At 43.7% G+C, this 204629-nt stretch overlaps 2 protein-coding genes and 1 long non-coding RNA gene across 12 annotated transcripts; 1 reads left to right on the forward strand and 2 right to left on the reverse strand.

Moving 5' to 3' along the window:
- Nucleotides 1-14158: 14158 nt before the first annotated feature.
- Nucleotides 14159-18536, reverse strand: LOC149870431 (uncharacterized). The gene is made up of 3 exons (XR_016440447.1): nt 18398-18536; nt 17771-17830; nt 14159-15158 (listed from the first exon to the last, which is right to left on the reverse strand). It is a non-coding gene; the product is annotated as an uncharacterized LOC149870431 (long non-coding RNA).
- Nucleotides 18537-19827: 1291 nt separating this feature from the next.
- On the forward strand, nt 19828-35499 carry HPF1 (histone PARylation factor 1). Of its 3 annotated transcripts, none has more exons than XM_090036204.1 (8): nt 19828-19849; nt 20243-20402; nt 22428-22617; nt 22979-23077; nt 25749-25899; nt 30649-30736; nt 31378-31550; nt 35233-35499. In XM_090036204.1, exons 2-8 carry the CDS (start codon nt 20261-20263, stop codon nt 35362-35364), a joined length of 975 nt encoding a protein of 324 aa, XP_089892330.1. In that variant the 5' UTR covers nt 19828-19849; nt 20243-20260; the 3' UTR covers nt 35365-35499. The 3 variants fall into 3 exon arrangements, with proteins under 3 accessions (XP_089892330.1, XP_089892328.1, XP_089892329.1); XM_090036202.1 differs by lacking the exon at nt 19828-19849 and adding an exon at nt 20027-20152 and having other exon boundaries at nt 20239-20402; XM_090036203.1 differs by lacking the exon at nt 19828-19849 and adding an exon at nt 20027-20146 and having other exon boundaries at nt 20239-20402.
- Nucleotides 35500-40756: 5257 nt separating this feature from the next.
- Nucleotides 40757-184811, reverse strand: CLCN3 (Cl-/H+ antiporter 3). Of its 8 annotated transcripts, XM_090036205.1 has the most exons (18): nt 184667-184811; nt 178797-178836; nt 174498-174608; nt 168064-169554; nt 148515-148612; nt 125885-126060; nt 70831-70988; nt 68356-68455; nt 65074-65261; nt 64010-64132; nt 61123-61329; nt 59707-59787; nt 57198-57743; nt 54674-54860; nt 52271-52669; nt 49136-49352; nt 45930-46005; nt 40757-44240 (listed from the first exon to the last, which is right to left on the reverse strand). In XM_090036205.1, exons 6-18 carry the CDS (start codon nt 126042-126044, stop codon nt 44082-44084), a joined length of 2601 nt encoding a protein of 866 aa, XP_089892331.1. In that variant the 5' UTR covers nt 126045-126060; nt 148515-148612; nt 168064-169554; nt 174498-174608; nt 178797-178836; nt 184667-184811; the 3' UTR covers nt 40757-44081. The 8 variants fall into 8 exon arrangements, with proteins under 8 accessions (XP_089892331.1, XP_089892333.1, XP_089892334.1 ...); XM_090036207.1 differs by lacking the exon at nt 148515-148612; XM_090036208.1 differs by lacking the exons at nt 148515-148612; nt 168064-169554.
- Between the last annotated feature and the right edge of the window lie 19818 nt (nt 184812-204629).

Below are 204629 nucleotides of genomic sequence, written 5' to 3' on the forward strand. Positions count from 1 at the left end.
GCCTCTCAAGCTTTTTAGGTTCAAGGCACCCCATTTCAAAAACTAATTTATTACTGTGCTTGAAGAAGGGCTTGGAAGTAGGAGCAGCCAGCAGAGAAGAGCCTTGTACTGCAGTGAGTTGGGGGAAGAGAAGCTGTCAGGGAAGAGCCTGCACTTACCTCCTCAAGTTTATCTGCTTATCTCCTCTGAGGAGGGGAGGGTACCCTTCAAAGAGTGCCATGGAACCCTGGTTACGAATCAGTGTTCTAAGCAGTCAAACACTAGCTCTGGAGCAATGTTGTTGTTCAGAAAATTCACCAACTGCATCAGTTTCTTATAAATTCCTGGAAACGTCTGCCTCCCTGCTTGAGGCCATTCACACAACTTATGCATGTAATTTTGTCTTACTCCAAATAACATCATCTATTAAATAGCATTATTATTCTATTTATCTGACATCAAGCTCATACTTTTGTAGAAAATTGAAAGCTAGAATTAACAGATTTAACGAAGTGATATTGTTTAGCAATGATGAGCAATAAGGCAGTTTATCATAGGACCCAGTGACTGATTTGCTTTCTTTCATGCATCTGATTGAGAAAAGTTTGCATCTAACAATTGGTGAACATCCTATTAATTGAAGGGCAAAGGGGTAGAGAATTGTATAGATAAATTTACCTTCAGTCACTATCATAATGCTGAATTGTGTGCCATACATTTTTCATGGCCTAAAAGGAGTGAAGACTGTTGACAATCCAATCACACTCTCCTGAAGAAAGGAGGAACAGCTGACTTAACAGTAATACCCTACACAGGCTGCTGCATAGATTATTTCCCCACCTTGCATAAGCCTAAACGTTCTTTCCCCTTATTGTCACCTATCAGGTTAGTAGTAACTACCGCACCAAGGAGCCAACAATGGTAGATTGCCATTCATTTAGTTTCTACAGTCTAATATTTACTAATGCTGACCATAATTCCTTGACCGCTATGTGCAGCACAAGGATTCTAAGATAGTCTCCTATCCAAGAGCTGGCTAGACCCAGGCCTGCTGAGCTCCCAGGATTCAGACAGGTTCAGGTGTTTACTGCTTGTTTGTTTGCCTCTCCCAGCACTGCCCTCTATCCTCTGCACCCTCTCTCTTCCCCTCCCTTGCCTGTCATATTCTAATTTCTCTCTCCTTATACTCTGCTTTCTACACATCTTTTCACAGCATCTGATGAAGTGAGCTTCAGCAGAGAAAAGCTTGTGCTACACACACACACACAAATGCATATAGATATAGATATACACACACACACACACATATATAGATATATATAGATAGATAGATCTATGTATTTATATCTATGGGGGGTGAGTAGCTACTTTGATTGGTCTATAACAGGGGTGGGCAAAATGCGGCCCGAGGACCAGATGCAGCCTGCCAGGCCATTCTATCCAGCCCGCAGGGTCCCTAAAAAATTTGGAAAATTAATATTAATCTGCCCTGGGCTGCCTGTCATGCGGCCCTCAAAGCTTCCTGAAACTCAGTAAGCGGCCCTCTGCCCAAAATAATTGCCTACCCCTGGTCTATAAGGAAGAAATCTCCTCTGCCTCAGACTAACACAGCTAACTATGTCTCTCTACTAAAAGATTATACCAAGGAGACTTGTAAGCTAAGCTGGTTTTGGATGTGACCAACCAATATAATTGTGCAGGCCCTCCTAGTTTAAGTTAGCACAAGCCATCCAATGTGTGACTAAGAGAAAGGAGGGGCTAATGCTTTGACCTTTGCCAGGGTCTCCACATGTGTAATGCTACCTTTGCTTGTGAGGTTCAGAATCTGAAACTTCAACAACTTTGCATAACCAAAATAACAAGGATCACATAAGGCATAAAAACCACCATTTCATAACACAGGAGGATGCAAAAGAGAAGAGAACTTGGACCGAGGTGTATGACACAGAACAAGGCTTTTTGTAACCTCAAGGCTTTGGCTGCTCTTTAAAGCTGTAGAACAGAGCTGCAATTTTTTGTCACTGAATGATCTACTGTATTACACTGCCAATTGCCTTTGATAGACAAGGAAAAATAGCATTTATATTTCATTATCATATCCCACTAGAATAACTTGTTTTTAATCAACCGATTCTGAACTCCTTCACAGACAAAAAACCCAAGTCCTCCTAAGCTAAACCTAAATGGCTGCCTGATTGCACAGTCTCCAGGCTTTATGACTCTAACTGGATACTAATTATCCAATTGAGGTTTCCATGACAACTTTTTTGCTCAGGATGGACCCCAATTAGAGCTGCTCATTTAAAGTCATAAGACATATTACAGTTCACTTCTAAACTATTTTTGTATAATTTTCCTTACAGCTTTTTTCTTCATCTATCTACTCAGACTGTTGACTGTCTTGAGTAAGGTTACAATTTTATTTGCCTCATGTGGTAACCTAGAATAAGTTAAGACTCTCATAAAGCCTACTTTCCCATACACTTGTGAAGCAACTCACAAAATATTCAAAAGAGATACAAGTAAGTGGAGATAAAAATAAGTGGAATGAGCAGAAGTAGCACAGAATTAATTATAGTAGTCTATAAGAAGATCCAGATGATAATACAATGCACTAATTTATCTACTAAGTGCACACACTATTTGTCCAGCTATGCTACATCTCACTGGAGTCAACGTGGACACATACAGCAAAAAACAAAACCTCTTTCAGAGAATAATTTCTAAGAAAAATCAGAAGGCAGCAAAAAATTTAAAACTACCCATTGTAACTTAGAATAATCAGGGGCTTCCATTGAAGAAACCAGTTCATCCTAATATTATAAAAGCCGTAGTCTGTCTGTCCATAACGCTTTATTCGCATTCTGACTGGCTGATGGAAACAATCAATCAGAGTGCAAATGAGTATTCGGACAGGAGGTGGTGGCACGGTGGAGTGCAGCCATGATGGTGGGGATACAGGGGACGGAGCAAGGGGAGTGAGGCCCGCCCAGCTGGCCTGGCCCCCCCGCCCTGCTCCCTGGAGGTGGTGGCAACAGAGCAGACAGAAGCGGGGGAGAGGCCTCACCCCCACCCTTGCTCCTTGCAGGTGGCAGCGGCAGCATGGAGGGGGAGTGGAGTCAGGATGCTGCAGGGAGGCAAAGCCAGCAGCACTGGTCTCGCCCTCCCTCTGCTCCTTGCAGGCAGCAAATACATAAGAGGGTGCTGAGGCCAGCACTCCTGGCCTCATCTCGCCTCTCTCCCATGCTGCTCTCTCCTGACATGGGGGAAGCAGCAGGCCCGGGCTGATGTGGGGAGGTGGGGGCATGGGAGGAGCAAGCCTGGCCCCAAAATGAAGGGTATGGGGGGGGAGTGCTGGGCCCTGCAACAGCAGCAGGAAGGATGGGGGAACCAGGCCAGGCCAAGCCCCATGGCAAAGGCAGGACAGGGGAAGCAGCCCCAAACCCAAACTGCCGGGGTGGAAAGGGGTCAGGCCTGAAGTGACAGTGGGGGTGGGGGAACAGGGTCAGGCCTGAATTGGCAGGGGCGGAGCCAGATTAGGGGAGCAGGGGCGCAGGGTCGGACGCTGGGCTCTGTCCCCACCAGCTCCCCGGGTGGGGATGGGGGGGAGTGGCATTGGCCTCAAAGTGGTGGAGGGAGCAAGCCTGGCCCCAGGCCTCTGTCTCCACCCTGCCCCTGGCAAATGACGGAGCGGATGGGCCAGCGGTGCTGGCCCTGCCCCGCCCCACAGCAAGGCCAATGCCTCTGACCTCAGCCCCCCGATACTGCAGGTGGCCGTGATGGAGCAGACAGGGGGGCAGGCCCAGCAGATGGAGGAGGGCCAGCTCAGCCCTGACCCTGGGCCCAAATTTTGAGGGGGGGGAGAGGGGGAATGGGCCCAGCCCCGAAGGTGGGGGGGAGCAGGGCCAGACGCAGGCCACTGTCCCTGGCCACCCCCACCTCCCCCCCCGTCATTTTTGACAGGCAATTGGCTAGTTCCATAATAATTGCTTAACTGATGTGCAGTAAAAACCTCACCTTTTCTGTTGCCTCAGAAGGTAAGAAAAGAACCTAAGGGGTTAATGCTCAAACTGATCCACACAGACTTAGCTGCTTAATTCCTATTAACATTAATAGGAGTCATGTGGTTAAATCCCTATGTTCCATGCTGAGGGGAAAAAAACTCTACTCTTTAACCACTTCACCTCTCAGTTATTTTCTCACAAATGTAAGCCTTTGCATTCACGTGGGATTGGTAGGGCTTGTGTCTTGGCAACAAAAGAGCCATTGGAAGTGCAGAATCCTATAATGCCCCTTGATTTTAGGACAGTGTAAAAGTGATGTTCTAGTCTTGATGTTACATAAATGATGCGAGGGGCAAGAATTTCTTAGGGTAATATATTTTATTGCACCAATCTGGCTTCCTGGTGCTTACATTCCTGTGATCAGAGACTTAACAAAGAATGTTTTGCATTTGGAAGCTTAGCTAACTGAATCCCAATTACATAGTTGATCCAGTAAAAGATATCACTGCAAAAAACCTTGCCCCCTGATTTCAGCACTACTTCCCATTAAAATGAATGTACATTCTCCTGTGGATTGAGGACAATATGTGCTCACTATTATGAACCATAGCTGTATGAATATCTGCATCAGTTGTTCGCAAATGTTTTAAGGCGTCCCTAGTTAGGTTCAAGGCACCCCTTAGAAAATGCCAAATTTAGTATTTACTTATTTATTTTATTATGGAAAAATAATACAGCAATTTTTCCATTTCAGAATACTCAGAAAGACCACAACAGTGTCAGATTTTTTTTCAGCACTGTTGATTCTTATTTTAAATTACTGGGTTTATCTTGTGAATCATATTTACACACCTCAGAGTGTTAATATTGTGGGGCATCCTATAGCACCCCTAAAAGGAGTTCAAGGCATCCCACATTGCTGCAGCACCCTGCTTGAGAATCACTAGTCTATAAACTAACATGCTAAGTAATAGATAAACTAAGAACATGTTAAGGTATTTGTGCTTACTATATCCCCACAAGTTTTATGTCATTTTAAAACTTATAACATGTAGATTTGCACACAATTCAAAAAACATGAACAATTTTGAAACAAATATGGGTAATGAATAAAAAGTGGCCACCTGAAAACATTACTCATACAGTACAGGTATGTATGCCACCTATGAATGCTTAAACAAACTCATAGACAGTGCTAGGCGCCAGTCCTCTATAAGACTTCATAGCTGCATCCAGACAAGCGCAGACGTGTGGTGTGTCGCACCACAGACCATCTGTGGCACCACACACTGCACATACAGGCATTCTCAATGCTGCTACCTTCAAGCATGGGAGGGTGCGGGGGTTGACCCCTGGAGATCATAGGGTAAAAAAAAAAAACAACACACTGAAAATTGCAAGGCTGTGCATGTGGCAACTGCACATGCCACCCAAAACAGGAGCCCACCCAAAACAGGAGCCTGGCCGGCCAGAGTCATACTCCAGCTGCCAGCCAGGCTCCCAGGTGCAGAAGTGCTGTGGCTGCAGCTCCCCAAGGCCCCCAAAACCCCAGGTAAGGCTGCTGGGGAAAGCACAGTTGCTGACCCCAACCTCCCCTACCCCTGCTGCAAGCCACAGGGTGCATGGTGCAGGTGTATCCCAAGGAAAAAGTAGCAGCAGAACAAGGTGTGCCACTGCTACTTGTCCAAGGGAAAACAAACGTCAATGCTTGTGTGAACATGGCCTATGTGAAGCAGATCTCTGCCTGATTTTCACTTGACACACTAATGTCACATACTTTCAGTCCCTCGTTTTCCCTCATTCTCTATGGCCCAGACTCAAGGAGCTAGAATGCAGTTCTGCTCCTAAGAGAAGGGCTTCACCTCCTGTTGCAGGGACCAAGTGCAACCCAAAGTGCCAAACAGCACAGTCTCTTCAGTAAAAGCAAAGGACACCCAGTAAAAAGTTCTCTTCCACCTCCAAAGGGGTTAAACAATCCCTCTCTCCTTAATCCAGCCTGCACAGACCTGGGCACCCTGAAAAATACTCAGCTATTCTCTTTCCAACTCCCTAAAGCTCCTCCACTTTTCTCAGTCCCTAAACTCTTTAAGCCAGGAGCTGACAGCCTGCTCCCCCACACACCCAACCTCCTCTCTCTCTCTGTCATTTTTATCTCCTCTTGACACTTCTTAGCTTGATTTCTCAACTTGACAAAGAATGTCTTTCATTCAAAAGATTATCTAACTTTATGCCAACTACATAATTTATCCAATAAAAGATAACACCATAAGAAAGTCTTGCCTCTTACATAAGTCAACAAAACCGTTCAAGACCCTGTTGATGATAAAGGTCCATCACGTCTCATTCTGAACGTACAGTATTTATCCCAGCTTGTAAAGAACAATCTTTTCAACTATTCAGTTGGTCTAACAAAAGATATCACATTTACCCCAAAAAAACCTCGTCTACCTATGTCTTTATATCAACACAGCTACAACCAACACCCCAGTACTTAACCCTACATTCTCTGTGTGTACAATAATGAAGCAAATTGGGCAAACAAAATTATAACTACGTGAACACAGTTAATGCCAAAATACTGCAATAAAAACCATAGTCCATCACACTTGGCTTTTACTGATAATCATTGTAACAGTTATAGTACTCTGACAGGAAATTGCCTCCTGCATATCTTAAAAGCTAGAGCTGTGACCCATAATGTAACTGGAAGAGGGGCATGAGAGAAGCACCACATAGTGCTGACTATGAGGGGGTATGGGGGATGGGGGGGAGTGAGTGGGGTGAGTACAATGACACCTCTATCCTGAGTCTTTGCCACAATCGGGTCAGCCCTGCAGCCAGTAGTATATCTGGGAGGAAATGAATAGAGTGAGGGGTGGATCCCTGGAAGCTAGCACCATGGAGCAGCTGCAGCTCAAGCTAACATTGCTACAGCAACAGTAAGAACTGCCTTAAGTGCATTAAGAGTCAGGGGTGTATTTGGTAGCCATGTTGATCTGAAACAAAAAGAAATGCAAAACTCTAGGGCTAGGAACAGACATTCAAAAAGCCTGAGCCTGAATTGATTCAGTCTTTGCAGGTTAGTCTAACCTGTCTGGGCTAAGTCAATTTTGTAACCAGACAGACATCCCAGAAATGCAGGCACATCCCTGCAGTGGCTCAAGCTAGAAGCTGGGGGGTGCTAAAGCAGCCCTCCCTTCCTTCCACTGCACTGAGCTGAGGAGGGGTGTGGCCAGGATGCTCTGGTTAGCCTAGCAGGGAATTGATAACAGTGTATATCACCCCATTAAGAAAACAACAGAGGAACATTACCAGATACCTGTTGATTCAGCACAGACAGTAGCCAGCATGTGGTCTGCTAGCTAATACACTGACACCTATTCACAAGGCAAAGGGGAATTCCTGCTTAGCAGGGAGTGGTGAAGGGGAGGAGGGAGCAGCCTGCAAGTCTCTGGAGCTGCAGCCAGGGAGCAGAGGGGAGCAGCCAATCTTGCTGAGGAGCAGAGAGCCCTGCCCAGCCCAGAAAGCATGCCGGGATGCTGGGGGAGTCTGATTTATCTTAAACCAGCAAGGGGTCTGGGAGAGACATTGCATAAATTGGTTTGAGCCAAATCAATTAAATCTGATACCACATTCAACCACGTTTATCTCAAACCAGTTTCAGCAATTTTCAAACAAGCTTATGTGCACTGAACATCTGTTCTGTTACAGCTTTAAACCAGTTTCTGATCACTTAAACTGGTTTATGTGGATTGTCTGTCCCTAGCCCAGAACTCTTAGTTCAGTGATGATACCTTTTATTAGACCAACTAAGAAATCACAACAGGGACACACAAGATTGCTCCCCCTCCCCTTTCTATCACTCTCCCTTAGTCTCCAGTGGTCAGCATACCGTCCCCCATCCTGCCCTGTCCCAGGCACTGAAGGAGTGTGCTATGCCTCTGGCTGTGTCTGATAGGCATAATGTGACTACTGGGGGGTGGAGGAGAACACATTGCCTACTAGCCTCTTCTGTTATTTCTGAGTCTATAGTGTTGTTATAAAGTCTTTTTTACAGTAAGTCTCATGCCATTGATTAAGTTAATTTTTGGCTTCAGATTTTTGTGACACAATCACACGTCTTCCAACCTTAAGTGTGAGCCTGCGAAGAGGTAAACTGCTTAGTGACAAAATGTTGAGAAATTTGGTTGGAAATTGGATAGCCCTATTACCATTTTTGTTATCTACATTATCTATGTTAATGTATACTCTGTTTTATCCAATAATTATGGCAGTTATTGTCTTGTTTATAACACTGCAGTGTTGGGGGGGGGCAAAGAATCACAGAATTTGAATGACAGAAAATGGCACCCTCTGAAAAGTCACTGCTGTAGGCACACAGTTAAGTTATTTGGCTTCACCAGAGTTTAGCTTCCTGACTCAGGTGCAGGCAGGCACCTCCAGTTGGATTCTCTAGTGATAAAATTATAATTTAGAGATTCATAGATTCATAGATGCTAGGGTCGGAAGGGACCTCAATAGATCAAGTCCGACCCCCTGCATAGACAGGAAAGTGCTGGGTTCAGATGACTAGCCAGATGCCCATCCAACCTCCTCTTGAAGACCCCCAGGGTAGGGAAGAACACCACCTCCCTTGGGAGCCCATTCCAGACCTTGGCCACTCTAACTGTGAAGAAGTTCCTCCTAATGTCCAGTCTAAATCTGCTCTCTGCTAGTTTATGGCCATTATTTCTTCTGACCTCCAAGGACGACTTGGTGAGCAGAGCCTCACCAATTCCCGTCTGTGCCCCCATGATGAATTTATAGGCAGCCACAAAGTCGCCTCTCAACCTTCTCTTGCAGAAGCTGAAGAGGTCCAGGTGCCTTAGTCTCTCCTCATAGGGCTTGGCCTGCAAGCCCTTAATCATACGAGTGGCCCTACTCTGAACCCTCTCCAGATTATCCATATCCCTCTTGAAGTGTGGTGCCCAAAACTGTATGCAGTATTCCAACTGCAGTCTGACCAGCGCCCGATAGAGGGGAAGTATCACCTCCTTCGTTCTGTTTGTCATGCATCTGCTGGTGCATGATAAAGTGCAGTTAGCTTTTCTGATGACTTTGTCACACTGACAACTCATGTTCATCTTGGAGTCCATTAGGAGTCCAAGATCCTTTTCTGCATCCGTGCTACTGAGCAGGTCAATTCCTAGGCAGTAGGTGTGCTGGACATTTTTCCTCCCTATGTGCAGCACTTTGCATTTCTCCTTGTTAAATTGCATTCTATTGTTTTCTGTCCATTTGTCCAACCTGCCCGGGTCTGCTTGTAGTTGTTCCCTGCCCTCCTGTGTGTCCACTTCTCCCCACAGTTTTGTATCATCTGCAAACTTGGACAGAGTACGCTTCACTCCCTCATCCAAGTCACTGATGAAGACATTGAAGAGTATCGGTCCAAGGACCGAGCCCTGTGGGACCCCACTACCCACTCCCTTCCAGGTCGATACCAATACTGACCCATCCACTACCACTCTCTGGGTATGACCCTCTAGCCAATTTGCGACCCACCAAACTGTGTAATCATCCAAGTCACAGCTTGTTCACCAGTATGGGGTGGGATACCGTATCGAAGGCCTTCCTGAAGCCTAAGTAAATGATATCAACCCCTACTCCTGTGTCAAGGTGTTTTGTAACCTGGTCATAAAAAGAGACTAGATTAGTCAGGCATGATCTACCCACTACGAACCCATGCTGATTTCCCCTCAGCATAATTTTTCCTGCTGAGCTCTCACATTATTGAGCCTTAATAATCTTTTCAAAGACTTTGCCAAGGATGGACATGAGACTGACTGGCCTATAGTTGCCTGGATCCTCCTTCCTCCCTTTCTTGAAAATAGAGACCACACTGGCCCTTTTCCAGTCCTCTGGGACCTGTCCCGTGCGCCATGAGTGCTTAAATATTCTTGCCAGTGGCTGTGCAATGATATCGGCCAGTGCCTTCAGTACCCTTGGATGGAGCTCATCCGGGCCTGCCAACTTAAACACATCCAGTCCTTCCAAGTGACTCTGCAACATCTCAGGGTCAACACTGCCCAGCTGTGGCCTCTCTACCATGTGAGACTTGTCTTGCCCCTCATTTAGGAAGACTGAGGCAAAGAACTCATCAAGGAGTTCAGCCTTGTCCTTCCTGTCTGTCACCAATTGCTTCTGCCCATTCAGTAGTGGTCCTATTCCACCCTGGGCCTTCCTTTTACTCCCTATATATCTGAAAAACAATTTTTTGTTAACCTTAACTTGGGCTGCTCCCTAATGTAAAAGATATAGAAATTGGGAGGTATCTTCTTATCATAATGTTAGTTTGAGACAAAGAGATTGCAGAGAGTTGTCCAATGCTCTAAAATAAAAGGTGTTTGTTTAGCTCTTCTTCATGCATGAATGTCTTTAATAAACGCAAAGATTATTACAGAATCCAGTGCCTAGACAACTCTCTTCCTCCTAAGTAAATACCTAAAATACTTAGGTTTAGTACTTAGGGAACATTGTGCTACTGTTCACTAAATTATAAAACTTTGTTTAGTCCTGATTTCACTTAAGCCAAGGACTAAGTTTCCACAAAGGGAATTATTTGTTATCTATTGCAAGTTTGCAAGATAAAAGAAAGGATTTGGGCCAAATTTTGATTTCTGTGAGTGCTATTTAGTTTGACAAAATAGTAAACATTTTAAGCCTGGACACACACAGAATTTTCCTATGCATTTTAAGTATGCAGTGAGTGTTTACATATTATTTTCAATGTGATTCACGTGCAGTGTATTGCTGGTACTTTGAGTGTCACTAATACCACATAGTTCACACAAGCGTCTGGCTGGTCCTTAAAGGTTTCTATTGAATTTCAGGTTGTCACTACCTTGTGGAAGGCATTCTGTACCTTGCAGAATCAGGCCTTGCAGACAAAATGTGTTCCCCTGTCCAGTTTGAGAATCCTGTTTCAGGGTTTTGGGGATTTTGCCATGAGCTAGGGCTCTGAGCAGGATTATTGGCTATGCTGGAAACTGAGGCACCTCTGGAGTTAAGCACCTGTTATGCTGTGGTATATAGGTTATCAGTATGATGAACTAAAACACTTTAAGAGGTGGACGAACATCTAAGTGCCTCTGAGGATCTGAGATTCAGTGCTTGTGCATCCCAAATGGAAAATGAGAATATTTTAGAAATATATGAGATTACTCTCTTGAGGCCTATTGCCTGTTTGTGTAGTGGGATGTGTGTATAAAAGCATTCAGCATGTACAGTTCAATAGCTGGATTCCTATGACTTCTGTCTTACCCATGTTTGCTGTTCTTCAATGACTCTCATTTCATTTTCCCTAATTAATTCCTCATAGCTAGTTACAGCCATATTAGATAGAAGTAGTCAGAATTATAGAATCATGTGCTATTTCTCTTAGGCCGGTATTGCCTCTCTTTAGTCAAGAAGTTCGGACTAGTCAGCTGTCAAACTGTGATAGATTTCCCATGTCTATTATTCCTACACTAAGTCTCTAGTTTAGGAAGGTACAAGCCTGGACTTCTGGCCATAATTGAAGAAATATCTGCAGAAGCAGTTAGGTTTCCTCCGTTTCCTCTGCAGACAGTGTGAAAGAGTAGAAAGTGAAAAGGAAAGAGGAATTTAAGTGAAGGATAGGAAATGTGAGGAAAACCTGTAACAAGGTACGCAGTTAATCTGGATACTGGGAAACCCTTGGCCTACATCATCTCACGTAAATCCAAAACTATGTTTTCCTGACATAGCTGCTGGAGTGTGGGATCAGATCTAAAAGAGTTAAATAACCAGGGAGTGGATGCACCTGGAATTTCTTATCCTAATAGCCTCAGCTGACTCCCATAAACCAAACTAAAAAGGGAATATTTGGGAAAGTAGGATAATATGGCTAGGTTAGATGTGGTTTGACAAGTGGCAAGAAGAGGTTTTGCTGAGTTTTCCCAGCTTGGGATTGGGAAGGCTTTTCAGTTTTAACTGACTTCCACAACAGAATGGTAAGGATTTTAAGTTGGTGCTGAAAAGATGTTCCCTTTGGAATTTTTACCCTTACAGGAGAATTAATCTTTTTTGAGCCCTGTCTTGGAAAGGGGATCTTTGTGGAATAGAAGAGAATTGGGATGCGGGGTGAAAGCTGCCTGTGGCAAGAGTCATTGTATATTTTTCTTTTCTCTGCTAAGAAAGTGGTACTGTGAAAGAGATTGTGTCTGGGTTATGCCAAGTGGCTGTGCTAACTGCATATCAATTAGTTTGCCCATTTGCAGCACACTTGAATGCCATTTGCTTGTGGCTACATTTTTTCCAATTCAGGAGGTAGTTTATGTGGTGTGTGTGTATAAAGGTGCTGCTGTCTGGTATATGTTTGTAGTGTGGATAAGTTTCTATTTCGGGTGTTACCATTTTTAAAATCAGTATTGAAGGTTACAAACAAGTACTATGTTTCTAACAGTTTCATGTTTACATTGCTTTACTTGGAAGACTGACTTACTAAGGTCATTTGAGGCAAGTTTGTCTTTTAGGTAATTCAAGTAATTCAGCATGTCTTTCACCCCAGTTTCAAAGGGTAAGACTCTCTAATGCATTAGCCTAATTTTGCTCTCATTGAAATCCATGTCAAAACTTCTCCTCATTTATGTGAGAGTAGGGCTAGGCCAATTGTGAGTGATAATTCTTCTACTTGAAACAACTTGTAGTAGACACTTCAAAGCTGGTATGATGGAAATGCTTCACGCATGAACAGAGGGGCAAAGTGAAGATTACATTTTAGTGCTGTTGATAAAAGCTATTTAAATCCAGCCTGGCACTTCTGTTGTGTTGTTTTCAATTCACTTCATAGTCACTGGGGCATCTAACAAACCTAGAAAGGATTTTTTTTATGGAGGCTGCTAAATGTAATTGGAGTGCTTGCACTAAACCATACACTAAATCTGTTGGGATTTAGTGGGTCTTTCAAACAATGAGTACTGTGGTAATTATTAGTGTGAGTGGTTTACCTGAAAATATAAACTACTGCCTTGTGGGATATTTAAATATACAAGTGGATTATGTACTTCCAGGAGCTGACTTACAGCCAAAGAAACCCTAGAGCACTAGTTGGATTAGGGAATTGGTGTTGCAGTATAAGAACAATTCCCATTCCGTTTAGTTACCCAAGTAGACCACAGACCTATTCAATTTTCTTCCTCTAACTCACTGATTTTTGGTCTAGCTGAGGTGGGGAATGATTGAAAAGTATTGCCCACCAACAGATATGAAATGAGTCAGTATTCCTTTTTTTCAGTTGGATTCCTAGCTGACAAATGCTTCACTTTTTAACTGGCAGTGTCAACAAAGTCTGATGTATTGGTGAGCATCAAATGATGTATCACTGTACTCTAGTGCTAGTCCTTCCCCAAAAAAAGCTGTGACGCCTGTAAAATAACAATAGGGGAACTTGGACGGTTGTGCCTATTGTACCTGTCCTATGTATGGTGGTGATAATCTGGTACAAACTGTAGTAGTTATTGAGGTGAATGTGCTATTAAAGAAATCTGGGAAATGCAATATATGACAGGCTGAATATAGAACAGCCTATTAGTGGTAACAATGTTAAAATAGGAAGCAGAATTCCATAATCCAGACACTGATTATCTTAACTGTTCAAGTCAGTTCCCTGAACCGCACTCATGTCTGAGACCTGTCTGTGTTGTGTGCACATACATCATGTGGCTTGACCAATCCCACTTTTCAAAACCCCAAGGTGAGGGGATGTTTAACACTTCTGCTGGGAAGCAATTCAACCATCCAAGATGTTACTGTTGGGGTCACCTTTTTTTCTTTTACTGTTTGGACTGAATTGTTCCTTTCATCCATTTCTGCTAGTTGTATCCACTTGTGTTACTCTGTATGGTTCCGCTCACTTCTCTGTGGTTGTAAAAATCCTTTTGGTTCTGCAGTGACAGAAAGGTTTAGACTAAGGAGGAAGAAAGTACAGCATACACATATAAGCAAGGAACTGTGCTTGGCAGTTTTAGCACAAGATTAATAATATCCTACTGGAAATAAAACTGAGTGAGACCTATATGCAACTCTGGAAGTTTTTTTTATTTTTAATCTGATATAGCTATACCCTAGCTTCCATCTGAAACAGATGGGTGCACAAGAAGAAAAAGCATGTTTTCCCAGAGGTAGAATCTTACACATACACATCCTTCATGTTAAATCTACTCGTGCAGTCTTTACCTACTTCATATTCAAGCAAACATTCTGTTTACATTAGACCTATGCACGGTGTTGTGATAAGAATTGCAGGTATTTGTAACTCTTTCTCTCCCAGCAACCTCCCCACAAAGTAGTAGTGTAGTAAAGGGTGGATGACCAGAAGGGAAGGGCGAGAACAACTGCTAAACATGGCCACCCCCAGCTGCCATTGCCACCCAGAGCGCAGAACCTGGTAGTTAGGCCTTTGCTCAAAACCTACAGGAGTAAAAGGTCATCTAAATGAAGAGCAAAGAAAATATGGGGAGTAGACTCTTTGGAGACACTCGTGTGCTATAATCAAAACTGTATATTTTTGTGTTTAGAACAGATCACAGGGAAAGTTTTGGCTTGGGAGTGAATTTGTAACTAAATGTGTCCTTTTATCAACTTTAAAATAGTAACCCTAATCTTAAAAATAAATAAATAAAAAATGGGACTCTAAACCACATTCCAATTTCAGTGGTTTTGCTCTAGCATCTGGATCTAAATGACGGAGTAGATCCTTCTGGATAAGAATTTAAGGTCCTGTAATAAATATATGAGCACATTTGAGCGGTAAGTAAATTGCTCTCAAATGATATACTCGGTGTATAGTAATTACAGGACTTGCTAAATGTATAGTAATCAGTGTACATAAATGTGGGGATTTTTTTTTTTTTATCTCCACATGTACAGTAAAGGCCACTCTTTTCTCAAACCTCCCTTATGTCTTTCAGTGCATCTCTTTTAAATATTAAGCCAATCTGAAATGTGTCAGCTTGAGAGACTCCTGAGGCTTTTGAAAGGGCAGATGTCCCGCAGCATTCTTAGTTCTTTTCTTCCAGAATGTCATGATGACATGATTTCTCCTCCCACTGCATTTTTTTTCTTTCATTCAGCCAGATTTTACAGTGCAGAAGCAGCTGGGCAGAGTTCCAAAATGACCTGTCAAGGCAAGAAGCAATGATGTGGTGACTCAGCAGAAGCACTGTACATCTTCGCAGTTCCACTGCAGCACTGTTCACTTGGAGTCTTCTGAGGATAAATTTAGCCTCTGAAAGTGAACATCTGCATGTCCCTAGTTCCTTACCTTGGTATTTGACCCTTAGGGAGTTGAAATAAGAGATCTCCTCTAACCCTGAAAATGTGAAATGGCTCTGTAAAGATTTAAGATCTTTTCAGGAAATAACTTTAGTAGTGCAGGTTCTGGTGGCCTGTGGATCCTTCAAAGCAGATCTGTGCTAAAAAGAGACTCTGCTACATGTATTTATTTCATGTTTGTGTGAAAATATGTAAAGACAAAATCCTAGTTCTAACAGTACAATGGCACTTGACCAGAAAATTCCATTAGACTAAACAAGTATTTTAATCTGAATAGATTTTAATATCAAACTGTTATTATTAACATTTTAAAATGATTAAATGGCTTATTTGGATTAAAGGCAATAGGAATTTCTGTATGCCTACTAGGGAAATGTATTGAATGATCTAAGAAGACACCAATCTTCCCCGTTAAATTTTTTCTAACTTGCCAAAATTCATTCTTACATGAATTTAAATGGCACCCTCTTGTGGTCAAAAAAAAGGTAGGGGAGGGGAACCAAGATACCTCATTCTTTTGAATAGATATGCACATAAATAGCATCTAATATTATACTGGGACATGCAACTTCTAGGGATACCTGGAGCTCTGTTTGGCAATCATGGAGGGCCAGATCCTCTAGACCAGTGGTCTCCAAAGTGGGGTGCACACAAGATGATCCATTGGGGTGTGGGAAGAAAATATTAGAACTTCTATTTAGATGTATATTTATATAAATATACATATATTGGGGGTGCGTGATTGAAAATTTTTTACTAATAGGGGTGCGTGATTAAAAAAGTTTGGAGACCACTGCTCTAGACTAATGTGCTATTTAGTGGTTGTGTTGCTTAACACATGGAATGAGGTGGCTTGAAGCCGATGTAGCGCTGTTCCCTCTAGTCCACTGTGACTGGAGAAAGGAAGACAGAGAAATTATTATCAGCCCCAGTGAATTTGTGCAAGAGGAAATGCAGCCCAGGTTGTAGTACCTCTTACTGAGAGTCCACTCCACACTGGAGAATACCCTTTTAAATGTGGATCCTGAAGAACATCCAGCACTACAGGATTTTCTAGAAATGTAACTTTGTTTAGGCTCTGTCAGAGAGTCCCACGGCTTGATGCTACTTCCAAGTTTAAGGAAAAGTTCAGAGGAAATGTTGTGAATTAAAATCATACCCTCCTCTAGGTTTCAATTAGGAAATAAAAGTGTATGAAAATTGATCATTTGGGTTTCAAATCCCTGTTCCTGCCACCACCTACCAAATTCAGTACTGTATTATATGAGGGTTTGATTCACCTTCCTCACTTGAAAGTCCTGTCTGAAAGACTCTGAATGGAAGGTTTAATTGTAACATAGTACTAGATACTAGTTGACATCCAAAGTTATTAAACCACAATTCTTGAAACATAACCTTTGCAATCACTAAGGGTGTGTGTTCTTCTCCCCTTCTTGGCATATATTTCAAATCTGCCAGGGTGCTGCAGTGAAATCATATTGTTGCTGAGTATGTAAAGAATATGCTTAGTCAAATTAGCTTTCAGATGCTTTAGTACTCTTCTATTAGTCCTGTTTCAATACCTTTAGAAATGAGAATAAGAACTCTTTTCACTGGAATCTATTATACTGATAACTTTTAAAACTTTCAGTATATCTGTGCATAGCAAGACTGAGTACATAGGAACTTCAAACTTTGCTATAAGAATATTTTACAAATTATGGATTCTAAACCAGGATAAATAATGGGGCTCTTCCTTCCTTAATTTTACTCTACATAATCAGACTATTAAATTCACAATTTCTTGCTAGCTTGTAAATTTACTTTTGGTAATACTTTAGAAATGTTTAGTGACTTAGTCTTCCTTGTCACAAAACCTAACAGTTAATCCATTGTAATGTGGAAAACTAATTTGTCTGCCATCAATAGGCTCAGGGGCATAATCTAAACTTAAAACATTGTTACTCCTCTTCTGACTGTTATCAATAATAAATTCCATGCCCTTCGCAAACTGGGGTGGCAGAGATGAGAACACTTCAGCTGGATGTAAATACACAGATGGCACTAACATTTGTTCCGGACTCATGCTGACCAAAAAAAATCTCAGTTGGAGGTGGAGTGAAGGATCATTCAATCTATTTTAAATTATTTGGATGTTACTCAGGATGTAGTAACTGAGCACCTCACACTCCTTAATGTATATACACTCAATTTACCCCTATGAGGTAGTGCTAGTTCCCAAACGAAGGAGTGAGGCACAGAAAGTATCGGTCAAATCAAAGGAGGAGTTAAGCATCTAAAGCACCTAAATCAAATATTGAGGATCCTGCATACCCTACCCCCTCCCCCCAAAATAGGTACCTGTGCTCTTAAGCATCTCTCTTTCTGATCTTGAATTCTCAAGACATCTAAACTTCTCTTTGGTGCATGTCAAGAGTTGCGTTTTTAGACTAGGAACATCCTGAACCCTAGCTTACCTTGAGCCTAAGCCTGACTGGGTGGTATCCAGAAACTGACTGTTCTTCTGTTGATCCCGCCTGTAGAAATCAAATCTGGTTAGCATTCTCAGAACAGTATAAAGTACAGCTACAGGACTAGGTTCCTCTCAAAATGCAATTTCTGGTTACTTTTAAAATATGACCAGAGGTGTGCTTAGTGACTATGACACTGGCCCAGGATATGGGAGATGCAGACTGAATTCCATTCTCAGCCTGAGGATTAAAACCTACATCTTCCAGACAGTGCCGTAACAACAAAGCTTCAAATCCTTTCCTCCTGCCTGAAACTGCCATCATAAAGAAAGTGATTCAAGATGGCTTGGGTCAAAAGGACCCAAGAGTGAGAGAGGCTTTCTAGGCCAACGTTTAGCAACCTTTTCAGACCCTGTGCCAGAAAGACCCAGCTCGGATCAGAAGCTAAGAGCTTTCCGCTATTGCTGCTTCTCCCTGATATATTTCATGAATCCATGGAGCTGTATTCCATGAATTACATATTTTTATAAAATAAATACTTGGGAGAGAAATGGATGCTGAAATCCTCACTGTTGGACATAAGTAAGACCTAACATAGGGGATGGAATATCCCGCATCTGCCTTAATACTTACCATTGTTAGGCACAGGAAATGCCATGCCCATACTGGATCAGATCTGCTGTCTCTCTGGTCCATCTTTTTAAGTTCCTAACTCTCTTTAACAGCAGCCACAAGGAGCAGATCTATTGAATCATGTTTCTGTATTGGACACAAAGCTACATTTAAAAAAAAAAAATTAGTAGGTACCAGTCAAGGAATGAGAAATTAGCATCTCAGAAATAAGTAGTTCTTAGATGTAAAACTTCCTGGAGCATTTGGATGTTGGGGTATTATTTGGGGGTTATTACTTTATCTTGTAAGCTGAGCTAAGTCGTCTTTTCTTTTTTTGTGGGGGGGGGGGGGATAAAGGGGGCGGGGGAAAGTCAGCACGTACTTCATTCTATTTTATTTTATTGCTTGAGAGTTGTAGTTCATGAGGATATTGTTAACTTGGCCTACAGAGCAAGGTTGGAGTAGAATGAAGTCATATACGAGCCATGGAGCTGGAAACTGAACTGAGGAGAAAACAACATGGGATAGCTGCTCCTTTATTAGTGCTACCCATTTTGTGCACTCAATGAGGTAAAGTGGGGTGGGGGGAGTATGAGCCCATGCAAGCAAGTACCGTATCATACTTGACAAGCACAAAATTGTAAGCTTGTAGGGGGTGGGGATGACAAGTGACTCCATTCTCCTCCTTTCCTGTATCTAACCAGTGCCTAGCATACTGTGATAAGCTCGAGGGCTAGAACAAGGTCCACGGGGCAAACATGGTTCTGCAGTTTCCTACCTTGGTGCACTTGTATTTGTGCATGTATTTATTTGGGGGGGGGGGTGCACTAGCCTGGTGTGCTTGTATTAGCAAGGGTGGGGGTGTCCTATCTTGGTGCACTTGTGTGTGGTTGGGGGAGGGCGGGGCGTTTATGCGTCCCAGCTTGGTGTACTTCTATTGGCAAGGGCTGTGTGTGTCCCAGCTTGGCGGGCTTATGTGCGTGTTTGGAGAGGGTGGGATGTGTATGTGCCCTAACCCGGTGTGCTTGTTTTGGCAAGGGTGTCCTAGGATGGGGGGTGGGGGGGATGTCCGCGTGTGTGTGTCCCACAGTGCGAGACGCCTGGTAGAAGCCGCCGCCATTTCCCGTGGGGCGGCAGCGCTGGAGCAGCCTGCGCCGCTGCCTGCTGCCGAGCTCCGGGCGACAGAAAACCTGCTCTGCGCCTCGTCCGTCGTCAAAAAAGCCCACAAGCGGGCGAGGGGCGAGCACGGGCTACCCGAAGCCTGTGAGCCCCGACTCCGGAAACGAACACCCACCTCCCCCTCCCCACAATGACGTCACGAGCGCGCGCCTCCTGCTGCCTCGTGCCCAACAGGTGACGTGCGAGCGGTGTAGCCACCAACGCCCCAGCCCGGCTTCTGCAACATCCCCACCCCCACACGGTCCTACGCCGTTGCTCGGGGAAGGGGCAGAGCTCTGGCAGCGCGGGACGTGGGTGCGTCACTCGGAGGCGACCCGGCCGAAGGGGGGAAAGGGAGGGGAAGCTGCGCCCCGCGAGGGAGGGGGCGGGGCTCGACGCGGGTTGACGTCAGCGACGCGCCGACCAGTCTCCAGGCAGCGGCGTTGGGGGCGGGGCGAGGTCCGGCAGCCGAGGGGGCGGGCTGTCCGCTCTGTTTTGACGCTTCCGGGTCGCGACCCGGAAGTGGCCGGGGAGGCGGGACGCGCCCGGCACAAACATGACAGGCGGCGGGAAGCGGAGACCTCGCACTGGGGAGCGGGAGCCGGAGCCGGAGCCGGAGCAGTGCGGGGAGGGGTCTGGTGGGGGCGGGGGGCGCTGAGCCTGTGTGAGCGCGCTGGGCTCACGCGGGCGCTGCTTCTCCCCCTGCAGTGCGAGAAGTCGCGGGGCATGAAGAAGAGCCGCTGCGGCCGAGCCGACGGCTCTGGCCCCCTGCGCACGGAGGTGGAAGGCTGCTACCGGCTGCGGATGCCCGAGGACTTCTTCCACTTCTGGGACTTCTGCCAGGAGCTGAATCCCGACGCGCCCGCGGGTACGTCCTGGCTTCTTTCTGCCCCGGCGCCACGTCTGGGGCCGAGGTGTCGTCTGCCAAGGCAAATACGGAGCTTTCTACAAAGAGGCTTTCCCATTGCTTCTCTCTTTGAACGGGATAATGATGGACACAAGAACGGCCCTGCGCAGGTTCAGACCTTCCCTCAGCCTTGCCAGTCTCCTGGCCAGAGAGTGGAGGCTGAAAGGGAGACTGAACTGGTTATGACTGTGGGGTTTTTCCCTCCACTGTTCCTTTCTCACTTGCAGCCTCCAGCATTTAGGGTTCAGGAAGCACTAATTCAGAGGCCATTGGCAATGTGTAGGGGTGCACACTGGTGCATGTGCACCTGCTGAGAGAAGCGCCACTGACACTGTTGGTGGTGCCTGTGGGTGGTTGCCAATTGCCACTGGCTGTCACTCACGCTGGTGGTGGTGGTGTGTCTGGGTGGTCACTGACCACTAGTCGGTCCTCACAAACCAATTCCTCCTCCCCCGCTCCCCCCCCAGACACTGCTATGGCCACATGCAGGAGCTCACCACCACCTGTGGGTGGTCACTGCCCCTAACTCCCTGCTCAGTAATGGCTAATAGATCTGGACTGTGTGTTCTGTGCTGTGGGAAGTTCCTGTTATAACCTTAGACTACGTCCCTAACTCTCACACTCAACAGCTGCTGATGCCCCTTTTCTCTAAGGTTTTGTCCAGTCCCCTTTTGACTCTGGCTAAACTGGCAGCTTCCGCAACTTTTGGTGGCAACAAGTCGAACACTTCAGTGACACCCTGTGTGGGAGAAAAAAAACTTCCTATTGTTAGTTTTAAACTACCTACCTAATAATTTCACCGTGTTACCCCTGGTTCTTGAAACTGAACACATCGAGCTTAAAGTAGAACAGGGAAAACACCTATCCTAGAAGTCTCTTAAGGTATGTTTCAGTACATTTTATTCTTTTTTTCTTAAATCCTTTTAATTGCTAAGGGTTTGGCTAGTTGCCTTCAGGCTGGGGAATGGATTTGGGGTGCTGATCCAGGGAATCCAGACCCTAAAAGTAACCTTTTTAGAAACAATGAGGTATTGTTCATGTCAAACAGGAACTGTTTTCAGACTTCTATAGGAGAGCATAGGGCAGTTAGCTTGTATGGGGAGGAATCTCTTCTAATCTGCATATTGTAAAATTAAATATGTTGTGGTTTTTCAAGCCATGCAACTGTTACTTTGGAAAAGCAGTAATTGCTAGATATGGATCGGTGGTTCTCAGACTTTTGTGGAATGCAAGTCACCTTTAATAGTCTCAAGGCTCCTTGGGAAATGTCAGCTCTTAGGGCATTTATACATGTGCTCTTGGAGGTGGGGGTAGGGCTTTAATTAAAGTGGTTCCAAGAGCTGCTCTGATTTAAAGCACCCAGAGTGTCGCATGTATCAGCATCCCCATGCTGAAAAATGGTGGTAGGGACTGTCATTTTTCAGCATGAGGATGCTGATACACTTGCCTCTGGAGCCTGATCCACACTCCAGCAGACTCAGTTAATTACACCACGTTGGAGCAGCCTCAGTGCAGTTGTCTAGGCACTTAGTTTTCACTCGGAGCAACTCTTCCATTGCAAAGCACTCAGACCACAGCAGGTCAGAATGTTTTGAACGCTGTGGATTACTTGAAATTTCTGGGTCTATCTTGTGAATCAGATTTGCCCATTTAACCATGCTAACATTGCACAGCATACTTAAAAGGATCTTGAGGTGCCCCAGGGCACCACAGCTCCCTGGTTGAGAATTGCTGATATGAATGAAAACTGTCTGCTTTCACACAACACTTGAGCCATAAAATTTAAGCAGAAAAGCATATGAATACAAAAACGCTTTACGTGGGCAAGAGTCTTTCACCTTTCAATTCTTGTGCATGGCACAAGAGGAGACTTGGGCCTGACTGCAGAGGGACTAGGTTTGTAAGAGCTTGAGTTTTGTTTATGTCCTTTAGACCTTCCTAAATCCCCCAAAAACCCTGACACTCTTCATGGTTTGCTTTTTGCAGAAGCACTTGTATCAAGTGTTGGACTTAAGCTGGTGGGGCCTTATGATATACTCGCTGGAAAACACAAAAAAGCAAAAAAATCAACAGAGTTGAACTTCAACCTTCACTGGAGGTTTTTTTATGACCCGCCTGAATTCCAGACTATAATTGTCGGAGATAGCAAAACACAATATCACATGGGATATTTCAGGTATTTTGTATTACTTAATCTCCTTTTATAACTGCAGAAGTGCGTGATTATTTTCCTCTACTTGCATAGAAGGGTGGAGAGAGAGTGGAAATGAGGCACCACTAGAATGACAGAACTTCTAATTTTGTTTCTCTGAACACTGAAAAATTTCAGTTGGTGTCTTTAGCAGAACTGAGAAGGCTGTAGGTGAAGCCTTACTTTAGATATTAAAATTAGGCCCTAATAGTACAGCATGTCCAGTTTTGAGAGAAGCCTAGAACTTGTAGCTCTGATACTCCATTTAAAGTGGAATTAGAATGTATGAAAAGATGCTAAAAGAATGGAAAATACCAGCCTTAAATATTTGCGTATTGTTTTATAGGGATATGCCGGATGACCTTCCAGTATGGGTTGGTGTAAATGAAGCTAAGAAAAGCTGTGTGATTTCTCAAGTTGGAGACAACTTATTTGCTGCAGTCAAGTAAGGTTTAATGCTTTCTTTCCAGCATGGAGGAAAACTAATTGCATATGCTTAAGAACTAGAAGCTGGGGATACTACAGATAGTTGCATTTAACTTCGTGACAACTATCCTTGTTTCCCAGCTTTTTCTTTTCTCTTTTTTCAAACTTTTTATTTCTCAACCCCATCTTCCAAAAAGCCAGCATCCTAATATGATTTTGGAGGCTGGAGGGTTACAGCTGCTAGTGACTTAAAGAATTCTCTGAAGTCCCTACAGAGTAACTTTCAAAATGATTTCTCTTATTGTTCCTTTCATAAGCTTAATAGGCAAAAGGATATTTTGGCTGGCTGGTCTCACCTTTGCAGTTATATTGAATTAACCAAGGCTGTAACCTCAACATCCATTTATAATGTTTTTTTATTTTATTTCTGAAGGAAATAAAGCACACTCGGTGTACAAAGGATATTCATAGTGTAAAAATCAACTGTATATGTTTATTTGTCATAGTGATTGGAGTCTGCATATTTTAGCTAGCTTATGAAGGGAGATGAAGCAGTGGTGAAGGGAACTTGGAACACTTTACTAAACCAGAAGTATCTAACTAGGTGATTCTCAACCTTAGACTCAAATAACTTTTCTTTAACTTTTCTGAATTGGGAGGCACCTCAGTTCACAAACACTATTCTAGCAGAAGTTATTTCTGTACCCTAGGTATGAGGATGGGGCAGGAGTATTAGTGGAGTTGTTCTGAGAAACAGGAGAAGGAAGAACATGGGAGGCCAGACAAGAGTCTTATCTGTCACAGCATGGGTTTATGCAGGGGCTGCAAGCTCACTGTGGTGACCTGGGGTTGAGTTCCCTTCATCAGCCTCACTCACCCTTTCCTCTCATAGGTGCTGACAAATTGTGGCTGTAAAAATCTTAGGTTAGACACAGTGATGGACCATGGATCTCTTGTGCCCAGGGACCAATGTCTGCACCCCGTGCTCCTTCTCATAGTAATACTTAGTCACATCATGTGGTAAGAACTCTGAAGGGCCTGGCTGGCACCTGGGGGCCATGGGCCCCTTCTGCCCCCCCCCCCCCCCCCCCCCCCCCCCCCCACTGGCTGGTCTGCCACCGGTTAGATGTGGCTGGGATAGAGGCAAAGTGCTGTCTCGTACCAGGGGATGGAGTGGGAGGAGCCAGACCAGAGGGGAATCCAGTCTCTGATCCCTCTGCCTGGCCCCTGAAGTCACTCCGGGTTTTTCCCCCCTCCCTGGCTTCCATTCCAGTACTCTTCCAGTCAACACCTTGGTCTCGTGCCCTGATTACACGCCTAGAATCAGGGAAAATCGTTCCCTATCCCCATTTTCAAGAAGGGAAAGGGGAAGGGCTTCAGTAGAGGGGTTCCTGGTAGACCGGGAAGGGCTACAGTTCCTACTGCGGCTGCATCCTGGTCTGGAAACAAAGATATGCCAGACAGTTCCACCTGGCTATGGCAGTGATGGCTCTGTAGGCCCCAGCTGAGAACCACTGATCTAGCTTAACCTTTCATTTTTGTCTACATAAGTGAATCTTGCATTCCATAATATAATAAACAATAAAATACCATTTCTCAGTTGGGACAGAATGGTCTGCCATGTATCTTGGAGTAGTAAATGTGCAAACCATAAGATTTCATATGCTCTACTGTCAACGAATAAACAAGCTAGAATTGTGGCTATCTTTCAGATGAGTCATGGGGAAAATTGTTGTCTTGTCAATTTGCATCCTTCTCTACAGAATAACAAGAATTTTACTATGCTATAGAACTCTTTTCTTCAGAATCTCAGACATGTAACTGTTTTAACTCTTAGTTTTTCTCTTAGTGACAAGTTTGATTTTTCTCTTTGTATGTTCGTTCAAACTTGTTATCTTTTAAATCCTTCTCCTCTTTCAATTAAAACACATTTTAATGCTTAGTACAGCTCTTTTAGGGAAACACTAATTCCATTTCAATTTCTACTTCTTAAAGAACCTGGCTGCATGAACGTAAGAAGTATTATATGCAACAGCAGTACTTATTAGATAAGTAGGTTTGTAGATAACAAATTATGCAGATCCCAGTCTTTTAAATTCTTCTTTTTTATGGGATTAAACATATTGAGGCAACACATACCATGGCATAGAAGTGTTTTTTTTTTTTTTGTTTTTTTGTTTTTTGTTTTTTTTAACTTGTAGCTCTTAGAAATTGCATCCATTAATGACTTGTGTTGAAAACTGATGTGTTCCATTCAACCAAATCTGATTTAGCTCTTTGTTTGCAAGCATAATGATAGGAGTTGTTTTGGAATTACTCATGATCTTTTCCTAGAAATGCTCAGTCGCATCTGATGCAAAGTATAAGGATCAAATGCATATATTTGTATTTGTAGCAGGATTTGGGTGAGGTGTAATAAAGGCATGAATCCAGAGGCTTAAAAAATAAAAAGAAATTGAACAGTTGCCTCAAGTGATGACCATCTTCCACCACTTCTGCACAAGAACAAAGTTGAACAAGAAACCTCATTTCTGGTACTTAAGTGGATCATTGCACCTAAACTTCTAAAGTGGGGCTTTTATATGCTGCATACATATATGTAACCTTTTTTTATTATAAGACCAAATAGGAGGCTACTTTTTTAACTTTAATAAAGGATATATTGTGCAATGGATTTTCCTTTGTTACAGATTATATTTGTCAAAAAAGCTAAAGGAAGTGATAGAGAAAAAGAAAAATTCTGTTTTGAAAGACATTGATGAAAAACTAACAAGAACAGCAAAAGAACTGGGTTATTCACTGGAGCAGAAAACCATGAAGATGAAACAGAGAGATAAGGAAGTATGGCTCTTTTTTTCTGATCTGCTAGGTATAAAAACTACTCCTTCTAAACTGGATTTATTTTTTCACTAACTTCCTTTTTCTTCCCTTCTTCTATAAGTATCTTGCAATAGCACTCTCCAGAGCTAATTCTGTTCTGAACATTGCTTAAGGATCAACACTGTCTAAAATCAGGGTGTGCAGTTGTTTCAACTTCAGGGCTGCTTAACAAATTTTGGTGCACTGTTGAGGGCTGCAAGGGTAGCCCTGCCCCTCGGCAACCAGGGGACCCAGCACCTGTCATCTTGGGAACAGAAGTCCCACCCCTAACCCTGACCTTTGCTACCAGAAGTTCCTCCCCTTGCCATGGAAGTACTCCTTTTGGGAAGGGTGTTTGCTGTCTTGGAACTGGAAAAAAGCAACTTTTATAAGCTAAAAATCAACCATCTACAATAACATATTTTAATTTTATTGCAAAAAAGTATTTGTGTCCTGACTTTGTGTGCAGTTGTTATGTATATAGAGGTGACTGCATAATAGCTCAGAATGAAGTCTACTCTTATATAGTGTGTGTAGTGGGGAGGGCGTTGATGTGTGCATGTTTGGTGTGTGGGTGGGTATGGGGTGTGGAGGAAGGTGTGGGTGAGTGTGAACTATATGGAGGGTTGTGGGGTATGTGGAGGGGGAGGGTGGCTGGGGGTGCATGTGTGTGGGGGGGCCCCTACAAACAAACCCCTGTATTACACATAGCCCCTGCTGCCAGCTGCAGCAGCAAGCAGAATCCCCTGGCAGTATGTAATCCCAGAGAGCTTCAGACTGCACATGGCTGGATCACTGGCTCATCGCATGGGGTTCACATGCCTGAGCCTCGTGCTGCCAGGAGGAGCCCTGCGCAATGAAGATGGGAGTGGAGTCATGGGGCTCAGCTGGGACAGCAGGGAGAGAGGTGGAACTGGCCCAGTTCCATAGTGCAGAGCTCCCTGTGATTTCCTCATAACCTGCGCATAGCAGTGAGTGGGACCAGGCCTCTGGCTCCATCACAAAAGGCTCCCCGCAGAGGCACGCAGCTCGGGCAGAGAACCCGGGAACTTCATATGAGCCCCATGTGATGGAGCCAGGTGGAACCCATGCCCCTGCCAGCCCAGGCTCTGCACTCCTGCCACCCTGCCCTGAGTCTCTGCTGGCCATGGGGTGCTGGTGCAGGACCCACACTCCTGCCCAGCTGCCACCACTTCCCCCGCCTGCCTGCTGTCGCTTCCCTACCTATGAGGCCGGGGTCAGGTTGCACTCCCACCCTCACTTGTGGGATGGCCATGTACTCAGCCCCATGCAAGCATAGCAGGGGCAGCCCGGGGCAAGGTTGAATACAGTGAATTAGTAGGCACCCATCTGCAGACCAGGTGAAATCACCTCATGAGCCAGGTCCGGCTCCCAGGCCATATTTTGCCTGCCCCTGGACTAGAGTGTTAATAATTGTTGGCCTAACTTGTTTCCTTCTAGGGAGAAGTTCATTTGCTCTAATTTTCATAGTCAGGGAGTAAATTTGACAGAACTTGTGCATTACATTGTGGCTTTCAGCCCGTTATAGCCAGTCCACCATACACTTTGGTAAATATTCTGCTAGCACATGGGTGGCCAAACTACAGTACGCCTGGTGTAAGTCACAAGGTGTCTGCATGTGGCATAACGGATCGGGGAAGGGACAGGCAGCATAGCAGCAGAAGGAGGCAGAGGAAGGGGATCAGTGTAGCACTTAGTGTGAGGCTAATTTGCAGTATGCCTACTGCAAGCGGTCCATGCTGCACTAGCACAATGCTTTATTTGTTCATTTATTTTTCAGCTATCCTTGTATTGATGGTTGTTGGTCACTTTCCTAGTCTGTTCTTGCTTAACCTGCCCATGTAGATTAGGAACATCCTCTTTGGTCTGTCAGCCAAATAAGCTAGGGACAGAAGTTGCACACAAATCGGTTTAAGTGATCAGAAACTGGTTTAAACCTGTAACAGGACAGAAGTTCCATACACATAAACCAGTTTCAAAACTGGTTTAAGATGAACCTGGTTGAATGTAGTATCTTACTTAATTGATTTAGGTCAAACTGGTTTATGATTTAACTTGAACTAGGAAGAGTTCTGGGACAGAAGTTTCAGAGTCCCCCAGCATTTTGTGCCATGCTGTGCTGTCTGCTTTAGAGATCAGAGCTGGCCCCACCCCTCTGCTTCCCTAGCTAGAGCAGTGAGGGCTGGCTACTAGCCGGTGCACTGTCCCCTGCCCCCAGCAAACCCCTGCTGGGGCCAGGGTCGGGGGTTAAACTTCCCTTCCCCTGAGTACTGATCTGCCCTGCCCTGCTGGCTGTGACCAAGGACTACAGATCCCAGTGGCACCTAGAAGCAGGAAGATTAAATGATGTACAATTCTGGAGAGTCATGCTGCTGTGACTCTGGACTGCAGATCCCAGAGACTTTGGGGTCAGCATGAAGAGAAAGTGAACACATAACCCATGCTGGTTATGTGCCAGAGTTATGTTCCAGCGACGACCCCCCCCCCCCCCCAGCTTCTGGCTTAAACCACAGGAGGCATGTGGCTGCATTTCCTGAATCAAAAGTGAATGTCTGGTTTTTTTGCTTATTGGTTCAGTCTTCGCAGCTTAAATTAACCTGCAAAGACTGAGTCAATTCAGCCACGGGTTTTTTGAGGGTATGTACTTAGTCATAGTGTCACAGGGGAGTCGCCACAATTCTTCTGACGTCTTTCATTAGTTAAAAAGTAGCTGATGCTGACATCACTCATATATATGTTCTGTATGATACAGTGGGATATGACCCACCCCAGTAAGCTAATTAGTCAGTACAGCTCCCAAAGAGCAAAGTAGGCAACTGTCACTGATGTGGAATAATGCTAAGTTCTTTTTGTGAAAGTACCTGCTACTTAACAATCACTAGCATCTCCCGGACACAGTTCAAGAGGATTATATTTCAATTGTACAGTTAAAGCATTTATTTCAGGCTGCTCAAAGGAAATTAAGGGTTGAATTATTGAAATACAATGCAGTGATCTTTTAGTGTGTGTATAAATTCAATATCTCAAAGATGAGGAGCTACCAGCATGACTAGAAAACATTTGTTTGTATGTAGAAGCATCTGTCTGGCATCCTAGGAAAATATTATCTAAATTTGGAGCAGTATTCCAGCTACTCCAGAAAAGCTGGGTAATGTTCAACTGCTGCTAACTGTATTAATATAAAGCTCTTATCTTGCATATTGTATCCACTACCACTACAAGAATCTAGTAAAGGTAAAATAATAGTAAACACTGAGACATTGTAACCATATGGTTCATATCCTATTTAATTTGCAGCAGGTTGCTAAATTAAGAGCCAGTTGCTTTGCTGAATGCTGTCACTTCTTATTTCCAAGGGTACTGCTTCTCTGATCTTCCATAGCACAGCTGTGGTTCTGCATGGCAGACAGGAGAAATAGCACCTTTAGACATAAGAGCTGCATTTAACAGCCAAAGCATCCTCTGTCATCCTATGTAGCTGTATTTTGTGGCTGTGTGTGGCCTTAGTTCACAAACCTTCAGCTTCACAGGGGTTAGGAACCTACGCCTGTGAAATATCTAGGTTGTGCTGTATCATGAATTGCACTTTTTTTTCAGAAGTCTCTCTGGGTACTTAAAGGCAGTCTGATCTAGCCTCACTTAAATTTACAGGTCAGTGACTAGTGGATGCAACCAGCTGACGGTGTATCGGGTGTTAAGTGGGGAGGGGGTATTTTTGTGTATTAAGCACCTTTTTATTTTTGAGAAAGTAAACAGTCTTTCCAATAAAGGAGATCATATCTGGATACAGGTAGAGGAGATTAAATGTAAAGGAAAAGAAAAGAAATTCCCCAAGGATAATTTCAACAATAGAACATTTTTAAAGTATATTTTGAAATTAAACATTTCAAGTGGCTATCCCACGCAGGTGGTTTGGGTCCAAAAATGTAGCATAGATAAAACTTTGAATGGAACAAATAAAACTTACGTTTGGGTCAGTTCAAAGACAGGGTAGTGCTAATGTGAGGATATTACAAATAAATCCTCAGCTTGTTCTTTATTTTGTTCTTAGCACTGAAGACAAAGGCAGTGAATTATGATCCACTGGTCTAAGTCATCACATGTACAATGACAATGCCTGTGCAGACTGATGTAAAGCAACTTCTTGCCAACTTGTGCCTTCTGCTGCAAAATGGCCAAATTGGACATGAGCTGTATCTAGAGAAAACATACAAGAAGTGTTTAATATTACCTAATTTACTGTAGGTAAAAAAGCAAGTATAGTTCTATATACACAGAAATGCTGGACCTGGTGATTTTTTGTTACTACCTTTTAACATCCAAAAGAGCCAATAGCAATGTGTTGTTTGCATAGCCGGTCAGAAAGAACAAATTGGAGTTTTCTGTCTCTAAATTATCAGTGGTCTTGCATTGCAATGTAAGTATCCCTCAACAGCATGCATTTTGAAAAGTTTCATCACTCTAATATTTCCAGTTACTTGTGATGTTTGAAATTGCCAGCTAACCTCTGTGCACCTTTATTTCTGGCCGTAAAGGTGCTTGGGGCAAAAGGTCATTCAGAAGATAATAAATGAATAATGGAACACTGTCAGCATTTTGCTGTCAGGTGTAAGCTGGTAGTATTTTTGTGTATTTGCTCTTTGCTGTTTTGTGAAGGTGATGCATCTTTCTTTCCCACCACTGCCCCAACCCCTTTTCTTTTCCCCCCAGGTAGTGACCAAGACGTTTCATGGAGCAGGTCTTGTTGTTCCTGTAGACAAAAATGATGTTGGGTACAGAGAGCTCCCTGAAACAAATGGTAATTTATCTTAAATTTTTTTAAGTAAAAATATCCTCGTTGAGATTTAACTTAAACATATTCTTTTGCTTTAGGAGCTTCTGCTGAGTTGCAAAATATAGACTGCATTCACACTGCTTCAATAATAGCATGAGAAATGTATAGTCTTCTACTGTTAGAATACATTTTGCATATGTATATTTGATTTGTGAACTTTTTTTTTAATAGACAATGAAAGAGTCCAGTGAAACAGTAAATTCAGTTAAATCCAGTTACCTGGCTTTCATCTGTATTGGCACTGAGATGTGTTCCATTTTTGTCTGATTATACAAACTCCATTGTAAGAATTCAGTTATGTCATTTAACATGGCAAAATGTATTAAAGAGTCCTGAGGCAGGAGCCACTTTGAATGTGTCCAGTTCTTGGGAGTAATTGAAGGAGCAGCAGCTGCAGACTCTGGAGCATGGGTTTTCAGCCACTTCTACCCATGCTATCAGAACCATCAGTTTTTCTTCCTATGACTCTGTATCCAAGAATTCCTTGCATCTTCAAACTCTTTTATGCTGCTTTGAGTGAAAGGGATCTGTGTATGTCCTGTGACCTGTTGTCTACTTGGTATACAAATGTAAATTAAATACCAGTTTTAAATGTTTTGTTGCAGCTAATCTTAAAAGAATTTGTAAGGCAATTGTGGATGCTCCTAGCGATGAGGAGAGACTGAAAGCCTTTGCTCCCATTCAGGAAATGATTACTTTTGTTCAGTTTGCAAATGACGAATGTGACTATGGAATGGGATATGAACTGGGAATGGACCTCTTTTGCTTTGGATCACATGTAAGTACTAGAATGGTTCTAGTTCACGGAATATATTCTGTGGGGTTTGTAGTTAAAGGAGGACTGGACCTGGTTTTGCTTTCCTGTCCAAAAGTCACTACTAGGGATTGTGCTAGAGAACAGAGACCTTGGGTGCATGGGAATTATGATGAATTGTTCGTTGTGTGTGTTCATATTTATATATGTACATATATCACTTTCCCCAAGTCCTCGGTGTTTAAAATTAGCTACTTGGATAGCAAGATTGCTCTTCTACTTAAGTTTCATGGTACTTGTGACCCAGCAATCCAGAGGCAATAAAATAAACTTAAAGGCAAATTAGGTGTCTGAAGATGCACATAGGTACCTAATGAGATTTACAAATTCTCTTGCCAAGTACTGCTCTGCAGCTTCAGCTATTTGAATGCTTCTATAAATCCAGTCCTGTAATAACATTAAAATATTTTAAGTTAATTAATTAGTAAGAATGGTATGTACTTGGGGCTATAATCTCTTTCAAAACATGTCTAGTTACTTCATTCTGCACAATCTGCTACCTTCTGTGGATGGTGAGTACTTATGGCCTGCCTGTGGTAAGTCTAAGGAATTACAAAAGAAAAGATCCCTTCCTGGTTCAAGTTAACTCACAATGCCCCAGCATCCCAGGGTGCTTTGCAGAGAGCAGGGTTGGCCCTGCCCCTCTGCTCCCTAGCCAAAGCACTATCACTGCTCCTGCTGGCTGAGAAGTGGGTGGGAAACCTGGCTCCAGACCACAGCCAGGTCTGCTAGCCAGGGGTGGAGCAGCCCCTGCCAGGCTTTTCCCCCACTTGCCACTGGAACAAAGGAAGTGGGGTGGCCAGACCCTGAGGCCAGGCAGGCAGAATGAGGCAGAGAGGGAGAGGGTGCTTTAAGCCCCTCCCCTGGGTCAGGACACCAGCTGGGGTCTGCCTGGCAGGGGTGAAGGAGGGAGAGGAGTTTAAACCACTCTTCCTCCCCTTTGCCTCGACATGTGGGCCTCGGGCCAGCGTCACACCCCCTCCACTTGAGCTGGAGGGGAGGGCTTGGCAACAGCTGCTGCCCCCTTGCCAAACAGATCCCTGCTGGGGTCCCATGCAGGCGATTTTTTTTTTTTTTTGGGATGGGGTTTAAATCCCCATCCCCTCTAGCATGCTGGCCTGGACTAGGGTCTGACACGTCTCCCTCCGCCCCCCCCAACTCCTGGGAAAAGCCCAGCAGGGGCTGCTTCCCTTTCCCACCCCACTCCCAGGAGGTGACCTGCAGGGACCCCAGCCAGGGTAGGGTGGGGGGCTTAGATCACCACCCTCCTCAATCACTTAATAGGCCTCCCAGCACATGCAGGGAGTGGGGAAAAGCCTGGAGGACTTCTTTTCTTCCAGCTTCCTTCCAGCCACTGCTGAAAGGAAGGGAAGGCTTGCTTTAGCATCCCCAGCTTCTTGTCTGAGCCACTGCAGGCATGTGGCAGCATTTCTGGAATGTCTGTTCACTTGCTTTTTGGTTTAGACTTGCAAAGATTGAATTGATTCAGCCTTGGGCTTTTTGACTGACTGTCTTAGACTCAAGGTAACCCTCAGAAAATATCAGGTTCTAGCTTTCACTACAGAAAAATAAAAGATTCTTCTGTAGCAAAGAACTCAAAGACTGTAATGAGTCAGAATGTATTTGACACTGGATTCCTATTTGAGATTTCTGGCTTTATCTTGGGGAATCATGTTTTAGGTATTTGCTTTTACAGAATTAGACCTGCAAGGTATGTACTGTGGCACCCTGGCTTTGAAATACTGTTATGGGCTAACTTGTTCAGAGGCACTGGTTTTCATAGGCTGCAGCCTGATTCATCAGATGCTATATGGATAGACTTGCACAGAACAGGGGTACTAGACACATGACACAAAGAGCAGTAGGGTGCCTGTCCCCCTCAAATCAACCAAGCTAGCAATAAAAACCCCAAACAGCCTAACACTCAGTATACTTTAAGCATTTATTCATGCTTTAAGCAATTTTAATGCTTTTCATGAAGTGATTCACAGTGGGTATTATCTTCTTGAATTATAACACTTTGCAAATGCTTACAGTACCATGAGAAGTCCATAGTCTGCCATTTTGAGAAAACCTGATGCTGTGAAATATTACATTTGTTGGAGGTGGGCATTTAAAAATGGAGTGAAAGAGGACTTCAATTTTTCAGTGAAAGATGGGTGGGAGAAAGGACACTTTGCCCATTTCAGACTTAAAAAACCTAGACAAGAAGTCTGTGTAGTCGCATGGTCGGTCGACGTCCATTTCTTGTCTCCATGCACAAACATTAATTCACTTATTCTATACCTGGTTCTTCAAATAGTGTGCCCCTACCTGCCAGAAGCTGGAATTACTACATCAAGATACAGAACAACACTACCAGCTTCCACTTTCCATTCAGGGCTAAGTAACCCATTGTTTAATTTCTGTAAAGCAGCAGTAATGGAAGGGTTTAACCATGCAGCCGGGTACCTTTTTATAACTGGTGTGGATTTACATAACGTATCAAAGTGGTAAAAGAAAGAACATGTTTGCTGTTACTGCAGTCCTTACTGGAGAATTTTATTTTCCCTCAAATCTATGCAGCACGATGTGATGACAGCAATCTATCTAATACAAAATATGCAGCTACATGTTTTAGTTGCATGGTGTACACTTACCCATTTTACTGATTTGAGGTAAACAAATTGTAATTGCTTTGGGTTTTTTGATTTCTCAGTGTTGTCATTTTGAATGCAAATTCTCCATGGAGTTTCGGGAAGACTAAACTTTTTGGAACTTTCTAGGATAGTTCTTTATAGATTTAAATACTGTTCTTGGCATAAAAGATCACATCTACCCAAAGAACTTATTAAACCAGCTGAGTAGTTGAAACAAAGTTCTTTGCAAGTTTCCAGGCACAAGCATCCTTCTTCGTTCCTTGGAGATCTCAGAATGACAGCAGTGTCTCCCTATGCCTGATGAAGGGTGCTTGTGCCTAGAAGCTTGCAAAGAACTTTTGTTCCAATTTACTCAGTTGTGATTATCTTTTATGAGACCATCTACCCAAAGAACCTTGCTTGCCTATGTCCCTTAGACCAACATGGCTACAACCAAAACCTTACTTGACATAATACATTCTCTTTAATATTAAAAGTTGTCCCCTCATTTCAGCATAGAACAATGCTTGATTTTTAGCATTCAAGGATTTTGTAACTGACTGTCTAAAATATGTTTTTAAAAACCTTTAATACAGTTTGACTTAATCTTCTCCCCCACCCCCTAGTCTCTTACAATAAATGATCTGCTTCCTCATGTGTTCAGAGCCTCAATTAGAGCTGACAGTAGTTTATGGAGGCATTCGAGACATACCATTATTTTGATGTGTATCATTGCTAAAGGGAGATGATTACTATCATGCATGACAAAGCGGCATTGAGCTCATGTTGAACACCGTACTTGCATTGGGGTGAGAGTTGAAATAATGAATCCAAAGGAACATGGAAAACATTGCTTGGTTCTTGGGACTTCTGTAATAGTCTCCAGCTAGAGAAAAGGTTGGCCCTGCCTATAGTTTTGCCAGATTTAATGGACTTGAAAAGTATACTTAATGGACTGTGCTCATACTTCACAAGAAGCAGCTGTCCCTTTGCTCTGTCCAACTCTGCTGTTTCCTGTCACTTTGCAGTATTTCCACAAGGTGGTTGGACAGCTGCTGCCTCTTGCCTACACTCTGCTGAAGAGGAATTTATTTGCCGAAATCATTGAATCGCATTTGGCAAACAGAAGTGCAGAGACTCCAGACCAACTTGCAGCATGAGCCAGAGAAGAGGTGGCAACCCATTTCAAGCATTAATGGAGTCAAACTTGTTTTCTTGCAGAGCCGGTGGGAGCTGTGCTGGTGATGTGATGTTGTTTCCTATGTGTGATGATAAATAAACTGTTTTTTTCTAAATGAGTGAGTGAGTGCTGTGCCCTGGAAGACCTGCACAGTCAGGGAAGGGAGAAGATAGCATCTCCACTTTGGGCACTTGCCACATGACTGGACTAGGAGGTATCACTTGACTGTGTGCCTCAGCAGCTCCTACTTTTATTTCCTCCTGAAGTTAGGATCATTTGCAGCTCTGTAGCAAGGACAGGACCCCACTGAAGGAGGAGTTGTGAGTGTGGCAGCATCTAGTGCACATCTGTCCTGTTGTATGTGCAGCGCTGACCCTGCCATGAGAGCCCAGCTGCCTCACCCGAGTCTATGGCGTCTGCTGCTCCCTGCTATGTGGGGCTGCAGGGGCCTGGCCCATGACTTGCTCTGCAGCTGCTGCCCTCTAGAGCAGGAGAAAAGTCGCTCCTCTCTCTGAGCTGCTTCTGGGCTTTTGCTGTTCCAGCCCAGGTGAGGGTTCAGCATCAGAGGGCAGAGCCATGGCCCTTCACTGTCCTTTGTGGGTGCAGAGAGGCTTGGGCAGGGGTCTATGTGTTTGCTGCTCTTTTCATACGTTAGCCTGTACCTCTTCAGGCCGGCATCTGCCCTGGAGCACAGAGGAAGAAGAGTGACTACTTCTCAGCTATGATCTAGCATCTAGCATACAAGTGCCACTCCATTTTCTCCCACCTTCCTTTCCAGCACTATCAGTGGCAGTAGGCAAGTGCTGTGGGTTCCTGTGTGGCCTTGGGTGCCTATTGCAGGTGCTTTGCTGAGGAAATGTGGCCTTAGCTTTTTACCTGCAAGGTGATCTGTGGGCAGTGCTGCAGAAGAGAAGCCCCTTGCATCTAAGGCAGCAATCAGACTTGAGTAGATGCCACATACCACTGCCTCTTCCCCAGTCCAACATACTGTTCCCAGGTGCCTACCACATATGCTGGATGCTCTGTTTTGAGAGCTGTGATTGATATGCAATCCTGCTACTCAGTGCTGGGGCTTGTTAGGGTCCAGCAGTGGGAGTTTGGCACCAGCAGTACACACTGAAGACAAAAGGGGGTGAGATGTGCCTCTTCTTCCAGGCCCTTGATTTTACCTCTGAAACTCAGTTGGCACATGGAGGGGCAAAGGGAGTCCTTCCTCCTCTGCTCCCCAGCATCAGTATTGCAGGGCAGCATCTCTGTCCAAATCACTTGGCTGTATGGTAGTGGCAATGATGCTCTGTGGTTTGTGACCTGAAATACTCTTAAAATATGAAAAAGGAGCTGCTAAATACTGTAGGTCTAAACAGAGGCAGCAAAGTATAAGGTCACCTATGAACAGGGTGACTGCAGAAATCAAAGCATGACTTCATGGCATGAAGTTCAGAAGGGGTGCTTTCAAACATCTGGCTAAAATCAGTGCTAATAGCAACATGCATCAGCTATGTTGCAAGCTTCAGATAAGCACTTCTGCTTGCTCTCAAGTTGGCTATATATGATTTTCCCCTAATTTTCAGCACAAGAAAACTTTTCTTTAAAGAATGGCTTCCTATGGCACTAAGATGGGATATGAAAAGTAATGTGAAAAATCCTGATTTGATTATTTTTGCTTTCTTCTTTAGCACCTTAATTTTTCAAAGCATCTCTTCATTCATGCTCAGCCTAAGTGCCACCCCCTTTCCACCTGCATTACCAAGCATTGCCAAGCAGTGTAATGAATCCACTTTACTGTGTATATCTCCAGGTCACTTTAATTGGTATTATTTTACCTTAAACTATTGCAAATGCCTCAGTGGATTTCTCTTCAGTTTGAAGACACACAAGGGAAACAATATTATTGTCTTATACTGACTTCCCATTTTACTTATTAGAAAGACAACACCACATCTGCTTCCAGTAACCTTCAGGGCATGACAGAAGTATTACTCGTTTGAAAAAAAAATCAAATGACTATAAAGAAATAACTTATCAGCATCACAAGATATTGTAGAACAGGGGCAGCCCACCAGGCCATTTGATCCGGCTTGCACAGCCCCTAAAAAATTTAGAAAATTTATTATCTGCCTGTGCGTGCCTGTCAAAGATGACAACATGCCAGTGGCAGCAGGACCCAGGAGGCGGGTCAGGACTTGTAGCACCAAGTCTCGCCTAGCCCTGCCCCACCCTCCAACCCCCAGCTGGAAGCTTCTGCCTAGCAGAGGCTTCTGGCCTGGCAACCCTGGGGCTGTTTCCTCACCATCCCTCCATCCAAGAAAGCAAACTCAGATGAGAATGGGTGGAGGGAGGGAGGCAGGGATCACTGGCACAGCAGGAGCCAGGCCTGCCTGGCTGGCATCATGAGGTTCCCAGCTGCATGGGCAGAACCACAGGAGCCAGACTGCCCCCATAGTTCTTGGCTGGCTCCTGCAGCATCCTGCAGTCCCAGTCATGTAGCCAGGAACTGTGCGCTTCCTGAACGACGGTGGGGGTGGGGGTGCAGTGGCAGCGAAGGAAGGGAAGTGGGGAGTGGGGAGGAGTGGCAGCAGGCAGGTGGGAGCACAGTGCCCCAGAGCCAGGGCCAGCGGCAGCAGGAGCCAGCTTGAACCACAGGGGTGAGGCTGGCTCCTACTGCATTCTGCCCTGGCCTTGCAGCCAGGAACCATGCACTGCTGGAGCAGCAGGCCGGAAGGAAGGGAAGTGGCAGGAGCAGGGCAGTGGTGGCGGCAAGTGACAGTACATGGATGGGCAGGAGTGCAGAGCCCATGCCAATGCTCTGGGGCCAGGGCTGGCAGGGGCCAAGGGCAGGGTGGCAGGAGCACAGATCCCAAGCTGGCAAGGGCTGTATGGAGCTGACCCAGCTCCATCCCCCTCCCTGCTGGCAGCCCAGCCATGTGCAGTCCTGGGGCTTCCTGGGACCACACACCTCCGAGGCTCTCTGCCTGCTGTGGGCCATGAGCGCCCCAAGGCCTCGCCACCTGCTGTTACTGCTGGTGGCAGAGGCTGTGCGCAGTGAGGGAGGGGCACATGCAGTGGGGGGCATGTTTGTGGGGGGTCCCACATCCCACCATACACACGTACCCACAGACCCCTCACACTGTCATACTCATGCACTGACACTCCCCCATGCACACCCCACACCCACACTCCCTCACACACCCCAGCCACCCTTCCCCCCACAAACCCCATACCCACCCACACCCCACATATCCTCCCACAAACCTTACACTACCCACCCACATCCCCCACAAATCCACACATGTACCCACAACCTCCCCCACACTCCACACACATACCCACAGTCCCCCATAAGCCCTGTACGAACCCACCTGTACCCCCACACCCCTCCATAACCCCCCCCCCCACAATATACAAAAGAAAGACTTTATTTTAAGCTATTATGCAATCACCTCTATGCACACTAAGCACACACACATAAATCAGGAAAAAAATATTTTTCAAAATCAAATTAATGCACGTTGCTTGATTTTTTTAATACAATTTTTTTTCTAGTTTCAAGATGACAAGCCCCTTTGCCAAAAGGAGTACTTCTGGGGCCCACGGTCATTAGGGGGCAGGACTTTTGGTTCCAAGATGGCAACCAGGGGGCAGGGCACTTGTCAAGGAGCAGAACTACCTTTGTGGCTCTTGACAGCTCACAAAAACTTAAGCGTCCCTCCAGTCGAAATAATTGCCTGCCCCTGTTGTAGAAAATACAAGGCATTTCATAACTTTTTGCCAACATGGAGTCATACATTATTTTTCTTTCCACAATTTGTTTTTTGAAAGAAAAGAGTTTATGCACTTGATACATGTCTACTGTTATGTAGCTAATGTATCTGAAGCTGCTTTTTCCTGCTGTAATATGAAGTTTTGCAGTACTGTATCTTGCTATTATGCTTTAACAAACATCAAACAGAACTCTCTTGAGGCTCTCTGGGAGTATTCAATCATAAAAGAGGATGCCCATAGTAAGTTTGTGCTCCTGCTACCTATGTTGAGTCAGCACAGCTGTAGAGGAGCAATTAGGTTTCTGTTGCAATTCATGCATCACTTAAATTCAGTAATTAGAATATTACTTATTGTAAAAATTCAGTTAACATTTTAGATAGGAAGGTGACCTGTAACTACTACTCTTGTAAAGTGAACTAATGTAACACAAATCAGAGAGATGATGCATCATAATATTCTTGGAGACTCTTGTTACACCGTAAATACACTTCAAACACTTGTATGTATGTCTAGCATACCTAGGCTTCTGAGTGGGCTCAGAATTGTTCATTTTGTGCAGAAAGATTAACCTTCCTGCAAGTGTAGGCAAAAACCTGCCACCTTTATTTAAGCTGCAATTCTGCAAAGACTTACCTGCTTAACTGCATGTCTTGCAAGTAGTTTCAACAAAGTAATTGAATAGAACTATTCCCAGCGCCTAAAGATCTTTGCAGGACAGGAGCCTTTCCTATGGATTTTCCAGCTTCCATTAGGAAAAACTTTCAGGGCTGCATTTAAGGGAAATAAGAAACACCTGCCAGTAAACCATTCAACTGACAAACTAGTGAGAAAAAGTAATCCTTCACTTAGTACTAGATGCCTTCATTTGCTCCTCACTGGACATGTCTACACATGCTTTTATGTGCACCTAAACTGGCTAATGCGTATTAACGTGATTTAGGTGCGCATCTACACATGCACACACTAAGGAACATTAGTCCTAAGTCAATGGACACACACCACTGTGCATTAGCTCACCTACGTTTGCTAATGTGACTTAGCTATTGGCATATACACTTGATACCTGCTTTATGCAGGTATCAAATTTAGGCTTGAATCATTTTTAAAGTGCATTAAGGGCACGTGCATGTAGACACGCATCCTTAATGTACCTTAAATTGGGCTAATGTGCAATTAATGTGCATATGTAGACACTTCCACTGTGTATTTTTTAATGAATATTGTTTGAGAGTAAAAGTAGTGGGGCTGCACCATGCTTTAACTATAGAACTGTGGCTTTAAGATAGTATGTTAATATTCAGGAAGCAAACTGTTTTATTATTGCACCTAAATCACTCTTTTAAAAAATGGACATTTGGAAATTCATATATTAGCACTGAACTCTTTGCCCCCTAAATTGAGTCATTGCAAAACTGCACAACAAGCTGATGTCTTCTTATTCATTGCAATTTTACAAGTTCATGGGTCCTTTTCATATGTAAATTGCTTGCTGCTAGTTTTCTTTTGGGGAAAACAGTCCACTTCCACACATGTGGTATGTCAAATTCAGAGGGGAAAACACCTGCAATGTTGTTTGATAGAATGTGACAATTAAAAGTCAAACAAAAATGATCATACAGAAATTTTTAATATGTTTATGATTAAACCATCACAGTAATCAGAATATTTACTGTAATGATACTCAGCTCTATCACACTATTATAAATAAAAACATTAAGATCAATATTAAATACAGCTGTAGGCAACATCACAGATTAACAAATTATGCATTCTTCATGAACCAGGAACTGAACTGTTTTGTTTTTTTTCTCTCTCAAAAAAAAAAAAAGTGCTGACACCCCCCACTCTCTGCATAACCACATTTGTTCAAATTAATAACCTGAATAAGGCTCTGGAAGTTCTTCATTAGAAAATGAATCTTTTTGTTGAATAGCACAGGCACACTTACTTCAATATCAATGACCGGGTGAGACATGTCTTGTATGTCATTAAGGAAAGCTTAGCTGGTAAGAACAGTGAACAGAAACCCATGGAATCAGCGAAACACAAATGCGGTACTTGAATCTATATTTTAAAACAATAAGACACAGTAAGGGCATGAATTGTATTTCACTTCATGCAGAACAGTCAGCGCAGTGTCCTATGATAAAGACAGCAACAGGAATCCGGGAGCTTGAACTACTTAAAAACAATATAAGGGAGAATGCTATGCTCTTCTGCTTTATAGAAGAGCAACATGTTTTAGGCGGTGATGATAATTAGCTAAGAAGCTTTTAACTGTCTCTGTTACATTGGTTTTAACTCTAGGGACTCTCAGAAATTTATGAAGTGATTCCAGACTGACAGAGTTGTAGTGGAGCAAAATTTGGTCCACTAAGCTTTGGCTCCAAATTTTAAAAAATACATTAGTTTTTTGCAAAACCACAAGTTTAACCACAGGTCAGTTCCCTGCTATCATTCCAAACCAACTGAAATCAGAGTGCAGTAGGTGCTGCAGGGAAGTGCCATGCATTCTGCTGAACTAAGATGCAAGAGATGAAAAACAGCAGGGTTTAAACATTAATTGAACTGTAATGAGCACTTTGGCCATAATTCAGAAAATCTTGTAGCCATGTTTGTTATCTTTAAGCATGCCAATAGCTCTGTCTACTTCCACTGGAGTATTAGTATATTTAAAGATAAGCATATGCTAAGTATTTTCCTGAATAAGGGCTTTTGAGATGAGTGCTTTAGAAACACCTAAGAGTCTTAGGTATTTTTACCTGTTTTATTTTTGCAGTCTCATGGGTATACTGATATTAGGAAGCAACTGTATCAAAGTCCAGGCTACACACATAGCATGTCTACCCATGCATTTACACCATCTTAAATTTACTGTGCAGTAAGTTACTGAGCATTAAGTGGGAATAGGTCAGCATCTACACATACAGGCTTTAAAGCACATTAATGCTGTGTGGACTGACCTGGAACTAGTTAGCCCCAAGTCAGTCCACACACACAGGGTTACTGCGCAGTAAGGTCTCTACATGTGCATTACTGTGCAGTAATTAATCGGGCATAAATTTGATACCTGCATAATGCAGGTATCAAATTTACACTCAAGTTGGTCTAAGTTGCCATATTTACTGCACAGTACGGGTGTGCACATATAGACATGCACCTGTACTGTGCACTAGTTTTGGTTACTGTGCAGTAAATGTGCACATGTAGCTGCACCCACTGAGATGAATATTCCAAGACATTATTTCCTACCAGAACTTTTAATTGTTCCAACAACAGTCTTACATTTTGGGGCACAATACCTTAGGGTGTCACCTTTTCTTTATCTCAATAAGTGAACATGTTCAGCTAGTGGTTAAAGTAGATTTTCCAAAAAGAAAAAAAGCCAGGAGGATATGAAATTTGTCAGTCATCCTGCTATCAACGGTGCATTGCTGCAGCCGAGCTCCTACCCGACAGTTCAAGTAATAGGTTTCCCCCACTTCCCCACCCCAAAGTCTATGTTTCATCAGAAATTACAGCCAGAGCACTGCTAGATTCCTGAAAAAAAAGTCCAAACAATAACCATTATTTTTGTCTTATTTTTAAAACCCTACAGTGTTTAAAAAAAGGATTTATCATTTTACTGTTTCAGTTCTCTGATCATAAATAAATGGAAACATCAAGTTTATGGCAGTGAGTCAAGCTTGAAAATATTATTATGTGCATGATGGATCAGAGTTAATTTCTTTTTCTTAAACCCCTTTTATCCAGCTGTAAACTTTTGCCCAACCCTCCATAATTTGTGGAGGATTTTGAATTATTCTACAAAATCACATTAAAAAGGTAGAGTTAGTTATGTGAGATATTAACTGATTTGTATTTAATAGATTTTAATCCATAAAAATATAAATAAAGAATGGTAAAATTTCAAGAAAAAAATATACATTTAGTGCAAGTTATGATTTACATTTTTTACTTCCAGTCAGTAGTAAAACATGTTTTTGTGGGAAAGGAAAAAATAAGATGACTGATTTTTAATTTTATGGAAAAAATCTCCAGTGTTTCAGCATGCAATTATTATCAGATACACTTATACAGAATTGTTTCTGCTCTTAACTATCAGAGTAGCAGTATTTTCTTTATACTGCACAACATTGGTATATATCATAGTGTTTTCAATAATACAAAAATTGCATAAGACCAGGTCACATTATTGATATATTCTGCAGCAAAAACATTATTTTTCCTTTGAAACTCAAGTTTTCTCTGTGTTTAATTTTTCTCAAATCACAGCACACTGGCTGCAACATTTCACACATGCTTCTTATAAAGTATTACCTACTCAATCTGCTTTATGCAGGGGATCTGTACTGCCCCAATGATTTCATGATGTACAAACTACATGTTTAATGGCACAAGAAAATCTCCCTTCTTGTGATCAAACCTCAGTAAATCACAGCACATCTCAATATGAGAAACTACTGCTTCAAAAGGGCACACCAGTTTTAAAGAGGCTTCGTTAATGGCTCAGGAGAGAGAGAAATAAAAGCTCTTCTGGAATGTAGAAAGGTGACATGTAATAATTATACATTAATGAGTTAACACAACAGTTTTCAATGGTAAAATGGGCAAGACTTTGCAGTCTCCAAAAGATGGCTCAATTCAAAATGATCCCTCCAGAAACAGGGACTAATAATGCATCTCTTCAATGCTGAAGTAACAGGTTAAGGTTTGGAGAATTCCACTTTCAGATACAGCTTTCCCACTGCACTATCATGGCAGATCGCACATCAGGGAACGCATCCAGTGCAGGACAGCAGAAGTTCTCTTTCCCCATGCTTCGGTGGAGAACGCCACTAACTCTCCACACTTCCCCAGACCAATCCTGAATTCCAACAGCATTATTACGCAAACACTCAACTCTCATTTCTGATTTTAGTAGAATCTCTCAGACTAAAGTGTTGTGCTATTCAACAAATGAACCTCCTCTTCAGTTTCCTCTCTCTCCTCAGCTATGGGTTTCAGTTGAACATTATTGAGGCGGGGTCTTGGTTTGCCGTCTGGGCCATATGACGGAGGATATCTTTTTTTGTTACAATGCCAAGGAGGCGCCTGTGAAGCAAGAATAGAAGAGAGCTATTAAACTACAAGGAAAAAGAGAAGAACAGAACACATCTGTAGCCAAGTCCTTTTTGTTGACAGGAATGGAGGAAAGTAAGTATCCTGATTTTCTTATTTAAACAGAAACATTTGATTAATAAAAATAGAGTAACCATCCATTTGTTAAAAAACAGCAGTGCTGGGACACCAGATCAGATGGTCACTAAACTGCACTCCATTTTTACTTATATACAAGTAATACTAGCAGAGACCATGCCCATTTGTATTTAATTTTTGTTTGTTTCTACAAAATGAAATTTTGATTAACATATGCCAACAAAAAAGTAATAAAGGACAAAGAAAAAAAAGGTGTGAAAAGGAAGTGATATTGATCCCGTTTCGTAAAGAAAATACGTTTGAGTCCAGCCATCAAGTGACAAATTCGTTGATGGCTCCAAATCATAATACCAAATCAAAATCCCTCTTTTTTAAATAGAAAGGATCTTTCTAGTCTACTATATTGTCTTGGGTTGGGTGGCTATGTTCATAAGAGCACAAACAGCTGAGAACAGATCTTAATCAGTAGTTACTAGTGTCTTGAAAGTCAGAACTTTGGAAATTAACTACTAGTTTTACAAGAATACATACATTTTCAATTTTGAATACTGTGCTCTTATGAAATGATCTTAATAGCTTTAAAACAACTGTGAAATATTAGAGTGAAGCTGTCTTAAAGGATAATATCACAGGAGAAGCAGAAAGCAGAAGGAATGAGCTGCTGCCCTTGTTATTCTTGTTAGTACATTTTGTTCTGTTTTATTAAAGGAGGCATGAAATACTTGTGAAATATTAGCATAAAAATGTGAATGCAATAATATGTTTTGTACAGAAGCAACTAAGCTTGGAGGGCAGGTTTAGTACAGATGCAGAGCAACCAATGTCCAAATTAGGACAATTTCTAAGTTACAACTAAGGTTAGATCACAACATCTTAGTTTACCACTATCTAGCTTACAAAGTCAGTAGTAGAAATATTATAAGCCATTTAGTGGCTCAGGATGTAAGTAGCAGCATATAAAGGGACACACCGATGGCTACATGTACAAGTGACAGAATTGCAGCACATAAAATTCAGAACAAAAAATAAAAGGACTGCTCTTTAGGAGCATGCAGATACATGGGATACAACAGGGGAAGGTCTATGCTGCCATAAATTCAAATCACATCTGGTTTGATTGTCAGAAGATAAAAGGAAGATTTTTGGCTTCATTGGCAGCTATTTAAAGCTACCAACATCAGAACAAGGAATATACTGATTGATACAAAAACTTCTAAATTTGTTATCAAGAAGAGAAAGACATATTCCTAGCTGGCCGTTTCTCCTCTAACAAAATAATCACAAGTGGATTTGCCCTCCTTTGGAAAACATCTTAGCTTTTTATCATTTCCTTTTAACGTTGTGATTAACAGTGAAGCTGATAAAAAGCTAGTATAGCAGTATAACTGTTTTTACAGCTTTATTTCTACAAATGAGTGATACAGTTTTGTATTACAGCCTCTTTAATACAATGATTGCATTTATTGCATAGAAAGATTTTGTTGTTCAGCTGATGTCGTGATAAAAGAACACTGAACAGTTCACAAGTTTCATGCTTCCTGACTTCTAGCGTGTCTAATTATGAGATCTGATATGTCTAATCACCAAGGGTTCGACGTGCTGCTTTAGTTGCTCGAGATGCTCTAATATGTTCTTCTTTGTGATGATCCCCAAGACAATCCTGAAACAGATCATGTTATGCTAATAACTGTGTGAAATCAAATAAAAAAAAAGTTCCAATCATAACGAAAAAGGTTTAGAATAGAACAAAATGAAAAAACATGGGTTGCAATAATGCTAATAATGAAATAGTTAAATTAAAAATGAATTGAGTCAGCACCCTTTCAGACAGAGTGACAGTTTGCTTTTTACATGCCACAAAACTGTTTTCATCTCAGAGAAATCTATTCAGAGCTTGAGTATGGATTATGGAGTAAGTTTACCACCATCTTATTCACCCTCCTGAATATCAGTCTGTGCTTATTTAAGTATTGAAAAGTAAAGCAAGGAAACTGAAATTTAATTCATTTTCCTTCTTGAAGTACACAGCTCTAATCTCATGTAAATCTTGAGTACTTTTAAAATTTGAACCTGCTACAGTACATGCTCTGGGCCAAAATTTCAGAAAGTCAGAGCAGTTAGAAGTTTGAAGGTACACTTTGTATCAAAATCATTTGGGGCCCTAGACAGTGGATCTGATTCTCCACTCCCCGTGGAATATATCAGGAGCAACTCCACTGAATTACAACTCTGGTATAAATTAGCGAAAACTGAGGCTCGCTCTCTTTCTACATCTGAAGTTAATGCAAGCTTCCTCTTCTAAGTTTGTAAAGCACTGTTGGTACACAAAGTAGTTTTAATGAAGCTTAACATTGGCCTTTCAGCACATATTTAATTTTCTGTTACTAGTGTTCTTTTTGCCAAAATTTGGCTTACCATAGCACTTCCTGCCTATATGTAAAATTGCAACTCATTATTACCTGACGTATCATCACTTAAAGCTGGACATATGTGATAATGGAGAGTAAGTTTATGACATATCACAAGATTACAGCTAAAGCTGGAGAACAAAAACCAGTTAGTTACAAAACAGCAGATTAATGAAATAACTCTTGTTTTCTTTCTACTTTACTATGAAAGAAATTCCCTTCAAATCACCATAGGGTTTGATTTTATTTTTGAACAGTTAAGCTTTCTTTGTAGTTGAACAGTTACATCTTAATACTCCTGCATTTGAGCACTGAAGCAGAGGCTAAGGATACTATTTTATTGTAGCAGTTAGCTTGACATAAATATTCTTCTCTAACAGCTTAGTATTGCAGATTTTGTTCCCCATTTTGGTTTCAGGAATATAACTGCATCTGTACGCTGACTCTTACTTGACAGACCATAGACCATAAGTCTCTTGCCCTGAGAAAGCATTTTAGGATATTTCTTAAACTTCAGAAAGCCTCCACCATCTGTTTAGTACATGGCTGCGTTCAAGGACAATTTTAAGGCACAATTAACAAGGCATTTGTTTTACAGATTTTACCATATGAGTATATATATCAACCTGGAAATCAGTTTGCTTTAACTGAATAGCTTCCACTTTATTGCAGTAGGCTTTTCACATAAACAGTTTCAAACATTTCAGTTCTCTAGTTTTAACTTCCATAGTCATTCACCCTAAACAGCATGAATTACTAAGGAAAGCTAATATATACTAGAGGGACAGTATGTTAGACTGCTACAATTAATTATACTTTACATATATCACACAGAAGGTATATGAAGTAGTGTTTAGTAAGGGAACAAGTGTTCATGAAGTTGCCTTAATAAACTAGTTATTATTCCTTTACCAGTGCCAAAGATGGTCTTAATTTATTTAGCTAGAAAAATATACCAGGATGCCAAATCCCCAGATTATCATTTATGTAGATTATCAATCCTAAAACAACATTTTAAAAGGATGCCTTGACATTTTTTTTAAAGGGGGTTCTGGCTTCAACTTTCAGAAGTAGCCGATAGCTGTGCAGCTTCTGGTACACCCAGACAATAGATCCAAGGTTTTGAAACCCCATAACTACAGTCTGGAAATGGAGATCAGTGGGCAAATTTTCTCCTGCTAGCATGGAAGCCCTTTTCTCCCACAGGCATTTGCAGAACAAAAGTCTATGCCAAAGCACTGGACACACAAGCGGTGCATAAAGAAAAACAGAGAACCTGGTCTTTCTGTCTTGTTCCACAGACTGTTTTTGCTTGACAAACCGTTTCTTGTAGATGCCGGAGAGCCATGCATACAAGATTGTGAGCACAAAGTGAGGGACCATTAAAAAAAAGCTATGAATGAGTGGGACCGACTGCTCATTTTCTTGGGATATTGGGATAAAGTGTAACAAAAAAGAGAGCATAGACCTGAGTTGGCTGAAAAGCATGGCCTTGGCTTACAACGCTGAAAGAATTTGTTCAAATCTTGCAGAAGCCCTTGCTCTCAGAAATGAAAAATATAGCATGATTGGCATAGATGATCATTAACAGCCCCTTTTTGGTCTTAAAAAACAGTTAAAAAATACCCTGGGATGTCAACCTATGATCCTTTTGTATTTTCTGTAAAACAAAGGACGGTGGATTTGGACTGGTAGCACTGATGGAGGAGAACATAAGCATGGGAAAATGGGTGAGTAACAAATTATTACTTATTGGTGCACAAGAGAAACAGGGGGCTGTAGCTCAGGCCAAACTTTAATTACAGTAAGCTAGGTATTCCTGCACCCTGCATCAGAATGAAACCAGTGAGAATAAAAGCAGCAGGCTAGTACCATGCTTCATCTATTAAAGTTTACAATAGAAACTGCTGTATAAAGATAAACATCACAGGCTGTTTCACCTTTTAAGTATGATTTTCCACTCTGCAATCCATTTTTTAACTGGATGCAAATTGATAATATCAGAATTAGGGCAGAGACAGAGGGAGAGAGAAGTTAGCTGAGCTATCCCCTTGCATAGGCAGGTGATACGAGTGGCCAGTGTTAATTTATCAAACTACGTCATTCTGATAGAATATACTGTTTCAGAGTTGTTCCTGCTGGAGCAGAACATACAGCCAATTACCTGGCTGGCTTTTCCAACTTCAGTTAGCAAGTAAGATTCACCAGCTAAGTTCTAACTCAGCAGCCAGCTGTCCCTTGCTAAGGTCAGGCTATAACAAAGTCATTAACTTTGCTACACTATACACTAAACACACAGGGATCAAGTTTAAGGTGTCAGCTTATATTAGTCACCAGCAGTACACCTGACAAAATGAAAAGCATTTCTGCCCCTGTACTCACCCATTGTGTGTTACAAGGCACTGCCTCAGACCCAGCTTGCGGAAAATATCCACCACTATCTCCATTGGTGTGTGGTCTGTCACGGTGAAAGGGCTCATATCAAGAATGCTTCGAAGCTTCAAAGGCCGAGGACTCTCTGCTGGAAGTGATGGGGTATGTTGGGCAAAACAGACCCTGGAACTGCCAACAATACCTTCTTGCTTCTTTCTAGCACTTTCTTTAATACAAGGAAAATAAAAAAAGTTAATACAGAAGGAAGAATGCACATTCTTGGTGAATATAGTTATGTGAAACCTGCAAATTTAGGTGAAACCTATGAATTCTACTCAAGTCATCAGATTTCAACACGTTTTATCCTATGGACTCTACTCCGATTGGTGTTTTTCATTTCTCTCTCCAACAAGATGCACTATGCAGAGACTAGCAGATGTGACATCTACCATACAACTCCGGCTGTACCCTGTTGTTAGTGGGACCTAATAAAGGTTTCAGATATATGTTCCAGCATGCAGTGGAATGCATCTTTTTTTTCTACCAATTATGGAATTTGCATGCTACTTAATAATGTTGTAAGCAGTGGACAGCTGCTATCTGAGTGCAGTGCACAGGCAGGCTTCTTAAAGAGTGGGAGGACTGCCTCAGGACTGTGCTCTATATGCAACTGTCTTACGGCTGCCACATCCTGCTGCTACTGAAGCCAAAGCATATTATTTTGAGCATGTCGGGGGGAATGAATGAGGTAATCATGTGACAAATGTAAAAGGTTAACTACAGTATGTCAAGAAAGTGCTCGATGCCTTTCAGCACAAATAGCCTCTGTCACATGAGCACTGAGACTGAAGTGAGTAGATTATATCAAATGGGAAAAGCAACCTCCTTTTCTGAAATTCCTTGATACAGCTTGCAGAAACCATTAAAATGCATGTGGTACATAAGTCCAGTCTGGTGCACACACTACATGTGGCATGCAGGACCGGACAGATGTGCACTCTGCATTTGGTGCCTGCCTCATAATGGACCCGCATTCCAGATCTGGCACACAGGGCCAGTCAGTAAGATCAAATGCAGCACACAGACTGTCCCTGCGTCACTTGTCTGACTCACGGGGCCTGATGAGTTTGAAATCTCTGATTTAGAACAAGGAAAAAGCACATCTAACATGGAGGAAGAATATATCAGGCTACTGTGCTGAATAAATGTTTATAAAGAGTCCAGTCTTATGCAATAACCAGCCTGCAATTGTGCCATTGCTGTCATGTAATTGTTAGTTATACCAGACTCTTAATCAGCAGCTGCTCAGAAAGTTGGGGTTTTTTGCACTTGTATTTGTTTAAATCCTGTGTTTGAATCGGATTTTTCTTTCCCGGTCAGCCTTCAATCATTTCTGGACATAAGCAGCCTCGCCACACCCCAGAGTAAATTTTCTCAATATACAGTCCCAAGTCGAGACTAGTAATTTCACTTTGCAACTGAAAAGTGTAAGACGAGATTTACCTGAAAGAGACCATTATCAACATACAGCTCTTTGCTTACAATCTAATATTATGTGAAAATGTGAATGAAATTCACAATAGTTTGAGATTTATATTTTGAAACTTATTTGACTCCCGCCTGCATGTCGTACATAATACAAGACTAGGCAGGACGTTTTATCTTAATGACAGTCTTCTTTCTGACAATTTTTTTTTTGCTTCAGTCTGACCCGAACATTCAAAAATGTGCACTTGAAATCAGTGTATTTAAGACAGGGGCAAGCAATTATTTTGGGCAGAGGACCACTTACCCAGTTTTGACAGGCTGTCAAGGGCTGCATGGGTAGGCCCACCCCTTAACAGGTGCCCGGCCCCCTGGTCACTGTCTTGGGACCATTGCCCCAGGGCCAGCACCGGTGGGGCCCAAAGCAGGGCGCAGGTCAGCAGGGGTCTGTGGAGCTGGGCTGGGCTGCACCAGCAGGGAGCAGGGAGCTGGCCCGGCTCCATAGAGTCCCTGCCAGCTAGGACCCTGTGCTCCTGCCACCCTGCTCTGGGCCCCATCGGCACTGGCTCTGGGACACCAGTGTGGGTCCCGTGCTCCCACTGGCTCCCTGTCTGCTCACACCCAGTGCCCTCCAGCCCCGCGGTACAGGTGGGGGGCAGCGCACAGCCCTAACCCCCTGCTCGCCAGCAGGGAAGAAGCTGGTGCTGAGCGTGGGGAAAAGCAGCCCCTCGCCTGCCCCATGGCCAGTGCCCCACACTGCAGCTGCTCACAGCCTGCCTGGGGCTGCCTGTGCCTGCTCCAGACAGCCCCACATAGGCTGCAAGTGCCTGCAGTGCAGGGCGCTGGGCATGGGGTGGGGAGGGGCTGCTTTTCTCTGTGCAGGGAAGGAGCCCCTCCCCCACCCCACACCCGGTGCCCCAACCCTGATTTCAGAGAATGCCACCATGTTGATTATACTGGGGCATTCTGATGTGAAACTTATTAGAAAAAGCAATTATTAAACTATAGTGCTGCTTCATCTTCGAATGATAAGAAAACCATTCTTTTAACACCTCTTTAGCAGCAAATCAATTTAAGCTTTCTAATTTATGAATTAAAATATGTCAATCAGCCCAAAAGGTTATAATTATGAGTGAAATACAACATTAAGTTTGAAGTCCAATTCAGGGTGCCCACAGAGAGGTGATTCAGCTCTTAGAGGACCCCACAGGTTGGAAATTACAACTTAAAGGAGTAGCATCTCAACTGAGGAAGGATTAGCACAAAGCCACAAGAAATACAGGAACAGCAACTGAAAGAACTAGGCTTCCTTCCATGGCGCCATATTACATAATTCGCTCTGTTACCAGAATTTCCTAACTTCCTCCCCTGCAGCCAGTACTGCTATTCTGCCTTCAACAGTAGCCAAACTATATGGTTAAATGGTCTAGTCCTCTGTGGCAATTCTTACAAAAGAGACAAGAAAATATAAGTTGTCTGTCTCAGCCATGGCTCCAAAATGGAGTTCTAAAATTCTTAGTCCCAGCAATAAGAAAGGAGCCAGAAGCCCATGTTAGCTATATTTTGAAAAATATGAAACAGTTTAACACAAAAGGAAAGCATACACAGTAAATTCTGCTTTAAAGAACATATGATTATATAGTACTGGAAAATAATTACCTATTGCAATAGTTAAATCTCTCCTTAGAGCAAATCCCACTAGTCTCTGAGATTCTTTTGACATTATAACAGGGAAACCATTATAACTAGTTTCATTGATCAAGTTTTCTATATCGTCCACCGTCATATTATCCTGTGTCAGAACTGCCAAAGGTGGATCACTTCTTCGAGGTCTCATAACATCAGCAGCCAGTGTTGTGTGAGTGAATTCTTCCTTAGCATCCAGGAAAGGATATCCATTCAGCCGGATATGTGCTTCATAGATGCCTTCCCTACCAAAGGCATCACCCACCCACTTACTGGTCATTACTGCAGCCATGAGGGGCACAATATATTCCAGGCCCCCTGTTAACTCAAATACAATGACTACTAGGGAGACAGTCATCCTAGTTACACCACCTGCAAAACAAAAAAAAAACAACCTATAAATATGCTAGTAAAAATTACATAGTATCCCAGCTGAGGAATTTCCTGATCTTCTATTAACTGCCAGGTACCAAACTGTTAATGACTTTGCTGATGAAAGTCCTCAGCTAATGAATACCCTCTAAGAGCAACTGGTAGAGGACCAAAAGAAAATAATAAAACTCTAGAAATTATGGGATATTTGTTTTATTTGTTTATTCAAGGTATTTGCTGCCCTTCCCAACAAAGGCTCAGGGCAGCTTACAACAGGAGAACAGAGTATCTTATAAAACAGGAGTACTAGAAGGGAAGAACCCTAAAGAAATGAAGAGACAGACTGTGTCTTAAGAAAGAAGAGGCATGCATGATTTTATCATATAAATTAACTAAAAATCCAAAGATTCTGAATTAACCTTTACAACAGTAAATTTCTTTTTTCAATGTTATTTAACTAAAATATTAACTACCAAGGTATTCAAGGAAACCCCCCCCAAGATCAGTGTGTGGTAAAAATAGAAAAAAACTGTTTATAAAGAGAAATGTGAGAAGCAGTTTGAGAGCTGCGCTTCTCGAAGGGATTAAGAACTGAATTCTTTAGCTTTTCTCTTTTATACACTCAAAAGAGAACCCTGAACTGACAAAATGCCCAATGACCTCCTCTTGGAGCAACTGGAAAGATGTAGATTATATTTGTCTCTCCTAATTTAACATTCAATAGCTCTCTTCCACTGTTGTAAATCATGTGTGTCCTCCTGGAGGACTTTAGCTAGATTAGTTTCTTTAAATGATACATAAGACATGGCAGGGCAATGGCACCCACAGTAGCTTAGTATATATGTGAAACATTCTCCTGTACTTAAAAATTAATTGATAATGCTTCTTGCTCTGATAACCTTGTGTTATCTAAACACGTTCAGGAACAGGTGTGCATCAGGCTTCTTCCTATATATTCGAGACATGAGTAAAGAGCTTTAGGTGGGTTTTTCAAAAAGGATTATGAAGAGGTTCTTTTTAGCCTTTCAATTTTTCCTACCTTTTAATTTGATTGTTCACTGATTCAGTTGTTCAAATGGAGAACTGTACAAATGCCTTTTCAAAGTTTAATGAACGTCAACTACATAAGAAGCTAAAACAAGGCATTCAAACTTAGTGCCCATCTTGAGACACAATCAGATGGGCTGATTTTCAGAGAGTGGCAGCTCAGCACTTTCTGAAAACCAGACCTCTTAGAAGCATCTCAAATCCAGCCCCTCAAATCATTATTAGTCACTTGTCTTTCCTGATGTCATTTCCAGAAAATATTTTAGGAACAGATACAGAAAACAACAGCAGCAGATGGAAGGTAAATACCTGAAAATAATTTTAACACCTCTTGATTAACAAACTCTCCACTGTGGGAAATATAACTTTCAAGAATCCTTCCTCTAACTAAGTAGTAATTAATGTCTCTCCATGTCCAAAAGAAAGTGGACCGTAGGATTTAAATTCTTCTATTCCATAGAACTTCACTGATCTGTATTTTATAAATTATGTAAATGTTACATTCCAGTCTTCTGATCATCATACTTTCCTACAGATAAGTGTATGTATTTTCCTATGTACATACAACTATGTACACAGTTCTGTGTACAAAATTCCTCCAATACTTATAAACAGAGATCCTGGTTTTCTCTGATAAAAAAAATCCCCAATTTTCAGGTTAAAAAAAGTAACCCAAACTCCACATTTTTCTGTTACTAAAATGAAACGCCAGTAATACATTGAAATATATATATATATATATATATATATATAGTGATGTTTCATTTTGATCACAGAAAAATGTGGATTTTGGGTTACTTTTTTAACCTGAAAATTGGAGATATTTTTAATCAGAGAAAACCAGGACCCCTGCTTATAAACACGTGCTTGATTGCAGCCTTCTCCTTTCATCCTTGAATCTTATTTTGTTAATACTAAAAATATCAGTCCCCTATTTGCAGGTTACAGTTCAGTTACCTAAGCATGCAGCAGCACCAACCATGGCATAAAGGCCTGGTGTGATACAGTCAGCTCCAACCTCACACCACTCCTTGAAGATAAACCAGTCGTGGTGATAATAGGCCAGCTGCTCCACTGCGATTCCCACAATTCTCCCTGCTATTGCTCCAATTGCCATGCTGGGGATGAACAAACCAGATGGTACCTACGACAAAAGCAATAAAACTATTAATATGATAAAGCTGTAAAATACACGTGGCCTCATGCAGCTTGTTATTGAAAAATGTACTTCACACAAGTCCATAGAGAATTAACTGACATCTTTTCAAAAGTAATTCTGTCCTGAAGTTTCAAACAGAGAGATGCAAGTGATCAAATTGCCAGTGTTTCTATGTAAACTGACATAATAAACTGAGAATATTTAACTCCAAAAATACCGACTCTTCAGTTACTGGAGTCAATTACGTGTTAAGAGTGTGTTTACTTACATTTTATATACATTTAAGGCAGAGGGTATCAACAAGGAAGAATTCCCAGGGCTAACATCACAGCTCCTCCAGACCTGTACCCTAAGTCAGGTTATAATAGTGAAAGATCTTCCTTATTGCTCTCTGCCTTTCTGTACCGTCTGAAATTCCAAAGAGCCAACAAACAGTACCCAAAGAGGCACCTGCCCAGTACCTTAACTATCTAACATGTTGTCATGATTTGCTCAGCGTAACAGGTATGTTTTTAAAAGTGAATGAACCAAATCCTCCTTATTACACTGCACCTTTAATGTTGGCATCTCAGAGGTTCTTACTACTAAATACAAGAACTACCCAAAGAGCAACCATTGTTTCTAGTAACTGCTCAGATACACCACATGCAGAGTAGAACCACAGTGATTGTAATTTGTAGTTACCGTATCCATTTAATTTCTTTTTTCCTATTAGTTACCATGTCCTAGAGATGCAGATTTGCCTGATAATACATGATTCCTAAAAGAGGCAGTGCAAAGCCTGGTTTAATTCAGCAGCATCAAACTATGAGGATTCAAAAGTGCACTTGCTGCTATTCATGCTTATTCCTCTTCTGGAAGTAAATATCCCATCTGCAAAACATACTTGGCTGTAAATGTGTTGTCGAATGCTGAAATTACATTGCTGCCTCTCCTAAAGGCAGTCAGAAGTGCTAGAAGTGTGTGTCATGTTCGATGAAATGTAAGTCTTACTATAAATATGTTCCTTCCATTTTGACTAAATATGCTTCTTCAAAATACAATACATTAATTTAAGGAAAAAGAAATGACTAATAAGATGTGCATGTAATAAAACAGGTCACTTGATAGTTACAATGTATCTAGCAGTTCTAATACACAGTCTTTGCTGTGAAAGCTAATCCCTGCTGCAAAACTGCATTACAGAATTCATTCTCTTTCTCATTTGTTATCATCATTACTGGCAACATTTGTGCTGCAAAGATGACTTTGAAAAATATGAATCCAGGACAAATCAATGCAGCTACTTCCATCTAAAAATGCAAGTCAGAAACCCAGGCTTTAAGAGAGATGTTTACTTCTCCATCTCATGGAATCAGAATCCCTGAAACACTGTTAACTATTCACTGTTATCATATTAGTAGCAACTTCTAATGAATATCCTTATATCACAATGCAAACTGTGCCTCAGCTTTTACTCAGTATCCAATGCACATAGCCCAAATCTAGCTGTTAAATCCCTCAGCTTTTCCCTTCTTACAGTTCTTCCCATGACAGCAGCACACTAAAAAAATTATCTTCTGTGAGAGAATAAGGTACAATAAAAAAAAGGCTTTGAAGCTGCCAATGTCTTGCTGCAGAACCCAAGTGTTGTTGCTAACTCATTTAGATCAACTTGTTTCCAGTCCTTTGCTAGCCTCATGTTCCTATATCCCTTTCCCTATTCATTTCCTCCCATGGGCCTGATTATGTACAACTGTATCCTATCCATAATAAGAAACAAATATGTTTTTATTGTTCCCCACTACAGGAGATGAGCATAATCCTTAGCCTGACCGTATGCAGACCAAGAAACAAACATCCATCACTGTACAAAAATATTTTTCTAACAATTAAACTTGAAGAACCACAAAAAAAAGAAAGGTTCAACTAAAGCAACTGTGTCAGAGCAGTGAAGCAGAAAATCTACAAATCCCACTACATTCAGAGGGACTGCATTGGAATAGGATATGGAGAAGTGATATGCATTCAGACAGGCAGGCCTCTGACATCACATGGCAGTGCTGGTGGCGCCTGATTTCATTTTTTTGATGTGCACTTAGTTTTCAGAAATCTGGGAAGCATTATCGCAGTTTGTATGGGTTTGACACCATAGAGCCAACCTGTTTCTGTACTTGATGTACATTTCAACAGACCCCTTTATAAACAAAATGGCCATTTACAGAACTAATATTAAAGCAAAAGCAATTTCCTAAAAGATTTGTTTCAACAGTCATTAAAAAGAAAGAAAGAGTGGTAAATAAATATCACACCGCATTTTGAAATCCTTACGTGAAGCCTTACCTTGATGCCAAAGGTGAAGACTGTCATAATTATTTTGAATATAAGTGCTAAACACAACTGCCATATGGCCGAATAAACTCCAGTGCCTGCTGGACGGTCAGGAATATCATCAACAATCTTACTGGCATTCGTGTCATTTCTGTAATCACAGAGAGAGGAGGATTCCAAGGGTCCGCAGTCTGTGAAGAGCTCTTTAATGAGTTCACTGGTGTTAAGCCTTGTGTATGGATTGGGAAAGGCAATGACAGCTGTTATTGCTGCGACAATGATGACCTCCAGGACAGGGTATTTCCCAAACTTTGTTGATTTGCGGCGGCGGCACCAGGCGATGTTTGCACGAATGAAAAATGCTCCCCAGAGCCCACCAAACACCCCCAGGAGAATGAAAGGAAGTAGTTCAAAAAGGTACCAGGGGGTGTGGTATTCCACATAAAAAAGAACTAGACGGCTGTTACCAAAAGGATTGATGGATCTCAAAACAAAAGCAGCAACTAAAGCTGCAAAAAAGGACCGCCACAAAGTTTTTAGCGGGAAGTAATAACTGACCTGCAAAGGGGAAAAGTTAGAATTACCAGCAATTCATTTTAACATTTCAAAGTAAAATCCACAGAAAATAACAGCTATTCCATCCTTTGTTCACACTAAGCAAGAAAACACTGGGTTATCAACCAATAATAGCAATTCTGGACACTTCTGTATATTATTTTATATGTTTAAAGTGCCAGAAGGCATTTCATAGCTATGTTGTATCATCTTTAATGGACAAAACAGTGCAAAAACAATGCTAAAAGCATTATCACATCAAGACTTTGGCAAAATTCTTGGGAATGGTAATGTTTTTTTTAAATTACTCACTAAATTTTAAAAAATAGTTATGGCCTTAACATACTCTGCTGTGATCTCTGCTATGCATACCACCTGCTGAGGCACTCTAGCAGCCTTCTTTAAAACTTGCTGCTGTTACTAACAATGGTTTGGCTCCACTGAAAGTGGTACTGTAGAAAGTGCTTCAGGTGGCTAATGGGATTTCAAGAACTATTGCCAAGATACGAAAACATTGCCACCTAAAAATCAGGCCTGCTAATTCATCTATAATTAGCATGATTTTCGAATAACCTTGAACATCAACTTCCAAGATGTTTCTTTTTTCCTTTTTGTTTGTTCTTAAATATTAGAGATGATTCCAGAATACTACAGCAATAAGGCAGAAATTACACGTGGAAAAGTCTCCTGGCTGCTTCTTTTCTTCACCTCCAATGTTCAAAGCATTGAAACTTGGATTTTTAATTAGCTCTAAATTAGCCGTCTCATATAGATGATAATGCTCTGAAATACACTCCTAAGTCTATCAAATACAGAAAAAGGGCAGGGATACGGAACTAAAAATGCATATTTATGAGAGAAGAATTTCACTGGCTTAGAGTTCAGTTTTATAGTATAATGTCTTTATAATGTTACTAGCCAATTGCCCGTCAAGAATGACAGGGGCGTGGGGGAACACGGGGCTGGGATGGAGTGCTGTCACGTAACGCCCCATGCTGCCACTGTTCTGCCTCTTGCGGGGAGTGGGGTGGGGGAGCCAAGGCCAACAGCACCTCTGTCCGGTCCTCCGCGCAGCATCGGAATCATGGCAGCACTCCCCCATGCTTGGAGCACTCCAAATAGCTGTTTCCATCAGCCAAATCAGAGTGTGAATAAAGTGTTATGGACAGACAGACAGACTTAGGTTTTTATAATATCAGAATGACATTTTCAGTTATTAAAAAAATGTAGAATCCCTGTTGGACCAATGCCTGTTCTATCAAAATGGATAGAAAGAACACCTTTATTTGCCTTTTTTTTTAAATTAACAAAATATATTTCTAGCATCAGAAAATTAGAGTGTTAGAAGCAAGTTGGCAAGGCCACATGAGCTGATCAGCACTTTCTACAATACACTAGATTAAGAAGGCTCCTACATGTACAATTTTTTTAAATATAAACTGTAGGGATTAAAAACAGGCAAGGATTTAATTGCACAATAACATCCCCCCACCAGCAGCTTCAGTTCTTGGTAAGTACTCATTTTCTTTCTTTTCCAATATGGGAGAATTTTAAATTGTCACCAAGAACATTTGGATTAACTCTATTCGTGAAATATAAAACAGAAACAAAGAAATGTTAACCTATGACAGTCGTACGAACCAGTGTTATCTGAGGAGTTTGCCCATAACAGAACTCATGATGTGAATGTCTAAGATCATACATTTTATGAAGAAAAATCACCGAAGTGAATGAATCAAAGTCAAATAACTGTCACACCAATATAATAAAGCAATACTACCTAAGGTGGGCTACTACTCAAGTTGCTGAGGAGGACCCTATGCAAAGAAGCTATACAAATAATTCATTGAAGAATCAGGGCTCATGGAAGAGTCTTAAAAAAGGCTCTGGATATAAAAGGTTTGAGACTGCTGGTGTTAAAACATTCCTTTTTCAATACATTTACATACATCATCTCTTCACATACCTCCTCCAGACTAAAAAGGACTCCACCAATTGGGGCACCGAAGGCTACTGATACTCCTGCTGCTGATGCAGCTGATAACACCTGGAAAAGATGAACGATGAGATTTTGTTTTGGTGTTTGTTTAAACTTATTGCTATGACAGACCAGTAAGTATTTACATGGCAGCAAAGACCATAGAATCCTAAAAGACAAACTGGTGATCTCCTCCCTTCCTCCTGTAAAAGGTACAACTGCTTATTCTGCGCACTATATCCTGTACTGCCATTCTAGCTTCTCTTGTTAGCCTTTTGTCAATGAGCGTTCTTCCTCCCAGCTTCTCTTGTGATGACAGCTCTCTGCATCACCTACCTGCTATGGGACAGGACTTTTAGCCAGCAGCAAAGCCACTATTACGGAAGTACAATAGTTCGAATTAATAGTCAAACATTATTTCAGGAGCTGATTAAAAGTAACTGGAATTAATATGAGCCAGTGATGGAAGAAGCTCACTGCTCACATCTCATGGGCACTAGCAGCAAAATTCAAAAAGGGAGCAGTGGGTAGGCCCTGCCATGAAGAATCAGTTCTGAATAAAATATTGGAGACACAGATGCTTAGAAAATACCCGATGAACCTTCCAGTAATTTTGAATCCTAATTTGTAGATGTGATTTTCGAGGAGGTGGAGGTCTGGTGCTACATATGAAACACTTAATCTACAAGATTAACTAGTTGGTCTAATGCAGGGATGGGCAATTATTTTGGGCGGAAGGCCACTTACTGAGTTTTGTCAAGCCATCGAGGGCTGCATGACAGGCAACGAGGGGCAGGTAAATATTAATTTTCTAAATTTTTTAGGGGCCCCGCAGGCCGGATAGAATGGCCTGGCAAGCTGTATCCAGCCCATGGGCCGCATTTTGCCCACCCCTGGTGTAATGAAAGATATCACCTCTCCCATGAGTCCTGATTGCTTTAATCTAAAAGACACCTTTTTCCTTTGCATTTGGTCAAGTGAATTGGGTTTTTTTTTCCATATGTCAATAAATTACAGAGTATTTTTTCTTCAGTTTCCTATCTACGCTTTTTTCCTTTCATTGTGGACAATAAACAGTAGAAGTACAACATGTGGCTACCATTCTATATGGTCCTTAGATAATGCGACCAAAGGAGGAGGGGCTTTTTTATTTTTGACTATTTCTGTATTCCATTCTTTTTCTTCCTGCATTCTATCCTTTTTTCTATTTCATTCCCTCTGGATATCCTTTCTCCTTTTACTCTTTCTTTCCCCCTTACTGCAGTCTCCTTATCTCTATTTCCACCCTTTACTATTGAACACAGGATACATCTTCTGTTTTGTTTTAAAGCAAGGATTCTCAGGCTGCAAGCTAAGCAGAATTGATTATAAAACATAATTTTTCAAGTTTTCAGAGGAACTTACCTCTCTTTTTTTAGCTTCATTTGTGCTGTACTTTGGAAAGAGGTAGGAAAAAATATTCCCACAGCAACAAGCTACATGTACCAAAGGACCCTCCTTTCCTAAGCTCAAGCCTGATGCTACAGCCAAGACTAAAGTGACGGTTTTAATCATCAAGGTCCATTTGCCCAAGTAACCTCTGATGATGAAGCCACTCAGGATAGTTTTAATCTAAGAGGAAAAAAACCATGTTATTGCACTTCATTTTCTTTAGAAAACATACAAACTTTAAAGTTCATAGGATTTTAACTTTCCCATTTCAGAAATGTAGTTTAAAATGACATATTTGAGAAGGTTTTTTTTCCTGAAGAATACCACACTCTTAAAACATTTGTTTTCAAATTACTAACTGAATGTCAAATTATCTACATTCAGTTTGTTTACCAGAAGCCTACTGCTTATGATACATTTACACTATTATCTAAGAGGTATATCCACACATAATGCAGTGGCATATGGTATCTCTGTGGATTGATTATATTAAGTAGAAAAGATACCTGCAGTCATGTACAAGACTATATTCATTAAATAGCTTTATTACATAACCTGACAAATGCTAATTATAAAATTCTTACAGCAGAAACAAACTATCTATGAAAACTGTATTCAGAGATACCAATTAATTATTTTCATTAACCTGAATCCTAATATGCTGTTTTGCCAATTTTACTCTTCCTTATATTCTCAGTTGGTATTGTAAACAACATGCAAGGGTAAGGCTAACACATACAGATAAAGAAAAGCTGCTATTTTCACTAGAAAAAAAATTACATCTTTCAAATGCATTTCTTTGCCTAATAGTATTATGCCATTAGCCGGAAAAAATGGATAAACAGTAACACCCTCAGAGCAAGTAAAATTCAAATGGGCACCACAGAAATATGCTACAAGGCAAGGGTGAAAAACTCATCTGACCTTGTGGGCTGGATAAGTGGTGTGGGGCCAGGCCATAGGACAGATTGGGCCCATGGACCTGCCCTTTCTCCCTCGACTTGCCAGATCCAGTGTATGCATAGTTGACTCTGGCTGGTCCAGGACTGCATTGCATGTGGCACCGGTCCAGGATGTATGCCACATGCAGCACACACTTCAGTTAGTCTAGGAGCCCTGATGCACACCGCACCCACCTAAGAGAAATGGGCAGAGGGGCAGGGGGATGCGCTACATGCATGGCCAGGCCTGGATGGGAGACCCTTATCTTCCAGCAACAGCTCCAGGACAACAGAGCCAGCACTGGGCAATAAGGGTCTCCCCAGCACTGGCCCTGCGGTTGTGGAGCTGGTGCTGGGAGCTCCCTGCTGGAGGGGGCCGGGGAGCCTGTTTCCCACCCCGTTCCACAAGCACGGAGCTGGGTGGCATGGAAGAAACAGGCTGGGGAGCTTGTTGCACACTCAGTTCCATGATCACAGAGCTGTGGGGGAGAACAGGCTGGAGAGGCTCCACAGCCTGTTCTCCCCCCCAGCTCCAGGCTTGTGAAGCTGAGCAAGGAACAAGCTCTCCAGCCTCTGCCTGCCATGCAGAGCAGGAACTGGGAACTGTCGTGGTCAGGGACAGGTTCCAGCCCCAACTGGGTGATCGAGGCACAAGGCTTAGAAATAGCAGCAGAGGTGGGATAGGTCCCAGACCACTGCCTTCATCCACCAATTCCCTGCTGAAGGTTCCCTGCGTGTGTAGACCCCTGCTTGGCACTGTTTATTCGTGAGCAGTTTTCTTGCAAGTAAACTGGTGCCGCAGAAAATGCACGTATAGACGTGCCCACTGTATGTCGTATGTGGCTCAATTCTGGACCCCAAGGCAGCATTGAGGGCCAGATGATGGGGCTTCACCATAGTTTTTAAACTCCTGCTATAAGGGAAATAAAAAACAGCTTTCCTTGCAACAGAGGGCAGGATAGGAGGTAATAGATTTAAACTGCAGCAAAGAAGATGTAGTTTGAAATCTCAAGAAAACCTTCCTAAACCATAGGACAAAGGAGCAGACTGCCTCAGGGAGTTGTGGAATTTATTTCCTGGTATCTGATTTTGATGGTTTAGGAACAGCAAATCCTGCCATTAAATTGGGTTGAATTAGGTGACCTTTGAGGTCCTTCCAGCCCTTTAATGCTATAATCCTATAATTTAAATGTTAGCAGTGTAAATTTAGATAGATTTCGGATCAATACAGCATTTGGATAAATGCATAAAATTTTTCCTTATTTCAAGGGAGACTCTTCTGCAAGGACAAACCCTTGGACCTCAGAGCCTTAAAAATCTTGAGTAATACTTATAAACAAGCAGTCATTCTACTAGAAGGACTAGAAAGTGCAATTCTTACAATTCTGAAGTTAGATTGGTGATGAGTAGTTGTACAAACAACATGACTTTGCTGTTATTTTCTCAAAAAACATTTTTACTTTATTACCTGGTTGCACATCAGTTTGCATTTACTAAAGACAATAATGGGTAATCCAGCAAAAGATTTATTACTGCAATAAAGGGCATCACACTGCAAAAATGAATTACTGCTCTATCATCACTAAAATGGCAAGACAGAAAAAAATCACTCTTCAGAGGTCTCCTGAACAAACCAAAAGTCTCACTGTAAATTCAGATCATCTGGAAGCAAATTTAAGAACTCAGGCAACATTATTTTTAGACTGCTGGTATTTTTTTAGTGCAATGAAAATTATTACTTCTATTAAAATATAGTATTGTACATACATTAAAGCTTTGTTCTTGCCTTCCCCTCCCCACACTATGTAATATAAGGTAACATGACCTTTTAGCATTATTTTATTATAATATCTAGGCAACATAATCTGTCATTTCTTAGCATTAAACATTCATAAAGACAGAAATTCTTCATATCCTACCTCTGGTATCCCAGAGCCACAGGCATAAGGAGCAAACACCTTCACAAAAGAAACAGCTAGAAAAGCAAAGCTCAAAGCCCAGAAAATGTACATTATGTAGTTCATTATGTATGAACCTGGACCCTAAAAACACAAGCAGAAAAATCCCACAATATAATTCCATTAATATGTAAACAAAATGCATTGAACAAAAGTAATCATGAAGGACTCTTATGGTAAAAACAATTACACATACAGTCTAATGAAAACAAATATTACTAACATGAACAAATATTAGCTTTGTCTGAAAAGTTAAAGTCATTAGACTAAATTGTATAGACAAGTTTTGGCTAATATCTATTTGATCTATATCAAAATCAGACCAATCAAACCAAGACTGAAACAATTAAATCAATGAGTCATAGATAACAGTTAATTTTTGCAACTTCAAGCTAGTAAAATCTACTGGCATCATTTTTTTCCCTAAACTGCATACTGCTAAAAAATAATGAACAAAACCAACTCAGAATTTTATTAATTACAAAACAAGTCTTGGTTTTTGGGGGACTTTTACACATAACCACAATCAGAAACACAAATTGCCATGTTCTGTTTTAGAAGATGAGCCCTTTACTTATTTATAGGCATTTCTATTGTGCTGATTAGCTCAGCATCTGAGCAGCTCATAAGTATTAATGAATTATTACAGCTTCCAATTTTAGAGACTAAAAACTGGAAAGAGAGAAATTAATACCCTTACGCTGAAAGCCTCCCATAAAGAAGATCTCTGTGCTACCACTGAGCCTCACCAAAAAATAGCTTTGATAGAAGCTTGGACAATCAAACTATAAAGCCCAAGGGGAAGGTTTTGTTGACATAACTTGAATAGCGTGGCTGTCCTCAATAGTGTAAACGCACATACACTTTGATGCCAGTATATGCTCCATTACAACATATTCAGGTTTGGCAAGCAAAATAAGAGCCAAAGAACACCGACAACTAATAATACAACCTACATGTTCAAGTTCCCAGTTCAACTCCTTGTTCCTGAGCTACAGCCCTTTCTACACTAGGGTTTTACTTACTTCTGCTTGGCCAATTATTAGTTCTGCCCATGTTTTCCATTTTGGACATTTGTCTCTCTCTTCAAACGTGTTCTCATCCGATCTCCAACAACACTGCTCATGGTTATACCACAAGTCGTTAAGGCAAATGCCTTCCTTTAAGTCAGTCATCCAGTCAGCAGCAATATCTATTAACCCAGCCAATGCCCCTGTTGTACAAACAGTTGTGTTAGATTTCTGAAATTAAAAAAAAGTCAAGAAAAACTGACATCTGTTGATATAACAGACATAAAACAGCAGTTAATTGATATATAAAAACAAACCTAAAGGAAAAGGCACAAGTAAAGAGGATATTTCAAATATTTTCTGTAAAATACTATTTGAGTCCCTCCATGGAAATCAGTTTCCAAGGGGCTAAACTGATCTAGGTCTTTTCATTAAAATTCTGTATCAGATAAATTACAGAATTTCTTAGTTAAATCAGCTATGATAATTTAAGATACCGTTTTTCAACAGTCCGAAAAAGTAAATACATAAAAAGACATAGAGGATATAGCTGACATGTAAATGTAGCTCAAATGATTCACTGAAATTATTAGTGTATTTTCTTACATACCACAAACACCCAAGTAAGGCACACACCTTGTTTTTGGGAAGGCAGAATGGAGAAAAACATTTTTCCCCCCAGATTTATGGCCACACTGAGTAAGGGCAGAGCCTAATCTTCAGTTTACTCACCCTCCCTTTTCCTACCAGGCAAAAGCTACAGCTTTAACCCTTTCACAGCTGAACTGTCAACAGCTCGACAGCTCAGGCAAAAGCTGAAACTTCAGCTGCTCCTGAAGACTGGATTCCATGGGCAGACTAAGCATTTTGAAAAGAGATAAAAATAAGAAGTCTGTGAAATAAGAAGATTGTGAAGTAGGAGAGTGATCAGGAGTAGCTAAACTGTAAACTCTTTAGCACAACTGTGGAAGAAAGGATGGCTTGGCTAGTGGAACATCGAGACCATTAAAAAAGGAGAGTTGGGTGTTAATACCTGTTGACAGAAGTTCAATTAGCAGGAAATCACATAAATGTTAATGTAAATAAGCCAGGAAGTGAACTGATCCCATCAGATGCTTGAACAGAAATACTACAACTGCTATTGTGGGCCACAAAGATCAGCTTCCCTACTTAAGAAAAAAAACAATTTTGGAAGGCTAAGTTTTGAGGGAAAGGTGCGTGTGATATGCAGGAATCTGGGTTTTCTGTTTCCCATGAAAAAATGGGGAAAAATATGAGAATTTTCCCTTTTAACCAAAAAAAACCTTGGATTTCTCATTAATGAATAAACATGCAGATTTTCCACTTTTGGAAAGAGCTCTCTGCAGGTTGGCAGAGTTCCAGCCTGCAAGTGGCTGGGGGAGTGGGAGGAGGGCAGATAGGCAAGGGGTGCCATGTGCATATGCACATGCACATGCACACACACTTGGAGAGCAGCTCCTGCAGGTAAATCTGGTGGGGGTGGGGACTGAGGCCCCCATAGGAAGGGAGGGCCTTGGGCAGGGCTGAGGCTCAGGCTGGGGCTGCTGCCCAGCTGGGGGGTGCATGGGGCTTGGGCCCCAGGGCTAGAATGTGCTGCAGAGCCCAAGCGGGGAGCATGACAGGGCCACAGGTGGCGGAGCTGTCTCCCAGCTGCCATGCCCACTCCTGGGCCCCCCAGATCTGTGGGTGGGCTGGGTGCAAGCTGCCATGCCATGGGCTCAGGCTCCCTGCCCTGCTGCCCTTCCCCTGGGTCCTCTTTTTTTGTTTTGCGATTTTTAAACAGAAAACCAAGATCCCTGTGATTTGTCAGCAAATACTGTATATTCAACATAAAAGATCAATCATAAAATTTAATAGCATAATTCATTCTCACACTACCAAAAATATTAGTGAAGCACAAGTGATACATCAGATGAATTTCAAACATGCTGCCTGAGATAACCCACACACATGAGCTGATCTTGTGATGCTCTGAGTCTCCAGAATTCACACTGAAGTTAATGAGATGTACAGATGCTCAGCACTTCTCAAGCTCAGCTCCTTAAAGACTGATTTCTGTCATGTTAAGGTAGGTCAAAAATTGCAGTCAAGACAAATTTTTGATAAGCTATTATTACCTAACTTAAGGAAACAGGTTAGAAAGGGAGACTAAATGGCAGTTTTACAAAAGCATGGTTTTCCTGTTACCAGTTTAGTAGGAAATTGCTCATGTTCACACCAGTTTATGGTTTAAAACAGTTTTCCATAGTAACCTAAGAGTGGCACAGGCCTTCTAGGTCACTAAGTCTGGTCCCCTGCACTTGGGCAAACCCAAGGAGAGTGATACAAAACAGATTTTTATTAGTCATTAATAGCAACAAAACTGATTACAAATACTTTCAATGCTTGAATGCATCTCCACAGACAAACAATGGACTTATGTTGGTAAAGCTGCTAGGAGAATAATAGTAGTAGTGTTGGAGTGATTGTTGTTGTAGCTGTGATGGTCCAGGAATTATGCAAGAGGTAAGGAATTTTTAGGGTCATATCTTTTATTGAACTAAGAGCAGCTAGTAACATTTGCTGGCTTTCCCTGGGAATTCCTGGGTCCAATGAAGTCAACAGCACTGTTCCCAATGACCTGATTATTCAGTAGGCCCAGATTTCACTCAATACAAGTAATCAAAGTCTATCAACATAAACATCAATAAATGTGGTTGGAATAAAGAAGACTCTATACATTCCTAGCAGGAGAGGGAAATCCACAGCAGAAGAATCATTCTTACAATCAATAACGACGCTCTTCCTCATCGTCTCAGATGGAAAGAGCTATAAACGAATTAATTAGGAGAATGACTCCAGGCCTGAAAGTTATTGTGCCAGGCCAAAATTCAACTATGTTTGTAGTTTGTTCAGTGTGAGGAGGTTTACTTACCAGCTAAGGCTCTCATTGATTTCAGTGGGGCAAGGAGGTCACCTATTTCATGGATAGAAACAGTCTCTAATCTCCAAACTCTGGAATCTTTTTCAAGAACTACATTAGTTACTTGACTGCTCCTTACTACTTCAAATGAGATTATGCTTTTATCTTGATCCTGTTCTGGTATTATACATAAACATCTCACCATTCATACATTTATAATACTGGGCAGATACAAGAACAAAACAATACATGTTTTACTATAAGGACAAAAACCCACACACTGTAGAAAGTTTGAAAGATCAGAAAAAATTAGAAAAAAGAAGTAGTTGTGCACTATTGTAAGCAGTAGAAGAGATCCTTTGATTTGTCTTTACCTGATGCCAAACCAGTTAGTGTAACTACTAGCCATCCTGACCAAGCATCACATAAACTTTTTGTCATCTCCCAGGCCGATTCTTTCTTCTTGCTGTTAATCTGCAAATAGAAATGGATCATCTTGTGTTATGAACTGGACCATTAGTACCTTTCAGATATGATTTACAGACTTGTGATGAAAGCAGCTCACAGATATCCTCATCCTTAAACTAAGAAGCACTTTCCCTCTATAATTATTTACATACACATATTTGATCAATCTGGTAATTCAAGTATAAGATACTAAAAGCAGGAACAGAAGAATCTGTATAAGTCAAAGGACAACAAAGGATAAACTTTAGACAAAATGTACAATGTACATGATAGTCCATTTTATTAGAATAAATTATTGTAAAATGAAAGTGAATTTATAATATGTTAAACCTGAAATAAGTTACCAGAAAATTATTTTTAGAAACAAGGAATAAATATGGATTAACAGAGCCTGGCTAGAAATAAATTATTCCACTAAATTCAAGGACATTCAATTTTTGGTGAATTTAATTGCAAGTACCCATATATTTCTTTTTGCTGCCTGATATTTTTACCTCCCGCTGTTACAAATGATGCTTACAACCACCACCACTGAAAATAATCTCTCCGTTCTGGGGGCTTATTTACTTCGTATGTCTAAGTGCATTTCACGCATAGTTAATTTGATTTCAAAAGTGTTTTTCCTGTTCTTCCTTTTTGGAAAATTCCTGTTCTTGTAGGATTTCTTATATTCAAAAGGAAAGAAAAGATATGTAATAAACAGAAAATCTGACACAAAAATGGTATAGGGGATTTAGAAACATGGATAATCCGTAAAACTCTTTTTACACTCTCCCCCGCCCTCTTTTTTTCACAATCATTAAATTTCAAACTGGCAATGTTCTTTTAAAATGAAGTAAATATACTTTATGTTTATTGTTTATAGACATATATTACATTTTCAAAGCATCTTTTATAAATCTCTACAGACTGGTCAGTATCCTTTTTCTTTCTTCTAAGACTAATAATTCTGGGCTACACAGACTTCTATAATGCACTCAAATCTAATGTACACTAAACAAACCATTGCTAGTTTTGAGCGATATTCGTTTCTTTCTAGGCCAAATCACTTGCAGCCATGCGGCCTGCATTTGGGCAGTTCTGGCATTCTATCCTGTGACAGTCACAAACTAAGGCTAGCCAGTATAATTGCACCGTTTCTGGGAAGCTGTATTAACTACTGCTTATGTGCCATCAAATTAGCAAAGGAAGTATTATTTAAGGGCAAAGGTGGCAAAAAGCAAGATATGAGCTCTATATAATCAGAGTGCATGTTCTCAGAACTATGGCAGACAAATCTGTGCACCTGAGAGAAGCACTGGCTAGGACAGTTACGACTGGGATTAGAGTTTTTTGAAACAATGCAGGATTTGCCAGAGCAGCTCAGATCACTCTACAAGGCCTTGTATTTTGCTGCCAACAATAGCAGATATTTGTGCTTTTGCAGAAGGCAAACAAATAACAGTGATGCAGCAAATTACATGGCATTGTACTTGGAGAAAATTTCTTGCATGAGACCTGCTGGCAACTAGTTTAGTACCAGGAAGTTTTCAATTTAGTTACCTTTCATTTTTAAACTACCTACCATTTTATGTAAGTTAAAATAGTTCAGGAAAATATAATGAGAACACAGGGGAAAAACAAAACAAAACGATAAACTGACCTCGTCAAATTGTTTTCCCTGTACAGGTAAATTTAATATGGGTATTCCAAAACCTGATAGTGATCTCCCAAACAGTTAGTATATTAGTGAGTAATGGGCCTGTAAAGCATGTAAGTCCCACTGGTTAAGAAGCTCTGCATGTGCCTTCCTGAATGAGTCCTGAAGTTTGCACATTTTCGGAAAAGACCAGTATGGAAAGAAAAAAGAACATTTCAGGATTTGGAAGTGTTTTCATAAAGGAAAGTAAGGAAAGCAATTTCTTAGGCCTGATCTGCACACAGTGTTTGCACTGGTTTATCTATTTCAGTTGAGCATGTAATTTTATTACCTAAACAGGTAAACCAGTACTACAACCTAGTATTGATGCAATTACACCAGTATAAAAATGCCTTATTCCCATATAGAAACAATTATGTCAGTATAAACTCTTTAATATGTACAAGTGCATCTACACTGAGGGTAGCTTTAAACATACCAATACAATAAAAAGGGACACAACTTTTCTGAGTACACAAAGCCTTATTTGCACTTTCAGAAAAATATACTACCTTATTAACTGAGACCCCAAACTTGCAGTGCATGTAAGCATGGTGGTAGCTCTAATAATGTGAGTAGTGCTACTGAGGCTAATGTGACTATTTTAGATCTATGCCCATATTTAAAAGTTGTGACTCGATCAGACCCTAGTGCAATACACAACAAAAAATAACTTCCAATGATTGTTACTGATCTCACGCACCCGTCTGTGCCTTTCTCTGTCTTTGCACTTCTCCCGCACCCAGTCAATAGTATGGAAGTCATCATATGTTCCAACACCAGGTATAGGTTCATCCAAGAGGTCCAATAAATGCGTTGAACTGTTAATGCTTCCTCCATTTGTCATTGTATAATGAGTTCCTGGGGCAGATAAAGGAGAAGAAATAATTAAACTCTGTAACAGGAAATAAATGTCTGCAAAATCCTCTTTACAATTCTCAACATAAAATTATGGCAGGTGTGCTTTCCATGTGGATAATTTATTTAGATACAGGTTTTTATGGAGCTTTTTGTCTTAGGTTTTTAATCACCGCCATTTTCCAGCCATTTCTTTTTCACTTCTGATCAAACCTGTTTGCATAAAAGATTAAAGAAACCAAGAATGATCAATACCTTGAATAAGACTTTGGCTAGTTTGTAATTATTATTCCTTTGTGCTGCAGCAACATGCAAAGCCTGTAAGCAGATAATCATTCCTTACCATGCTAGTGGTCACAAAGTCTAAGCCTATTCCTGAACCCGAAGTATTATATTTGGCCTTAATCACAAGGTAACATATTTGTTATTTTAAATGTGCATGTTGTGCATTACCATTACCTTAAGCAGGTAAAAATTATGAACAGATGTTTGGAAAGTCTCCTCACCACCTACCATCGAGTATTTTCTTGTCCAAAAGACTTTATTTAGTTTTGTTGACATAACTGCTATTGTTTTGTTCCTGGTGTTCAACTGCAAGCTGAATTTCAGTACTGTTGACTTAATATTTCCATTAGTTAAATATTTAGCAACAAAGTCTGCAATTCACTCTGTTACTCATGGACTCTAGAAAGAGCAGCTCTCACTTCCAATCAAACACTATCTTAAGGGTTAATACACATAAAGGAATATTACAGGAAACTGGTTGTAAAAAGACAAGCATTGATGGGGTCAGGCATGTTATCTAAAATTCTTTTGTTCTGTGAAATTTAATCATAAAAATCATTAAAGCAGGGGGTTACCCAGTTGCCAAAAGGCAGCCTATGGCCTTGAAACAAGTCCTCCAAGTATAAGTCCCCCAGGCAAGTTGCCCTTTCACCTCCCAAGTCATATGGAGTTTGGGAGTCTTCCTTCACTCCCCTTTGTAGCTGACTTAGCAGCACTGGCAGACCCCTGACATAGTTGTTTCCAGTTAAGAGTGTAAAGAGTAAAAATGAGAGTATGCAGAACAACCTCCTGTTTAAATAATAAATATTTTTAAAAAGTTTCCATATTTCATAAATATAGTAACTTATTATTTGATAAGTTTCTGTGATAAAATACTTTATAAAAGGTTTCTAGCCTTAGCTATAAACCTCTTCCAAACACTAGTCCTAAATATAACTTGCCCGTTGTATCCCCTACAAATTATTCTTTTACCATATGTGAAGATCAGTCACAAAGAGACCGCTTTTTATAAAGGAAGTACACACACTACGATTAAAGAGTGTAAATTGGTATCTTGCATAGACCAGAAGTGTCAAACTCACCCTTTCTTATGGGATGCATCTGGACATGGAGGTGGGGAGAGCAGCAGTGGCAGCAACAGAGGTTAATGTAGCCGTCTCTTGCCCCCTGCCACCAACTCACATCCCCAAGGGGGTTCTGTGCCCTGGATCCCACTGCCAGTTCTCCGCTGCCTGCTCACTCCACTCTTGAATTCCCATCCCCTCCGAGAACTCCACAGGTCAGACAACACAGCTTTGCAAGCTAGATCCAGCTGGATTTGATACTTCTAGGCTGGACAATGGTACATAACCCTGATCTCACTTAGGCCTCCTCTACACATTGCACAATTACCTTCAGACCAGCTACACATACAAAGTAGCCATCACATTATAAAAAGCTCCAACCAGCTATGAAGTTAGACCTCTACATACCTTTACCTGCATGTGTAGAGGAGGCCTTATTAAAGAAGTAGTCACTTTGATACCAAGCCAAACATTTCTATGCCCAAAAAGAAATATTTACCACACTGACATCTGGAGTGTCAGACACCTGTATGCTTTTTACATCGCAGACCCAGTTCCACACTGTTGACAACAGAAGGGCTTTACATGTTTAAGAAGGTCTTTAAAAAGAGAGGAGTTGCAAGCTTAATTTGTGGCAGTGCTTTTCTAAATCAGTAGTGGCCAAACTTTTTGGCAGGTGTGCCACAAATCAGCCGTACACCTTCCCTTAGTGCCACTGATCCCTTCCCCTTGCCCAATCTGCTACTCCACTGTTTTTTGCCTATCTGTCACTGTGCTGTTTGTCTGCTTCTGCATGCTATACACAGAGGCTGCCTGTGCCATTCATGGCTACCTTTGTTCTAAATACCCATAAAAAGCCCCATCACACCATGACTGTTGTTTTGCAGATTCTCCCAAGGGCTCCAGATCAGCACCACAATTAACAGTTCTCCCACAAGCATGGAAAGCCAATTTGCACTCAAAGTGCTCATCTTACTAAAGTAGGTTCTCTCTTTGAGCGCAGCCCAAGTGTCAAAGTTTGGTGTGTTGGAATGGGTGCACTGAAAGGCCTAGACAGAAAGGAAACAGTTATCACCAGTATCCCAACATCAGCCAATCCACTAGTCAAGATATCTCAGATCAGCCAGAAACAATGTAGTCTGGAGATTTAAAGATATTAAAGTCCACTAGCAACTGGAAGAGAAGTCTACTTTCCCCTGAGTTTCTATGTAATATACATTAACATTAAATATACCACAGGCATTGAGCATATATAGAGGAAGACAAAATCTCTGCCCCCAAAACCATGCAATCTATAATGTTACAGGCAAAATAAATTTTATTCATCCACCTAAAAAAGGAGAAAGCTTGTGTTTTACAATGAACAATTACACTAGATGGAAATTTGACAAGGCAAACTTTAAGAAGCACAAGGTTATAGTGGATTATAGTAGTATAGTGAGCAAAATGCTAGCTTGCATCCATAGACGCTTCTCAAGCAAATCCCGGGACGTCATTCTCCTGTTGTACTTGGCCTTGGTGAGGCCGCAGCTGGAGTACTGCATCCAGTTTTGGGCTCCACAATTCAAAAAGGATGTGGAGAAGCTTGAGAGGGTGCAGAGGAAAGCCACACACATGATCAGAGGTCAGGAAAACAGACCTTATGATGAGAGGCTGAGAGCCATGGGACTCTTGAGCCTGGAAAAGCTCAGGCTCAGGGGCGATCTGATGACCACCTATAAGTTTATCAGGGGTGCTCATCAGGATCTGGGGGAACGCCTGTTCATCAGAGCGCCCCAAAGGATGACAAGATCAAAGAGTCACAAACTCCACTGTGACCGATTCAGGCTGGACATAAGAAAGAACTTCTTCACTGTCTGAGCCCCCAAGGTTTGGAATAGACTGCTGCCAGAGGCGGTTCAAGCACCCATTTTAAACGCCTTTAAGACACATTTGGAGGCTTATCTTGCTGGGATCCTATGATCCCTGATGACTTTCCTGCCCCTGGGGCAGGGGGTTGGACTTGATCCTCCAGGGTCCCTTCCAGCCCAAATGCCTATGAAATCTATGAAATTAGTATCACACAATTGGTTGCATACTAAAAAGAAAGACAGAGATTACTGCAAACTGGTTTACCAACAAGGTTTATACAGGAAACCGTTGCTATTCATGGGTTCAGCATTCACTGTTTCAAATATTTGCAAACACCAAACCTGCATCTTAAATACACTTAGAGGAGTTCCTTGCTTGCCGCCGCCGGGCTCCCACCAAACCTGGAGGCGAGGGAAACAGAACAGCCCTGCCAGGCCCAGCCAGTACACAACTTCTGATGCGGTTGCAACCAGCTGGGTGTTGGTCTGCTTCCCTCACCTTCCAGTGACAGTGCAAGCCTGGCTGGCTGTAGCCATGCTGGGAACAACCCCACCAGAAACTGTGCAGTGGCTGGGGCCCTGGCTGGGGCTGGGGCCGGGGCCGGGGCCAGCAGGTGTGGGTGCGAGCACAACACTGGCTGCCCTGGGCGGGACAAGTGGAGTGCTGCAGGGACAGCCACTGACCAGGCAAGCTCAGCTGCATGCGTCCCCCACCTCCCCGCACCCCTGGCTGGCTTCCAGGCAGGGCCTTCCCACACAGCCACTCCACACACTCCCATACACCTCCTGCATCCCCTGCTCCACACAGGGTAAGGCATGCAGGAAGCAGATCACATCTGTCCCACTTCCGAACACTGCTCCCCACCAACCCAAAGCCTCACAGGGAGTTTTTGTGAGTTGTTGGAGACAGGGGGCATGGGAAGGGAACCAGGCCTGCAAGAGCTCATCAAAACTCCCTATGTGGCCCTTGGGCCCAAATAATTGCCCACCCCTGGGCTATATGCTGCCCCTGCCCAGTCCTGTGTGCCAGGATCAGGCCCTGGGGCCTAGCACTGTTCCCACCTAGCCCCACGTACCAGGATTGGGCCCCACATGCCCCCTGCTCAGCTCTGAATGCCACAATTGTGTCTTTTGGTCTGGTACCAGCCCCCTGCCCCATGTGCTGGGATTGGCCCCTGCATACCTCATGTAGCACACAGATGCTTGGGCTGGGGCTCCTTATAGCTTCAGAAATTTGGCAGCTGGAGAATGGTTCCAATGCTCTTCTGCCACTAAATTTTCATACTTGTGAGGAGCCCCATGGGCCTGATGACACAGTACTGGCGGCAAGATCTGGCCCACGGGCTGAGGTTGAATACCCCTTTTCTTATAGTTTCATAGTAGGTAGGGTCGGAAGGGACCTGAGCAAATCAAGTCCTACCCCCTGCCGTGGGTAGGAAAGGATCCTGGGGTCAAACAACCCTGGCAGTGTCTATCTAGCCTCCTTTTGAAGACCCCCAGGGCAGGAGTGAGCACCACTTCTCTTCGAAGTTGGTTCCAGATCCTAGCTGCCTTGACTGTGAAGCAGTGCCTCCTGATATCTAACCTGAATCTACTCTCTGTCAACTTATGGCCGTTGTTCCTTGTTACCCCTGGTAGTGCTCAGGGGAACAGGGACTCTCCCATTACCTGCTGGTCTCTCTTGGCCAGTTTATAGATAGCCACCAGATCCCCTCTGAGCCTTCTCTTGTGGAGGCTGAACAGGTTCAGGTCCTGTAGCCTCTCCTCATAGGGCCTGCCCTGCTGCCCCCTGATCACGCGAGTGGCCCTCCACTCTGGACCCTCTCCATATTGTTCACATCCCTCCTGAAGTGTGACGCCCAGAACCAGATGCAGTACTCCAACTACGGCCTGATCAGTGCTACACAGAGGGGGAGGATCACCTCTTTGGACCTGCTCGAGATGCATAGTTGGATGCATGACAAGGTGCGGTTAGCCTTCCTGACTGCATCCCCACATTGGTGGCCCATGCTCATCTTGGAGTCTATAATGACTCCAAGATCCTTTTCTGCCTCTGTGCTGATGAGAAGGGAGTTCCTCAGTCTGTAGATATGGTGCTGGTTCTTTCTCCCCAGATGCATCACCTTGCACTTGTCTGTGTTGAATCCCATCTTATTCTCATCCACCCACCCCTGAAACCTGTCTAGATCCAATTGCAGCCTGTCCCTCCCTTCTAGTGTGTCCACTTCTCCCCACATCTTAGTGTCATCTGCGAATTTGAACAAGGTGCTTTTCACCCCCTCGTCCAATTTGCTGATGAAGATGTTGAACAGTGTGGGCCCAAGGACTGAGCCCTGGGAGACCCCACTGTCGAAAATGACCCGTTCACCACCACTCTCTGGGTGTGGCCCTTCAGCCAATTGACAACCCATCTGACTGTGTAGGCATCGACACCACAGACGCCTAATTTTTTAACGAGAATGGGATGAGAGACCGTGTCAAAGGCCTTCCTAAAGTCCAGAAAGACTACGTCCACTGTGACACTTGCGTCCAAGGATTTTGTGACCTGGTCATAGAAAGCCACCAGGTTGGTCTGACAGGACCTGCCTCTAACAAACCCATGTTGGTTGCCCCTAAGCATAACCTCTGCTGCTTGCCCCTCGCAGATGTGCACCTGGATAATTTTCTCAAAGAGCTTCCCCAGGACCAAGGTAAGACTAACAAGCTTATAATTTCATGGGTCCTCCTTCCTCCCTTTTTTGAAAATGGGGACCACACTGGCCCTTTTCCAGTTCTCTGGCACCTCGCCAGAGCACCACGAGTGGTCGTAAAGCCGTGCAAGGCGTCCCACAATGACCTCTGCTAATTCCCTCAGCACTCTGGGGTGGAGATCGTCAGGACCAGCTAGTTTAAATACGTCCAGTCCCTCCAGAAGTTCCCTGACTAGATCCTCCCTGACCCTTGGCCTAGGTGTGCCTCCCCTGGGGCCTGTGGGGGTTGCTAGTCCCAGTTCCGTCTCCACCTTGGCCTTCCTAACAGCCCCCTACAATCCCAAGCAACAGAGGTATAGTCCTCCCTGGTTATGGCCCCTCCCTTCCATTGGGTGTACGCCTCCTTCTTAGCTTTGAGACGTTCTTAGATGCTTTTGGTGAGCCATGGGGGCTTTTGAGAACTCTTGCCCACTTTGATCCGTGTCGGGATTGCCACCCTTTGGGCTTGGAGGACTGTCTCCTTCAGGAATGACCACTGTTTTTGGACTCCCAACTCCCCACCCCTCTGGGACCTCAATGCCTCCCCGACTAGTCTCCTTAGCTCAATGAAATCTGCCCTCCTGAAGTCCAGGGCTGCTGTCTTGCTACAGGCCTTTGCCACCCTGCGCTGGATGGTGAATTCTAATAGGCGATGATCACTATTGCCCAGGTGATCAAACACCTGCAGTTCCCTCACCAGGTCATTGCTTGTGGCCAGGACCAGGTCTAACAAGGCATTTCCCCTGGTGGGACTGTGCACCTCCTGGGTTAGATGGAGGTCCTGTAACACGGCTAGGAACCTACATGAGCGGTCAGACCTGGCTGACTGCTCTTCCCAGCAAATGTCCAGATAGTTTAGGTCACCCATGATGACCACGTCCCTTAACTGCCTCCGCGAGCTGACCTGAGAATTCCTGGTCCAGCTCTTCCCCCTGGCTGGATGGTCTGTAGTAGACCTCCCACCCCGTTAAGTCCCTTTCCCCCCCGACCCCCTTGTATTCTGACCCAGAGCATTTCAGTCTGCCCCTCCTCTTACCTAGTGCTGCTGGTTGAGGATGTGAATTGTTCTTTGACATAGAGAGCCACACCCCTGCCTTTTCTCCCTGTTCTATCCCTCCTGTACAGCCTATAGCCCTCGATTTTCACCGCCCAGTCGTGCATTGGATAGTTGGATCCCACCATTCTAGGTCATGCTGAGATGGAGGAGAGGATTTTTTGGGGGGGTTTTAAGGAAAAATTTTGAAAAGCACTACCCCAGCACATGGATGTGATATACAACTGTAATGTTTAGTTTAATTCTCAGTGGCCAGGTCTACACATGCATTAAGGCGCTTTTTAAAATGCACATTAAATTTAGCACCTCCAGTGTAAGGTAATAAAGAAATGTGCATTAGGCTTTCTTAATGTGCAGTAACAAACGTGCACGGTTTTTAAATGACGCTAAAAGCACAGTAGCCTATTTTTACTGCACATTAGCGTAATTACACTTTTTTGTGGAGCTTTACTGCACAATAAAATAGGCTACTGCGCAATAAAGCACACATGTAGACATGCCCAGTCTGTATCAGCAATATAAAGGATGATAAAAAGAAGAAATACATTCCATTTTTATGAGACGGATCTCTTTCACAAGGCTCTAGAACAGGGGTTTTCAACCTTTTTGAATCATTGTACCCCTGGTGGCTGGACGCAGAGCAGCATACCCCCAGCAACCGGATGCAGAGCTGGGGGTTGGCGCGCAGTTGGACATGGAGTGGGGGAAGAGAGGGGGTGCATTACTGAATGCAGAGCGGCAGGAGCTGCTGCATGCAAGTTTCCCCCACCCCCCGTGTCCGACCGGGCAGGCAATGCCTACGCGGCAGCACAGGATGGTGTGTGGCGGCACTCTGTCCCTGCCCACCTGTGTGTATCCCCTAAGGCCTTCTCAAGCACCCTCTTCTCAATACAACCCCTGCTCTAGGATACCATTTACAATTATATCACAGCTGGTAAAACATTGACCACTAACAACATTTCATTACAAGAAAGATGGTTCCTGAATCGGCTAAAAACACTGACTACATACACTGCTGTGGGTGAAAAAAATTTACCCCTTTCCTGCAACTTGGCTTTATTAATGTGGTCTTATGGTCTGCTCCATGAAAGGTTATCACAGTGAAGGAAGGAGATGCAGCACTTTGTCCTGGGCCAAAACAAAAGAAAAAGATGCCGTGAGCAATAACAAGACCTCTATCACGTATTGCATGATTTATGCACACAAGGATCTGGACAAGACAAACGAGACCACCACACACCACCAAAGACACCTCAGAGCAGTGGTTCTCAACCTTTTTAGATTTAAGGCACCTCTCAAAAAATGCCAGCTCTTAAGTTTTCCCTCATTTTTTGACTACAGAAAAATAACAGAGTAATTCTTCTGTTGCAAAAAATGCAACAGGTCAGGCTGTTTTTAACAGTATACATTCCTATTTGACAGTTGTCTTTTTATCATATCACTTTCATTATGTTTGGATACCTAACAATGCTAATACTGCATGGCCCCCTGCAGCAACCTTCAAAGGACCTCAAGGCAGCCCAGGGTGTCACAGCATCCTGCTTGAGAACTACTGCCCCAGAGGAACCTGATTAAAAGCTCATCAGGAAGATACTAGCCCCAGCAACCAGGATTTCTTTCACCAGAAAAACTCAAAAGCTGACTTCAAAGGAAAAGAGAGCTCCAGAAATCCATAGGGGGGTTTCCAAGCCCAGGCAGAGACCCTACTGGACAGTGTGGGGAGGGGCAAGTACTATGTGTTACATTATGGTATGGCTTTACAGGAGAGGTCATTTTATTTGAGGTTCAGTCACAGACCTGCTACACTGAGCAGAAGTGAGCAAGGAGCTTCTCTCTGGCTTTCATTGTTTCCTTTCATCAACATGCTCAATATGATGTTTGTGCCAGAGAATTTAACCTACCAAACGAATACTCCTTTGAAAAATCAAAGCCTACAATTATTAGCCAATCACACCACCCCCTCCACACTCTCTTTGCAGGCTGCTTAATACTCCCTGACTCCCAGCTGTTCCCTCCCCGCCCCCACTCAAAATGGCAGCACTGCAGGGATTAAAAAGATCAAATGTGCTACACAGCCGGCATGCCTATTGTAGCAGCCAATGCAGCAAGAGAAATAGGAAACAACTTGGCTCACAGTCTGATCAGTGCTCTGAGCTGTTAGCCATCTTTACATTTTTGAAGGAAGTTACCCTAAATCGGGCCATGGAAACATTAAAAAAATGCAGAGAGATGACAAGGTATTTGTAGCTATTTTTAAACACTCCATTTATGCATCACTTGTTCAGGACAATTACTGCAAAGGTCTATGGTCTTTGCTGTGCATTTTGTGCTAGTCCGCAGGTGCTCTAAAAGAGAACTTAAAGCAAAGAACATGTTCTCTCCTGGCATGCTCATGCTGCAAGGTAAAACACCATCCTTAGGGCTGCCCACCTAGGAGAAGGCTCCCTTCCACTCTTACACCAGCTGTGGGTACACCATCAGCCAAGGGTTTGGCTGGGGGGTTTTTTTCAAATAAGTTCCTTCTCTGCCCTTTGGAAATATGGCTCCAGTGTAAGGACATCTGGCAAAGGTGCAAATTCAATGAAGGCTATTCCCAGCAGCTCCATTCCCCAGAACCCACAAGAGTGCATAAGTTATTACTGACTCCCTGCTGTGCCCCAAAAACCAACCCTCAGCTCATTACTAAGCAATGTTTGTGGGGTTCAAAGCAAGGGAGAAGATGGAAAAAGGTTGTATCATCTTCAGACTCAGTCCAGTAGTGCAGGGAATAGAAATGCAAAACTGGGGAAAAAAGCAAATGGTTATCATTGCTGGCGCAAAAAATTAGAAACAGGACATTATCATCTATGACAGTTTTCTGCCCCTCTAGTCCATGGGACACTGCCATGACCTCCACAGAGGGGAGGATTATTAGTGGCCACAGGCCTAAAAGGCTTTGGGAAAGGAGAAAAAAGGTAAGAGATGATGGAACTACTCCTATTCTGCTGTGCGTGAGTCTGCAGAAATATTAATGCAGAAATTGGGCAAGTCCTCCTCCATGCTGTTTTGGTATCTTAGGCTAGGGACAGAAATTACACATAAACCAGTGTAAGTGATTGGAAACTGGTTCAGATATGTAACACAACAGAAGCTCAGTGCAATAAACCACTTTCAAAATGTCCACAACCAGTTTAAGATAAACGTGGATGGATGTAGTATCAGACTTAACTGAGTTAGGTTAAACCAGTGTATGGAACTTTTGTCCCAGATCTCCTCCAGATTCAAGCTAAGTCATAGCCCCGCCATTTCCCTGGATGCTTTGCATCTCCTTCACAAACCTCTCTTCTCAAGGCTAGCCCTGGCCCAAGCTTTTTGTGCAGGAAGTGTGCTGTAGTGCTCCCTGACTGCTGAGGAAATGAACAAGTGAACGGACATATAAACGCAGGTGCTGGAAATGATACAGAGGCAGACAGCCCTGTTAGAGAACAGTGACACAACATTCTCTGTCATACCACTCATATCCCCCAATCTAGCCATATTTTGCTGGTCCTTGATAATATTTCCCCAGCTAAAAAGGACAGTCTCTTTACTCACACCTTTCTCAATGCCTCAAGACATGAAGAACTATTTTAACTATCTCCTTACTCATATCTGCAGCCTTCATCAGGATAACCAAAATTCTATTGGCTTGCAATTTATTATACTTACAATTCAAAAACTTTCATAAAAGCCCCACCCAGAGTGTGCTGCAAGCCTCTGCAATACGTTTCAACGTTGCCTCAAAGCAGAAGCACAATACACCCTTGTCCCACTGTAATATTTAAGTTGAGGTAGCCTTCCTGGAAGCAAAAATCTTTCCATCTTTAAAGCCTACTTATTGGTAAGGCTCCCTCCTCCCTCTCGTATGTTGCATATCTTTGCATGTTGAAAAATGCAGCAAGCACTTAACACATAATACAGGTGCAGCCTCTGGATGTGAGGCAGCTCCATCCTCCAAATATGCACACCAGCAACTACTAAGCACAGGGTGAAGCTCTTTTCCCTTATCCAAATGTCCAGCAAGAGGCTTCATATGCCAAGGAAACAGAAAGCAACAATGACAGTAGGACCATTTATTTCCCAAAGTGCTCCTGGGAGCAAAAGTTCCCATACACATTGCACAAAATTAAGTTTCTGAGGATCCTGGCATCAGCTATCCTTCTAGACCAGCTCACGCTAATACTGTTGATTCGTCAGTGGTGATCAACCACATGGTACAGCATCAAAAAGAAATACCCTTTTCTGCTGATCAAATTCAAAGGCTGGTAAAGGGGGCCAAAGAACAGGCACGTAACTCTCATCAATGATTCCAAAATCCTAACCAAAGAAATCCATCATTATCTTCTTCAGCATGGCCAACTTTTAGGATCTGGGGCAGAGGGGGCAGCAGCACCTTCTTGACCACAGCACATACCTCTGTGACAATAGTTGACCGCCAACACCAACTGGTTAGCTATTTGACCAGATGCAACCAGGGGTTGCAAGCTTTGAGACAGAAACAGCACCTGTTTCTCCACTCTGAGGGGCGGCTCTCCTGCAGATGTGCCACTGCTGCAACTCTCTGATGAGTTTTGCCCAAATTTCTAGGAACTGTTGTACTCTTGAAATTCTGAGACCATTGATGGACATATCATATACATATAGAACAACCCTGACCCACCTGTCAGGGCTAACTGGCCAAGCCCCAAAATGCAGCAGTCAGCATAGGGGGAGGGAAAAAATATTATCTCAGGGGGCTGAGCATGCGTGTGTGCATGCACAACCCCCCACCCAGGAGGTAAGTTTATGGAGGGGAAGGGGCAGGGGGAGGGCTGATCAAGGCCCCCATAGTGAGGGAGGGAATGAGGCAGGGACAGGGAGAGAAACTAGGGTGAACGGGGCCCCGGGGCTGGGGCAGATCATGGAACGACTGGAGTCCTGGGCAACTCAACCAGGAGTGCAGGTGGGCTCCCGCCACTGCGTGCACCCCAGGGGAGGCACAGGGATCACATGCCCCCCCAGATTTCATAGACTTTCATAGACTTTCATAGACATCAGGGCTGGAAGGGACCTCAGGAGATCATCGAGTCCAGCCCCCTGCCCAAAGGGCAGGAAGTCAGCTGGGGTCACAGGATCCCAGCAAGATAAGCATCCAATTTACTCTTGAAGGTGTTCAATGTAGGTGCTTGAACCACCTCCACTGGCAGACTGTTCCAGACCTTGAGGGCTCGGACAGTAAAGAAATTCTTCCTTATGTCCAGCCTGAAACGGTCTGGCAGGAGTTTGTGACCGTTCGACCTCGTCATCCCTTGGGGCACTCTGGTGAACAAACATTCCCCCAGATCCTGGTGGTCACCCCGATAAACTTATAGGTGGCCATCAGATCACCCCTGAGCCTTAACTTTTCCAGGCTAAAGAGTCCCATGGCTCTCAGCCTATCATCGTAAGATCTGTTTTCCTGACCTCTGATCATGCATGTGGCTCTCCTCTGGACTCTCTCAAGCTTCTCCACATCCTTTTTGAATTGTGGAGCCCAAAACTGGACGCAGTACTCCAGCTGCGGCCTCACCAAGGCCGAGTACAAGGGGAGAATGACGTCCCGGGATTTGCTCGAGAAGCATCTATGGATGCAAGCCAGCGTTTTGGTCGCTTTACTAGCTGCAGCATCGCATTGCAGGCTCATGTTCATCTTGTGGTCAATGATGACCCCCAAGTCTCTTTCTTCTGTAGTGCTATCCAATGTAGCACTGCCGAGCTTATAAGGATGCTGGAGGTTTTTCCTCCCAAGGTGGAGAACCTTGCATTTTTCGGTGTTAAACACCATCAGGTTCTCGTCTGTCCATTTGCTGAGCTTGTCCAGGTCAGCCTGGATCACCCGCCTATCTTCTGGCATGGATGCTTTGCCCCAAAGTTTGCTGTCATCGGCGAACTTGGCCAGTCCACTCCTGACTCCAATGTCTACATCATTAATGAAGATGTTGAACAGTATGTGTCCAAGGACAGAGCCTTGAGGGACCCCACTGGTCACAGGGCACCACGATGAGTGACTGCCATCAATTACAACCCTCTGGGTCCAACCACGGAGCCAATTTCCCAGCCAGTGGATCGTGGTGGAGCCAAGGTCACAACTGGCCAGTTTGGCCAAGAGGTGATCATGGGATACCAGTTCAAAAGCTTTTTTGAAGTCAAGATATATGACATCAATCTCTTCTCCCTCGTCCAGGTGATAGGTCACCTGGTCGTAGAAGGAAATGAGATTGGTCAAACAAGACCTACCCGCAACAAACCCGTGCTGGCTATCCCTTAGGATGTTAGCCTGGGCCAGTCCATCAAGGATGGCCTCCTTAATAAACTTTTCTAAGATCTTCCCCAGGATAGAAGTCAGGCTAATGGGCCTGTAGTTAGCCGGATCCACTCTCCTCCCTTTCTTGAAGATCAGCACCACATTGGCCTTCTTCCAGTCTTCGGGCACTACACCAGAGCATCAGGAGTTTTCAAAGATCTGTGCCAGGGGCTGGGCTATGGCGCTCGCCAGCTCCTTGAGTACCCTGGGGTGCAGATTGTCAGGGCTGGCTGACTTGAAGGTATCCAGCTTCTCAAGGTGTTCCTTCACAAGGTCAGCATTTATGCAGGGTAGGGGATCCCCATCACCCGGATCTCCCTGTCCCATAGCAGGCATGGGCGTCCCATGGGACTGATGAAAGACTGACGCAAAGTACCTATTTAATAGGTTGGCTTTTTCCTGGGCGTCAGTTGTCAGTTGCCCCATCTGGTTTAGCAGGGGTCCAACGTTGCCCTTGCTTTTCCTCCAGCTCCCCACATGTATGAAAAAGGACTTTTTGTTGTCCTTGATGCTTGAAGCTAGTTGGAGTTCAGTTGCAGCCTTGGCTTTCCTGGTTTGCTCCCTGCAGGACTGGACCAGTGCAGAATAATCCTCCTTGGAGGTGAATCCCGTCCTCCATCCTTTGTAGGCTTTCCTTTTTAGCCATAGGAGGTCAGCTAGGTCCCTAGAGAGCCAGGGGGGGTTGCTGTGCCTTCTTTGTGGGGAAGAGGCAGGCTGCCACTGCATACTGGGCTCTGCGCCTCACCACTGCTGCACCAAGAGCCCTGTGACACTATGTGCCTGCCACTCCTGGGCTGTGCTGCATACCCTGCCCACCCAGCAGCAGCTGGCACATAGTGTTGCACAGGTCCCACTGCAGTGGCAAAGGCAGAAGGGTGCAGAACCCAGCCCACAGCAGCAGCCTGCCTCCACCTGCACACAAATTTGGGGGGCACATGTCCCAGTGCCTCCTCTGGGTGCATGAAACAGTGGAAGCCCCCCTGTGCTCCAGGGCCCTGTTCACTCCACTCCCTCCCTCACTGTGGGGGCCTCAATCCGTGCCCCCTCCCACCCCTTCCTCTTCACAGACTGAGACTTGCCTGCCATGCTGGGCAATGATCCACAAGCCGGGCTGCGAGTGTCTGAATCTGTGCTCACCCCTTCCCCGCTGCTACAGCCACCTGGAGCCCATTCCCGCATTTGTGGGGGCTAAGTCCCATTAGCCCTGGCCTTTTGCCACCTATGGCAGTCCACACAAAAGTATCTATTCAATTTCCTCCTCCTCTTCCACCTGCATTACTGTGATGTAGACAACAACAGTGCCTCCCAAGTCACCTCGAAATCATTCAGCAGCTCATCTGCTGACACCCAAGCAGCAATTTTCTTGTATTATTGGCCATCAACATCACAGGACTCAGCAGCCCTCCCTCTGTGCTACCTGACAGCAGCTTAATATGGTGCTGGCTCACAAAAACAGATGAATAACAATGGTAACAATAGAAGAATCACTGGAATTTGTTAATTCAATCCTGTGTCTCAGAATTCCAGCAGCCTGGAGCAGGTATCCCACAACGTGTCACAAGAAACATCCCCAAAGGCATAAAGAATAAAAATAAAGCACTGTCCTACTACATGTCTGCCCAGAGTGCTCTGCATTTACTTCAAGATGCTCACTACTTTACAGATGCAATGATTCATTAGGGAAATTGCTTTAACCAGTATAACCAAGCAGTGTGGATGAATTGCTTTTGGAATAGCATTACCTGATTAAAGCGGAAAAAATCAATCTAAAACTCCTTTCCAGTGAAGAAACACTCCTCTCGTCCTGAAGCAGAAAGCAGTCCAACCAGGGACTGACAGGTATTAAGGACGTCACTCAATCACTTTCTTTCATTTTCCCTCCAAACGCTCTCCTATCTGTTCCGACTGGCTTTCTGCTCCCACCACTTCGTGTTCCCTCCCTTTGGTCTCTAGTCCCTACAAACTCACCAAGTTAAACAACAGAATAAATGAAAGATGCTGAATAGTTCTCACAAAGTTTGCTGCCATCACGTTCGCTCTGTATGTTATGCCTCTAACCCCCAATCTTTGTTTGTTTTGCCTATTTAAGCTGCAACCCCTTTGGGGCAGGACAGTCCCAGCCCAAATAGGCCTCACTTTTGGATGGCCCCTTAGCACCATAATAATGAATAAGACAGAAAGGCTAGGGACAGATGTTCAAAAATCCTGAGCCTGAATTGATTTAATCTTTGCAGGTTAGTCTAACCTGGCTAGGCTGAACCAGTTTCTAACTGGACAGACATTCTTTCTGGACTGAGGAAATTCAGGCACATGCCTGCAGTGGCTCAGGCTAGAAGCCTGGGGGGTTAGAGCAGTCCTCTCTTCTGAACTGAGCTGAGGGAGGCATGGCCAGGCCCTGGCAGGACCTCTGATTAGGAAGGTCTTCCTGCACCATCCCAGGCTTTTCCCTGCTGGCTGCTCAAGGGGCGGGAGTGTTGCTAGCATTCTGAGGCAAGGGGGTGTGTGCAGTGCATGCATCTGTTGATGGTACGGAGCTTTTCAATTCCCCTCTCCCTGCTTCTTTATGTTGTCTGCAACAAACAGACAGGCAAGGGAGCCAGCAGGGGACTGATAACAGTGTTTATCACCCTGTCAGCAAAATACTAGCCTCTCTCCATTAGTTTAAACTCTTCTTAAACAGCTTGCTAGCTGACCTGTTGATTAGCTCCAAAAAGCCCTAAGCGGTCACTGTTCTGTCTGTCTGGAGACAACTACACACAGATACCTCTCAGCATTAGCCTAGGGCCCATGGGGCTGGGGTCTGTGCTGTGGGAGACAGGAGGGAGGGGGGAATTCCTGCTTGAGCAGCAAGCGGGGGGGGGGGGGGGGGGGGGAGGTGCAGAGGGAAGCCAGGCAGACCCTGCTGTACCTACTGGGGAGTCTAGTTTATTTTAAACCAGCAAGGGGTCTGGGACGGACATTGCATAAACTGGTTTGAGCCAAATCAGTTAAGTCAGAAACAGATAACATGTTTTTGTGTTGTCTGTAAGGTGTTTCATTTCCTCCTCAGGACCTTGATCCTCATTCTCTTTTGCCCTTTCCTAGCTCTCTACAGTTAGTATATTATCAGGAGATTTTGAAAGCACGTTCTGAAGGCTGTGTTTACAATAAAGACATAAGTAATTCGTTTAACGTTAGTGAATGAGTTTTAACCAATATTTTTAAAAGGCTAAGTAGAAACAGTTAAAAAGCCCAAGGCTGAATCAATTCAATCTTCACAGGTTAGTCTAAGCTGCATATATTGAACTGATAAGCAAGTGAACAGACATTCGCTATTGATTCTGGAAATGCAACCACATGGCTCCAGTGGCTCAGGCCAGAAGATGGAGGGGAGAGGGGAGGATGCTACATCTTCCTGCTTGGCTGGAGCAGACAACTTGGGCCAAGGCTAGCCTGCCCACCTGTGGAGGGGATTTGCAGGGAAAGGTAAAAAGCATCCTGGGATGCTGGGGCACTGCGAGTTAATTTGAATCTAGAAGGGATCTGAGACAGAAGTTCAATAAACCAATTTCACCTAAATCAGTTACGTCTGATATTACATCCATCTAGGTTTCTCTAAAAGCAGTTTTCAGCCATTTTGAAAGCAGTTTATGTGCACTGAATTTGTTGTGTTACAGATTTGAACCAGTTTCCAGACACTTATGTGTAATTTCTGTCCCTAGCCAAAAAAGACTAGCCCAGATAGGGGTTAGCACCAGTAAAAATAGTTAAAACATATTGGCAAGCAAAGTTTTAAACACAACCTACGTTCATAGTCTAGACATGGCCAGTTCTCCGTGATGCTGCTTCCACCCTTCTAGGGGCCAAAGGGGGCTTCCATCAATGAAGGAAGACTGTAGATTCCACCTCAGGTATCCTGGTGTGGGAAGGTTTCATGGGCCTACTTGTCCAGTGTCTAGAGAAAGGAAAAGTTCTGACAGGTCCCCCCATTAGTTTTGCCACTGCTCAGAAGCTGGCAGGTTCCTGTTCATACATTCCCTGACATGAGTTTGCACAGCAGACCTTGATGGATTCAGTTTAAACTGATTTGCAAGTTGAAACAGGGGACAGGAAAACAGAGGGGAGGAAAGGACTGCAACTTAAAAGTAAATATTCTTTCACACAGAAGAAAGCATTTTTACAACCACTCCTTATTTCCACACCACAAGCTTTACAACTCTCCTTCCTTTTTTCGCCCAGCTCTTTCCTTGCTCATAAAGTATAAAGTACATATAATGCTGAGCAGAGGGAGGCTCATATCTACACTGTATGCAGCATTCCTGTATATTCAATCCATGCAAACTATATTTACGTAGGTTTTTAGAATGCTGCCTGTCATGATGGTAGCTGAGCAATCATTCAACGTCACTTATCAGGTACTGGAAAAGCACAAGTAGTTTCAGAAAAAACTGCAAAGGTACCATAAAAGAGGAATGGCTCAAGTAGGGTCTATATAATTATCAAGGTCCAGGAAATTATAAAACCAAAAATCCCTTCACTTGTAAATCCTGTGTGAACCCATGATGACCATATGTGAAAGAATGTTTGTGCCATCCCAATCAGAACGTAACGCATCATCTACTTAATTTTATGCAAATAAGTTACATTGTTCAGGCTCCAGTTAAGTGTTAGTACTCTCTGAGGCACAAAGTTTGACCACCTGCCTGCCATAAGCCCATATAGGAATATTAATTAAATTTAATAATCATTAATTACTATCCATCCAGATATGGATACATAAAATGTGGGTATATTTTGTTATCCATTTTAGAAACAAGGAAATTAAAACACCCCATTGTAAAGCCAGTCATGGATCCCAGGTCTCCCAAATAAAGTACTCTGTCTGTATAATAGTCTTTCTTAGAAGTTATGCACTATAAGAAACTTCTTATGGATATTATTACTTGTGGTAAAATAATGTTGTAAGCATCTACTGTGCATTAACACTTCCCACCTATCCCTATTTTCCATGGACAATACCCAAAGAAGACTACCAACCCCTGAAAAATGGTGAGTTACTATTCTTCTGGCTACTAGAAATGGAGGAAGTTTCATTAATGTTTCTTCCCCAGTTTAAAAAAAAAAAAAAAGGAAAAATGCAGCCGCGTGACTGGCTGGCTGCCAAAAAACAAAGTAACCAGTTTACACTGGAGATGGGGATTAACCCTCCCTAACATAAGCAAAAACCTGTTGAGAGCTAAAATTCAAAGGGGCTGAAAGGAGGGCAGAAATCCAAGGCCTTGTTTAACTTGTTTGTTTCTGGTCATAAAGTGCTGGGAAGATCACCTGAAGTGCAATGAATTTAACAGATAGATTTTTTTGTGTCTGTTTGTATATAATTCTATACCAGGCCAAAACTATAGTGTTAGGGAACTGTTAAGCTTGCAAGCAACGGAGACATAAGGAAACTGAAAATGTATTTAAATATGTCTATATTTTTTCAAAGAAATAGTAGCAACGGACCATTATAAACACTTGTAAGAACAGAACCAACAGCCTCATGCTAAACAATTCTGTAGTTTTTCTACTTTAAAAATATATTGTAAGCTTGATTCAGTAGAGGAAACTGAGTCCATAACAAGGCATGAAAAATAGGAAAAGTATTGAAGTACATCTTTTCAAAGGGATGTGGGAAAGCCCCCCCCTCCCCCCCGCCGATGTCCCTACATAAACTAGGGAAAATATATGCGGGATTAAAATGTAGGATTAAAGATCAGCATTGGAGAACACAAAAATAAATCCCATATGACTGCAACCCTCAGTGGGCGCATCTACACAAGTCATTTACTGTGTAGCTGATTATTTAGCTGCGCAGTAAACATCTCGCAGCTGCATATGCGCTTTGGGGGTAAACTAATTTACTCTGCAGTAGAATAGTACTTGTATTTACAAGTAAAAAATCCTCAGCAGTGCATCTGTAAACCCTGCCCAGCTGGCTGGGGCACAAAAGAGCATCAGTGTGGGGCTTGCCTGCCTGAAGCTCCCTCATGCCCCAGCCAGCCCCTCTGCAGCATGCTGGGCGCGGGGAGCAGCCCTGGACTGGCAGACTGACTGGGGCTCCTCTGCCTCAGCTACACATGCTGCGCCTGATAAACTGGAGCTTAGTGCTCTGGAGTTAATTGATCCACAGTTTATTCAGGTGCCATAACTGTGTAGATGCACCCATTGAGTTTATATTTCCTACCTCTAGTGAGCAAATGGTGAAAGAATGGATGAAGGGGGAAAAAGAGGCAGTGCCACAAAGATTATTAAAAAAAAGCCCAAAACTTCTTAGTATGTAAATGTATATCAGGAATATTCAATATTTGTATTAGGTAGGGGAAACACTTCCACCATCGAGTCTGTGGTGCAGCAAAGGGGTTTCTTCCATTTTTTAAAAGAATATTAGGGATAAAGTTTATCTGGAAAGTAAAGAGAGAGGGGTCAGTATTATCATTTATTATTTAACTAGTTTCCTCGGCCATCTCAAAGTGGATTCTGTCAAGTGTCAAAGCCAAATTATATGGCATAAGATCTCTATGCACACGTCGTACTTAGGAATAAAAGGGCAGGGGAGAGTGGGCAAGGTAGAGGCCTGAACACACACTGCCTCAGAGACCCTGGACAGTGCTATAGAACCTACAGCACAGGGGGGATAGCCACTGAAAAATAAATTAATCCCTCAAAACTGTTTAAATTTTGCTAGGGTCTCCTCTTCGCAGATCAGGATATTGAGGGTTCTTCTATTCATTCTGGCTTGGCCTCACAGATCCTCACCTATCGCTGACCTGAACAACTATTTGAATGAGTCTTCTACTAGCAATAAAATCTCCAAAGTTAAATTCTAGTTCAGAGTGTTTGCATTTGTCTCCCAGGCTATGTGACTGCAAGGTCACAATACAGCTGTAATTCTCAGTTTCCAATTCATGGACCTTCCCTAAGAAGTTAGACATGCCCATATTCAAGAGCTCTAACGTAGCAGCTCCCAACCTCGTGTCACGACTCAAATGAAGGGTTGCGGGGGCAATGCCAGCAGCCCCACACAGAAGACAAGCCATGCCGTGTGCTGGGAGCTCCCCCGCCCCCAGGCTGCTGCCACCACCGCACTCTGCTCCCAGCAGCGGGTCATGGGAAAAAAAGGTTGGGAACCACTACCCTAAAGCAAGGATCCAGCTCAGCATGCACAAAAACAAGTTCTTTTGTTTAGGACAGTGCTGTCCAATTGGTAGCCCACAGGCCACAATACTGCCTGCAAAGGGCCAGAATGTGGCTCATGGACTGCATGGTTAATATGTGGCCTGTGGCCCCCTGTGGTAAATTCTCCCACTACCATTTGTGTGTGGGCGCTCCCCCACCATACTGTGTCACACACATGAGCAGGCGATCCTCCATCCTGCTGCACTTTGAGTGGCACACCACCCTGCCACAACTTCAGCTCCTGGTAGGATCTCCTTGTGGCACCTCACCACATGGGCACTCTGGGCTGCCAGCTTCCCTGGCACTGCAGGCTGTGCTGTGCCATGCTGTGCTACATCATTCTACCTCCTAGGGTGGCAGGGACAGAGGAGGAGTCCTGAGACCCTGACTGCTGCTACAGCTAAACAATAGGGGCAGCAGAGACCAGGTAGAAACCTAAAGGCCACATGCAGCCCACAGACCATCAGTTGGACAGCCCTGGTATAGATAGGGATCCCTGGATCTTTGCAGAACCGTGGGCAACAATATAGAACAAGGAACATATAGTAGGTAATTTAACTCTTCCTGTAAACCTTAATCTTAACATTTTTATATATGCTTTATATTTAGATTGTTTAATATACCAAATCATAATCCCTAAATAAGTAGCATTATCCCATAGTTTATGGGCAATTTGTGATCTGCAAGCATCTCCAATATTGTTGCAACCACAGAAAATTTAAAAAGTTTACATGGAGGTTTACAGGACCCTGTAAACCTCTCTATATTAAGAATGTACTTAAACTCTTCCTAAGTTATTGTATCTTCTGCACTGAGCTTCAGGGAACAGGGAAGCATGGTAGTTTTGTACCTCAAATATGAAAATTAAAGAATACTGTACAATTTAAGCCATATGAGGTGCACTTAGATATCAAGATGAAGAGTACCTCAGACACATGGAGAAACAATAATATTGTGAGTTACTATATTGTGTCAGGTTTATAAAAACACTGAAATCATAGATGTTATGGTAAACTGGGCATTCTACATATAATAAACTTCAAGTCTCCTACTTAAAAACCAAGTTACACCAGAATAAGCTTAGATCATTTCATTAGTTTTGCTTGAGGGTCTTTTAACAGTTCTTAAATATGCTGCTGTGCATGTAGTATGTGCACATAGATTCTGAGCCAATGCTTACCAAAAGTTAACTCAAGTTTTTCCAATGACTTCCAATAAAAATGGTGCAAGCCTAAACACAAAACTAAGGAATTCTGTGATGCGAAGTAAAAGTAATAATAAAAATAGCTAACTTCATGCTAATTCTTTTAGGTATTAGGTTATAATAAACAGAAATCATATAGTACTTAGGCAAAACACCTGTCACTATTAATTGCTTATGGCAACTAACAAGAAAATTAAAAATATTGTAAGGGTTAAATGGAATTGGTCATCCCATAAAACACTCAATAATATGTTTAAAAACATCACTGTTGATAGTAAGCCACAGTGTTAATGAAATGGAATGAGAATAATCGAAACAAAGATTCTTCTCACTTTTGCAATGTGTTTACATTGTGCACTTGATGGTTCTTCACAAAAGCACTTGGCTTCACACACAGAAGCAATCCCATTTCAGTGTCTGATACCCCCTTTCAGGAATATTTGTAGTAGTTCCAATGGTTTTTTAGAATTGGCTAGATTTCAAGTGGATAGGTGTCTCTTTAATTTCATCTCAGGATGACACAAGAGGGTAAGGGAGATTGGCACTATGAGTCAGATATTGTGTAACGAGTATAACAGAGAAAGCCAAATTAAAGACAGTCTCTATGATGTATCAGGCTTAACATTTCCAAAGGAAAAAAGATGATGCATCAAAGCTACCTATTGAAATATATAATAAATAAATGGATTATTTTTTGTTGATGTGTCTTGGTATACGTGTATTGAATAGGCAAAGGAGTGAGCCTTTGTTCAGCAAGGCCTAAGGAAAACTACTGGATTTCACCTTTAGTATTCAAAATGATACAGTCACTTATTTCATCATGTACTACCAATATAAAACCTTTGAGTTTAGCAAGCTAAGCCTCAAAGACACCTCTGAGTTAAGCAATCACTTCATCATTGCTGAAATACAACCACCTTTTAGTGAGTTAATGTAGTCGTTTAGGTTCAGTACAGAGAGTCGAAAAGCCTGAGGCTGAATCCATTCAATAGTTGCAGGTTAGTCTAAACTGTGTAGATTGCACTAATAAACACTTTTAGTTTCACTTTTGTTTCTGGAAATGTAGCCACATGCCTGCAGTGGCCCAGGCCAGAAGCTGGGGGGTGGGGGGGGAGCACTGGAGCACACCTCCCATTTTAGCTGGAGCAGACAGCTTGGGCTTAGACTGGCCCCCCCCCACCCTGTGAGGCAGGGCTTGCAGTGGAGGTGCAAAGCATCCTGGGATGCTAGGGGACTGTGAGTTGACTTGAATCTGGAGGGGATCTGGGACAGAAGTTCCATAAACTGATTTAACTTAAAACAGGTAAGTCTGATACTACATCAACCCAAGATTACCTTACACTGGTTTCGGCCATTTTGAAAGTGGCTTATCTGCACTGAACTTCTGGGCTAGGGACAGAAGTTACACATAAACCACTTTAAGTGAGCAGAAACTAGTTTAAACCTGTAATAGAACATAAGTTTAGTACACATAAACCAGTTTCAAAATGGCTTAAAACAGTTTGAGATAAACCTGGCTGCATGTAGTATCAGACTTAACTGATTGGGCTCAAACCAGTCTATGAAACTTCTGTCCCAGAACCCTTCCTGGGCAAAGTCCCCCAGCATCCCAGCATGCTCTGCAGACCTGTGCTGGACTGTCTGCACCAGCAGAGCAGAGCTGGCCCTGGCCCTCTGCGCCCTAGTCGAAGCATGGGGTGCAGGTGGGAGACATAGGCAGGAGCAGGGGCATGGCCAGATGCTGGCTCCCCCAGGAAAGAGGGTCATTTCCCCATCCCTCCCCTGTCCTACCAGCATGAACCTGCCAGGCATGGCTCCCTGCTCCAGTGGTGGTGGCGTGGCCCCAGCAGTAGCCTGAAATGAACTGGCCAGGGAGGGGGTTTAATTCCCCCTTCCCTGTCCCATGGACCTGAGCTGGGGTCCATCTGGCTCTTCCCCCTCACTGCTGCAGTGGCAGGGATAGGGGCATGGCCAGATGCTGGCCAGCATGGACCCCTGAAACAGAGAGGGTAGGGAGGGGATTTATTCCCCTTGCGCTCCCTCTGCCCCTGGATGACTGCAGCTGGGGTCTGCCAGCCCCGGCCACTGCCGCCAATTGCCCCCTGAGAAGGCAGAATAAGCCCCATCCCTGCCTCCTCACCTAAGGAGACCATGCCGGCTGGCCATGCCCCAGCCCCTGCCACTGGAGCAGTGTGGGGGTTGCACTGCAGGGTGGTCAGAGCTGCTGCAGCCTGTGTGGGACGAGCAGTGGCACTGGGGCTTGGAGGGGTGGCCATAGCACCCCAAGCCCCCTCTAGCACTGCTGCTTGCCCCATACAGGCTGCGGCAGCTCTGACCACACAGCAGCACAGCCACCCGCTTTGAGAAGAGCCTTGCACTTCAAGAAACCATAAGAGGGGCTGCTGCCTCTGTCATGGTCACTCCCCCCTTGCCGCTCCAGTGGCAGAAGCTGAGGTGTGGCCAGAGGCTGACTGGCATGGCCCCCTTAGGCAAAGGGGCAGGGAGGGGGGTTATTCCCCCTTCTGTCCAGTGTCTGGCAGAGGGAGGAAAAAGCAGGCTTATTCTGCTGCTCACCCCACGCAGGGAGCAATCGGTGACGGTGGCAATGGCTGGGGCTGACAGACCCCAGCTGCAGTCCCCTGGGGGCAAAGTGGGAGGAGGGCAAAATAAACCCTCTCCCTGGCTCCCTCTGCCTCATAGGGCCATGCCAGCTGGCATCTGGCTGCACCCCTGCCCCTGCAGCAGTGAAGGTTGAGCACCAGGCAGACCCTGGCTCAGGCCCATGGGACTGGGAGGGGGGGAATTAAACCCCCTCCCTAGCCAGTACACTTCAGGATACTGTCCCCAGCACAGCTTTCCTGCAGCCAAGGGTGCGCTCTAGTGCCCCCTGGTGCCTGGCCTGAGTGACTGCAGGCATGTGCCTGCATTTCCTCAGTCCAGAGGAAATGTCTGCTCACTTGCAAATTGGTTGAATTTAGGAAGGTTAGACTAACCTGCAAAGAATGAATCAATTCAGGCTCCGGCTTTTTGAATGTCTGTCCCTAGCCTTGTTGTGTTATCAGTTTGAACTGGTTTCCGATCAGTTGTACCAATTTATGCGTAATTTCTGTCCCTAGCCTTAGAGTTTAACAAATGAAACAAAATCATGAATCAATTTTACAGATATTACTCTCCTCCCAACATCCACATGTCAACAGTTTCTTTGTGTTATCATTAAATATCTGTTATCCTATATAGCAATTATGAAAAAAGTCTGACCTTCCCAACACATATTAAAGAAAACGATTACTGTATCATCACCAATTTTTTAAGCGCTTACAAAAATCAACACCAATTTTTATTTAAGTACTTACAACATCCTAAGAATTCACACAGAGAAACTTCCTGGCACTTTTGCCTATTAAGACAGTTAACACAATGAGATGCAAGAGTTTCATTCTTCCATTTTAACTTAGCATGTTGTGCCTCCTTTATATACCAAGATGATGAAAATATGTGTTTTATTTTACCACTGAATCTCAATAGGGACCAGAAGCAAATTTTTGCCAACCGTGAGAGACACATGCTCTACCATTTGAGGTAAGAATATACTTCTGAGTATTTTTAGATAGTTGATAATCAACCAAGTGAATATCTGCAAGTGATTATGATATAAACGCAGCAATATTCTGGCTGGCTGTAAAGACTTCATCATGATGCCAGTACTCAGTACATCATCAAATAACATGGGGGGGGTTGTTTTGTGAGACCAGTAACGACAATTTATGGAAGTACTGAACTTTGTGGGTGTTTGCAAATTCTAATGCCTTGGCTCCATCCTAAATCATCAACCAACCTGAGTAAAAACCATGTAGAAAACAACATCTTACTACGTTTCACTGCTTCCCCATAATTTGCAAATGCAAAACGTAAGATAAATAAGGCTTTTTTCATCCCTATATCTTCTTTAGAGAATTATTACAAAATAAAACTGTGATATTAGGCAACCAAAAGCATTAACAATACTACAGACGATCAAATGACATCAGCAAATCCTCACACCTGACTTCTAAAAACTAGCCTTCAAAATTAGCCAGCACATTCAACACAATGGTGATTTGGTCAAAGAAAACTGGTGCTCAAAAGGTAATAGTAGCAGATAAATAAATTGAAATTTTTTAGGAACACATTTTACATAAGAAAGGCAACACGGCTAATGCTCCTCCTTACTGTATATAGTCACAAAAGGACAATGTATAAAAGCATTGACACAGGTTACTGTTGCAAATGCTCAATAAACAAATGTATGACCTAATTAATTTTCTACAGAAATAAGAACTTGAGCGAAAAAATTAAGGAATAACTTAGAATTACTTTGTAGAGAATGGAAAAATCAATTCATTTTATATAAATCAAGCTTTCATTCTCAAGCTATCTACTCTCAAATTCCATCACCAAATGCATTCTAAAACAGCAAATACTGAAAATATTTTAGTTTTATGTTGGCCAACTTAAAGAGGAAAAGAATAAACAAGAAAGGCCTGCTTGCTTAGGATAAATATGTTTAGCCTGGTGGAGCTGAGAGACAGCGGACTCATCAATTGAGACTCTGTCTCAGTGTTAAGGCACAATTTTATTTGATTTCTACTGGAGCTTACCTTCTGTCTTTAATACAGCATCAAATATTTATACATCATACTGGATTTTAAATATAATTCAGGAAATATGTGGCCATATCAAAGTACATGGCAAGATTCTTTTTTTAAATCCACAGTGGAAATCACATTACCTTATTTTTAAAAATCTATTTCCCTAAGAGCAATAGCGAAGTGTCCAAAACAAAGTCCAGTATTCTCAGAAAACTCATTATTATTGGTTTAGTATCGAGATAATATTTTTATAGTGATTCCTTTAAACCTGAAAAATATCAGCAAGGAACAAGGAGTTAACTCTGAAAGCACATATAGAAAGTTTAACACCCTATGTAAAGCGTATTCTATTTACGTTATGCAAAGGCAACAATCGCTTCTTTTATAGATTCCTGCCAATTTGGTCCTGGTCAGCTAAAACCAGGATTTTTTTTTTAAACTGAAGAGTAGGTTTAGGAGGAAGGAAGAAAAAAAAATGCTGCCACATACTGAAGATGGAGTCACTAGCTGATGTGATCTGAAGCAGTACTAATCTGCCCACAGAGAAAACAATCAACGACTGCAGAAAGACCAGGAAGGATTGAATTCTTTTCCTATAAACATGTCAGTCTAGCAAAACAAAGCAATGAAGTATTTAAACAGCAGTTATAGCTCTATTTCAAACCTGAAAACAACCTGCCATGCAGACATGCGAACATACAAGAAACTGAACAGCAAGAGCAATTTGTTATACCTCTTTTATGCAACTCTCTCAGAGGAATGTTGTCTCCTCCCCCATCGTATGGCAAATAAGGATCAGAAGACACTTCCATGAATGTAACAAACACAACAAGCGTTTTGTTAGCTCAGAACAACTGAGCCATTTCTTACACAAGAGCAGTCGGCTGGGAAGCTGCCATATTTGATCAGGATTTGGACTGTGCACTGGCTTGTCGCAGCAACTGGGTTCTTCCACAGTCGATGATGTCATCAAAGGGAAATTATTGCAGCCTGGTTGCTAGTGGCTACAATCTAGCAGCACTTAAAGGCGGAACAGCGGACTTAATCTACAGAGCCTGTTATACTTGAAGGTGACTAAGCTTAAAATAAAACAGAATTAATTGGTTTAAAAAAAAAAATAAAAGGCACCCCATTAATACTGAGAGAGACACTGCAACAACACAAAAATTGCTCATCTACTTTTGCCCTTATACTTGCCTCTCTACAATAAAATCCCAATAAAAAATCCTAATGACATTAAAGAAAGAAATGCTTAAAGTTCATTTAAATGTTAAGGACAACATGTATAGCGACAAACTTCATTCTAGTTAATAAAATCTGTCTGTCATTCAGCAGGTTGTTCCCCAACATGGATTGTAATGATGGCTTAATGACAAATCAAAAGTACCTGAGGACATTTTCAGACTCCCCCAAAATGAGAATGGGTTAGATAGGAATGTTCCTGCCTTAAGCAGAGGGCTGGATTAGATGACCTTATGACAGCAAAACTAAAGTGGGGCAACTAGGCACCAGCCATAATCATTGACTTTTGGGGGAGGAGGGGGGAGTTGGAGCTAAACAAACAGCAGCTGCTGTGGCAGATACACAATCATACCAGCAGCACAGCAGCAGCTGGAAGTCACCTCTACCTCCATGCATTGCAGCTGCCCTGCCATGTATGCCTCTGCTTTGTAAGGTCCCTTCCAGCCTTACTTTTCTATGATTCAGATACACTCTAGGTTCACTCGTTCAGCTGGAAGTAGCCTCCAGCCAACTCTATAGTTTAATACATAAAACTTGAGATAAAACAAACAACTTTCCTTCGATGCCTTCTTTCATCCTCATTCCACATGATAGTCAAGGCAAAGGTATTTACTCAATCATATTAAAAAAATTATTTGGAAGGGGCCTCTGGCCCTGCTGGTGTTGGCCCCACAGCATCCAGCCCCCACTGGTACAGCCCAAGGGGTGTGCAGCCCTCAGCCACTAAGAAGTTACACAAAGCCATAAAGGAGAAAGGAACCCGATACAGCTTCTCTCTCCAACTAGAGGCCCCTGGAAGGGCAAAAGTTAGACTAGTATTAGTGCGAGGGTATAACTATAACCTATGTGGGGCTGGAACTGGGCTGGAGCTAGGCCTATGTGAAAACAGGACAAAGGGACCAGACTCACCTGGAAGGTTGTGGCAAGAATTAACAGCAGGAAAAAAGCCAGAGATGTGAAGGAAAAGCTCAGGCAGCACAGTCCAAAATCACTTTAATAAATACAGAAGAGTGGGTCCCACTAATTTTTGCACCCATATGTATGTACTGAAGTTCCGAAACAAAAAGACAGACTAAAAGCAAAATAATCTTTTTTTAAAAAAATTCCATTTTTTTAACCAACATCATAATTTTCTGGGGCTCGACTCATAATTTCTATCATTCAGGGGCTAACAATACCACAATTTTGTTTTAATAAGGAAAACACATGCATACCGCTCTATCCTTTCTTTGTTTTTCAAAGGATCATCCTCCCTATAAAAATACATTATATAATAAACACCTAAATAACTATAATATTTGTAAGAACAAAAGAGATGCCTAACTACGTGAAAAAACAGGTCCATCTAGCCAACCGCTGTTTGTCTCACAGTGGCACAGAATGGATGCTAAGGGAAAGTATATTATCCAAATTTATCTGTCTTCTGACCCTCTTCCCTTAATGGTTCTAGCATTTGGAGACCTAGGAAGTCCTAATTTGGTGGTTGCAACCCTTCTACTGTATGCCCATCCATTGATGAATCTATATTGCATGAATCTGTCTAATTCTCTTTTGAACCTATTGAAATTGTCAGTCTCCACAATATCCGGTCCCAATGAATTTAACAACTACATCCTGTGTGGAAAAAAACAAACTTTTGTAAGTTTCAAACCCACTTGCTAATGATGTCTTTTTATGTCCCATAGTCTAGTATTACATGAAGTGGTAAAGAGTAATTACTATTTGATTTTTCCATAGGATTCATTATTTCAGATCAGCAGTGCTTAACCTTTTGGCCCTGTGGGCCATATGAATGGGGTGGAGCCAATCCTCAGGCCAGATCGTCCTGTGCCAGAATCAGACCCTGGGACCTGGTATTACCCCCTTTCTGTCACCATACACCAGGATTGGTCCCCAGGAGCCTGACACCATCCCTTCACTGCACTGGGATTGGGTTCCAGAGGCCCAGCACTGCCCCCTCCCACTCCCATGTGCCAGGTTTGGTGTCCGAGGGCCTGTCACTGGTTCCTTCCTCCACGACTAGTCTCAGAGCACTAAGATTGGGTCCCAGAAAGCTGATGCCACCCCCTCCCACACACACACACACACACACACTGGGTTTGGGATATGTGGCCTCGCACTGCCTCCGCGACCCTGTGTGCTGGGATCAGGTGCCAGATCCAGCATGCAGGGTCCAGGGCTCCTCATCAGTCTAGAAATTTGGCAGTGGAGAAGCAATGCTAGATGACACAGGGCTTGATGATACAATACATGGCTGTGGATCAGATCTGGCTCAGTCATGTTTTCTCTATGCTGAAAAGGCCTAATCCAGTGGTTCCCAGCATTCTGACCCCACAAGCCAACGAGCAGTGTGGGGTTAGTCCATGGTTGTGATCTAGCATGCTGAACTGACCCCATACACCTGGGCATGACCATGCACTTGTGCAATCTAGCATACAAGGGCACATTATCTAGCCCCCGGGGCTCCCTACAAGTCAACAATTTTGGCATCAGGGGAGCAGCAATAAACACTGCCACCACTCCTTCTGCCAAATTTCTAGACACTTAGTGAGCTCAATGGGCTAAATCTGGCCAGCAGGCCAGGAGTTTAGCACCCCTGTTTTAGCCTATTCAGCCTTTCCTCATAGAAAAGCTTCTGTATGCTCCTAATCATTACGACTGTGTGAAGCTTCGGTAGCTGATTTGATTTAGAGGAGATTTGGCCTGATTCAGCGGCCGAATCTTTAAATCCGAATCAAATCAGGAGACCCAGTAAAAGGTCCAAATCAAGTCGGAAGCCTTCGAATTGATTTGGAAAAGATTCAGCACCGATTCAGAGATTCAGCCATAGACTAAACAGGCAGCAGTCCTCGACCACATTGGACACAGTTGCCTCCAACTGGTAAGTCTGTTGTGGTGGGCAGATCAATGCCCCCACAGTGAGGGAGGGATTGGGGCGCAGGACTCAGAGAGGGGGGCTCCCACCAGTATGTGCTGCAGTGCACCAGCAGGCCAGGAGAACATTGGAGCAAGCATGTGCCCTGGATCTATGCAGGGCAGGCTCAGCCGGGCTGCGCTCCATGAGGCTAGCCCCAGCTGCCTGCCACCAGGCTGCATGCCGTGGGGCAGATGGAGCCAGGACTGCACTCCAGGCGGCAGGCCCCAGCTGCAGCCTGGAGCGCAGCCCTGGCTCCAGCCGCCCCTCAAAGTGCAGTGGAGCAGGGGCTATGGGGAGGTTGCAGCCACTCTAAAATTACATATAGTCCCTGCCTGCAGCCCTCCCTGATCTGGGTCCACGTGCCCATCCTCATGCCCTGCTGCTGCTTGCCCAGCCAGGGCACGACAGGGCAAAGCTGCAGCTTGTCCTGGAGATGTAGAGAGGCTGGGGTGGCTTCCGCTGTTGTGCACCACTTGTCTGAAACAGCACAGCAGCACCATCCCACACCTCCCTGCCCCAGCTGGGTGAACGGCAGGAGGGTATGGCCCCCCCTCCCAGTGCCTTCCACTTCGAGCAAGCCATGCCTGCATTGTGCCCCCCCACCTGGTTGGGCAAGTGGCAGCAGGGCATAGCCCCCACTCCCAGCACTGTCGTGCCCGCATCCTGCAGCCCCCTACCACAGCAGGACAAGTGGCGGCAGGGCAGAGCCTCTGCCCCCAGTGCCTTTTGCTGCCTGCCCAGAGCGCAGCTGATTCAAGTGGAAGCTGGGTACTCACGTTCCAATCTAGAAAGGCTCAGCACTCTGAATTTGGGAGTTGGACACATTCAGCAAATTTCAGGGTTACGCTGTTAAAGAAGGAAGACTGATCTATAATTTGACAAAACATTCATAAGACGCTATTAAGCGGCAGGCATAATGAATTACCTTAACAGTGACAGTACCTACACAGGACACATTGATATCGTATGTATCATTACTAATGAATTCACTTCCATATCTGAAGGAATGTTAAATGGTGGGCACGCATCAGTTTTACTGCTGGTCTTGTCCTAAAGAGGTTGTGGAACTAGAAGTGATATTACTGTAGGAAAATAACGGTTTTGACTGGAATGTTTGACTATTGAGACAGCAGAACTTTGTTACCAGCTCTTACACGAAGTAAGGGTTGGTTTCTCAACTTGTTCACTGTACTGTAGCATAAAATCTTTTCTGGAAGTATAGGACACAGACTGAATCCAATAAATAAAAAATACCAGCGAGGGTAAAACAGAAGGTCTACAACCTACAATGGATGACATTTTACACTTAGCACATTAAATTCTAAAAGTCTATCCTATACTAAAGGTTAACAGCTCTTCCTAGGTAGCTACTTATAGCCTGGCTGCCAAATACAGTCCTTTTTTTTGTATTGCCTTAAAAAGCAGTATGCTCATTTTCCCTTCTCAATTACCAGTGATTTGTGCACTCCCATTGTTCATAATCATTCTGTATGTTCCCTTCCCTGCCCTCCAACACAATGGAAGGGTTTTTTTTAAGGAGCAAGATGTAACGCATGCCACTGTGACTTAAAATATGGCAGGGACATTACCCTTTCCCAAAAGAGCATATTAAATTGGAGGTTTTTAAGTTTCTTTTTTTTCTGCTTGGTCTGAAGATTATTATAAACAGCAATCTGCCTTTCTCTGTAAAATAATTTTACCTCTTCTTAAAGAGTATCTTTTTCCTATCATTTCACATCTTGAGGATAAATGCAGTTAGGAAGCTATGTTGCCTACCTCCTAGATTTCAGGAACTCTGAAATCAGTGTGCAATATTAAGACTTACACAGGGTACAAATGTAACCTTAATAAGACCAGACAATAACCAATTTTAGCATTCTCTTCCTTTCAAGACACTTGTAAAAGCCTTATATTTAAACATAGTGATTTGGACATTTAGTGCTTTTAAGAAAAATGTCTTAAACACCTCGCATATGGCCAACAGACTCGCATGTTCTCAAAGAAATTTCATCAAGATTACACACTATAACCTTAATCCTGAAAATCTCACATACCTGAAAAACTTTGCACGTATGAATAGTCCCATTGTTCCCAGTGGGTGTGAAATGTTATTCAGATACACGTGCAGAGATGATGGTGTTGTCAGGATTGCGAGGCAAGAATTCTTGTGGTGACATCTTTTATTGGACCAACTGCATTCAGATACATATATCTTTTCAGGACAGGGCCCTTAAATCCAACATTTTGGAAATCTTTATGAATATGGCACACCATTAACATGTATTGAGTATAGAGAAAATGACAGTCAAGATCTGAAAAGAAGCAGTATCTAGGAACAGGTCGGGGGCAAGGGAATGAATATAAGAAATATCAGGGGAGATGGTGATCGCTCCGTGCTGTAGTGAGAGACCAGAGAAAGAGGAAGGGAAGCATCACATTGTCTGCAGAGCATAGAAGATGGCAGAGGTTCCTTAACTACAGAAGCATTGCCTATTTAAATATGAGTTTTAAACCAGAGATTCACGTTTTTAAACATGAAGAATACAACAAATCCTCTCCCAAATTATTTCACTTTGTAGGAGCAAAGAATGATTTTTGAGGATTTGTGGCTCCATTAATTACTTAGAGTTAAAATCATTTTAAAGTTTGGAACAAAAAATGGTCTTTCTGAAGGTGGCAATGATCTCAAGCACAGAATGACAGACCCTACAAGCTTCTGTATTGGTTACATTTGAAGAAAAATTATTATTGATCATTTCCCTATTATTCTTCAAAATTGAGGTTTCCACTGAAGAACTTGACCTGAAAAAACAGCTGTTTTGCATGCAGGGATTTGAGCAGTGTAACGTTAAGTAGAGGAAGGTGCTTCCCTGTAGCTCTAAAGTGCAAATGTTGCCAAGTGGGTGCGATTTACGGAAACCCTCATTCTAATCATTTCCTACAGCAGGTGCATCAAACTCTGGGCCTGAAGGTTGGATTTTGCCCACTGAACCATTTCATCCAGCCCTCTCTAAAACTCCCAGAGAGGCTAGGAATTTGAGGGTGGGGCCTCCCACCAAATTCCTGGAACCCTAGTAACAGTGGAGGGATGAAGACGCAAGCAATGGCTACATTAATCCCTGTGCTGCCAGGTCAAGATCCAGCCTGGGAGGCTCCCTTGTGTCCAGATCTAGCCTGTGAGATGCCTTGCAGTCCATATCCAGCCTGGGGTTGCAGGTGAGTTTTTTTCATCCCTGGACAACAATAAGCAGTTCCTTGCTCAGCGTCAGAGTTTTGTGGATCTTATGTTGAGGCACGTATTTCTCCCCCTATATTATGTATCAAGTGCAGGCATGTCACTCAAGGCCCTGGATTCCATCCTATGGACAAGACCTTGAAAAGTCAGGTACTGCAACATACACGGTACATCTACATATGCTATTAAGGCAATGCAATACACTCTGGAGCTCTTTTGAGCCACAGTTAACAGTTCCCAGGCACAGCGTCTACATGTGTGCCTGAGACAGCAGTAAATTAAGCTCAGGCAGAGCAGACCTGGCCTGGCAAGGGACAGGGTAGTCAACCCCAGGCTCTGGGTGGTGGCAAAGAGCAGCAGAGGGACTACATGGAGCACAAGGATACTAAAGTGCAGGCTAGGTGGTAGGCATCCCCAACACTTTAGCACCCTCAGGACCTGGCCAGCCTGTCACCATCTACACATTGGGGACAGCACTATCTTATAGCACAGCTAATTAATTTACTGCACATGGAACTGGCGATGCTTTACTGCAGAGCAAATTAGTTTATGCCACAAGCCAAATCTGGCTCCCAGAGCCATTCCATCACTGACCAGTGGGCCAGTGAGTTCAGGGGTGTGGCTAGCAGTGCACAGAATCCACGGTCCAGTGGACGTGGTGAATGGTGGCAGGGGTTTAAGCGAAGGTTGCAACAATGGTCTTAAAATGGAAAATGATAGGTAACCATAACAACAGTGCTTGTAGCCCTGCTATAATAAACACAATAGTCCTGAAAACACAATTTAAGTGATCAACATGTGTTTTACATTCCTTAATGTCATGCTGTGAAAAATAGCAGGTTAAGGTGTTACACGATTCGAAGTTATAGCCTGGGTTATTCATTATTATACAAACTACAAAACCCAAGATGTCAGCTTTTCTTGTGTGATCAGCTTTAGTCACACTAATAAATCTTTGATAATAGTATGCTATATTTTTTGTGTTGATTAACACCAATCAATTAATGTGAGTAGCACTGCTCACAGCTGAGAATTATATATTGGATCAAACCTAATCAGAATGCCCTGACCCAGGTGGCACTCAGTAGGTGGTTTTCTTTGCTGCCTTTACAGTTCATATATATTACATTACATTACATATAATTTATAGCAGTAACATAATACATTGTCCCTCTCATTCACTTGTCAACTGTCAAAGAGTCAAATCCCAACTAAACAGTGGATTAAGGCACAGTATGGTGTTTACCTATTATTTATAATTAATATTCAGACATAACAGCATTGTTTAATCTTCCATGGATTACCTTTGGCCATAAGGAAGAAGTGAGCAACTCTGCTGCCTGTTAGAACATTGAGTGCTGGGCGGGGGAGAAGATAGGGATAAATGAGACAATAAGGAAACAGGAGATGCAAAGCAGAACAGAGAGGGAAGAATAAAAAGGCAAGGAAGAAAAAAGAGAAGACAACATCCAGTGGGTCTTTAAGGATTGATTTTACAACTTCTACAGCACAATTCAGACCTCAGAACTCTTGGTTTCAACTGGAAGAGGCTTGCTACCGTCCATTTTCTCTTCACTGTTCCTGTTGTGAGTTGTCCATTTTTTTTGGATTAGAGATCAAGCTTTATGATGAAGAAATAAAATCCCTTACATTAAGTGATTCCTTGCACCTGTTGGATACATCTTTTTTTTTTTTTTTAACAAATAATAATAATAATAATGATAAAAAAAAAAAAATCAAACCAGGTCACCTTTTAATTCCTATTAAAACCTCTTACTTTTGCAGTTCTAGCTAGGTAGAAGGGTTTACAAAAATAAATTAGATCTACTATCTCTGGGCGCATTAATTCACTTTTCCTAAAGTGCATTAAATTTAGTACCTTCAGTGTGAGGTACTAAATAAATGCGCATTAGGCTGCCCTAAAACACAGCCTAATGTGTTTAAAACCGAAAATGCACGTTTTTAAAATAATGCTTATGTACAGTAGCCTATTTTACTGTGCATTAGCGTAATTGCACGCTTTTAACATAATGCTTACATGTGCAGTAAAATAGGCTACTACACCTTAAAGCGCACATGTAGATACGGCCTCTATGTGCAACAGTGAGTGTATTTTCTTCCCTCACTAACTGGTTCTCAGTTACTAGCACCTTTCTCCTGTTTCTTGCCTTCAGCTTCTGATGAGGAATGGAAAAGTACTGAAAGGAGTGTATACGTGTCGGGACAGGGTGGGAGATGTTGGTGAAGGCCGAGCAGGAACAACAGAGCGGCCTTCAGGATAAGCTTATCAGGAGACAGCTTGGTTCAGCAAGACACCAGGATGAGTCGCTGTCAGACTGCCAAGAATATGTTATGGGGCTCTATGTGACTTATCAGTATATAAAGAAGTCTGCGCTTTGCTTTTGTTGAGAATTAGCTGCCCCTTGCTTTTTCTCTCGTGTCCATGCAAAATAAAGTGCTTCTGATAGCCAAACAGTAATCCTGTCTGAATTTCCTCATCATCTTGGGCCCAAGAGGTGTCCTCACACAGACAGCCCTGAATAGGACCCTTGTCTTGGCTCTTCAACTTCGTCGCTCCAAGAAGTCTATCCTTGACTCTGTTCTTTGGCTCTGCGGCCTCAACACTCCAGACCCTTATCTACCATCTGTCTGTTTGGCTCTGGAAAAATCCCTGGCCAGGGTGAGTACTTGCTTGTTTCGGTGTCAGTAAGTCCTAGGTGTGACAATGGGTAGCAGAACCTTCAAGGTCCCGCTGTGGGATCATGCCCAGTTTATGTATCTGAAATATGGGCCCCAGTCAATGCAGTACTTAATTAAATGGAACCAGTATACCAACGGTGACCCCAAATTGCGCTGGCCCCTAGATGGGTTGTAGGATCATCATGTCCTCAAACATCTCCGAGAAAATTTGGAAAGCAAGCACCCTGTTCAAATGGAAGCCTTGTACCTATGGAAAGATGAGTCCGAAAAGCACCATAAGCGCTCCTTTGTGGCTTCCTATAAGGATAATGAAGAAAAATTTAAGAAGCAGATCAGTCACCTTCAGAATCAGGTTAAAGATCTCCAGCGTCAAGGGCCGACTCCGTCTGCCCCTTGTTCACCGTATCCAGCTAGGCTTTATCCCGCTTTGCCTCCGCCACCAGATGACCCACCTCAAGACGATTTGCTGGATCATTGGGTCCCGCTTCCGCCACCGCCCACCAGTCCCATGGCCTTAGGCGCTGCTGCGTCCACCACGCTGGCTTTCCCGGCAACTCCACCAACACTTACCCCTGGGGTCCTTCGTCTCCCATTACCACCATCACTTTTGATTCTCCCACGGGGGACCAGTTCGAAATTGACATCCCCTTGGACCCTCAAGACAGGTGGACCATACATTCAGCTTCCCTAGACCAGCAGAATACCCCGGTCAAATTGACTTTCTGGAACCGAAATAACACTATCACCGAGGTAGACTGTCAGAGGACTCTTGTAAGGAAGACTCGCTGGGGCGGAAAGCTTGTCGGGGCACAGTATCCCCTTCGAGAATACCCTGTGCCGGGGGGTAACCCATGGTGGTCCATGTCCCCTTCTCACCATCACAAATCATCTCTTGGTCAACTACCTTCCCTAAACTCCGTGATGACCCTACCGGCTTTGTTCAAAAACTCCAAACCCTCTTTAAGGTTTATAAGCCGACCCACAGCGATATTCAGATGCTCCCCAGTGGTCTTCTTCCCAGAGACCAGAAAGACACCCTCCTTAAAGCAGCCAACTGGCCTCCTCAAGACCCCAGCAAAGACCATCTGCTGAACCTCTATAAACAGGTCCTTGAGGCTGTCCCCAGGGTCTCCCCACAAAAAACAGACTGGTCCAAAATTTCCATCTGCAAGCAAAAGCCAGAAGAACATCCTGCTGACTACTATTCTCGCCTCGTCCAAGCCTTTAAGGCACATTCTGGCAGTAAGGACCCAGAAACTAGCCTCCCTGCCATGATTATTCAGACCTTTGTTTTAGGGCTGTTACCTAGGATCTCCAAGTCCCTGCAAAACACCGTGATCGGGTGAGAAACTAAACCCCTCACTGAAGTTTTGGCTGCTGCCATTCACTTCTATACTAAAGCCCAACAGCAAAAATCAAAGGCTCAGGACAAACTGATGGGTTTGCAAATCAGAGATCTCCAGGGTGGCGCCAGATCATGGCGCCCTGCGGGACCATTTCGGTTGGCCCAACCACCCAGTCCCTCTGACATTCGCAATGATGTCTGCCACTACTGTAAGAAAAAAGGCCACTGGAAGAATGAGTGCCCGAATAAACCTCGGGGGCCCCCACTCTCAGCTAGTGCCCCTCCATTTCAGCCAGGCGCCCACCAAGCTCCACCGCTCGGACCAGCTCCTCGCCAGTCCCTCGAAGTTGAAAATCAGCATTAGGACAGCCAAGAAGACCCGGAGATTCTAGCCTCTTTACTTTCTACTTTTTTAGATGCTACGATACCTGTTACTGTGGGAGGACAAACTGTTTCCTTTCTTGTCAACACTGGTGCTTCTTTGTCTATGCTTAGCTCTGGTTTTGTTTCTAAGATTCCCATTTCTGGTAAAGTAATCACTGCTGTAGGTATTGGGGATCAGCCCATTGACCACCCTGTTACACAGCCACTTTCGTTTACCTAGGGTCCCCTTACTGAGCAACATGCCTTTTTGCTGAGTCCTTGTGCCTCTGTAAATCTGTTGGGGGCGAGGGCTCCTCTGCAAATTGCGGGCAACAATTCACTGTTCTCCAGATGGGGTCTTCCTCACATTACCCCAGACCCAAATTCCGGCCTTGATGATGACACTAATGGAACAGGAACCCAAGCCCAATTCTTCCTCGTTGCAACAGGAACTATTGGCTCACCTTCCTGAGTCCTTTTGGTCTCACTCCACAACCAATGTGGGACTTCTCAAGGGTGCTATCCTAGTTTCTATCAAGGTTAAACCAGGAGTGTCTCCCCCATCAATCCTGCAATACCCGCTATCAGTTGCTGCCTTTAGTGGCATTGCTCCTGTAATACAAGGTCTCCTAGAACAGGGTGTCCTTGTACCTACCTATTCGTGTTGTAATACCCCGATCCTTCCAGTCTGAAAGAAGGAGAAGTGCACACCTGAGGGGTTCCCTATTTATCGTTTTGTCCAAGATTTGTGTGCTATTAACAATTTTACGATTCCCTTGACAGCTGTGGTACCCAACCCTGCCACTGTACTTTCTCAAATACCTGCTTCTGCTCTTTATTTTTCTGTGGTAGATCTCTGTAATGCCTTTTTTTCTATACCAGTTCACCTTGACTCTCAATATTTATTTGCTTTTACATACCAGGGCTGGCAATACACCTTCACCCGTCCGCCTCAAGGTTTTCGTGACTCGCCCACCATATATAGCCAGCTTCTCAAGTCTGACCTTGATACAGTCCAGTTGCCTCATGATTCTGTGCTAGTCCAATACATAGATGATTTGCTCCTTTGTTCTGATACCCTCCCTCATTGCCAAGTTGACTGTCACCCTTTTAAAACAACTTGCAGCGCGAGGCCACAAAGCCTCCCGCTCTAAGCTCCAATTCTGTCAGACTTCTGTTACCTATCTGGGGTACACTATTCTCACGGTACCCATCACCTGTCTCCTGATAGTCTTTCTGCTGTTCTTTCCCTCCCACACCTGCTGACTAAACACCAACTCCGTGGTTTTCTAGGTGCTGCCAACTACTGCCGACAGTGGATTCCTAATTATTCTGGATTTTCCAGACCTCTCACCCTTCTCACCTGTGACTCTTCCCCTGACCTGCTACCCTGGGAAGATGTCCATGAATCTGCCTTCTGTCAGCTCAAACAAGCCCTTTCTTCTTCTCCCGCTCTCAGTCTGCCTGACTATTCTAAGCCTTTCACCCTGTTCTGCCATGAACACCAGGGCACTGCCTCTGGTGTCTTGACTCAGCCTTTCAGACCCTCCTCGCACCGTACTATTGCTTACTATAGTGCCTCCCTTGACCCAGTCACTTCCGGGTTTCCTCCTGGTCTTTGTGCCGTTGCTGCTACCGCTCTGCAGGTTTCTAAAACTGACCACCTTGTCCTTGGGCACCCCCTTACTGTTGCTGTCCCGCATGCTGTCCTCACCCTCCTCCAATGCGGCAGGACTCAGCACCTGTCCCCTGGCCATCTAACTCACTATGAGGTGGTTCTCTTGGCTGTGGACCACGTGATCCTTGTCCGCTGTGATCCCCTCAATCCTGCCTCTCTTCTTCCTTCACCCTCAGACGGCCAACTCCATGACTGCACTCAGCTTGTGGACTTTGTTTCTCTTCCCTATCCTGATCTTTCTAATACCCCTCTGACTAACCCTGACCTCATTTTCTACGTTGATGGCTCCTGTTTTCAAGATAATCACGGCATTCTCCAAGCCGGCTATGCTGTCTGTTCCGATCATACTACTATTGAATCCACTCCTCTTTCTGTTACTAGTGCTCAAACTGCTGAACTCATCGCTCTCACTTGTGCCTGTCACCTTGCCACTGAACAATCTGCTAATATCTATACAGACTCTCGCTATGCCTTTGGTGCTAGCCATTCCTTTGGACAGATCTGGGAGCAGCGAGGTTTTCTTACTTCTGCTGGGACTCCCATCTCTCACCATCACCTTATTACTGCTCACCTGGATGTTAGTCTCCTTCCCTCCACTCTTGCTGTTCTATGGTGCAAAGCACACGCTGCTATTGATGATCCTGTATCTCTGGGAAATGATAGGGCGGACGCCGCGGCCAAAACCGCCACCCTTTCAGAACTCTCGGCTCCGGTCCTTCAGGCTGCTCTCTACCTTTCTTCCCCCATCTCCCTAGATGCCAAAAAGGATGCCTGGATCTCCGTGGGCTGCTCTCTCCACTCCAACTCCTTGTGGCGGCACCCGTCTGGTCACCTTGTAGCTCCCAGGGCCCTGCTGTCCCTCTTGGTTCAAATGGCCCACTTAGTGGCCCATTCAGCCAAAGGGGAGATGGTAGCCGAAGTTGATCGCCATTGGTATGCCTCCGGTTTTTCCGCTGTGGCTGCCCATTTTTGTCGTCAGTGTCCGCTGTGTCAGCGACACCATCCTGGCTGACCACCCCACCAGCCACATGCATTCCACAGACTTTTAGGTCTTTACCCCTTTTCCCATCTCCAGATGGACTTCATCAATTTGCCCAGGTCAGGACCCTGGAAGTATGAGTTGGTCTTTGTTTGCCTTTTCAGCGGTTGGCCTGAGGCATACCCTTGCCGACAAGCTGATGCCCTCACAGTGGCCAAAAAGCTTCTTTTTGACCTGCTGCCCCGCTTCAGCCTACCCCTTTCCCTGGACTTGGACCGTGGCTCCCATTTTGTTGGCCAGGTGGTCCAACACATTTGCAAGGCCCTTTCCATCTGATACCAGCTCCACCCCCCAAATCATCCTCTGAGTGGGGGTAAAGTGGAATGGAAAAACTTTGATACTAAGCTCCATTTGGCGAAGACTTGTGAAAAAACCGGTCTAAAGTGGCCTGAGGCCCTCCCATTGGTACTTTTCCAAGTCTGAAATTCTGTTCAGAGGTCCTCAGGTCTGACCCCTTTTGAGACTGTTATGGGTCAACCCATGAGGGGACTTGCTGCACCTCCCCCCAACACCTGACCCATCTCCATGATTCTTTATTAACCTACTGCCAAGGGCTCACCAAGGCCAAGGTTATCTCGTTGCAGGTTAAAACCACAGCGCAACATCAGTCTTTAGGTGGTGGCTCGGTTGTCAATCTGGTCCAACCGGGAGATTGGGTCCTGATTAAGGTCCACCAGAGGAAGGACTGCCTGCAGCCTCGGTGGAAGAGGCCTTTCCAGGTCCTGCTAACCACCCCAACTGCTGTGAAAGTTGCCGTGGTTTCTCCTTGGGTCCATACCTCCCACTGCAAGAAGGTAACTGTCCCGACAGAGTGGAAGGCTTCTCTCACCAGAGATACCTCCATGAAGATCCAGAGGGTTCCTTGTGAGTGAAGAACAGACAACGAAATCTTGAAAAATAGCCTGCACAGCTTGCTAAGTTTTACTTGAGGCTATGTGTTGAATTGCCTTTAGTAATTTAGTATGAATCACACTAACCCCTTGGGAAGTCGCAGATAATTACGTAGATTTAGAAACTCCCCAGGGTGTAATGTTGTTCTGTATTCTTGTGGTCAGTATTTTACTGGCAGTAGTGTGTTGGAGGCCAACATTTTAGTCAAGGGTAGCCCCTCAAAGTTCCAAGGGATAGCAGCATTTGGGATACCACTCAAGTAGGCCCTGAGATGTTACCTTTCCTTTTGCTCTGCTTCATGCCAGGAGTTTTAGTCAGGGCATGGGAGGAGAACAGTATTATGTACCTGGGGCAGAGCATTGTTAGTGCAGGCGACCTTACAAACTGCTGGGTGTGCATACATAGGCCTACATACCCAGCCAGAGGAATCCCAATGCTCGGGGTACCGATTCCCCTTGAGGATTGGGGAAACAGTGCCAATACTATCTTTGTCAGATTTTCCTCCCACTCTAATAGAACGCAGCAGTCAATCCCTGAATGGTGGAAAAAGACTTGAGACAGCTGGAGACCGTTCTCTAGACTTGAGGCAGCCCTCTGTTATAGGTGCAATGAGAGTGGTAGGACAGGTGAAGCTGGTTACTCAGTGGGGCACTACCCCAAATGCTGGGTAACCTTTGATTATTGCTCCCATAATACATCTGGGATCCTGCTGGGAAATACGTCCTTTCAGTGTACCAACGGGTCTCTTACTATCCATAGAACCCTGGAGGATACCCATAGTCTGGTAATGAACGGGTCCGAATTTTATGTGTTGTTAGATTCTACTTCCTGTAACCAATCAATATCTCAATACAAGTTGGTGGAGAGCCAATATGACCCTACCTATACCTTACAGGTCAATCGGAAGTGCCGAATTGGGAACACAACCTGTAAGGACCTCAGCACAATAGCTGCTCCAGGCTTGTTCTGGCTATGTGGGAATGATGCCCACAAGAGTTTGCCATGGCATTGGGTCGGCACCTGTACCCTGGGGAGAATTGTCACAGTTTGATTTACACCCAAGCCTCTCTCGGCATGAGGTGTCTAATCTCCCACCTGGTTTGCCCAGACATAGGCGAGCTGTTGAAAACCCGCTGGTTCGCCGACCCACCAGACTCCATCAATTTAGCAGGACATTTCTCCCTTGGTTGGGGGTAGCTGAATTAGAAAGAACCATTGTAAACATTTTGGGAGTTATGGAGGAATTTTTTAATGCTAGCGCCGATGCTTTAGGAGCTCTTAATGATGAAACCACCCAGATAGGGCAGGTGGCTACTGAAAAACATACAGCTTTGGATTATCTCCTAGCCACTCAAGAAGGGGTATGTTCAGCTGTGAACCATACTTGCTGTGCCTGGATTGATCAGCACCAATGAGTGGAAAAAGACCTCTGCACCATAAGAAGGCAGTTGCAGGTGATCCATGCGGTTGCAGAGAAGAAACACTTCTATTGGTGGGGGTGACTACCAGATGTAGGGGGATGGTTGAAATCCCTGCTAAAATGGTGTATTCTGAGTTTATTTTGCATTTTTGCCATTTTCATTATTATCCAAATGTTTCTGTGTTGCTTATGCTATTGTTTATCAAAAACTGCCCAGAGTGTTTCTAGGCTCTCTAAAACCAAGCTGCAGAAGATGGTGCTCAGGGAGGTTGCCTATGAGTGCGAATGACAAGAACATGTCAAAGGCTTTATGAATATAGAGGTGTAAGCACAAACACTTACAAGGGGGGAATGATGAGGAATACAAAAGTACTGAAAGGAGTGTATACATGTCAGGACAGGGCAGGAGATGTTGGTGAAGGCCAAGCGGGAACAACACAGCAGCCTTCAGGATAAGCTTATCAGGAGACAGCTTGAGAAAATGCGCCTGGTTCAGCAAGACACCAGGATGAGTCGCTGTCAGACTGCCAAGAATATGTTGCAGGGCGGGTTGATCTGTATGCAACTTATCAGTATGTAAAGAAGTCTGTGCTTTGCTTTTGTTGAGAATTAGCTGCCCCTTGCTTTTTCTCCTGTGGCCATGCAAAATAAAGTGCTTCTGATAGCCAAAGAGTAATCCTATCTGAATTTCCTCATCACTTCTTCAATAACCTTCCCTTTACAATGGGTCTACATGATCATTAAAGCACAGCAGTTACTGCGCAGTTCCTTAATGAATACCAACTAAATGTGCAGTAACTACAGTTACTGTGCAGCAGTGCCAGTGCAGTTTTTTGTGACATTTACTGTGTAGTAGTGTATTAATATGGTACTAGCATGGTACTGCCTAGCATGGTACTGCACAGTGTCATTAGGCTACTGTGCATCAAGTGTCACATGTAGATGTGCCCACTGTGTATGTTCCCTTTGGTGCCACTTCTTAGATCTAACAGATTCCCTATTAACAAATTCATATGCATGGATCAGACAACCTGTTTTTAGACTTCGTGTTTATGGTGGGTTTTTCCTCTCACGGGTCCTTAGTAGGACTGAAGCATGTCTCTAACCATTTTGTTCCTTCTTCCCATTTTATTTCCATGTGATTTTAAAATGTAAGCTCACTGGTTTTTCCAGAGTTTTGGTCTGTATGTTTTTATACTCAGAGCTCTGGGAGCATGCAGAACCCATACCAAAGAAAATTATTGAACCATGAAAATCAGCAAGCAAGAGTTAAAAAAAGGCAAAAAAAATTCCAAAGCATACTTCCTAATCTGACAAGTGAAGTTAGGGTGTGTTTGCAGATAATTCACACTACGCTAGTGACTGTTCTGGAACAGTTTTAGCAATTTAAGACCTCAGTATAATACTTTAACTGAAAAGTTAAGGGATGTGGTGTTTCGTGACTATGTATCATGGAGTGTATGGATTAAGATGTGTCGATCAAAATTCTGATGTAATAAAAATATTTGCAAATTTCACTTTACTATGCTGTGCTACCAACTCAGAGGAGAGGTGCATGTTCTGAATGACTGACAGTGTGTGCCTTTCAACCTGTTGGGAAAAACTGGAAAATTGAGATGATAGTCTTGGGAAAGTGAAAGACTTAATTGACTTAAGTACTTTCAAATGAATAACACTGCCAGTTGAGGGAATGAAGAGGGTGGATATATATATATATAAAACGCAATCCCACAGCTCAGCTTTTATTACTCAAACTTCAGTTAACTACTTTGTACCATAGCAAACTCAGGGTTTTGAAACCCAGTATGCCAAAAATTCACAGAGTTCCTTATAGCTCTATTTATCTTAAGATGTAGATATCCTGCCCCACCTACTCAGGTGGGTAACCAAAGCTGAATAGTATTGTTTCACAATCCTCTTGCAACATGCAAAATTACTAGCTAAATCCAGTTAAATAAGTTATCTTTCCTATCACTTTAATATCCATGTTGAGTCACATCAATCAAGAAAGGTTTTCATACAAATATTCAATATCTGTATTTCATGTAAGTAAAGATATGCCACATGCCTAGTCTCTACAAAAACAGAGGTAATGTACAAGGGGAGGAGAAGACCTTGTTTAGTAAATACTCCATTTTCCAAAAAGACTGAGAGGAAAATGGCAGATTTAGCTTTAAAAAAATCCTGTAATCAAACAAGCCATCAATCAGCACATACTGTATTGCCGTATTTAACTGAACCCAAGGTGACTCTGATTCAAGATGTACCTTCAGTACTTAGATGCTATATATGAAGGACTTATACATTTCTCATTTCATGTATAGAATCCAACTATAGGAGAGTCATCTTAAATTCATCCTTCCCACAGCTTCCAACAGCTTGACCCCTGCCACCTTTCCCCCACACACTTGCCCCCTTTACTACCTGCTTCCACCATGCCTGTACCCTCTGGCACCTGTCTTTTCCCCAGATCCCTGCCTCCCACCTGGCCACTCCTACTACCACTCCCTGTTAGCTCTGCACAGACAGCCTCTGCTCCCTGGCTACTCCACCCTGTTGCTGCTTACCCTCTGGCTCTGATTCTGGCACAGCTTTGGCTCCACAGGGTTGGAGCTAGGCTGGAGCTGTGGGAGGATAAACACTGGGGGAAAGAGGGCCATAGGGTACAGGCTGCAGGATGGGAGATGCAGGCAGGTTGCTGCAGGGAGACAGGCAGCAGCTGCAACTCCAACCTTGACTCTGGATCAAAAGCCAGAGCTGCAGCTGCAGCCACAACTGCTTGCTCCTTCCTCTGCTGCCTTGTACTCAAATTAATGGCAAGGGGCTTTTCTCCCCAGAAGTAGGAGGAAAGCCTCCTCTTGGATTCAAGTAAATACAGTATTCATGGCATCTGCCTGGAACCTAAATGCAAAAATCACAGCCAACGTTAGTGCACAAAATTTGCTTTCTTGCTTCAACATTCAGCAGGAGCACTTTGAAGGAATGTGTGCTGACTATCAATTATTTAAAACTGATGTATATACTTTAACACTGCAGTTCATATTTTTGTGGCTTGTACCCTGGCTATGTCACCAAACAAACTGAAAAGAAAGTCTCCAAGTCCACCCCATTTCATTAAGTTCCCTTTTGAAAAAGCAGATTCCAAAATGTTTCAGGTATGAGAGATGTGCACTGCTATCCAGTTACAACAGCATAAACTGAGTGCTTCTTAATCATAGAAATATCAGACTTTATTTCTTCCTTTGAGCAAATGGTCTGAAGCTGCAATTAAATCTTATGTTTAGCTAAATGTAAAGGTTAGCCACAGTTCAAAATATTTTAAGGCAGGTGCATTAAACTGTTCAAACTCAAATTTTATTATCTGTGGTAAACTGTTATCTACCTTAAACCAGAGTTCACACACGCTACGATCATAACTGACACTTATTTCTTACAAGAAGCTCAGGACTCAGAAGGTCAGAAGCCCAGGTTTTTTCAGATTTCAGATCATCTTTAAAAAAAGCTTTTGGCACTGTTAAACTCTCATGCATGCTTTTAAAGGGAAGAGAGCTCAAAGCTTCCATTTTTTCCTTTAAAAATAATTGGCTAAATCACTAAACCTTTCTATCCATTTTTTCTTTCTTATTTTCTCCCAAATACTGCTATGATTCCTCATAAAACTATCCCTTGATATGTCAAGCTGTCAGTCACTCACTCATTCTTTAGAAAGAGGTAAATTGCCAATATTATTCCAATGCTAAGAAGCTCATAGAATAAACACGTGTTATTTCTTTACAACAGAATTTCTAGGATTCTTTAGCAAAATTGTATTTATTGTGTTTTGTATGTCTAAATTACAAAAAACTGTAAGGCAGAAACACAAATTATTACAAAGTAATATGGAACTGAGAATTGTTTAGCTCTGGTTACACTTCAGCTGAAGCCTTTCTAGACTGGCAGAATTTATACCCAAAGTACCCAGTTCACAACAGAGTACATACATTCTTGTATTTATTTAGAAGGAAGAGGAAAAGAGAGCCCTAAGAAACATGTTGCTCTCCTCCTTTCATTTATGTGCTCTAATCATTCACAGTAGACTCCAAATTATTTTAGAGCTATAAACTTTGTTGGGTCCAATGCAAAATCTAACTTTGTTTTAATATAAAAGGACATCTAGGTTCCATTGCAGAAAATAACTTCTGCAAATTGAATAAGCAGAAAATTCTTGCTTATTCAGTTTGCACGTGATCAGATTTTCTTTGTTAAGTAAAAGCATCTGAGATTGCAGAATTACTTTATATCATTTAGGAAGAGAATTATGACTTTTTTTAAAAAAAAAGCACACAGTAAACTAAGGAATCTATGTTACTATCACCCCCTAGAAGCATTTCATTTAGATCTTAAATTTTGTGTCTTCGTTTAACTTTTGTTAGATAAAGGAAATCAATTAGCCTGTTTTGGGCAACAACCACCAGGGAAATTATTTGTAAACCATTTTACTACAAATAAAAGAAATAAAGCTATCTGGTTTCAGCTGGCATCTTGTGCATACTGTAACTGCATAGTCTATCTAAGAAGCTATCCCTTGACTAAAGCACATTCAAGAATCCTCTGTTTCTTCTCAACTAAGTACAAACCATGTTGGCTAATAACTTGCTCCATGAAGTGAGAACTTCCCTCAGTTTAGAGTCAGCTCATGAGAGTGAAGCATTTTTTCAAACATGCATTATACTCTTAAAAGACCTTGCTGGTCACGTTACACATGGGGGGTGGGGGCGGGGAAGAGTTCTGTTTAATTAGAGTGGCTTCAAGCATCTGACAAGCTTTAAGTGCCCTGTCACCATTTTGAAGCACAGGGACACTAATACACGAGACATGGAAGGCTGCTGGAGCAAGGTAATTACCATGCTCCAGCAGACTCAATTAATAAAGTCTTCTCTGACACACTGTAATTTTTTTATATATATATATAAAAATATATATTTCTGAGCTATTATTTTCCCTTTAAGAACTAAACAAGATATCTTTCTGAATGCTTTGAAATGTTGGAGCAGGCAATGTAATATTTCTTAATAGTAAATGATTTGAAGAGTCCTAACAATAAACACAACACAGAGCAAGTGCATTTATGAAAAAATAAAGCAATCGTAATACGATCAGCATAAGGCTGGTTTCTGCAAAATCTATAGAAAAAGTGTGCATTTATAAATATTTTTATCCCTAACAATTCAGATACCTCTGACACTCCAGTCTATCACCTTGTAACAAGTCATCTTTCTTCTGAGAAAAGATTAGTTCAAACAGGAAAAAAAGAAATAAATGGATTATTAGAAAAAAATAAACTTATACAGGCAGCACAGACAAAAGTTTTTATCAAACTTGACACGCAGTGGCATTCCAAAGCAGGACTGTGATGGATGGCATCCAAAGTTTCCCCATGTGTAGTAACCTAATCATTTAACATGTTGTAACAGTTATTTTATCTGAGGGAATTTGCCAAGATCTACTAGTAGTTTCCACCTGTTTGCTAATCAGAGTCCCTACACACTCAGTGATTCATACTTTAATTTGAGAACACAGACTTGTTAGGTAATAGCTTTTATTGCACTAACTATAGTGTTGGGAAAGATACTACATTCTCCCAACTAAACAGTTGGTTCAATAAAAGATATTATCAAACACCTTCCTTCTGGCATACTCCCTAGCCCATCATGGCTCCCCACAACACTACAGTACTGTCACAGTTTAGTGACAGCTAGTGGTTCTTCCTAATAACACTGCTGTCTTACAGTATGTCACTGAAGTCAATGAGATTTGTGTGAAGAAACAGCTGCAGCATCTGGCTATGGGGGTGGAAAAAAAAACACACAAGAGAGTTAAGAACAAGTAAAATGCCATCATATCTGGCCAGCTTTTTATCTTTCAAGTATCACTGTAACAACTGAGCACTAGTGCAGATGTTTTCTGTGGTCAGTAACTGAAACAATGAATAGTAAAACGATCTAAACACAGCCTTTTTTCTAGTGTTGGTTACTGAGATACAGAATGGTTGCCATGAAGATTTGCAGGGACCAATTCAATCTCCAAAACCAACATTAAACAACATGATTTACAAAAAAGTACACTTCTAAATATAATTATTACCTAAATATTAAGAAAAAAACTCCATTCTATATCTGAACCTAGACTTTCTGAAGGCCAAACCCAACTTGAACTCGCTTAAGCCCCTATAGCACAAAATGCAACTCTTAGTGGGAGGTGAGCAGGACGGCAATATCTACATCCAGTCTTACCTAACAATGACACCTTCAAACATGCTGTGCAGCTCTGCAGATGCTATTGTCCCTAACGGAAGCAGTGTAACCAAGTCTGCCTGGTGCTGAAAGCAAGCTGTTAGATCTGCTGAGAGTCAGGGTCAGTTACCCCCAAACTCAGCACTGGAAGGACTTAGCTACACCCTGGCTTAGACAGTAGACTCACCGTGCATGAAACCAAACACTCAGGTTCCTAAGTACTGATGCTGAGCATGGTAAGTCTGCTGCCTAGCTATGGCCTTAGCACTCTGCCTCAATGGTATGCCTTTAGGATTCAGCAAAAATCCCTTATAAGCAAATGATTTCATTTACCTCTCCTAGGCCCCAATTTATTAAATACTTCAGAATCAAATCAGCCTTCAATGGCACTTTTCATATGACTACATTTATATTTACAAGTTCTGCTATATCAGGGCCCTAGTGACTGAAGGCTCACTGAAGTCAACAAGAGTATGTCCACTGACTTTTTGCCGCTCTTTAGAACCAGCCCCTGAATAGAGAATGTACATTACAAAATGCATAGAATGTAGACGGTGAAGTGCAGAAAAACAAGTACAAAAATGTAAGCGAATTAAATACTTCAGGTAAATTTTAAGTATGGTTTTAAAAAATATTTACAAAAATAGAAAGATTGGCTATGATTTAAACAAATCTTTAATTTTAAATTTTCTTAATGGCATGCCTCAATAGATAGTTTCTTTCTGAGCTGTCATTCTTTAACCTTACAGTCATAAATTATGAAATTATCTAATTTTGTATAGTAGACTCATTTTGCAGGTCTGGATACAATAAACACTAAAATATTATTACAATTGAAGGGAAGGAAAGAAAACCCAATTAAAATATCAGGAAAACAGCATTAGCTAAGCAAAAAAAATGGAGGGCAAAATATATTAAGAACAAAAAACAAACCATAATAATGAAATCATGAAATCTCAGTAGGAAGGCACTTGGTTGGTTTTGGCCCTGTCAACAACATTAGCATGAAGACAAACTAAAGCTCACAAATGAAAGAGAGAAGGAATACACACACGCACATGTATTTAGTTTCACAGAATGTTTTCTGTATGTACCTAACAAAATTAATAGACAAGATTCTACAACTTCAAATCAAAATTCTCCCAAACTATTTACAATGATAACTATAAGGTCTCTACACTTTACAAATTAGGTGTCTTTCTGACAGCTTACAGAAAATACTTTGTTTTACTTACGAGAAGTGTAAATACCCTGGGAAACTATACATTCTAACCATTCTAACAATTATTAAGGTAATATTCTTTTTGTATTGAGTGCCCAGGTTTTCTGCAGACAAGGTATAAATAGGCCATTGATAAAACAACTCACTTCCAGGAAGGAAATATCTTATGAATTAAGGTTCACGTGCCAGCAGATCCATTCCAAACAATTCATACCTATTTTAAAGCACTGAATGAAATTATAGTCATTTGCTTTTTAATCTAATCTGTTCTTCAAACCTAATTTTACTATCCATAACAAGCACAGGATAGAGCATTATTACTTGCTAGCACATCACTTCTCTTTGCTTAACTTAGAGTTTTAATACAAAAATCAGCAATATATAGCTTTGGATATCCAGCAAAGATAGGTAGATGCTAGATGACACAGGTGCTACATGACACAGGGAACTAACTAGGACAGCGGTACTCAACCTCTGGTTTGTGGGCCAGATCTGGTCCCCAGCACTCTGTTATCCAGCCCACCGGGCTTCCCACAGATCCTGTGAGGAACCCCATGGGCTGTGGCCCTGTGTACTAAGTCAGCACAGCACAGCAGAGGGCCCAATCCCAGTCAGACCAGGGCAGTGCAGGGCTGCAGAACCCAATCCTGCCTGGGCAGGGCATGCACAGGGCCCTAAAACCTGATCCTGACCAGAAACAGCCAGCACAGGACTCCAGGATCCAATTCTAGCCAAGTGTGCCAAGCCTACTTCATACCACAGCTGCTGAGGACTGAGTAGGACCCCTGAAATTGCTTCTCTCCTCAGTTCTCCAGAGCAGGGGTTAGCAAACTTTTGCCATCACAGATCACTGCTTATAAGCCATCCCTCACTGCAGGCTGCGTCCCCACACCTTCCTGACAATCAACACATGCTGAGAAGGGAATAAAGAATTGGTGACAGATGACAGAACAAGGAGCAATGGTCTGAAGTTGCAGCAAGAGAGGTTTAGGTTGGATATTAGGAAAAACTCTCTCACTAGAAGCATGGTGAAGCACTGGAATAGGTAATCTAGAGAAGTGGTGGAATCTCCATCCTTGGAGGTTTTTAAGGCCTGGCTCAACAAAGTCCTGGCTGAAATGATCTAGTTGGGGATGCTCCTGCTTTGAGCAGGGAGTGAGACTAGATGATCTCTTCTAACATTCATTTTCTATGATTCTATGAATAGCTAGAAAAAGGCAAGTGCAATGACCCTGGGGAAGTTGCCTCTGCTGCTTTGGCCGGAGCATGCCGCCAACTTCATGAGCTGCTGAAGACCAGATCCAATCTCTTCACAGGCCAGATCAGGCCCACAGGTGGTAGATTGCCAACCCATGCACTAGAGAACTGTCTTGTGCTTTCAGTGCTCTTCCTGCTCATGTCCAGGAAGTGCAGAGGACTAGGAGGAAATAACTCGGTGGAATGTGTGCGTAGGTATAGGATGCAATAGGGCCAAGGTGTCAAACTCATTCAGCCCCAAATGGGACCCACAGACCAGCCCCACACGCCAGATCTAGCATGTCTCCTGGAGCACCCTAAGTGGATGCTGGATAAAATGGCTGATCCAGGGTCGTGCTTCACATATCAACAATTCTGGGATGCACCACAGCATCTGGAATGGAGCTGACATGTGCTGGAGCACGCATGGTTCCCAATGGACCAAAGCAAGGACTGCATGCAGCCATTTGGCATGACCTGCATACTGCTTGTGTGTCAACTCTATGACCTGCAGGCAGCACCAGGGCTGGATAATAGGGCTCTGTGGGCTGGAACTGGCCCCTGGGCTATATCTTTGATACCCTTGCAACAGGGCAACAGGTGTAGGAGGGAGGAGGGGAAAAGGATGGAGTCAAATAAGAGCAGAGCCAGGTGAGAGGAGTTAAAGAGTAGAGGACAGAGACAGAAAGTGGCAGGAAGAGATATAAAGCTAGTCTGTAGCCAACTCCACTTCAGATTCTGGAACTGAACTTGCTAAATTTCAGCAATCCTCTGCTGTCAGCAAAAAGCTGGTAAAGCATCTGGCTGATCATCTTTCTATATCTGGCCCAATTACATAGTTATAGTATACTGATATTACCAGTTATTCCATTAATTAGAGTGGTAGAATCTCTACTGTGGATCTAAAAATTCTAGCCCTGCTACTGACTCACCCTGCATAAGTCATCATTAATCCACATTAGAGCAGCTCTACTTTTTCAACTTTCTTTTCTTAAAAACTTGGACATTGCATATAAAAAAAAATAAAAAGTTGTAAAATCAAGCACTGACAAGTTAGAAAATCCTAGACCTATGGCCGTCTATACAAACTTTATCTTGGACCCATAGTGTGAATGCATTGGGTCATTCCTTAAATAAATGATCACACATGAGGGCTTTTTTAAAAGAATATCTGCTTCATAAAATGTATTGGATGGATTATGCTTAGGGAATAATTTGAAGTTTTGTAGTGAAGGGAGACTGCTTTATATAGAGAATGAGATAGGCTGCCAGTAGAAAGAGAAAAGATGATCTCACGGTTTAAAGCAGCTGAACATAATCCTGGAGAACTAGATTTTACCCTCGTCTCTGCCATACTTTCACAATGATGTGAAACAGGGGAGATAAATTCATTAATGGGTTTGAAACACGCCGACACTGCTAAGTGCCATAAAAAAGCCTATGAGGAAATCAATAATTCTGCATCCAATATGGCATTCAGGTTATGTGGAGTCATGCACTGAATGAAGATGGTAAAATTAAATATTAAATAGCAACTCATTCAGCAAGTGCCATCCATTTTTTATACTCAATGAGGCAGAGATGAGGAGGAAGAAAAGGCATGAGATCATGTAATTAAAAAGACCGCATCATAATCTCTTTACTCAATGGGTCAATTAAAGTTGTGCAGGAAACCTTAATCTAGCATTTTCAAACTCTGAGTGCCTGTCTCTGCAATGTTGATGTTTTTCGTTTAAAACAGATTTCTGGATTTAATTTTTATATAACTTTTTAGATCACTTTGTCAGTCATCATGAAACACAAGCAGCAAGAAGAAAGGAAAATACACATTTCTAGGCAAAATTTAACTTGTAAGGTGGGAGATACAGGAAGGTTATCAAGAGAAGTACTACCCAAGTGAAATACCAATACCAACCTGCTAAGAAAGAAATAAGTAGAGCAACTACCTGGACAGAATGGGAAAAATATGATTAGGAAGACAGGTTAGAAAAATCCATAGTAAGTCTTGGGAACCAAATAAATAATTTTGAATTTGATTTAATTTGGAAATAGGAAGGCACTGGTGATAAAGTTATATTTTAGAGGGTACAAAAAAGCCAGACATGCCACTATAAGCAGAAGCCATTTCCTTTCACCTCTTTCAGGTCTCCCCTCCATCACAGTCCATTGAGCATAAAAAAAGAAGTACTTCAAAGATGTTCCTCATTTTCAAGGATGATTTTGAAGCACTCCAGGAATTTCTGAAACACTTCTTTGAACATTAACTGCACACTCACTGCTTGGAGTGTGTTTCAAAGGCACCTGGAGCCCTTCAAACATTATATTTGTACGTCTGTCATGGCTGGCCTCCTTCTTGATAGGAAGTTTGTCATTCACTGGTGAGCACATATTTGTCACTTCAGTCACTTAGTACACTAGAGGGACAGTGAGCTTTTCCTGGGATTCTTGGCAACACTAAGATTAACCACAGAAGAATTAACCACTTCACTCCAATGGAAATAAATAATGGAAATGAATAATACAGAGAAACAGATGACAGCAAGCACAAAAAAATAGTACTGCTACATCTAACCAAGACAACAGCTAATAACTATTTTTATGAATTGCTGTTTAGATCTGAGTTTATCTTTGCAACCTTCTCAGTTGAAAACAACCTGAAATGTTAAGAGGATGCTGCTTTTATGACTTCCCTTAGGGAAGGGAAACAAGATTTTTCAAGTTGGTAAGCAATGACAGAAGACATAATATTATTAGCAAAGTTAGCATTTGTCAATGGGAGAGGCTAATATAATTACTCAGCAAGAGAAATCTTGGCAGACACATGACAGGACGGTTTCTAGTACCAATTGATTTGTTTTTTAATTAATACTTTCATGAAAAATTTGCTGAAGAGAACTGAAAACTTTTAATTGATGCTACAAAAACGATTCTCTTTTCAAACAAACAAGAAGTATTGTATGTCAGGAAAGCCATAAATGAGCATTAACTTACCAACTGATGCATCACCATCTAATAAATTATCATCCTCAGAGGTTTGAAAGTCCATAATGACACCTGCTCCATCTAAAAGCTCCTCATCACTGCTTGCACTAGTTATACTGTTGTAGCTGTTTCGATAGTAACCTCTGTGGAACAGCTGCTCAGACTCCATTTAGCTGCTTTGTAACCTAAGAAAAGAAAGAGTGCAGTGTTAAGAAGCAATTTTCTAAATATACACAAATGACCAGGCATTTAATATCCAGTAAAACAAATAAATTGAGCTGTGTGTGTCTGGGCAAACAGAAAACTAAGATTATGTTATGCATTTTAATTGCTATATTTTTATTTTAATTGCCATTATATTTTTCCTCTAATATTTACAAAAAGGAATTTTCTATTTATAGCTATTACTCCATTGTTCCCTCTCTCTTCCTGAGTCCTCCATAGTCTAATTTTAAAATCGAGTATTATTTCACTCTGAAGAAACATGACTGGAACCCATCAATTTATGCCTAGCCAACATTCAAATCTAATCTAGCATAGTGCAGGTTGGGGTCTATGACACCTGTAAAATTCCATGTTAAAACAATGAGGGCTGGAAGGCGCATGTAAAAGTTAGCTTCCTTACTACTATGGCAGCTCACCATGGAGCAATGACATACAGCTTAGCATACTCTCAACATACTACCCAAGTCAGTATTCAGAACCATGCTAACAAATAAACCACATGTTCTCCCCTGTAGAACTGCAACAAACACATCCATTCAAAAAGTAAAACTAATGTACGTTAGTCAACATTTGCACAGGCCAGGGATAAATACGTCCAAAGAGGTGAGACACTATTGACTACTAAATGCAGGAAATGCAGACACAATGCACAGCAGGGAAACCACCTTTGCTAACATTTTCTGCCAGATGCTGCATACGTTAAGTTGCAAAACCATTGTGGCTTAGTGGACATGATTTGGGTATCACTGGTTTAGAGCAGGACTGTCCAACTGGTGGCCCACAGGTCACGTCAGGCAATGTTTCTCTACTGGTAGGACGCAAAGGTCATGTAAGTGGGACTTTAACTCATTTGAAAATTTCCATTAATGATTAATATAATACTAAAATGCATGTAAATGTAAAAATACACTTCTTGGGGAAAATGGGGTTTTGCTTTTAACATGGTGGAACCTTGGTTTTTTGACAAAAGTGGGATGTAAGGTGCAAAAGATTGAGAACCACTGACATAAGGCACATGAACGGTTAACATGAAGCCCATGGTCCCCTGCAACTGCCTCTCCCATTGCCATGCATGAAGGCGCTATGTAACACTGGTGCAGCCCACACAGCAGGGAAGGATCCTAGGGGGTGCCCAAGCAGTGCCTAGCATCCAGTCACATCAAAGTAGCATAGTCCTGGTTCAGAGTATAAAGACAGCTGCAAAACAGAGCTTAAAGACAAAAAAAAGTTGTCTGTTGAAAAACGAGCTTTTAAAAAAGTGTGAGGAAATTCAACAACAACAAAAAAGCATTTCTGTATACAATTTTTGTTCTGAGTGAAATTACCGAAAAGCACAGATAGTCGATGAGAAGACAGATAACGGTAGCCATTAAATTGGAAAGGGCTGAATATTGAGCTAATCACTATAAGGAGCTTCTGTTAGAAACAGTAACTGGTAAATGAAATAATGTTATGCCAAAAAAGTTGTCTTTGCTACAGTTCTGTAAAAGAGCACCTTACAATCAGAAGCCTTGAAAGCTTGGAAACCGGAGGCTGATATGTTAGCTGCATACATACGAACTGTATTTAACACAGAGAATTGCTTCTACTATATTACAAGTTAATTAATATTAACTTCAGTTTTTAATCGCATATAGCCCTGATCAAATATGATGGAAAAATAGATCCCATTGTTAACATGAAGGTGTCAGCAGGCTGTAGCATAGCACTTCAATACGGTTTGTATAAGATGTTAAAACAGGTTATTAAAAAGGACAAACTCATACCACAGACTACTAATCTCTCCTTCCTGCTGTGGCAAGGTTTAAGGCAGTCTTCAGTCTACCCTAGAAAAAACGCTACCTAGAAAAACATCTTGACAATTGTCTCATTCCTCATTTTCTCATTTTAATCAGAAGACCAACACTTGTCTCTTAAACTACTTCACTACATTACATCCTGCAGGCAACAGGCCCCAACAGAAGAAAACACTATAATAAAATAAATTTCTACTCCCTTTACATTCAATAGTTTTCCACAAAGAGAGAGATTAGTTCTCTATGTAAAATCAAAGGGTAATATGCCGTTAAAACTATTATAGCAAACAAACCACAAAAATTGGTTCATAAAATCATAGAAAAGTTTCATAGTTTCATAGTTTCTAGGGTCGGAAGGGACCTGAGCAGATCATCTAGTCCGACCCCCTGCCATGGCAGGAAAGAGTACTGGGGGTCAAATGACCCCAGCAAGATGTTCATCTAACCTCCTTTTAAACACCCCCAGGATAGGAGCCTGCACCACTTCTCTTGGAAGCTGGTTCCAGACCCTAGCCGCCCTGACTGTGAAGTAGCGCCTCCTGATATCTAACCTAAAACCTACCCTCTGCCAGCTTGTGACCGTTATTCCTGGTCACTCCTGGTGGTGCTCGGGGGAACAGTGACTCCCCCAGTGCCTGCTGATCGCCCCTGACTAGTTTATAACAGGCCACAAGATCCCCCCTCAGCCTTCTCTTTTGGAGGCTGAACAGGTTCAGGTCCCGTAGCCTCTCCTCATAGGGCCTGCCCTGTTGTCCCCAATCATATGAGTGGCCCTCCTCTGGACCCTCTCCATGCTGACCACATCCCTCTTGAAGTGTGGCGCCCAGAACTGGACACAGTACTCCAGTTGCGGCCTGACCAGTGCTGCATAGAGGAGGAGGATCACCTCTTTGGACCCGCTCGAGATGCATCTATGGATGCATGCCAAGGTGTGGTTGGCCTTCCTAACTGCCTCCCCACACTGCTGGCCCATGTTCATCTTGGAGTCAATGATGACCCCCAGATCCCTTTCCGCCTCCGTGCTGACATGAGGGGAGTTCCCTAACCTGTAGGTATGGTGCCGGTTGTTCCTCCCAAGGTGCATCACCTTGCACTTGTCTGTGTTGAAACCCATCCTATTTTCATCTGCCCACCCTTGTAACCTGTCTAGGTCTGATTGTAGCCTGTTGCATCCTTCCAGTGTGCCCACGTCCCCCCACATCTTAGTGTCATCAGCAAATTTGAACAGGGTGCTTTTTACCCCCTCATCCAAATCGCTGTTGAACAACGCGGGCCCGAGGACCGAGCCCTGCGGAACCCCACTGCCCACGTCCTTCCAGGTTGAGAAGGACCCATCCACTACCACCCTCTGGGTGCGGCCCACCAGCCAGTTGTCGACCCATCCTATACCACAGCCCCCCAGTTTCTTAATGAGAATGGGGTGAGAGTGTCGAAAGCCTTCCGGAAGTCCAGGAAGACTATATCCACTGCTACCCCTGCATCTAACGATCTGGTGATCTGATCGTAAAAGGCCACCAGTAAGGCTGGAAGGAATCTCTGGAGGTCATCTAGTCCCATCCCCTGCTCAAGACAAGCCATTCTATACAAGTGTTCTCCTAACTTATTCTTAAAACTTCACATGCAACCCTCTTGTACATATACCAGGCACAATACCCAAAAAAGCCTAACTTGCTACAGGTAAAGCAGGAGAATGAGAGCAATGTTAATGTCCTACCACTAAAATAGCTTGTTAAAATGTGCTTGAGAAACAAGAAGAAGAGGGGGACTATGCTCCTGGCTACAGAGGGAGGCAACACCCATCACCATCACAGTCCACGCTGATTTGACTGCAGGGCAAAATTCCTTCTCAGTCCCAAATGTGATGATCAGTCTAACTCTGAGTAAGACCCTATAGCTAGAATTTAAGTACCAGCAAATGCATCTGTCACCCCTGTCAAAATACCTGGGTTTGGCTGCAGCCAATACCTAATGCTTCAGAGGAAGTAAAAAAAACATGGCTACACTAAAAAAAGCGTGGCTATATTATATTAAAAAAAAAAGTTTAGAAGCAAACTCAGAATTCCTACTTGAGGCAGCGAAACTGAGCACAAACAGGATTTATCATTCATACACACCCAAGGCCTTGTACAGATATTCAGTTTATCCTGGGAGAGTCACTGCTTTCCCAGGAGGAACAACGAGTATACAGATGTTCAGGCTTTTTCTCCCAGGGTAAAAAATGACCACTCCAAGAGAAAAATAACCTAGGAACAACCATGTTTAAATCACTCCCAAAAAGGATTTTCCTGGGACAACGAATGTCTGTACATGCCATGGCTTCTCTCAGAAGTGAAGATAGTTGTCCAGCTTCCCCATCTACCCACAAGGGAGACAGTCTGTCATTTGCCGGACTCTGCCGCTCCAGAACACATCCCCTTTGCAATTTCCCCACAGTGGGCTGCAGGGAGTCACAGGCTAACCATAGGCAGTCTGGGTCAGCCAATCAGGGCTGCTCTATGCATTGCTGCAGTCTGTCCCTAGGTGAACTAAGGAAGCCTGCAAACACTGAGATGTGTACACAGGGCTCCCTGCAGCTGCAGAGCCAGCACAATAAGCTCTCCATTCTTCAGGGCCTCAGTATTCAAATGTCTGTAAATGTGGCCCTAGGTAAGTTTCTCTATCTGGAGAGCTAACCTAGGAGAATTCTCCCAGATTATCTGAATGTATGTACACAGCCTCTGAATTTATATATAGTACATGTGCGTACCTGATAGGGAACAGAGAAGCTGCCAAAAGAAAAAATTATGAGAGACCTTTTTATAAGCTACCTTTGGATACTGCAAGAAACCCTATCTCCAGACTTTAGCTACAATATTGTCCTTTTCTTTTTACCTACCTATAAAGTTGGGGGTCAAAGGAAAAAATATACAAAGTACCAAAATCTAAATGCAAAATGTTAATTTCCAGAAACAATAGTTAGTGTATTACTTAAATTTGAAGAATTGTCTTGTTCCACAGTGGACCAGGGTCTCTCTGCCTTTTTTTGTATAAGAAACATCAAAATGGAAAAAAATATATAATCTCTCATATTCTATTATCAAGCGATAGTCACATTCAAGATCTTTCATTGCTTCAAATTCAGTCTGCTTCACCACAAACTGTAAATTAAATCTGTTCAAATATGTACGACTAGGGGTCTACTGAACTTGAGGTGGCTGCTGGCTGATTTTGCATTCAGATCGCAGGGCCAGTGTGGCAGAGCCGGAGTGCAGCAGCACCTGCTCCCATCTTCTACACCTCTGATTGGCCAAGGGTCCTGGTGACCCTGCCCCTCACTACTGATTGGCTGCAAGGGCTGTTCATCATGCAGCCCCGCCCCTCACCACCAATTGGTGGGAAGGGGCAGGACAGTATGATGGACAGCCCTCACAGTCAATCAGGGGCAAAATGCAGGGGCAGAAGCAGCCCACAACTCCCCCCAAGGGACTACGCAGTCAAGCTGCAACAGGCACAAGGACTAGCATTTTATTTTCAGTATGGGTTTTTTTTCAGGGAGCCCACCAAAAGCACAGATGCTTCTTTACGGAGCCCACACTTTTTCACGAAGCTTGTCCAAAATCACAGTTTCTGCAAAAATTGTGAAATCATGATTTTGGTAGGTCTCTATTTATGACCTGTATCAAGGTTAGCAAATGAAAAAGTGTTCTCTTTTCTTAGCAGTTGTCCATTTAATTGTTAATTATAAGTGGCAGGATTAATGAGTTTAACATTACTACTGATGCATTAAAAAAATAATTCTGTTATATAAATAGAGGCTTTAACTTATTTGGAACAGATTCCCATAAGAATATATCTGTAACAACAAGCACAAGAGTAACATATTTTCAGATGCATGTGAAACCTGTGTGTTTCTATTTTTTAAAGTAGCTAGCAGTATGAAACTTGCCTTCAGTAATCTAAGGGCTACTCACTTTTTGAATTGCAGCTTAATATGGCAGCAGATTCATCCCATTTTGGGCAACCTTTGCCATCCACAGTAATATTGCTATCCTAAAACTCAGCAGAACTAGTAGGAGTAAAATATTTTGGCCCAGAACGAATTCTTCACTGACATCGGTAGTAGGCATTATGTTCCCCTCTTGAGCTGCTTTGCTTGAAGTAAGGACCTGAATGTACACAATTTAGTCTGGAATTTTGAATTCTATACCAGTAATAACCAAGCAGTGAAATGAATTCATTATTACACATCATGATGACAACACATCAAGCTACATGGACCCATTAGATGACAGACTGCATGTGGTACTTACAATTTTGAACACTCCATTACAGTAGAGTGGTAACCAAGAAAACCTTATAAGCTGCTGAGTATGAAGTATGCACTGCTTGCTTATTACTCTGTTCTTTACATTATCAAGTATTAGCTTTGGCCACATGCCCTAAGAAGGGCTTTTTTTGACATGAATGGTTAGAAAAAGACTGGGTCCTACCTCTTCATATTTTGCATCTTTTTTTAACTTCCATTCCCCATTCCTGTACAGCTGTAATCTGGTCACCTTAGCTTTTCAGGAAGAGGGGAGTGACATTATTTCATTTACCAGTTACTGCTTCTAACAGAAGCTCCTCATAATGATTAGCTCAATATTCAGCCCTTTCCAATTCAATGGCTACTGTTATAAGTCTTCTCATTGACTATCTATCTGTGCTTTTCAGTAATCTTACTCAGAACAAAAATGGTATACAGAAATGCTTTTTTGTTAAATTTCCTCATGCTTTTTTAAGAGCTCATTTTTCAACAGAGGTTTCATGACAAATGACATGATGTATACTTACCTTTAATCTAAAATGAAATATATATAGTGCTTAGACAACTTTTAGGTATGAATGCCAATCTTGTCAATTCTCATCATATTCCCAGAAAGGGCCAGGAGGAAAAGCCCTAGCTGTTGCATCATTTTCAGAATTGTAAGTGGGGGGAAATACCCTCCAGTGATCGTCTGCTACATTTCAAAATCTATTTTGTTTCTACAGGTTTTATACTGCCTTTGTAGTTGTAGTATCCAAGCATCTCTTAGTATGTTAAGTGATATGACTGAGGTGTCAAACACGGTTCTCTCTCTCTCTCTCGGGAGATTTAAGTGCTGTGCACTGTTTCAGAGGTTGTCTTTGCATCTTTAATGTACACATTACCCAATATTTGTAAAAGAAGGCATTTCAAAAAAGAAAGCACTTACTAGGATTCCCAGTTCCTACGATAATTTATTCTTAGAACACTACAGCCAATCACAGCTGTCCCTCAGGAAAGGGAACATGTTTTTGGGTAGAGGGGAGAACAATCATATTATTTTCAAGAGATGAGTAGGAAAAGAAGGAAGTAGAAAGAGCTTCAGCAGCAATGCTTCACAGTCTAATATTATTGTCTTTCATGATTGCCTTATCTGTGGGGTCTGGAGACAGTTGACAAGACCAATCAAGGATCAACATGTTCTGAAAGAGCCTAGCAGCTCAGGTTAACTTCTAGCCACTACCTCCTTGGTCACCAAGAAAGAAATCAAACTCTTACCACCACACTGTCAATGCCACAGAAGTTCAACTACATGGAAAATGAGGCGCCCATTCAAATTCAGTGTAGTAAATGTGTAAGACAGGGGTAACCAACGTGCAGCACACATGCCACAAGTGGTATGGGCAGCCTTTGTGTGAGATGTATAGCTCTGGGAGGGGACAGGTGACATGGTGGCAGATAGGGCAGGGAACAGGTGCGTCAGTTCAGGCAGAGAAAGGGGTCAGAGTGGCACCTGAGAAGGTACAGGGTTAATCTGTTGCCTGCCTGCCAAAAAGGCCATCTCCTGCTGGGGAACCATGTGCATCAGGAATGAAAATTAGCTTCTCAAATGTAGATCACAGAGGACCAATCAGTAAGACTCACCCCTTCTAGAGTTTAGTTCTGTTTTTCTCCTTTTAAGTATTCCATCACCTTGCTTGATGGGAATTGTCATACCATGTGACCTTCTTTATGTTCAAAGGACAAGCTATCAAGGGTCGGGCAGAAGCTCCCTGGAAACCTGCACCTTGTTCCAAACCTCCAGTTGCACTAGGAAGGAGAAGTGAGCTAAGAGGTCACCAGCTGAGCTCCCCTTGGGTGATGGGACTGTTCCCCGATCCTTGTACAGAACAGGTGAGACCCATGGGAAGAAGGATGGGAAAGTCAGGCCTCAAACTTGCCCTGTATTAGGAGTTTTATACATCTTTGCCTCTCCTCTTTCCCAATCTATTCTGTCCTTCCCTGCACACCCTCTCCCTTCCCCAACAGTTCCAAACACATTTCCTCCCCCTCTCTCAAATTCCTACTGTGTGTAATTAAAACATGTCATGTTGAGTGTTTGTTTACACTCTAGCGCTCACAAGGAAGTGCTGCTAATGGTACCTAAAGCAGCAGCACTGAAGGCTAGTTTGGGAAAGAGAGGAGGGGCCCTGAGTCACAATATCTCCTGCTGAGGCAGTATGGAGCAGAAGAGTTCTGCATGAGTTTTAGTGAGTATCCTCACAGGAAAGTGGGGGAGGAAGGTGGAAAGCCTTCCACCCTGTGATACTGGAGGACCTGTCGAAGCACTATCAGAAAAACATACTTATCAGCCTACATGTAACATGCCACAAGTTAATAAATTAAAGCATAAAACAAACAAGTTGCAAACATATTCTATGTTTTACAAATAATGGCTTTGTGGCTGGATCACCATTTTCGCACTGCGTTTTAGGGTAATAAATTGCTTGAACAGTGTGGCTTGTTATAATTCATCACATGATTAAGACATTAATTGCAAGAGAAATGTAACATCTGCCAAGGGCCTCAGTCAAAGCTGTTAAGCAAATGAATTAACTGTTTATCAGATTTCATTGCTTCGTCATTGTTTATATACATCTGGAAAGAACAAACAACACAAGGGAATGCAATGTGAAATAATACGGTAGGAAATCCATGTCACTGACACTGTGAAAGACTTTATTTCAAAGGCAAGCATAAGAAGATGCAATTCCTATATGTTTTATACAAGAAGAAAAAAAATAACAAATGACACAGCTCAGAGCAATCCCAGCTGGGTCATGAATTACTACAGGGCTCTGGGGGCTGGACTCAGAGGGCTGGAGGTGCAGGTAGTTTTCTCCTTGATCCTTCCAGTTACGGGTCATGGGCACAGGAGAGAGAGACATATGGAAGAAGTCAACAGAAGACTCCAGCGTTGGTGCCATTGCAAAGGCTTTGGCTTCTTCCATCACAGTCCATGCTTCAGAGAGAGAAGCAGTGGTTTGTTGGGAAGAGATGGCCTCCACCTCACTCCAGTGAGAAAGAAGCTCTTCTCAGCCAGAATGGCTGACTTGCTTGACAGGACTTTAAATTAAGATTGCCAGGGGACAGGCAGATAATCACCAGTGCAACACCAGAACCAGCAGATCAGGTAATACAAGGGCACTCACTCCTACCCCAGCCCAAAGACAGAACTCTTTTAAAAGCACAGGGAAGCCCAGGGCTTTTAATGGCAGGCTTATCTGCCTGTACACAAATGCCAGGAGCATGGGGAACAAACAGGAGTGACTGGTCCTTCTGGTAAGCAAAAATGAATACAATCTCATAGGGATAATGGAGACCTCCACCTATTACTGGACCACAGGTATTGACAGCTGCACCCGCCTAGTTTGGTATAGGTGCTCTCTAGCAGCCTTGGAGTGCATGCCCAAGTCAGGCCTCAGGGCATGTCCCCGAGACTTGGGGTTAGGGCTGCATTCAGTCCTGAAGGAGGCCCCAGTGCTCGCCTGCCATGACTTGATGTTCTGTTCAGTAGTGGGACTCTCCCTCGCAGAAACTCGCAGACTGGGTGCTGCCCCTTGCAGGCATCCTTGGAGCTCCACCTCTTCTACACCCCAGGCATACACCAGCCTTCAGGACAACCAGGTGATGGGTCACCGACTTGTCTCCTTGATGTTCGCTCCTGCTCTTGGCTCTTCTTGCCCATCCCTCAGTGTCTTCCTTAACCCCAGATATCTACAGGGTATGGGACTGGCCCTGTTTCAACCTCCACCGTGGCCCTGTCTCAGAGCCGTCGGATTCAGTGAAGCAGCCTCCTCACTTCTTCTTGACCCTTTGGGTCAGTTGGGGTGCTACCCCATTTAGGCTCTAGGTGCCATACGAGGCACCACTAACAGCCAATAAAAGAAAGAAAAAAGGAGAAAAGGAAGAAACAGCAGGGGTTCGGGCTACAGCCCACCCTACTCATGGGTCTGGCATCTGCAGTCGTCAGGATCCCTCAACACCGTCCTCCTTGACCTAGCTGTCCAGCCGAGCCAGGCATTTACCCTTTTAAGAGAACTGGGCCCCTTCTGGTGGGCCCCATTCCAGACTTTCACAGCTCTCCTTCTCTGGTGATCCTGTAGTCCAGGGAACAGCCTCTCCCCCTGGCTCTGGATCTGCTGCCGCTCCTCTTTGTTTTTCCACTGCCGGCTTTTAAATCCACTGGGCGGCGGCTTTTGATCACGTCATCTGCCGGCGTTGCTCCCAGCCTCAAATAAAAGCGGCCAATGAACCGCGCTGGCAGCTCTTCTCTGTGCAGCACAGTTTTTCCTGCTGGAGGTAAGCAAGCCACCTCTTTAAGGCTTTTAGTTTTCTTTTCCTGGATCTCATCCCAGGCTCGGGTCCCGCTATAGGAGGGGTTCCTGGGACCTATTTCTTTGTCCCTCTGGGACAATGGCTATACCTCGTACAGGAGGAACTGAGTCTCAAGGAAGGGCAGGGGTCTGGTTCTCTATGTGAAGGAGCAGTACACTTCCCTACAAGCAGAGATTGGCACCCAAGGAGGGCAACTTGAGACCCTGTGGGTTAGAAAACAGGGAGAACGTGGTGAAGGGGATAACTGTAGGAATCTATTACAGACTTCCCTAACCGGGAAGAAGAATTTGACCATGAATTCTCTCAGGAACTAGCAGAAGCTGCACACTCTCGGTGCATGGTCATCATGGGCGACTTCTACCACCCTGACATCTCATGGGAAAGCATTCGCCAAATTTGATTGGTCTTAAACCTTCCTCACCTGCAAGTTCTATTTGACTCAAAAAGTCTATGGGCTGGTAAGAGGTAAGATGCTGCTGGATCCAGTACTGGCTAAAGGGGATGATCAAGTCAGTGACCTGTGGATCAAAGGGAAGTTTGGTGACAGTAATCAGGAGTTGATCACTTTCTCTATCCATCACAAAGGTGGCAAATCAGTCAACAATTCAGAAATCCTCAATTTTAGGAAAGCTAACTTTCACAAGCTCAGGAAGTTGGTTGTTGAGTCCCTGAAAGATCATGATCTGACAGGGAGGGGAGTCCACAATGAGTGGTCGCTCCTTAAGGACGAGATCCTAAAAGCACAAGAGAAGCCATTCCAGCCGGTAGGGAAGGTAGCAAAAGGGCTGGGAGACTCCCTTGGCTCAGTAGGAAATTCATGGACCTCCTGAATCTGAAAAGAGAAGCTTATAAGGGATGGAATTCAGGAGGTACCACTAAGGATAATTATGCAGCACTGGCCTGCACCTGTAGGGAGTGGACCAGAAAAGCCAAGGCTGAAACCAAACTCAAACTGGCTACAGGAATCAAGGACAATAAAAAGTCCTTCTTCAGATACTTGGAAAGTCAGAAAAAACAAACAAACAAGGGCAACATCGGACCCTTGCTGAACCAAATGGGGCAGCTGACAACCAATACCCAGGAAAAAGCTAATCTCCTCAACAATTACTTTGCATTGGTTTCCACCATCCCAAGGGGATCTCCCTGCCCGATAGGATGCAGAATTATCAGAGTAAGGGTGAACATGCACCTATAATTGGCGAAGATCTTGTGAGGGAACAGCTTGATAAGCTGGACATCCACAAGTCAGCTGACCTAGATGGAATGCACCCAAGAGTGCTAAAAGAGTTGGCCAACACCATAACACGACCAATGGTGAGAATATTTGATTACTCATGGAGCTCAGGAGCGGTTCCAGAAGAATGGAAGAGTGCCAATGTGGTGCCAATCTTCCAGAAAGGAAGGAAGGAAGATCCAGGGAACTACAGGACAAGCAATTTGACCTCAGTCCCTGGAAAGATCTTGGAGGAAAAAAAAAAAATTCAAAGAAACCATCAACAACAGGCTAATGGAAGGCAACAACATGAGAGACAGCCAACATAGCTTTGTTGTGGGTATGTCTTGCCTGACCAACCTCATCTTCCTCTATGACATCCTGATGCATCACCTGGATGAAGGAGAGGTTGATGTCAAATGTTTGGATTTCAAAAAAGCCTTTGACTGGGTCTCCTATGATGCCCTCATGGTAAAATTGGGGAACTGCCGCCTCAACAACCTTACGGTCTGATGGCTGGGGAACTGGCTCCATGGTCGGACCCAGAGAGTGACAGTCAATGGAACCCAGTCAACATGGCACATAGTGACCAGTGGCATCCACCAGAGCTCAGCACTCAGACCAGTACTCTAACAGATTCATAAATGATCTGGACTCAGGTGTCAGAAGTGGGCTGGCTAAGTTCACCGATAACACCGAATTATGGGGAAATGCAGTTGTGCTAGGGGATAGGCTTGAAATTCAGGCCAACCTGGACAGGCTCACAAGGTGGGTAGATCAAAACCTGATGACATTCAACACAGAAAAATGCAAGCTGCTCCACCTCGAGAGAAAAAAACCCACATCATACTTATAGGCTTAGCAGTGCAACACTCACTAAACACCACAACTGAAAAAGACTTGGGAGTCATGACTGACTACAAGATGAACATGAGCCACCAATGAGATGCTGCAGCTGGCAACGCAAATAAAACTCTAGATTGCATCTACCAATGCATCTCAAGCAAGACTCAAGAAGTCATCTTCCCACTTTACTCAGCCTTGGTGAGGCTGCAGCTGGAGTACTGCATCCAATTCTGGCCTCCGCACTTTAGAAAGGATGTGGAGAAACCAGAGGAGAGCCACACGCATGATTAGAGGTCTAGAGAATAGGCCTTATGAGGAGAGGCTGAGAGGCACGGGACTCTTCAGCCTGGAGAAGCAAAGGCTCAGGGATGACTTGGTGGCAGCCTATAAGTACAAAAGGGTTGTGCATCAGGAACTAGGAGAACATCAGTTCACCAGGGCACCCCTGAGAAAACAAGTTCTAACAGTCATAAACCATTGGAAGACCACTTAGACTGGACATAAGAACAAACTTTTTTACCGTCTAAGTCTCCAGAGTCTGGAATAGGCTCCCCACAGAAGAGGTGCAAGCACCTACTCTGGATACCTTTAAGAAAAACTTGGATGGTTATCTTGCTGAGGTCATCTGACCCCAGCTGACTTCCTGCCCCTTCAGCAGGGGGCTGGACCCGATGATCTCATGAGGTCCCTTCCAGCCCTCATGTCTATAAAATCTATGAAACAAGTCTTCCAATCCATTCATTTTGGGACCAGGAAAGAACATGCATATAGGCAGTATTTACTAATAATATGCATATAACATTAAAAGGATTACATTATGGAAGTGTAAAGGCTGCCTGGTGGCTCTCATCTTTTACCCTTCCAGAACTCTAACATTTTTTTGAATGGGATAGTCTTTAAGGTGCTACCCTGCCTTCTACTCAAACTTTGGAAAACCAGGTAATACAAAGCATGTGTTCATATACATTTAACGTTGTCCTCTCCCTTTCCCTCCCATTCCCCAGGAGTAGTCAACTAGTCTAATCTACAAGCATTCCAGTTTCATTCAGTGTGCTGGATGTAACTGTACCGACTGCTACACAGAATGGGTTGGAATGGGTTACTACTATACAAGAGAAGATAGAAAGGCCAACCCCCCCGACCAACCTCTCTGTGTACTGAACAAATACAGAAGAGATGCCTCAAGTAACACAGAACACCTAATTTCAATACCCCTCAAGTGATACAGCACACTTAATTTCAGCATGATATTGCATAGACCAGAGCTGTCCAAAACAGTCATGTTACATAGCCCACGGGACTAATAGGCTACATCCAGACAACCGTGGCCAAGTGTTACGTGGTACTGCAGACCATCTGTGGTGCCACACCATGCATTTTCAGGCATTTTCTGAGTTGCTACCTTGAAGCATGGGGGGAGCAGGGTGGGGAGGGGACGGACAGCATAAAGGGAGAAGCTCAAAAAAAAAAAAATCACTGCCCAAAACCAGAGCTTGGCCAGCCAGAGCCACAGTCCAGCTGCCAGCCAGGCTCCAAGATGCAGGAGTGACATTGATGAAACTTCCCCAGTCCCCAGGACCTCAGGTAAGGCTGCTGGAGCCAGCACAGGTGCTGGCACCAGCCTCCCCTACCCCACCCAAGGTAACCTGCCAAGCCAGAGGGTGTATAGAACAGGCATAACCTGGGGACAACTAGCAGCAGCACAAGGTGTCCTGTTCCTAGTTGTCTCCAGGGAACCAAACTGTGCTTATCTGGACACAGTCACAGCAGGTACAGGAATTTGGGAGCCGGGCAAGCAGAGGCACAAGTCCTTTGGGCATGCATCCCAGCACAGAAGAAGTGATAGCTATGTTAACTACCTTGCTGCCCCACCATGTCTGAATCTACCCTGAGAAGAGCCCCTAGCTTTGGATCCAGCCCACACAGCATAACAAATCTGAAATCCCTAGTGTAGATTATCAGTAATAGGGTCACAAATGTCTTCTTGCCACAGGGAAAGTCAGCAGTGGGCATGTCTACATGAGACACTACTGGGCAGTCATTACTGTGCATTTATTTAGTATTTGTATTAGCAAGTACTAAATAAATGCACAGTAGCCAGAGCTACTGCACAATATTGTTGGGAAATGTCTTTTAAGTGATGCTACTGCGCAGTAGCTGAATAATACTGTGCAGTAGCGTATTAGCAATGTCCGTGCTGTGATGCACTACTGTGTCGTATTATCCAGCTACTGCACAGTCACCACTTCATGTAGACACGCCCAGTAAGTAGATGAGTGTAGCCCCTGTGTTCATTGAAGAGTATGTGAAAGCATGATGTCAGGTAACAATGTATGCTTAACCATAAAAGGATTGTAAAATTTTACCAATGCGGTGTTTACTGTGGAAGATGCAGAGATAAGGGGAAATGGTTTCTGTTCAGTACAGCTCAAATCAGAGCCAAAGTATTGTACTTTAGCAAGAGTATCAAATTTAAATCCTATGGAATCATGTCATGCAGCTTGCAGGACTGGCAGAAGGGATAGGGCCTGCTGCCTAAATCCTGGGGCCAGACCATTAAGCATAAGTATCAGTGGCAGAGGATGAGTAATACAGCTTTGCTAACCCCGACTATCATTGTTCATTGAACCAAAATCCGACCTGCAAGACAGTTTGAAGTCCAAACCTGGCTTTGAAAGGCAAGGTGAGTTTGGCACCCTGTACTAGAGGTATATTAAGGCATTACTCAAAGAGGGCAAAGTTAAGATTGCACAGGTATGTATCTTAACTCTTTTTCCTGGTTTTCAGACCTTTGGAATTTGCTGAACCTTGTACTCTGGATGGGTACAAGATACCACAGAGTTACAGCCCTATTGCAACTGATTCCACCCTCAGCCCTCCAGATTTCTCTCTCTCTTTCTTTTAAATGAAAGAGACATTATTCTTGTAAGGCAGAGATTCTCAATCTTTTTAAATTCAGGGCATTCCTCTCTTGGGAATTTGGTGGCACTGCCACTTGAGAATCATTGTTGTGCTGCCTCATTAAATTCTCACTGGTTTCTCAATTGGGCGTTCTAGCCACAGAACCCTTACAAGGCAGGAGTGCAGGTGTATTAAAGGCATTCATGTTTTGGCTGTGCATGAGGCATGTGCATCACCTTATGTGGCTGCAGTAGTGATACACCTTATGTGGTTGCAGTTGTGCCAGCAGCACCCATGTTGCAGCACACCTGTGGGGGGGAGGCTTATCATTCTCACTCAAGGTTGTATCTTGCTGGTTAGCACCTTCTGAAGCTACATATAATCAGTCTGTCCCTAGCAGGGTGTAAATCAAGGCGACTGCCCTGGGCCCTGCACTTTGGGAGGCCCTGTAGAGCCAGCTGGAACAGCCGTGGCAACTCCATGCTGCTGCTGCTGGCTTCACGCCTGGCTACTTGCTTCCACTCCCACCCCCGCAACTCCACCCACCACCACCAGTGGCAGCAGAGGGCTTCTTTGCATCCAGGGTGGATGGGATTGGGGTGGGGGCAGGGCCCTGCAGAGACTGATTTGCCCTGGGCCCCGCACCCTGCTCGTGTCGGCTCTGCATATCATACCATATATTGGGTATGTCTACACATCGCCATATTGCCTTTGTTAATGCACCATCATTTAGTACTTCCTTTTGGAAGCACTAAAAGATGGCACAGTAACAGCCCATACTGTGCTATGCTGCCCGCACATAGTTATTCTTGGCTGCTACATTGCCACAGCAATGCACTATAATGTGGGAGCACGCTGTTACAGTGACGTAATGGCAGCATCACAGTTTTTGCCAGTGGACACTATAGTGTCATAACATCTCGTGTAGACACGCCCATTATACAATATGTATATATTATATATACTTACACACACACACACACACACACACACACACACACACACACACACACATTCACACATGTGTATCTATGTATCTATGTGTTTTATACACAGACAGACTTATTTACAGGAAGAAGCATACTGGAGTGTCACATACTAGAGCATCACATCTCCCTGGGCTGAAAGGATTACCAAATGATGCACTTTCCCAGATACAAGCACGTGCCTGGGAACAAGGCAAGAAGCTGAGACTTCTTTAAAGGGGCAAAGTCCTCCAAATCCCAGAGGTCACTGAGCATGACTACACATGCAATTAAGGTACCTAAAGTTTCTAGGTAGAAAATTCAAGTTCATGAAAGCACTCCCTGGTACATGTCTACACCTGCACTCCTGTCAGAAGCAAACTAAGCCTAACAAGAGCAAGCCAGTCCTGGGCTGCTCCTGCCCTCCTCTGCACTACTGTAGCAACCAGTGGGAGCTCTAATCACTCCTGGTGCCAGAAGTCACAGGGGTTTAGGCCCAAGCTCTGGACAGTGGAGAGGGAAGCTTCCCTGGCTCAGTGGGTATTTCAGTCCCAGTCAGGGGAGATTGGGCTGGCCCCAAGCCAGGGTGTGCGGTCAAGTACTACAGGTACTAGAAAACAGCGCATCAGACTAATACATTGCACAGTAATAGCTGCATGCATGTAGACAGTGACACTTTACTGCATACTAAATTAGTCTAATGTGCAGTAAAACATCTCATGTAGATGCACTGAGGAGCAAGGACAGCTGAGATACAGAGAGAGATGCTAACCTTGAGCACCAGGCCCTGCTTCTCTGTACAGCTCAACTTTTTGCTGAATACTGTGTTCATTATTTCTACCTAGAGGTGATAGATGCCATGTACCAGCTGTGGTCTCTAAGTAACTGAGATCATTTAGCAAAACTTTCGATCAAAGCAACCTTCCTTTTCCCAAGTATGTGCAAGAAAGAGTTAGTGAAGTTTATCAACCTGAGGAACAGCTATAATATTCAGGGAAGTAGTGTCTCAAGAACCAGTTATGATCCCAAATCTGGAATATTAGCTGTACCATGCACTTCTCTGATGCCAGCAGCTATACAAGCAACTGAGAAGAGTGGTTCAAACTGCCACAGAAGTAAAAACCCCAGCTTATTTGTGGGGGAGGAGGGAAAGGGGGAAGACATGCTAGAGAAAGACAGCCACCAAACTATACTGCAGATATACCCAGATTGTATAGATGCCCTATGCCTAGCTCACAAGATGAAGCATGAAAAAGGGATTCAGATACATCCAGAGGGACTGCATGTAGAACTGGCAGGCAGTCTTCCCCATATTTCACACCTCATCATCACACTCTCCCCTCATCCCCTAAATCAGCACATACTTCTTTGACCAGAGCACCTGTATGACCCATCTCTCTCACTTCTCCTGGCGCTACACCCCCCTCCTTTCATTCCATCAGTTCTCCCCAACACCACTTAAGTATTCATACGCTTAATTCATTTTCTTCTCAAAATGACTGAGGGCATTCTAAAATTGTTGCATTAGTTCTGGTCTGCATTACATAGCTTTTTCAGCAGAAATGTAAATGTGTCCATACACACAAGCTGCTCCATGATAGTAGAACCCCTTCCTTTTGCCAGCAGAGTTGTACCAGCTCCAAGAGCAAAGGCTTCTTGCCATCATCTGACAGCCAACTGAGGGTACTTCTGGATGGGCCTGTATTTTCTTCTGGCTGCCACACTGCTTTAGTATTCGTGCAGTGACTTGCTGACAACTGGCAGTACAACTGCGTGGTTCCACGAGAAGCTGTGCAGAGACACCCAAAGCTGCAGGGGTATATACACACTGGCATCTTCCCTGCTACAGCTGTTGTCTGGCAGCAAAAGCCTTGTAGTGTAAACAAGCCCTTGCTTAGATTATAATCCTCTTCCCCTTTCCTACCAAAAAAATAAAATTCAAAATTCATTTGGTACAACTAGACTAGCAAAAATGCCTTCTTATTTTCTTCAACTTTCTCCTAAGGACTAGATTCAAACAGGCAGTGAATCTAATCTAAGCTTTTATGTCCTCATGGGTTTATTGCTTTATTGTTCTATCCAGCCCTGTCTCTCTTAGCAGAGCCCTCTCCCCTTCCTTACCCTCTTTTTCTCCCCCTTCCGTGTCTTTTTGTATTTAAATCACTCTTATTTCACAGCCAGCTCTCTACAAGTCCATTCATAACACCTGAAGTGCATTACCTTACAAAAGCTCATGCCTCTCTCTGAATGAGTTAGGATATTAAGGTACTTTTACATGTGCTCTGGGGGTGGAAAGGGGCAGCACTCTAATTAGAGTTGCTCCAAGAGAGGCTTAAAGCACCACCATGTCTCATGTATCAACGTCCCCATGCTTAAAAATGGTGGCAGGGGCACTTGAACTAAACCTCATTCGAAGAGCTTTAGTTCAAGCTCTCCCACTGCCATTTTTAAGCATGGGGATGCTGATACGTGAGACACGGGAGGCTGCCAGAGCACGATAACTGTCACACTCCAGTAGACTCGATTAATCAAGTCTGCTCTAACATGCTGGAATTCCAGCTCATCAGAGCAGCCTTTACACTCATGTATAAGTACCCCTATGTGTCATACTGCTCTGCTTTCTGCCTATTGACAGAACTGTTAAGACCATTCCTGTGATGTATACTTACGGTTAAATATTGATATAAAACAACTAGTTTCTCAGAGACTTAGATGCTTAAAATGAAGCAACTGGCAGGGGAGATACCACAATCAAGAAGGTGGTTTCCCAGGGTGAGACCTGCCCCTTGCACTCCAAACAGGCTGACCCCTGCAAGTTGCTCTGAGGACAGGAAACTCAATTGCACAATTCTGTGGCAATAGGGAACTGCATTCATGCTTCTCCTGGCTTGCTCCTTGGCCTTTTAGCTAGGACCAAGACAAAGGGGCATCTGAACCCCAACGCCTCCAGGTTTAGGGCTTGTATGTAGGATGTCTGCCATACATTTGGAGAGTATCTGATGCCCCAGATCTATGCGTCAGGAGAGGAGGATACTTAGTTTCATAGTTTTATAGTTGTTAGGGGCTGGATTTGTTCAGTGGTAGGGCCACAGAGACTTGAACAACTGAGGTCTGCTCAGTCAAACTTTAGAACTTGACTACTGTGCTATGCCCAACAGAATTTGGAACTGATTTGGTGCTGGAAATGACATATTGTAGCTGTAAGGAGAATGTAAGAGAATCTGGATTTAGGTCTAAATTAAGGAAGCAACCAGTGACAATTCATGACTCAAGAAATCCAAAATTTTACATTTAGATCTTAAAATAATATTTTCAGGACTGGTAATCTGGAAATATTTTAAATTGTATATGGAACAGAGATATGTAGTTAGCCATGCTTGTCTGATCTCAAGCAGAAATCAGGGTAGACTAACTAGAGTAGATATAATAGCACAAGCTTTTGCGAGCTGAAGCTCACTTCATCAGATGATGTGAGAAGAACAAATTCAGCACAGAATTCATGCACACAAACATGGAACCCTAAATTATTATTTTTCAAATATCTGTACATTAAATTCAAATAAAGTACAGTAAATACACTATATGCTACTGAACTGCACCATAGAACCTTGGTTCTCAACCTTTTTACACTCAAGGAACTCCTCAGTAGGCTCAAGGCACCCCTCAGAAAAAGTGAGCTCATAGTTTTTCACTTGGATTTTAACTACAAAAAAATATAACAAATTCCTTTGTGGGAAAGAATTCAGAAAGACCACAACAGGTCAGAACGTTTTTAACACTATGAATTGGTTTTTTGAACTCTGGGTTTATTGTGTAAATCATGTTTGCAAACTTAGTAGTATACTGTGTAGCAGTACCCTACAACACCCCTGAAAGAATCCCTGTGGCACCCTGCTTGAGAATCACAGGAAGAACAGCAAATGATAAAGTTTATTTCAGTTTCTTTCCTGTGCCAAAGCTTTCCCCCGCAAAAAATATAATTTAAATACAGACTGATCCTTAGAGAAATTTATCCCTCCCCATTATGTACCCTGAAGACAGTGTCATAGCAACAGTTAAGAATGCAACGTGATTATTTTAGCCACATTCTGATAAAGCACACTACTGAAAGTGCACTGCTACAAGTCAGTCTTCCAAGCTATAATATTTTTGTTTTCACTTACAGGGTGTCAGAACATAAGTTACAATTTACTCAACAGCTGCACTTGAAATTTTTGAACAGGCGTAACTTGTTAAAGACTCTGACACCTGGCATTCCCACTACTAGTACAACTACAAAGAGCCTGTCAGAAGCAAATGCCTACCCACAAGCACAGTTTCACTAATGCACTGCCTCAGCTCCAAATACATCTTGTTAACATCTCTGTCTACATTAACATTGAGCTGGTGCACATGGGAACTGTAGGCCCTGCAAATGAACTATGATATTTGGATTTCCTAGCATAAATTACAAAGCTCACTACCCATTGTTACTTTCTCCATGTGCCCCATGTAATAGAGGTAAAATTCAGTCTCTATTTTCTGCCCAAAGAAGTGAAACCCACTTCCTGCTCAAGGAAGGAACTTTTCCATTCGCCTCAAACATCCTGACCAGACTTATATTCAGCACGGATGCTTCTTGTCTGGTCTGGTCTTATCTCCTATCATTAAAGAGAACTACAGAATACACAAAGGCTTAAGAAAAATACTATTTTATTATGCATTTGAAAGTATCACAAATTAAAAGATATACAACAAGATTCATGTAACAGATACATTACATAATTATCAAATAGCTAGCCTGGGAGAGAACTGAAGAATGAAACAGCTTCTAAAAAAGAAACTAGAGAGGTGCACCAATATATCAGTTGCATATCGGATTGGCACCAATAAAAGGAAAATTAACATTATTGGCAATCAGCTTTTTTTAGTTCAATGTAGCCACTAATATCACTGATAACTGCTGCATGCATGTGTACAGCTGCAGCATGCTCATAGTCAGGAATGCAGCCCAGCAGATTGGAGAGCAGCATCTAGCCAGTAAGTCTGTGGGGGGAAGGGATGTGGGGGAGGGAAGCGGCATGGCGGGGGACAGATCAAGACCCCCATGGTGAGGGAGGGAGTAGGGCAGGGGAAGGGGCAGGGGCAGGCATTGACCAGCTAAGGCAGCGAATGCAACCCTGCCGGGAGTGGGACAAAGCCATAGGCGGCTCGTCTGGTGGGCAAGGAAGGGGTAGTGGTGGGGTGGCTCCCTGCCTCTGAACGCACCCCTGGGGGAGGCATGGTGGGCATGTGCTCCCCAGGTTTGTGCAGGGAGAGGGCAGGCAGCTCACTGCAAGCTCGGGACCAGGGGCTGCATCAGCCTCTTCCCAGCAGGGGGGCTGGGCTGGGACTGAGCTCAGGGAGGGAGAGGGCAGGGTGGGTGATGGTGGTACTGGGAGGGGTGGCTATGAGGTGAGCTACAGCCACCCCAAAATTCACCACAGCCACCCATCCCAGCACCACTACCCTGCCCCCACCTACTCCGAGCCCAGCCCCCCCCCACCCCCGGGAAGAGGACAGCACAATCCCTAGTTCCGAAACTGCAGCATACCCTTGCCCTGTGCACAAATCTGGAGGGTACATGCCCACTCATGCCTCCCCCAGGGGTGCAGGCAGTGACAGGGGGGCACCCCCTGACGAACCGCCCATGGCTCCATCCTGCTCCCAGCATGGTTGCATTCACCACCCTGGCTGGGCAGCACCTGCTCCTGCCCCACTCCCTCCCTCACCATGGGGGCCTTGATCTACACACCTTCTCATGCTCCTTCCTTTCCACACGTGCCTTCCCCCCTCCCTCAACAGACTTACCAGCTGGACGCTGCTCTCCAAGCTGCTGGGCTGCATTCTTGTAAATTCACTATCAGATCAGTATTGGTTGATACGACTGGTTAATAATTGGTCAAGAAAATCTTTGATGCACCCCTAAAAGAAACACAATAGAATTGGTTAGCAAACACAAGAAAGTGGGGAATGTTTAGTACAGTAGTGTACAAAGACATTTACAAAACTATGGGAACATTAAGTTACTCACCTCCAAGAGCACTGAATTACTCAGAATTAAACAGATGCGTCAGCTCCTGTCCACCCTTGTTCTCTGTGTGGCTAGTAAGGATGTATTACTTCTTGCAACTGATAGGCAAAAACATAATCACTGAAGCAATCATAGGACCCAATGAAGACAATGATACCACAATACAAAGGGTTACAAATAAAGAACATAATGGTAGTGAATTCTATCATTATAACTGGGTTGAGATTTTTACTTCAGACAGGACTATAACTTGTTAAGCCTTTTAATAGCTGAATGTAGTCTTCAGATTTTCTCCAGTGACGTCTCCAGGCAAAATAATTTTCTTTGTTTTATAAACTAGAAAAAAATACTAATTTTTGGAAAGAGAACATTTTAAGATGTATATTTTTGAGAAGTTGCCCCATTTTCCTCACCGTTTGGGGTTTCCTTAGGCAAACCAACACAGTATTAGGGTTATCTTGTTTTACATCAATTATTCTGGGTATAGGGAGCTACCCTTTACAAAGTGACTAGTGCCTGGACATACCACAGTATAAGTGTTTGTAATGAATTAAGGATATGGAGTTTGTTAATGTGGACAAGACCCGAAGCATAAGTGATGAATCAATTCTCTTCTTGTCCCATGAATCAAGTTTTGGAGGCTGGGGTACAATCAACCTGTCAAAAGCAGACTAAAAAAACAGAACATACAAAAGGGTCCAGATGCAGCATCCTGACTAAAATACTTCCATCTCTCATGTTTGCCAGAACTGGCATGGTTCCAAATGTAGCCCACTGTCCTTTGGTAAACGCCACCTAAGTGTAGTCAGTGGTCTTTTTTTCCAAGTGTATTCTAAGCCTCCTAAAACCACCCTCACAGAGCAGGAGAGAGATGCCTCTCTTCTTGAGGGATTCAATTAAGCAATGGAAGAGGCACTGAGCAATATGTCACCCCAGTGGTACTCCAAGACCTACCCCTCTCTAAGTGAAGGGATCAGAGCAGGTAAACAAGCGCTGTGGGAGGTGTAGGGACCCCTCCTTCCCCTATAGAGCAGAGCCCGATCACCAATTGGGACTTAACCATACCCCGTTGAAAGAGAGAAACAGTGGTGGGAACATAACATATATAAACCAGGGGACACTATACTACCCCGAGGGGACTGGATTCAATAAAGGTTAGGCATTCACATTCACAGACGTATTAATCCAGTTAACAAAGGACAGGTTTAACAAAGTATAAAATGCAAACAACACAACAAACAATACTGGTTGACAAAATATAAAATGCACAAAGTCAAAACGCCAAATAACAAGAGATATAGGGTGTAGGTACCTGGAAAGGGGGGGTGGGGAGAGGGAAACACAGTGATCCCTCCACTCCAACAAGAATTTCTCCCCCTATCACTTCACTCACCCCTACTTGACCCAGCTGGGACTTGAATTCGGATCTCCCACATGGTAGGCAGAAACTCTATTACACAGCAACCACGGCTAGGACTACTCCAGGCTGCTAGGGATTTGGACCTTCTGGGAGCCCTTGCCTAACATCAAGCTGCCTGGCCTCTTGCTGGAGAAACCGGAAACAGAGCTGGGAGCCTCTCAGGTCACTACACAGCTTCTTGCTGGAGCCAGGCAGGTAACCTCTCCTGCTGGCCACAGCCACTCACTGGGGATCCTGGAGCCCAGCAAGGAGCTTCTCCTCCTGGCCGCACATCGCACTGCTGAGAGTTCAACTGCTGCCTGCGGGTCCTTCTCCTTCATGCTCTTCTGGGACAACTGCTCCCGCCCCACTGGCCCAGCTCTTGCCAGCTCTTTGAAACTCCTTCCTTGTTATCCCTCACTGGTCTCCAAGTCAGCTGCACTGCCTCTTTTATCCTCTCCAGGTGACACAAGGAGCCAATCAGGGGACACGGAGGGTGAGTCTCCAGGGCCTGATTGGTGAGGAAAGGGAATCCCAAGTCCCCCAATCATTTTTTACCCTTTCAAAATCCTTGGGCCGAATCACTACCAGCTAGCCTGTCGCAAATATAAAAGCCATTTACTTTAATGGCACTGATCAAAATATTCTTCAAAGCTAACTGATCAATAAGTGAACAGATCAATATTATGTACTTGACAGAGATCTAAGTGAGGCAAAGGGCATGATAGTTATGGAAGATGCCTTTACTAAGGTAGGGATGTAAAACATGCCCCAGAGGCTGAATCTGACCTAGAGATGCTCTATCCAGACTGCTGGACAACTGGGATGGCTGAGGGGAGTAGCCTACTGCAGAATCCAGGGCCTTCACGCTCCAGTGGACATGGTGATCAGCAGCAGATGGGCAAGCAAGCGCTGACACAGCCCCGTTCACCCTCCAACTGCTTCACCAGTTGCCACTAACATGGCCCTGTCTCCCTGGTTGCCAGCTCCAACTGCATGCTCTGGGTCAGAGTGAGGACATTGTCACTGTGTAGCTGGAGCCACTACTCCTGCCACCAGGGGCTCTGGATCAAAGCCAGAGCTGCTGCTACTGCTATAGCTTCTTCGTGCTCTAGTCCAGATCTGGCCTGCAAGGAGCACTACACTCTGGTGGCAAAAAGCTGAGGGAACTCTCACATTAAAGAGTAGCCACACAGAGCAACTCTAGCATTCAAGAAACGGCCAAAATACTTGTTATTTGATCAACAGAATAATGTAACGCTGATAAGACTGTTATCATCTTTTTCTGCAACTTAATGCAAATGTATCTAGCTTGATTTACCATAAAGTGTAAAGCAAGATCAACATTTAAGTTTTAAGAATCACAGAAACCACAAGAAAGGACAGTTACAAGAGGCAGAAACAGACAACTCAAAAGAAACAAGCTTTAACAATCCTCTAAACTTGAAGACTGTCTTTCATTCCATGGGCCCAAACCTGAAAGGTAATGAGTATTCTCAGCTCCCAATGAGCACAACCTGAGTTGAAAATAATTATTCCCTACAGACAGGACCATCATTAGCAAACTATTTACCACTCTCTTCTTCCTATCAATTTCAATTTTCTGTAGCTCATGGTGGCCTCTTGCTGCAGCTGCTTCACTCTTCTTACCCAACTGTGTAAGCATTACTTCCTACTCCTATGTTCAGTTTCATTATTGGGTTGTTCTGCTGGAATAACTAGTAAACTGTAAATTTGTTTCACTTGAACTGAATAAGCCACAGAATTATATCTAACAATTTCTAACACAGACAGGGAATTTGGGTTGACATTTCATCACTGTTTACCACTTAACTTTACTGCCGTTCTGCAGGTGGACCTATTGATACAGATCAAGTGTGTTTTATGTTCGTTGCAGAAATATTAAGAGGTGCCATTCGAGTTCTGGATCTTCCCAAATTACCCACTGCAAGAGATGGGAGGCGATAGAAAGACCTATGTCTCACCACACACTCTTAAAAATGACTACTACTAACAATGTGATCTCCTTTAGTTAACTGATTTCAGATTCTTAGTTCAAGATCTACCTCTCAAAGTGCTGTTCTATTACTAATTAAACTGATATCATGAAAAGGCTTCTTCAGCATTATGACATAAGGCTAAATTTTAAAGCTTTACACACCAGTGACAAGAAATTACTGTAGCCACTTGAATTTGATACAGCCTAAAAAGCACATTTAGATACCTGTTTACCCAAACAAGACCTCTATCTATGCAATATTCAGCTTTTAATTAAACTAGGAACTTGGGAGTTTTTTTCACTCACTCGTTTGGGATAACAACTGAAGTCCAAGGCTTGTAAGAATTCAGACACAGGAGGCCATATTTATAAATGTGAAAGACTGTATAATTAGTCATTTACCTTCATTTTCCAATCCCCTAAAATAACGTACAAGTGTATTCCAGGTTGTACCAGTTAAATAGCCGTTTATTACTTCATCATTTAAACTATCCCAGAAAACTATGACAGATCGACTGTAAAGTGAACTTAGTGGATAACAGGCCAGAATGCTCCATTCCATAAACAGATTGGGACCATGGTCTGGTTCAAAGGGGAAACCCAAGGAGGGACAGTTCATATGTGGCAACCAGGAGTGGGGACATGCAAATAGGAAACTAGTAAACCAACCAGGGGAGAAAGGAAAAGACACATCAACAGGGATCCTGGTTTTCTCTGTTTTAAAGGGCGTTAGGGCAGCTAGGATCTGGAAACAACTTCCAAGGGAAGTGGTGCTGGCTCCTACTCTGGGGATCTTTAAGAAGAGGCTTGATGCCTACCTGGCTGGAGTCATTTGAGCCCAGTTTTTCTCCTGCCCAGGCATGGGGTCGGACTTGAAGATCTACGAGGTCCCTTCCAACCCTACTTCTGAGATTTTATGAAAAATTGCACATTCTCTAATTAAAAACTCCAAAATCCTTCACTCCACAACCACAGCTCCCAGCCCTGCTGGTGCCCCTCTCTCCACCAACAGTCTCCCACTTCACCCCAGGCCTGCCAGATGGGCCCCCAGCTGCCAGGTCTACGGGGCCAGGGTCCCAGGTCCACAGCTCCCTGCCCCTCGCAGCAGCACCCAAGCCCTGGCTGCTGCCTGCAGAAGGCAGCAGCTGCTGTGGCAGAGTGTAGCACAGAGCCCAATTCCCCCTCCCCTTCAGGTGGCACAGCCAGAGCAGAGCCTGTGTTGGGGGCAGGTGCAGGCTGCCCGCTGCAGGCTCATGGCTCCCCGTCCTGCTGCCCTCCCCTGGAATCTCTTCTGCTCAGTGGGTGAAACCCGGTGTGGCAGGCCAGAGCAGGGGCTTCCAAACTTGGTGCCGTTGCTGCGAGTCATGGCAAGGCATCCCTTGCCCACCCGCAGCAGCAGGGGCAACAGTCCAGAGTTGTGCCTCCCGCTGCTGCCAGGTGGGTGGAGGCACCTCACTATGGCATTGCAGGGCTCGCAGCAGCAGCACCAAGTTTTCTTGCCAGACCCCGCTCTGTCCTGCCACTCTGAGCCCCACTTGCTGGGCTGCAGATGCCCCAAGGGGGAGGCCAGCAAGCAGGGATGGGTGAGCTTGCAACCAACAGCCTGACTGCACATCCACCCCACAAATGCATCTGGGGGGCACATGCCCCCCATGCTCCTCCTAAGAGTGCGCAGTGGCAGGGAGTCAGCCCCCCCCCCGGACGAGCTGCCCATGGCTCCATCCTGCTCCCCACCTGGGCCCTGTAGCCATGCATTCCCAGGTCCCAAGCCCCACCCCCGACCCAGACCCAGCCCAACTCCCTCCCTCCCTGTCGGGGCCTCAATCCCCACCCCCCACCAGACTTACACGAAGCTACTCTCTAAGCTACCTGGTGGCCATGTGCATGTGTATGTGCAGACACGCACATGGCGCCCCCTGCCTGCCTCACCTCCTCCTGACCCCCTCAGCCCCTTACAGGCCGGAACTCTGCCTGCAAGGGGAAACCCAAGTTTTTCTCTTTAAAAAGGAGAGAATCTGGGTTTTACCTCATTCTTCTGTGGCAAACGAAAAACCCAGATCCCTGCACATCACATCTAACCCAGTATGGTACACATTATCCTTAGTGGATGGACTAGCTCTGGAAGAATAGTCGTGGAGGGGTATCCTTCTCTTCAGACTATGCAGCAGATCATTAGTCTGCATAGTGAAGTCACAGTCAGCTTGCCAGAGGCGTAGAACATACAGGCTATGAAGTCCACTCCTCAGCTACCAGCCTTTTATACCTTAATGAATAAAGAAACTAGATCCCTGATGGGAAGAGTGGAAATTACTAAATACTGCATAGCAAGTGGGACTTAACCAGTAAATATACTCTAGGTCAGAGCCCACCAAAGTGAAAAGTACAGCAACATCCCAGGGGCCATTCAAATGCGAATAAAATCATTTGCCCATCTTTAGCTAGGAAGGTTCAGGCATGTTGGTAATGGGAATGTTAAGTGATTGATAATCCATTTGATTTTTCACTAAAAAAGGGATGTTGCAGGTTTGAGCCAGAATCTAATCCTGCCATCTGAACAAGCAGAGACACAAAAACCAAAGGGCTCTGATCTTTCACTACAGCTATATACATCATACACAAAATATCAGGTCTGATTAGAAAAGCTTGTTCTTTACATCTAGATAGAGAAGAACAGCAAAGAGAACTAGGCTATACAGAGAGCTTTTACTAAAAAATCTTCTACTGTTCACTTCTCCAGGGCACAGGATCCACAGGATCTTTCTAACGTACAATAAATATCATGCTTATTATTCAGATCCTACAGATGAAAGGTCAGGTGGCAGCAAGACAGCTACTAATGAAGAAGTCAGCTGACTAAAATTATTTCCAGAATGCAAGCTATGCTGCTCTCTGGGAGGAACAAGAACACTATCTGTGCCTACATTAATATGCCCTAGTATAAATCAAAAAGAAGGGATACACAGGATTGTTTAAAGCCTATGTCTATTTGGGAGTACACAGCACAAAGAAAACCAGTCTCTTGTGAAACATTCTATGGAAAAAAACTGGGATCCCTCCTTTCTTTACAAACTACACTGTAGGCAATTAACTTAATATTCATTCATATCACAAATTAACTTTGTAGATAAAATACACAGAGCAAAAAAAAAAAATCTATAAAATGCAGACCTTAAAACAACTAATAAAATCTTCAAAACTGAATAAAACAGCAGCTCATCCTCAGAGAAAAATGTAGATCACAGCAAAAGACAACTAATTAGCATAACTGAATACATCTTGAATATTGTAATTCAAATTATTCTTTCCTTTCCTTCCAGCATCCTTCCCATAAACCCCCAATGAAGAACCTCCCTCTGCAATAAACTGTCAGATGAAAGGGAACTAACGCAGGCCATGTTCACAGTAAAGTTTGTGTACAATTAAAATTCTATTAACTGGACAGAAAAATCAACTTTTTTTTTCAGAAAGATAAAGAAATGATAAAGGTATAATTTTCTGAAACTGATGAAGGTGCTAGGATTCTAGCTGTTAAGGTTGTTGTCAATTAAAACATATGTATGAAACTATACATATATATCCTCGGGCCCGCACTGTTCAACATCTTCATCAGTGACTTGGATGAAGGGGTAAAAAGCACCCTGTTCAAATTTGCTGCTGACACTAAGATGTGGGGGGATGTGGGCACACTAGAAGGAAGCAACAGGCTACAATCGGACCTAGACAGGTTACAAGGGTGGGCGGATGAGAATAGGATGGGATTCAACATAGACAAGTGCAGGGCTGGACTCGATGATCTCCCGAGGTCCCTTCCAGCCCTGATGTCTATGAAATCTATGAAAGTGATGCACCTAGGGAGGAACAACTGGCACCATACCTACAGGGTCCAGAGGAGAGCCATTCGCATGATCAGGGGGCAGCAGGGCAGGCCCTATGAGGAGAGGCTGAACCTGTTCAGCCTCCACAAGAGAAGGCTGAGGGGGGATCTAGTGGCCTGTTATAAACTAGTCAGAGGGGACCAGCAGGCATTGGGGGAGTCACTGTTCCCCCGAGCACTATCAGGAGTAACCAGGAATAATGGTCACAAGCTGGCAAAGGGTAGGTTTAGGCTAGATAGCAGGAGGCGCTACTTCACTGTCAGGGCGGCTAGGGTCTGGAACCAACTTCCAAGAGAAGTGGTGCAGGCTCCTACCCTGGGGGGTTTTAAGAGGAGGTTAGATGAAGACCTTGCTGGGGTCATTTGACCCCCAGTACTCTTTCCTGCCATGGCAGGGGGTCAGACTAGATGAGCTACTCAGGTCCCTTCCGACCCTAGAAACGATGAAACTATACTTATTACAGTTAGCCAAGTAATTTCAGATCGAATCCCTGACTCTTACACTTCCTGAACACTGTAAAAAAATTATACTTCTGAATTCATCTGCTTTGCTTCCTCTCTACCTGAAAGTGACTTAAAGTGACCAAGTTTCTAAAAATTAGACCAGAGTAAAAAACTACTTTTAAATAATGAAAATGTTTAACCCTAAGTCTCCCTAGAGCACCAAGTCAAAGTTGCAGTCTGAAACATAAAACTATTCATAGAAAGCCTTGAATATAAAAAGTGTTACTAGTTGGATCCAATTTAAAACCAAACACAGTCAACATTTCTTTATATCTGTAAGCAAAAGCCTTAAAAGGAATTTGTTGGGCAAGTGTGAACAGCTCAGGAACTGAGAAGCTTCTATGAAAAGATCTGAAACAAAGACCAATTTTTGCCCTCAACTTCCACTTTTCAATCCCCCTTATCTTAAAGTTGTTCTTATGGGTCTCAGCCCCATATCACAATAGAAGTCTATATACTCACTTCCACTCTCCACTAAAAGGATCAAAGAGGAGCAGCAGTGTTATCAGGTACCTCAGCCAAGACAATTAACAGTAGTGGGGAGAAGTGAAGTAGACAAATATGCTACTAAAGTGCAGAAAAGTGAAGTATAACACTCCTTTCCTCTCTCCACCAACTGAATCATTAGCCCTGTTCAGACATTTAGGGTGAAAATACATGACATTTGTGCCAGTGTACCCAATATAGTTAATAAATCAAAGCGCGTTACATTATTGTCCGGAAGAAGATAAGCACAACTGGAGTTGCAGCTAGCAAGCAACATGAAAGGTAACAAGAAGGGTTTTTACAAGTATGTCGGTAACAAGAGCAGGATCAGGGAAAGTGTGGGTCCCTTACTGAATGGAGGAGGCAACCTTGTGACGGGGGATGCAGAAAAAGGCTGAAATGCTCATTGCCTTTTTGGCTTCAATCTTCACCAGCAAGGTCAGCTCCCAGACTACTGCACCTGGCAACTCAGTTTGGAGAGGAGGTGAGCAGCCCTCAGTGGTGAAAGAACAGGTTAGGGACTACTTAGAAAAGCTGGACATGTACAAGTCTATGGGGCCAGATTGGATGCACCAGAGGGTGCTGAGGGAGTTGGCTGATGTGATTGCAGAGCCATTGGCCATCATCTTTGAAAACTCATGGCAATCAGGAGAGGTCCCGAATGATTGGAACGGTCAAACATAGTGCCCATATTTAAGAAAGGGAAAAAGGAGGATCCAGAGAACTACAGACCAGTCAGCCTCACTGCAGTCCCTGGATAAATCACAGAGCAGATCCTCAAGGAATCCATTTCTAAGCACTTGGAGAAGAAGGTGATTAGGAACAGTTGGCATGGATTCACCAAGGGCAAGTCATGCCTGACCAACGTGACTACCTTCTAAGATGAGGTGACTGGCTCTTGAGGATGCAGGGAGACCGGTGGATGTGGTGTACCTTGATTTTAGCAAGGCTTTTGATACTGTCTCCTACAACATTCTCACAGGCATGCTAAGGAAGCATGGTCTGGATGAACGGACTAGGTGGATAGAAAACTGGCTGAAGCATCTGGCTCAAAGTAGTAATCAATGGCTCCGTGTCTAGTTGGCACCCAGTATCAAGTGGAGTCCCCTGAGGGTTGGTCCTGGGGCTGTTTTTGTTCAATGTCTTTGTTAATGACCTAGAAGATGGCATAAAGTGCATCCTCAGAAAGTCTGCAGATGACACCAACCTGGGGAGAGTAGTAGATATGCTGGAGGATAGGGCTAGGATTCAAAGCGGCCTCTAATCAGAGGATTGGGCCAAAAGGAATCTCATGAGGTTAACAAGATTCATTCATAGATTGTAAGGCCAGAAGAGACCTCAGAAGATCATCAGGTCCAGCCCCCTACACCAAGCAGGAAAGATAACTGGGGATCAGGTGATCCCAGCAAGGTGACTGTCTAGTCTCCTCTTGAAGATATCCAGTGTAGGTGACTGCAGCATCTCTGAAGGGAGTTTATTCCACAGCCTGAACACCCTATCAAATTTTTCCTAATGTTGAGCCTGAATCAATTTTCCAGGAGTTCGTGGCCATTACTCCTGGTTTTCCCCTTGGGTGCCCTGGTGAACAGTTGCTCACCAAGCCCTTGATGTACTCGCGTAGCGTAGCAGTAAGCTGCTACCAGGTCCCCTCTCAGCCTTCTTTTCCTCAGGCTGAAGAGTCCCATATCCCTCAGCCTTTCCTCATACGACTTGCTTTTTAAGACTCTGATCATACGGGTGGCTCTTGTTTGGACTCTCTCAAGTTTGTCCACATCCCCCAGAACTGGATGCAGTACTCCAGCTGTGGTCTTACCGGGGCTAGTTAGAGCGGAAGAATCACCTCCTTGGCTTTGCTGGAGATGCATTGATTGATGCATGCCAGAGTATTACTTGCCCTACTTGTTACAGCATCGTACTGCCAGCTCATATTCACACCAAGCCTGTAGGTGTGTTGGGGGTTGCTCATCCCAAGGCAGAGACTTTACATTTCTTGACTCTGAACTTCATCAGATTCCAATCCGCCCAACTTGCCAGCCTGTCTAGGTCCAACTGTATCTGTAGCCCATCTTCAAACATGACTACGCTTCCCCATAACTTGGTTTCATCTGCAAACTTGGCGAGTGAGCTCTTCACTCCCACATCCAAATCGTTAATAAATGTGTTGAAAAGTACCAGACTGAGCACCAATCCATGCAGGACACGGCTGCCCACTTTTTGCCAGGATGACACAGATCTGTTCACTATGACTCTCTGGGTTCAATCCTGCAGCCAGTTTCTCACCCACCTGACAGTCTTGGAGTTAAGCCCACAATCCTCCAATTTTCTTGTGAGGACATTGTGAGATATTAGATCAAACGCCTTTTGGAAATCAAGTTATATCTTTTCTCTCGTGACCAGGTGGCGAGTTACCTTGTCATAGGAGGAGATTAGGTTGGTAAGGCAAGACCTGCTTTTCACAAAGCCATGCTGGCTGTCATTCAGAATCTTACCTTCTGCAAGCTTATCGCATAGACTCCTTGATCAACTTTCCTAGGATTTTCCCTAGGATGGAAATTGGCCTATAGTTACCAGGGTCCTCCTTCCTGCCCTTCCTGAGGATGGGCACAACACTGGCCCTCTCCCAGTCCTCAGGGACTTCTTCAGAGTGCCACAATTTGTGGAAGGGTTTTGCCAGGGGTTTCACAATGACTTTGGCCAGCTCCTTCAGTACTTTTGGATAAAGATGATCCAGTCCCACTGACTTGTATACGTCTAATTTTTTTAATTGGTCATACACGAATTCTACAGCAATTGTAGGAAGGTGATTATTCCTACTGTGCTCATCCTGTACTCTACCTGATGTGGTTTTCCCCTTGGTCTGGTGAAAGACCGAGGCAAAGTAGTCATTCAGGAATTCAGCTTTCTCTTGGGTGCCAGTAACCAGCTCTCCTGAGTTGCTGATCAATGGCCCCGCATTCCCATTTGTTTTCCTCCTGTTCCCTATATACCTAAAGAAGAGCTTCTTTTTGTCCTTAATTCCCTTTGCTAATCTAAGTTCAGTCACCACATTAGCCTATCTTATCTGTTCCCTGCACATGTGGGCTGTCGTGGAATAGTCCTCTTTGGGGCCAGCCCTGAGGTTCCATTGTTTATAAGCCTCTTTTTTCTTTCTTAAGAGAACCGTGATTACCTTGTTTAGCCAAGAGGGCTTCCCAGACCTTCTGTTACCTTTTCTCTGCATGGGAATGGACTTCCTTTGTGCTTCAAGGATCATGTCCTTAAGGAACAGCCATGCTTCATGGACACCTTTTGCCTTCAGTCCCTGGTCCTGCAGCCCTTGCCGTTCTAGTAACCTAAGCTTCTCCAAGCCTTCAATATTGCTGTCCAATTTGTCTGCCTTACATTGGACAGTGAACATGATGGTTTCATGGTTGCTGTTGCCCAGACTTCCCTCTATATTTAAGTTGGTCACCAGGTCATCTCCTTTGGCCAGGACCAAGTCTAGCCCATGCACTTCCTGCATCAGGACAAGGTCCTCAACACAGATCAGGAAGTAATGCAACTGGGACAAGGACAAATACAAAGTCCTGCACGTAGGACAGAACAGTACCCATGCACCGGTACAGGCTGGGGGCTGACTGGCTAGGCAGCAGCTCTGCAGAAAAGGTTACTGTGGACAATAAGATGAACAGGAGTCAGCAGTGTCCCCTAGTTGCCAAGAAGGCTAAAAGCATACTGGGCTGCATTGGTAGGTGTACTGCTAGTAGGTCAAGCAAAGTGATTATTCCCCTCTACTCAGCACTGGTAAGGCCACATTTGGAGTACTGTGTTCAGTTCCACTACAAAAAGGGATGTGGATAAATTGAAAAGTCCAGCAGAGGGCGACAAAAATGGTGAGGAGGCTGGGGAACATGGCTTATGGGGAAAGACTGAGGGAACTGGGCTTATTTAGTCTAGATAAGAGGAGAACAAGAGGAAACTTAACAGCCATCTGTAACTAACTGAAGGGGGGTTCAAAAGAGGATGAAGTTAGGCTATTCTCAGTGGTGGCAGATGACAGGCCCCTTCTACTGAGCTAATGTTACTTTGCCTCTTTGCACCCTTGATATTGCCTTCATAATATTCTTTATTGGTTTGTCAATTATTATTTTGTAACCAATATCCATTTTAGTTTGCTCAAATAACTATAACTTAGCCTTAGCTGAAACTCCATTTTGATTTTTACATTGCTTAGCATAAATGTAATAGTCATTTTGTTTTGGGATTTTGTAAGTTAAATATACTATAAGAGAAGTGATGTGTATGCAAGGCCTGTGGTATGTCTGGAATTTTTAAAAAGAAGTAATGAAAGAATAAACAGTATGTGTGGAAATGCATATGTTGAAACGGTCTTTCTTGCACCTCAGACTAGAAGGATAGAAATAGCCTTCTGACATTTAACAGCCAAAGGTTACAACAATATCCAAAATCAGCAGTTAAGTACTACAGAATACAAGATCCTGTTTTGTTCCAATAGCTGAAGCAATTGCTGACAAAAGTTGAAAAAATTGCAGACTACAAAGACAGAAGAGTCTTTCAATTATAACATCGCAACAGAAGAGGAGGATCATTTCATCATCGAGGGGACATGACACAGCAAGACCCTTGTATTTGTATGGGGGCTAATCACTATAAAGATGCACAAGAACAAGAAGTTTTTAGGTCTGTCCTGCACAAAATTAGAAGCAACATTGGTATGCATCCAACAAGACCTGGACACCAAGCTAACCCGAGCATCTTAAGGGCTGGTAATATCTTGACATTTGCAGAACTGCCTGTCTCCTTTGCATGCATGTAAATGAATTGGTATGTATGTAAGAGTGTATGAGATAGGAAACACCACCTTCTTATTATTCTTTCCTTTATTTTGTTTGTCTTATGTTTTCAATAAATGCAGCCTTGTGCCTTATGCCCTGATAAGATACCCACTTGTTCTGGTTTCACATTGTATGCCCTGTGTGCAACATTTAATTGGTGGAGAAATGTGAAAGGGGGATGGTATACGCCATAGTTATTGATGTTTATTAATAGTGTGTACACCCTTGGTTGTACTTTTTGGCTGCGTAATGAGGGAAGGATTTTGGGCTCCTTCCCTGATACTGGTAGACTCTGAAGGATATAGGAGTTTATGCACTTTATTTTGAGACTTTTTGAGAAACGAAAAGAAGTTTAGGTGAACCGTCTTCTAGCTGGAGGCTCAGCATGGCTTCAAGACACAGGAAAGCTTGGCACAGTCAGGGACCTGCAAGCTTAGAAGCAAAAGCTAGCACTTGGTTGTAGCCTGTTCTAAGTGTTAGGAAGGGGGAATTTAGGTGTCCCCCTGATATAGTGCAGTTGATCACCACGAGTTTCAATATATGGAAGTCTGTGTGGTTTGTGACCAGAAAGATTAAAAGTCCAGTCCTGGTGACAGGCTCAGTTTGGGGGGTCTTTGTGTGGTTTGCAACCAGCAAGCCTAGAAATAGAAGCTCAGCATGGGTAGAAACACGCAAGCTCAGGGCAGGTTGAATGGGTAAGTTGTCAGAAGGGAGAGAGAGTTGTGTGGCTTGAGGTCAATGGATTTTAGAAGAGTGGAAGTGGTTTATGACTAAGGGGTTTTAGGGGTACAGGGACCAGACACTGGGAGAGAAATGGACCCTATTAAAACAATGGGTCCAAGGAAAAGTACCTGCCCCTGGAGTCTGAGTGCCTTTCAGGGACATGACACCTTAAAGCAGGCTTATAAGGCATTCAGTGTTTCAGTTACTGCCACCAAACCAAAAGTAACTAAGAAGAAAAAGAAAACAAAAGCTGTTTTAATCTTCTGGAAGGCTGCAAAGTACTACACAAATTTAGTTCAGAATCAGAAACAAGAGCTAAGAAAATAAAGAATTTTTAGAAAAAGAAGTAGTTTAAGGAAAAAAGTTGATAAAGTACAGTTTTGTGGTATAGCTGAAAAAAGGACTACAAACTACTACAGCCTTATGAGGCACAGTAACAGTACGTCTGCCAAGAAAAGGAAACCACTATATTGTGCATAATTTGATTAATTTATGTCAAAAATGACATAAATGTGTGTGGCAAGGGGGCTCCTTTCCCCGCCCCCAGCACAGAGACATATGGGGCCAGACACTTCTGCTGCAGCTGTTGCTGTCAAAAGGCTGGGGTAAGGGAAAGAGCCCCCACTTGCTAACTGGTGGCTTTGGGGTGGGTGGGCAAGCCAGGCCCACATAGCAAGGGGGCTCCTGCCCTCCCCCTCAGCCCCAGTTCCCTGTGTGAGGAAACACCAAGCTAAAGTATCAAGAGGCTACCCTCTGTATGCCACCCTCCTCCCACCTCTCGAGTCTCCCCAACCCGTATAGGTGAGAACCTATGTCTATCTTGTGGGTATCCAGACAGAACATGAGAACAAACATTTATCCCACAGTCTACGGTGCAAGCAAAGAAAAGGCTGGGCTATAAAACCTGTTTCTGCCTCTTTATCAGTAGTCTCCCCAGAAGGTTACCCATAGTCTAGTAACACCCCCCTGATCCAGCTGCTGCTGACAGCTTCCTGGGAGATGTTCAGGAGTGCTACCCCTCCCCACCTGCTGGCCTTAGCTTTGCAGGCAGGCACCGAGACCCCCCGCCCTCTGACTGAACAGTGCATGTCTGTTCAGTTGGAATGCACTAACTCATGCCACTTTATGTAAAGCATGATAGTTAGAGCATTTTCTGCCAGGGGCTTTTTGAACATCTGTATTTAGCCTAAGGTGTTGCCATGTCTGACCTTCTTGCCTGACCTCAGACTAACAAAGCTAAAGACCTCTCTGGTGTCTGGAGAGGACAAATGACCAGCTGTCCAGAGGTAGCTGACCACAGCAGAAACTATTGCAGCACCTTACCACCAGGTGGAGGAAACAGCCAATAACAGCAGGTTTGCATTGAGAAAAGGGTTATCCTTGAACAAAAATTACCCGAGTGTTAGACACGCAACCTCTACCCCAGTGTACAGTTACAGCTGACTTCCAAAGACAAACTTCCCCCTGGTGTGGAGTGACTTAAATCAGGGCAGGGCTATACACCATGTGTCCACTCCACATTTTTACTAGTGGAGACGCATCATGTGCCTGCACACAAGTTCTTCCTGGGCTGGATCAGCCCCCTGCACACTGGGACTACGGGCCTGATCAGTTAAGAATGCACTTACTTACAGCTTGATTCTACTACATTTACTGAACAGTATTATCAGTCCTAGTGGAACTACTTTGAAAAGGCAGTGCTAAAAGAGTGGCATAGTTGTAATTATTTCATAATCCAAGACTTAAAAAGAAAAAAAACTTCTCCACTCTTGCTGCTAGAAAGAATATTATCTGGCATATTTTAGCTCTCGGGATACAATACAAAGCCTATTTGTTCTGCCTGACATTTAATGAGTTTACTGAGACTAGCGTTAACTTCTTGACATATTATTTGTATTCCAAGTTTTTGATCTGTAGAAGGGGCAAATTTACTGAAATTTTTATTTGAAATAAATGGCAGAACACTCAGTTCTTCTCTAGGAAGGATTTTATAGTTCACACTGACAAAGTTTTAGGATGACTCTCTACATACAAATAATCAAATGAAAACACCTGTGCCTGAAAGAACTCTACACAAAAGTAAATTAAATGTTAGTAGTACCCAGTATAACCTCATAATAAAAGCATATGAAGTTTACAGTAAATAACATCCAGAAAAGAGCAACTGCCATAACTAAATGAAGCACTACCATCAGTAACAAGACATTTCCCCTTCATGTGCATTTAATAACAAGTAGCATTAAGAATCTGGTTCTCAGACTACATCAGTTTAAGAAGATTGTATTGCACCATATAATTCAAATTATCTGAGTTCATTTGTTCTGAACACCATTAGGCAATATTTGATATTGTTAAAATGTAAGGCAACTTTTTCAAGACAATTAATTCTTTAGAAGCCATTTCTTAAATAAAAACTCATTATATTTCCATTAATGTCTACTTAAATAAAGAGATGAATGCCTGGCTCAGGAAAAGGGGTGTGCTGTACAAAATTATACATCTTTGGGTGGAAGAATTATAGACAACTGCAGAAAGAAATAAAAGTAAAAAACAGTGAGTGAAAGCTTGTAATACACAAATATAACCAAAATGCATGAAATACACTCTAAATCTTTTAACGTTTGTTGTAACTTTACTTAGAACTTAATAGGCCAACCTGAATTCTGGATTCTGTTCTATACCATCTTATTACAAGTAACCAGATGAAAGCTCCTAACCTGAAGGAATTTTTTTTTACTCATGAAATCTAAACTCAAGTAATAAAAGGCATTAAGGGCACTAAGAAAGAAAAATATTTTCTATTATATGCCATAGAGAAAAGGACTCTTACCACACCATTCAACTTTGTCCTCCTGAAAACACAGGCAGCATTAAATATTCATCTTTGATAGTGTCATATTCCTTCTCTCGTCTTCTAAAACTCAATAAAAAAACACTAGCCTACTTACATAATGAACATGGAGCTCGTGGTCCAAATCATATGACTGCTAACATTACAGTAACACTATTATAACTAATGATGAGTTACACAGAGTAAAATATTCAGAAGTGTCTCGAGTGATACAGGAACCAAAGGCCGACTTCAAAAAGTAAGCTGACCACTTCAGATCCCAAATCTCACTGGAAGTCAGTAAAGCCACACACACACACGTGCGTGCTCACACACACACACACACTGTAGCAGAAGAGATGCACAACCCAAAATTTTATCAAGAGTCACTTTCTAGTGATGGACTAAACTAATGTCCATGACCAGTAAGCCAACATATTCGCTAGCCTGAAAATGAACTACACATACAGATGCAGATTAAGCACATTCCATGAAGAAAGAACATTGGACTTGTTGCTTTGCTTTCCAAATCATTTTTTAATAAAGAATTGTGGCAGGCAACTGGGATTCTCCAGGGGAGAGGGGGCCAGAAGAGATGCCACATGGTATAACAGATGTGAACACCACTACAGTAAAAACACTACATCCTGGTCTTGAATTACAGCAAGAAAAACTTAGCTAGAGTATTAGGAAGAACTTTCTGACTATGGGGAAAGCACTGATTTGGCTCCACAGAAAGACTGAGTAATCTTCATCTTTTTAAGAGCAAGTTGGACAAACACTTGTCTAGGATGGTTTAGACAGGGATGATACTATCCTGAGCAGGGGGCTGGACTAATTGACCTCCAGAGATCCTTTTCAATTCTGCTCTGAGATTTCCTTAATATGGACCTGATTCCTTTTATAGGAATACAGTGTACTTGCATAGCAAGTGATTATAACTACAAAGCTTATTCATACAGACAAAGAAAAACAAGCTACAGTGGTATAAGGCATCGCTATACCACTATATTCCATTCACACTAAGGTAAAATGCATACCATTCCCCTAACTGAAAGAGACATATTACTACTGAATTTGTGTGTAGCCCTGACCTTAATCTAAGTCATGTGAAGGGCAACATTATCAGGAACCCCTATCTCATAGGAGAGTTCAGACATCTGCAACATAAAAATAATTTTGAGTAAAACTTAGCATGCGCACTTTTAGCTTGAAAATATTTGTAAATTTTATTTAAGTCCAGTAGGCTAGAACAGGGGTTGTCAACCAGGAGTATGCATAGCCCCAAGGGTACTTAGACACTGTAGGGGGTATACATGGGGAGGGATGAAGGGTGCCCTGGGGGGCAGTAGCAGTCTCTCTCCCAGCACCTTCCCATATTTTGCTTCTTACTGGAGGAGGGGTGAGCTGGGCACCACCAGCCCCACACAGCACGCCTCAGTGCCTCCCTGCCCCAACCTCAGCTTGCTCTCTGTGCCCGGTCCCAGAAGGGCTGGGAGGGGACGAGAGCAGCAGTGCCCCTCTGGAGGCCACATACACACACCCAGTCAGCTGTGGGGAGCAGGGCTTGTACGCAGCAGCCACCACTGCACTGCTTTCCTACGGCCAGTGTCACACACGCAGCTCCACAGGTTGGTGACACCTCACATGCCGCCTATCAGCAGCCCACGGAGACACATGTGCAACCAGCTGCGGGAAAACAGCATGGGGTATAGCAGCAGCAGCAGACACATGCAAGCCCCACCCCCTATCCTGCCAGGTGGTGCACATACAGCCCACAGAGGGGCACCGCTGCCCTTGCCACCTTAGCTCTGCTCCTCAGAGTGGGCACAGAGACAGACTATGCATCCCCCTGCTTCTCGATCTGCTCCCCCCACCCCTTCCCCCACACACACTTACCTGAAGGAAGTGGGTGTGCATCTCTGCGGGTGTGCATGCATGTCTGTCTATGTATGCGTTTGCCTGTCTGTCCCCTGCCCATAGCAGGCAAATGGTGTCGTGCAGTTCTTGGGGCAGCAGGGTGCAGAGCCCAGCCTGCAGCTGCCACTGCCCTGCACACAGATCTGGGGGCATGTGCCCCCCAGACCTCCACCAGGATGTGCGCAACAGCAAAAACTGACCCCTCCACACACACACACCTCTCAGACAAACCGCTCTTGCATCCTGCACTCTGTCCTGGCTGTTCAGCACCTGCCCCTACCCCAGCTCCATTTTCTCCCTCACCACAGGAACCTTGATCTACCCCTACCCCCACCCCTGAAAACCAAGACAAAAATATAAGAAGGTACATGAGCTAAAACTTTGAGGCAGAAGGGGTACACTTGTTTAAAAGGCTTGAAAACCCTTGGGCTAGAAAAATCCAGCTACGAAAAAATAGACTCCTACTCAACCCTACGTTATTTTCGTTTACAAAACAGACTTCCTTTGAATTCTTCATGAAGAACTATACAGTAATTCTCCTTGCGAAGTGGATTAGAGGTGCACACATAAGGTAGAGTCAAACAGCTTGAAAAAATTGTTTGCAAGAACCTTAAAAAAAAGAAAACCTTTGGAAACATAATAAATTGCAAGACTAATCTAGAAACCTGAAAACCTCCAGGTCATATCATTCTTCAGGAAACCTTAAGTAGGTATAAGTAATGACATTTGAGGTGATAGCATTTCTTTGTATTCCTTTAGTTACAAAATACCATTAATGATATTGCTAGATTTCAGGAAATAAAAAAAAGTGTTTAAAATGTGGTACTCTATGGTGATCTGGACACTTATGCATCAAGAACATTTGCTATTTACATTGAGAGCTAAAAGTTAGTAAATTCCTTTCAAACAGTTTCATTATAGGAAAGATTGTGGGCATAAGGTAACATCACTTCCAAAAAGAAAGCAAATGTGGACTCACCCTGAAATAGCAGACAGTTAAATTCATAAAGACAAAAGTAATAAAATGTACTTCTGGTTTACATTAAAAAAATCCCATTTCTTAAGTACTGACACTTGCAGATCCATGACATTTGGTCTCCACCTCATATAATTCAGAAGCAAACAAACCCTTTCAAACAGTATTGGTTTTTCCACCTCTGAGAAAGTGTCCGTTGAGTTACTTCTGTAGCCTAGCAAATCTCTATCCACTTCTACCCACTCCATGTAGCTAATCAAAAAAACAAACCCAAGCAAACCAGCATTAAGACTAAACTGAGAAATTCTACTGTAAAGTCAAATTCTTCTTCTTTTCGGCAATCCCTCGCAGTCAAGGATGATTATCTTCCGTGATTGTCTTATCTGTGGGCACAAAGACAGCTGATGAGAAAAATCCAGGATCAGACTCTGCTGCAACTAGGGCATGTGTTTCCATGCAGGGCGAGTGACTCCAGATTCTTGATTCAGTCTGCGATATGCTGTTTTTCCTGCACCCACTTTTCCATGAGATCCTTACACCTGACTTTTCCTCCATTTGACATGGTCCTGAGAGAGAGTCTCCCATAAGCTAATGTTGATGTTGCATTTTTTTTCAAGTTGGCCTTGAAGACGTCCTTGAGACACTCTCTCTGCCCTCCCCTTGACTGAGCTAAAAATAAAACTTGCTTTGGGAGTCTGGAGGTTACTGACGGAGGACCTTAATCTTCTGAATGTTAAGTGTCAGTCCCATTTTCTTGTATGCCTCAATAAAGACGCCAACGAATGCCTCAAGATATGCTTCCGAGTAAGCATACACTACAGCTTCATTAGCATATTGGAGCTTGATGACTGAGGTTGGGGTAGTCTTGGTTTTGGCAGCCTTGTCAAAAAATTAGCACGCTAAATGTCAAGTACTTATCCTAGGCATGCTCAACCCCTGTAGAGCCATATAATCCAGTCTATGGGGCTCCCCAGGTCCAAAAATGGCAGCAGAGGAGCAGTGGCAACATTAATTGCCACTCCTCAGACAAATTCATGGGCATATGGGAGCACCATGACTCAGACAGCAGGGTCCTATATGCTACATCTGGTGTGCAGGGCTTTATCCCAGCATGCAAGGCTGGGCCAAGGTAGCATAGGACTCACATGGCCAAGGGAGGGTAGTGTGGGCCCAATGCAGGTGCACAGTTCTGGGAAGTACAGCACACACCTAGTCCCAGTGTGCAGGGGCTGATCCCAACATGCAAAGTCAAACTGAGGCAGCATAGGACCTGGTCAGGGTGCACAGGTCCAACTAGGAATGGCATGGGCCAGATCCAGGCTTAAAGGACTAGGTGGGGGCAGTGCAAGCCTGATCTGGGCTCACTGTGCCAGGCAGAGATAGGTGGCCCAACCCGACTGGCAGACTTGTTCCACACCAAAACAATGAGCACCTGTCAGTCCATTACTAACAGCCCATGCAGAGGACAAAATCTGTTGACTTCATAACTTCTTTCTGGAAGACATAAACAAACTTTTCTTATTCATAACATAGTCAAGAGATCACAACACTTGAGATTTTCATAATGTCCACTGGGGCAATGAGGAAAAGATGCAAAGAAACGCTATAAACAGTTCTGTACATATTCAAAGAAGAAAGCAATCATTCTCTTACAATGATACCACAGGCTGACAATAAAACGTGTAGTTTGCCAGACCTGGAAAAGGTATGAGCAGATGACTAGGTATCTGATCTCTGAAGCTGCCAAAATTCTGAGAAATCACTCCCTAATCATACCCTGGGGCATGTGGTGGGGGCACTGGTGAGGCATGACAACCTGCTGCAGAATTTGGGAAAAATGACCCACAATAGTAGTTGGGAATGACAGACCAGTATTTAGGATGTGACAATCCACAGCACTGGGGGACAAAAACTTATACTTTCTTTAGTGCTTTTTTTCTTTGTCGGTATAACAGTATATTCCTACTGCACCATTACACCTCTGCAGATTGCATGAAAAAAAGATACAAATATACAGTATTAGCTTATTTGAAGCACCTGAAGATTATATTATGGGCTTGGACAGATGCTCAGTTTCTCCAGGGAGAGTCCCTGCTCTCTCAGAAGCCATGAGTGTAAACAAGTTCGCAATTTTTCTCCCAGAGTAAAAGTGGCCACTCAGGGAGGCAAAACTAACTTGGAAGCAACCTGAGTAAAGTGGCTCCCCAGAGAATATATCTTGGGAAACAGAACTTCTGTACAGGCAGCAGACTCAGAGCCAACCCCTGCAATCCCAGTATGAGGGAAAGCTATGTCAGCCTCGGCCAAGCAGGCAGCAGAACACCACCCCCACCAGAGCTTCTGGCTGGAAAAGCCCAGCACTGAAGCACTTAGGAGGCATATTCTGTTCCCAGCTTGTTTCATGCCTGAATCACACTGCAGCACATGGGTGAAGGGACGCCACATACTAGCATACGCCCTGCCCAGCCTTAGCTGGGTTCCAACACAATATGGGGAGGGGAGAGGCTGGAAGACTCTTCTGTGTACAGCACAGACCCCACCTCACCTTCCTCGACCTTGATGATCTCTGCCTATACTCACTTTAAAAAAATGCAAAGCTCTCTGGGCTGTGTGCTATTGGAACCTCTTGCAGAACGGGGAGGGGAGTCACACAGCAGATTAGGGAAAGGGCAGGGAAACAGAGGCAGATATGGCAAAGAACAGAAAGCAGAGGAATAGATGGAGCACGGAGCATAAGCTAGATAGAAGAAAGGGATGGGAGAGGCACTTAGGGAGGGTGCAGGGCTTACCTTGTGGCACACCTGCCAAAAAGGACAGCCCCCACTGGTCTATACTGTATTTCCTTATCTTACTAATGAAAATGTCATAGAATGTCTAGAAGTAGGGCTGGAAGAAACCTCCAGAGGTCATCTAATCCAACCCCCTGTCTGAGGCAGGATCATCCCTATCCAAACCATAATCTAAACTCTCCGTAAGCCTGTCAACCCTGACACAACACAAACCTGCCACAGGTAAGGCAAGTGAACCACAACAGCCAATATCCTGCTTTTATGAAATGTTGCCAATATATACTCAAGAAATCTCAGGGAGAGGACCATGGCCCCCACTACAGAGGAAGGGATCCCCCCCCGCCATACCAATCTGACCATGGTGTAAAATTCCTTCCTGACTCTCAATATGGTGATCAACCTGATCCTGAGTGGAGGGGCGAGATCCTCTAGAGCTAGGAACCTCCAGCTTTGGTTTCATCAGAAGCACTGGCTCACCCCAGTCAAAGTCCCCAGCCTTGGCTATAGCCAATACCCAATGCCTGTAAGGGGAACCTAAAAACAGCCTGACATGTAGCAGAAGAAAGGACCTCCTTCTTGCCTTTTTTAAAGAGGTGCACTACATTTACCCTATTTATATTCTAATATAATAAAAGCAGATGACTAGGTATCTGATCTCTGAAGCTGCCAATATTCTGAGAAATCACTCCCTAATCATACCCTGGGGCATGTGGTGGGGACACTGGTGAGGCATGACAACCTGCTGCAACTTCCGTCTGCAATGCTCCAGGGCCATACATGCAGCGTGGAGCCTTAGGACAGAGAGACAGGTGGAGACGGAGGTAGGGGCTGAGGCGGGCACAGCCTACTGTGCTCCTTGCTGTGAGGACCAGCCATGTGGGGGCACTGTGGGGACCAGCCAGGGTTGGGGGGGGGGGCTCCCCATATGGCACCATGCAGCCACACCCGCCCATACACCCACGGGCTGTGGGGTACACAGGGGGGGTGGAACACACAGGTGTATGGGGGGGAGGGGCTGGATGGGTGGCTATTTTGGTGTGGCATGAGGCTGGGTGCAGTTTGTGGCTGGACAGGTAGCTGGGTGTGTGGGTTGGTAGAGGTGTGTGTGTGGCATGTGGCTGGGTGGGTGTGTGGCATGTGGCTGGGTGGGTGTATGTGGCAGGGTGTGTCAGGTGGTGGGAGCACACAGAGCCAGGCACAAAGTGTGTGCGTTTGGGGGGGGTTGTCAGATGCGGTTTGGCAGCAGCATGGGGTGGTGACACTCCATCCCCACCGCCCATCCATCATTGACAGGCACTTGGCTAGTACATATGTGTGAGTATATTTTATTTATTTATATATAAATAGGGCCAATGTAGTGCCCCTCTTTAAAAAAGGCAAAAGGAGGTCCTTTTTTCTACTACATGTGTATAGCGGCAATAGAAGCTTTATATACAGATATATATAGATATAGCTATATATCTATAAAGAAAGAGGGGATTTTTTTAAATTAATCAACTGGAGAGAGAGCAAGAGAGCAAATGCCCTCACAGGATCTCCAAACTTTGTTATATAAATATAATTTTACACATATACTTTTTAACTTCCTAGTGTACAAAAGTAGTTTACATAGAAGTTCACTATTAAATAGCGATAGCTACACAGAAGTACTATTGTTATCAATTATTATTCCCACCATTTGATTTACATGTTTACTCTCTCTTTTACAATTTTTCATATTGCAAGCAATATACAAAAAAAAAAGAAAGAAAGATCCCAAACTCTGCATTGGTAGTTAATTTTATAGAAGTAGTGAAAAAATTGATGAAAAAACAAAAAGGAAGTTCATTTCAACAGTTATACTAAAGGCACAACTGGTGAGGGTAAACCTAAGGAAAAAAAACTAATAAATAAAAAATACTAAAGGAAGCAAAGAAAAAAACAGTGGAAGCCAGAGAGAAATTCAGGTGGACAATACTGACTCAGAAGAAAAGTAAGGAGCAGAAGCTAAGTTCGACTTATTTTTCAGGAGGGTGGATAGTTGCAGTAATTTAAGATGCTGGTACGTTAATACTTTAATAAAATATTAGTAATTTAAATTCTATTTAGCTGGAAAACAGTTTTGAAGGCCAAGATAAAAATATCGTATGTTTTACAAGGTGTTGTAGCATAATCTTTTAAGAGCTGAAGGAACTTTATTAAGAAATTGCATATTTAAAGTAATAAACATTACAGCTGTTGGAAAAACAAACTGAATTTCCTGGCTTATGAAAATAAGGTGTCAGCATAATAGTAGACTATTGTTTCCATATAGTGATTATGAAGTAATTATTTTGCAAGGTTTTCTATTAGAAAGGATTTTCACTTGAAAAGTTACATGCTTTCTGTTGTGTAGCTATTTCACTATGCACCAACACTAAGCCTATACTTGTATATTTATTAATATTATACACATACACACACATATATATTTATTTATAAAAATATATGAGTTCTGAAAACACGTAAACCTAAAAACGATAGCGAAAGAGAAGTGCTTTTAAAAAAAAAAACTATTTCACATGTATCTCTTCTCAACAATAGGGTTATGTTTAAAAAGACTGTTTCTAAACATCTGAACTGTTTCTTAAGCATCTCAAAATCTGTTTCATTTTAGATTATATATACACACATACACCTTACATATGGTCCAAATCTGTATCATTTTAAAGATAGATTGTATATATCTATAGATAGATATATACATTTGAGAGAGAGACTCTAAAATGAAATAGATTTTAGCAATAGATATATGCGTGCATGTATGCACAAGTGTGGCCACATGTATACATGTGCATGCATGCATGCAGGTGTGTATAATCCAAAATGAAACTATGTATCTATATCTCTATCCATCTAAAATGAAACAGATTTTCAGAAACTTAGGACTGTTTCTAAATACCATTTTTAAACATGACCCTATTGTTGAAAAGGCATCCATGTAAAGCAGTTTTTAAAAACATACTTTTCTTTGCTATCATTATTTAAATGAGGAAGAAATATTCAATGGAAACAAAACATTAATTTTGTGAGTTCATAAACCATTGCAATATGTTTTTACTCTGAGTTGGGAGAAATGCAAGAAGTAAAATATGTTAACATTGAAAAGAACATAAAAATAATTTTAATTTAAAACTCATGGAAATGCTTAGATTTTTATAGTGCTTATAAGAAAGAAAATCTAAATGCTTGGCAAAATATAACTCACCAACTTTTTTTTAAAATGCATGATAGATCTTAAGTGTATAGTTGTGTAACTGAGAAATAAGTTTTTAAAACTTTGAATTAATGTTTAAAATATGGTTTAATATGAATTCCCAGTTATTTCTGGATCATAGGTTAGACCAGTGATTCTCAACAGTATTCTTAACAGTAAAATCTACTAAAATACATTAAATAAAATACGTTGAGTCACTGCTGCTATGACATGGGTATTTATTAATCACCCATCAATCATGACACAGTAAATTTCAGGGTTAAAGATCAACCATTGCAAGGAATACATGTTTTAAAAAAATGTCACACCACTGAACTGGTGGAAATCACTAGCAAAGCACCTGGAACCAGGGTTTGTTGAAGTGCTAAACCAGCTTTTTTTTTTTTTTTTTTTTTTTTTTTACCAGCAGTCACCTCTTCAGCAGGTGAAGAAATAATATTTTCTTCATTTGGACTGGTTCATTCGAAGCAGAGAAATCAACTGGGAGTTGAAAAAGCAGGAAAACGTGTTTTATCTCTTCCACTCTATGAATAAAAAGGGAAGGAGGGTGAGATTTATGAGTTCTAAAAATGTTAAAGGAGTAAGAATTTTCAAAACAGCTTAGGTTAAAAAACAAACAAAAACTGTTTCATTTTAAAGAGAATTAGGCAAGAACTTAAGCTCAAATGACTTTCTCTTAGGCATTTTAGAACTTTTTCCCTCAGATGGCTTGAAAATAATTGGTTTAACTTGCTAAACATAGTTCATAGTTCAAGTGCAAGATGCTGAATACACATGATTCTGCTGGTACTTTAATTAGAGGAGCTCTGAGTACCGCTCTAATTAAAGCACCCCCCACAGAGCACAAGTATATATACCCAAGGAGTTCCTCCATAACTTTTCTGAATTTAGATTCTAGCTCAGTGGTTCTCAGCTGGTGATCTCCTATATCAGAATAAGAAGTTATGAAGCACTGGTTGCACTGAGGCTAAAATGGTTGAGAACCACCGTATTAGTAAATGAAAGTCCTACATAATAATCTACAGACTAATTTTATAAATAGCCAGTGTGCATTTCTATTGTATAGCCTGTATGTTTACCTATTTGAAAAACAGCAGAACACTGAAGCTGAATTAAATACATGGAATCTTACCTCTAATGGAAAAGATATTACATGAATACTTTCTGGTATTCTACCAAAACTGCTTTATATCACATGATAATACTAAGTTTATGTAAACTAATACATACATAACTTGTATACATAAATGTTATACTTACATATATTATAAATGTAAAATTATATAAATGATTTATGTCTATTTGATATACACACAAAGCAAAAATATTTAACTCAGTGACTTACTCATTGCATGTGAAAAAAGCTGAACATAATTAAAACAGCTTTATCAGTCACTCATTTTTTAATCCAACCTAGGTTACAACCTCCATTTAGATTCAGGGCAAAAATTTCAGAAATGTTTGAATGACTTACAAATTCTATACCTAATTTTTGTATTTGTATAATATTATCAAGTTCTGCTTTAAAAAAAACAAAACAATTTCTTCTGTAATTATAAAGCTACAATTCACCATCAGTAAACTGTTCTACCACCAAAAAGCGCCCTAGGCATGACTTGTCCTTTCCATACAGTATGATGCATCTTTATGCCTATCTATGTGAACTACTACAGAAAATGAGTAGCTTGTACTGTTTTAAGTGTACCAATATAGTTAAAAGTGATAAAACTTTCACAGAAAAAGGCCCACATCATATAATACACTACACTTGATATTAAAAACAGATATATATGAACAGCAGTTGAATTTCAGTTTGTCACACATTTCCTTTTCTTTATTCTGCTTTGGTAAAATTCTGGCAAAAAACTGTTGACAGCCTGGACCTACTGTTCAAGGTACATATGGATCTTTTTTTCTTCATTTGCTAATTACATTATTTAATTTAAAAAGGAGGAGGCTGCTTATGAAGTGAAGAATCTCTAAGATCTAACCACCAAATAGTAATAAAACCAGCAGATAAAGGAGGAGCCATAGTCATCCTAAACCGTGAAGACTACATAAAGGAGCCAACAGACAGCTCTCTGACACCACCTACTACAAAGAACTACAAGAAAATCCTACTCCCCTTTTCACCAAGAAACTCAACAATACCATCAAATCATTTCCATCAAGACTACAAGAAAAACTGCAGACCTTGATCCCCCCACTACCCAACCCAGGGACTTTTTACATGCTCCCTAAAATCTATAAACAAGGGAACCCTGGCAGACCTATCATATCCAACCATGGGACCCTAACTTAGGAAATACCAGGTTTTGCTGAATCAATCCTAAAATGACTCGTCACCCACAAAGCAAGTTTTGTACAAGACACTACAGATATTTTAAGGAAACTTAAAAACATAAACCACCTTCCCAGCAACACCCTCCTAGCCACCATGGACATTACCAGTCCATATACCAACATCCCACACCAGGGTGGCATCCAAGAAAGATGACAACTCAGAATACACACCCAAAGGTATTACTGACTTTATACGCTTCATCCTCACACACAACAATTTCACTTCTAATAATCAACACTTCCCCCAGATGATGGGAACAGCTATGGGCACCAAAATGGCCCCACTGCACCATCAAACCCTTGCTATACTTAAGATATATTGATGACATCTTCATCATTTGGACTGAAAACCTGCAATCTCTGATTGAGTTCCATCAGAAATTCAGCAATCACCATTCCTCCATCCAACTTTCTCTAGAATACTCCAGCATGAACATCTCCTTTCTAGACACGATGACCAGTATCCAGAATGATTAAATACAGACCACGTTATGCAAGAAACCCACAGACTAACATACATATCTGCACAGAACCAGCGATCACCCTAAACACACCAAAAAAGCTGTGATATACAGCCAGGCCCTCAGATACCACTGAATTTGCACTGAGGAGAACACCCAGGATTGCCACCTCACCAATCTTAAAAAGGCTTTCACCTAACAAGGACACTCCTCCAGAGAGACAGATCACACGTTTGAAAGACCCACCTGGATACCACGTGAAGAACTGCTGCAGTACAGAAGAAAACCCCCCATAAAACACACACCACTGGTTATGACATATCAGCCCTCCCTCGAACCTGTACAGAAAATCCTCAAACAATTACAACCCATACTAGAAAGAGACCCTATTCTTAAAAAGATCTTCCCAGAGCCACCCATCCTAGCCTTCAAACAAGCACCAAACCTCGCTAACCTCATCACCAGAAGCAAAATTCCTCAAGCCCAGAACACACCAACTGGATCCAGACCATGCCATGACAAGAAATGCAAAACCTGCCAACACATCTCCACCACCCCCACAATTACTATACCCCACAACAGAGCCATCAGCATTCCCGGATCTTACAGCTGCACCTCCAGAAATGTAATACATCTCATCCAATGCACCAAATGCCCTGATGGAGAATATGTAGAAGAGACCAAACAACAACTGTGCACCAGAATGAATGCACACCAGAAATCTATTAAAGACAAGAATACCCAATTACCTGTGGGGGCACATTTCTCACAAGAAAACCTCTCTCTCTCCAACCTCTCAGTTCTGATCCTCAAAGGAAACTTACAAAACACTTCCCAGAGACGCGCTTATGAACTCCACTTCATTAACCTCCTGGATAATAAAAATCATGGACTAAATATAAATATTGGATTTATGACACCTGCCTGACATCTGACACCCTAGGTATCTCTCCACTATTCATCCCCCTTCTCTCTCTTCCCCTCCCCCCACCACCCCCAGCCTGTCTCTCACCCATTGACTCCTCAATCTACATTTTCACTGACTGCCTGTCTTGCATGCATACTAGCCCAGCCTCTGGCTTCTTTACTTTTCATTCCATCCAGGAAGAGCACACACCTACTGCAGAAACTTCCTTAGCCTGACGAAGGGTTTTTGAACCCGAAACCTTGCTTAACAATTGTTTTCCAATTATTTAAGTTGGTCTAATAAAATATATCAGATTCACCCAAAGAACCTTGTCTGCCTATGTCCTTAGACCAACACGGCTACAACCTACACCCCTGCTTATGAACTGATACTTTTATGCCATTCATTGCACCAGATCATGGACATAAACTTACACAAATCCAATACTGACAACTTCACTGAAGAATCAAGGAGAAGGTGAAATAGGAAGTGGCTGCCCACAGAATGCTTTGGGTGGCTCAAACATCTTTTATCAATTCATTTACCTCAATTTTGTAATAAAAAATGCAATCTGATTGGGTACATTTTAAAAGTAACTTGGAATTCAAGATTCAAATTGCCAAAAATTAATTTAATTTACAGTGATTGTAGAAAGACATGATTACTCTAATAATTTCAATAAATTCCAAATTAAGCCCAAGTCAAGTCAACAGAACCACTAGAAGAGGTATTCTGCTTGCCCAAAAAAGTGAAGGAGGCTTGCAGACAGCATGAAGTCTGGAGGGAACCTTCCAGCTTCCAAATGTCCAAGAAAAGATCTGATGGTTTTATCACTATTAAAAAGAAGCAAACAAACAAAAAGTAACATACAATGTTCTTCCAGTTAATCTATTTTACCTTCTCTCATGTCTAACCACTTTTTGATTGATAAAGAATGACTACTTGTAATCTATTTTAAACTATTAATACTAATCAGATACACTGTTATTAATGCCACTAACCTTTAATGACCACCACAGCTACCAGTCTTTTCCAGAACACCTATAAAACCCAATTTAAAAAGAAAAAAAAACCTCTTTAAATAAGGAATTAAGATACTATTCTTATATTTTGCCTGTATAACACGTTGTTCTGCAAGTTCAAAAAAAGGTTAATTTTTCTGAGTCATTTCTTAATTATATGAATACCAACTTCAAGCATTTTTTAGTGTAATTTGTGAAATTAAGCCATTATATAAATACTCAAAACACTGTACTGATAATCAGGGATCTGAGGTTTCCCTTTCCTGCAGAAAACCATGCATTTTCCCCTTTTTAACAGAGAAAAACCCAGATTTTTGCCTCGAAAAGCAGGAAGCCACAGGCTGTCTCTTACTGACTGGCAAAGTTTTAGCCTGCAATAAGCTTCTTGGGGCTGCAGGGAGTGGGAGAAGGGCATGAACAACTCATGCCCCCAGTAGCTGGGGAGGCATGGAGCATGGTGGCAAGTGCTGACCAAGGGTCAGTGACCACCAGCAGTGGCCAGCAGGGATCATGGACTGCGCCCGCAGAAGCCGGCAGTGTCAGTGGTGGGGTGGCGAGCAATGAGCTCCTCCAGGCACTGCTGACAGTGTCAAGGGGTCACACTCAGTATGCATCACTGAAACAGTTCAGTTTACGGCAAGCCTTTTAAATCTAAAGCAAAAAGCCAGGTTATAAAAGCAAGTACATAACTAAATTATGGAAGCATGGCATGGCAAGGAAGTTTATTTTCAAGAAAACAGATTTATAAATAACCTTCAAGCCCCCCTGTAGGAGACAGAGGAGGAGAAACCCTCCAGCTCCCCGCCGAAGGCAAACTAAAGGAAGCATTTAAGCTCCCTGCAGCGAGCAGAGCAGATGAGGCATTTGAGCCCCCTGGAGGAGGCTGGAGTAAAGGAGGCAGCTCCACAGCCCACTCCTACTTAGAATATTTCTTTTGAAGAAAAAAAAAATGGAAAATCAAAGAGATTAGTGAAAGGCAGGCCCTGCTTCGAGGCCAGAGGGATAAGAGTCAACTGAGTCCTCTCAGACATGGGACCCCACTCGAAGCAAGCTACGGGCAACCCCCGCAGGGCTGCAATCACCATTATACTGACACCCATCCGGTTGGCAAGTGGACAAGGTGTAGGGGAGGAGAAGCCCCATGGAACACTGCGCCAAGCAATTGAGAGTACTGCCGTTTGTCAGGAGGCCCTCCCAGGAAGCTCTCCACTGAAACCCTTCTCTTGATAGATTGACATCAAAGTCATGGCAGGCAAGTTGAGGGGAGGGGCTACGCACCCAACCAAACATGCAACATGTAAGGCCCCAGAGATCACACTCATTTTCATGAAATTATATAAATCAAAGAGCTAGATTTTTAAACTTTAATATCACCTTGTTAAAAAAAATACAGATTTATACACTGCCAGTGCTCCTCAAAGTTCTCCCTAAAAGTTTTGCTTTCATTACACAGTTTAACAAAAATTAAAAAGTTTAACGAAGCTTTCTAATTAATCATAAAAGAAAAAAAAACAGCCCCATTTAAAACAACAGGAGCTTTTAACCCAATGACTCAATCCACTAGTTTAATATTAATATGAATATGAAAGTACCGTATGCAAGTCTGTGTACAAGTTCAGGAAAGCACTGCTAGCTTTTATTTTCTCCCAGACCAAAATGAGGAAAACAAGGAACTTAAAAAAAATCAACTTACTGCTGTCATCTATTTGCCATTGACAGAAGGCCCATCTGTGTGACAAACTTACCAGGGCAGGCACCAGCACCCTCCCACATCATGCTGCTCCAAACAGGACATCAAGTAAGCTAATTAGCTGCCTGTACCACTGCACAAATGCTATTGCAGTTCCAGCTCAGGAGACACCTCCTGTGAAACAGCACAGCTTGTTTGAGGGTATTGCTTCCCAGGATAGTTTGTTTACCATAGAAGTGGCACACAAGGAGTGAATGGCATGAGTAGTGACCTACAATGGAAGCCTGCTGCATGGTGGCTCCTTTAATCTTCCAGCTTCCCAGGCGCACCCCCTCCTCCCCACCACTGACTGTCAGAGGAGCCTCACTGTTCACCCCTAATCAGCAGGGAGGCAAAACCAGTTTTAATTATGGCATGGTTTTTGCCTCCTGGCTGATCAGCACCAAGCAACAGGGCTGTCAGGTCAGCCAATCAGCAGCAGAAGGCAAAAACCATATCATATTTAAAAAACATGTTTTTTGCCTCCCCTCCAGTCATGAGTAAGCAGTGAGTGGCAGAGCCCCTCTGGCAATCAGGTGTGGGGGTGCACAGGGGAAACTGCAAAATTAAAGGAGTCACTATGCAGCACACTTCCACCATGACTTTGGTAGGTCCCTAGGCATGAGGATGTAGGCAGCAGGGAAATCCAAGAGGTATCCTTGCTGACATCCTGCATTCAGATATAGCTTGTAAGCATATGCTTGCCTGGCTTGGGTTCTGTGGCTTGGCAGAGACATGGCTTTCATGCTCATAAGCAATTCTATATACTTAAGCAATAGTAAAAGACACCATGAAATCATGCTAAGTGATTCCAAACTTAGCAAAACAAATGGTTCTCAATTCTGTATTTGACCCACACTTTGTTCAGAATAGCAACTTGCTACCCGCAACCAGATAGATTCTCTTCTGGCCAGAGACAGAGAGAAAAAAAATTGAGATTAACCTAAAAACTAATTTGAGAGATGTAAGTTTCTAATATTTCCTGGAATACCATGTTTCAAAATAGCTTAGCTCTTATCTTGGCCAACAGAAAAATTGCAGTGTTTCAAGTACTGCTAGGAAAGTTGACTGAGGGTATTTAAGAAGCTTTATTAACATTATAAATCTTGGGAGACCTCTCTTTGGCTTCTAGGATCCAAAACAGAAATTAATAAAAATAAATAAATTAATACTACAAGACCTGTCAGTGAGCTAAGAAAGTGTGAGGAATATGAGAATGATGCATAAAAGAAACATGAACTAGAACGATCAAGAAGAAAACCAATTAGATGGAAAAGATAAGAATAACATACACATGTACAATAAATAAAATAAAAATAGTCAAAGCTTCAGAAGACAACCAAGGATGGTACAGTACATAACTTCTCCCCCATTTATTTTTTTCCATCCATTTTCCAAGGATTCTGTGCCAGAACATATACCACATAAAAATATACATGAAAAAACAGGACTAGATAGACACATGCATACCCCACTCTAGTAAGAAACCTGTTCAACAAAGAACTTGAACCTCTTAACATCTATCCTCTGCTGATATACCACAAATCACTTTACTCAAACTTTCTCCAAAACACCAAAACCAAAAAAATACCCTGAAGCAAACACAGGGTATCCCCTGATTACTGCAAGGCACACCAACCTCCGTTCCAGATATCGTCAATACCAGTGGTTCTCAACCTTTTCACACTCAAGGCACCCCTCTTGTTGGACTTAAGGCACTCCTTAGAAAATAGTAATTCTTAATTTTTTCACTCTTTTTTTGACTAGAGAAATAATACAGCAATTTTTCTGTTGCAAAGAACTCAGAAAGGTCACAGTAGTTCAGAATGTTTTCCACAGCACATATTCCTATTTGAAATCTTTGGTTTTATATTGTGTGGCATCCTTGAAAGGATCTCAAGGTACCCCAGGCAGCCATGACACCTGGTAAGAATCACCAGTCAACACATTCTTCTTTTTTCTCTATTACTATGCAAGGAAAGTTAATCTAGGTCAGTAATTCTCAACCCCCAGACCACGGTGAGTCGGTTGCTAGACCGGAAGTGGCCAGGGAGCGACAAGCCACAGCCCCTCAAAGCCAGGCAGAGGCCATGGCTTTTTCCGCAGGGTCCGCAGCAGTACAGGATTTGCCCTCCCCTCGGGGGATAGTGGTATCCCTTACCTTCTTCTAGTCAGAAATTCCAGCTGCAGTCAGCTGCGACTGCTGGGCTGCAGTTTGCCGGCCTACAGCCACTTCCAGGCCACAGTTTGCCAGGCCATGGCATAAAAACTTTGGGAACCCTTGATCTAGGTTAATTCTAAAGTATAAAACTTCAACCACAGGCTTGCAATGTCCCAAGCCATCTCCAAGTTTTAGAAACACTCAATGCCTACAAAGCCTGGAGCCTGCTGTCACCTAAACATGAGGTGGACTACAAGTAATACAATTTGTAGTCTGTTAACACCTAACATGCTATAGGCACTCTTCATAGACCCCAAAGGCCAAACCCCATCCTGAAAACACTTACGATGTAAGGCTCCAATCTAAGCTAAGGAAGCAGAATCAGAGCCAAGGCAATATACAAAGACTGGCAGAAAGCAGTGCAGGGTGGCACCATACAGACTAACAAGTGGTCTACAAGTACATAACATGTTTACAACTTGAATAGCCTACTATATAGGATAAAGCAAGCTGCAGTCTATGAAAGCTCATGATTTACTGAACAAGTTCATTCAGAAAGTACCACCCTGCCCTGGATTCTGCCTCTCTCTCATAGGCATTGATATATTCAGGGATAATACCGCCTCAAGCTCAAAGGGCATCTATACACATACTCCAGGAGGCGTTGGGGGGGGGGGGGGACCCAACTTTAATGAGCGCAGCTCTGAGAGCCGCACTAAATAAATATGCGTGGAGCATCACATGCATCAGTGTTCTTGTGCTGAAAAATGACGGCAGGGTGCTTCGAACTAAAGCACATCCAATAAGCTTTAGTTTAAAGCACCCAGGTGCCATTTTTCAGCATGGGGATGCTGATACACGTGATGCTGAAGGCTGCTGGAGCATGGTAGTTTCTACACTTCAGCAGACTCAATTAATCAAGTCTGCTTGGATGCTCTGGAATTACAGCATGTAGGAACAGGCTCCCTACACACACATAGCAGCCCCCAGAGCAGAACAGAAGGAAATACCATGAGAGAAAGACAAGAGGGAGGTCAAAACAGGTAACCACTGAAAGGGAGCAGGAAGGGAGATGGCAGTTCACCAGTCACAACAGAGAAGCACAGCGTAAACAAAACTGCGTACAGCTTTGCTTCTGAGGTTAATTCACTTGAAATACCAGGAAAAATAAAAGGCTAACAGACAGATCTGAAAGACTCCGTCCCCATTTGGATTTTGTAAAAATCATTTTCCCTTCCACAGCAAAGATAACGAACAACCGATTTATGAGCAGGGCTGACAGAGAGGGCTGACAGCGCAAGAGCGAGGCTGCAACTGTGACAGTCCAGAAATTATGCAAGAGGCAACTTAGGGTTTCTTAGGGTGGCATCTTTTATTGAACCAATTTTGGTCAAAAGTCAGACAAGCTTTCAAAGACAAAATATCCTTCTACGGGTCTCTGATTGCACGTCTTGCATTGGAAAGTTTCATCCCAACTACACAGTCGATCCAATAAAAGATATGGCCTGAAGAAATCCTTCCTTCAGAGAGAGCAATGCCATTACAAACAGTGGCAGAGTACAGGGCAGGCAAGATTAACACACTTGAAATAACATGAAAAAGAAAGGGCCAAGCTTTGCCCCCATTTGGTTTTGGACAAACACGCCCTCCCTTCAGCAGCAGCAAAGCTCACTCCCAATCCAGCACGGCAGGGCAGAGGACTAGGCCGGGAAGGGTCAGAAGATGGGGCCGGGGGCCCGCTGCGGAGCTCACAGTATTGACAGAAGAAAGTTGCGCAGAGCCGGACGCGCCTGCCGAGGCGGCTGGCCGCTGGAGCAGCCCCGCGCAGTCCAGCACAGGGAGGGGGGAGGGGAGTTTGCGGGCCGGGCTGTGGGGGCCGCGCCCGCCACCCCGGCCTCTAGTCCCGTCCGACCGACCTGAGTGCAGAGGTACTCGGGGCCGGGCCGCGTCGCGCCTTACCAGCCCACAGGGCACCGCTGCCGGCGGGCAGCTCGCTCATTCTCCTGCGGCGGCCGTTGGGCTCTGCTCCGCCCCCCGCCCCCACCCCTGGCTCCGTCCTACGGGCCAGCCGCTGACCCGCTGGAGCGTCGAGCTGGGACTTCCGGCCGCGCCGGCGCACAACTGGCGCGGGGCTTCCGCCACTCCGTTGCATGCCGGGCACTTCCGGTGCCACTGGTACGTTCCCGAAAAGGGTCCGGCTCTGCGTTCCTCCGCGTTTTTTCGTTCCCGCCTTCTGTGGGGTTTGCCTGCTTTCCAGCGCTGCGATCGTTTTTGTAACTGTACGACTATTCAGACCTTTGTACAATACAATGTACAGGCGGTAGTAGGGAAAGTGTTCAAAATGTACACTCATTTTTGAAGCACTTAATTGATGCAGCATGTGCAAAACCCAAGTCACCTTCAAGGAGTCTTAATCGACTTCTTGAGTTTGCTGTTGGGTTTTTGGTCTAAGGCAGGGGTCAGCAACCCCCAGTATGTGTGGCCAGCATGGCTCACGAGGCTATTTTCCTCTGCACACCACCACCAGCCTGGGTTTTAGGCAGCTGCTGCCAGCCGCTAAGCCCAGGCTGCTCCCAGCAGGCGGCTGGGCAGCTGCAAGCCCTCCGTGGTTGGCAGCAGCTACCCAGAGCTTGGGCCAGTTGCAGCCAGGAGGCTGCAAACATCTGCTCTGGGCTCCGGCTTTAGCTCCATACTGGTGGGTGCACACGCGCCTCAGCACGGACGGTGGGGGAGTGGCCTGAGGCAACGCAACCCCGGCCTCTGCCCCACTGCCGGCACAGAGCTGATGACTGGGCTCTGGAGCCTGGCACAGCTGTTTATAGCCAGCCCGGGCTCTGGGCAGCTGCAGCAGGCAGGCTGCAAACAGCTGCACTGAGCTCCACAGCCCTGGCATCAGGTGGTGACCGCACGTGCACCTCAGAGTGGACAGCGGGAGGGCTGTGCTGCCCCAGGCCCTATCTCCACCATCCACTCCAAGGTACGCGTGCACCCACCAGTATGAAGCTGATGGCAGAGCCCAGAGCAGCTGTAGTCGGCCCAGGCTCTGGTAGCTGCTGCTAACCACAGAGCCCAGTCTACTTGCAGCATGGTTTACAGCTGAGCCCACCTGACTCCCACCCACTCCAAGCCCAGCCCCAGCCCAGCTCCCCACCAGGGTGAGGTTGGCGCTGCCCCTTGCCAGGAGCACCGCACCTTTTGTGGGCTCAGCTGTGTGGGGTCGGTGGGTGGTTGGGTGGATGGGCAGGCTCCAGACCGGAGCCTCGGCCACCTGTGGGGCTCTGGTGGGACCAGGGCGTTGTTGGGTCGGACTTTGTCCAGTGGCCCAGAAGCCCAGCTCCATGCACCTCCACATCTGGTTCTGTATATTTGTCTGTCTCTGTCTGGTTCTGTGCGTCTGTGTGCACACGTGTCAGGTTCTGGATGTGTGTGTGCATGTGTCTACTCTGAGTGTGGTCTGGTTCTCTGTGTTTGTGCCTGTGGTTCTCTGTGTGCATGTGTGCATGTCTGGTTCTCTCTTTCCTCTCCTTTTTCTTTCTGTTTCTCTCTCCTCTTTCTCTTATTTGTCTCTCATTGCAACATGCTCAACAAAAAAGGAATATGCAACACCAAAGGCAACATTTATGTTTATTAAATACTAATATGCAGTGCGTCCTGCCATGTAATTCCCACCCCCCACCCTCATTTTGTTTTTCTGGCATGCCGGCACTCCAGCACCTTCTATGGTAGGTAGACGTTGTGTTTTTTTCAGCACTCTGGCCAAAAAACGTTGCCTACCCCTGGTCTAAGGGCATGAGCAGGCAAGGTTCTTTGGGGAGATGTGATATGTTTTATTAGGCCAACTGAGTAGTTGGAAAGCTTTTGGGCACAGTTGCCCTTCTTCAGGTATGGGAGTCTCTGCTGGTCTGAGACTCCAAGAAATGACCTTTCATTTTCAAAACCATGTTCTGTTCCTGCTCTAGCCTGGGACCACACTCTGTGTCACAGGCCAAACTGGGGATGGAGCCTACTGGCACCAATGCAAGGGTAAGCAGTGGGAGGCAAGACGAGGGAGAAGGGACAGAGGGCCTATGGCTGCGGGGGGCCGGGCACAGTGGGAGCAGGTAGCAGGGGCAGAGTGATGAGGGTAAGCTGCTTGACCCCCCTGTTGCCTCCCCACCCCCACTGCTCCCCTCTCCACCTCCCAAACACCTGCCCTCCACTCCCCATCCCCCCTGTCACTGCTTTATTCACTGACTTAAAACGTTTCAAGTTACATTTCTCACTTCCAATGTTTATAAATTGACACCTTGTTTCAACTTTACAACACTTGATCTGATGTGACACCATAGCAGCAAGCAAGTCACTGTGCCACCCATCTCCCTGGAGAACAGCTGTCCAAACTTCCTTGGACACTTTCTGTAAGAAAGCAGACAAGGTTCCAGAAAAATCTGCAGCCAAGACTCCTGAAAAGAATCCAGCCAAGAACCGTTCGAAAAGTCCAACCAAGGGCCCTTCAAAAAGTACAGCAAAGTCACCTCAAAGAAGCCCTTCCAAATCAATATGATTGCTACTTACAATAGAAATACATTAATGTAGCTATATTACTCATCTATAATTGATTGACTACAAAATTCTGGGTTATTTTTGGTGAAAACGGGGTATCGGGCCTTGGATCAGGAACCAATCCCCCATTTATAACATTGTTTCCTATGGGAAAACTGATTTTGAGTTATAACATTTCGACTTAGGATGCCATTTTCAGGAACCAATTGTGTCTTAAGTCCAAGGACTGCCTGTAATTAAATTCTGTACATGAAAAATGATAAAAAAATTGTAAATGTTCCATGTATAGAATCTTAATTATTGGGGCATCATTCTAAATTCAGAGTTGTTTTGCATTCAGGTAAATACAGTAAATATTGTTTCCCTATTCTGATCTGCTTTCCCTCCTTAAAATTTAGGTATCTGGTCACAGTATAATCATCTTTTAAAAAAATAAGCAAACAGGGAAATTAATATTCTGCTTTCTCTGTTATCCATTATGTGTTCTTTCTTACTTTTTAGTAATGAACCTCTACTGTTTGTTTTTTTCCTCTTAAAATACATTTATAGAATCTTTTCATGTTACATTTTATGTCCCTTGCTAACTGAAACTCTTTCTAGGCCTTAGTCTATCTACTTTTTTCTCTTTTTATTTGTACTAATATGTCTTGATCATGTACCCTCATTTTCCTTTTTGTATTTTTCCCTGTTGGTCATTAAAGAGTTATCAAGACAGAGAGAAAATCATGTCAAGTGCTAATTTTTATACTGTTCCTGTCTCTGAAGTTCAAACCTCTAAGGCTCTAAGCCTTTCTGCTTTCTGATGTAGATGAACAGAGGACCATGTGTTTTACTGTGCGAGTCTTCAATATGGAACTGAAGCTCCAAGACACCCAGAAAATGCAATTCAACAATTTCATGGCATTATTGGTGGGGGCATAGGGGGTGGGGTATATATAAAACAGTTTGTTCCTTTGTCCTATTTCAAAATTTATCTATACCTTTCCTCCTGTGTTATCTGGTAACAGGACATTTGATTCAGCTGAAGACTAGTAGTGTTGTCTCTTTCTAGTTTGTGATGCCTTTTAATATTCTTTGGAAGAAATATCTATTAATAGAAATGTTAACTACAATAATAATAACAACAATTATGTTAGTAATGTAAATATATTCCATAGAGAGAAGTAGCAGAAGTAGATAATATTTTCTATTGGCCTGTGTAACCCATGGGCATCCTGGGGCTGGTCTAAATGTAGATGCACCCACTTGTCTTAGGGCCAGCCACCCATCTTCTCACCTGCCACACCTCGCTGTTACTAATTATCCAATGTTAATCAAGTGGGAGGCTGCCTATTTATCTGCCCTGATGACAAGGGCCTATGTATATGACTTCAAACTTCCCTTATCATGTCCCATGCCTTGCAGATGTTAGCTAGCTAGCACTGGGTTCTTTCTTGACACAAACACACACACACTGGGCCCCAGGCCCCACACACACTCTCGAGGCTCCTAGCCCGCACACCTCAGGCCTCCAGACCCACCTCTAGGATCAGGGCTCTAAGCCCTGTCCCCAAGCCCTCCCAGGGCTTATCCCTGGCCCCAGGAGCTTCCTTAATAGCTCCCCAAGGCTCAGGGCCCACCCCACTGAGCTTCATGCTGGGTCCTATATGCAGCCTCAGACCTCCACTGAGAATCTGGGCACTGCCACAGGTCCCTCCACCAACCTGTTAGAAATATTATTAGAAACGCATAATGAATAGAGTGTTGTTAGAACTGCACGGTTTGCATCTCGTACCTGATAAGCAGAAACACCACCAAGGACATCCCCCCTCTCTTGGCCAATTTACTATCTTTTTCCTATACTAAATCACACATACCTTCAGCCTCCCTCTGCTTTTCTCATGTAGATTACAGAAGCTGTAATTCAACTGTCTGTGTCCTTGAAAGAGGAGAATTTCAACTCTTGGTGACCTAGAGAGCTTTCTGAGCGTGCGTAATTAGCTGATACATATATGCCTATCCGCCCCGCATACTTAAGTAGTTAATTATAATGAACATGCGACGGATGACGTGACGTCATTACATATATGTTTGTATGAACCGGAAATAAGTTGTAAGAGTTCCTGTTTCTGCACACGTGCCCAGGAGAAAAGAGATAAAAGCCAGCTGAGAGTTTTCCTCAGGGGCGGAGTGGTCCTTTGTCTCCACTCCAACACTATTTGCAAATATACCTTTTGTGTTGCTAATAGTGTGTGCCTGAGGAATTATTATTCGCGAGCCTCCAAAAGAAACGAACCGCAATTTTCGCATCAAACCTGGGCCCTGCCTCAGTACTCTTGGTGAGTCTGGGCTCTCCCTGTTTGATCTCATCCACCAGGGATGTGGGCCTGGGGTCAGAAGGCGCCCCATACTCACCTTTCACTGGGGTAGTAACTGGCCTGGCATTTCTGGGGGGACTGTCCCACCACAGACAATCCCACCAGGTGACCCATCCCCAGCAGGCTGCACTTTCCAATCATGCCCAGGACCATGGGGCCTCCTCCTTCCCTATAACCCCAGCCCTTACCCCCTGTGGTATATGGAATGTACCTTTAAGGGGCCAACAGTGGTATAGTCCAGTCTTTCCCCCAGTGCCCTGTGGGTGCAGTTTGTTTGGTGTTATTGTTCTCCCTGCAAGCTGTGAGTGTGTGTGTTCTTGAACCCTGTTTTCCAATAAAGATAAAGCTGTGTATCACCCCCACTGGTCTCTGCTGAATGCTGACTTGAGGACAGAACCCCAGGGGCATACTGAGTGAGTACCCCATCCCTGAAACCCAAGGGCCTAGAGTAAACGTTATACAGTGTCAGAAGTGATGTGTCTCTTGGTGGTGTCAACAGCAACCTGATTAAGGGGGTTACAACTTTCACCTTCAACTAAAAATAAAATAAAAAAAATAATGGAGCATTTCAAACCTCCACCAGCATTGTCCTTTACTGGAAATCTTAGGGAGAATTGGAGGAGATGAAATCAGAAGCTTTGATTATACCTTGCAGTCACAAAGGCCAAGGAAGAGGCAGAGGATTATAAAATTGCAGTCGTGCTTCACTGCACTGGGGATAAAGCCCTAGAAATTTACAGCAACATGCAAATTGTTTGCAGACCCTAATAACAAAACCTTTACAGAGGTGCTTGCAGCATTCAAGAACTACTGTGAACCCCAACAAACCCCTGTTTTTCAAAGGTATCAGTTCTGACAAGTTAGATACAATGAGGCTGCAGGCATAGATCATTTTGTTACAGAGCTCAGAAATAAAGCACAGCCAGGGCTGTCTCTGATGTGGGGAGGAAATCAGGGCAACTGGCCCAGGCCCTGTGTTTTGGGGGGTCCCTCCAATCAGTGCCACATAAGCAACACGATGGCCACCATGCACAGCCACTGCTGGCTCTTGCACCGCCAACAGCTCTAGCCTCTTGTTAGCCTCCTCCCCCTGCCAACTTCTGCCAGTTCCAACCGCTCACTCTCCCTTCCCCCAGGATCCCACACAGGTTGATATGCCCAGGGCCCTGCACACCCCTAGGGATGGCTCTGAGCACAGCATTGTGAATCTGGACCTGCTGAGGATGTTATGTTGAGGGACAAAATTGTCTTCAGCTTAAATGATAGCAAACTCAAGGAAAGGCTTCTGGAGAACCCATCCCTCACCCTGGCATAGGCTGTGGATATCTGCAGGGCAAAGGCTCTCACAAGTGCCCAGGCTCATGTTATGTCTCCAGAAGCAAACCTGCATGCAATTGGGCAAAAGCAAAACAAACCCCCAATAAAATTTGTTCCATATGGGGGGCCATCAAGCTGCAAAAGGCAAAGTTTGCATAAGGTGTGAAAGCACACACAAGCCTAGATCCTGCCCACTTTTGGGGAAACTTGTTACAAATGCTCTGGAGTGAACTACTTTGCAAAAATGTGCAAATCAAAGGGAGATGCTCCAAAATCTGAAAAAGGAGTCAGTACCCTATATATGGGCACAATGTCAGCAAAGCAGAACTCACAGTCCTTTGATAACCTGAATACCTGGTATAGCACAATTATGATTGCTGACTCGCCAGTCTATTTCAAGATACTGGAGCAGAAACAAACACTATTCCAGTAAATGTAGCAAAGTTCCCCCAAGGCAAAGTATGCAAGACTCTAGCTCATTTTACATTGGTTGCATTTGGCGATGCACACATCAAACCAAAAGGTGCAATCATTGCACACTGCAAATCTAGTGCTAATGAATCTGATTAAACTTTTTATGCAACAGACTATAGTGACCCACCAATACCTGTTAGGGTGGCATGCACCACCTTAGACCTTATCAAAAGAGTCCATGAAATGGCCCTGACAGTATCTACAATCAAGGTGGAACTTCTCAAGCTATACCCGGATGTTTTCAAAGGTTTGGGCCAATTTCCCCATACCTACCACATCTATGTCAACCCAGTGGTACCACCAGTTGTGCATGGGTGTAGAAAAGTTGTGCAACCAAAGGCAAGTTGTGCAACCGTAGGCAAGTTGAAGACCACCCTTGAAACACTGGAAGTTATGGGAGTCATTACAAAGGTGACTAAACCCACACCCTGGGTCAATAGCCTTGTGATTGTTGCAAAAAGCGGTTTGTTTCTCTGGAGGCTCGCAAAAATCACAAACACACAGTCATCAGCCGGTACAAAAGGATGTATTTGTTTGCAAACAAGGTCACAGTGGGGCATTGAGGCCCAAATCAGCTTCTGACAAACTAATTGTGTTTGCAAGTGGAATTTATCTTCTCTCTCCTGAGCACGTGTGCAGACACCAGAACTCTTACAGCTACTTCCGTTTCATACAAGCATACATGTAGTTACATCATTACATACATCGCATGTATAGTATAATTAGCTACTTAAGTATGCAGGGCAGAGAGGTAAATATGCATCAGCTCATTAAGCATGCCCAGAAACTACAACAGTTCACCAAAAGTTCATACCCCAAGGCCACAGTCAATTGAATTCCAGCTTCTGTATCAGCATGAGAAAGGCTAAGGCGGGTGAGGGGGAGAAAGGAGCCTTGGGCAGTATTTCTTTCTTATCAGGTGCAAGATGCAAGCTGCGCATTTCTAACAATATTCCATTTCTAACAATATTCCCCCCTCAAGATGCTTTCTGCTCCCCATTCTCAACTAGTACTCTTAACATCTGCCTTACTACTCACTAGCTACTCTGGGGCCAAAGGAAAAGCCCTCCAAGGCCACCGGCCTCCGGCCTCTTGGAGTCCCCCACAGGCCCAGCAGTTGGTGAGATTGAAGGTACCTGCAATTCTTTCCATCATGTCAACATACAAATTTGCTTCTGGGGGAGCAATTGGGGGAAACGGGGATATAGGGTGGCGGCTAGGGCTGCTCAATCCTGCCTCTTTTACTACATAGATAACAACAAGGCATATTAAGACTCCCGCCATATCCTCCCTCTCTTGAGATCAAATACAGCCTACACTTTTTCTTTGTTACTTCCTTATTTGATTTTCTGGACTCTGATTAAGCCGTCTCAGGCGCACTTGGAGATCACCAGTAGGTTCACAACTCCACCTGCTGGCTTCTTGTTCCGAGGATGGCTCAGCTTCTGGAGTGAGCTCGTCCTGGGAGCTGATGTCCTCTGACGCTCATGGATGTCGTTTCACACGGGTATGGTGTATCCAACGGTCATGGCCAGCAATCTTTACAGCGGTGTGGGTTGTTAGAAGTACCTGGAAAGGGCCACTCCACCTCTCAGTCAAAGGTTCCTTTTTCCACCGCTGCACCAAGACTCAGTCTCCCGGGCGGAAGTCATGTACCGGAACGTCTAAGGGCAGACGTTGAAAGGAGGCTGCATATCTGTGAAGAGAAGACAAGACAGACTGCAAAGCAATAATGTACATGTGAAGCTCGCTATTACCTAATTCAAAAGTTACATGTTCTCGCATCCCAGGGGGTAAGACTCGAGGGGGCTTGCCAAACATAATTTCATATGAGGTTAATTTAATGCCCCGTCGGGGAGTGTTTCAAATGCAAGTAAGAGCTAGCGGCAATGCTTGAGGCCACTTAAGGTGTACTTCAATACAAATCTTGGTGAGTGGAGTTTTTAAGGTCCTATTCATGCGTTCCACTTGTCCTGAACTCTGTGGTCTCCATGGTGTGTGTAGTTTCCAAGTGATCTTGAGGGCTTGTGCGACCTCTTGAACTACTTTTCCCACAAAGTGTTGCCCTTGATCCGACTCGATGGATTCGAGCAGAGAATACCGGGGAATGATTTCCTGCAACAGATACTTCACTACTGTAGCCACAGTGGCAGTCCTGGTGGGCCATGCCTCGACCCAACCGGAGAGCTGGTCTACCATGACAAGTAAAAACTTATGATGTCCGGACCGTGGGAGCTCGGCAAAATCAATCTGCCATGCTTGTCCAGGGTACACTGCCCAGGGTCTACCTCCCATTGGCACAGGGGGTTTCATTCGAGGGTTTACTTTCTGACATGTGATGCACCTGGTAGCAATGCGCTGAGCTTCTACATATAGCTCTGGGGCTACTGCTTGGCGGATCATTAGATCACCCATAGCCAAGCCTCCCATGTGGGTACTTGCATGGAGCTGATGCAGCACCTCCCGAAGCAATGGCCTAGGTATCATGACTTTCTCTCCTGGTACTATCCACCACCCATGGGAGTTCTTTTCTGCGCAAGCCTCCGGTGCAAATTTATCTTCTTCAGGGGAATACTGCGGGACTAGATCCCGGATGTATGGCCATACGGCATGGGACAAGGCCTGCCTGGATACTTCCTCCACCTCTCCACCAATAAATGCAGCTTCTTTTGCTGCCGCATCAGCCCTTGCGTTTCCAAGCTTATGCTTTTCCTCAGCAGCCTTCCCATGGGCCCGCACATGAATTACTGCTACCTCTTTAGGCTGGTGGAGTGCATCTAGCAGCTTGATAATATGAGAGCCGTTAGCAATTCTATTCCCAGAAGCCGTAATGAAACCCCTTTCTTTCCACAATAGTCCGTGCGCATGAACCGTAGAAAAAGCATAGCGAGAATCAGTATATACATTAACCCGCCGGCCTGTCCCCAACTGTAATGCTCGGGTGAGCGCAGTGAGTTCCACGACCTGTGCTGACCATGAGCTCGGCAATGATTCCCTCCATACTACCTTATCCAAGGTTACCACTGCACATCCTGTTCGTCTTTTTCCATCGATGACAGAGCTGGAACCGTCTACAAAGTATTCAGCATCTGGGTTTTCAATTGGGTCCTCAGCAAGATCAGGTCGCACCTGTGTGGTTTGATTCAGGACCTCAAGGCAGTCATGCGTTGGTCTCCCTGGTTCCAGCAGCAAGGTTGCAGGGTTCAAGGCTGTAGTGTGTTTGAAAGTAAGTCCTGGATTAGAGAGCAAAAATATCTCATACTGTGATTGTCTGGAAGGGTTGAGAAACTTTCCTCCCTCAGTCCCTAGAATCTGGGGAACACCATGTGGGGTGTGTACTTCCATGTCCGCACCCATGACTATCTTCTGGGCTTCTTCGACAACCACTGCTGTGGCTGCCACAGCCCGAAGACAGGCTGGCCACCTGAGCGCAACCAGATCTAGAACCTTTGAGTAATATCCCATGGGTCTCCAAGTTGGGCCTGATGGCTGCGTCAGCACCCCTGATGCAACCCCTCGATTTTCATGAACATACAGTCGATATGGCTTATTATTATTTGGGATGGCCAGGGCAGGGGGCTGGGTTAATGCTGCTTTAAGCAGATCAAAGGCATGCTGCATTTCTTTAGTCCATTTCCATTCAGTGAGACTCTCCTTAGTCAGGGAGTCATACAGTGGTCTAGCCTTTCCACCATAATCTGGTATCCATAGTCGACAGAACCCAGTTAGCCCTAGGAATGCCCGCAGCTCCTTGGGTGACTTAGGTGAGGTTAGACCTTGGATTGCCTGTATGCGATCCGCACTCAGGGCTCTGACTCCTTTTGAGAGCTTATATCCCAAAAATGTAACTTGAGGCTGACATATTTGGGCTTTCTCTCTAGAGACCTTATATCCTTTTTCCCCTAGGGTGTTTAGCAGTGATCTGGTGGCTTCCTCGCAGAGTTGCAAATTTGGGCTTGCAACTACCAGGTCATCCACATACTGGAGGAGAGTCACTGCGGGGGTGTGATCCCTTTCACTCCTCCAAGTCCTTCTGAAGGGCAAGTCTGAAAATATGGGGGGCTGCTATGAATCCTTGTGGGAGAACTGTCCACATGAGCTGGGCTTTATGGAAAGTATCTGGGTCCTCCCATTCAAAAGCAAACATTTTTTTACTCTCTCGGTGAAGGGGAATGGAGAAGAAAGCATCTTTCAAATCTAGCACTGAAAATATTTCAGCTTCTCCCGGTACTTGTGTCAAAATCGTGTGTGGGTTCGGGACTACAGGGTGGTCTGAAAGGACCTTCTTATTTACTGCTCGCAGGTCTTGGACCAGTCTGTATGAGACCCCATCTGCCTTCGGCACTCCAAGAATGGGGGTATTATATGGTGAGGACCCTTCCACTAGCCATCTGTACTTCTTGTATTTCTCTATTAACGGCTTGAGTCCAGCTCTGGCTGCTTGGCTGAGTGCATACTGCTTTACCCGAACGGGCCCCTCCCCGTCCTTGAGTATGATCCTTACCGGGGAGACCGACTTAGCTCGCGCAGGGGTTCCATCAGCCCATACCGAAGGGTCTACTCCAGTCATGTGATCTTCAGAACTTACTGCAGGGTGTCGGTCCTCCAGGAGAGCCATCTGATAGTTCGAGCTCTGCTTGACAGGTAACTGGACCACCATCTGATCGTCTCTGAAAAATATCTCAGCTTGCAGTTTTGTGAGTAGGTCTCGCCCAAGTAGTGCAACCGGGCAACTTGGAGAATATACAAAGGAGTGCTCAAGCAAATGATCCCCCACTTTGGTGAGGAGTGGCTTACAAACAGGGAGTCGGGATTGCGTTCCCTCAATCCCTTCCACAAGAACATGCTGCTCACTAGTTCTTGCACAGGGTTTTTTTTCTGGAATCATTGAAAATGTAGCCCCAGTATCCACCAAGGCTTCAAAGTTTTTGCCACTAACCCTAATGGTTACCATGGGATCTTCTCGGGCTCCAACCCGAAGGGCAGTGGTCTTAGATCCCTGTCCCCTTCATTCTGTGTCCTCACCCTTTTCCTCTGCCCGCATGAGGTGACCTCTCGGTTCACCCTCTCTCTTCTCCTTCAACTTCGGGCATTCCCTCTTCCAGTGTCCTTTCTCCCTGCAGTAAGCACAAACGTCTGCTCCCACTCTTTCTCCTTTCCCTTTCTGTATCCCAGCCTTTCCAGGGTTACCTCCAGTTATAGCAGCTGCCAGCGCTGCCATCTGTCGCTGAGCCTTTTTATCCTCCTTGCGCTCCTGTGCCTGCTCACGATTCCCATATATCTTATATGCAATTTCCACCAGCTCTGAAATCGGTTTCCCAGCACCTCCCTCAGTTTTCTGTAGCTTCCTACGAATATCAGCAGCGGATTGACCAATAAACATAAGATTTACCATGCGTTGATTATGTGGGGCTTCTGGATCTAGGTCCGAAAACCTGTGGAAAGCCTCGTACAGCCTCCCAAGGAAAGCTGAGGGATCCTCTTCTTTTCCCGTCTCACTTCATACAATTTAGACAGATTAGTAACCCGAGGCACTGCCTTCCCCATTGCTTCCACTATAATCCCCAGACACCATGCACTCAGCTCTCTTCCTTCTGCGGTATGATTATCCCATCTCGGTTCCTCAACAGGGCAGGTAGCACGCAAGGTACGACCAGCAGCTCCCTCTGCTTCTACCCTGGCTGCTGCAATGCGCTCTGCCATCCCCAACACTAATCTCCTCTCCTCCGGGGTCAGAAGGGTTTGGAGCATCATCTGAACATCAGCCCAAGTGGGTCGATGGGTTTGCCCAATGGATCGAAACAAGTCCCTCATCTTTTCAGGGTCTTCACGAAAAGAGGGGCTCTGATTCTTCCAGTTAAATAAATCTGAAGTACTAAATAGGGTGTAGACAAAAGTTGCATTGCCCCCCTCTCCAATAACCTCTCGCATCGGGCAGTTCAGCACTGGCCGTGATTCTACAGTCTTGCGCAAATAATAGCCCTTATTTCCTGATTCAGATGGGGCACTTGGCTGAGGCACACGCTCTGAATCATTAGGTATGCTTTGGTACGCCGGTGGTGGTTTCCCTGAGGGAGAGAGCGGTGGTGCAGAGGGACTGGATCCTGAGGAGGTGTCTGATTCATTCTCGCTACTTGTTAGGGTGACAGGAGAATGAGCCTGGTACTCGACTAATTCAGGATCCCTCCCCCCGTCATCAGACTCAGGGAGTACAGGCGGTCCTCCTCGAATCTTTCCTTTAACAACCATCACATGAGACTTTACTAAGCATTTCTTATCCAAGGTGGCTAATTTTGAACCACTCCCAACCAACAAGCTATATAAGGAAATTGATTCCAATGTCCATTCTGTATAACTATTTCATGGATAGCTATCACTTCTTTTACTACAAAGGATCCTTTCGGGGTCCAGTGGACCCTGAATGTTGGCCACTTGAGTTGACAAAACTTAATTAAATCACCCTTTTTCATCTTCACCCCATAATCTGCCTGCTTTGCAAATTTGCTAAAGTTCCGTAAAACACAACCCAAAGGAGTACCTGAGTTTTCTACACGGGAGCTACCCGCACCCATATTAATGCCCACAAAAGTGCGCCCAACGCACACCAAATACCAAAAAGATCCTAGTCACAGACCGTTCGCAAAAGTACATCTTATGCACACCAAATACCAGGCCAAAAATCCACCGGTACAAAACCAAATCGAAGAAATCTTTGCCCCCGGATCCAGAAACCAAATTGGGCAAGGGAATTGTATACTCACTCAGGTATCCTAGAGATCTCGAACAGAATGCCAGAATGTGTGTCTGGCATCCTCAGAAACCAAAAATTTTGCACAGGTAGCCTTTAATCTCCCGGGTACCGCGACTCATGTCTCAAGCCCCCTGGGCGAGCCCAAAAAGGCGGCTCAGTGCGCACTCCCCGTGGTGGCAGGGACGATCTTGTCACTGGGTCTCGAGGTGATCCAAAGAACTCCTGGCTGGCTCGCCAGATTGTTGTAAAAAGTGGTTCGTTTCTCTGGAGGCTCGCAAAAATCACAGACACACAGTCATAAGCCAGTACAAAAGGATGTATTTGTTTGCAAACAAGGTCACAGTGGGGCATGGAGGCCCAAATCAGCTTCTGACAAACTAATTGTGTTTGCAAGCAGAATTTATCTTCTCTCTCCTGAGCACGTGTGCAGACGCCGGAACTCTTACAGCTACTTCCGTTTCATACAAGCATACATGTAGTTACATCATTACATACATTGCATGTATAGTATAATTAGCTACTTAAGTATGCAGGGCGGAGAGGTAAATATGCATCAGCTCATTAAGCATGCCCAGAAACTACAACAGTTCGCCAAAAGTTCATACCCCAAGGCCACAGTCAATTGAATTCCAGCTTCTGTATCAGCATGAGAAAGGCTAAGGTGGGTGAGGGGGAGAAAGGAGCCTTGGGCAGTATTTCTTTCCTATCAGGTGCAAGATGCAAGCTGCGCATTTCTAACAATATTCCATTTCTAACATGATTATCAGGGATCCGGGTTTTCCATTTCCCATGGAAAAACAGAGAAAACTGCGGATTTCATGGGTTCATCAAATAAATTTTCTCTTTTAGCAGAGAAACCCATGGATTTCCCATGTTTGCAAAGAGCTCCTCAGGCTGGTACAGTTCCAGCCTGCAAGAGCTATTTGCAAAAACTGCGGGAAAGTCTGAGGGGGAGTGGGGAGGGGGGACGGCGGGTCCTGCAGTTTTTAGTCAGTCACAAGGCCTAGGCCAGGCTCACTTTCCTCCTGGAGCCTGTGAAGTGATAAGAAGAGCTTACAGGGGGCTGGCGGGTGCATGGCAGAGCTGGGATGAAAGCTGGCTGGGGGCTGAGGGAGTGGGGAGGTGTTAGGGAAGTACAGAGTCCCCACCTGGCATCTCCATGTATGGCTTCTCTTAAGGGCTGCTAAAGCCACTTTGGTTTCATGTGCCCCCAGCCAGGCACTCCAGCCGTGAGCTGGGAGGTGTTGGGAAAATACATGGAGTGCCTGGCTGGCTCCACAACTCCCCACTCGATGCCAGAGTGCCCAGCCGGGGGCACGTGAAACCAAAGCGGCTCTAGCATCCCTTAAGGGAAGCCGTGCATGGAGGTGCCAGCCAGGAGTGGGGAAACTTGGAGCCGTCTGCACACTCTGTTGTTCGCTTCCAGGGGACAAAAGGGACCTGCACCCCCAGATCTGTATGGGGGCAGGCTGTGGGCTTGAGCTCCCGCCCTGCTTCCCTCCCATGGGGCTGCTGTAGCCCTGAACGTGTGACCCAGAGTAGCTAAGAACAGCAGGGCCATGCCAGGATCTCCTTGCCCCACCCCGGCTGCCCTGGCAACATGCTTCCTGCGCCTGCTGTCACTTTGAGGTACAGAGCCACATGCCACTTCCCTCAGTGCAGCCCCGGGTGCAGGAGATGCATTGCTGGGGCAGTGCTGAGCAAGCAGATGCTAGGAGATCTCCACATGGCTCCTCTGTCCCCGGCCACGCCAGGTCGCGGGGAGGGGAGCAGAGTGGCAATCTGCTGCCAGCAGGGCTGTGGGGGGCCTTTAATGTCAATGTGTTGCCCTGCTCCCCATGGGGCCAGAGGTTGACACTGACTTCCGAAAAGCTTTTGATTTGCCATCCCACAATGTTCTTGTCGGGGACTTTAACTTAGACTTCCCAGGTCCGTTGTCTGACTGCAAGAGACAGGCAACACCAGCAAGGTCTTATCTCAAAGGTCTTTATTGAAGCGTGCACACAACAACAAAGAGCAGCCCATCTGCTTCAAGAACCAGCCCCCCCTCCTTAATAGTAAGTAAGTTTATATAGACAGTTTTGCGTCACAGATTCTACACCTAATTGACTCAACCCCCATGGTTAGTTAGAAACTTCTAGTGTGCTTGCCTAGCTACACAATAAGAGGCTTTGAGCAGGTCTTACCCGTAAGCATCTTCCTTATCATCAAGTATGCAACTTTTCTTTTCAGCACTGTTACTTATGCTAGTGAGTTCAAGGTAGGTTCAGTTTGTACCATCCCTGTTTATCAGCTCACATTCCAATTGTCATATTGCATACAGAGAGCTCATGATTATCCTGTTTGTGGCCTCTCAGCAGTATTTTTCCATTTCAAATCTATATGGTGGTTTACTAGCACACAGGCAGCGAGCTCAGCCCATCTTGTGGGCCTTTGGGCCCACTCTCAAACATCCTATCTATCAATCCCCCCTTTGTCTCTAGAGAACCTGAAGAGGGGACTCTTGGGACACATATCCATTCATGTATCTAGGGTTCATTACATGATAGGGCCTTTTAACTTTGGGAGCCTTTTTACATAGTTGAGCACCCACACAGTATCCACACTTTATGATTATATAAAGCAACAAAAGTCTACAAATAATAACAACAACACTTTTAAGCAAATTATGAAGCCACTCACTTATATCAGGCAATTAGTTGAATAAATCACTCTACTAAGAGCTCCAGGTTGGTCGCCTCCCTCCATGATCCCTTGCAACCTCTTTAAGGTGCTTTGCTCTTTCCCAGGTGGCATTATAAACATCGGGAGTATACAGTATACGCAACATTCTTGTCTTATTAAGGCAAATGTTCTTCCTTGCGAGGCCAGCAAGATGTCTAGGGCCATTCTATTTTGAAGAACCATTTGCCTTAGTTGCTTTTGCTCAGTAGATAGATCTATGAGGGCCTCAGCAGTGGTATTTATTAGCCATTATTGTTAACACTCCCTGTATTCTTATCACACCTTCTCCTATGCGATATGTAGCCCCTCCGCAAGCAAAAAAGAGGGCGGCACAAGTTCTAGTCTAATCATTAAGCGCTTTCTAAGTAAGGGGTCGAGACCAGTTAACATCTTCTTTGGCGTCTCGCACATTGCAAAACCGTCCAGAGGGAAGGTGGTTTCGACACAATACAGGAGCCTCTAACCAGGCTAAGTAGCAGGATCCACTCCATGAAACAGGCAAACTTAGGTATGCTTTTTCTCTACACACCCAATATACTCCAAACAAGGGAGGCTTAGTAGACGAATTTGCACGGTGGGACAGTATTGACCTGTTAGTCTCTGTGTACCAACCGGTCCAGGCAGAGAGTTTTTTAAAGCTAGGAATGATGGAATTATCAGAACAGAGGCAGACTGTGCTGCCCTTCTGAACTACTAGCTGTAGCGGAATGGATCTTTGTGCAGTTTATAGCCCATGTTTCTACATTTCTGGGATCGCTATTGTCATGTAAGTACTAAACTTCCCCATTAATAGGGCAAAGGTTCTCACCAGGATGGTTATACCAATATGACTTAGCCCTTTTTTGACCATCTTCCAAAGATATCCTTGGTCCCTTTGTGCTTCCAAAATGGGTCTCATTAAAGTAGGCTTTATACTCACTGATTCTCAATGACACTTTTCTTATCCTCAAAAAGCACCATTCACTAGGTCTTTTCCACACTGTGAGGTACTTGCTAACCTGGATTCCAGCATTAGCCCAGGTTATATTATGGTTACCTGTAGGGTCCTTTTAGGATGGGGTCCAGGTCATGTTCATAGGGCTAAGGGGAATGGGAATCATGGGGAGACCTCTCTGGCTATCTACTGGCATTAAGGAACATACCCAACATGAGGTATTGTTCAGAGCCGGCATACGGGCTTTTATCTCATGAGCAAAGTGAATAAAGGCGTTATATTTGTATTCCCTAGTTACTCTAACTACTAAAAGAGTAAAGCAATAAAACACTACACAGATGAGTCCACTGACTCCTCAGGCAACTTTTCGTGGCTATCCTTTGGGGAATGGGCACTAGTCTAGGTTTTCTTGAGTTTGAGCTTTAGGCCACCCAAAGGGGTAGCAGTCCATTTGCCCCGGACATGGAGGTCGTCTGCTTCTGGTTCATCCGGTTTGTGGTGGGGTGAACATGCATGGCTCTCTCGAAGTCCGACGCCGTCTGCTTCTGGAGAACCTTTTACCAGGTCGGGTTCCCTAGCGAGGTTCCTTTTGACTCTGGTATGATGAACCCAAGTGGGAAGTTCCTTGACCTGAATAGCAGTGGGGCTCACCAGGATGGTCTCGAATGGTCCTAAGCACTGAGGTTGAAGTGGGGTCTTTCGGTAAGTTTTGATCCACACCGGGTCACCTGGCAAAATAGAATGAACAACTTCCCACAATGGTAAAGATTGAGACTGCGCTGAGTACTGTTGTAATGTTGCTAAATGCTGTTGCAAGACTTTTACATAAGCTTCTGTTTTACAAGTTAGATCAGTGTCACAGGAATTGAAATCAAAGAAGTAAAGGAAGGGGGTACATGTCTAAAAGGTACCTCAAAGGATGCTAACTTAGTCCTAGAGTTCAGAGTGGTCCGAACAATATACAAAGCCAAAGGAAGAACTTGAGTTCATTTCATCATGAGTTCCTTACACAGCTTAGTTAGGGTGGCTTTTAGAGTTTCGTTCATACGCTCCACGTGGCCTGAGCTCTGAGGGTGCCAGGGGGCATGAAAAAGCCATTTTGTCCCAACCGCCTCAGTAAGTTCTTTACAAATTTTTGCTGTAAAATGCCTTCCCTGGTCAGAATCAATTTTTTCAGGAGGGCCAAATCTTGGCATAATCTTATTAAGAAGCACCTTGCAAACTGCTTTAGCAGTGGCTTGGGCAGTAGGAAAGGCTTCTACTCATCCCGAAAGTTGATCTACAACTACTAACAAATGTTTTTTTCCTTCTGAGGGGGGTAAATCAGTGAAATTAATTTGAATATGCTGCATGGGCCTGTGAGCCCATCTACGCCCACTAGGTGGCGCTTGTTGGCGTGTTCCTTTAGGATTACATTGCTGACACAGAATACAACTTTTCACCGCTCTTCTGGCCATTTCACTTAATCCAGGGGACACAAACTGCCTAAGAACAACTTGAACCATTTTATTCGCTCCCAGATGGGTGTTATTGTGAACCTTTTGAAGCACCTTATGCTGACTGCTTCTAGGTAGGATAGGATGACCATCACATTCCCAGATTCCTACTAGATTAGGTTGTGCCCCCCACTTTTCCTATGTTGCCCTTTCAGTATTTGAAGCTTGTAGTTGCCATTTAGCTAGGGGGAAATTAGGTCTAGCTGAGCCTCTTGGAGGGCTGCTGCCGTGGCCACCCTGTCGGCCAAGCTGTTTCCTATTGCGACAGGATCAGTTTGCTCGGTATGAGCTTTGCAGTGTATCACTGCAATCTCCTCAGGAGCTTGAATAGCTTGAAGCAGCTCAGCAATTTCCTTTCCATGGACGATCTGAGCTTCAGACGAGGTAATGAAACCTCGTTCCTTCTAAATTGCACCAGTGGTGCAGCACACTCCAAAAGCATATTTTGAATTTGTATAAATATTGACTCTCTTTCCTTTAGCATAGAGACCGGCTGCAGTCAGGGCTTTCAACTCTGCTGTTTAGGCACTCACTCGGGATGAGAGAGCCTCTCCTATTAATACAGTCTCGCTATTAGTAACTGCATATCCAGAGTGTCTGATTTCTTCACGGACAAAGGCAGAGCCATCCACAAACAATTTTTCTCAACAATTTGGATTTGGGGGTGAAGAGCTCACTGGCCAAATTCGTGGACAACAAATTATGGGGAAGTGTGGTCACGCTTGAAGACAGGCTGCAGATACAGTCAGACTTAGACAGGCTGGCAAGTTGGGCATATGGGAACCAGATGAGGTTTAACATTGAGAAATGTAAAGTGCTCCACCTGGGGACGAACAATTCCCTGCACACCTACAGGCTTGGTGACACCAATCTGACCAGCACTACGAATGAAAGAGAGCTGGAAGTAGTAATAGACCACAGTATGAACATGAGCTGGCAGTGCGATGCTGTAGCCAGCAGGGCAAGGAACACCCTGGTGTGCATCAATCTATGCATCTCCAGCAAAACCAAGGAGGTGATTTTTCTGCTTTACTAGGCATTGGTGAGACTGCAGCTGGAGTACTGTGCCACACTTCAAAAAGGATGTGGAAAAGCTAGAGAGTCCAGGGAAGGGCCACATATATGATCAAAAACTTGCAGAGCAAGCCATGGAAGGAAAGGCTGAGGGACCTAGGACTCTTCAGCCTGGAAAAGAAAAGGCTGAGAGGGGACTTGGTAGCAGCTTACTGCTACATCAGTGGCATACATCAAGGGCCTGCTGAACAACTGTTCATCAGGGCACTGTTGGGGAAAACCAGGAACAATGGTCACAAACTCCTGGAAGACC

This window comes from Crocodylus siamensis, chromosome 2, assembly GCF_052110815.1.
Source record: "Crocodylus siamensis isolate JL-2025a chromosome 2, ASM5211081v1, whole genome shotgun sequence".
NCBI lineage: Eukaryota > Metazoa > Chordata > Crocodylia > Crocodylidae > Crocodylus > Crocodylus siamensis.

Bases quoted from the DNA above. Each gene is read 5' to 3' on its own strand.
- HPF1 (XM_090036202.1), top strand. From the start codon at position 20,091: ATGACAGGCGGCGGGAAGCGGAGACCTCGCACTGGGGAGCGGGAGCCG. The intron at 23,078-25,748 runs GTAAGGTTTAAT...CCTTTGTTACAG, and splicing joins AACTTATTTGCTGCAGTCAA to ATTATATTTGTCAAAAAAGC. The intron at 30,737-31,377 runs GTAATTTATCTT...GTTTTGTTGCAG, and splicing joins AGAGCTCCCTGAAACAAATG to CTAATCTTAAAAGAATTTGT.
- CLCN3 (XM_090036210.1), bottom strand. From the start codon at position 126,044: ATGGAGTCTGAGCAGCTGTTCCACAGAGGTTACTATCGAAACAGCTAC. The intron at 64,133-65,073 runs GTAAGTAAAACC...TTGTGTTTTTAG, and splicing joins TAATAATTGGCCAAGCAGAA to GGTCCAGGTTCATACATAAT. The intron at 49,353-52,270 runs GTAATTATTTTC...CTTGTATTAAAG, and splicing joins AGATTTAACTATTGCAATAG to AAAGTGCTAGAAAGAAGCAA.